We start from the raw sequence: 213,508 nt of genomic DNA on the forward strand, positions 1-213,508 counted from the left end.
TCATGCGGTCCTAGGGCAGCCCTCCTCTGGATGTGGTCCTAGGACAGCCCTCCTCTCATTCGGTCCTAGGACAGCCCTCCTCTGGATGCGGCCTTAGGACAGCCCTCCTCTGGATGTGGTCTTAGGGCAGCCCTCCTCTGGATACGGTCCTAGGACAGCCCTCCTCCGGATGCGGTCCTAGGGCAGCCCTCCTCTGGATGCGGTACTAGGGCAGCCCTCCTCTGGATGCGGCCTTAGGACAGCCCTCCTCTCATGCGGTCCTAGGGCAGCCCTCCTCTCATGCGGTCCTAGGGCAGCCCTCCTCTCATGCGGTCCTAGGGCAGCCCTCCTCTCATGCGGTCCTAGGACAGCCCTCCTCTGGATGTGGGATGCAGGAGATGCTTGTTAGCTGCTTGTCTCTCCGCCGGACACCGGCAGCCAAGGATCCGTGAGTTCCACTGAGCTGGAAACTGGTGCTGTTTAAGTCCATCTCAGCTGTGGCTCATGGGCTGGGCTGCTTCCACTCCAGGACCCTTCATCCCAGATGTGTTTCTGCATTCGCTGCATCAGAAGACAGCACGGGGGACCTCAGCAGGCTCTTGGAAAAGCCAGATCTCAGCGGCCCAAGCCCGTCACTTCGGCACGCCGGAGCCCCTCCAGGCCCGTCGGAGGGGCAGGCGTCGTGTGTGGCAGCGTCCGCCACAGCTGTCACCCAGCGGGTAACCCACCTAGTGAGGGACACGGGTGGCTTATGTGCATAGTTTCTGCACCACGTGTGGGTATCTACAGCATCACTTCTCAGGTATAGGCCTGCAAGAGCACAGTGAATGTGTGGCTAAGAGATGAAGGTGTCTGGGCTCTGTGCAGAGACAAGAGACAGAAAAACAAAGTGGGAGAAAGAGATGGGAGAGGTAGAGAAAGGGGATTTAAAGCCCAGCTTTCTGGCCGGCGCCGCGGCTCACTAGGCTAATCCTCTGCCTAGCGGCGCCGGCACACCGGGTTCTAGTCCCGGTCGGGGCGCCGGATTCTGTCCCGGTTGCCCCTCTTCCAGGCCAGCCCTCTGCTGTGGCCAGGGAGTGCAGTGGAGGATGGCCCAGGTGCTTGGGCCCTGCACCCCATGGGAGACCAGGAAAAGCACCTGGCTCCTGGCTCCTGCCATCGGATCAGCGTGGTGCGCCGGCCGCAGCGTGCTGGCCGCGGCGGCCATTGGAGGGTGAACCAATGGCAAAGGAAGACCTTTCTCTCTGTCTCTCTCTCTCACTGTCCACTCTGTCTGTCAAAAAAAAAAAAACAGGTCATCAAAGAAGGAGGTACCTTTCTCTGAAGGGAGGAGAGAACCTCCACTTTGACTATGACCTTGTCTAAACAAGATAAGAGTCGGAGAACTCAGAGGGCTTCCATAGCCTTGGAAACTCATGACTGGAGCATAGGGAGATTACTGATGCCATAGACAGGAGTGTCAATTGGTAAAGTCAACAACAGGAGTCACTGTGCACTTACTCCTCATGTAGGATCTCTGTCCTTAATGTGCTGTACATTGAGATTTAATGCTATAACGAGTACTCAAACAATATATTTCACTTTGTGTTTCTATGGGGGTGCAAACTGTTGAAATCTTTACTTAATGCATACTAAACTGATCCTCTGTAAAAAAAAAAAAGAAATTATCAATTCCCAACTTGACTCTCACTGGGATTAAACATGACAATAGGTCTGATCTGATTTCATCATCATTTTGAAAAAATTATCTATTATTTTAGGCCGGCGCCGCGGCTCACTAGGCAAATCCTCCGCCTAGCGGCGCCGGCACACCGGGTTCTAGTCCCGGTCGGGGCGCCGGATTCTGTCCCGGTTGCCCCTCTTCCAGGCCAGCCCTCTGCTGTGGCCAGGGAGTGCAGTGGAGGATGGCCCAGGTGCTTGGGCCCTGCACCCCATGGGAGACCAGGAAAAGCACCTGGCTCCTGGCTCCTGCCATCGGATCAGCGCGGTGCGCCGGCCGCAGCGCGCAGGCCGCGGCGGCCATTGGAGGGTGAACCAACGGCAAAGGAAGACCTTTCTCTCTGTCTCTCTCTCTCACTGTCCACTCTGCCTGTCAAAAAATAAAAAATAAAAAAAAAAATAAAAAAAAAAATTATCTATTATTTTTCACTTTATGTTTCTGTGTGGGAGCAAACTGTTGAAATCCTTACTTAATGTATACTAAGCTGATCTTCTGTATATTAAGATAATCGAAAATGAATCTTGATGTGAATGGAAGGGGAGAGGGAGTGGGAAAGGGGAGGGTTGTGGGTGGGAGGGACGGTATGGGGGGGAAGCCATTGTAATCCATAAGTCGTACTTTGGAAATTTATATGCATTAAATAAAAGTTTAAAAAAAAAAAAAAAGCCCAGCTTTCCAATTTACGGGCGCCTTGGGTCCTGCTGGCCGATGTCTCCTAGACCTCGGTCCCTGCCCAGCAAGGTCTTGTTTTCACAGCTGACCCATCCTCACTCGTTTCCACCTGGTAAAGAGGCAGGCGGGATGAGCTGGGTGTTGAGTTTCCAGTCCCAAGTTTGCCTGAGGTGAGTGAGCCACTTCTCACCTCTCTGACCTTGGACAAGAACACAGCCCAGGAAATGTCCGACTTTTACATCCCACCCGGGCCCCGGCCGCAAGACTTCTCACTGGGAAAAGCCCATTCCGGGAAGTGGGCTTTTAGATAGAAGATTCCACTCCAGGAAGCTTTGCCTGGAACCCCTCCACCTCCAACTTTTCTAAATTCTCTTATTTTATTTGACAGGCAGTGAGAGAGAGAGACAGAGAAAGGTCTTCCATCTGTTGGTTCACTCCCCAAATGGCTGCTACAGCCGGCGCTGTGCCAATCAGGAGCCAGGTGCTTCTTCTGGTCTCCCATGCGGGTGCAGGGCCCAAGCACTTGGGCCATCCTCCACTGCCTTCCCGGGCCACAGCAGAGAGCTGGACTGGAAGAGGAGCAACCAGGACTAGAACCAGTGCCCATATGGGATGCTGGCACCACAGGCGGAGGATTAACCAAGTGAGCCATGGTGCCAGCCCAGCACATGACCTTCAAGTCAGCACACACCTGCTTTTCTTGGTTTTACCTCCAGAATAGATTTTAAGTTCCTTGAGAGCAAGCAAAAGCATTAATTTTAACTTCCTACGGAGGCTGGGTGTTGACATTTAGCAAAGGCGCAAACCTGGCCGGAGTGCGTTTATAAACGACAAAGTGAAGGACCCCTCTGCTAAAACCGGCACGTGGCCCCCATTGGCCAGATTTCCCCAGGCGCGTGCAGTCCCGCCTTGCCCAAACCCCGAGGCAGCACCCACGCACACCCTGCAGTCAGACTTGCAAACGTGGCCTTAGCAGGCTCTACCGTAAGTGTATTTACAGAATGGGGACCTCATTCTGTAGGTATGTTTATTTTAAAACATTGGAAGCCTCTCCGTTTCTGGCCAGTCATTCCCACACATTTTCATATTTCTACCACACTAGTATACATCTGTAACTCACAAACACTGCTGTGTGTCTTTTAGGTTTTAACTGCTTTCAGTAGTCTACCGGTTCTCCTGTCTCCCTGTTGTCTCATTGCAATATGTATTTGTAATCTATCTCATGTTTGTAAGGTACTCTAGGTCACTTATTCTATAACTGTAGCACATCCATTTCCCTGGTGATGAGCATTTAAATCACTCCAGGTTCCAAAAACATACTGCAAGGAAAGTTCCTGCTCATATCAACTTAGACACGCACACGCACACACGCACACGCACACGCACACACACGAGTGTCTGTGGCGTGTGCCCATAAGTGGAATTGCTGGAGATGGGAATCGTAAGCTGCAAGAGTGCAGATAGCTCTCTGAAGTGGCTGTGATCATGGAACGAATGTGAGAATCCCCCTTCCCGGGACCCTGGCTGGGCTAAAGCGGGTGGGGACTCCACCTCGTCCCCAGTGTGCTTACGGGGACAGCGTCGCAGGGCCCAGCCGGCTGGAAGCTCTGCTCTGCCTGCTTTGCATCGGCTTGGGCTAGCTACTAACTTTATTTCTTCGGGCAGCTTGATCTATTAGTTAAAGAATTAATTTTATTAATTTAATTTTATTAAAGAAATTACGAATTTCCTTCTCAGGCTGGCATTGTGGCGTAGCGAGTTAAACTGCCACCTGCGACACCCACATCCCGTGTGAGCACTGGTGTGAATCTCAGCTGCTCCGCTTCTAATCCAGCTCCCTGCCACTGTGCCTGGGAAGGCAGTGAAGGATGGGCTGAGTGCTGGCCCCTGCTACCCGCTTGGGAGACCCAGATGAGTTCCTGGCTTCTGGCTTCTGCCTGGGCCAGCTGTGGCTGTTGTGGCCATTTGGGGAGTGAGCCAACAGGTGGAAAACATCTCTCTCTCTCTCTCTGCCTCTCTAATAAATAAATGAATCTTAAAAAAAAAAAAAAAAAAAAAAAAAAGAGGCCGGCGCCGCGGCTCACTAGGCTAATCCTCCACCTTGCGGCGCCGGCACACCGGGTTCTAGTCCTGGTCGGGGTGCCGGATTCTGTCCCGGTTGCCCCTCTTCCAGGCCAGCTCTCTGCTGTGGCCCGGGAAGGCAGTGGAGGATGGCCCAAGTCCTTGGGCCCTGCACCCCATGGGAGACCAGGAGAAGTACCTGGCTCCTGCCATCAGATCAGCGCGGTGCGCCGGCCACAGCGCACCAGCCGCGGCAGCCATTGGAGGGTGAACCAAAGGCAAAGGAAGACCTTTCTCTCTCTCTCTCTCTCTCTCTCACTGTCCACTCTGCCTGTCAAAAAAATAAATTAAAAAAAAAAAAAAGAAAAGAAAGCTACCTATAGAAAGACAGAAGAAGTGTTCAGCTTGAAGGAGACTATAGAGTGTGACACCGAGATGCAATGTAGACCTTGGATTGGGTCCTTGAAGATGGAAGGCCTGAGTTTTAGTCAGCTTAACTAAAAAAAGAAAAAAACCCAAGCATATACTTACACACATAGGCATACTCTTAAATTCCAGAACTTCAAGAATGTAAAGGAATAATCTGGAAATCTGTTAGCTATAAAGAAAAAATTATTAAGAAAAATATTCGCCTGTCATTGCATTTCTCATTTAAAAGCCAAAGCTGCTGAGAAGGAGACAAAACCCACAGTCTTGCAGGAGAGAAAGCAAACAGTCCTGCTGCTGCGGTTTGAACGTTTGTGCCCTGAACTCAGAGGCTGGGTCCCCAAAGTCTGGTGTTAAAGGTGCTAAGAGTGGAAACTTAATCCAGTGACCGGGTTCAGGAGGTGGGGCCTAGTGGGGGCTCCCTGAAGTAGGCAGGCATACAGGCTAAAATTGATTAGATTCGCCACGCCCCTGTGTGACCCAGGCGCTGGGGGCTGCACCCAGCAAGGTCAACTGTAGCAGATGAGTTGCTGCTATGAAGGCTTGAGATCAGGCCCAGGTCCTCTCTGCTTCCTGGCTGGCCAAGTGGCCCTTCCACCACGGCCACTGCCACCCTCAGTAGACACCAAGCCGCTGGGGCTGCCCGGCCGAGCCTCGAGCTTCCAAAACTGTGAGCCAAAGAAGTCTGTCCTAGCGTAACGCTGGTTTCCTGGGCGCTCTGCGGCAGTGACAGGAAGCTGGAGGCTTGTCCTCCCTGTGCTCCTCTTAGGGTGCGAGAAAGGCCAGAAGGCAGCGACCCCTGTGTCAGAACTGGGGTGGGGAAGGCTGTCAAGCTAGGGGCCTCTGACTCAGACCCGCAAGTCCCCAGGTGCTCACTCAAGATAAACGCGGTGGGGATCAGCAGGGGTGGGTGTCTGGTTTAGCGGTCAGGAAGTCACGGGGGACGCTGGCATCCCACATCCGAGTCCCTGAGTTTGAGTCCCAGGTCTCTTCTGATTCTAGCTTCCTGCTAGTGTGCACCTGGAAAGCAGCTGGTGATGGCTCAAGGAGCTGGCTCCCTGGCTTCCACGTGGAAGACCTGGATTGAGTTCCTAGCTCCCGGCCTCAGTCTGGCCCAGGTGTTGCTAACTTTTGGAGAATGAAACGGCAGATGGAAGATCTCTCTCTCTCTTTTCCTCTCTCTCTCTCTCTGTAACTCTGCCTTTCAAATAAGAAAAATCAAAAAGAAAGAAAAGAAAATGCAGTGATTTAGGGACTTTCCTTTGTAAAACAGGAGGAAATCATCTCAGGTATGCATTTGCTTAGTTAAAAGCCAGGGAGAGGGGCCGGCGCCGAGGCTCACTTGGTTAATCCTTCACCTGCGGCGCTGGCATCCCATATGGGTGCCAGGTTCTAGTCCCGGTTGCTCCTCTTCCAGTCCAGCTCTCTGCTGTGGCCCAGGAGTGCAGTGGAGGATGGCCCAAGTGCTTGGGCCCTGCACCCGAATGGGAGACCAGGAGGAAGCACCTGGCTCCTGGTTTTGGATCAGCACAGCGCCGGCTGTGGCGGCCATTTGGGGGGTGAACCAGCAGAAGGAAGACCTTTCTCTGTCTCTCTCTCACTGTCTATAACTCTACCTGTCCAAAAAAAAAAAAAGTCAGGGAGAGGGTTAACCTTCCTAGGGCGGGGGTGGGTCTGGAAGGCTTGGGAGGAGAGGGGAGGCCACCAGGCATTGCAGGGCAGGGACGGGGTGGGGGCACAAACCCAGTTGCTCATCTCAAGTGCAGCCCCCAGAGAGTGGGCGCGTGCTTCTCAAACTCCAAACTTGTGAAAACTAGCATATGTTTGTGTAGTTTTCATAGCTGTTTCCGAATTATGGAGCTCTTGCTGAACGGGTGTTTGAGGCAGGTTAGAGAGGCATGCTGTGGTGTTATCCAAGCTTAGCAATGCAGATTCTCTTCAGTGGAAAATTTAAAAGCAGAGAAAACCTAATGTAGGCACTGAAACAAGGCCAAACCAGCAATTCTTCTAAAGCCTGGCAGGCTGCCTGTGGGTGGAAATTAGCCACTCCTTCCCAGCAATACCTCTGCAGAAATGGTGTTCCATGCCGGAAGTAGATGATCTTTACGATTTACAAAATTTTGGAAACAGTACCTTGATGGTTCCTATAAGCCCACTGTCATGAAAACAGTGGTACATGTGGGTAAATAGATGGAAATTAACCACCTATCTTTTTTTTTTTTTTAATTTGACAGGTAGAGTTATAGACAGTGAGAGAGAGACAGATAGAAAAGTCTTCCTTCTGCTGGTTCATGCCCCAAATGGTCACTACGGCTGGCGCTGCGCCGATCCAGAGCCAGGAGCCAGTGCTTCTCCTGGTCTCCCATGCGGGTGCAGGAGCCCAAGCACTTGGGCCATCCTCCACTGCACTCCCGGGCTACAGCAGAGAGGTGGACTGGAAGAGGGGCAACCGGGACAGAATCCTAGACTAGAACCCGGTGTGCCGGCACTGCAGGCGGAGGATTAGCCTAGTGAGCCACGGCGCCGGCCCCACCTATCTTTTTGTACTAATAATATCATGGCTTGGAATTTTTAAATGTATCTATACATTTATTTAAATTTGAGAGGTAGAGAGAAACTCCCCGTCTGCTGGCTGACTCCTCAAATGCCCGCAACAGCTTGGGCTGAAGCCAGGGGCCAAGTGCACGTCCAGGTGTCCCACGTGTGTGGCAGGGACTTGGTTACTTGAGGCATCCCTGCTGCCCCTCAGGGTCTGCCTGAGCAGGAAGCCAGGAGCTCTGACGCAGGAGGGGGCACCTAACCATAAGGCCAAATGCCTGCTCTGGAAACCTTTTATGGAGTAAAACAGAGGGCACGCATTTGACTTTATTTTTTTTTTATTTTATTTTTGACAGGCAGAGTGGACAGTGAGAGAGAGAGACAGAGAGAGAAAGGTCTTCCTTTGCCGTTGGTTCACCCTCCAATGGCCGCCACTGCAGCCGGCGCACCGCGCTGATCCGATGGCAGGAGCCAGGAGCCAGGTGCTTTTCCTGGTCTCCCATGGGGTGCAGGGCCCAAGCACTTGGGCCATCCTCCACTGCACTCCCTGGCCACAGCAGAGAGCTGGCCTGGAAGAGGGGCAACCGGGACAGAATCCGGCGCCCCAACCGGGACTAGAACCCGGTATGCCGGCGCCGCAAGGTGGAGGATTAGCCTATTGAGCCGCGGCGCCGGCCGGCACGCATTTGACTTTAGAAGGAAGTTTCTAGATAAGGATATCCACGTGAGTGATGAAGTCTAATGTATTAGCCTCCTTCATGGACATTGTATTTTTAAATCTTTAGGTCACAGGGATAATGTTCTAACATGCTATTTCTGACATTAATGAAAATAATGCTTTTGCTCCCTCTGACTGGGAAGCCTTCCACCATGCAAACAACCAGAGCCGAGGGCAGTGGGCCCTATCCCCGTCCCCCTGGCTCCCTGCCTGTCCACCAGCCCGTCCCTCGGAGCCCACCGACCACCAAAGGCAGAGGCTGACCCTCCCATCTCTTGAGCACAGTGACCAATGTCCAGCCTTCGGGAAGTCTGTCCTCCTCACCCCGCCCTCCCCTGCAGTTGCACACCGCTCCCCCCAGTGCCGAGTCTCCATAGAGCTGTGCATGATGGTTCCCTGTGGCCATCAGGTGCGTCGACTGTCCACTCCCTCAGGTGGTTTCACCTGGACTCTGCCCCCTCTTTTTTTTTTATTTTTATTTTTTTGACAGGCAGAGTGGACAGTGAGAGAGAGAGACAGAGAGAAAGGTCTTCCTTTGCCGTTGCTTCACCCTCCAATGGCCGCCGCGGCCGGCGCGCTGCGGCCTGTGCACCGCGCTGATCCGATGGCAGAAGCCAGGAGCCAGGTGCTTTTCCTGGTCTCCCATGGGGTGCAGGGCCCAAGCACTTGGGCCATCCTCCACTGCACTCCCTGGCCACAGCAGAGGGCTGGCCTGGAAGAGGGGCAACCGGGACAGAATCCGGCGCCCCGACCGGGACTAGAACCCGGTGTGCCGGCACCGCTAGGCGGAGGATTAGCCTAGTGAGCCGCGGCACCGGCCTCTGCCCCCTCTTCATAGTGCCGACACGAAGCTACACAGGGTGCAAAACGGCAGCCTCACGATAGCTTGAGGAGTATTGGAACGCGACAGAGCCCAGGTGAGTGATTTTTATTTTATTTTTAAAGATTTATTTTTTACTTATTTAAAAGGCAGAGTTACAAAGAGGGAGAGAGGGAGAGAGAAGAAAAGAAATTTTCTATCCTTTGGTTCACTTCCCAAATGGTTGCCACGGCCAGGGCTGTGCCAGGCTAAAGCCAGGAGCCAGGAGCTGCTTCTCATCTGGATGCCAGGGGCCCAAGCACTCGGGCCATCCTCCACTGCTTTCCCAGATGGTTTTAGCAGGGAGCTGAGGGGAAGTGGAGCGGCTGGGTCTGGAATCAGTGCCCACATGGGATGCCAGTGTCGCAGAGTGAGTGATTTTTAAGGTTGAGAGTCCTGTTAGGGCCAGGGACGTCTGGTCAAGAGGATGGCCAGGCTGGCTGGGGAGGGGCAGTGCCAAATCCTGCAGCTGGGACCCCTTCCAGACGCCCCCTCTGCACTCCAGTGATGCGCTGCTTATTGGAGAAGTAACGTTAGCCAGCTGTCTAACTCAGCAGCTCCTGCTCTGGCCTAGGAGATGGTGTTCCGCAGACATCCTATTTCATTTGAGAAGCATTGATTGGATTATCGAAGTTGGAGTGTTCCCAAGTCCTCGCGTTTTGGAGGCCATTGCTGTTTAGGGCCGAGCTGGAGAGGTTTAAGTGTCCAACTCTGTTGCCAGGGTCGTGCCCTGGCCTTGGACAGCTGCTGCACTCCTGCCCGTCATCCCTTGTCACTTCCTCCCTGTCACTCTGCTGTCCTCACAGCCACACGCCCCCGCGTAGGTGCCAGTCTCCCCCTGATTTCCCCAGACACTGAGACTGTACTTGTGAGGTTTTCAAGAGACGGAAATTCGCTGGAGCCGCGGCTCACTAGGCTAATCCTCTGCCTTGCGGCGCTGGCACACCGGGTTCTAGTCCCGGTCGAGGCGCCGGATTCTGTCCCGGTTGCCCCTCTTCCAGGCCAGCTCTCTGCTGTGGCCAGGGAGTGCAGTGGAGGATGGCCCAAGTGCTTGGGCCCTGCACCCCATGGGAGACCAGGAGAAGCACCTGGCTCCTGGCTCCTGCCATCAGATCAGCGCGGTGCGCAGGCCGCAGCGCGCCGGCCGCGGCGGCCATTGGAGGGTGAAGCAACGGCAAAGGAAGACCTTTCTCTCTGTCTCTCTCTCTCACTGTCCACTCTGCCTGTCAAAAAAAAAAAAAAAAAAAAAAAAAAAAGATGGAAATTCAGGGCACATGGGCTGGAACGCAACAAGGGCAATAGCTAACGGGCATTGTGGGCTCACGTAGTGAAAACCCAAGGACACAAGTGGAAGGCTGGCGGTGCTCAGATGTGCTGGGGTGTGAGTGTCACCCTGCGTGTCACTCGGCCCCCGTCCTCAGCAGGCCCAGACCCCGCAGGCCAGGGCTCCCGCGTTTGTTTCTCAGGAAGGCCAGGAAACAGCCCAGGTTCCATCCTCTGTCTGGCTCCAGAGCCCAGCATGTGCCTTCCATACCCACATGACAAAGGCTTGTGGCAGTTGTGGGGCTGTAGTGGGGACTCGGGAACACGCCCCAGGGAGGCACTGCTCCTGAAGGGACGCGGCTGCGTGGCAGTGCCCCGAGCATGTGCCCTGTGTCCCCTCCCGCTCACTCTCCTGAGCGCTACCTCACCGTACCTTTGTTTCTCCTACAAACAAGACATGCGCCCTCCCCCTGCACAGCTGTTCACCGGGCGTTGCGCCAGCTCTCCTGGCTGTAGCCCTTTGGAGCTTTAGCTTTGCGTGATGGAATGGCCGAAAGACAAAGCTGCTCACATCAGGGTGGTCTTGCGCCTGCAGGAGCCATGGCTCCAGCGAGAGGAAGCGTCTCTTGTCTCCCTGTCTCCTGTCTCCCAGTCTCCTGTCTCCCTGTCTCCTGTCTCCCTGTCTCCTGACTCCCTGTCTCCTGACTCCCTGTCTCCTGACTCCCTGTCTCCTGTCTCCCTGTCTCCTGTCTCCCTCTCCCTGTCTCCCTGTCTCCTGTCTCCCTGTCTCCCAGTCTCCTGTCTCCCAGTCTCCTGTCTCCCAGTCTCCTGTCTCCCTGTCTCCTGACTCCCTGTCTCCTGTCTCCCTCTCCCTGTCTCCCTGTCTCCTGTCTCCTGTCTCCCTGTCTCTCTGTCAAGGTGCCTAGAGGCAGGCACTCAGGCCTGGTGTGGTGGCTCCGAGAGTGTCAGGGCTGGCGAGTCCCCTGTTTGTTTCCCTTCTGCTTGCTGGCTGCAGGAAGGAGCAGAGAAGAGATGACGAAGCGGGTGGGTGTTCTATGCTCTGGTTAGGATGCTGCTTGGGGACATCTGCATCGTGTATCCCGGCTCCACTCCCAGCCCCAGCCGCCTGCTAGTGCACACTCTGGGATGCAGCCGCGATCCCCGGCCCACCCCCATGGTAGAGCTGGATGGGAGATCGGCTCATTTCTGCTCCTGTCTCTGTTTCTCTCCATCTCTCTCTCTCTCGAATAAATAAAATAGGTGATTTTTTTTTTTTTCTAAAAGAAGAGGTAGAGAAGGGGCTGTTGCCTTTCCGAGACAAACTTTATTATTAAAGAGTATTTTTTAAAATTTGTTTCACAGGTAGAGTTACAGATAGTGAGAGAGAGAGAGAGACGGAGTGAAAGGTCTTCCTTCCATTGGTTCACTCCCCAAATGGCCGCCATGGCCGGCGCTGTGCTGATCCAAAACCAGGAGCCAGGTGCTTCCTCCTGGTCTCCCATGCAGGTGCAGGAGCCCAAGCACCTGGGCCATTCTCCACTGCCTTCCTGGGCCACAGCAGAGAGCTGGACTGGAAGAGGAGCAACCGGGACTAGAACCTGGTGCCCATATGGGATGCTGGCACCATAGGCAGAGGATTAACCAAGTGAGCCATGGCACCGGCCCCCAGAGACAAACTTAAGCCTACATCCTGCTGCTCCTCCGCACGCGGAGGAGCCGCACCGGACCGGGCGCTTGTTGTTCCCTTTTTTTACAAGTCCTTTCTATAGTAAAGTAAGAATAAGTAAACAGCAAACTCCCAAAGCAAGAATGAGTAGAGAGAAATGAGAAAGAATGAAGTAACGAACTTCCCCACGAACTTCCCCGCGAACTCTCCAACGCACTCTCCAACCAACCCACACCACCATGCCGTCTCTCTCCTCCTATATAGTCCTCTCCACCAATCCCAACTCGGCTGCCCACACGCCGAGCACGCCGCTCTCCTCCAATCAGGAGCAGCTCCTGCAGCTTGTCAAGTTGGTGAGAGGCAGCTGGGTAGAAGCTGTTTACTTCTCTCCCAGCGCCATATTGTGGGAGAGCAGATGCATAGAATAAGTCTTAATTCCAGTAACTCAGTCTAGTCCGAATTGCTCCCCACAGATCCCCCTTTCTTTTTATTTTTTGGCGTTGATACGCGCCTGTGTAAAGTTCAGTGTGATCTTCATGCTATTGACTCTTGTTTGTCGTGCTACTTCAGAGTTTGTTGAAAAATGTCCCGTATTCCAAAGATCCTAGGGATTGGTTATTCATTGTTTTCTTCCTCAAATGGAGTTTTCTTCTTCTAGATCTTATGCTGGCAGGTTTATCAACCGAATTCTTCTCTCAGGGGTCCATATTGGTTGTGCCGCACCCTGTGGAAAAAAACAAACGGCGCCTCGTACTCTTCTGAGTAAGGGGAACGGGCCTTTCCATTGGTTGTCCTGTAAATCCTTCCACATTACCCACTGTATTGATTCCTTATCAGCTGATTGAGTATGCATTTCTGCAGGTGTTTTACCGTTCTTTTTCTTGTTCAAAAAATTAATTGTATAAAGAGCTAGGGCCAAGACGTCCTTGTTGGATGTGGCCATTTCCCCTATTCCCCCTTTTTGTTTAATTATTAAATTTTTTAAATATAAGTGAGCGCGTTCTACCACAGCTTGCCCCTGTGGATTGTATGGAATACCGGTAATATGGGAGATTCCGAATTCTTTCAAAAATGCAGCAAAACGCTTTGATGTATACGCTGGGCCGTTATCCGTTTTGATCACATGAGGAACTCCCCAGGCTGCAAAAGCCTGCAAGCAGTGTTGGATTACTTGTTGTACTCCTTCTTTATTCATGGCTGTGGCCATAATTACCCCTGAGTATGTATCTACAGTGACGTGAACACAGCTTTGTCGCCCAAAAGAGGGGATATGTGTAACGTCCATCTGCCAGATATGTCCTGGTTTAAGGCCACGGGGATTGGCTCCCGCAGGAATCTTTGGAACTATGGTAACAACGCACTTTTCACAGGATCTAATGATATCTTCTGCTTGCTTGCGGGGAATATTAAATTTAAAACTTAAAGTGTGGGTGTTAACATGCCATTTAGAGTGATATTCTTTAGCTTGTTCCAAAGCGGTGCATGCAAGCAAGAATCTTGAATAGTGATCTGCCATCATGTTTCCTCGAGTAAGTGGGCCAGGTAAATTAGAATGAGCTCTTATGTGGCCTATGTAGATAGCATGCTCTCTTTGATTTAATAACCCCTGAATTTCACTTAGATAAGAATAGACTGAGGAGGATTTAAGAATAAGGCACTGTGTAGCGAGCATCTGAACTGCATTCACCACATATGCACTATCAGACAAAATATTCATGGGTGCACTCTCTCTGCGTAATACTGTTGCGATAATAGCTAATTCTGCATGTTGTGGAGAAGGGGATGCTGTTAAAACAAAATATCGTTGATTGTTAAATATAGCTGCTCCTGTTCCGCCTTTAGCTCCATCCGTAAATACGGTAACTGCCCCTTGAATTGGATCCCTTCGCACCTTCTGCACCCGTTTTATTGAAACCTGTGTGCAGAAGTTAACAAATGGATGGCGAGGGTAGTGATTGTCAATCTCTATTTGTAGAATGAGAACTATGTATGCCCATTGCCAGCATTCCCTTGTAAAGGCTTCTACTGCCTCTTGAGCAAAGGGAACTACACATCGCTTTGGAGTCTTCCCCGTCATTTCTGTCGCCTTTTTTATTGCTGTTAATATTAAATCAGCCACCGCAATGCCTTGGGTGTATAGTACACGCGGTGCATGTGAATGTGGGTATACAAACAACAAGGGTCCTCCTTGCCAAATGACTGCGAAGGGATACAGCTGTTCCATAAAAATTAATATTTCTAGGGCTTGTTGTGGATCACATCTTTCCATCTGCATTGCTTTAATTTGTTTTTCAATTTTCTGTAACGCCAAGCGGGCTTCTATTGTCAATCTACGAGGGGAATCAAGCTGGGCATCTCCTTCTAAAATATTGAATAATGGCATCATATCTTCGGTAGTCAATTTACAATAGGGCCTCAACCAATTTAAATTGCCACATAATTTTTGGAAGTCATTAAGGGTCTGTAACCCATCTATTGCAATTTCAAATTCTAATGGGGTTACCTTTTCAGAAGTTACTTTAAGTCCTAAGTACTGTACTACTTCCCCTTTTTGTATCTTCTCTGGCGCTACTTGTAACCCAACTTTTTCCAAATATAATAGCAGCTGCTTATATGCTTCCATTAGGTGACTTTCACTTTCAGCCGTTATTAACAAGTCATCCATGTAGTGTAAAATTTGTACTTTTGGGCACTGTTGTCGAACCGGCTCTACTGCCTGGTCAACATATAGCTGGCATATGGCAGGACTGTTAGTCATTCCTTGGGGAAGCACCTTCCATTCATATCTTTTGTCGGGACCTTGATGATTAATGGAAGGTACGGTGAAAGCAAACCTCTGAGTGTCTTGTTCATGTAGAGGTATGCTAAAAAAGCAGTCCTTCAGATCGAGTACTATTAGTGGCCAATGCTTTGGGATCATAGTAGGAACCGGGAGTCCGGGTTGCAATGCCCCCATGGGTTGCATCTGCTGATTAACAGCCCGTAAATCATGCAACAACCGGTATTTCCCTGATTTTTTCTTTATCACGAATATTGGCGTATTCCATGGGGAGGTTGATGGTTGCAAGTGGCCTGCCTCTAATTGTTGTGATACTATATCATTTACCGCAGCCAGCTTTTCCTGGGTAAGGGGCCACTGTGGTATCCACTTTGGCTTGTTGTCCAGCCATGACAATGGCAGCGGCTGCATCTCAGTGGCCCCCACGAAAAACCCGTGTCCTGTCTTTTAAAATCGCCTTTGGGCTGGGCTAGGTCCCTTCTGCCTTCTCTGGAGCCTAATCCTCTCTCCTGATGTCCCTTTTTATACATAATACGCCGTTCTGTAGAACTCTCCAATTGATCCTCATTTGTTAACGTCAGTCCCAATTGTTCTAAAATGTCTCTTCCCCATAATGTGATGGGGAGTGCACTAACATAAGGTTGCACATTTCCCTTGTTCCCTTCTTGATCCTGCCAATGAAGCACCTGAGCACTCCTTGATGGTGTCATGGCCGCACCTAGGCCTACTAAAGTATTATCTCCTGGCTGGAGGGGCCATGACTTCGGCCAATCATTTTCCGAAATTATACTTACATCCGCACCTGTGTCTAGCAGGCCCTGAATCGACTTTCCTCTAATGGTTAAGGTCCACAGAGGTCGATCTGCTAGAGATAGGGACAAGGCTGCAAATTTCTCCCCTTGGGGTCCATGAACATCCTGCGCTCCAATCATGATCAGTATTTGAGCCACAGGTTCTTCTGGTTTGATTTGAATAATACCCTTTGTAGATTGTATTAGCACTTTTATCTTATCAAAAGGTAATTGAATGACTCCGGTGATGACCATTAGGCCTCTCAAAGCATTTGTTTCTTTTCCTACGATTATTCCAAGTCCGTTATGCTCCGCTGAAATTGTTTCTGCCCTCACCTCTATTGCTTGTGGCCCCATTTGAGGTGTTAGTACCGAATATTCGGTGGCTCGTAACTCTGCGCGGTAAATATTTGGTTTTGGGACCGTGGCACCCACCGATTGTTTTGGCCCCGGGGTGCAGGGGCCCACATTCCGTTTTTTTGCTGTTGACCATATACACCTGATCTTCTTATGGGGCCCTGCTCATTTGGCATCCTCAGGGGATTGCCTGTGCTATACATTTTAGAGTAACATTCACTGACCCAATGATTCCCTCTTCTACAGCGTGGGCAAAGGCCTGGTCTTCTCGAGTTCTCTATGCCCTGCCGATCTCGGGCTGGAAATCTGGCCCTACATTCCCTCATTAGATGCCCTTCTCGACCACATCTAAAACATATTCGTCCCCTCATGTTCTGTCTAAATTGTCGGGTCACTGCTACTGCAGCATGTGATCCAGAAACTACATCATCCATGACATCCCTACAGATTTTCAAAAAGGTAGGGATGTCTTTATGCTGCCATGGTCTAAGAGCTTCCCGACATGTTTTATTGGCCTGTTCATACGCCAATCTTTTGACTAAGGGCATTGCTTCTTCCACGGTTTCGAAAATGTTTCCTGCTGCTTCCATTAATCGGTTCACGAAATCAGCGTAAGGTTCGGTAGGGCCCTGTACTATCTTAGTTAGGCTGTGTCTTACTTCTCCTTTTCTGGGTATCACCTTCCAGGCTCTTCTTGCTATCTCTCTCACCTGTAAGAGGACAGCTGTTGGTAATCGGGCCTGCTCATCGGGACAGGCAAATCGCCCTTCTCCATTTAACATTTCCTCATCCCATGCTTGATTCCCTGTTTGATAGTTCTGCTTTGAATATTCTCGCGCAAATTCTTTATAGGCAGCTAGCCACAAGAGGAAGTCACCCCCGCCTAACACCGCCTTTACTAAGTTTCTCCAATCCTCAGGTATTAGGCCTTGCTGCCCGATGTTATCAAGGATTGCCTGAGTGTAACTTGCATGGGGCCCATACAATTGTACTGATTGCTGCAACTCTTTAAGTAATTTATGGTCAAGAGGCGTCCATCCCCTGTTTCCCTGTGGATCCTGAATTACAGGAAACACCTGGCCTGGTTCCTGGTACTGCTCCCAAGCAGGTTTTCTATAAACAGCTCCCCTTTGCTTGTTTTCGGTTCTTGGCCTTTCTAGCTCCTCCTGCATACCTACTCCCTCCATCACTCCTTCTTCCTCATCCCACTCTTCTTCAATCTCATGTGGAAAAAAGGGGCTTTTCTTTACAGGAGGAAACTTTGGTAGTACCAATGGGCGATACCGGGGTGGTGATTCATCCTTTATGGTTGAATTTGCCAGCCTTGTATGGCCAGGCATCTCTCTCGGGGGCGAGGTTCCCTCCTCAGCTTCCTTCTCCCCCCCATAAGCTTCCTGGCTCTCTAAATCCTTCTTTGATTTTCTTCTCACTTGTTCGTTACAATAGTTGCTCGCCTGGCTGCCCTGCCATAATTCTTCCTGCAATTCACTCCTCTCATTAAGCAACAACTCGATCCCTTCCGTGGGGTTCTGAAGCACCTGATCAACGAGTTGCCACAGCTTCAGCACTTCTATCGATTCCCCAGCCTCGCGCATTTTCCGTCCCACCTGCCTCCACTGCTGTAGAAACCAGGGGGACGTCTCTACGATTGCTCTTACGAATGCATGAATTTTCCTCCCCCCTCGTTTCCCTTGCTTAGAGGAAAAGCTGCGAGGAGGTGGGGAGTAGGAAGAGAGAGAGAGAGAAACCACATTCAGCCCATAATGGATGATCTTTAGGGAGAAACAGAGGATGGTGCCCAGCAGGAGGAAGAGGTAGCCAGTGGGCAAAGAGTAGCCAAAGAACTCCATTGTCTGTACCGTCTGTGACATGTTGGAGCAGTGAGCGTAATGGAAGACCGAGTCTCCCAGACGTTCCCAGTTAATACCTCCTTCCTAGCTTCTAATTTTCTTCCCCCGCGGCTTTTTTCCTAGGTTCTGACTAGCTTTTCACCGGCACTCTTTCCGTCCGGCCTTCCCCTAGGCTCTTTGCTAGTCTCTCTCTCCAGTAATTTCCCACTTCTATCCGAGTCACGGCACCACTTGCTGCTCCTCCGCACGCGGAGGAGCCGCACCGGACCGGGCGCTTGTTGTTCCCTTTTTTTACAAGTCCTTTCTATAGTAAAGTAAGAATAAGTAAACAGCAAACTCCCAAAGCAAGAATGAGTAGAGAGAAATGAGAAAGAATGAAGTAACGAACTTCCCCACGAACTTCCCCGCGAACTCTCCAACCAACCCACACCACCATGCCGTCTCTCTCCTCCTATATAGTCCTCTCCACCAATCCCAACTCGGCTGCCCACACGCCGAGCACGCCGCTCTCCTCCAATCAGGAGCAGCTCCTGCAGCTTGTCAAGTTGGTGAGAGGCAGCTGGGTAGAAGCTGTTTACTTCTCTCCCAGCGCCATATTGTGGGAGAGCAGATGCATAGAATAAGTCTTAATTCCAGTAACTCAGTCTAGTCCGAATTGCTCCCCACACATCCCCTTGGCCATATGGAGTTGTCACCACCTAGTCACCTCAGTGGTGACAGAGACCAGGACACGGGGGCTTTGCAAAGAGCCCTTTAGCTGAGTGAGAGTAAGGGGGAACGGAGCGGGGAGGCAGCTCCCAGGGGGGGGCTCTGTCCACTGTCAGGGCACAGTAACAATGACTGCCCTGATGCTGCCACTAGTCTGGGTGGCGGCGGGTCCTGGGGCCTCAGCGAGCCTGTTTGTGTCAGTGTTTCTGACCCCTCTGAAGAGTAGCTGCTGCTAACTACAAGCAGCAGTCAGGCTAGCGCTCCTGAATAGGGCCAGAGAGAAGACATGGAAAGGTTATGAACAAAGTCTTTGTTTGGCATTTACCATAAATATTTGGCACCTAGCCAGAGAATGTTGGGTGTCGAAGGACAACATGAAGGACCTTTAAAAAAAAACTTATTTGAATGTGCAGTTAGAGATTTTTTTTTTAAGATTTATTCTTATTTGTTTTGAAAGAGAGTTACAGAGAGAGGTAGAGACAGAGAGAGAGGTCTTCCATCTGCTGGTTCACTCCCCAGATGGCCACAATGGCCAGAGCTGTGCCAATCCAAAGCCAGGAGCCAGGAGCTTCTTCCAGGTCTCCCACGTGGGTTCAGGGGCCCAAGGACTTGGGCCATCTTGTACTGCTTTCCCAGGCCATAGCAGAGAGCTGGATCGGAAGTGGAGCAGCTGGGACTAGAATTGGTGCCCACATGGGATGCCAGCGCTTCAGGCCAGGGTTTTAACTCACTGACCAGAGTGCCAGCCCTGAGAAAGAGATTTTTTTCCATCTGCTGGTTTACTTCTCAAATGGCCACAATAGTCAGGGCTGGGCAGGACTGAAGCCTGGAACCTGAAACTCCTTCCAGGTTTCTCACATGGGTGTAGGGACCCAAGCACTTGGCCATCTTTGGGGGCTTTCCCAAGCACAATAGCAGTGAGCTGGACTGGAAGTAGAGCAGCCGGGACTCGAACTGGTGCCCATATGGGATGCTGGCGTTGCTAGGGTGGCCCCAGTGAAGGACAGAGTGGTGACAGAGTGCTCTGTGTCTGGCTGTGATGCTGCGCCTGAGGTGCCACTGTGGGAAACTTACCCATAAATAAGGACTATCTTAAAAATATGTGATATTTTTGTTTTCATTTTATTCGAAAGGCAGAGAGACAGAGAGAGATCCTGCATCAGCCGGTTTACTCCCCAAATGCTGGCAATAGCCAGGGTTGGGCCAGGCCACAGCCAGGAGCCCAGAATCTGTGTCTGCCTCGTGGGTGGCAGGGACCCAGATATGGTAGCCATCACCTGCTGCTTCTAACAGTGAATGTTAGCAGGAAGCTGGATTGGAAGTGGAAGACCAAGGACACAAACCAGGCATCTCATCACGGCATGTGGGACTCCTGGTGTCACCTTAGCCACTGTGCCAAATGCCTGCCCCAAATAAGGACTATTTTAAAACGGAGTGATCCCATCCAGGATGAACCAAGGAGCTAAAACTCCACAACATGAATTTAATCAAACTGAGAATTTTCAAACATGGTCAAAATGTGCACGTCCCTGAGGCCTGGGTGTGGGGAATGGAGAACAGGGGCAGACGTGGAGCAGGGCCCCAAGGTAGGATACCGACACACACACAGAGGCAGAGTCACACCCTCCAGTGGTGCCGTGTCCTGATCCCCAGGCTCTCAGACCCGCTAGGTTAATGGGAAGCAGGGATTAAGGTCGGGAGGTTAGGGGCTGGCGTGTGGGGCAGCTGCATCCGCGTCAGAGTGCCTGGCTGATGTGCCAGTTCCTCTGCTTCCCATCCAGCTTCTTGTTCATGTGCACCTTGGGAGGCATCAGGTGGTGGCTCAAGTACTTGGGTCCCCACCACCCACGTGGGAGACCTGGATGGAGCTTCAGCCTCCTGGCTCTTGCCTGGCCCAGCCCTGGCTGTTGTAGGCGATTGGGAAAAAAAAAAAAAAAAAAAAAAGAAAATCAGCAGATGGAAGATCTGTCTGTCTCTCTCTGGCTCTCAAATAAAAATGAAAACAAATAAAAAATTTTAAAGGAGATTAGTTTAATGTAATTACAAGGGTTTTCCAGCATGGACGAGGCAGCAGAATTTGGACCTTGTGAGAAGGAATCGCCCGCTCAGGGGGTGGAGGAGGGAGAGCAGAGCCCGTGGGGCTGGAAAAGGCAAGGACCCTCCCCGGGGAACCCCTTCATCTCAGCTCAGCAAGATTTGTGCTGGCTTCTAAGCCCTGAGGGTGCAGTACTGTGTCGTAACAGCAGGGACAGGCCAAGGGGACCAGGAACAGATGGGAAAGGCCCACTCTCAGGGGGAGGGCTTTCTTCAGAAGGCTGGGTCACTCAGCCATACGACAACGCCATCTCCATAGCGCCTTGGAAGCGAGTGCCACAAACCTGAGTCAGCAGGATGAGGTCAAGTTTAACAACGAAACCAAGGGACGCAGCCTATGCTGGTGGCAGGTGAGACAGGCTCCCGTGCCCTGGATGGTGCTTTTCTGGGAGTGGTGAGACCCGTGTCGGTGGGGCCTCCGTGTGGAGTTTGGGGATCCAGTGGACAGCGTGGAACGGACCCTGCCTTCCTGTTCGTTGGAGCATGATGGGGTAGAGGAAGCAGGCCACAGAGGAAACAAAGGAATGTGGCTGATAAGCAGGTAGAGACTGGTAGGCACTGGGGCACAGCAGGTTAAGCTGCTGCCTGGAACGCTGGCGTCTCACACGGAGCAACAGTCCCAGCTGTTCCACTTCTGATTCAGATCTCTGCTTAGGTGCCTGAGAAGTACCGAAAAATGGCCCAAGTACTTGGGCTCCTGCCACCCACATGGGAGACCAGGATGGAGTTCCAGGCTCCTGGCTTCGTCCTGGCCCTGTCCTGGCTGTTGTGGCCATCTGGGGAGTGAACCAGCAGATGTAAGATCTTCCCCTACACCCTACCCTTGTCACTCTGCCTTTCAAATAAATGCATCTTTATTTTTTTTTTATTTGACAGATGGAATTAGACAGTGAGAGAGAGAGAGAGAAAGGTCTTCCTTCTGCTGGTTCACCCCCCAAATGGCTGCCACGGCCGGAGCTACGCCGATCTGAAGCCAGGAGCTAGGTGCTTCTCCTGGTCTCCCATGTGGGTGCAGGGCCCAAGCACTTGGGCCATCCTCCACTGCCCTCCCAGGCCACAGCAGAGAGCTGGACTGGAAGAGGAGCAACCGGGACTAGAACCCAGCACCGGTATGGGATGCCGGCGCCACAGGTGGGAGGATTAACCAAGTGAACCACGGCACCAGCCCAGAAATGCATCTTTAAGTAAAGACTAGTATGGATTACACAGAGTGATCGGGGAGGTTCATCTTGAAGGGGAGACCTGTAAGCCTCATAAAGTTGGAAAAGAAGGGAAGCACAAAGAGGGGCGGGCAGCGTTCCAGGGAGTGCTCTGTAGAAAGAGCCTGGGGGGCTGGCGCTGTGGCGTAGCGGGTAAAGCCGCTGTCTGCAGTGCTGGCATCCCAAATGGGTGCCGATTCGAGACCCGGCTGCTCCACTTCCGTTCCAGCTCTCTGCTATGGCCTGAAAAAGCAGTGGAAAATGGCCCAAGTGTTTGGGCCCCTGCACCCACGTGGAAGACCTGGAAGAAGCTCCTGGCTCCTGGCTTCTCATTGGCCCAGCTCTGACCGTTGTGGAGCTCCAAGCCCACCAGCGGATGGAAGACCTCTCTCTCTCTCTCTCTTTCCACCTCTGACTCTGACTCTGTTTGACTCTGCCTTTCAAATAAATAAATAAGGGGCCAGTGCTGTGGCACAGTGGATTAAAGCCCTGGTCTAAAGCACCGGCATCCAATATGGGCACCGGTTTAAGTCCTGCTGCTCCTCTTCCAATCCAGCTCTCTGCTATGACCTGGGAAAGCAGTAGAAGATGGCCCAAGTCCTTGGGCCTCTGCACCCGCATGGGAGACCTGGAAGAAGCTCCTGGCTCCTGGCTTTGGATCGGCGCAGCTCTGGCTGTTTCGGCCAAGTGGGGAGTGAACCAGTGGATGGAAGACCTCTCTCTCTGTCTCTACCTCTCTCTGGAACTCTGTCTTACAAATAAACAAAATAAATCTTTAAAAATAAATAGATCAATCAAAAAGAAGAAAGAGCTTGGAGCACGGGGTGAGTGGCAGGAGACAGGTGGCAGCTTGCAGTGAGAGCAGCAGGACAGGCCGAGGAGGAGGCGGTGTGGCGGGCAGGACTTCGCCCAGGCAGTGGTGTGAAAGGCTTTGTGCGAGTGTTTAAGAGCAGGGTGGCCGGCGCCGCGGCTCACTAGGCTAATCCTCCGCCTTGCGGCGCCGGCACACCGGGTTCTAGTCCCAGTCGGGGCGCCGGATTCTGTCCCGGTTGCCCCTCTTCCAGGCCAGCTCTCTGCTGTGGCCAGGGAGTGCAGTGGAGGATGGCCCAGGTGCTTGGGCCCTGCACCCCATGGGAGACCAGGAAAAGCACCTGGCTCCTGGCTCCTGCCATCGGATCAGCGCGGTGCGCTGGCCGCGGCGGCCATCGGAGGGTGAACCAACGGCAAAGGAAGACCTTTCTCTCTGTCTCTCTCTCCCACTGTCCACTCTGTCTGTCAAAAAAAAAAAAAAAAAAAAAAAGAGCAGGGTGGTGTGATCCACTTTGTGTTCTGGGATGATCACCGGTGCTGCATTCTCAGAGTGTTTGAGAGCGGGAAGCAGCCGAGAGCCAAGGGAGGGCTGGGCGGCTTGAACTGGGAGGCTGTGTTCTAAAGGGAGACGGGCAGGACCTGCCAACGTGCTGGACGCGGCGATGTGTGGGAAAGAGACTGGGAAGTGAGCCAGCAGGTGGAGGGTCTCCCTGTTTCACCTTCTCTTTCTGTAACTGCACATTTCAAATAAATAAATCAATAAATCTTAAAAGAAAGAGTGGGGGGAGGGGAATAATGGTTGGGTTCATGAACAGTCAGAGGCAGGACCGCCCTTGAGCCCACCATGGGGTTTGCGTCCCTGAGGACTCTGGCCCTGGGCTGAGAACCTCTGCGTGGTTCTTCAGGCCTGAGCACGGGCGGTTACAAAGGCCTCGCTGCCTCCGCCAAGTCCACTCAGCACTCAGCCAGAGCCTTGCTGCTGCCGAGGGCGCAGGGTCAAGCACTTAGGCCGCTGGGGCCCTCCTGTTCGTCAGACAGCTGGCAGGGCCCTCGTCCCTGGGCTGCTCTGCTGGGGCCCTGGCAGGGATCTTCATGGTGCTCATTTGCGAGGCAGAGAGCTCTGGCGCTCAGGTGCAGTGTGTGGGTATCTCAGTCTGCTCCTTCACCAGCAGGCCCCACGCAGGCCCCAGGCTGCGCCACTGCAGCTGCTGCACAGGCTGACCCTGCCCCCGCCTCTACACCCAGCCCTTTTCTGTGCCTAGCCCTGCCCCTACCCCCACCTCAGAGTCTACAGAGCTGCTGGAATCTCCCGCTGGGGACCCCCAATAGTGAGCTGACCGCACATTCGTGGGGATCCACCTGATTCTGCCCAGTGTGCTCTTCTGTGGGGAATGGATAGGGGAAGGTGGCCTTCCTCGGGTTTTGGACTCTGTGAAGTCCACAGCAGCCGGAGAGGAAGGGCTTCACCCTTCTGTTCTTGGTTTGTTCTCACAGCCACACTGACAGATGACTGCTGGGCTCTCTCCCAGCCCTGCTGAGCTCTGGCTCTGTTGCTTTACAGCTCTTTCAGCTTTGCCCTACTCCACACGTTAGCTTTGTCCTCAAGACGACAGTGAGATGGCCAGAGAGGTTCCAGACTTTGTAGCTTGACCTGATTGACATCCCCCCAAAAAAGGACACTTGCTCTTAATGTTATAAGCAAGAGCCTTAGGGCCCTGCTGGCTGGACTGTGGGCCAGCAGCCAGCCCTGGAATAGGCACATATCTAGGGAACGTGACCGAGGGGTGCATGTGGTATTGATTCAAGCCATCTAGGTCCCACTGCTGGCACCAGCAGTGTCACATGTCCTGTGTGGTAAGGAGCCGGGCTACCCGCCTATGAATCAGTTGTTAGGAAAGAGGAAGGAGGCCGGCGCTGCAGCTCACTAGGCTAATCCTCCACCTGCGGTGCCGGTACTCCGGGTTCTAGTCTTGGTTGGGGCACCGGTTCTGTCCAGGTTGCCCCTCTTCCAGGCCAGCTCTCTGCTGTGGCCCGGGAAGGCAGTGGAGGATGGCCCAAGTGCTTGGGCCCTGCACCCACATGGGAGACCAGGAGGAAGCACCTGGCTCCTGGTTTTTTTGTTTTGTTTTGTTTTTGACAGGCAGAGTGGACAGTGAGAGAGAGAGAGACAGAGAGAAAGGTCTTCCTTTGCTGTTGGTTTACCCTCTAATGGCTGCCACGTCCGGTGTGCTGCGGCCGGCGCACCGCGCTGATCCAGCAGGAGAGTGAGACAGAGACAAAGGACCATCTACCGGTTAACTCTTCAAATGTTCAAAACTGCTGGGACTGGGCCTGGCCAAAGCCAGGGGTCTGGGGCGCAATACAGGCCAGGTGGGTGGGTGGCAGGGAACCCTGTACTTGAGCCATCACTGGCTGCCTCCCAGGGATCCAAGCACTTGAGCCATCACCTGCTGCTTCCCCAGGATGCACATTATCAGGAAGCTGGAGTTGGAAAAGGAGCCAGGACTTAAGCTCAGGAACTCTGATGTGGGATGTGGGCATCCCAGGTGGCATCTTAACATACCAAACCTCACGCCCATACTGTCATTTAATCACTTCATCTTTGTAAATCAGGTAATCTCTCTAAGCCTCATTAATTTTTATTTGCCTGTTCCAGGTAGGTATGATGATTAAATGAGACAGCATATTTTAAAACTACAACTGCATTTTTTTTTTTCATTTTTAAAGTCAAAGATTGCTGAGGTCTGTGGGCAGTGGGATGGGATCGAAGTCTTGGGTTTTTCAGAACTCATGGCTCAAGAGTTTTTCTACCACACACACATCAAAGTCCTGGAAATCTGTGTGTGAGGAGGTGGGGGCAGGAGTGCACAGGAAGTAGCTTGGAAAATGCCTCACGACAGACATTGATGGAGCCCCAGTGGGGCACACTGGTTTAGCACTGAGAAAGTGAGGACTGTCCACCAAGTGCCAAAAAAGGGTGCTATATCTGTCTCTGATCTGGGAAACTATGAAGGTAGCACCTTCGCCAGGTGCTTTGATCTGAGGCACTTGGGAACACACATTTCTTCTTGATTTTTAAAAAAGATTTATGTTTTATTTATTTGAAAGGCAGAGTTATGGGAGGGGTGGAGAGAGACACAGAGAGATCTTCCATCCACTGGTTCACTCCCCAAATGGCTGCAATGGTCAGGGCTGTGGCATGCCAAAGCCAAGAGCCCTGAGCATCTTCTGGGTCTTCCATGTGGGTATAGGGACCCAAGCACTTGGGTCATCTTCCACAGGGAGCTGGATTGGAAGTGGAGCAGTCAGGCCTTGAACCAGTGTCCATCTGGGATGCTGGCATCACAGGGAGTGGCTTAACCCGCCACGCCACAGTGCTGACCTGAACCTGTGTTATTTCTACACCATTCACCCATGGGGGTAAACACCACTTTGACGTGTGCGGTCATTTAGAGTAGTGTAAAAACCATACTTGAACGCCAAGTGGGACACCTAAGAAAAATAAAAGGTGCCCTCCAGTCAGAGGCAAGACAACCAGATCTGACAGAACACACATCCAGCAAAAGAGAACTACTGAATGGGCTCACACTTGCCGTGCCAATCCACAAACTATACCAGCTGCTCCTCCAGCTTCTAGCACCTGCATTCTGTGTCGGAGGGCTTTTCCTAGCCTCAACGCCCATAGGGCAGGTGGGGACGCGGGCGCCAGGAGCAGGCTCGATGGCTGCTGATGGAGGTTAGTGTGCAACTCCACATCTGTCGCCCGCTGACTGGGATAGCTCTGAGCTACGTTTTACATGGGCCTCCAGAGGGATCAAGACCGGTTACCCACAGCGCTGATTTCCTGGACTGTAAACTCTTTACGGGCTTGTTCCCGTCCTTAACTCCCTGCTGTGCTACCCGTGTTCCTCAGATCACTTCCCTGCTCTCAGGACCTGCCTCCTTAGAGACCTAAACTGGGGTACTGGGCCCCAGGGGAGGGAACAGGCCAGCGGAATACCTGACCACCCGCGCGGTACTTCCACCTGAGCCTGGAAGCCTCTTCTCTTGAGGGAATCTGACCAGCCAGGGAAACCGACCTAGGGGTCGCGGGTTTCCAGCCAGCAGCCCGGCCGGTCCGGCTGCTCCGGGAGACACGTCCCACCCAGGCTGCGCACTCCTGCCCATCAGCGTTCCCTGCATCCTGGGCTTTTAAGGCCTTTTTAGGAGTGAGCACATAGAGACCACCGAGCCTTCCGCTACGACAGATGGAGACCAAGAGCAGCTGCGAGGAATGCCGCGGTCAGGGAGAGGAAACCTTAAACCTGCTGGGATCCTCAGAGTGCTAAGAGAAAAAGCTGTATTTACAGAGAGAGGCGACTCCGCGAGCCAGCGACATCTGACGAGCTCCGGGAACAACTGCACAGGCGGCTGAGAGAAATCTGAGGCATTCTCCAGGAGGCGCAGGGAGACAAAGACGGCAAACCCGGGAGTCAACCGCGCCGAGGCAGCGGCTGCTAGCACAGGCTGACGCGGGTGTGAGGAAAACTGAACCAAGATTCGGTCTCTCGCCGGAGCGAGGGAGACTGCAGGCCGGAAGTGGACTGTGGCAGTGGCCAGCCATTAAAGAAGGCGGAGACCGCAGGGCGGAGTGGGCCGTTCTGGTGGAGAAGCAGCCGGGGGTCCGGCCGAGGAGGCAGACCGGCGGGCGCGGTGTCTCCAGGCCCCCAACAGCCGCAGTGGGCGGTCCCGAGGGCTTTACGGGGCTCAGGGCCCAGTGCCCGGCACACCCTCGTCGGGCGCTTGGAGTGCGGAAAGGCACAGCCCTCGGCCTGGCCCGGGGCCTCTGGTGCCCGGAACCCTGAGGGCACGCTGGTGCCCAACGGGCGGGCAGGGGCTGCCCCGCCCGGCCACCACCAGCAGGCCTCGCGGACCACGCCAAAGGCCCGGATGTTGGCCCCGCGGTCTACGGAGGAGACCAGAGCCCCAGAGCTTCGCGGCAGAGCACAGGCAGCATGGCGCGCCTGCGCCTGCCCACCCTCGGGGCTCGGTCACAGGGGCGGGAAGTCGGTTTGCGGGAGTAGCTTGAAGACGGATTGGAGACGACGGAGCAATAAACAAACGTCTCATTGGCTGAGCGTACGCAGGCGCCTCACTCTCCAGCTGCCCATTGGGCCTTTCAAGCAGAGCGGGGGGCGGGACCCCGGGAGCTCCGCCCCAAGCCCTGGCCCAGCCTTGGGCCGGGCTGAGGGAACGGGACGGAAGTCAGCGGGGCCCGCCCCTTCCTCCCGCGCCTGTGGAGCCGCAGCCCCCGTGTCGTAGGCTCGGTGCCCGGCGCGCGGAGCCGGGATGCACTGCTCCTGCTGTGGGGCCTCATCATGGAGACCAAACGGGTGGAGATTCCCGGCAGCGTCCTGGACGATCTCTGCAGGTACGGCGGCCCCGCGCCTCGCCGCCCGGGCCTCCCCTGCCCCCGGCGTGTGCGCCCCCGGCCCCGTGCTCCCGGCAGGTGAAGCCGCTCGGCTCGCGAAGCCGCGCCGCGACCCCTGCCCCGGGCAGGCCGCCTTCCCCCGCGCCTCGCGGGCGGGGACCCGGGGCTGCCCCAGGGGACGGCTGACGGGGGGCTCCTGGGGGAGGGTCCGCCGCGCTGAGGGGAGCCGGGGCTGCCCCAGGGGCCGGCTGGCGGGGTCCGCCGCGCTGAGGGGACCCGGGGCTGCCCCAGGGGCCGGCTGGCGGGGGGCTCCTGAGGGAGGGTCCGCCGCGCGGGGACCGGCCACGCTTTGAGGGGAGCCGGGGCTGCCCCAGGGGACGGCTGGCGGGGTCCGCCGCGCTGAGGGGAGCCGGGGCTGCCCCAGGGGCCGGCTGGTGGGGGGCTCCTGGGGGAGGGTCCGCCGCCCCCAGGGGACGGCTGGCGGGGTCCGCCGCCCGGGGACCGGCCACGCTTTGAGGGGAGCCGGGGCTGCCCCAGGGGCCGGCTGGCGGGGGGCTCATGGGGGAGGGTCCGCCGCGCGGGGGGCTCCTGGGGGAGGGTCTGCCGCGCTGAGGGGAGCCGGGGCTGCCCCAGGGGCCGGCTGGCGGGGGGCTCCTGGGGGAGGGTCCCCCGCCCGGGGTCCGCCGCGCTGAGGGGAGCCGGGGCGGGGGCCTTGGGGCTGCGGCGTGGCAGGTGCGGCCGCGCGGGGTTCTCGTGGCGGGAGGTGGGGAGCCTGAGTGACTGACAAGGTCGCGGCCGCTGTGATCCGGGACGGCGCGCTGGGAAAGCCGCGGCAGGTGGGTGTGATAGCGGGTCTGGCTCCGCAGAGGAAGTTCCTGTTGCAGCTCATAAAAACTAACGTCCCGTGCGTGGGGGGATGCAGGTGACCCGCTTCAAGGTGAAAGGCACTATTGCTCTGGTCCCGAATTCGGTAAGAAAAAAAAAAAAAAAAAAAAAGACAGGGATTTTTACAGGTGCCGGTGTTGTGGCGGAGCGGGTGACTTGGCCTGTGACACCGGCGTGGTTCGTGTCCCCGCCGCTCCTCTTCCCGCTCCCTGCTGATGGCCTGGCAAAGCTACAGAAGGTGGGTCCTGCACCCGCGTGAGGGACCCCCGCGAAGCTCCTGGGTGCGGCCTGGCCCAGCCCTGGCCCTTGAGTCCATTGGGGGTATGAACCAGCAGATGGATCTCTGTCTCTTAACTCTTTCAAATAAATAAATCTTTAAAAAAAATTGTTACGTGTGTGCTTGTCTGGATGAAGGACAAGAATGAGATGGTAGGAGCGCAGTCGTTTTGTCTTCATGCTTCTAAGAATCTTTTACAGCAATATGCATTTGTGGTAAAAAAAAAAAAAAGATTAAAGAAGAGTGTTAGGAAAGGTGAGCAATAGAGTAGAGTATGTGTTGATTTAGGAAAAAATCGCGTGATGATGCACGTTCTGCCAGCATCTAAGCCAGTCTTTATACTGGTGTTGTGGTTCAGTCTGTATCACTTGGGCTTACATTGTTTAGAGAAATGAAATGACTGTATGTGTGCAACCTTTATCTTTTTTTTTTTTTTTTTGACAGATAGAGTTAGACAGTGAGAGAGACAGAGAGAAAGGTCTTCCTTCTGTTGGTTCACTCCCCAAATGGCCGCTACGGCCAGTCTGGAACCAGGAGCCAGGAGCCTCCTTCTAGTCTCCCATGTGAGTGCAGGCCCAAGCACTTGGGCCATCCTCCACTGCCTTCCCGGGCCACAGCAGAGAGCTGGACTGGAAGAGGGGCAACCAGGACAGAATCTGGCGCCCCGACCGGGACTAGAACCCGGGGTGCCGGTGCTGCAGGCAGAGGATTAGCCTAGCGAGCCGCGGTGCCGGCCAGGTATATTTATTTGAAAGGCAGACTTAAAGAGAGGGAGACACAGAGAGGGAGTCTGCTGTTTACTCCCCAAATGTCTACCAGGAGCCTGGAACTCCATCCAGGTCTCCCGCATGGGTGGCAAGGGCCCATAGGCCATCTCCCACTTCTTTCCCAGGCACATTAACAGGGAGCTGGATCAGAAGTGGACTAGAACCAGCACTCTGGTGTGGGATGCCAGCCTTGAAATTGCAGCCCAACCTGCTGCACCAAAATGCTGGCCGATTGTGAGTTTGTAAAAAGTTTTGTGTGTTGAATTTAATCTGAGGTCTCCCACTGGTTAGCGGAACTCAGTTCAAATTCTTGAGCTTCCCAAGGTCTGCATTAGCAGGAAGTTGAAGCCAGGAGCTCGAGCAGGGTGTTACCCAGGAACACCAGCAGAGCTCGGTGTACTAACTGCCAGGCCACATGCCCAGCCTATCAAATAGATTTTTGAGTGAATGTGTATATTTTTATATTCACAAAGAAAAATCTGAAGCAGTATATACCAAAATGTAATGATGGTTACCTTCCAAGTAGTGTGAAATTAAAGATGAGGAAGGGAAGACACCTGTCTTAAAATATCTGGTAAACAAGAATTGCTTAATGATAAAAGTGCCTGTATGAAAAAAATAAAGTGCAGCATTTTACCATGCTGCTGGCATTTGATGCAGCATCGTTTTTGACATGAAAACCTTTTTTAGCAGTATTTAGATTAGCTTATTGAAGAGTCAAAAACTATTTTTAAAGTAATAACTGAAAAATTTCAGTTTGGAAAGTTGTTTTTCTTTTGAAGAAATGCTTGGAATTTTTTTTTTTAAACCTCTTAAGTAGTTTATGCTTAGGCCACTCTACTGTTAAAAGGAGAAAGGTATTTTCTGGCCACTGATGTTGCTGCTGTTTTGCTGGAAGCAAAGGTTAATTAAATAGCTCGTGCTCATCTTCAGCTAGCCATTTAGTGTTGATGTTTATTGAAACATGTCTGTGCTAATGTTTTATCCATAGGAATATTGAAAAGGTAACATTTTGTGACATGGAGAATTTTTCTTAAAAGTAGAAGGTATTTTATTTCCACTATTAACTATTATAACTGTATGTATACAGTCACTTTTTAAAAGATTTTTATTTTTTTAAGATTTATTTATTTGAAAGAGTTACACAGAGAGAGGAGAGGCAGAGAGAGAGAGAGAGAGAGAGAGAGAGAGGTCTTCCATCCAATGGTTCACTCCCCAATTGGCTGCAGTGGCCGGAGCTGTGCTGATCTGAAGCCAGGAGATTCTTCCAGGTCTCCCATGCAGTGCAGTGGCCCAAGGACTTGGGCCATCTTCTGCTCTCCCAGGCTACAGCAGATAGCTGGATTGGAAGAGGAGCAGCTGGGACTAGAACCGGTGCTCATATGGGATGGTGGTGCTTCAGGCCTGGGCGTTAACCCACTGCGCCACAGCGGTAGCCCCTTATTTTGAAAGGCAGAAAAACATATCCATATTTATATATCTATACATAGATGCACATATCTCTATATCTATATTTTCCAAATGCCCGAAACAGCCAGAACTTTCCAGGGTGAGACCAGGAGCCACGAACTCAATCTGGGTTCTCCAAGTGTAAGGACCCAAGTACTTGAGCCATCATCTGCCTCCAAGATGTGTGCGTTATCAGGAAGCTGGATGGAAAGTGGAGCTTCGTCTGGTAATCCGATACGGAATGTGGGCATTCCACATGGTGTCTTAACCATCCCAATTTTTTCTAAAATATTAATTGATTAAACCTACATGGAGGAAAAGAATGGGTTAAGAGATGAGTAATAGGCCGGCACCGCGGCTCACTAGGCTAATCCTCCACCTTGCGGCGCCGGCACACCGGGTTCTAGTCCCGGTCGGGGCGCCGGATTCTGTCCCGGTTGCCCCTCTTCCAGGCCAGCCCTCTGCTGTGGCCCGGGAGTGCAGTGGAGGATGGCCCAGGTGCTTGGGCCCTGCATCCCATGGGAGACCAGGAAAAGCACCTGGCTCCTGGCTCCTGCCATCGGATCAGTGCGGTGCGCCGGCTGCAGCGCGCTGGCCGCGGCGGCCATTGGAGGGTGAACCAACAGCAAAGGAAGACCTTTCTCTCTGTCTCTCTCTCTCTCACTGTCCACTCTGCCTGTCAAAAAAAAAAAAAGATGAGTAATAAAACTTGGAAATTAAGCCGGCGCCACGGCTCACTAGGCTAATCCTCCGCCTTGCGGCGCCGGAACACCGGGTTCTAGTCCCGGTCGGGGCGCCGGATTCTGTCCCGGTTGCCCCTCTTCCAGGCCAGCTCTCTGCTGTGGCCAGGGAGGGCAGTGGAGGATGGCCCAAGTGCTAGGGCCCTGCACCCCATGGGAGACCAGGAGAAGTACCTGGCTCCTGCCTTCGGATCAGCACGGTGCGCAGCTTGCCAGCCGCAGCGGCCATTGGAGGGTGAACCAACGGCAAAGGAAGACCTTTCTCTCTGTCTCTCTCACTGTCCACTCTGCCTGTCAAAAAAAAAAAAAAAAAAAAAACCTTGGAAATTAAAAACAGAAGTGATAGGTGAGTGTGAGGATACAGGAAAGAAGCAAGCTGTTTCTTTGCTCTAACAACACAGGCCATACCAAGCAAGCCAGTAATTGGGCCAGTGCTACCGCATATGGGTAGAGTCAGATTCAACAGATTGGGGATGCATTCCCTCAGGATTGCCCCTCCTCCACTTTGGACACCAGTTGCAAATCCAGGTCTCTAGAACTTGACATATTGGTTACAAGTTGGGGCTCCCAGGACCCCTCTTTGGGTTCCGAGTTTCCTAGAGCTGGCCACAGGACTCAGGAAACACACCTGCTGGCTTATGATAAAGGATATTGCAGAGGGTACAGAAATGTATGTGTGTGTAGTCTGCAGAATGTTTATGGAACATATGTATTAAGGAAAAGTGCATGGGTTTCAAACTTTTTGTACCAAAGTAAATTCCATTTTCTCCATGGACTGATTTCCATGACTGATTTTATCAGTGGACTCATTAACATACAAAGACTCCAAGGGTTTTGAGAGTTGTATGCCAGGAAATTGATTTATCACAGAGACTTGGCTGATGTGAAAGAGAAACTGTTGTAGTAGTGTTTGTCTATTCCAGCTTAAGAACACTGAAAAATGGGAGAAGGGAATTTATACATCCTGTGTTCTGTTTCCCTGCTCAGCTTCCGGAACATGAATGCCTGGCATTTGTCCTCTAGTTTGGAGATTGGAAGAGTCTTCTCAAGACTGAGTAGTCCGTGGAGAGATGTGAAGATACTGACCTTGAAGTTTACTCGATTAAATGCCTCAGCTTGGTCACCTTAAATGGATAACCCTTCTGTTTTTTTGAAGATTTATTTATTTATTCGAAAGAGTTACACAGAGAGAGGAGAGGCAGAGAGAGAGGTCTTCCATCTGCTGGTTCACTCCCAATTGGGCCCAATGTGCTGATCCGAAGCCAGGAGCCAGGAGCTTCCAGGTCTCCCACATGGGTGCAGGGGCCCAAGGACTTGGGCCATCTTGTACTGCTTTCCCAGGCCATAGTAGAGAGCTGGATTGGAAGTGGAGCAGCTGGGAGTCCACATGGGATGCTGGCGCTTCAGGCCAGGGCGTTAACCCACTGCACCACAGAGCCAGGCCCCTGGACAACCCTTCTAAAAAGGTTTGTGGTCTGTCACGTAAATATGAACAGGCCTATTAACATGAAAGGGAAAACTTAACAGAAAAAAAGGTATTGGAAAGAATGAGATTATGCTGTAGAAGAAAACTTAAAAAACAGAGCATTGATCTTAGTGAAGTAGCTTTTTAGGACCATGAAATAAGAACAGGATAATCTATAAAAACCATACTTTAAAGAACTCAAGGAGCTTTTGGAAGTTAAAAAATACGAGAACAAAAACAACTTCAGTAAATGTCTTGCAAGATATAGTTAAATTTCCTAGGAAGAAGAGTGGGGGAGAATCACAGGTGGAAAATACTAGAGAGAAGTCAAGGATTGTGAGAGGACTTGTCCATGCAGTCCTTTAGCACTGAAGGATGTGAGTCTCCAAACAGATAAGGCTCTTGAGTGGCAGTGCAATGGATGGGGAAAATACACTGAGAATTTCAGAACACAGGCAGCAGAAGGAGATCTTAGCAACATGCACACTGAAAAAAATTGTATACAAAAGAATAGAATCTGAATGGCTTCAGTTTTTATTTTTAAATCTTAGATTCATTTCTCTCTTTTTTTAAGATTTGTTTATTTGAAAGGCAGAGTGTCAGAGATTTTGTATACACAGAGGGAAAGATACCTTCTATCTGCTGCTTTACTTCCCAAGTGGCTACAACAGCCTCACTGTGCAGGCTAAAGCCTGGAGTCAGGAACTGCAGCCTGGTCTTTGATGTGGGTGAAGCACCTGGGCCACCATCCACTACCTTCCCAGGTGCATTAGCAGGAAGCTGGAACAGAAGAGGAGCTGCTGGGGCTCGCTGGCACTTCAATATGGGATGCTGGGGTCATAGGCAGCTATTTAATGCACTGTGCCACAAGGTTGACCCCTGGAATGAGGAAGTGCCGTCGTCAGAATTCCAAAAGAGAGTGATTTCCTGCTTAGACTTTTTACCCGGATTGTCAAGTGTGAGGCTAAAGATATTTTCAGATGTCTGGTGTCCATATTTACTGTCCCTGCATCCTCCTTCCAGAATGTGGGAGAATGTATGAACTGGGAAGTAGGGTGAGGAGGAGGAAGATGCGGATACAAGAAACATGAGCTCCTGTAGAGGATAAAGGCGTAGGGAACCCTATGATGACAGAAGTGTGCCAGTAAAAAGGACAGCTGATCCAGACTGGAACAGACTAAGACACAAGGACAGACTTAAAAATGCATCTAAATTCCCATCTTGGAAAAAAAATGGGAAGCTAGTGAGAAGTTGAATGATGACAAGTATAGAGAAAAGGAAGCAGAAGCAGTGATGACAGTTATTAATTGTGGAGAGAACGAAGGATTGTAAGGAAGCGAAAAACAGTTTGGCTTAGTGGTGAGTTACATTTTGAGAGTTTCAGTAATATAAAGACAGAATGCTCATGTGTCAGTAGATGAAGTGACAGCATGTTTGAAGATCTTAATTGGCCTCATTTGGCAGTGTTGAGTAGAGTACCACTTCATCTGTAAAACAGTGAGTGTTTGGTGAGCTGAGCTGAAGAGGTTGGTTTTTCATAGAGAAGTTTTCAGAAATTGATCATAAAATACAGAGTTCCTCTCAAATAGAGTTCACACAAACTCCCTTCCCTCACCATAGTTTCCCCTGTTGTATGCCTCTCACATTAGTGTAAGCTGTGTTGTATTATCCTGGGTGAGCCAACATTGACATGGTATATTGCATTTGTGTTTTCATGTTTTGCAGTCTGTGGGTTTGGACAGATGTGTGAAATGTGTCCAGTGCTGTAATATACACAGTAGTTTCACTGCCCTACAATCCTCTGTGTTGCGCCACCCCCAGTTTTGACTGTCTTCCAGAATGATGTGCTATAGGTGGAATGACACAGGATAGCTTTTTCAAAGCATTTTGATTTTTCACTCTGGTTTCTTGTGGCCTAGTATGGGAACTTAATACAAAACTGTGGGGTTTAATTTTAATCAGTGGGATTAAATCATTTTCATTTAACACAGCTAAGCCAGTAGTTACTAACTGGGAATAATTTTACTCCCCTCAGGGAGTATCTGGCAGTATCTAGAGATAATTTTGTTGTCACTGCTGGGCATGTGGTGTGACCTGTGATGGATGGGGGCTGAGATGCTGCTGCACACCCAAAGTGCACTGGGCAGCCCATCTTTTTTTATTTTTTATTTTTTTTTTAAGATTTATTTGTTTATTTGAAAGAGTTAGAGAGGAGACACAGGAGAGATCTTCCGTCTGCTGATTCACTCCCCAAAAGGCTGCAACAGCCACGGCTGGGCCAGACCAAAGCCAGGAGCTTCTTCCAGGTCTCCCATGTGGGTGCAAGGGCCCAAGCACTTGGACCATCTTCCGCTGCTTTCCCAAGTGCATTAGTAAGGAGCTGGATCAGAACTGGAGTAGCTGGGACTCAAAGCAGCGCCCATATGGGATGCTGGCACTGCAAGCAGCAGCTTAACCACTGCGCCACAGTGCCGGCCCCTGGGCAGTCCATCTTAATGCAGAACTATATGCATCAGAATGTCAGTAGTACCAGAGTTGAGAAATGAATCAAAACTATAATACAGTTTTGTTGGGAGAAGGGGAACAGAAGGGACTGAAATGGGACTGGGCATAGAGTTAATCCTTCATCTTCCATATTGGAGTTGAATAGAAAATGCTCCAAACTGAGAGAGTAAGTAGCAGACAGCTGTGCCCTTTTTAACCCAGGGAGGTAAGTCAGGGTGAAAGAGGGCCCTTGGCTGCAGTGCTATTGGGTCCTTTGTGCACTGTCTAGTGGCCGGTGCGGGAATTGGGCTGGGGTCTGTTTTGTAGTTGAATTCTTAGACTGTAATGTGCTGGTTTTAGTCTAATGTGAGTGTGTGCAGCTCAGAGCTGGGCCCCATGAGTTCATAAAAAATTTATGATACCGTTTACCTGAGTGGCTCTCCCTCTGCTACCTCTCTGATAGGTCTCTTGTTTCCTGAGGCTCCCATTTTTCATCCTGTGACCAGAAAACCACTCTGTCACATACTTGTGTGATTGCCCATATCTGAGACCAAGTGGTTGGAGGACAGAAAAAAATAGGCAGTGGAGTTGGCCTCTTTCAGAACTGCATGGCTCTTTTGGTTGGAGAGGAAGATTCCTGTCCTTCAGTTTTAGCCTCTGTGAGTCCCCATTGCTACCACCTTTGTAACCATGATGGGATTGGTTGGAGGCTTATTTGACTGCCCCATTAGGCTCCTGGCTTGAGACAGAACCAGAAGGCTTCTGGAGCTTTCGGTGTCCTTGCTGGTGCCCACTTGCAAATCCAGGCCAGAGTATACAAGAAGGTGGAAAAAAGGCAAGTTGATTTAAAATATTGGTCTTCCCAATTCTTCTTTTTTGCTGTTTATTTTTCAAGGTCCTCAAATAGCTGTTCCCATTCTGTCCAGTTCTAGAGCTGGAAGAGACGGAGTGTGCATATAAAAATATGCAGAGATACAGCATATTATTCCATGATCTAATTTGGGAGGGTTTCTGCATGATAATGATCACAACCAGATAATTGTAAGAGTGGAATTCTGAGAGTTCGCAGTCGTGAGCTGTGAGGATATTTTGAGTAGTGAGAGTTCGTATCAGTGACGGCGATCTCCTAGGATGAAAGTGCCTTTTTAGTTTGTGTTAGTGCACTCTGGTATTCACAGTGATGAAATGGCCCTGTGAGGAGTTTCTCAGAAAATGTCCCCCTCAGTCAATGATGTGTGTCTGTGTGTAAGTCTATTCAGGGGAGTCTGGCGCGCCTGTGTAGAAGAGGAGGTGTTTGGAAGTCTCAAAGAGTGAAGCCTTACAGACAAGACGAGAGGACAGAGCAGCAGAGGGTGGATGGAACATATGGATGACATTTATTTATTTGACAGGCAGAGTTAGAGAGAAAGGTCTTCCTTCCATTAGTTCACCCTCCAAATGGCTGCTGTGGCCGGCAGGCTGCACAGATCCAAAGCCAGGAGCCTGGTGCTTCCTCCTGGTCTCCCATGCAGGTGCAGGGACCCAAGCCCTTGGGCCATCCTCCACTGCCTTCCTGGGCCACAGCAGAGAGCTGGACTGGAAGAGGAGCAACTGGGACAGAACCCGGTGCCCCGACCGGGACTAGAACCCAGGGTACTGGCACCATAGGCAGAGGATTAGCCTGGTGAGCCACGGCGCTGGCCCAATGGATGACATTTATGACAGTGTTAGACATCGCTGGATATGAAGAACCTCAGAATGACAAAAAGGAAAACAAAAAACCAGATAAAAAAACCCAAGATTGTGTATGTGGGCAGAGACCAGATCCCAAATTTATGCTATATAGAAGAGCTGAGGTTTTATATCTTTAAAAAAGTTTTTGTATTTCAGTATTTTTTATTTATTTGAGAGGTAGACAGGTAAGGAGAGAGAGCGCCTGTCCATTGATTGATTTAATGAATTCTTGCAGTGGCTGGGGCTAGACTGGGAATCGTCTGGGGAGCTGGGAACTCAGTCTGGTCTCCCATGCTGGTGCAGGGCCCAAGGACTTGGGCAGCCTTCACTGCCTTCCCACGTGCATTAGCAAGGAGCTGGATTGGAAGTGGAACAGCCAGGTCTCAAACCGGTGCCCATGTTGGCTGTCGGCACTGCAGGCAGCTGCTTAACCTTCTTCTGGGCCACAGCGCAGGGCCCTAGGATTTTTCGGAGTGGTTTTATTGGGAAGTTAGCTTGAGCTGAGACTATGTAGGTGAGGGTTTTTAGGGAGCTGTAATGTATTAATGAGCAGCAGAGTACTGATTACTTTTACAGTATATCTTTCTAATATTTTCTATGTGAAGACTAACCAGATATCAAGCATAGTTTTTATTTAATTATGTGAATATATTTGCATAAATTCTTGGAAGTGTTACCAGACCTGGGAGGAACTCCTAGTGAAGGTATTTTCTTGCTCATTTTTTATTCGTTGGTATTGAACTCTCAGATTCACCTCTGCCCTTGTGATCAGAGGGATCACAGACTCGTAAGGAAAATTCTGTTGTGTGCGAGATAAATGTGTTGTTCTCTCTTTTAAGACTCATCTTGCCTGTAATAACTACCCCAAAATATTGGTTGTTTCCTTGATCAGGACTCATTTGAGTCTCTTCTAAGTTGCTGGGTCAAGGATGAAACCATTTAATAGGTTGAAATAAAAAATCATTATGGTTTATAAGTGTAATTTTTGTGTTTTGTTTTTGACAGCCGATTTATTTTGCATATTCCCAGCGAGGAAAGAGACAATGCGATCCGAGTGTGTTTTCAGATTGAGCTTGCCCATTGGTTTTACTTGGATTTCTACATGCAGAACACACCAGGACTACCTCAGTGTGGGATAAGAGACTTTGCTAAAGCCGATATCCTTTTTAATGCTGTAACTGTCTTTCAGTCTTGTTAATCAAATATTTCTGACAAATCTCCTTTAACTTATCTTTGAGGTTTTTAACCTATTGGATAAAACATTTCTAAAAATTGTCAAGTGTGAATAGTAGGCACAATTGAATAGTGTTTTTATTTTTATACAGAAGACTTGAAATATGTACTGATGATTAAAATTTAAACTTGATCTTCCAGAAATAACCTATTTCTAGAACTGATCTGTTTTTCACTTTATTCCATTTAACCAGATGACTTTTAATCAGATCATTATCCTGATTTACGTAGAACTTTCTTGATAGTTCTGATATTAAATGATTCTACAGTTTGGAAAAAGAATGGAAAGATTCTGGGCAAAGTGGTATTTTTCTAAGAAGGCATTTGGAGGCTGTATTTCAGATAAAACAAAAGGACAGAGCAAAATTGGAGAGTAGGGAAGTTTTAGGGGATATCTCAGGAAATTTGAGCAGAAGATTCCTATGGGCCACGATAGGAGTTAGAGATGGAAAGGTTTATGAGCGGGGTGTTGTAGGTGCTTAAATCTTGAGCCAAGATGCTTTGGTTTTTATTCTGAAAGGTCATTGTTGTGAACCATGAAGCATGTGTTCTAATGGATTTGTACCCACAAGGCCAATGTGTTTAAAACTAGAGTCAGTAGGTGTAGGGGGTCTGAAATACCCTCATACTCACCTCCCTATCACTTTGCTTGAGGCTATGACGTAATGGAATCCCTTGGTTTCTGTAGAAATAGATGGGAAACTATTCTAGATAGCTACAGAAGTTTTGGGGGTACAGAATATTATCCATACCATTTGAAAATGGCATTCAAGAAGATTTGACAAGGATGGATTGAACCATTGACTGGGCTGTTTATTATATCACTTGAGATACATGGCAGTGAGGTCCTTTGCCATGGTAGTGGTACAGCGAAGAACACACGTATGGGAGACACATTTCAGGAGACGTGATCAGACCATTTGGTTGCTTGTATCGAAGTATATGAGGAACCAAAGGGATCAGAAGTATATTGTGCACTCTCTGTTACAGCTTTGATGATAGCAACTGTGGAAAAATCATAGGTGACTGATTTTAAGGCATTATAATCTTTATGGAAACATAATCAAAGCAACCAGATCTTCTGTTTTGTTTTGATCGTTTTGTATAGATTTGTAGTTCCTTGCAGTTCTGGATAACATTTTGGGTGTGTGTGCACATGCAGATGTTTATACTTTGCTTCCAGTTAAAAACTAGTGTGGACGCTGAAAGGAAGAAGGCTAGCCTGGAGCCTGGAAACCTTATGGAGATGTTGTTTCTTTAGTTATGAGAGATGCTTAAAGCTGTGATGGTAGAAATGAATAGGTCACATTTGAAAGAAACTTAGGAAGTAAAATGGGTGATAACTTGAAAGTTTGAGGAGAGATGGATGCAACGATGGTACCAATTCTCCTTCCATTTATAGGGAAATAAAGGAGAGATTTTGTGGGAGCATAATGAGCTGAGTTACAGAGAAGTTGAGTTTGTGGTATCTGCTCCACTTCCATCCAGCTCCCTGGTAAGATGTGTGAGAAAACAGCAAAGGATGATCCAAGTCCTTGGGCCCCTGCATGCACGTGGTAGGCTAGGAAGAAACTCCTGGCTTTGGCTTGGCCCAACCCCAGTTGTTGGGGCTATCTGGGAAGTGAGCAGCAGATGGAATATCTGTCTCCTCTCTCTGTAACTCTGCCTTTCAAATAAATCTTTAAAGAAGTGGAGCAGCTGGGACTTGAACTGGCCCCCATATGAGATGGTGGTCAGGTGGAAGCTGCTGCTCATGCCTGTCTTTTAATCATGGTACTGTCGTGGGTGACTGACTTCTTTGGACTCTTTTAAGGGCCTTTTTAGTTTTTCCTGTAACTAAAACTAAAATAAATTTTAAAATAAAATTGTGGAATGCATAAAGTTCATATTAATTAATTCTTTAAAAAGATTTATTTATTTATTTGAAAGTCAGAGTTACACAGAGAGAGGAGAGGCAGAGAGAGAGGTCTTCCATCCAATGGTTCACTCCCCAATTGGCCGCAATGGCCAGAGCTGCGCTGATCAGGAGCCAGGAGCATCCTCCGGGTCTCCCATGCGGATGTTAGGGCCAAGGACTTGGGCCATCTTGTACTGCTTTCCCAGGCCATAGCAAAGAGCTGTATCGGAAGTGGAGCAGCTGGGACTAGAACCGGCACCCATATGGGATGCTGGTGCTTCACGCCAGGGTGTTAACCCGCTGCGCCATAGCGCCAGTCCCCCAAATTAATGAATTTAATGTTATGTTTGTCTCAGCCAAACATCTCATTGCAGTGTGAATACAATGCTGGCTTCTTTGAAGTTGCTTTGAGTTTGATGTATCTGTACTAACAGTTCTGCCACCACCTTCTCTTCTCCATCTGTTAGGAGGCCTTCCTTTCTATATTATGTTGATATCATTAGTCCAATGCATCATTTGCATTTTAGGTTTCTTCTGTTCTTTTTAATCTTATTTATTTGAAAGGCAGAGAGACAGCTCCTGTTCACTGGTTCACCATCCAGATGCCTGCAACAACTAAGGCTGGGTGAAGCCAGGAGTGGGAACCCAGTCCAGGTCTGCTATGTGGGTTGCAGGGACCCGACTAATTGAGCTGTCACCTGCTGCCTCTCAGAATGTGTGTGAGCAGTAAGCTGGAATCAGGAGTGGAGCCAGGACTTAGAGCCAGGCATTCCAGTATGGGATGTGGGCATCCAGGCAGCATCTTAAGAACTGCACCAGGCCGGCACCGCGGCTCACTAGGCTAATCCTCTGCCTGTGGCGCTGGCACACCGGGTTCTAGTCCCGGTCGGGGCACCGGATTCTGTCCTGGTTGCCCCTCTTCCAGGCTAGCTCTGCTGTGGCCTGGGAAGGCAGTGGAGGATGGCTCAAGTGTGTGGGCCTGGCACCCCATGGGAGACCAGGAGAAGCACCAGGCTCCTGGCTTTGGATGAGCGCGATGCCTGTCAAAAAAAAAACAAAAAAAAAACAAAAACAAAAAACAAAACACCAAACTTCCACCCAAGGTTTCTTCTGTTTTAATAGCATAGAGTAATTAAAGTATTTCTAGTACTAAAATATGGTCTGTGAAGTCAAGTGGTAATATTTCATATATGTGATCATCCATGTAATTGTAGTGTGTACATATTACTTGTCTTCAGAGTAGTACCAAAATGAAAACAGAGTATACAAGTACTTATAGAGGACTTGAGAACCCTTAAAAATACTTACGTCCTCAGTTTGAGAAACACTAATATAATTGTAAATTACAGTTTTCCCCATACTTTCCTTCACTAACAGTGTTATAATGATGACATTTGGTCATGTACATGGAGTATTGGAATCCTGAGTATACAGTTTCAGGGTTTGGGTTTTATTTCCTTTTCCCCCACTGTTTTATATTGTCCTATTTTAGGGATTTGGCAGCCTGCCCACTTTTTTTTTATTTTTTATTTTTTAATTTTTTTTTATTTTTTGACAGGCAGAGTGGACAGTGAGAGAGAGAGACAGAGAGGAAGGTCTTCCTTTGCCGTTGGTTCACCCTCCAATGGCCGCCTCAGCCGGCGTGCCGTGGCCGGCGCACCGCGCTGATCCGATGGCAGGAGCCAGGTGCTTATCCTGGTCTCCCATGGGGTGCAGGGCCCAATTACTTGGGCCATCCTCCACTGCACTCCCGGGCCACAGCAGAGAGCTGGCCTGGAAGAGGGGCAACCGGGACAAAATCCGGAGCCCCGACCGGGACTAGAACCCGGTGTGCCGGCGCCGCAAGGCGGAGGATTAGCCTAGTGAGCCGCGGCGCCGGCCAGCCTGCCCACTTTTAAAACTGACTGTTTTCCTTACTATCCAAAGTTACCTTTCTTTGTAATCCTTAATATTTGTTAAAAGATGTTACACAGTGCACGTATGGAATGGCACTCTTTATCCCAACTTCTCCTCCCCACACTTAACCCCTCAGCCTTCTTCTTCTTTTTTTTTTTTTTTTTTTAAATTTTTTGACAGAGTGGACAGTGAGAGACAGGAAGGTCTTCCTTTTTCCGTTGGTTCACCCCCCAATGGCCGCTGCAGCTGGCGCACTGCGCTGATCCGAAGCCCGGAGCCAGGTGCTTCTCCTGGTCTCTCATGCGGGTGCAGAGCCCAAGGACCTGGGCCATCCTCCACTGCACTCCTGGGACAGAATCCAGCGCCCCAATGGGGACTAGAACCTGGTGTGCCGGCGCCGCAGGCGGAGGATTAGTCTATTGAGCCGCGGCGCCGGCCCCCCTCAGCCTTCTTGGTTCTGATGCTTTCTTCCTCGTTGAAGCATTTATGCACCACTGCTTGTTTTGCCAGCTTGAGTGCTGACTTCCTAACATGATGAATTTGACTGATGTCGTGATAAGTGTGTTCCCCGGATTCATTTCTGCTCACTCAGAGGTCCAGGACTGTAAGCCCCTAACACATGATTTACCTAGGCTAATTGGAGCAGTTAGCAGTGACTTGGTGTAGAGAAAACAGAAACCAAAAATGTAAAACTTAGTTCAGGCGAAGACTAGAGTAATTTCATACTAAACACACAGTTGATTTAAACAAGGCTGTTCCTCGGTCAGTTTCTCAGACTATGAAAGGAGAAAGCTTCCTTGACACCATTTGTACTCTTCAGTCATTGTCCATTCTTGCTGCCTCAAGGTGAAGATGTGGAAAAAGTCCTGGATGAATGGAAGGAATATAAAATGGGGGTACCAACATATGGTGCAATTATTCTTGATGAGACACTTGAAAATGTGAGTGTAATAAAAAATTTTAGTAAAATAATGATTAACTGTTAATTTTTCATGTGTTACAAAACTTGTGTAGTTTTCTGACTTGATGTTTTAAAACATACTTGCCTTTTAAAGGCTGAATTTTGTGTATTTTTGCTACTTTCTGGGTCTTGAGGTTTTGAACATCTTCCAGTTTGGTGCAGGGAAGCGTCACTTCATTATTGAAGAAGTGCTTTAAATGACTGGAACACCTTTTTTAGGAGAACACCTTTGTTTGGGAAAGGAGGCCAGTTTGATGTTTCTACCTCTGCTTACTCTGTAGGTACTGCTGGTTCAGGGGTACCTAGCGAAGTCAGGCTGGGGATTTCCGAAAGGAAAAGTCAATAAAGAAGAAGCCCCTCACGACTGTGCTGCTCGAGAGGTGAGTTGTGCAGTGGGGGCCGGGAGAGGCCGTGCGGCTCTGAGGATGCTTAGCGGCAGGCTGGTGGGGACAGTCCCGAGTGCCCTAAGTGACGTGTTTTAGCCGTGTGTCCTGTGTCCTCATCTCTTTCCTGTTTCCATTTTCTCTTTTGTTCCCCTCTTTTTGATGGTATCTTTTTGACCTATGCCTTTAGAATTGGACTTGTAAATGGTAAAGTATTCTCACTATTAACAGTCTTTGTTTTATGATTATAGTCTTGATGGACAACTGTATAATTTATTTTTTCCATGAAATTGACATTTGTTGCTCAAAACCCATTCTAGCTCCCATTGCCTATAGGATGAAGTGTCTTTAAATATTTAAACTGTCCTTTCCCCCTCAACACCAAGTTTAGCCGTTTCTGAATTTATCTTGCTCTCAGCCAAAAGGATTTATTCTGATTTGTCTGAACCTCTACACTTTTGCTGATGTCATTTCCCTGCCTGGAGGGTCCTCCTCTTCCTGCCTAAGCTGACTGCTTTTACACCTGGCTCAGGTCATTCTTGCCCTGAAGGAGTGCCACCAACTACTTCTGTACACAGGGCCTGAGTTTATTTACGTAAAATGAAGTTTAGAGTAGATCATTTCTCTAAAAGTCAAATCTTAGCAGTTAGCTGTAGTCAGTAGTAGTCTCTGAACTTAAATAGCAATTACTGTCTTGAAATTAATTATGTAATGCCTTGTGATGGGTTACGTACTGTATTCTTATTTATTTTTTAAAGTTTATTAATTTTCATCTACTCAGAAGGTAGAGAGACAGAGAATCTTCTGTTCACTGGTTCACTCTCCAAATGCTTGCAGCGGTTGAGGCTGGGCCAGGCCAAAACCAGGAGCCCAGAACTCCATCTAGTTCTCCAATAGGACAGGGACCCAAGTACTTAACGCTGTCAACTAAAGCCTCCCAGGATGCGTTAGCAGGGAGCTGGATGAGAGGCAAAGCTGTTGCAACTCCAGCTGCGCTCTGATATGGCATGTGTGTGTGTTTTAAGTGGTGGCTTCACCTGCTGTGCTACAACACATGCCCCATACCACTTTCTTATTCTTTATCACATTCTATTTTATTCTCAAGGTTTGAGAAGATGAGTTACAGGAATATGATAGATACACAAAAGTGGCCCAGGAGTTGAAAGATTCTGTTCTAGTGTAGGTTCTGTGGCTCTAGCTAGACTTTGGGCACTGAATCTCTGTAAGGTAGAAGTTTATCGAGGCCACTCATTCAGGACTAGAGGTCATCTTTTCAAGGAAAAAGATCGGAGGTGGTAGTGGTTTGAATTTGAGAAAGTAATGCAGATTTTGTGGCATGTTGTATTCAAATCCACTGTCTGACGTGGGTTTTGACTCAGTGATTTGCTACAACAGTGTTTATTACCTAGTTTAGTCAGACATGCTATTTAAGATTATTATAAACCGTCAGTGGTTATTTACCACAGAAAAGCCTTGAGTGGTTATTTACTGTGGAGCAGGATTGAAAAAGCATGAGGGGCCGGTGCTGTGGCATAGTAGATTAAGCCTGTGCTTGTGGCGCCAGAATCCCATAAGGGTGCTGATTCGATTACCAGCTGCTACACTTCTGATCCAGCTCTCTGCTAATGACCTAGGAGAGCAGTGGAGGATGGCTCAAGTGCTTGGGACCCTGCACCCATGTGGGAGACCCGGAAGAAGCTCCTGGCTTTGGATTGGCGTAGCTCTGGTCATGGCAGCCATTTGGGCAGTGAGCCAGTGAATGGAAGACCTCTCAGTTTCTTCTTCTATCTGTACCTCTGCCTTTAGAATAAAATAAATGAATCTTTTTTTTTTTTTAAAGATTTATTTATTTATTTACATAGAGAGAAGGAGATGCAGAGAGAGAGGTCTTCCATCTGATTCACTCCCCAATTGGCCTGCAACTGCCGTAGCTACGCCGATCTGAAGCCAGGAGCTTCTTCTGGGTCTCCCATGTGGGTGCAGGGGCCCAAGGACTTGGGCCATCCTCTACTGCTTACCCAGGCCATAGCAGAGAGCTGGATTGGAAGTGGAGCAGCTGGGATTCGAACTTGTACCCATGTGGGATGCTGGCACTGCAGGCGGCAGCTTTACCTGCTACAACACAGCGCCAGCCCCAAAAATAAATGAATCTTAAAAAAAAATTTGAAAATACTGAGTTTCAAGTTCAATGTGGAACAGCTCGTCCAGGTAGTGTCTGCAGCAGCTATAGACACAGCTAGTGGCTACGAGAACGTGAAGGTTCTGTTCACTCCTTAAAACTGAAAGCAGTTGGAGGAGAAGATGAAGCACCTCCAGTTTGCTTTTCCATGCCCAGCAGAAGACTCTACTGAGCAGGGGTGGAAAGTCGTCTTCCCTTTTTTGGTCTACAGTTTTTTTTTTTTTTTTTAAATAGAAAACTTTTATTTAATAAATAGAAATTTCGAAAGTTTAACTTCTGGATTATAGCGGTTCTTCTCTCCATAACCACCCACAAACCATCCCATCTACTACTCCGTCTCCCATCCCGTTCTTCATTAAGATTCATTTTTAATTATCTTTATATACAGAAGATCAACTTAGTATATACTAAGTAAAGATTTCAACAGTTTTCACCCACACAGACACAAAGTATAAGTACTGTTTGAAGACTAGTTTTACTATTAATTCTTAGAGTACAACACATTAAGGACAGAGGTCCTACATGGGGAACAAGTGCACAGTGGCTCCTGTAGTTGACTTAACAGTTGAAACTCTTACCTAAGATGTTAGTGATCACACGAGGCTCTTGTCATGAGCTGCCAAGGCTGTGGAAGCCTCTTGTCTTCACAAACTCCAACCTTATTTAGACAAGGCCATAATCAAAGTGGAAGTTCTCTCCTCCCTTCAGAGAAAGGTACCTCCTTTGATGGCCCGTTCTTTCCACTGGGATCTCACTCACAGAGATCTTTCATTTAGGTTATTTTTTGCCACAATGTCTTGGCTTTCCATGCCTGAAATACTCTCATGGGCTTTTTAGCCAGATCCAAATACCTTAAGGGCTGATTCTGTGCTGTTTAGGGCATTTGTCATTCTGTGGGTCTGTTGTGTACCCTGTTTCCCATGTTGAATTATTCTCTCCTTTTTAATTATATCAATTATTATTAATAGACACTGGTTCACTCTCCAGTTGGCTGCAATGGCCGTAGCTGTGCCAATCTGAAGCCAGGAGCCAAGAGCTTCCAGGTCTCCCACACAGGTGCAGGGGCCCAAGGAGTTGGGCCATCTTCTGCTTGTCCAGGCCATAGCAGAGCACTGAATCGGAAGTGGAGCAGCCAGGTCTCGAACTGGTGCACATATGGGATGCTGGCACCTCAGGTGGCAGCTTAACCCGCTGTGCCACAATACCGGACCCCATTGCATTGCTTTTGTTTCCTGATATGTGGCAGTCATAGGTTTTTTGTTTGAAATTGACACATCCCCAAAACAGAGGGGCTTGTGGCCTGAGCCTAGAGGAAGGGTACCAAGCAGGCTGTCTGGGGAGAAGCTGCAAGTGAGTCCCAGTAGAGAGCAGAGGCAGTCATACTTAGGAATTCCCGGTCTTGTATTTGACCTTCTGTTTTACCTTGGGTAATCGGGTTATTTCTCAAAAGTTTTACTCAATGAAGTAGACTTAGGACAAATGAGTGGACAGTGGTCTCTTGGTGTTGTGTAAGATACATTTAGGATAACCTCAGTGTATTTTTGAAGATTTGGTTACATATTTGAAAGGCAGAGTGACAGAGGAAGAGAGAAAGAGATCTTGCAACTGCTGGTTCACTCCCTCAAATGGCCGCAACAGCTGTGGCTGGACTATGGCACAGCAGAAGCATGGATGGGAAACAGGCAGGGACACCGCGTAGCCAGTGTCTGAAACCACTCTTGTGTGGGGTGGGTGTCCTAAGTGTACCTTCCTGTGCCATGTGTGGTTTCAGAATGTCATACTGTTGCCTATTACTTGACTGTTTTTAGTGAGACTGACTGGAGGTGCCTGTGATTTAATTTACACACCAGACACAGAGCCGCTGTTGATTGATTTATTCTGCCTCTTGCTTATATGCTTATAGACAAAATCGTTGTCTTTCTGCACTATGCCTCTTGGGGTAACACTTTTTTTTAAATGTTACATTTTTTTTTCTCAGATAACTTTTTTTTTTTTTTTTTGACAGGCAGAGTGGACAGTGAGAGAGACAGACAGAGAGAAAGGTCTTCCTTTTGCCGTTGGTTCACCCTCCAATGGCCGCCGCGGTTGGCGCACTATGCTGATCCGATGGCAGGAGCCAGGTGCTTATCCTGGTCTCCCATGGGGTGCAGGGCCCAAGGATCTGGGTCATCCTCCACTGCACTCCCTGGCCACAGCAGAGAGCTGGCCTGGAAGAGGGGCAACCGGGACAGAATCCGGCGCCCCGACCGGGACTAGAACCCGGTGTTCCAGCGCCGCAAGGCGGAGGATTAGCCTACTGAGCCGTGGCGCCAGCCCTGTCAGATAATATTTGAGAAGTTAATGTGTTTTGTGTGTCAGGGATGTTAACTGTGTCATGTAGTATGGATAGGGTGGGTTCCCAGAAAGTGTGTTGTTAAGATTTTGTCTTTGGTGTCTGTGTATGTATTTCAGTTAATGAGATTTTTTCCCACTTTGAGAATTGAGAGATTGAGTTGGCTGCTTTTGCATGGATGAGGGGGAGATCCCCCATGGCCCCCTGAAGGTCTCTGGGTTCAGCTGACAGCACACAGGTTAAGAGAAAAAGGGATCTGTACCTGCAGCAGAGTGATGAGCCAGCAACCCTGTGCGGCTCAGGTGCTTCGTTCCCATTACTTGTGGGGCAGAGGATGGGTGTAGACAGTGATTTTTAGGGGGACATGAGTGGGCCTTGAGGACAGGCGATGGTTGATGAGTGATTTTCTCTGGAAGAGCCGGTGGACCAGCTTAAGACAGAGGCTCACCCGCTGTGGTTCTGTGCCTCGATCTTCCTGTGGTGTTAGTGATAGGGAGTGGATGGAGCCAGCTGCTTTCCCTTTGCAGGGTCTGGGCTTCAGGCAGATGAGGGATCTCAGAGGAGAGCCTCTTCCGGGGCTGCTGGTCTGGAGGTTCCTTTACTTTAAAAATAATCAGCACACTGGGCACCAGATTTCGAGGGCTCCTTCACTCTGTTCTGCGTTTGGTTCTGGGTTCTAGGTTTGAAGCTGCCCGTGTTCGTGAAGGGGGCCCTTTTCCTTCGGCTTCTTTGGTGCTTGTGTAGTTCTAAAGCTGCAGCCATTCCAAGCTGAGTTGCGTGCCTTTGCTCGCTGTCTGGCAGACCTCCCCATCGTGGAAGTTGTAGCTCCAGTGTATCCAGAGATAGGCAGCTTTCCAATGGGACCACCCCTGTGGTCACACCTCCCCCTAGGGCCATCTTTTCTTTTTTCTTTTTTTTTTTTTTACAGATTTATTTGAAAGGTGGAGTGGAAGAGGCAGAGGCAGAGAGAGAGGTCTTCCATCTGCTGATTCACTTCCCAAGTGGCTGCAACGGCTGGAGCTGGGCCGATCCAAAGCCAGGAGCTTTTTCCAGGTGTCTCATGCAGATGCAGGGGCCCAAGCACTTGGGCCATCTTCTGCTTACCCAGGCCTCAGCAGAGAGCTGGATCGGAAGTGGAGCTCCTAGGACTCAAACCAGTGGCTATATGGGATGCCTGCACTGCAGACAGCGGCTTTCCCTACTACACCACAGCGCTGGTGCCCCTAGGGCCATTTAGATACCCGCCTCCTACCTCTGGGCATCTGGGTTGTATTACAGTTAATGTTTTCTTTTTGATTTAAATCCTTTAAGGACAATGCTTGTTGTATTCATTTTTGAATCCTGTGGCTAGGACTCTACCTGCCACTTACTGGTACATAATGCATATTTGAATGCACTAAAAAGGACTCCATAAAAATTGTATTAATAATCATTTCAAATGTAGAGGAAAAATGGTAAGATCTACCAGCTAATGTTTTGCCGTATTTGGATGGATATGTGTATATGTTTTATACTATTACAGAATTATTTAATAGTAACTTGTAGGGGCCGGCGCTGTGGTGCAGCGGGTTAAAGCCCTGGCCTGAAGCACCGGCATCCTGTGTGGGTGCTGGTTCGAGTACCGCTGCTCCTCTTCCAATCCAGCTCTTTGCTATTGCCTGGGAAAGCAGTACAAGATGGCCCAAGTCCTTGGGCCCCTGCACCCACGTGGGAGACCTGGAAGAAGCTCCTGGCTCCTGGCTTTGGATAGGCTTATTAGCTCTGGCTGTTGTGGCAGTCTGGGGAGTGAACCAGTGAATGGAAGACCTCTCTGCCTCTACCTCTCTCTGTAATTCTGTCTTTCAAATAAAATAAAATAAATCTTTTTTTTTAAAAAGAGTAACTTTTAGACTTCATGATACATTACCTCCGACTACTGCTTGTGTCCTTTAAGAATAAGTAGTTTGGGGCTGGCACTGTGGTGTAGTAGGCTAGGCTTCTGCCTGCAGCACCAGCATCCCATATGGGTGCTGGTTCAAGTCCTGGCAGTTCTACTTTTTTTTTTTTTTTTAAGATTTATTTATTTATTTGAAAGAGTTACACAGAGAGAGAAGGGAAGGCAGAGAGATAGAGGTCTTCCACCTGTTGGTTCACTTCCCAGATGGCCGCAATGGCCAGAGTTGCGCCAATCCAAAGCCAGAAGCCAGGAGCTTCCTCTGGATCTTCCCATGTGGGTGCAGGGGCCCAAGGACTTGGGCCATCTTGTACTGCTTTCCCAGGCCATAGCAGAGAGCTGGATCGGAAGTGGAGCAGCTGGGACTTGAACCAGCGCCCATGTGGGATGCCGGCGCTGAAGGCAACGGCTTTACCTTCTACACCACAGTGCCGGCCCCTGTTCTACTTCTTGATCAACTCTCCTGCTGATGTGCCTGGGAAAGCAGTGGAAGATGGCCCTGCACCCATGTGGAGGACCGGGATGAAGCTCCTGGCTTTGGATCGGCCCAGCTTCTGCCATTGCAGCCATTTAGGGAGTGAACCAGCAGATGGAAGATCTCTTTTTCTCCCTCTCTGTCACTCTGTGTCTGCCTTTTAAAATAAATATATAAATACATAATGTTAAAAAGAAAAGTTCATAAAAATGTGTTACAAAAGAAGTATGTATAGATTTTAATTTTTTTGCACAAAGATAAGCTCATAGTTTTCAGAGTTTTTTGAAGTATCCTTTTATACATTTAATTTTAAACATTTTTTTGGGACGCTAAAGTACGTGAATACTGAGCACTGACTCATGTACGTGTAGGTCCCTACTTGTGCAGTCGCACTCAGGTGAGAGAGAGGTCATGGCCAGCGCTATTCTGCTTGTTGTTGCATGTCACATGAGTGGGTGTTTGTTGTGCTCCCTTTGGATCTGGCTTTTGTGGCTCCATAACTTTCCCGTGAGGTCTCCAGTGCTGCCTGTGTGTCAGCAGTTGGTTCTTTCTACTGTATGTATACCAGTGTGGAGCTACTGCCCATAGTTTCCAGTGGTCTGTGAGAGTTCTGCTTGAGCCACCTTCTGGCCTATAATACCAAGTTATCAATTAAAAAAAATTTATTTTTTAGCTTTTCTGATTGGAATGTATATTATGGTAGATTTTTAAGTTGTGGTTTCTTGAAGTTAAATGATAATTGAGCACTTTGTCATGTTCTTATTGGTTATTTGAATATCCCCTTTTGGTAAGTACCCATTTTCTTACTGCACATTAAAAGAACACTTTGTTTTTAATTTGAAAGTCAGAGAGATAATCTTCTATTTGCTGGTTTACTCCTCAAATGCCAGCAACAACCAGGCTGAAGCCAGGAGCCTGGAACTCCAGCCTAGTCTCCCAGAGACCCAAGTACTTAAGCCATTACCTGCTGCCACCCAGGGTGTGCATTAGCAGGAAGCTGTATTGGAAGTGGTGTTGGGACTGAAATCCAGGCACTCATATGTGGTGTGGGCATTGCAAGCAGTAGCTTAACTACTGCACCAGATGCCTGCCCCATTTTAAAGTTGATTTACTTGTTTTCTTGCTACTTAAGCATTTTTATTTTTATTTATTTATTTATTTATTTTTTATTTATTTATTTTTTTGACAGGCAGAGTGGACAGTGAGAGAGAGAGACAGAGAGAAAGGTCTTCCTTTTGCCGTTGGTTCACCCTCCAATGGCTGCCGCTGCCGGCGCGCTGCGGCCGGCGCACCGCGCTGATCCGATGGCAGGAGCCAGGAGCTAGGTGCTTTTCCTGGTCTCCAGTGGGGTGCAGGGCCCAAGCACCTGGGCCATCCTCCACTGCACTCCCGGGCCACAGCAGAGAACTGGCCTGGAAGAGGGGCAACCAGGACAGAATCCGGCACCCCGACCGGGACTGGAACCCGGGGTGCCGGCGCCGCAAGGCGGAGGATTAGCCTAGTGAGCCGCGGCGCCAGCTGCTACTTAAGCATTTTTAACATGTTCTAGAGGTGGATATATGGTGAGTTTATGTCTTCTTTTTTGACTCTGCTTTGATCAAGAAAAACAAGAGCCCGTATCAGTGGTGTGTGAACTTTTATGTAAACCAGTCTCCATAGTGTTGGTATATTGATCAGGAGTTTTGAAAGCTCTGACCCAAGTAGTGACTTAGACCTTGTTTCAAGAAAAAGGAGAACTGAGAAGTCTGGATGTTGCTCCCAAGGGATGCGCAGATAACACACCTGAGTCGTGGGACTCATCCACGGGGTTGGCAGTTGAAGTACGTTGTCGGGTGAGCATCAGTATCAAGCTTGAGGGAAGTGGGAAACCAGGAATGTTCTGTCATTGAGCCTTCACAGTTTTATTCTGGGAAAGATGTGGAGTTGGCTGTGTTGGAATATCAGCGGTTTCTCTGCAGTGCGAGCTGTAGGTGAAAAGAAACTGGAGATAAAATAATTTCTCAGAATACCACACAGGTACTTCTGCACCCAACCTGTCATTTCCAAAAGGCGTAAATCTGCTTTCCTTTTGTAAGCCTTTGTCTTTGCAGCAATTTTAATGACCTGGAGGTCCAGCAGCTAAGGTTAAAATTTCATGCAATTTGTGAATTCCATGTATTACAAAACAGTTTTCAAGTGAGCATGTTTATACTCACATACTTTTTAAAATTAAGAACAAAAGGCCCAGCATACCTAGAATAGAGAAGTGGTGACAGCGTGCAGGAGCTTCAGTCTGGGCCATGAGATGCGGGGAGGGGCTGAGGCCGCCTTCGCTGAGGAAGGTGGACAGGTACACGGTGATGGGTCCATGTGGTGTCCTCGTTCCTCTGCCTCCTGCCCCACTGACCAGGCAGGGGGAACTGCACCATCACAGACCCATAGTGGTTTTCAGCCACTGAGCATGTAAAGCCATTTAGACTCTGGAAGTGAGGTGGGGAAAGGCTGACAATAATACAAGTGTTTAAAGAAGGAGAATTTGGGGGCCAGCGTTGTGGTGTAGAGGGTAAACTGCTGCCTGGGATGCCAGCAATCCTATATGGGCCCTGGTTCTTGTCTGAGCTGCCTCACTTCTGGTCCATCTCCCTGCTAATGTGCCTGGAAAGGCATTGGAAGATGTCCTAAGTGCTTGGGCGCTTGCATTCAGGTGGGAGACCCAGAAGAAACTCCTGGCTCCTGGGATTGGCCTGGCCCAGCCCTGGCTATTGGAGTCATTTGAGGAGTGAACCAGCAGATGAAAGATCTCTCCCTCTTACTCTGTAACTGTCTTTCAAATAAATAAATCTTTACAAAAATAATTTTAAAGCTAAAATAATAGATGGGTAGTTTCTTATTTTGTAACTGAAGCCCAGTGGGTTAATCAGGTTAGGTCTGGCTTCTCTGACCGGGATGTGTAATTAATGCCTGACATTCCTCCTAGCCCTTGAGGTGCTTACTGTCAAGGAAAGGCAGTTTGGAAATTGTTAGTCCAGTTTGCTCATTGTCACTTATATTGAATTTTGATCACACAGCCCCTCCCCTTCTGTACCACACAACTACACTAACATGGTTGTAGCTGTGCGTTTAAATGGGTGTTAATTGCAAATCAGTTTTCACATATTTGAAAAGTAGTTGTGTATGTGGAAGGCAGTTTTTAGTTTGTAGCTTGGAATATGTATAAGATTGTGGATTTTGTGACTAGAATCACTGTAGTCCCAAGTGATCTACGTTGCTTGCCACCTGCAAATGGGGAAATTCAGGTTCTGATTTGGAAAGGATTTTCCAGTCCAGGAGCGACAGAGCTTGGGCTGCCCCCTGGGGGCCTCTGACCCCCCTGCTTAGTTTTTTTTTTTTTTTTTTTTAATAACTTTTTTTTTTTTTTTTATCTTTTATTTAATGAATATAAATTTCCAAAGTACGTCTCATGGGTTACAATGGCTTTCCCCCCCATACCGTCCCTCCCACCCACCACCCTCCCCTTTCCCACTCCCTCTCCCCTTCCATTCACATCAAGATTCATTTTCGATTATCTTAGTATACAGAAGATCAGCTTAGTATACCTTAAGTAAGGATTTCAACAGTTTGTTCCCACACAGAAACATAAAGTGAAAAATAATAGATGATTTTTTTTTAAATGATGATGAAATCAGATCAGACCTATTGTCATGTTTAATCCCAGTGAGAGTCAAGTTGGGAATTGATAGTTTCTTTTCTTTTCTTTTTTTTTTTTTTTTTAACAGAAGATCAGTTTAGTGTACATTAAGTAAAGATTTCAACAGTTTGCACCCCCATAGAAACACAAAGTGAAATATACTGTTTGAGTACTCGTTATAGCATTAAGCCTCAGTGTACAGCACATTAAGGACAGAGATCCTACATGAGGAGTAAGTGCACGGTGACTCCTGTTGTTGACTTTACAAATTGACACTCCTGTTTATGGCATCAGTAATCTCCCTATGCACCCGTTATGAGTTTCCAAGGCTATGGAAGCCCCTTGAGTTCTCCGACTCTTATCTTGTTTAGACAAGGTCATAGTCAAAGTGGAGGTTCTCTCCTCCCTTCAGAGAAAGGCACCTCCCTCTTTGAAGACCTGTTCTTTCCACTGGGATCTCACTCACAGAGATCTTTTTGCCAGAGTGTCTTGGCTTTCCATGCCTGAAATACTCTCATGGGCTTTTCATGGACACTATGAGAAATGGTGACTTGATCAGCATAGCCCTGACTGCTAATGGACAACTTAATACATTATCCCTCATAGTATTTTTTTTTTGTCTGTTCTACTTAATATGACTGGTTTAATTCTGTAATTATCACACAGTTATTCTTAAGTGTTGAAAATTAACTGAAATGTGATCCCTGTTAAACATAAAAGTGGGAATAAGAGAGGGAAGAGATGTATAATTTGGGGCATGCTCAAGCTGACTTGCCCCAAATGGTAGAGTTGGAAACATACTAGGGGATTCCAATTCAATCCCATCAAGGTGGCATGTGCCAATGCCATCTCACTATTCCAAGTGATCAATTTCAGTTCACAATTGATCATAATGAAAGGACTAAGAGTCAAAGGGAGCACATAAACAAGTCTAGTATCTGCTAACACTAACCGATAGAATAAATAAAGGGGAGAGTGATCCAACATGGGAAGTGAGATACTCAGCAGACTCATAGAATGGCAGATGTCCTAAATAGCACTCTGGCCTCAGAATCAGCCCTAAAGGCACTCGGATCTGGCTGAAAAGCCCATGAGAGTATTTCAGGCATGGAACTTTTTTTCTTTTAAGATTTATTTATTTATTTGAGAGACAGAGTTACAGAGAGGCAGAGGCAGAAAGAAAGAGATCTTCAGTCTGCTGGTTTACTCTCCAGATGGCCGTAACAGCTGGAACTGCACAGATCCGAAGCCAGGAGCTTCTTCTGGGTCTTCCATGTGGGTGCAGGGGCCCAAGGACTTGGTCCCTCTTTTGCTTTCCCAGGCCATAGTAGAGAGCTGGATTGGAAGTGGAGCAGCTGGGACTCAGCTTCATCTGCTAGGCCACAGCGCTGCCTCCCCCCAACCCCACACTCCCGCTTAGTGTTTTTTCATGCTTTTCATTTCCTGGGTATTTCTGAATTGTTGTCTTTGAAGTAAGTTTTATCAAATTGGAGGTCTAACAGCTAAAACTGATAATTTGATTCAAATTGTTATTAACAGGTCTTTGAAGAAACTGGCTTTGATATCAAAGACTATATTTGTAAGGATGATTACATTGAACTTCGAATCAACGACCAGCTTGCTCGTTTGTACATCATTCCAGGAATTCCTAAAGACACAAAGTTTAACCCAAAAACCAGAAGAGAAATTCGGGTATGTAACAGTTGAGAGTATTTTCAGATTGCTAGACACTGTCAGATTTGAATGAATTAGAGAGTTTCTTCTAGAAACTTCTTGTTAAGTAACAATGGATTATTTGCTTCTGTCTTTCAGAACATTGAGTGGTTCTCCATTGAGAAGTTGCCCTGTCACAGAAATGATATGACCCCAAAGTCCAAACTTGGTTTGGCTCCTAACAAGTTTTTTATGGCTATTCCCTTTATCAGGTGTGTTTATCTCCTGAAATAGAGGAGTATCCTTCATGATTTGGGTAGTTGTTACCTAGAGCCAATGTTTTAAAACTGAATTGTTAATGTTTCCATAGGCCATTAAGGGACTGGCTTTCTCGACGATTTGGTGATTCTTCAGACAGTGACAATGGATTCTCCTCAGCCGGCAGCACACCAGCTAAACCCACAGTGGAAAAATTGAGGTAAAGAAGTAAATTCATGGGATGGCTTAGTGGTGTAGGGAGGGGTTAAAGCTTCCACGTGTGACACTGGCATACCATGTGGGTGCTGGTTCTTGTCCTGGTTGCTCCACTTCTGAACCAGCTCCCTGCTAATATGCCTGGGAAAAGCAATGGAGAATGGCCCCGGCCACCCATGTGGGAGAACTGGATGAAGGTCTTGGCTTTGGTCTAGCCCAGCCCCAGACGTTGACAGCCACCTGGGAAGAGAACCAACGGGTGGAAGATCTCACTGTCTCCCTTTGTCTCTCGCATTCTAACTCTGACTTTCAAATACATAAATACATTTTTAAAAAAAGTAAATTCATGAAATTTTGACCTTCTGGTATATTTAAAAAAAATACAGTTAGCAGTTTTGCTTTTAAAGTTAGCAGAGATGTGATTCGTTTTTTCTCCTGGGATTTCAGTCTAGATCTCCCACATGGATTGCAGGGACCCAATACTTGAGCCCTCACTGCTGTCTTCCAGGGTATGTGTCAGCAAGAAGCTGGAATCTGAAGCAGACACGGGCTCTGGGTGTCTCATGTGGTGTCTCAAGCACTGGGCCAGAGGCCCACCCCTAAAGTTCCTGTATTTGCTGTGGTGTTTTGCTGCTGTTTTGCTGCCGGCTGCAGCAACTGGAGCTGGGCCGACCTGAGGCCAGTAGCCAGGATCTTCCTTTGGATACCCCACGTGGATAAAGGCTTCCAAGCACTTGGGTCATCTTCTTTCCCAGGCGCATTGACAGACAGCTGGATCAGAAGTGGAGCATCTGGGACTCAGATTGGCGCCCATATGGATACCCACCCTGCAGGAGGAGACTTAACCTTTTTTAAGATATTTAAGGCTAATCATTTAGCAGGGAAGAGGAACCTGTTTCTGCCAAGGGCCTGTTGGGTACTTGTAACATTTATGTGGCACACAGAATGAGCCTGCTGTGTATTGAATTTTGAGTCTCACCTGTGTATGCCTTGGCAGGGCCAGACCAAGTGATTCCGTGGGCCTCGTGTGTCCTGTGGAATGATGCTCCTCACCCCTGACTTACGGTGAGGGGGTGTTACAGATAATTTAGAATCCAGGATGAAAAATTACGGGTTGTTAATTCATTCAAGAAGTGGTTAGTGCTAGTCACTCCAGAGAGCTGGGGATAGGACAGGGGACAAAGTAGACAGGACTCTGCCTTATGGGGCTTGCTCTCCAGCAGGGGAGCTAGTTAGATGATAAGTAAGAATGTGAAATATATCGTCTGGAAGATCAGCTGTCATGGTGTGGAAAGAGCTGTGAGTGGGAGCAGGTATTTGGCACAGCAGTTAGGATACTTCTTGGGATATGCATGCTCCATATCAGAGCGTGGTCCCGGTCCCAGCTCCACTCCCAGTCCCACTTTGCTGCTAGCGCACACCCTGGGAGGCAGCGAGTGATGCTCAAGTACTTGGGTCCTTGCCACCCACAAGTGAGACCTAGATGGTGTTCTGGGCTTCCTGCCCCATCCCCAGCCTTTTAGGGCATCTAAGAGTGAAACCAGTGATGGGAGATTTCTGTCTCTGTCTCTTCCCTTTCTCTCTTTCTCTCTCTCACTCTGCCTTTCAAATAAACTGAAAATAAATAAAAAGAGAAAAAGGGCCCGTGCCTCGGTTTACTAGGCTAATCCTCCGCCTTGTGGCGCCGGCACACCGGGTTCTAGTCCCGGTCGGGGCGCCGGATTCTGTCCCGGTTGCCCCTCTTCCAGGCCAGCTCTCTGCTGTGGCCAGGGAGTGCAGTGGAGGATGGCCCAGGTGCTTGGGCCCTGCACCCCATGGGAGACCAGGAGAAGTACCTGGCTCCTGCCATCAGATCAGCACGGTGCGCCAGCCGCGGCCATTGGGGGGTGAACCAACGGCAAAAGGAAGACCTTTCTCTCTGTCTGTCTCTCTCTCTCTCACTGTCCACTCTGCCTGTCAAAAAAAAAAAAAAAGAAAAAGAAACTGTAAGTGGAAACATTTTTTCCTGACTTTTGTTTTTAAAATCTTCATGTAGTCGAACCAGGTTCCGCCCCAGTCAGCAGCTGTTTCCCGAGGGCTCTCCTGGGGACCAGTGGGTCAGGCCCCGGCAGCCCCTGCCCCAGAGGCCACACAGCGGTCAGCCCGAGCTCTCAGACCTCTTGAAAGCCAAGGTGAGTGCAGCACGTTTAGAATGTTTGGGAAATGTAGATACTTTGGCTCTGTATTCACTCGCAACTGAGGAGTTGCCTGTTAATTGTCACCCGGCTCTGAGTGTTGATCCAGGGTTCTGGGTGCTGACTGACCCTTAACCTTGCAGCTTTGGTACAATGAATATAGTGTAGTGAGAGGACTTAGGGGCTAACTTGGTGTATACATGCTGCCAGTGAAAGGTTCATTTAAAAACAAAGCTCAAAAAGAAAATGATCTTCCAAATTAAGATAAATAGGGCCTTTTTGTGTTTCTGTTCACATAAAGGAAAGTCACCATTTATTGTAAAATAGCATTTTCAGTATTGTGTCCTAGTGTGTGATGGTGCCACAGTTAGCCTGCCACACTCGTGGCACTTGGGATTATTGCCAGTTGTTGCCTGTTCCTCCGTGTATCCATGCACAGTGTTTTAAGTGATTCATGTCCTGTGCAAAATGTAGAGCTCTGGGTGTTCCCCCTTTGTTGGCAATACTTGGCGTGCATGTCCTTTTGTCTTAGCCATCCATTTGGCTGCCAGTATTTGTTCAATTTTTCTTTTAAAAAATAATACGGACTGGTGTTCTGGCCCAGTGGGTTAAGGTGTCAGCTGCGACGCCAGCATCCCATATGGGTGTGGATTCATCTCCTGACTACTCCACTTCCAGTCCAGTTCTCTACTAATGGTCTGAGAAAAGCAGCGAAAGATTGAGCCCCTGCACCCATGTGGGAGACCGGAATGAAGCACCTGGCTTCTGCTTGGCCCAGCCCTGGCCCTTGGAGCCACTTGGGGAGTGAACCAGCAGATGCAAGATGGATTGATCTCTCTCTCTCTCTCTCTGACACATACTCTCTCTCTCTTTCACTTTCACTTTCACTCTCTTTCAAATAAGTAAAAAATAGACCAGGTTTGTCAAAATTAGAAACTGTTGTGCTTAGAGAAGCACAGTCCGAATGAGTGAAAAGACAGTCCATAAAATGGGAGAAAACAGGAGGTAACTGGAGTGGCAAGTTCATGACAGCTGAAGTAAAGCTGGCCGGGGCTTGTCCATCTGGGAAGTGAACGGTCGGCATTGGCGTGGCGTGTGACTGCTCACTGCTGCTGAGTTATCCATGCTGTGTTGACGTGGGAAATTTTACACACAGTGTGCTGCAGTAAAAGTAACTCCCGGGAAGAGCAGAATGAAACGGATTGTAAAAGGGTCTGGTGACAAGTTTGTGACAGCCTTGGTCTATTTAATTAGGGTGTTGATTACAATTAGGCAGTTGACACAACAGCTGTATAGGTAGAAGGAATGCAGATAAACACATTTTATTGTATATATATTTTTAAAAGTTCTTATTTTATTTATACTGTTTTATCAGTTCTTTTAAGTAACTGCCTTTTCAAGACTCTAAGGATATAGTAAAGTTTAGAACATTGTGTGATCTGGGGCTGGCCTTGACTCCACATCCTGCTTGGTGGTGCCTGGGTTTGAGTCCTCGCTCCCCTTTATATTCCCATCCCAGCTTCCTACTCATATGCCCTCTGGGAGGCAGCCCATGTGGCTTAAGTGGTTGGGTCCCTGCTAATTGAGTTCCTGGCTCCCAGCTCTGTTCTAGCCTAGCCCTGGCTGTTAGCATTTGGGGAGTGAAGCAGTAGATCAGAGATCTTTCTCTGCCTTTCAAAGAAATTAAATAAAAACTAAATATTTGAAATAGAGATTGATGTTTAAAGGTAAACTTAAAATTTTTTTTAAAGATTTATTTATTTATTTATTTGAAAGAGTTGGAGTGACAGAGAGAGCAAGCTTCCATCTGCTGGTGCACTTCCTATATGGCTGCAGTGGTCAGCACTGGGCCAGGCCAAAGGCGGGGCCAGGAGCGTCATCCAGATCTCTCATCTTCCTAACAGGGGCCAAACACTTGGACCTTCTGCTGTAGCTTTGCCCAATCCATTAGCAGGGAGCTGGATCAGAAGTGGAATAGCCAGGACACAAACTGATGCTGGTGCCCATATGGGATGCCAGCGTCAAGCCACAATGCTGGCCTCCGCTTTTTTTTTTTTTTAATGTTTATTTGAAAGAGAGCAACAGGGAACTTTACTTCTCAGATGCTCACAGTTGCTGGGGCTGGGCCAGGGTCAGGTCATAGTGAGGAGCTAGGAACTCCATCTGGGTCCCCACATGGGTAGCAGGAACACAAGTAGCTTGAGCTATTACCTGCTGCCTCTCAGCTTGTGCCTTGGCAGGAAGGTAGATTGAAAGCAGACAGTGGACTTAAACCCAAGCTCTCCAGCTCTCCAATATGGGATGCATGTATCCCAAGTGTGACTCAACTTGCTGTGCCACAACACCTGCCCCTAAACATAGATTTTAAAAAATCCTTAATTTTATTTCAACGAGAAATGGACAGATATCTTCATCTGCTGGTTCACCACCTAAATGCCTACAATAGCAGGAGCTGGGCCAGGCCGAAGCCAGGATCCTGGAACCCAGTCCGCATCTCCCAGGTGATTTGCAGGGACCCGACTCCTCAAGACATCACCGTTGTCTCCCAGCTAACCCATTAACAGGAAGTGAGCGTCAGGAGTCAGAGCCAGGACTCCGACTCAGGCATTCTGATAGTGCAGTCTAAACTGCTGGGCCAGATGCCTTCCCCAGCGTCAGGTATTTTTTTCTGTGGAAAATTAGTTTATGTTAATAAAATAGCAAGATTTAAACTATGGCAAGTGAGGGTTTCATGTCTGAATTTAAGCATAATGGCCCAGATTTCAAAAGGAGCAGTAATGACTGTTTTATAAGATGAGATTAATCCCTTGGCAAGGCTTACTGCTGATGAGCAGCTTGCTGTCCGCGCCTGTCCCTTGCTCCAGGAGCAGTGTGCCCCAGAGTCCCTCACGGAGGGGTTCCCTGATGGTCATGGTGGTTTTCCAAACTTTCTCCCTTCACAAATGCTGTTTTAGTTTCTTAGAAAACAAAAACAAGACAGAACACGCAAAAGGTGAAACTGATATATTTGTCTCCCATTTTTGGCTTACAAACAAGATCTCTAAGTAGATTGGAAGTAAGATTGGGAGCGTCGCTGTTTCGTACCCTTACAGGAGTCCTGCTTTATTGCTACCTCCTGTGGATGTGATGTGTGAGGGTTTAGTGGACACTTGCTGAGTTGTTTTACCCCTCCCCTTTTCTGAACTGTGTCTTTGTCCCAGGTAGCAGGTTGGAGGTGAGGTTACTGGGTGGTAGGCATGGACCACAGGGGTCTGGACGGAGCCCCTGGGGCAAGATGGAGCGGTGTTTGCCTGCTGCAGTGTCTGCATGGTGCTGGGGGTGGGTGCACATCCTGCCTGGGGTGGAGGCCATGTGCGGGCGCGGGCGTGGGGGCGGAGGGACAGCCGCACTGGTGCAGGACAGAGCCACACACGCCAGGACGGTAGCCCTGGAATCTCTTTGCTGATCCTTGTGCAGCCAGCCCAGCCTATTGCAGGGGTTTGCTTTGTGCTGTTGCACTGTTAACATTTTGCTTCTTCTTACTGAAAAAACAGAATCCAAGTTCGAGGGGAAATGGCAGAAAACAGTATCAGGACTCACCTAATCCAAAGAGAAGGACCAACGGGGCCCACAGCCAGCCCGCCAAGCAGCAGAGCCCCTTGACGGTGAGTGTGCAGCTCCCTGGCAGCGTGGGCTGTGTCAGGCTTCTCAGTGGAGAAGGGGCACCGTCAGGGCACGTGGACGTAACTTGCTTTGTTCTTGTTTTTGTGGGTCTTTTGATAGGATTTTTGTGGAACTAAATTATGCATAGTTCACACACTAAAAATCTTCGGCCACTTTAAATTACAGGCTTGTGACACTGATTGATTTGCATAGCTAATGTTTGTTTTTTATGTGGCTATTAACTCCGTGAAAACAATAGACACTCAAACGTGTTCTCTACAGTAATTCACTGGATATTGTTCTGTGTATGTTTTTCTAAATAATTTCATTTTAATTAAGCTGACAGTTTGGGGTAACTTTACAATGTGTCTTGTTTCCTCCTAGAGTTTAGAAAATTTAAAATAAAACACGAGCTGTGCGTCAAGTAACAGAACTTTGAAGGGATTTCTGTCCTTCTTTTATTTAGTCTGTGTTCCAGAGTTGTTCCTAACTAGATTGCTGTCACGCATGTTAGATTTCTCAGTGTAGCGTCACCCATTTTCCATTTTTTTAAGAGCAAGTGATACTAGCAGTTTCAGATTTGTCCCAGCATATTTTACCTGAGTTCCCTGGGTTCTGTTGCAGCGACTGTGTGAGTAACAGCCACGTCCTGTCGGACCACTTGGCCTTTTCTAGCACTCTCATCTGGTGAAAGGGACGAGAACAGAGGAGGCCCTCTCAGCAGATGACCAGCAGGCTTGTGATGAAATCCACTTCCTTAAGTAACAGTATTGTGCGATGGAAGAGGCTTGTGATGAAATCCACTTCTTTAAATGATAGTATTGTGCGATGGAAGAGGCTTGTGATAAAATCCAATTCCTTAAATAATAGTATTGTGCAATAGATGAATTTGATTTAGTACCAGTCAGAATCATAGTGGATTTTGAGAGGGGTCTTTACAAAATCTAGATGGTAAAATTTGTGTAGAAAAACTTGAACACATTAAAAAGTTTTTATAAAAGAAAATGGATGGAGAGCAAGTATATGAACATTTATAAGATTACAAAAGTGAAAGTGACTGTGATAAATGTGACGGTTGTTAAACCATGTGTGTAGTCCAAGAATATAAATTAGAACAAGTACCACTTTTCCCCCAGGGACATGCAAAGATGAAAAGGTTGATAGTACCCGGGCCTCCTCCTGGGTGGGCTGGCAACACGTGACGACGAGCAATGGGTGTCACTGCTGCGGGGTGGTTCGGCTTTATGAAAAGCTTGAGAAAGTACTTGGCTCATTTCCTAGAAAAGGAATTTAAATAGTATTCATCCTCTTTTTTATAATAATGAAAATATGGGAACAATCTAAATGTCCTAGATCGTATTAAGTGCAGTATCATAGATCTGACACAGAGACTCCCATGAAGTCAGTAAACATGATGATATAGATGTGTATTTATTTTAAAAGGAATTTGATCACATTCTATTACATTTAAAAAGGGTTACAAGAAAAGTACCATGTAACATATAATTCCATTTAAAAGTAGCCCAAGTATTTGAAAATGCATTTATGTACATCTTCATAGGAAAAAAAAAAAAAACTCTATCAAATAATGGTAATTAAGTTTGAGGTGAGAAGTAGAATAAATAAGTTAGTTCTTCTGATGTTTCTATGATCCACATGTAGTGAAGAACTAAACACGGTTTAGGCTTAATAAAAAGTGAATACAAGCAAAGAAAAGCAACAGTGAGAGAATGGGGATGGTGATTATATTCCTGGCCTGATTTTCTACCTGAGAAATTAGATACATATCTCCTGATTTTTCGTAAGTGAAGTCACTGGAGACCGTGTTGCATGAGTGTATGTGTTTGTGTTTTTTAAATAGAAATGTGAAAAGAAGCTGCATCCACGGAAACTTCAGGATAACTTTGAAACAGGCAAGTCATTGTTTTGTTTAAAATCTGTCTTGTGGCCGGCACTGCGGCTCACTGGGCTAATTCTCCGCCTTGCGGCGCTGGCACACCGGGTTCTAGTCCCGGTCGGGGCGCCGGTTCTGTCCCGGTTGCCCCTCTTCGAGGCCAGCTCTCTGCTGTGGCCAGGGAGTGCAGTGGAGGATGGCCCAAGTACTTGGGCCCTGCACCCCATGGGAGACCAGGAGAAGCTCCTGGCTTCTGCCATTGGATCAGCGCGGTGCGCCGGCCACAGCGTGCTGGCCGCGGTGGCCATTGGGGGGTGAACCAACGGCAAAAGGAAGACCTTTCTCTCTGTCTCTCTCACTGTCCACTCTGCCTGTCAGAAAAAAAAAAATCTGTCTTGTGAGATGTGGATTGTCTTTGCCTTTATTTGATTTCAGTGCAGTGAGTGATGAACTGTGACAGAGTTTCCTGTGCTATCTCTTTTGTAAATATCAAGCTTTGGCCTTGGCGTGCGTGTTGTGGATGGATGGACCTTTGCTTAGGGGTTAGAGAGAGTGGAGAGGGCCAAGTGTCATAGGGTGAGAAAGCGTCCTTCTCTGCTCCACGTACGAGGGGCGCTCAGACCTCCCCGCAGCTTCCTCACGTGGGCGCTCCTCGCGGTCAGATCTCCGCGGGGCCATCGAGGACACTTTGTGAAAAGCACGCTTGCAGTTTCTCATCCTCCGTTCTGGAAGGAAGCTGTGTTGCCTGATTGGAAACTAACCCTAACGAATGTAGAAAGCGGCTAGGTAATACGGTTTAGTGGATGTCATTTGGAAGTACGGGTGCTATTTTAGTTTGTATGAGATTCCCGTGTGGTACATAAGCATTTGCTCACCATCACGGCCTTCCTAGAGTGAAGTCTAAGAATGAAAGACTATCGTATTTCATATTCTTTATAAACAGTGTCGTTTTAAGCAAGGTGAACGCTTTTCTAAGAGACATGCGTTCACCCTGCTGTGGACAGCTCAGGTTCGCCGTGAAGCTGTGGGAGCAGCCATCAGAGTGCGGTCTGATGTTTGGCACTGTGACAGGCACGCAGGCACGGACACGCGAGTGCACACACACACACACACACAGAGTAGTGGGAATGGTCATGAGAGTGCGGTCTGATGTTTGGCACAGTGACAGGCAGACACGCACAGACACACAGTGACAGGCAGACGCAGACACACACACACATACCCCTTCCGTCAGTTGGTTCTTTCCCCGAATGGCCATGATGGTCTGGGCTGGATCAGGCCAAAGCCAGGAGTCAGGAATTCCATCTGGATCTCCCACATGGGTGCAGAGTTCCAAGTACTTTTGCTGTTCCCAGGCCTGTTAACATGGAGCTGGACTGGAAGTGGGACAGCCCGGACTCAAACCCTGTGCTCCGAAACAGGACCCGGCATTGATGGCAGCCTAAGCTGCGTCACCTCAGTGTCGGCCCGGGAAGTCCTTTGGCTGGACTTTCTCTGGCCACCTTGGGTGGTAGGGCTGCGTGGCTTGAAAAGCAGTTACCTAAGAGTCAGTTTAACTCGGAGCCTACAGCCAGCTGGCCATGAGGAGGAGTCACACAGACAGCTGGGGGACTTCAGAGTCGTTAGGGAAACTAGTGTTTGCAGTCTCTTCAGTTGATCTGCCAGGAAGCCTCCATTAATGTTGGCAGAAAATATGAAAATGGGCACTAATGTTTATGTCCATTTTGCAAGCAAGGGAATGTCAAAGATCTTAAAAGTTAAGATTTTTTAAAATTTATTTTTTATTTATTTGAAAGGCAGAGCTACATGGATAGAGACAGAGATATGTTCCATTCATTGGTTTATTCCCCAAATGCCCACTACAGCTGATCCTGGGCCAGGCTGAAGCCAGGAGCCTGGAATTCCACCCGGGTCTCCCAGGTGGGTGGCAGGAACTCAGGTGCTTGGTCTGTCACCTGCCTCCTCCAGGGATGTGGAGTAGCTGGGGCTTGAACCAGGCACTCAGATGCGAACAACCCAAGCAGTAGCTGACTCTGTTTTGCCATAGTGCCTACCCCTAAAAGTGACGATGTTGATTGTCCGGATAGGAATGAGCAATAATAGATTAGAAATTCAGTTGAGCACCAGTTCATCTTAGTGATTCTGCTTAGGTTAGATTGTGGGAAGTTAAATGTACCTTCTACTTGAATTCCTTTTTTTTTTTTCTTTTTTAATATATATATTTATTTGAAAGACTGAGTAATGCAGAGAGAGAGAGAGATCTTTCATCTGCTGGTTCACTCCCCAAATGGCCTCAATGGCAGTAGCTAGGCCCATTGGAAGCCAGGAGCCAGGAACTTCTTCTGGGTCTCCCACGTGGGTGCAGGGGCCCAAGAACTTGTGCCATGTTTTTTTTTTAATTTTTTAAAATTATTTTTGACAGGCAGAGTGGACAGTGAGAGAGAGACAGACAGAGAGAAAGGTCTTCCTTTTTGCCGTTGGTTCACCCTCCAATGGCCGTCATGGCCGGCGCTCTGCGGCCGGCGCACCGCGCTGATCCGAAGGCAGGAGCCAGGTGCTTCTCCTGGTCTCCCATGGGGTGCAGGGCCCAAGCACCTGGGCCATCCTCCACTGCACTCCCTGGCCACAGCAGAGGGCTGGCCTGGAAGAGGGGCAACCAGGACAGAATCCGGCGCCCCGACCGGGACTAGAACCCGGTGTGCCGGCGCCACAGGCGGAGGATTAGCCTAGTGAGCCGTGGTGGCGGCCGACTTGTGGCATCTTCTACTGCTTTCCCAGGCCATAGCAGAGAGCTGGATCAGAAGTGGAGCAGCTGGGGCCGGCGCTGTGGTGTAGCGGGTAAAACCACCACCGGCAGCCCCGGCATCCCATACGGGCGCTGGTTCGAGCCCAGCTGCTCCACTTCCAGTCCAGCTCTCTGCTATGGCCTGGGAAAGCAGTAGAAGATGGCACAAGTCCTTGGGCCCTGCATCCACTTGGGAGACTGGAATGCTGCTCCTTGCTCCGGATTGGCACAGCTCCAGCTGTTGTGGTCATCTGCAGAGTGAACCAGTGGATGGAAGACCTCTCTCTCTCTCTCCCTCTCTCTCCCTCTCCCTCTCTCTCCCCCCTCCCCCTCCCTCTCCCCCTCTCCCTTCCCCTCTGCCTCTGCCTCTCTGTAACTCTGCCTTTCAAAAAATAATAAATACATAAATCTTTAAAAAAAAAAAAAAAGAAGTGGAGCAGCCAGGACCCGAACCGGCGCCCATATGGGATGTCGGCATTGCATTGCAAGTGGTGGTTTTACCTGCTACGCCCCAGCGCCAGCCTCTTGAATTCCTTTTTACGGTGGGGAAGGGCAGGGTTAGCTGCTCCCTAGGTTCCTGCACTCACCGCTGTGTCTGTCACACAGATGCTGTGTGTGACGCGTCCTGCTCCAGTGAGGACCCGCTGCTGGAACACACCGGCGCGCAGGCCTGTAACGGACACTGCAAGCTCCCCTTTTCCTCCAGAGCCTTCTTGAGTTTCAAGTTCGACCATGATGCCATCATGCGAATCCTGGACCTCTGACGGCAGCAGCGCCGAGAGCTTTGCGGGAGAGTGGGTGTCTCTCAGGCCTTACCTTTCTCAGGTGTCCTATAGAAGCGCAGGGAGGCCTTGTTTCCGCAGGAGCCGGAGTGGAAGGAAACACGAGTTTGCACGGCAGTGCAGCTACAGCGTTTTATGCAGATCGACCTTTGCAGTGTTTGGACAAGTTGTTGTGTGTGTGTTCGGATGGCATTGTTTCTGTGTGTTTGGATTTTATGCTGTATTCGGGTCAAGAAAATAAGGTTTGAGTCATCCCCAAGCAGCTGGGTTAATGGGACTGCACCATCTACCCATTATAGTGACTGCAGCAATAGTTTACTTTTATTGAAAAGAGTTTTTATATTGAGATTTTTAGAGGAAAGACTACGCAATTCCTGAACGATAGAGCCGGCATGGCACAGGTGCCAAGGCCGCAGGTCACTCGTTGGTGGCAGTCGGCTCTTCCTGCTGCCTCCCACCGAGCGTCTGCAGTGCGCCTGGCTCGGGGTTCTGTGGAGAGGGTTATGTATCTGCGGCCTGCTGTCGCTGTGCGGAGCGAGCTCTGAGCACATCCGAGGACGGAGTCTGGCCTGAGCGTGCCTGAGCAGAGCACGGGGCCTGCACCCACGCGTGTCTGGGTCGTGTCTTTTCCCTCTGCCTCCCATGCTGTAGTGTCATGCAGTGATTTATGCTGTGACGACGTGTCCGTACCCCAGCGGTTCAAGTGCGCGTGGACAGTGGACGTCGTCCGTTTCACGCTGCGTCTCCGTGCTGACCTCTGGGGGCTGGCGTGGCGGTGCGCTCTGTGCCGGAGCCCAGGGACGCGTCTGGAGGGAGGTGTGCAGAGCATTCCCCGCGTGGGCTCAGAGCACCAGGGTCAGCCTTGAGGCCCCCGGAGTGCACTTCGCCCAGGCAGGATTCTTGCCTGTTGTGAGGAGAGTTTGGGCCGTCACTGAGGACAATCACCGGGCTCTCAGGGGCTTTCGTGTTCCGGGTGCATCTGCCCTCATTGAACATACTTCCTGGGGGGGGGGTGTGTGTGCACGCATGTCTGTGATGTGATGTGGGCTTATAAATTTTTTGCAAGTGGTGTCTACAAAATCTCTGCTGTAAACCCGCAGCAGTCTCTGGTCTGCAGGCAGCCTGGTCTCAGGGCTCTGTGACCCCGTGACACGTGAGGAGGGCTCTCGTGGGGAACTCGCTTGGCTTTCGTTGCTCAGTGGCAGGTGCCACCCTCGCGGCGCTCACTGCGATGCGGTTACAGCCGGTTCACCCAGAGTGCTGCGTCTCGTGATGTGACGCTGTGAGTCCTGTGACCTCTGCTCCTAGAGCACGGTATGGCTGGAGGCTTCTACTGCTCTCCTCAGAAACGTGGCTGCTTTGCGCGGATCTCCCTGAGCCATACGTGGAGTCGGACCCAGCAGTCCAGGTTCCGGGAAACTTGTTAAGGGAGTGCACACTCGGTTTACCTGGCGGATGAGTTACTCTCACTCGTTCACTGTCATCTGGAAGCCATTTGCTTGTTAGTGTTTGTGTTGAAGTGAATGTCTCGGTGAGTCTTTCTGGTTCTGCTCTCAGTACGAGAATGAGAGATGCGAGTTCCCCCTGGTGTGGCCTCTGGCAGCGTGGCGTTCATTGTAGCAGATGAGTGGCGGGCACTGAACAGGGGTCCTGGTGGGGTGCAGTTAGGACAGCAGCGGGCTTCCAGCTCTCGCGACATTGGATGTGAGCAGTGTGAAGAATGGTGAGCTGTGTGGTGGGACGGCACCGGGCAGGGCACGTGCAGGTCGCATGGCTGGGGCGCCCCTACCACGCCTGCTGCCCCGCGGGGCGCAGCTTCCCTTGGGAAGGGCCGCCCTGCACAGAACTGGATTTCTTGGAGAGCGTGTGGCGTGGTTTGAGGAAAGCAAGTGAGGATGAAGGAGCGGGCGGCGTGTGCGCTTGGGTGAGCGAGCTCGCGAGGGCAGGAGTCGTGTGGGCTCCGTCCTGGCTTTGGGTTCACTCTGTGTGTGTTCTTACGTTCCAAATTGCAGTGCACTGTGAATCTTCTGTTTTTTGAAATTTTGTAGGTGCTTTTAAGTGTAACTTTAATGATTTACAAAATGTTAATGAATTGTTTTTATACTTAACCATTGTAATCTAAAAGATAAGGGTACAGTTTACATGCTTTTCACCAGTTTTTGTTAAGAAATAGCAAATGAGGGATTTTAGAATTTCTGATAGTGACGCCCTCCTGAGACGGCATTTGGAGAGCGCTGGAAACCCAACAGAGCTCCATCAGCAGGGGTGGAAGCTGATTAAAGATGTTGGAAAATTAAGTCGGACTTTTGTATTAATATATACAGGATGAAATTGCCCAGTGTTGTCAGAGAAATTGTGGTTGTTTGCTATTTTGAGCTTTAAATGTCCTTATTTTTCTATTAAATATCAATTAATAAATATAATGAAGACATAGCAAAATTAATTTTATGCTGTAAGATTGAGTTGATGTTTTCTTGCGAAGCTTCAGTAGTTTGTATGTAATGTCAAATAAAGAGAACTCAAACAGTGAGTGAGTGACATCCTTCACTGTTAGAACGGAATGTTCTATACAGCTCAGTATACATGTCCGGTGAAGAGCGACGGCCTGGGTGCATGTGTGCATTAAAGAATCCCGTTACCTGTTCTCACCTTGTTGCTTTCCCTTTCTTTGTTGGTCTCCAATCATCACTTCTAAGTAGGAGGGACAGCAAAGCCAGTTATAAAAAAATAGACTTTTTGCCAAGTTCATTTTCTTACTATGGTGCCCTCTCTTGGCTGTTTGCTTTCGCCCTGGTGGATCCGCCTGCTCTGGGTGTTTTCCTCCATGGTTATCTCTGAGGCCACCACAGCCACAGTTAGGGTGGAGACCGAGGAGCGGCAGGGCCCCCTGTGCTGTATTCAGATCACTGGTAACCAGGAAACCCGTTGTCCTGAGTTCCTCAGTGTCCTGAGAGCTGTGCGGTCGGCCCCTGTGGTGTGGCTCTGCCCCCCCCCCCGTGGTGTGGCTCTGCCCCCCCCCGTGGTGTGGCTCTGCCCCCCCCCGTGGTGTGGCTGTGTCCCCCCCCCCGTGGTCTGGCTCTGTCCCCCCCTGTGGTGTGGCTCTGTCCCCCCCCCGTGGTGTGGCTGTGTCCCCCCCCCCCGTGGTGTGGCTCTGTCCCCCCCTGTGGTGTGGCTCTGTCCCCCCCTGTGGTGTGGCTCTGTCCCCCCCCCGTGGTGTGGCTCTGTCCCCCCCCCCCGTGGTGTGGCTCTGTCCCCCCCCCCCCGTGGTGTGGCTCTGTCCCCCCCCATGGTGTGGCTCTGTCCCCCCCCCCGTGGTGTGGCTCTGTCCCCCCCCCCCGTGGTGTGGCTCTGTCCCCCCCCCCGTGGTGTGGCTCTGTCCCCCCCCCGTGGTGTGGCTCTGCCCCCCCCCCCCGTGGTGTGGCTCTGTCCCCCTCCCCCGTGGTGTGGCTCTGTCCCCCCCTGTGGTGTGGCTCTGTCCCCCCCCCCCGTGGTGTGGCTCTGTCCCCCCCCCCGTGGTGTGGCTCTGTCCCCCCCCCCGTGGTGTGGCTCTGTCCCCCCCCCCCCCGTGGTGTGGCTCTGTCCCCCCCCCCCCGTGGTGTGGCTCTGTCCCCCCCCGTGGTGTGGCTCTGTCCCCCCCCGTGGTGTGGCTCTGTCCCTGGGCTTCAGGGTTGCTCTGGACTGTGACAGATTGTGCCTGAGGGAGAGGGCCAGTGCTGCTGGGCCAGGCCAGGCTGCACACGGGGCGGTGCCTCACGGCGTAGCCCCGGGGCTGTGGGCCAGGGACCGGGTGTTCTCTAACCGATTCCAGTGTGGTTGCCCAGCGGTCTGGTGAAGGTAAAGGAATTTTTCTCACTTTACAAAGCAGCAGTGGGTGGAGAGTCCGGTTTTCGTGTGCAGCGCCCGCAGGGCACGGCTTTCTCCCGGGAAGCTCGCCCAGAGCCACGCGGCCAGGCAGCCGTGAGCGTCACTTCATGGTGGCGGCGGCGTGATGTGCACGCAGCACTGCCTGGGGTGACGTCTGCTCGGGGCAGTGGAGCTAACTGGTGCCTGGCAGTGGACCTGAAAGCCGGCTTCCACCAGCTGGTGTGTCCAGACAGGCATCCATTACAGAGAAGTGTGAAGAATGTTCTGTGATAGACAGCGGAGGTCTTGAGAAAGGTTTAGGATGGACTCTTCCGTGGGGCGGTGTCAGTCCAGGAGGCATCCATCCGGGTCCTCTGGTTGGGGGGGAACGGCCGTGCTCACAGCAGAAAGCTGTGTTGTAGGAGCTGGAGCGGGGCAGTGTAACCCAGCACGGCAGGCCAGAGCCGGCGAACCTGGTGCTGCCTCTGGGGACGGGCCCTGCCGATGCTTGGGGTTGGGTTTGGGGTTTGGGTTTTGGCCACTCCGTTGAGTGCTGCCTGAAGACCTGTTTCCGGGGGTGGCTGGCCACTGGAAGCCACTGTGTCCTTTTCCCCTATTCCCTTGTCTCTATGTAGAGCAGAGCTGTCTGCACTTGGGCGGCCGTGAGAACCGGCACGCGGGGAGTGGGTTCTGCCCGCCGGAGGACCTGACGTCATCTGACCCTGGGCCACTGTGCGCGTGGCTGTCACAGCGACTTGGGAACTAAGGGGAAACCTGGGCGAGGGTGTAGGGGACATGGGCAGTGTTCTGGCCCTTCCGTGTGCGAGAGGGCTCAGTGTCGGGATAGCAGGCTGGCTGAACCCAGTGCCCATGGAGTCAGCAAGTGCCCTGGTCGCAGCAAGCCCTGCTGGTGCACTGGGCATCCCTCTCACACACGGTCGTGTGACCCTGAGGAGGCACCGCGGGCGGCAGCAGTGGTCGCGGGCACGCGTGTGCTCCCTGTGTCCCCCCCCCCCCCCCCCAGCTTTGCTCTGGACGTTCACAGCTCACACTGCAGATCACTGCTTTTTTTTTTTACTTTTAAGCTATGATCTCGTGCTTTGGGGAGCAGTTTTTTTTTTTTTTTAAAGATTTATTTTATTTATTTGAAAGACTTACAGAGAGAGGTAGACAGAGAGAGAGAGAGGTCTTCCGTCCGCTGGTTCACTCCCCAGATGGCTGCAGTGGCCGGAGCTGCACCGATCCGAAGCCAGGAGCCAGGAGCTTCTTCCGGATCTCCCACGCAGGTGCACTGGGCCAAATTCCACTGCTTTCTCAGGCCACAGCAGAGAGCTGGATCAGAAGAGGAGCAGCCGGGACTAGAACCAGTGCCCATATAGGATGCCGGCACTGCAGGCCAGGGCGTTAACCCGCTGCGCTGCATTTCAGTTCTAAGTGTCCAAAGAAGTCAGTCCTAAGTTAGGCCAGGAGAGAGCTAACTGGCCTCTTCCATTTTATAAATATTGCAAACTTTAAGTAACAAATATGGCAGGATAATGAAACCCGAATTATTTAGCTTTATATATTTCATCTTTATAATTGTTGTGAAGTTTGCGTTTTAGCTTAATACCTTCAAGTACTTTTAAAAAGCCACTTTTAATAAGTATTGACTCAGAAATTCAGACTTTGTTTAGTGATAATTTTAAAAGTTGTTTCAAAGTAAAACACGCAGATGGAATTGTAGTTCATGCATTTAGCTACCTGGAGTTCTCCTAAGACTGTCTCTCATCTATCAAGATACAGCATGCAGTTAACTGGGTGGAAAAGGGAATAGATTGGATTCTTCACGTTTGGCCTGTTTTCAAAACAAGATTTTACTTTTGTTTCTGGGCTTGATTCCATGTGCTTTTCCTCAGCAGTGCAGGGAGTAGGGCGTAGTTCTCAGCCTGGCACAGGCTGTGACCGCTGTGGGGGAAGGGTCTCCGGGGAGCGGAGCGTGGGACTTGGGAGGCGTCCTGGGGACGTGGACAAGGTGGTGTCTGAACGCTCACTGTGTTTGGCTTTTGGAAAGCTTTTTGATATAAATAATTCCAGCTTAGATATTAAATATTTCCATCTAAAGAGAACAGTAGGAATGAAGGACTTCTGCTCAGTTGTTGGCTTTCTGTGAGCCATTCCTGTGTTATAGCACACTGCTGGTGACGTCACGTCAGGAGACAGCTGCCCAGGCCGCTCAGCCACTGCCTGAACCCAGTCCTGCTGTGCGTTCCTTTGCTGTAAGGCACTTAGAGTTACAGATGGAGGGAGAGACAAAGGTCTTCCATCTGCTGGTTCACATCCCAAATGGCCACAACAGCCGGAACTGGGCCAATCCAAAGCCAGGAGCCGAGAGCTTCCTCTGGTTCTTCCATTGAGTGCAGGGCCCAAGCACTTGGGCCAGCTTCCACTGCTTTCCCAGGCCACAGCAGAGAGCTGAATGGGAGGAGGAGCACCTGGGGGATGAACCGGTGCCCACATGGGATGCCGGCGCTGCAGGTGGCGGCTTAGCCCACTGTGCCACAGTGTCAGCCCCAGGGGACTCATTTTGATTGCTGTGTTTTGAATCCATAAGAAAGGATGAGTATGAGAAAAAGGCACATTTATACAATAGGTGTTGCTGAAAACATGAAAATAAAGATGTGTGTACTTGTTTTCTTAGTTAAGCTTGGCTGTTGTCTTAGAGCAAGATTACAAGAGCCAGAGCTGTGTGTATCAGGTAAAGCCGCTGCCTGCAGTGCCAGCATCCCACATGGTCGGTTTGAGAACCAGTTGCTCCACTTCCAATCCAGCACTCTGCTATGGCCTGGGAAAGCAGTGGAAGATGGCCCAAGTCCTTGGGCTCCTGCACCTGCATGGGAGACCCGGAAGAGGCTCCTGGCTTCGGATTGGCCTACTGCTATCCATTGCAGCCATTTGGGGAGTGAACTAGTACATGGGAGATTGGTCACTCTCTGTCTCTGCCTCTTTGTAACTGTCTTCCAAATAAATCTTTAAAAAAAAAATTCTGGTAGAGGACTTGAGATGAATTACGTATCTATACAGCAAAGTTTGTGTATTTCAGCAAAGTTTGTGTAATTTCAATTGGGTGCATACATTGGGGAATCCTTGTACTGGTTTCCCACAATTGGCATTTTCATGAACTCATTGTAGTCCCCTTTGTATGGATGTATTGTGAATTTTTTTTAACTAAATTAAGATTTTTTTCTTTGGATAGGCAGAGTTAGAGAGACGGAGAGAATGGTCTTCCTTTTCCGTTGGTTCACTCCCCAATGGCCACTATGGCTGATGCTGCGCTGATCTGAAGTCAGGAGCCAGGTGCTTCCTCTGGTCTCCCATGGGGTGCAGGGCCCAAGCACTTGGGCCATCCTCCACTGCACTCCCGGGTCACAGCAGAGAGCTGGCCTGGAAGAGGAGAAGCCAGGACAGAATCGGCGCCCTGACTGGGACTAGAACCCGGTGTGCCGGTGCTGCAGGCAGAGGATTAGCCAAGTGAGCCGCGGCACCAGCCAAGCATTTTTTTTAAGATTTACTTATTGGAGAGAGAGAGAGGTTTTCCATCTGCCAGTTCACTCCCCAAATGGCCACTGTGGGCCGATTTGAAGCCCGGAGCTCCTTCCGGGTCGGTGTCCTACGCAGGGGCAGGGGCCCAAGGACTTGGGCCATCTTCTGCTTTCCTACGCCACAGCAGAGAGCTGGATGGGAAGTGGAGCAAGCAGGAGATGAACCGGTACTCACAGGAGATGCTGGCACTGCAGGCAGAGGCTTAGCCTACTATGCCACAGTGCCAGCCCCCAAATTAAGCACTTTTAAAAGTGCCAGAACCAAATTTTGCAAGAGAACGGTTGACTAACCCTGGACCTCAGGGGAGGAATTTTGTTAAGAGATTGCAGCTATGGGATTAGAAGTTTTTATTTAAAATTAGAAAAGGAGAGTGACTAGAGGGCTCCAAAGGGAGGCCAAGATAGCACCACATGTTTTTCCTCTGACAGCCACCAGAGAGCGCTCTCTCTCTATTCTTGGAGCCTCCTTGTAGTTCCAAATAATTCTCCTGTTATAGTGATCTTTAAAAGGGAAAAAAATGTTTACACAGGTAACCACCCAATTTGAGAAGTAGCCAATGATAACTGGTAGTAAATGAGGTTTCTTTGGCCGTTGGCCAGTTTGCTGCTTACCTGTGTGACAGCTGCAGACGACCAACATCCTTGCCCAGTAATTAACCCAGGTAAGAAACAGGTGGAATTAGAAATATTTATTCAGAATATAAGAATGTTTGTAAAATATTATAAATGTCTCTGTATAAATAAATGAAGTTTTTTTTTTTAAAGAAAACGATTCTATATCAAATAACACAAAGCTATTTTACAGCATCTAAAACTAAAGGCATCTGGAAACATTTGGAGCATACAAGTTGAATCTAAAAATTACAAGGTATAATACAGCATTAAGTAGCAACTCTCAGAGCCTCTGCCCCTGAAATGCAGGCCCAGCCCCGTGTGCTCTGACAGGACGTTCACGCGGGACTTCCTAATTCAAGTGGTGTGAAAGTGGCACGTTTTAAAGAAAGAAACTTAAGTGTCATGCAGAGTAAGTAACGTTGGCGATGTCTAAGGATTAGAAACAGAATGAATGTGGTTCACTGCTTCGCGCTGGCTTCAAAGCAAAGCAGAGGCTGAGCGCCCACTGGCTGCCCGGACGCGGTGCTGTGTGTTCACCGGCAGGGCCTTCCGTAGTCTGACCTGGAGAAAGTGCCAGGGTGAACAGAGGCGCAAGGGTTACTCCTCAGCCGGCTGTGCGGGTGCGAGGAGGTTTGCGTCTGTCGCTCTGCTGGGGGGGGGGGGCAGTGGCTGCTGGGACCGCAGGGGCTTTCGGTCCTGCGCAGGCCACGTCTCGGCTGCGGTGGGGCCGGAGTGTTTATCCTCAGCACTCCCAGCCTGCACTGCACACGAGACCTCTTCCCTGCCCAGGTGTGTGCCCTGTTGGCCGCATCGTGACAGCTGCGGCTGCTCGCTCGCTGGTGCTGGGCTCCCAGCAGCACCGCTCCTAGTTCAGTTCTTGGGTTTGTTTTGGCAGCCGAGGTGTGCAGCGGGGAGGCCGCGGTGCCGGGCTGACTCCAGCCCGAGCTCCGTCAGCGGATTGGGAGAAACTTCGAGCGTCTGTGGAGCGCTGTCTACTTTGCTGTGCCGAGTCCTGCCGAGTAGGCCGGCCTCAGCGGTGGGGCCTGGATACTGTTCTGTTTGATAAACAGAAAAATCCACTCCCTCGTTTCTTAGTGTTTGTAGGACAAACTACTGCAGGGGGAGAAAAAAAAAAAAAAGGCAAACTAGGCCCTCCCCCGTGCTGCACGCTAAGTCCAGTGCGCGCGTCAGCCGTTGGGCCCTTCCCGGTAAATGGTTCAGGAAGGGACACGCTCAGAGACCACGAACCCAAGAGTGGGTGTGTGCCCCTAGTCTCAGTGTCGATGCCCCGAACCTGAGAGACCTCTGAATTAAGAATGGTTCAGGGCCACAGGAGAGCCCTTCGGAGAGAACAGGCAGTCCAGTCCCAGCGTGGCGACTGTGGGCCCCCCCCAACCTGTGCACAGCGTGTGGAGCTGCCCCCACCCCAGCAGTTCAGACACAGCCGGCAGGCGCTTCCGGGCGGGCCTGCCTCTGGAGGGAAGGCGCCCAGCTCCCCGAGGCCCTGGGAGGGGCTGGGGGAACCAGCAGAAGCACTGGCGCCTGTCGGCGACCTAACCGCACCGTGTGGCTGACGCAGCCAGCGCGTGCTGGGGCAGGGCCGTGGCCTCACACTTCAGTCTCGGGCCTCCTCCTGCCTGGATCCCGAGGCGGGGCTGGGGCTGACCCTGCCTCCGTCCGCAGTGGGAAGCGCGTCCCTGGGGGACGTGGAGTGCGTCCCTTCTGCCCTGCCCTCTGACCAGGGTGGCTGCCTCCAAAGAGGGAAGCGCTGCAGAAACAGAAGGGCGTGAGGAGAAGTCTGAAATCCTGAGGGTTCGCGACCTCGTGAGTGAAGAGACCGAGGGAGCTGCTTGTCCTGGGCGGGGATGGTAAGGGAGCCCGGCCTTAGCGGAGAAGGCAGGTGCAGAGCCAGGCTAGGCCATAAGGAGACTGCCTTCGCACCTCGGTCACGGGCTGCTCCTGCACGGCACGGCCAGGTGCCTGCTGGCTCTGGACACCACAAGGGGCGCCTGCCTGGCCTGTGCACGGCGACGCCGCGGCCGGGGCCGGGAGAGCAAGCGGGGAAGGAGCGGGCTCTGAGTCTGCCTGGAGATGCGGTGCGGGTGGCACGAAGCCTGTTCAGCCACAGCGGGAGGGGCCTGCAGGGCCACCCCCCGACGTGATACAGCTGGACATACGTGTAGTATGCGTGTATGTGAATTCCTCCAGTCTGTCCTCAGGAAGAAACGTGAGAGAACACCCGAGGAGACACCTGGAGCAGGGACGCGCGGACGTGCCCGCAGTGGCCAGGGCACAGCAAACGCCTTCGTTAGCTGCAAACCGTGGCAGTGGGGCGCACTGGCCACAGCACACCTGGCCACAGCAGCCGGCGGCCTTGGACCAGACACAAGGTCGTCCCTGAACGGCTCCAGGGACGGGTCCTTCCCAGCCCTGGCTGCGCTCGGGGGAAGGCAGCGCGCCCTAAGGAGGGACTGGGAGGGGGCGTCCCGGAGCAGCCCACCGGCTCCCGCCGAGGCGCGCGGGCAGCGAGCGGGCAGGACGCCCGGGCGCCCCTACAGGGACGTCTCGTTGGTGTGCGGCCGCGAGTGCTCCTCCTCTAGCAGGGCGATGCGCTGCTTGAGCATGCGCACTTGCGTCTCGTGCCGCTCCACCATGGCCATCATCTGCGCCTCCAGCTTCTTGAGCTTGCTCTGATGCTTCTTCTTCGCCTTCTCGTAGGCCGCCACCAGGTTGCTGCGGGAATGAGCGAGGTCAGCAGGGAGCCCCGCCCGCGGCCGGCCCGAGACCCGAGAGCAGAGGGGGAGGAACCCCGGCCGAGCCCCAGGCAGGCCCGAGCGCGGCTGCGGGAGCCCCGCGGGTCCCGCGTGGACACGGCGCTGCCCTGCGCGGCTGCTCTCAGAGCCTGGTCTGAGGCCGAGCCCCGGGCCTCCCGAACCCGGTCAAGGGGCCCTCGGTCAGGCCCCGGCACGGATGGGGAAGGCACGCCGGGGGTGGGGCGGCCCCTCCCGGTAGCCGGTGCAGCGCTGCCTCCTGCCCGGCCCCGGGAGACCCGCAGGGGACCCTACCTGTTGGCGCGCTTCAGGTCGTTGACGAACTCCGCGGACTGCTGGTGCCGGATCTCGCTGCTCTGGGTGAGTCTCTCCAAGGCGCTCACCAGCTCCTGCACCCTGGCCTTCAGCTTCTTCTCCCTGCCAAGGCGACCACAGGCCGTGAGCGTGCGACAGGGACGTGGCCCAGCTCTCCGCCCGGCTGAGCGGCACCCTCGGGCCCTGCGTGCACCCTGACCAGGAAGCCACCGTGGCTCCTGAGCCCGTGCAGGCTCACACGGACCCCCGACCAGAACCTCCTGTGTGGCCGGTTCCTGCTCCCTGAAGCCACGTGGCCCCTGCCTGCAGACAGTCCAAGGCCCCTGGCCCACTGCGGTACTTGGTCCAGTCCCCTCGGCAGGCAGGCAGGCAGGCGAGGGATCTAGCGTCCAGCCAGCCCCTGCCCCCCGCTGGATGCTACTTGGGTTTCACGTCGTCCTGGCCACTGTGCCTTCCACACGCAGTGTTGTGCAGGGCACTGAGGCTCTGGTGTGGCCAGACCCCTCCTCAGTCCCCCAGGATGGCCCCGGGCACCTTCCTGAGGGGCAGCCTCTAGTGCCTACACCTGTCCAGACAGCTGCCCACAGCTCACTGAAGGTGTCAGTTTGCCTGAAGCACAGCTGAGAAACCAGGAGTCAGTGGAGGAATCTCCAAGGCTCACTGTGGAGTCGGGGCCGTTAGCCTGGTGGCTGGGACGGTTTACTCCAAGCCCAGCTCCTGACGGTGCGCACCCTGGGAGGCAGCAGAGACGACCACCCGCCACCCGCGGGAGACCTGGGCTGTCTCCGGGCTCAGGACCCGGGCACTGTGGGGGAGTGAACCAGCAGCGGAGCGCGCTCCTGCCTCTCCAAGCTCTGTGCTGTCAGGGGTCTTTGTGGACGTGAGGGGTGCGGCTTGGTAATATCCAGCACTGTTACACAGAACGCATCCCTCGGCTGAGTGACGTGGCTTCTGGAGACGGAGCTCACGTGTGCTGTGGGCACGGGTCCTCCAGACGGCCCAGTTACAGCTGCAGCTCCGTGCTGGCTTCAGGGTGAAGACCAGGAAACCCCAGGGGCTGGGGAGCGCAGGCTGTGTGCAGCGCCCTGCTACCCAGCAGACTGCGTGCTCGGCCTGGAGGTGCCTGAGGCACGCCCTGGGATGGGCAGGTTCCACAGGGTGTCGTTTGTAGAAAACTAGGAACCCCAGTGTGCACGGGTGGAGCCGACTGGAAGGGCAGACCCAGGGGAGGGGGCACTGAGCGGCCCACTCTACGAAACTCACTCTTAGGGCTTCCAAGTTTTGCTTCTGTCGTCTGTGAGGTGGAGTCTCCAGGGTCCCGACAGTGGGTAGGAGGGGACCTGAGGTTGGAGCCCCCTTCCAGGCCCTGATTCTCCCTGGCTTGCAAAGACAGAATCCCACACGCCTGACTCGGCGCCGTGATGAGCGGGCCCAGGACCGCAGGCCTGCCCGCACTTCCTGCTGCAGCCGCACAGTGGCAGTGTCTCCTACCACAAGGGAGAAAGCTGAGCCAGGGTGGGGTGAGCCCCATGGCCCTGTGGCCGGGAAAGCTGGGTGCCCTACACTTTGGGGATTTCCAATTCCTTGATCGTTCATTTTAAAGCTGAGTAATAGCACAAAGAGAAAGAGGCCGCAGAGAGCTAAGAACGCAAGACACTGACGAAACTGCACTGCCCCCCCCCAGCATGGAGCCCAGCCTTACCCCCCCCCCCCCCCCCCCGACTAGAAGGCTCCCTTTCACTGCAGCCCAGGCCCTGGGACCCCAGAGCAGGTTCCTCACCCGTGCGCTCCGGGACCACCTCAACTCTAGGCACAGAACGTCTGCCAACATCACAGCTCTCAGCTTCCCAGATCTTAGCACGAGCCCACAGTCTGGGAGCGGGGTGGGAGGTGCTGTGGACCCTGGGGGACGTCCGCGTCTCACTGGTCATTCGGAGCAGCACAGGCACGTGCTCCAGTGCCCCCGGCAAGGCCGCCCCTCCTCACCGCAGCCCGGGCCGCGCCTCCCCGTCGCCTCCCCGCCTTGAAGCCCTGGCTCCAGCGCCTCCCTGAGTAACATCTCGAGGTCGGCTACCTGCAGCCCGGATCTGGAGCGGTGTGCACGGTGGAGGCCCCCGACCAGGACAAGTGCGGGGCTCGCGCTCGGTCTCTGGGCTGAGGAACTTGGCTCCTGTGTGCCTGCCCCGCCTCCCAGCGCTGTGGTCACGCCAGCGCACTGCCCCAGGGAACTCTGGATGCACCTACAGGATCCTTCTTCCCCCGACGCAGCGACCCCAGCTCAGCCTCAGGAGCAGAAGCGCTGGCACAGTGAATGCAGGAGCGGGGTGGTGAGGGGGCCACAGGGAGCAGGTGGCGCTCAACCCACCCTCAGTGTGGGGACTTGCCAGGACAGATGGCCGGGCAGACCGAGAGCACGCCTCAGCCTTCCCTCCCCCTCAGGCCCCCAGAAATGATGGCTTTTCCAAACTCCCTGAGCACCGAGAAAGGGAGCACTGTATATACCAGACACGCGCGCGGTCAAAGAGTGAAAGGCAGACGCGTTATTTCCTGAAAAGAAAGGAAGAACCCTGTTGGAAAACCAAAGCGGGGACCAGAGGTGCCGCTGTCGGCCAGGCACCCTGGATGGCTGCTGTCGCAGGAGGCGCAGAGAGCCGGGAGACGGGAGGCCAGCTCCCACCACCTCCCGGACAGGGCGGAGCATGGGCAGCGGGCTGCGGTAAGTGCACGCAGCACTGGCTATGCGGGAGTTTTCAACACAAGGACGAATGCACAGTCAGAACCACCAGACCCTCAAGGAAAGCCGATGCGGAGACGGAATCACCAACTGACCCATGGGCAGAACTCACGCGAGAGGAGACAGAGCCGACACCGCACACCAAACTAGACTCGAGCCACTGTGGGGCGGCAGGCGGCGCGGGCCCTGCGTGCGGGCATCCTACACAGGTGCGCGCTCCTGTTCTGGCTGTAACTCTTCCAGCCCAGCTCTCAATGGTCTGGGAAAGCAGGGAAGGTGGTCCAAGTGCGTGGGCCCGGCACCCACGTGCGAGCCCTGGGTGAAGCTCCTGCTTCGGCTGGCCCAGCCCTGGCCGTTGTGGCCACTTGGGGAGTGAACCAGCGGATGTAAGTTCTTTTTCTCCCTCTCTTGGTAACTCTGCCTTTCAACTAAATGAGTCTTAAAGAAAGAAAAGAACTATAATAAATATCTTTAAAGCGACCCAAGAGAGTCGTATCATTAAAAAGAAGGGCGACAGATTTCATCACCAAATAAAAAACAGAGGCCAAACATTATCATGGATAGAACTAAAAAGTAAATTAGTGAGCTGGAAAACTGGGCTGGAATCCGCCTCTCCAGAGGTGAAACGTAAGCTGCCAGCCTTGAGCCCTTGAAATATCGGTGGGACCCAGGATGTGCTGCGAATGTAAAAATGCCGAAATGTTGTTTTACATATGCTGGGTTCAATACAATGTTACTAAAATGAATTTCACCTGTTTTTCTCTACTTTTAAAAATGTGGCGGGCCGGCGCCGCAGCTCACTAGGCTAATCCTCTGCCTTGTGGCGCCAGCACACCGGGTTCTAGTCCCGGTCGGGGCGCCGGATTCTGTCCCGGTTGCCCCTCTTCCAGGCCAGCTCTCTGCTGTGGCCAGGGAGTGCAGTGGAGGATGGCCCAAGTGCTTGGGCCCTGTACCCCATGGGAGACCAGGAGAAGTACCTGGCTCCTGCCATCGGATCAGCGCCGCTGCAGTGTGCCGGCCGCAGCTCACCAGCCGCGGCGGCCGTTAAATTAAATAAATAAATAAATTTTAAAAATGTGGCTATTGGGGCTGGTGCCGTGGCCACAGTCCACGGTGTGCAGTGTGGCATGCCATTGGGCTCCAGCTGGAGTCCAACTGCTCAAATTCCAATCCAGCTCCCTGCTAACGTGCCTGGGGAAGCAGCAGAGGATGGCCCAAGTGGATAGGCCTCTGTACCCACATGGGAGACCCCAGTGAAGCCCCGGCTCCTGGCTTCAGCCTGACCCAGCCCTGGCTGCTGTGTCCAGTTGGGGAGTGAACCAGAGGACAGGAGAAAGATCCAGACGAGCCGGGATCCACTTTCCTCACCAAGGAGACCGTGTGCAAGGGGAAAACAGGAACAACCGAGGGAGACGCCCGGAGCCGAGTACGCCCTGTGGCTCCTCAGGGAAGGGGGCACCAGCAGACCCGGGGAGTGGGGACGAGGGCGCAGCTGTTCCCACCCTCACCCTGACTTCACCCCGCGGTTCCAGCCCGCGCAGATGGACGCTCTCCACGCCGAGGTCCGGCACGAGCGGGGTTTTTCCAGACCCGGCACAAGCACAGAGCAAACAGGGCCTTCTCCTTGCCAGGCCAGGGCGCTCTGAGCGCAGCTCCGCGGGGGGCGCGGGGCGGGGCGGGGCTTACCGCCGGAGGGCGCTGGTGAACTCGGCAGCCAGCTCGCTCTCGCCGCACATCGCCAGGGCAGGGGAGGCAGCATCGGCACACTCCTGAGGACAGCAAACACATCTGCGTTAGGCCTGAGGCTGAGCCCGCGGGCCCTGGGCGCACACTGGCTCTGCCACGGAGGTGTCCCACAGATGTGCAGGAGCGGCAGTGGGTGGGGCACCCTCAGACTGCTGAAGGCCACGGCTGGGTTGCAAGCCAAAGCGAGCCCCCTTGGCCCCCGACCCGAGGTTCCCGTCACAGGCCTCCGAGCGGGCTCTGAGCACTCAGTGGGGCGAGACCCCGGTCCAAGTGTGCCCATACAGTCCGTCATTCAGTGGCCCTGGGGGCTGGCACTGTCATTATTCCCATCTTACCCAGGGGAAGTGAACGCAGAGAGGTTTCATCGCCCAGCGGCTCACTGGGAACAACGCCAGGACTCAAACCCAGGCCACCTGGCTCCCACCAGTGCGCACAAGTGGGAAACAAAGGCGACTACCCTTACAGCCCGTCCCAGGTCTCCCTGGGAGAAAACCCGTCCTCTGGGGATTCAGGAGCCTCTCTGAGCTCAGTGCAGTCATTGACAAGACTCGGAAAAGGGGAGGGAGACAGCTGCGCACCCACCCCGTGGGCTAGGGCCGGTGGACACCGTGCCCTCGCATCAGCACCTGCCTTCCTCCCCCGTGCGGACGAGGGAGTTAAGGGCCAGCCGGCAGGGCCACGCCGAGGGCCGTGTCTGCTGCAGCGGATGGCCCCGGGACTGGCCCGCACACTGACCCTCCATGCTGCAGGCCTCACAGTGGAAAGCTGGGGATCTGCTGCAGCAGGGGAAACGCACACGGAAAATCCTATCGTGATGGGCAGAGCGCCTCAGAGGCGCGGACCCAGGGCCAGAGCACAGCCCGCTCCTGGATCCAGGGTCCTGGGCCGCAGCACGGACAACAGCTGAGAACCTCCTCTGGACCACTCCCTCGTCTGCAGTCCCGCCAGCACCCGTGGAATCCCAGCCTCACTTCTGGTGTGCTGCCTCCCATTTGATGTGAATGTCTCCTAAGATGGCGTAGAGACACGGAGGGCCTCGTGGCTCTCGGTGCCTCTCATAAACAGACAAGGGCCGCAGAGCCCTAACACGGCCCAGGTAAGATGCGGCGGGAGGCAAGGTCTCTAAACAAGCACCATGGAGCCGCCTGCCTGCCTGCGAGTGGCCAGCACCATCCTCCAAGGAGACAGGTGACCACAGGCTGCCAGGGTCTTGGCGAAGCTGGCCTAGAGGGACGGCCCGCTGGGGGCCTCCGTGCTCTGAGCACAAGTGGATGATCTAGACGCAGGGTCTGTCAGCAGTTTCTCTGTAGGTAAGACTGGTTTCCTGTTTTCGAAATCACACACAGAACAGTCAAGGGAAGAATATTCAGTGGCAGGAAAAAATGACACGCAGTGCGCACTTCAGTGTCCAAGGGCAGAGTGGGAGGGATACAGCCAGGCCTGCAGCTCCCCGGCCGTGTCTGCGCTGCACGGCAGCCCCACGTCGGCCAGGCGAAGCGGCCACAGCACAGCGGCAGCACCCGCGCACTGCAGGGCCTGTGCCGTCTGGCTCCGCACAGCGAGTTCTGCTAACCCTGCCTCTTGCACCAAGCAATGAGACCAACCGAACAGCCCGGACGGCGGCTGTACCGCAACAGCAGAGGGAGCTAGTCTCTGGAAGGTAAGATAATCAGCATTGGCAGTGTCATTCCCTGACCAGCACAGCTTCTTCTGTCTTCAGGAAGTCACCCAGCCTCTCCCCTGAAGGCAGTCCACAGAACACACTGCTCTTCCCAGTCCACACTCACACCAGGACCAAGGAAGCGGGCCTCTGGCGAGAAGCGGGGGTGTGCTCCCAGCCGCCAGGAACACAGACACCGCCGGCCTGGCTCTCAGGTGCCGTGCTGAAGTGACTGCCAGCAGCCGCAAAGGCCCTACCGAGATTCTCACTCGGAACGAAACTCTGTCTTCTGAGGCCTGAGGCAGCGCCACTGCCCCAGCGTCAGCGTCAGGCACTGCCCGCAGCCGGCTCCCTGCTGCAGGCCCGAGACTCCTCCCCGCCTCAGGAGGACGGGGGCTGAGAGCGCCAGCAGCTACGATGCCTCTCCCCCCGGACTGCCTGCTGTATCCCGTCTGCCCCCCAGCCCCGCAGGACTGTGCCTGGTGTATCCCGTCTGCCCCCCAGCCCCCTGGGATGTGCCTAGTATATCCCGTCTGCCCCCCAGCCCCCCGGGACTGTGCCTGGTGTATCCCGTCTACCCCCAGCCCCCTGGGACTGTGCCTGGTGTATCCCGTCTACCCCCAGCCCCCCGGGATGTGCCCGGTGTATCCTGTCTACCCCCAGCCCCCCGGGATGTGCCTGGTGTATCCCGTCTGCCTCGCCCCAGCCTCTTCCTTCTATAGGCCACTCCCTCTCCCCACTGAAGCCCATTTCAGCAGCTCTTCAGAAAACCTGCCCGAATCCCCGAGTCTGGATTCCACGTCTGGCCACAGCCTCCCACGGCATTAGGAACTGTTGCAGACCTCATCTGTCCCCCATGGAGCTGCTCGCCTGGGAACGTCCAATCCCATCCTCCAACGCAGTGAGTGATGGGGAGGCTGGCCCGAGGCGCGGCCCACTGGGGCCTGCTGTGCTCTGTGCGAACCTCAGCCAGCACGGGTGCAGCCCGTGCAAGCTCCCAGCTACTGACTGACGACTCCCTGCACTGTCCCCTCTCAGGAGCACAGCCCTCCAGGGACACTCTGCTGCTGTGTCTGAGGAGCCACTCAGACCAGCAAGACAGCATCTGCCCACAGTTCTGGGTCTGAAACAGGCCTCCCACTGGGAACAGGAAGTGTGGCCCCTACGGACGGCACCCTGGAGCCAGGGCTCTGACTCCCGCGTCCAGCACTCTTACTTCCTCCCGGGTCACATCTGCTGTAAAGCTGAGACACAGGACCACGTTCGGGCTTGGATTCTAGGGGACGGGAAGACCCGAGGGCTGACGGCACGCGAGTGTGAAACCTGTCCAGCACGTGGCCACTCTCCAGCGACACACACGTCACAATCCCACGCCGGCCTCCCTGCCTCTGCCCCCAGGCCGCTTCCTGCTCACGCACTGACGGCAGGAAAGGGAGCCGTGAGCCCCACGTGACCGCCTCGCCGCCTGCGCCTCCGTATACTGGGGTGGCTACTCCCTGCTCAGACAACAAACGCAGCACTTGCCAGGGGAGTCCCAGCAACGCGCCCAGGAGAGGACTGGAGGAAGCTCAGAGACCAAGAGGCCGCTGGACAGCTGCACAGACCACCGCTCTGGTTTGACTAGGTGTGACACAGAGCGAGGCCTGCTGACAAAGCGTGGGCTCCCATCTTATGTCTGGAGTGACCCACAGTTCCCACGCAGACAAGGAGGCTGTGGCAGCAGGTAGGGAGGTGCGGTCAGTGGAGCCCGGGCAGGGAGTGCAGTCGGGGCACCCTACCTTGGGGGGCTTCTCCTTGCTGCCGCCACTGCTGCCGCCGGAGCTGAGGGACCGCGTGTGCTGTTCTTTCTGCTCCTCCACCTCGGACTTGAGGTGCTCGATGTGCACCAGGTAGGCCTGCTCCTGGGCCTCCCGCGTGCTCAGCTTCAGCTCCAGGGCCTTCTTCTCCTTCTCCAGCAGGTAGAGCTGGGCCTTGAGTTCCGCCATCTCCTCCTACAGGGCGAGGAGCACAGGCAGTGGTTGAGGGCAGGGCTGGCTGCCGCCGGCGGGCAGGGGGATTCCTGGGAACATTCTACGGCCCCAAGGTGGTCATCACACTGAGGCTGGCAGCGAGGGCCCAGGCATGGGACACGATAGCTGTCTCCACACGTGAGGACCGACGCGTAGACCCAGCCATGTGCTCTGCTCCTCCACGAACTAGATGGAGAGAAACGCGTGGAGGCTGGCATACTTGGGTTCAACAGGAGGAAAACCCAACAACCAGAAGCGTCCGCCACGGGCACCCCTGCGGGGCTGGAGGTCAGTTCTGTGCACGCAGGGCTGAGCCACACCCCCCAAGGCTGTACAGGCACCCACGCACGAAGGCTGGGTTGGACGAGGCCCCACCCAATTCCCATGTCAGATCCCACACAGCACGCCACACATTCAACCCCAGAAGAGCACCGCTGTGGCCCTGCAGCTGAGCTGGGCAGGCGCGGGACCCGCGCAGCAGCGCCACCGCCTTGCTCTACTTTTGAGAGCCCAGATCCAATACACAGAGGCAGAATCCTTCACGGGACTTCTGGGAGTGTCTTAAATAAACCATGTGGTTGTTTTCTGTGGAGATTAAAATGGGACGATGCTACCTGGGAGCCAGCAGCTGCACAGCAAGGCTAACCGGCAGCCTTCCCTGAGCACAAAACGCCGCCTTCCGAAAGGAACGCATCCGACTCCCCCACCCGAGCTAGCAGTTACGGCACCTCCATTCACGCATGTGGGAGCCCCCTGGCTGCCCACGGTGACCCGCCCCTGAGAAACCAACCAGAGGCCTGGGGCGCCAGGCAGGTCAGACCTGGGGTGGGCGTCTTCTCCCTCCGCTGTGGAGAAACAGCCGGGGGCCCCCACCAAGGCACAGGCACTCGGGGCTGGGGGCTAAGTCAGTGTGTTCCTGACCACTTGGAAGAGCACGCTGAACCTTTCTTCCCTAGAAACCAGGACGGAAGGTGTTTCTGGGACCCAGAAGACGCTCAGCCTTTGCCATCAGGAGCAGGACACTGCACACCCACCTATTGTGGGTGGTCACTCCCAGGACAAACGCCTAGAGCACGCCTGAGAGAAGGGCAGGGGCACGCACAGGGGCCAGAGAGGAGGCGGACCCTGCATCCCTGTGATCTGGTCTTCCTGCTATGCAAGGGAGGGCCTCAGCTCTGAGGCAAGGCTCAGAGCTGGATTCGCCATACTTCCCAGAACAAGAGACCTTACACTGCCATTTTGGACACATGCAAGGAACCCTGTCGTTTCTCAGGCTCTGAGCTGGAAAACTAAAATCTCTTTTGAGGAACCACACTCACCTTGTGCCAGCATCTGAAGCAAAGAATGTAACAGAACCTAGTCCTGAAGCTCTGAAGCCCACAGGGTACAGCTGGCATAAACACAACAGCCCCTGCAGGGACACCTGTAACACAGGACCCCACAGGACACTAAAGTGGGTCAGAGAGTCCAACACACAGCAGGTGCAACACAAGTGACAGGCATCAGGTCCAAGGAGCACAAACAGCAGAAGGTGAAAAACTAGAAAATAAGTATCTAAAATTATGTCAAAGAGATACACAGGAGTCAAAATAAAGAAGATAGGACAGATAGGACAGGCTGGTGCTGTGGCACAGTGGGTTAAAGCCCCAGCCTGCAGGGCCAGCATGCTATATAAGAGCCGGTTTGAGTCCCAGCTGCTCTACTTCCAATTCAGCTCCCTGCTAATGCGCCTGGGAAAGCAGTGGAAGATGGCCCAGATCCTTGGGCCCCTGCACACATCTGGGAGACCTGGAAGAAGCTTCTGGCTCCGCCCATTGTGGTCATTTGCGGGGAGTGAACCAGCCAATGGAAGATCTCTCTTTTTCTCTGTTTCCACTTCTCTCTGTAACTCATTCAAATAAATAATTTTTTTTAAAAAAGGATAGGGCATTTAGAAAAGAAGAGTGGACTTAAAGAAGAACCTCGTAGAACCTCTAGAAAGAGCCCATACAAGGAGCCAGCACTTACACCCTAGAACAAAAGGGCTATGTCAGCACAACCGGTCTCAGGTCCGGTGTGGGTGAACACACATCCTCACACCCTGGGGACAAGGTGGCCCTGACGGGACCCTGACCCTGCAAGGAGCTCACAGGCTGCGCACAGCCAGAATGCCTGCAACAGCCGCGCCTGGGCCAGGAGACACTCAGACTGCCTCCCTCCCAGCTTTTCATGATTTCTGCTCGCTCTTCTAAGATGACGGCATCATTTATTTTCAAGTGGTAAATGGAATATTATTGCCCTTATTCGATAAAAAAAAAATGCCTTTCTTGGCCAGAATATCACTGGATTTGATTAACACCGAGTAATAGCACACATTGGCCAGGATTCAGAAGAAAATCATTCGTCTCTGGCCAAAGGAAACATATCGCCTGGAATACGTAATGGCAGGGCAGCTCCCTGGTTCATGCTAGAGTGCAAGGGTCCACAGAGCGGGCTCACAACTGGGGAAAAGTCACAGCCGGCTCGTGGGCAGGGAGAGGACACAGCCAGGCACGCCAAGGACCCTTCCGAGAAAGAAGTGCGCCGGCCGGCGTGGGTGCGCGGAGGCGGGGTGGGGCACTCCCACATCTGTCCCTGCTGCCTGGGCTTCCCGCTGCAGCAGCCACCGAGGGCAGGGACACTAGCTCCAGAAGTGGCGTCACCACAGAGGGCAGAGCTGATCTCCGCAGGTCAGAATCGGGTTATGAGTTACGAACTCAGCACTGCTGAGACCCACTCGGGCCTGCTACACCTGTCCAGAAATGAGACCCACTCGGGCCTGCCACACCTGCCCAGACCCTGAGACCCACTCGGGCTTGCCACACCTGTCCAGAAATGAGACCCACTCGGGCCTGCCACACCTGCCCAGACCCTCAGACCCACTCAGGCCTGCTACACCTGCCCAGACCCTGAGACCCACTCGGGCCTGCCACACCTGCCCAGACCCTGAGACCCACCCGGGCCTGCCACACCTGCCCAGACCCTGAGACCCACTCGGGCCTGCCACACCTGCCCAGACCCTGAGACCCACTCGGGCCTGCTACACCTGTCCAGACCCTGAGACCCACTCGGGCCTGCCACACCTGCCCAGACCCTCAGACCCACTCGGGCCTGTCACACCTTCCCAGACCCTGAGACCCACCCGGGCCTGCCACACCTGCCCAGACCCTGAGACCCACTCGGGCCTGCTACACCTGTCCAGACCCTCAGACCCACTCGGGCCTGCTACACCTGTCCAGACCCTCAGACCCACTCGGGCCTGCTACACCTGTCCAGACCCTGAGCCAGCTGTGGCTTCTATCCAAGAGCTACTCTTGCAGCTGGTGCCTGGGGCAGGGACATGGCAGCGTCCGTCCAAGGCTGCATAAGCCAGGCTTGGCTCGTGGCACAGTGGAGTCTGGAGAGCAGGCCTGGAGGCACAGCTGCCAGCCTCTCTCCCCCCATCCCCAGGGCCTGCAGCTGAGCCCTGTGCAGCCCGAGCAGGCCCCCACTGTGGAGTGGCACAGTAGCAGGCTGCTGGCCGGCTGTTACCCTGTTCCCAGCCCACATGGAGACGCTGCAGGACGATTCCGACACCAAGGGCCTGTCGCAGTGCGGGCCCCACAGGCTGAGGGCGAAATCCTCACTTCATAAGCTGCCACGGACACCCACACTTCTGACCGACTGCCTACAAAACTGGGGATTCCCTCGAACTGCCCAGGACCCACCGTCAGCCAGAACAACGTGCAGAACCAAGGAGTCAGCGCACTTAGGGTTACAGTTTTAGTCTACACGGCAAAGTCTGAGGGTTCCGGTGCAGACCCCAAGAAGCCAGGGTGTGTCACCCGACTGGAAGTTTACCTGAGCTTTGGGGACCTGGATTTCTCTTGGGGTTCCATTACACAGGCATGATGGACTAAATCACTGACCACAAGATAGAACTCAACCTCCAGCGTGCTGGCCCTCTCCCGGCGTGTGTGATCCTGCAGGTGATCAACCTCATGCAGGTGTTCCAAGGGGGTCCACCTGACTCACCTCATCAGCTGGGCAGGGGGCACGCTCATGTGGGTTTTGACGCTCTGTGTCAGGAACCAGGGACAAGTATCAGCCAGCCTTCACTGCGTGGGAGCAGGCAGCAGGTGAAGGCTGGAACCTGGCAACCCTGGCCAGAAACACGCAGTGTAGGCCCTGCTGAGTCGGCCCAGCCTCCCAGTGTAGGTCCCGCTGAGTCGGCCCAGCCTCCCAGTGTAATCCTCTGAGACGGCCCAGCCCCCTCCGAGTGTAGTCCTCTGAGAAGGCCCAGCTCCCTCCCTCCCAGTGTAGTCCTCTGAGACGGCCCAGCCCCTCCCTCCCAGTGTAGTCCTCTGAGAAGGCCCAGCCCCCTCCGAGTGTACATCCTGAGACGGCCCAGCCCTTCCCTCCCAGTGTCCGTCCCGCTCAGACAGCCCAGCCTCCCAGTGTAAGTCCTATGAGACGGCCCAGCCCCCTCTCTCCCAGTGTCAGTCCCGCTCAGACGGCCCAGCCCCCTCTCTCCCAGTGTCAGTCCCGCTCAGACGGCCCAGCCTCCCAGTGAGGGCACCGGCTTTCAGGACGTTGCTCCCACTCTAGACGCTGGCACACAGCCCAGCCAGGGCACGCACAGCACAGATCCTGTCGGGAAACGGCCAGAACAGCACTGCCGGCCTTCCCAGGAGGGCACAGTGGTCTGGGCAGACCCAGCACTGGACTGGCCGTGCCTGTGTCCCCGCCTCCAGACACCACCAGCATCAGCAGCCCCAGGAGCCTGCAGGCACTCCTGGGATCGAGGGCACCGTAGACAACTGTGGAGTGCACCCTGCGGATGTCTGATCTGGTTCTCTTGGCGACTGAGGTGTTTCAGGGTGGGGCTGGGCCCCAGGGGCACCCCTAGAATTCAGTTCACCTCTCCAGGATCATCTGCCTCAGGGGCCCCAGACAGAGCGAAGCAGTACCCGCCCGAGAGGGAGGCAGTGGCTCTGCCGCAGGTATGTGCCGGACATGCCTTCCGAGGTCGCAGACCTGTGGGGTGAGAGCCGGGGGCGGGGGGCGGGGACCCCCCCATGGCACAGCTTCACTCAGACCTGTGGGGTGAGAGCCGGGGGGCGGGGGCAGGGACCCCCCCCACGGCACAGCTCCACTCAGACCTGTGGGGTGAGAGCCGGGGGGCGGGGGCAGGGACCCCCCCACGGCACAGCTTCACTCAGACCTGTGGGGTGAGAGCCGGGGGGCGGGGGCAGGGACCCCCCCCACAGCACAGCTTCACTCAGACCTGTGGGGTGAGAGCCGGGGGCGGGGGGCGGGGACCCCACGGCACAGCTTCATGTTCAGAGGTCGCAGACCTGTGGGGTGAGAGCCGGGGGGCAGGGACCCCCCCCACGGCACAGCTTCACTCAGACCTGTGGGGTGAGAGCCGGGGGGCAGGGACCCCCCCCACGGCACAGCTTCACTCAGACCTGTGGGGTGAGAGCCGGGGGGCGGGGGCAGGGACCCCCCCCACGGCACAGCTTCACTCAGACCTGTGGGGTGAGAGCCGGGGGGCGGGGGGCAGGGACCCCCCCACGGCACAGCTTCACTCAGACCTGTGGGGTGAGAGCTGGGGGCGGGGGGCGGGGACCCCACGGCACAGCTTCATGTTCTGAGGTCGCAGGCCTGTGGGGTGAGAGCCGGGGGGCGGGGGCAGGGACCCCCCACGGCACAGCTTCATGTTCAGAGGTCGCAGGCCTGTGGGGTGAGAGCCGCGGGGGACCCCCACTGCATACCTTCATGGCCATGAGCTCCTGCATGAGCACCGCGTTCTCCAGGTCCAGCCTCTGGCTGTCCCCGCGCGGCTTCACGTCGCAGCTGAGCGGGTCGATGTGGATGCTCTCCAGCTCCAGCATGGTCAGCTTGACGGCGGCCCGGTCGTTCCTGAGCTGCTGGATGTAGTCCTTCAGCCTCTGCTCGTCCTCCTTGGTGAACTCTGTGTCGCAGCTGCTGGCCGTGGAGCTGGTTGTGCTGAGGGGAGAAACGCCACGCGTGTCCGAGTCGCCCCGACAGAACCCCACTCCCGGCTCTCCCCCACAGCCCTTCCCCAGCACGGCTTACGCTGGGCCCAAAGAGCCTCCTTCAAGGCCTGGGGGGCTGACGCCAGCTTTTAAAGAATAAGAGAAACATTCACACTGTTGCACACAATGGTGTAGAAGCCAAAGACGAACGTCTAAGCAAGTGCCAGGTGCACGGCGAGGTTGAGGACGAGGCTAAAACACAACGCAGCAAACAACCACGCGTATCAAAGGAGGCAAAGCTTTTCACCACGACGGCTGTGACGGTGGTGGGTGTATTTACACGAGGAAACAGGATGCAAATACAGTGTGTATAAGTAAAAACAGGTGACTACATGGACAGGACTTTGCAAAAGGACATGATAAGGGAACTAAGAAGTTGAAGAAATGCCTACAGTATGGTCCGTGGCCATGCACATGGACACACGTGCACACACCCATGTGTGCCAACGTCCCCAACGGTGGCAGGAGTGGGTGTGAGGTGACGTGTGCTGCTTGCATCTCGTAGCAGGGAAGACACAGGTGGGTGTAACACAATAGCAACAGCCTTGAGAGTGGGTCCTGGGCCTCACGACCAGCAGGGACTCAGGCTGGCCACGGTGGCCTGTGGGAGCCTTTGCCTTGCGGCTGGGTGGAGGCTGTCAGACCCGAGACGCATGCTGGTGAGCCCCAGGCCCTACGAGCTCCTGGGGAGGCAACCCACCATGAAAGGCAGAACACCCCGGGCACCCCAGAAGGTCCTGGTCAGTGCCAGCGGCAGACGGGCTGCCCCTGCCATCCAGACGAGGCCCCTCCCTCCAGCTCAGTCTGGGAGGAACCTCAGTTTCAGGAGCTGTGTTTACCCCACGCGGCCTGTCTGTGCTTGGCTCACACCCCATGGAACTGGTTTTGCAAAGACAGCAGCACGAGCAGGGGCCTGAATTCTCCTCAGAACAGGCCAGGTCGGTTTCATTATCTCTGTTGTTACAGATGTGGAAACTGAGGCTCATAGCCCCTAAGCAGCTCGTCAAGAAGGTGGTGCAACGAGACTCAGGTTGTGGCCTTCACATCCCACGGTCCTGTTTCTTTCCTAAAACCCAGGGAGCCAGGAGCAAGGAGCGGTCTGCCCTCCTCACCTGATCCAGGAAGAGAGGTGACAGGCCCAGGACCCTGGCCCAGCAGAGGGCGTCCCATATCCTAGACACCAAGGGCAACTGTACTCTTGGCAAGAACAGGTTTAGGGAGAGAAGTGACAGGGGCGGAGCCCCTCTGCTTAGCTGGCGTTCACGGGAGAAGACAGCACCGCAGGACTGGGGTGGTCTTTATGCCAGAGAACAACTTCTAGAACAGGAAATGCCAGACCCTCTCTGGGGCTGCCCTCACTCCCGCCACCCCATCAGGACAGACCGGAAGTTAACCCGAAGCTCAACACCCTCCTGGGACTGTGATGTGGAATTAAGTCAGCTGCGCAAGGCCATGGTGCCCCTCCCTTGGTGTTTGGTCAGACACTGCCCTGAGGGTTTTTACATGTGCTTAACATTTAATCAGGAGATTGTGAGTCAAGATCAGTGTCCATGGCGTGGGCAGGCCTCATCCCATCAGCTGGATGCCTTAAGAGCAGAGTGAGGTCCCCCGTGGAGGAGAGTTCCGCCTGCACACAGCCCTGCAGCTCAAGACTGCAAATCAACTCTTCCTGGGGCTCCAGCCTGACCTGCAGGCTCGAGGAGTCACCAGCTCCATAATCAAACGAGCCAGTTCCTTAGACAGCTCTGAGTGCGAGTGTGTGTGCAGACACAGGTGTCCATGCAGAAGCAGGTATCTCCATGGAGAGATACACAGACAGAACAATACACACAGACACCCCGAAGCAGACACGGGAACAGAAAGACACATCCTCAGGTAGATCCTGCATCTCCCACTGGTCCCGTCTCCCTGCAGAGCCCCCAAGCCCAAGTGCTGCCGTCACCTCTGCCAAGTACCTTACACTCTTTGTAGATTTCCTTAACTGTAAAATGTAGTTGATATAGATGTTTCCTAACACTGCATTAAGGAGTGAGTGAGGAAAAATGGGCAGTGTTTACAGCAGTGACCAGCACACGGAAAGCGGTCAATAAACACAGCTGTTTTTCATTAATTCAACAAATACTGCACAGCCACCATGGTGACTCTTGTAGGTCCTGTAAAAACCCTAGCCCTCACGGACTCATATTCTAGCAGGGGGGACAGCAAGCGACAGACAGGTGTCTCAGGAGGGGACAAGTCCCAGCAGAGGCCTGGGGAGGGGCTTATTATTGAAATAAATCTGCAGGGAAGGGCTGCCCGGTGCTCACATCTGGGTAGACCTACAAGAGGTCAGACAGGGAGCCACGTGGATATCTAGAGGAAGAGAGATCCAGCCAGCGGGCCCAGCACCTGCAAAGGCCCTGAGGCAGCGAGCAGGCCAGCAAGAATGAGACTGGCTGGAGAGGGGGCAGAGAGCTAGGTCATGGAGGGAATGGAAGCCACAGGAGTTTGCAGAGGGGAACAAAGTGTTCCACCTTCCGTGTAACAGGACCCCTCTGGCCACTAAGCTGAGATGCCAGAAAGCCAGGGCGACAGTGGGGAAAGCCCTTGGGAGGGCTGTGACCGCCCCAGGAGGAGCTGGGGGAAGCCTGGAGTGGGACAGAAACAGTGTCACCCATGTTGCTTTCTGGGGCTGAGAAGGGAGAAGCAGGTGCACTATTCAGACCCGACACCTCAGGACCCTCCACAGCGAAACGAGAGCATGACGGAGCAGGACGGGGAGAACAGCGCGCACAGCCGAGGACCCGGGGCCCTGGCACTACAGCTGGGTCTGCCAGCAGCTGCCAGACGACAGGGATTCACCCAAGGGAGAAGCAGAGGCTCCTTCTCCGGATCTAAGGAAGCCCAGCCTGCAAACAGCTCATGCAGGCCAGTAGACACCCCTTGGGTAGGACTCGGCAGCTCACCTATAGTCAACACCGGCACTGTAGGACAGATGTCTCATGACCCCAGAGGAACGAGCAACAAACCCAGAGAAAACTCGAGCAGTGGCACTGTTTGCAGAGTGCTCCATGGGGCCCTGTGGTGTGTGCTGAGACGGCCAGGCACTGGGGCAGTGTAGGGGGAGGCTCTGGGAACACCTCCTTCCTAGGCAGCTGGGACTTGGGTCCAAGGCTAACTTACAAACTGTCTTTCCTCATCAGAAATCATCTTGAAGTTTCACAATACACGGTAATACAGAGAATAGCCACCATGCAAGTGCTTGCCTCCTGTAACACTCTGTTTTCTGCAGACTACTGTTTCAGAAAGGCAACGCTACACATTAAGCACCCTTTCCTGACTTTAAAATGGGGACGTGAACCCAGCCGGAGTTGCCGGTGCTTCTGCAGGAACTGCAGTGATCCCGGGTGGCAGACTCCCACCGCAGTTCTCACAGAGGGGTGCTGGGCTGGCCACGTCAGCATCACCCAGGAGCTTGTTAGGATGCACACCCCAGGCCCTGACCCAGATCAGGAACTCCAGAGGGGAGAGGCAGTCTGTGTGTTAACACTTCTTCCGGGGGATCCTGTCACGGTGCAGGTGAGAGGGGCTCCGGTCTACCTGCCAGCACAAGTGGGTGCTCCAGGACCCTGCGAGGCAGCAGCACGCTTGCCCATTTTCCAGTGATTCTGAGCAGGCCCCGATGTCCCCCCAGACCCGAGCAGAGGCCCTGCCTCTGTTAACCGCCGGGAGTGAATTACCCACCCTGTCCTGCTACGGTCAACAAGAATACAAGCTGGAAAGGACGCCGGGACTTGAGGCAGGCAGCACCAGCTGCTCCTGCTGCCCCGCCCGCTCTGGACCTGCTCTGGGGGAGGAGCGGACACGGCCTTCTCAGGACATCCCTGAAGGGCATCAGCCAGCCACAGGCTATCCTGAGAGCTGCCAGAAAGAAGTGTCCAGGAGACTGCAAGCACGAGCGGCCAGGGACTGCCAGGCTCTGTCACCCTCCGGGGCCTGGAGGCCACCCTGGCATGCAGGGAAGGCTTTTTCTCGCCACTCCCTTTGCTATGAGCACAGTTTTCATAAAGGAAAAAACCAGGAAGAACAAAGGAGTCAGTGCACAGATCCTGCCCTGTTGGAACCTCGAGGCTCTGAAATGCTTTTAGCAGAGGAAAGTTTAATGTCAAGGCCAATACCACAGCCTGGCCACCCGAGCGCCCCTCCACCCCCAGGACACAGCAGGGAGTGCATCAGGCGAGGTTAATTACCACTCTGCCGGATGCCGGCACATCTCACCACAGCGTACCACTGACAGCAGCAGGAGGGGCAGCGGTGGCCTTCCCCCTGCCTCCCTCGCGCGGAGGTGCGGTGGCCTCTGAGGGCTGGTGCTGGTTGCCAGGTCAGGGTAACGTCATCCATTAACTCTCCCAGCTCCGAGTGGGACGAGCCCAGCCGACACGGGCACAGCTGTGTGCGGGCTGCCGTTCCTGTCTCTACCACGGGAGGCTGTTCCGTGAGCCGATGTGGGGGGAGGCGGCAGAGCGACAAGGCCCAGCCCATCCCGGCCCAGTCCCACGTGCTGCAGTTGGGCTCTCGTTCCTGAGGCTGGGATGGACCAGCAGTGTCCTTTAGTAAGACTCTGATAGCCCACCCGCACTGTGCTGGCCTAACTACTTTCTCTCTGCCCATCCTCCTGCATGACACGGCACACACAGCGGGCCTTCAGCCCAGGGCCAGGGCCCTCTGCCTGCCCTGCCCACCGTGGGACGTGCTGTTCAAAGCAGCCACGGTGCCAGACCTCTCTTCTGTCCCTCCCCTCAGGTCCCATCTCCGTCTTCAAGCAATACCCAACCCTGCCCCTGCTAGGAAAAACTATTTTTTTCTTCAGATTCCTCAGCTTGCCTCAGCAGGAAGCTACAAGGACATTTCATTTCTTGGGCCTCAAAAATGAGATGGAGTTTTCTCAATGCTTTTATCAACATCTCTCCTGGCCTGAGTTGAGATCGGATTTCCTTCACTTGGGAAGGAAGGTGCCGTGGGCTGGGCGGCTGTTGTGTGTTGCATCTGAAGTTCACGTGCAGGAGGGAGTTGGGCCAAATGGCATGTGGCACTGACACTGCTCCTCCAAGCACAAGGCTGGGCCCTGCCTGCCCACTGCCTCTGTCTGAGTCTTGTGCTGTGAGTATCCCCCGTGGGATACCCATATTAAAAATACTAAGCTCCAAACCTCTTAGGTTTGTATGCTTTTGAATGTTATCTGACTTCTCCAGATTAAACGAGATGAGGATAAATTATTTTAACAAATGGTCTGTAACCATCTAACCAAATATGGAAAAACTGACTGCCAGATAAGTCCTCAAAATCTGCATGTTCCAGAAAGCTCCTAAGAATCAAAATCAGAACCACAGATATTTAGAAGATAAATTCTAGTCATGCAGCCACGTTTAAAGGTGCCATGATGATGGTGTTGGAAACTAGGCATCTCTGATGTGGTTACTGATAGCAAACCATGAAGTAACAAACCAGCTAGGCCTGCCAGCCAGGACGGCCGGAGCGAACGACGGCGGAAGCCAGGAACAGCAGAGGCCTCCTGCACGCTGGCTGCAGGAGAGTAAACCCGTGAAGCATGGAGGCCTATTTCACACTGCTAGTCACTCCTGAGTCAGCCGACTCTACTTCGTAGGCTTGGCCCACAGACCCTGCACAAGAGGAGCAGGCCTAAGGACAGGAGGTGGCTGCAGCAACAATTTGAGAGGAAAACCAGACATAACTGTCCAAGAACAGGAAATTGTTTAAATACACAATGCTATTGCCATCCAATGGAAGACCACGCGACTACTGAAGATAATGACACATATGGGAAGATATGTAGAGGGGGTTGGTGCTATGGCTAGCGGGCCAAGCCTCCACCTGTGGCACTGGCATCCAATATGGGCACCAGTTTGAGTCCTAGCTACCCCTCTTCCGATCCAGCTCTCTGCTACGGCCTGGGAAAGCAGCAGAAGATGGCCCAGGTGCTTGGGCCTGCACCTATATGGGAGACCTGGAAGAAGCTCCTGGCTTCGGATTGGCCCAAACCCCGCTATTGTGGGCCTTTTGGGAGTGAACCAGTGGATAAAAACCCTTTCTCTTTGTCTCTGCCTCAGTCTACCTCTAAAATAAACAGAAGAATAGAATGCTAAGGAGAAAATACATTTACAGAGTCCATATAATTGGATACGTACTACGTTAAAAACTACGTGTACTCAGGGCTGGTGCTGTGGCACAGTGGGTTAAAGCCCCGGCCTGTAGTGTCAGCACCCATATGGGAAGAGGTTCGAGTCCCGGCTGCCCCACTTCCCATCCAGCTCCCTGATAATGTACCTGGGAAAGAATGGTCCAAGTCCTCGGGCCCTTGTATCTGCGTGGGAGATGTGGAAGAAGCTCCTGGAAGCTCCACTCTGGCCGTTGCGGCCATGTGGGGAGTGAACCAGAGGATGGAAGAGCCCTCTCTCTGTCTCCACCCCTCTCTGTAACTCTCAATAAATAAAATAATGTCAAAAGAAAAATTTACATGTAGTCACATTTTTATCAATATTATGTTTTTTTTTTTTTTTTTAAAGATTTATTGATTTACTTGAGAGGCAGAGTTACAGAGAGTAGTAAAGAGAGAGACAGAGAGATCTCCCATCAGCAGATTCACTCTCCAAATGGCTGCAATGGCCAGAGCTGAGCCGATCCAGAGCTAGGAGCTTCTTCCAGGTCTCCCCTGGGGGTGCAGGGGCCCAATCACTTGGACTATCCAATACTGCTTTCCCAGGCCATAAGCAGAGAGCTGGACCAGAAGTGGAGTAGTTGGGACACGAACTGGTGCCCATATGGGATGCTGGTGGCACAGGCAGAGGCTTAACCTACTATGCCACAGCACCAGCCCCCAATATTGTTGGTCAGCCAGGTACCTGCCTCCCAAGCTCTTCTGCTAGGACCTATCCCTTTCGTCTTCACCCACGTGGCCCCTGTGGGGACTGCCACGGCCACTGGGGTAGGTACCTGGGCCCAGGTGGACGAGTGGTCCTGCCCTAGGATTCTGAAAGCTTGACCTTAGCCAACAGGCTGAGAAGAGATTGTCCTGGCTTTTCTAACTTGTGAAACCAGCCGGCCTCGCGACCACACGCAGGTGTTGTGTGCTGGTTGTGGGGAAGGCTGCCTGTGGAGCCTGGGATGGCCGTGATGTTGACGTGTTCTGCTGGTGCCGGTTTGTCCCAGGCCTCTGTGCTCTGCTGTCAGCCCGGGATGTGGTGGTTCTGTGTCAACCTGGTATCCCTCCAGTGAGGAGCCTGCCAGTACGCTTTTGTCCTCAGCAGCCAAGTTTTTTTTTTTTGTTTGTTTGTTTGGGTTTGTTTTTAACTCATTTATTTTAGGTATCTAAAGTAAAGAAAAGTAGAAAAGTAGAGAAATAGACAAAGACAGATCTCTCATATATTGGTTTAGTCCCCAAATGCCCAAACAGCTGGGGGCAGGCCTGAGCTGAAGCCAGAGCCATGAACTGAATCAGGGTCTCCCGTGTGGGTGGCGCATGTACCTATTGCCTCCCCAAGGAAGCAAACAGGAAGCTGGAATTTTACAGCAGACCTGAACCCAGTCACTTTGACATGAGACGTGGACAGCTTAAGTGCTGTGCAAAATTGCCCATCCCCAGGGGTCTGTATTTTTAAGGTTTATTTATTTATTTGGTAGGCAGAACAACAGAGAGATGGGACAAGGAGAGAGTACTGGGCCATCATCTGCTGCCTTCCCAGGCACATTACCAGGAAGCTGGATTGGAAGCAGAGTGGCTGGGACTCAGACCAGCACTCTGATGTGAGATGCTGGCAGCGTGAGCGGTGGCTTAACCTGCTGCACTACAACACCGGTCCCATCCCCAAGGGTCTTCACTAATAAAAACAGAGTAACCCAGACAACTCCCAGTGTCTGTCCAGTGAGTCTTCACGTGGAAACCTTCCACTTTGAGAACTAGACATTTTGTCAGTACAGGTTTTAACCACTCAGTTTTACAATGAACATACAATTCTTCTGGAATCTTAAAGAAACAAAAGCATAGAAAGTATTTATTGGAGCCGGCGCTGTGGTGCAGTGGGTTAAAGCCCTGGCCTGAAGCACCAGCATCCCATATGGGTGCTGGTTCTAGTCCCGGCTGCTCCTCTTCTGATCCAACTCTCTGCTATGGCCTGGGAAAGCAGTAGAGGATGGCCCAGGTCCTTGGCCCCTGCACCCATGTGGAAGACCCGGAAGAATCTCCTGGCTCCTGGCTTCGGATCCGCACAGCTCTGGCCCTTGCAGCCATCCGGGGAATGAACCAGCATATGGAAGACCACTTTCTGTGTCTCTACCTCTCTCTGTAACTCTTTCATAAATAAATAAATATTAAAAAAATTATTTCTTGTCTCCATGTATTCTTGGAGCACCTGGAAGGCAAGTGACAAGGACATGTGGCAGGAGGCCTGGTTGCCTTGCTGCCCTACTGAGGAACAGCTGGGCTGGGTGTTAGTAGTGATAAATTCTAAAACCAATAAGCTCCTGACATGTGGATGGGGAAGAACACAGTTTTCAGTAAGACGATGCCTGCTGATGGTGCTGGTACAGACCTGTCCTAACTTGGTTGCTGCTCTAACCCACTGACCCCTTCAATGGACATGATTCTACTGCTCAAGCCTTCTTACTGCACTGTGGAAAATACCCTATTCTAGACTGGCCCACAGGGCGTGGGCTGGGCCTCTCTGGAGCTCTCCCACCCTTCACCCTCCATTCCAATTTGAGGATTACGCCCCAGTGTGAATGGCCAGCCGGGAGGCATCTGGGATACCCAGAAGTTCACAGCAGGGCAGCAAGCTCTGTTCTCACCTGACTCTCCACCTGATAGGAGATAAAACGACTCAATTCCACCTTCATGACAGCATACTTGCCACGGCTTAGTTTGTCTGGGATGCACGGCCTCCTGTGGATTTAGATCAATGACGAGTTTCTACCAAAGGAGCTGGATCACGATGTCTGACCCAAAGGTGGGTTTGGATTTCTGATTTGGGACAGGTATTGTGGCACAGCAGGTAAAGCTACCACTTGAAACACCTGTATCCTACACAGGCATGGCATTCCCAGTCTGGGCCACTTGGCACGTACAATCCAGCTTCCTGCTAGTGTTCCTGGGAGGCAGTGTCTCACGGCCTGAGTACCTGGGTTCCTGCCACCCACGTAGGAGACCTAGATGAAGTTCAAGGCTCCTGGCTTTGGCTTACCCAGCCCTAGATGTTGTAGTTAGGGAGGGAACCAGCAGATGGAAGAATTCTGTCTCCTCTCTCCCATAAAGACACTCTGCCTTTGAAATAAATAATCTTTCAAAAAACACCCCAAAATAATTCCTATTTCCACTGGCTCACAACGGAGTCCCTTCACATCTTTGTCCTGCCATGCTGATCACAACCCAGGCAATCAACACAATGCTTTCCAAGGAAGCCAAGGCCATGGTTTTTACAAATGAAGCAGCAATGTGTGTGGGCTCCTGCTAACAGCAACAGTGTCAGTGGAAGGCTGGGTCGTTGACAGCCCCTTGACGGTTAAATACCCTCTGCTGCTCCTCTCTCACCATCGGGAGCTGCCCGAGACCTTGGGGAACAGCTGACTGACGTCCTCCTGAGAGTCCCCTGTGTCCGCTGTGGGGGGGGGGGGCAGGAAAGAGCACTTCCTGGGCCACCGAAAGCTCCTGCTCAGAAAGTGGCTTTTCCTGTCTTTTTTTTTTTCGTGGAGTTGACAAAGGGAACCAGAAATGGCAAGATTTTTAAAGCAAGTTAAGTGACTTTAAGGGGGTCAGGGCCTTGCTGTAACTGTAAAAGGCCCGTGGATGTGGAGGGCCGCGGGCCACAGGCCCGACCTGTGTGGGTTCCCTGGACCTGCTCTTATCAGGAGGGTGAGGTGAGGGACTGGGTGAAATCAGTGAAGAGCCTCTGCGCTTCGATGGAAGGCCCACTTGAGACCGAGTAGCTCCAAGGTGTTCCTTCGCAAGGTCATCCTTGAAAACAGTCCTTGTGTTCTGAGTTATCACAACCCGTGGGAGACAGCACCAGTGGGGTATCCTGAACCCCAAACACTCCAAAAACCAAAATCTTTAACACCAACATGATGCCACCAGTGAAAATCTACACCTGACCTCTGGCAGTTCAATGTATACAAACTTTGCTTCATGCACAAAGTTGTTAAAAAGATTACATAACACTACTTTCAGGCTGTGTACAAGGTATACATGAAACAATTTCTTCTGTATACTTGAGTTGCATCCACAAGACCTTTCATTTTGCAAGTGCAAATACTCCAAAATAAAAAAAAATCCAAATATGAAACATTTTTGGTCCTACGCATATCAGATAAGAGATACTTAACTCTCACTGAAAACTAAATTTCTCTAAGAATATGGAACCAAATTAAGGCTTCCCTATACACTAATTTTTCTCAAAACCAGGATTTCTACCGCAGATGTGAGAAAACGGTCCCTGCTCCTGATTCCACATTCATCTGATTCATTTACAAAAACAGGATTATCTGGGGAGTGAGGAGATGCGTGCAGTGATGTGTAGCATGAGCCTGTGTCTCCTGTGTTCAGTAACTGTCAGGACACTGTCATCAACACCACGCCATCTACATGTCCACACCAGACCAAGACAGACATGACAGAGTACACACATCTACAAAAGTCATTTCCAGGAGTGTCTGCTTTCTGTGTTGAAACAGAAGCATCTGGTTGTAAGTGTCGCTCCCCCTCTTCGTGGAGGAGCAACACAGGACCCTGCGCTGTTCTTTCGTCTGCTCGGCCCTCCCCGGGTTTGCTGCTGGTTCTTCCCGGGTTGGCTACTATCCCTTCCACCTCCGTGGAAGGGCAGTTCCCCCTGGCCACGTTCCCCACTTCCGCAGGGGAGCAGCACACCGCCGGCCGGCTCTCTCGGGGGCTGCACAGATGTTCCCTTAGATGTTCCTTGTGCATGCCGTCTCTCTCCTCCTTTATAGTCCTCCTCCGCCAATCCTAACTCGGCTGCCCACACGCCGAGTACGCTGCTCTCCTCCAATCAGGAGCAAGTCCTACAGTTTATTGGCTGAACTGGAGGCAGCTGTGTAAAAGCTGTTTACTTCTCTCCCAGCGCCATATTGTGGGAGAGCAGATGCATAGAATAAGTCTTAATTCCAGTAACTCAGTCTAGTCCGGATTGCTCCCCACAGGTCCCCCTTTCTTTTTATTTTTGGCGTTGATACGCGCCTGTCTTCGGTGCCCCGTAGCACACACTCTGCTCTGCTTGCTAGAGTTGCCACAGGTTCTTACAAGTCCTATCAATCAGGCAAACCGAATCCGGGTCCTCTCTTCGCCATGTTGTGAGGAGGTTTTTAGGCGCTGATGCGTGCCTGTATTCGGTGCCCTGCAGGGCATGCTCTGCTCTGCCCGCAGGGGCTTACAAGCCCTAACAATCAGGCAAACCGAATCCAAGCCTTCTCATTGTTGTATTGTGGGGAAGCCTTACTGATGTTAATTCGTGCCTGTCTTCGGTGACCTGCAGCTCATACTCTGGTCGAGCTGCTTGCTGGTGCTTACCGCCTTAATCAGGCAGACCTAATCCAAGCTTTCTCATTGCCGTATTGTGGGGGAGACTTATTAGTGTTGGTTCGTGCCTATCTTCGGTGACCTGCAGCTCATACTCTGGTCGAGCTGCTTGCTGGTGCTTACCGCCTTAATCAGGCAGACCGAATCCAAGCCTCCTAATTGTTGTATTGTGGGGAGGCCTTACTGATGTTAATTCGTGCCTGTCTTCGGTGACCTGCGGCGCATAAGCTGCTAGCTGCCGCAGGTGCTCATCGCCTCACTTAATCAGGCAGACCTAATCCAAGCTTTCTCACTGCCATGTTGAGGGGAGGCCTTTCTATTTCTCTATTTCTCTATCTCCGGGCATTCCTATTTCTCCCATTTTACTTCTGTCTGCCAACCTTCCCATTTCTCTCATTTTACCCGCTACACTACGGAAACTTCTAAACTTCTGTTTCTCTTATCCCCGCGGCTTCCCGGCTGCGCCCGCCCCGAGGCTGCTTCTTGGCAGCTTTCCGGCTCTGAGCCGCTTCAGCCCGCGCCTCTCTCATCTGCGCGGCTTGGCTTCGCGCGCTCCGCGGTCTCCACGCCCTTCGCGTCTGCACCACGGCCTCGCGCCAGCCCCATTCCCTATCTACTTGTGCCCCGCACGCTCTCTCTGCGCACGGCAGCCTCCGCGAGTCACACAGCGTAGCTTACGTGTCCGCCACTAGCATTCAATCTAAGTTCCCCGGGCTAGCCTGGCGAATTCAACCCAGCATACGTCTCCGCCCCACGGTTTGGCTTCCCGTCCTTTGCTCCCCGGGCTAATCAGACGGATCCCAATCTGGCTTACGTTTCAGCTTCTGGTTTCAACTTTTCGCCCCCTATTCCCGGGCTAACTTGAGAACCCCAAAGTGGCTTTCGTGTCCGCCTCGGCCTGCCCCCCGCGGCTTCAATTTCCCTAACATTTTTCTCTACCCGGTATGTTTCCCCAAGCTTTCCTCCAACAATACTCCTCCCTCATTTCTCCTGGCCTCTCCCCACAGTCCGCATCCGAGTCTGTTTGTTCTAGCTTTCACTTTCGCTTTCGACCTTAGAGATTTCTCCCAGCTTCCTCCCATAGTCCGTATCTGAGGCTATGCCTAGGCTTTCAATAGCTTCTTCCGGCACCTTTTTCGTCCGGCTTTTCCCTAGGCTGTTTGCTAGTCTCTCTCTCCGATATTTTCCCAGTTCTTCCCGTTTCTTCCCTCCTAAGTTTCATATCCGTCCTAGGTTTCCTATCCGAGTCAGGTTTCCTATCCGAGTCACGGCACCATTATGTCGCTCCCCCTCTTCGTGGGGGAACGACACTAAGCCCTGCCTAGGCTTCATATCCGAGTCACGGCACCATTATGTCGCTCCCCCTCTTCGTGGAGGAACGACACAGGACCCTGCGCTGTTCTTTCGTCTGCTCGGCCCTCCCCGGGTTTGCTGCTGGTTCTTCCCGGGTTGGCTACTGTCCCTTCCACCTCCGTGGAAGGGCGGTTCCCCCTGGCCGCTTTCCCCACTTCCGCAGGGGAGCGGCACACCGCCGGCCGGCTCTCTCGGGGGCTGCACAGGTGTTCCCCTTAGATGTTCCTCTTAGATGTTCCTGGTGCATGCCGTCTCTCTCCTCCTTTATAGTCCTCCTCCGCCAATCCTAACTCGGCTGCCCACACGCCGAGTACGCTGCTCTCCAATCAGGAGCAAGTCCTACAGTTTATTGGTTGAACTGGAGGCAGCTGTGTAAAAGCTGTTTACTTCTCTCCCAGCGCCATACTGTGGGAGAGCAGATGCATAGAATAAGTCTTAATTCCAGTAACTCAGTCTAGTCCAGATTGCTCCCCACAGTAAGAAAAAAAAGCAAGTTATAATGCACGTTTCACTGTGTAAGACAACCACTGCTTCTGTGCAGTGGGCACCTGTGGGCGCCTGGACCCTGACAGTACTGGCAGCGTCCCCTCTCCTGGGGTCCATGTGAATGGATGATGCAGGGGGGCCGGTGGCTGGGTCTTGCCAGTGGGGAAGAGAAAGGGAACACAAAACTGCTGTTGGGCAACAAGAAGACATCAGCATTTCGCTTTTGGTGCTCGAGATTCTATCTGCCTTCCTGTGGTTCTGCTCCCCTGACCTATAAGCAATCCCTGCTCCATAATGTTAAGGGGCCCCAAATGGTAGCCTGCTGTTGAAGTACTGGGTTCGAGTCCGGGTTTGTCTTTAAGAGGCACAGGGCCTTGAACAAGCCACCTATATATCTGTGAGCCAAGATTTTCTCATCTGTGAAAAATGGTCTGAGTTGTCCCTCCCTGCCTCTCATGATCTTGTCATCACATAAGAAACTTGTAATAGGCTACATTCCAGACTGGTGGCACGGACCATCCAGCCCGTGGACACAACAAGGCCTGAGAAACCTTCACTTTGGCCCTGCCCAGGCAACTGCAGGCGGGACTCAAAATTCAGTAAGCTGATCGGCCCAGCTCTGGCCGTTGCAGCGATCTGGGGAGTTAACCAGTGGATGGAGGACCTCTCTCCCTCTCTCTCTGCCTCTCCTCTTTCTGTGTAACTCTGACTTTCAAATAAATAAAATCTTTAAAAAACATTTCAGTAAGTCTACAGCAGGCTGATTTTTTTTTTTTTTTTTTGACAGGCAGAATGGACAGTGAGAGAGACAGAGAGAAAGGTCTTCCTTTTGCCGTTGGTTCACCCTCCAATGGCCACCGTGGCTGGCGTGCTGTGGCCGGAGAACTGCGCTGATCCGAAGGCAGGAGCCAGGTGCTTCTCCTGGTCTCCCATGGGGTGCAGGGCCCAAGGACTTGGGCCATCCTCCACTGCACTCCCTGGCCACAGCAGAGAGCTGGAGCAGGCTGATTTTTAAGTTGGTAAATTTGTATGGCTTGCGAATGATGCTATAAATATACAAATGGCCCTTGGCAGCAAAAAGTTTACTCATCCCTGTTTAATGAGAAGTGCTACATGAAGGGAAGGCATGCATGGTTTTAGGACTTTAGTGGCAAGAACTGAGAAGATAACTAAGACTCCATTCTGACTGCCGCCTCCATCCGAAAGAAGCCAAGCCTCCAGCAAACTGCTTGGCAAGGTGTTCACTGCCTCCTCCCCACCTTTTTCAAGTAGCCACAACAGTTCTCTAGATCCACTGATGGGGACCCAGCCTCTGGCTCATAAGCAGGCGCCTGCCAAGCTGGTGCGTGTGTGTGGCTTTACTCTCCACGGCACAAGAGATCAGAGAAGCGGTTCTTGACTGGGAAGAGCTCACAAAGGACAGCTGCCGAGGGAGGCGAGTCTAGAGCTAGGACGGGCTGTGTCTCTGGTGCTTAGAGACCTTCTGGGGTAAATGGGCCTGACTCACCCCAGTTGTCCCCAGAAATCAAGAATTATAAAGAGACAGAAAGGAGAACCACACGGGAGAATGGGCGTAATACGGACAGGCAGGCTTCCTAGGGCCCTCAGCCCGCCTCTCTGGATTGTGCTCCCTCAGCAAACAGGCAGCTGCTTTCCCACTCAAGCCTCTGGCTCCTTTTGGAAGGGAGCAGGCCGCAGACCTGGAGCACATGCCGCTCTTCTCGGAGCCACTGGGTGACACGCGTGTCGCACAGAGAGGCCAGTGTTACCTGGTGTGGCTGTTGGAGGACAGGCTCTCCCAGGGCTGCACGCTGCAGCCAGCCACAGTGAAGGCTCCCCCACAGCTGCCATCCAGCTTCATGAGCAGGGCCTTGGCGGCGTTCTCGGCTGTCTTCCGGCAGTCGTGGGCTCGCTTCAGCATCTGAGTAATGTTTTCATCCCCTGACTGGTCTCCTGCATTGCAGAGAAGCCAATGCATTAATCAGGGCAGGCTGGACAGGGCATCCCTGGGGAGTTTGCACGATCAATTGCTGGCTGCTCATGACAGGCGGCCAGCCAGTGAGGAGACCTGTGTCCTGGGCCTGGCCTTTAGAAGCTGGGTTTAGGAAGACATCTTTCTGCCCTGGCTCCATTGTTCTCACGGACAAATGAAGGGCTGGCCAATGTGGACTCCAAGGTCTTAGCCTTGTTAGGCTAGCACTTTCTCATCACCCCCAGCTCCTGACATCTCCTCCCACTCAGTCCCAAGTCCACTGTTTGGTCATTCTGCTATGCATTTCCTTATAAATGAGGGCACAGAGAAGTTGCTAAATCTCTACATGTTTATAGCTTTGGTTAAAACTGTGTGTAGGTGAGACAAAACTAACAGTTCAGATGAAAATTATTTCATATGTATGCATACATACACAAATACACATGCACATATATATAATATGTAAAATATATATGCTCCCTATTTTACGTATCAACATTGTCCCTGACCCTTCTCTGAGCTTGGTAGTGGTGGCAAACTCAGCTCTCCTGGGAGCCTGTAACTGGGCTGGAGCTCGGATGTCAGGGCACGGTGGGCACGAGCACGCAGCGGCATGGGCACTCCTGTTCACTTTCTTGTGTTTTCGAAGGTGCTGGAAAATGCCAAACTATGCAGACATCCAGGAGACAGGTGGCGTCAGGGACTGGGGGTGGTGAGGGACAGGAGAAGCACAGAGGGCCCTCAGGGCAGTCACACCCTTCTGGAGGAAGCTACAATGGTGGATGCCCATGAACACGCACTTGTCCAAACCAAGAGTGAACCCCAATATGAACTACAGACTCAGTATGCTGGGTGAACCCCATGTCAGTGTAGGCTCACGAATTTTAACAAATATGCACTGCTCTGTTGGGGGGGCCGTGCATGTGTCAGGGAGGGGGGAGATAAAAAATGTCTGCACCTTCTCAATTTTGCTATGAACTGAAAACTGCTCTAAAAAAATAAGTTTTGGTTGGGGCATTTGGCACAGAAGTTAGGATACCCACATCCCACACCACAGTGCCTGGATTTGAGTCCTGTCTCTACTTCTCATTCTAGATTCCTGCTAATGTGCACCATGGGATGCAGCATTAGTATTTGGGTCCCAGGCACCCACAGCCCAGCCCAGCCCTGGGCAATGCATCCATGTGGGGAACAGAAGATCTCTCTCTCTTTCCCTATCTGCCTTTCACCTAAAATAATTACAGTCTTACTGGAACAAAACAAAAATTGCATTGGCCAAACAAGTCACTGGTTTGCCACCTCTGCAGTGCTGATCCACACTCTCTGGAATATTTTCAGATGAAATACTTGGGGACACACTCAACTTCTCCATCCTTCAACCCCACTGCCAGGGTCCAAAGAAATTCCTCTGGCTTCCCGAGGCATGGTTTGAAAACCACCAGCCTCAGTCATCTCCAGTGAACATAATGAATGCCTACGAAGTGGACAAGAAACAGAGAAGCCACAGTAACTGATACTGTGGGCCAGTGTCGCCAGTGAGGTCTTGCTTGGCTGTGCAACTGTACAGCACACTAGAGTAGAATAACAGGCCAGGGTGCTGCTGGCAGAATGGGAGCCTGGCGCTTAGTGGGGGCTGCATTAGACCAGCCACGGCCTGGTGAGAGGGGGAGAAAGCGGGTGGGCAGGTCTTGAAGGCTGGAACTCACCGAACTCCTCTGGCTGTTTCTGACAGGTCTGGCTTCCTTCAACAAGAGGGACAGCTTCCATACCTCTCACCAACTGAGCACCTGAATTGTGTCCTGAGGTAGGCACATCACCACTGACTGGCTCCCCTTACAAATATATATGCAGACGCTACCCATTACTAGGCAAGTGCAAAGCACTGCATTACTGATTTCAAATACCTTCAATGCACTTTTATGCCCCTTTAGCTCCTACCAAGGAACTGCACTGAGTAGCTACAAGCCTCATAAAAGCCTTTCAGGATGGAACAGGTTAAGACATCCCTCTGACACAAACTGGAAAAAAGATGATTGATTGTTCCCTTTAATTGATCATTTCTCTTAATGTACATATTTTTAAAAAACCTGACAGCAGCCAAGATCATTTCAGGATCTGTTTCATAGGAGGAGTAAAGTTTTATGGTTCAGTTAAAAGGCTCTGAAAAATGAGGTTTCTAATGGAAATGCTGGCAGAATTTCCACTTTGAGGCTGGGAATGTAATACTACTAAAAAAGAAAGAGAAAACCCAGGAGTAGGAGGAGAAGATGGCCACCCATACAAATAAAGGCCTGCTCCCTTGGTGGGTGCCCTGGACGGAAAGCAGGAAATTAACACCCACAGCCCAGCACTTCCTTCTTCAGAGTCCTGCGCGTGTCAAAACCAGAGGAGGAAGAGCACGTGAGGGTCAGTGCAAAGCCAGGGTCCAGGGAGGCGAGGGAGCTGGTGAGGACAGACATGTACTCAGAAGGTGCCTGGAAGGGGTGAGGTCGGGCCCAGCAAAACGCAGGCTCCCTGAAGAGCTGCGGGCCCTGAGACCAAGCTCAAGTCACTGCGGCAGAGGGTCTGGTCACTACCACCTTCGGCTCTGGGGTTACTGGCCACTTTGGCTTCCTGTATACCTGTCCTTGCTCTTCCAAGCTGCTACTGTTAGGAAGTGGAGGTAGGGCCGTGTCACCGAGAGGGGCAAGCTTCTTCCCTTCCATCTCTCTTTCCTCTCAAGCACTGTATGTGCTGCTATCTTCCTAAAGTGTGCAGGGCCCAGCCACATCACCGGCCAAACTACAGCAGCTGCTGCTGCCTAGGCCGCTGCATTTATGTTGTTTGTAGGTAAGACACCCCTCCACTCACTCAAACTGAGGGACAGAAGTGGGGTTAGGGGAACAGGGAGGGCCTTGATCCGGCTGTGTGTGTGTGTGTGTGTGGGGACAAGGTAGGTCATCAGACAGCCCTGTTCCACTGAGGAGTGGGTGTGTATGTGTGTGTGGGGGGGGGGCAAGGTAGGTCATCAGACAGACCTGTTCCACTGTGGAGTGTGTGTGTGTGTGTGTGTGTGTGGGGACAAAGTGGGTCATCAGACAGCCCTGTTCCACTGAGGAGTGGGTGTGTATGTGTGTGTGTGTGGGGGGGGGGACAAGGTAGGTCATCAGACAGACCTGTTCCACGTGGAGTGGGTGTATATGTGTGTGTGGGGGGGGACAAGGCAGGTCATCAGACAGCCCCGTTGCACTGTGGAGTGTGTGTGTGTGTGTGTGTGTGTGTGGGGACAAAGTGGGTCATCAGCCTCGTTCCACTGAGGAGTGGGTGTGTATGTGTGTGTGTGGGGGGGGGCAAGGTAGGTCATCAGACAGACCTGTTCCACGTGGAGTGGGTGTATATGTGTGTGTGTGTGTGTGTGTATGTGTGGGGACAAGGCAGGTCATCAGATAGCCCCGTTCCACTGTGGAGTGGGTGTGGGGGGGCAAGGCAGGTCATCAGACAGCCCTGTTCCACTGAGGAGTGTGTGTGTGTTTGTGTGTGTGGACAAGGTAGGTCATCAGACAGCCCCGTTCCACTGTGGAGTGTGTGTGTGTGGGGGGACAAGGCAGGTCATCAGACAGTCCCGTTCCACTGTGCAGTGTGTGTGTGTGTGTGTGTGTGTGTGGATAAGGTAGGTCATCAGACAGCCCTGCTCCACTGTGGAGTGTGTGTGTGTGTGGGGACAAGGCAGGTCATCAGACAGTCCCATTCCACTGTGCAGTGGGTGTGTGTGTGTGTGTGTGTGGATAAGGTAGGTCATCAGACAGCCCTGTTGCACTGTGGAGTGGGTGTGGGGGGGGACAAGGCAGGTCATCAGACAGCCCCGTGCCACTGTGGAGTGGGTGTGTGTGGGGACAAGGCAGGTCATCAGACAGCCCTGTTCCACTGTGGAGTGGGTGTGGGGGGGCACAAGGCAGGTCATCAGACAGCCCCGTTGCACTGTGGAGTGGGTGTAGGTGGGGGGACAAGGCAAGTCATCAGACAGCCCCGTTGCACTGTGGAGTGGGTGTGGGGGGGGACAAGGCAGGTCATCAGACAGCCCCGTGCCACTGTGGAGTGGGTGTAGGTGGGGGGACAAGGCAGGTCATCAGACAGTCCCGTTCCACTGTGCAGTGTGTGTGTGTGTGTGTGTGTGTGGACAAGGTAGGTCATCAGACAGCCCTGTGCCACTGTGGAGTGGGTGTAGGTGGGGGGACAAGGCAGGTCATCAGACAGCCCCGTTGCACTGTGGAGTGGGGCTCAGAGAGTTAGCACTGCTTAGTCACGGGACACTGGAGATGAAGGAGAGTCATGGCCAAGAAAGCAGTGAGAGGAGGCAAAGGCCCCCTGGGCAGCACAAGCCCCCCAGCCAGCAGCATCCCAGAGCCGGCCCACTCATCACTGGTGGCCCTCCTGCTCCAAGTGGGCCCGCTGTCAGCTGAGGAGACCAGGACTCTAAGGCCTGTGTGCTTTACTTTTCTGTAACTGTTTCTGCTCCAGGTGGCATCACCATCAACAAGCTGCCCGCTCAGTCATGAGGGACACTGAAGAGCACATTGACGAGCACGTTTCATGCTGCCGTGAGATGACTCAGTGTCAGCAGCGGTGACGAGTGGAGAGCACAGAGGCAAGGAAACGAGACCAGGAGGTTCGGCCAGGGGCCAGGCGGAGCACTCACCCGGGGAGGAGCCCACACCGGCCGCGCGGAACTGTCCCAGGATCAGGCTCTGCTCACTCTCGGCCAGCGCCAGGAGCAGCTCGTAAGCTTCGATGCACTGCTCACTGAAACACAAGCATAAGATCAAGGTGGTGGTCTCAGACTGCAGGGGGTACCTCCAAAGCCTGTGCTGGTCCTCGGGTGGAGGCAACCAGCGGCTGCCCAGCCTCACCATCAACGTGAGCAGGAAAGCACCCAGGAAAGCCCCTGGACAAGGGGGTGGCTCATTCTGTTAGGTCTGTCTTTGTTCTTGTTGTGACTTCCAACTAAGTTCTAGAAACACTCGAGAACAGCACTAAAGGAGGCACAGGACATCGCTGCCCCTTGGACGGCAGGCTAGACAAGAAGGGCGGTCCCCTGGTGAGTGGGCCTCCGTGTGGCCCACTGAGCCCGGCACTCCGGTACTCACACCGTGGAGCTATGGGACCAGGGGCTGGTGCCAGGGCTGGTGTGTGTCACTAAAGAATGTGGCGAGGTGACGGCATGTCACATCCAGAATCAGGTTATTAGAAACAATGTGACTGCCTCTCCGTCACCTCCTCCCACTCCGCTTTCTCTCCCACTGTCGTGCTCTGTAGAAGGCCAGCTGCCCTGGCCTGCGGACTCCCAGCTGGCCCTGGGGGGTGGAGTCCTCCAGCCAACAACCTCAGGAGCGAGGCCTCACAGCAGCTGGTCCTGCAGGTGACGCAGCCTTGGCTGACAGCTTGACCAGAACCACTTAGCTCAAACTGGTACTGGCAGGAGACCCCGGAGGAGACAGCTGTGATCCAGACCGTGCAACTCAATGCAGCAGCCACTGGCCACATGTGGCTACTTAAATGTTTAACATTTTTTTTTTTTTGACAGGCAGAGTGGACAGTGAGAGAGAGAGACAGAGAGAAAGGTGTTCCTTTGCCGTTGGTTCACCCTCCAATGGCTGCCGCGGCCGGTGCGCTGCGGCCGGCGCACCGCGCTAATCCGATGGCAGGAGCCAGGAGCCAGGTGCTTTTCCTGGTCTCCCATGGGGTGCAGGGCCCAAGCACCTGGGCCATCCTCCACTGCATTCCCTGGCCACAGCAGAGGGCTGGCCTGGAAGAGGGGCAACCGGGACAGAATCCGGCGCCCCAACCGGGACTAGAACCTGGTGTGCCGGCGCTGCTAGGAGGAGGATTAGCCTAGTGAGCCGCGGCACCAGCCCTAAATGTTTAACATTTTAAGTTACAATAAAACGAAAGACTTGGTTCCTCCATTGCAGTAGCTGTACTTCATAGTTCAACAGCCACACGTGGCTAGTGGTTGCTACAGCAGACAGCACAGAAGGTGCTTGTAAAGTCCCCTCAGAACACGCCTCAGCCTCCACAGCTCTCATGAGAGGAGGAATTGACGGTTCAGAGGATGAACTACTTTGTGTCCATCATCCACCGTGTGAGCGGCCCCTTTCCCGCACCTGGGCCCGTGCAGGCCTCTCCAGATGGGGTAGAACACGTGTGTGACACCTGCGGGAGCCCTGACAGGAGGCTGCCGGTAGCAAGACTTCCTCCCCAAGCCAAGGCCTGATTAGCTGCCCCGGCGGAGCAGGGAGAGCACTCCTTTGATGAGGAGACCACCTGCCTGTGCCTGCCTTTACTTCCACTGCCCTTGGTAAGAGTTAAGGACAAGAGCTCAATCACGGCACGTGCTGGCAGATCTTCCCTCCACAGTCGCGCAGGCCTCAGCCTGGAGCTGCCGGGACACTCGGTGTCCGCGAGGAAGTGCTCAGCTGCAGGCGCAGGCAGCCGGCGGCCCGTTCTGGGGGTCTGCAAACCAGAACCGCTGCTCTCCAGCTCTGGTCTCATACGCCTTGGCTTAACTTTTTTTTTTGAAGATAATATGTTCCATAAAGCAGTACTGAACTTTTTACCAGGTTGTTTGCAATTAGTCAGCCACTCTGACACCTTGGCAAATATACTGGAGCCGGTATCACTAATAAATTAAACCTATGAAGACAGTACTGTAACACAGTTGTGTAGCTTTAAACAAGCAGTAATTTAAAAGCAGACGTACTCCAAAGCTCACGGGGCAGAAAAAAAAAGGGAGAGAGACATTTTTATTTCACTTGCTCACCAATAACTGAGTTATGGTTATTTAAAATGACTTTTTTTTTTCTAAATGATTTATTTACTTGAAAACAGTTACAGAGAAAAAGAGGGGGGAGAGAGAGAGATCTTCCATCTGTTGGTTCACTCCCCAGATGGCCAGTGCTGGGCTGGGCGGAAGCCAGAGCTTCGTGTGGCTCTCCCACCTGGGTGCAGGGGCCCATGTACTTGGCCCATCTTTTGCAGCTTTTCCAGGCTCATTAGCAGGGAGCTGGATCAGAAGTAGAGCAGCCAGGACTTACCCTGGCACCCATATGGGATGCAGGCACTGTGGACAGTGGCTTAACCTGCTACACCACAACGCTGTCTCCAAAATGGCTTGTTTTAATGGGGAAAAAGTGACAGCCTATCTGAAGAACCATAAAAACAGTCACGTCTTTTGACCTATACCTCCTGTTTCAGATATTTTTATCTCAAAGAAAAGATTCAAACAAATGAAGATGTCACCTATATTACTTACTCAAGTATTATTTCCAATATCAAAAATCTGCAAAAGTCTAAAATTTGTTTAGAGAAATGATTAAATAAAATAAAAAAATATATAAACTCAATGCAGGGGATACAGCTATTTAAAAGACACTACTGAGCAACATGAAAAACCATGACACAATGAACGCGCAGAATACATTATACATAAAATAAATTATAGATAAAAATTATTAAACACCAGAAAAGCAAATATAGAACACAAAAATCAACATTTTGAGTCACTGCTTAAATGAAATAAAGCCTTACTTGAGTATGTCATCGGAAAGATACCCCACTAATGGCAAATTCATGACCTTTATTCTCTTGACTGCGACAGGGTCCTGGCCGAGTTTCAGTACGCATCACACCAGTGTCGACTGCTCCTACCCCCGACTACGTCTTCTAACAGCCTGGTTGCTGCTCTGACACAGGTTTATCACGGCTGCAGTCCTGAGAATCTGAAGTGGCTACCCAGGTGGAGCGTGCGTCTTGCCCACCTGTACTGCAGGGCCAGCCTTAGCGCTGTGGCGTTGGACTCGTACTTTCCCACCAGCATGCTCATCCTCTCGGCGTTGCTTTTACATTCTTCCAGCGTTATTGTCAGGAGGTCATTTTGGGATTTGAGGTGTTCAATGCGGCTACAAAAGAAGAAAAACCACTTTTACACGAGGGCTGTTAATTAATTCACTACTATTTTAGTTGTTGTCTCATTTGTATTCAGGCCAGAAATATGTCAGGATGTGGACCTGTCAGATGTTCTAACAAATCTGTCAAAAATAATCGAGGAAACAACTCCAAATAAAAGAATCAGTAAATTTCATGTGACTCAGAAATAAAAATAAGCCCCCTGATTACTTTTTTTAAAGATTTAATCAGATGCCTTTTTTTTTTTTTTAAAGATTTATTTATTTATTTGAAAGCCAGAGTTACACAGAGAGGAGAGGCAGAGAGAGAGAGAGGTCTGCCATCCGCTGGTTCACTCCCCAGTTCAACGGATGGAGCTGTGCCGATCTGAAGCCAAGAACCAGGAGCTTCTTCCAGCTCTTCCACGTGGGTGCAGGGGCCCAATGACTTGGGCCATCTTCAACTGCTATCCCAAGCCATAACAGAGAGCTGGATCAGATGAGGAGCAGCCAGAACTAGAACCGGCACCCATATGGGATGCCAGCGCTTTAGGCCAGGGCGTTAACCCGCTACACCACAGCGCTGTCCCCCCCACCCCGCCCAGTTACTTCTCCACCCATTCTACAGGTGCTATGTGCCAGGTTCTGTGCGAGGCGCAAGGAAAGGGGACAGCCATGTGACCCCAAGGGCATCTTGAGAGTCATGTCAAGTGCACATCATCCCTAAGTCCCACTCCACAGGCACAGGGGAGACAGGGTACGGCAGTAACAGCTACATCTGCTTTTCTTTTTTATTAAAGATATATTTATTTATTCATAAGGCAGAAGGACATAGAAACAGAGAACAGAGATCTCCTATCTGCTGGTTCACTCCCCAAAATATCCCACAACAGCTGGGGCTGAGCCATGCCAAAACCAGGAGCCAGGAGCTCCAACTGGGTCTCCCAAGTGGGTGGCAGGAATTCAAGCAACTAGGTCATCATCTGCTCCCTCCCAGGCAAGTTAGCAGAAAGCTGGACAGGAGACAGAGGAACTGGGACTTTGAACCAACACTCTGAGACAGCAGGTGGGCGTCCCAAGCAACAGCTTAACAGGCTACACCTGCTCCAATACCTGCTCCAATACCTGTGCGTGTCTAGTCTTTCCTAAACCATATTCCCACTACCCTTTGTTTTATTTATTTATTTTTTTGACAGGCAGAGTGGACAGTGAGAGAGAGAGAGAGACAGGGAGAAAGGTCTTCCTTTTCTGTTGGTTCACTCCCCAATGGCTGCTGTGGCCGGCACGCTGCGCCAATCCAAAGACAGGAGCCAGGTGCTTCTCCTGGTCTCCCATGGGGTGCAGGGCCCAAGCACCTGGGCCATCCTCCACTGCACTCCCTGGCCACAGCAGAGAGCTGGACTGGAAGAGGGGCCACCGGGACAGAATCCGGTGCCCCGACCGGGACTAGAACCTGGTGTGCCGGCGCTGCAGGCGGAGGATTAGCCTATTGAGCTGTGGCGCCGGCCCCCACTACCCTTTGAAGTATTATTATACTCATTTCTCAGTTGAAGAAACTGAGGCACAAAAGGATAAGTACTTTGCCCAGGGATCTGCATGAGGCAGTCTGGCCAGACTACGTGCTATCAAACATTCACTTCGGAACAGAAGTACAAGACGAACCGGCAAGTACACCTGAGAATACACCCCTGAGAGCTTCCAGAGGGAAGTGGACCAGGAGCTGGGGACCGCATCCAGTGCTCCTTCCAGGCTACAGAGCGGCAGCTTTAAGTCCTGGTGGCCCAAGTCCTGGGAACTCTCCAGTTTTATTGGAGTTAGAAGTGCATACTCAGCACAAATGAGTTTGCGGCAAGTTAGAAAACAAAACCTGAAACTTCATCTTCCCCACTTTGTGTCCTGGGACATGCACGCCCTAGACGAGGGGATTCACTTTCCATGGGGCATGCTCTTTCGTAGGGCTCTGACCACAAAGTCTTAAAGACACAGACAGTGCAAACGACTCCCGAACATTCAGGGCTTGGAGGCGACCTGCCTTGAGACAAACCTTAGTCACATCTCAGAGCAGAACACGGGGCTGCCTGCCACAGTGCGGGACACTGAGTCCGGAACTGCCCGTCAGGCTCTGCGACCCCAGGGTCAAGTCGAGGCAAGGTGTCACAAGCTTCCCCTGCCTCTGCTCAGGTCGAGACGTCCTGACATGGTCCCCACTGCCTCGCTGACTTGCCAGCTCGCTCCGGTGAATGTTCGGTCCCCGGAATGGGCTCCCAGACCTCCGCAGGGCCCTGCTCGGCCCCACGCTCGGCCCCTCACTCAGGTCCGGAAGGCTCTGCTGCTCTCTGTCCTGCCTTAGAGACCACTTCTTCCCCGTCTCCTCACTCTCTGTCACGTCTGCGAGGCTGGCGTTGGCTCAGGTCCTGGTCCTGGGCCCTTTGTCAGTAATTCCCCTCTGTGGGTAACGTCACTCAGCGCCACTTCAACAGGCATCTGGGTTTCCGTGGCTCCAAACTCCTCCGGCTCAGGCCTCTTCCGCATGCCACGGATGATTCCATGGGGGGCCCACGGCCATCTTGCGTTACGCTCCATAAAGGGATTCTTGGTTTCTCCCAGACCTCGTCCTCCCCTATCTTCCCATCTCAGTGAACGCCACCCCTCAAACCCAGCCCCAGCATCTTCTTCAAGACCACCCCTGTCTCTCGCATCCCAGTCCAACCCCGCTGTGGTTTCTGCTGACTGTGCCACTGCACACATCCTGACCTGGTCCTGAGGCCGTCTCAATGGGCTGCCCTGGCCCTTGTTCCCACTCTCTCGCTCCCAGCTTTTCCATTCTTCACCCGAGTGATCGTTCCAATAGTAAATCAGACCCTGTTCTTCCCTCAATTAAAACCATTTTATTTATTCAAGGTTGCTGTCCAGCTCTCCCTAACCTCTTCGTTTGTCAGAAGGCTGCTCCTCTGTTCCATGACGCCTCAATGGAACCTCCCACCTTCAGGGCCACCTTCCCCACACCCCTCCCCACTCCTGTCAGTGTCCTGACGTCCTTCCTGGAGCTGGCTAGTAACTCCCCTTGTCCTTGTCTATCTCCTCTAACCTCTTCTGTTTTACTTTGCTTTGTATGTCAAACAGCCTAACATAGAGCAGGTGCTTTATTTTATTGTTTCCCAAAAAAACCTTTATTTAAGGAATACAAACTTCATGCATTTCATAAGTACAACTTTAAGAATACAGTGATTCTCCCACCATACCTGCCATCCCACTCCTCCTCCTCTTCTGTCTCCCATTCCCAGTCCCATTCTCCACTAAGACCCATTTTCAATTAATTTTATACACAGAAGACCAACTCTATACTAAGTAAAGAGTTCAACAATTTGCACACACACACACATATACACATACACAAAACACAACTGTTCAACGGTCAAGACAAGGGCTGTTCAAAATCATTGCCTCTTGAAGTTAATTTCACTTCTTTTTTAGAAACTTAACTATTATTTATTTATTTATTTTATTTATTTGACAGGTAGAGTTATAGGCAGTGAGAAAGAGAGAGAGAGAGAAAGGTCTTCCTTTTCCGGTGGTTCACTCCCCAAATGGCCTCCATGGCCAGAACTGCACTGATTCGAAGCTAGGAGCCAGGTGCTTCTCCTGGTCTCCCATGGGGTGCAGGGCCCAAGCACTTGGGCCATCCTCCACTGCCTTCCCGGGCCACAGCAGAGAGCTGGACTGGAAGAGATGCAGCCGGGACTAGAACTGGTACCCATATGGGATGCTGGCACTGCAGGCGAAGGATTAACCAAGTGAGCCACGGCATTGGTCCTGAAACTTAACTAACTTTAAAGAAGCACCAAAGAATGATACATCTTTTGCAAGCACTTAGACATAATTATAACACAACTCCTTGAGGACAGAGGTCCTGCATGGGAAGTTAGTGCACAGTGACTCCTGTTGCTGATTTAACAATTAACACTCTTATGTATTGTCGCTCCCCGTCTTCATGGGGGAACGACACTAAACCCTGCCTAGGCTTCATATCCGAGTCAGGTTTCCTATCCGAGTCACGGCACCATTATGTCGCTCCCCGTCTTCATGGGGGAACGACACTAAACCCTGCCTAGGCTTCATATCCGAGTCAGGTTTCCTATCCGAGTCACGGCACCATTATGTCGCTCCCCCTCTTCGTGGAGGAACGACACAGGACCCTGCGCTGTTCTTTTGTCTGCTCGGCCCTCCCCGGGTTTGCTGCTGGTTCTTCCCGGGTTGGCTACTATCCCTTCCACCTCCGTGGAAGGGCAGTTCCCCCTGGCCGCATTCCCCACTTCCGCAGGGGAGCGGCACACCGCCGGCCGGCTTTCTCGGGGGCTGCACAGGTTCCCTTAGATGTTCCCCATAGATGTTCCTGGTGCATGCCGTCTCTCTCCTCCTTTATAGTCCTCCTCCGCCAATCCCAACTCGGCTGCCCACACGCCGAGTACGCTGCTCTCCAATCAGGAGCAAGTCCTACAGTTTATTAGTTGAACTGGAGGCAGCTGTGCGGAAGCTGTTTACTTCTCTCCCAGCGCCATATTGTGGGAGAGCAGATGCATAGAATAAGTCTTAATTTCAGTAACTTAGTCCAGTCCGGATTGCTCCCCACAATGTATGACGTCAGTGACCACCCCAGGCTCTTGACATGAGCTGCCTAGGCTGTGGAAGCCTTCTGAATCCACAGTCTCTGTCAGCATTTAGACAAGGCCATAGCAAAGTGGAAGGTCTCTCCTCCCTTCAGAGAAAAGCAGCTCCTTCTCTGATGGCCCCTTCTCTCCACTGGGGTCTCAGCCACCGAGGTCCTTCATGCAGGACAGCTTTGGGCACAGGGTCCTGGCACTCCAGGCCTGCAGAGCAGGTGCTTTAAGGGAGGAAATGTTCCTTCTGTTTGGTACAGCCCCTCAGGGCAATCACAGGGTTTCTTGAAGGTAAATAAGCCTCCAGCTTTGAGAGTTCCACACCACATGTGAGCACGCAGAACCACAGGTTCCAGCTGTAGTGATGACCACAAAGGGGACGATGGAAACAAGAACAAAGAGCAGGGGCTGACTTGTTCCCTGGCCGTTCAGTCACTTTGGACTCAGGGCACAGCAATCAGTATCTGACTTCAAGGCCTTGGTCTTCGCGTTTCTTTCTTTCTTTCTTTCTTTTTTTTTTTTTTTTTTGGACAGGCAGAGTTAGACAGTGAGAGAGAGAGAGACAGAGAGAAAGGTCTTCCTTTTTCCGTTGGTTCACCCCCTAAATAGCTGCTACGGCCGGCGCGCTACGCCAATCCAAAGCCAGGAGCCAGGTGCTTCCTCCTGGTCTCCTGGTCTCCCATGCGGGTGCCCAAGCACCTGGGCCATCCTCCACTGCCTTCCCAGGCCACAGCAGAGAGCTGGATCAGATGAAGAGCAGCCGGGACTAGAACCGGTGCCCATATGGGATACCTGTGCCGCAGGTGGAGGATTAACCCACTGCGTCACGGCGCGGGCCCCAGTCTCCGCATTTCTAAGAGAGTAAGTACCCTCTAAGGGGGTAAGTCCCGTGGAGGACCATGTGGCTGTCTGTGTGAACCTCCTGTGGCCTGTCAGACAGCGGAACAAGGCGAGCTCCCAGCACCAAGGATTCCCCTTCTTCCGTCTCTCCTGGCACACAATTGAGGAGCGAGGACCCCAACATCCAGCCGTGAAACAGCTTAACCCCCAGAACTGCAGAAAGGCGCTCCTCCCTGAACTGAGGCCCCCTGGAAGGTGCCCGACTTCAGGAAACTGCAAAGGGCACACGTGGCTCCCAGGCCAGCAAAACCCAGAAAGCTGCTGCCACTTCCCTGGTACGGGGGCCTGCATCAGGGCCGTCCCTCTTCACTGTCTTGGATTTAATAAGGAGACCATTAATTTTGAGATTCAAAGTGACCCGGATTGCCACATTTCCTTAGTTCTCAAGAACTACCTCACAGAGCTTCAAATCAGGGAGGATTGACAGGATAATTTAATTCTGTTTCACCATACACAAGAGGAATGGAATTAAGCAACAGTGGTGGGGAACAGTCTCCACATGTCTTCCGAACTCTCACTACATTCCCCAGTAAGGACGGGAGGGTCACGCAGCCACGCCACTCATGCGTGCGGCCTCAGAGGCCAGCCTGCCCCCATGGATCCTGCTGAGTCAGACTGGTGCGTGGCTTGGCCAGGGTCCTCCTGTGCTGCCTGAGAAACTGCCTCCCCAGGGGGATGACACACCAGCCTTCACCAGAAGCCGAGACAGCAAACTCCTGCTCCCTCTGCTGTGAGAGTTGGAGGAAAATCCCTAAAACTGGCTGTCTGGTAAACAGATCTGTGGGACAGCACAGAACGTGGGGACTCAGGGTTGGGCGCATTTGCAAAGACAGACATAAAATTAGGAAATTGCCATGAAGAGCAGGAAGAGTCAGACCAGCAGGCCTGGCCACCACCAGGCCCATCTCGACCACACGCCTCTGCTGGTTCCTGGGAGTTCCCGGCGTCCCGGGACACTCACAGAACATTCCAGGCCTTTGGTCTGTGGTTCTCTGCAGCCCTCTGTGACCTACTTGCCAATCTGTGGACTGCCCTCAGGACCTGCTATGTAATTCTGTGCAAAATCAAACAGTGAAGTGTCTTGCTTCTGAATTATTCACAATTCAGAACAGCAACAGCCTAAGAGCAGAGCAGCAAAGCACCCAAGGACTAGGCCCTGGGTGACTGCAGGGGCTGCACGCCCTGAAGTCAGCCCTGGCTACGGCTCCCAGTCCTCCCAGCCCAGACGCTGGAAACCGCCTCCCCAGTGACAGCTGGACCCACTCACAGTGCACAAACACACAGGACTCTGCTTACCTATTCAGCCGCTCTGTTTCCACCTCAAACTCTCGAATCTTGCTTTCAGAGATGGCAGAGCCGTGTGAGTAGAGTGTCTGGAAAATCTCTTGGATGTTGGAGCAGTCCTGAAGCGAGTGGGCCAGGTGCTCAGCCACACTGCTGGAGACCTGCACATGCGAGCAGAGGCTTCCCTAAGGACAGTGTCACTTGGCGGATGCAAACCAATTTAGAGCTGATACTCCCCAGGGAATCTAAGACTACGGCACGCTGACTCTAAGGGTTCTCAGTCTGTCTAATTCTGGTATGAAGAGAACAAAAATAAAGCTGCATGCACCCAACACATACTGGTGGGCAGCAATGCTGGGCTCACCAGACCTTTTTTATCTACCTTCTGGGTGCTAAACAAAGTCTGGACTGCTGGCTCATGCTGAACAGCCCGCCACTGCACGCTGGGGTCCCTGTGTACTGGAGTCAGGGTGTAGGCTTATCCCTTTATTCTCACCATTGGACTCTGGCCTGGATTTGAGTACATGCAATTTTTATTCAGGGCAAAATTCAAGATCAGGAGCCTTAAAAATATTCTTCAGGCTCTCCTCAGCCCGGACAATCAAAGAGCTGGCTCTTCCAGAGAGTATCCCTGAAGCAAGGCAAACAGCTCCATCTGCACCACCCATCAGTTCTTCCAGGCCCTGAGGCCCACGGACTCCAGGATGAAAACCCCAGACCTGAACTGGATGGTGCTGGTCTTGCCTGGGGCTGAGTTACACTTCAAAGGCAGCAGTGGCCTGAGGGGAGAGCACCTTCCCTTTCAGACGCACGGTCTCTGACAGCACCAGGACTCTGGTCTCTGCCCCGGCAGGTGACAGAAAGCAGACAGCTCAACATTTTCATTTGCATCACTAGGAACTAAGCCTTTTTTTTTTTTTTTGGACAGGCAGAGTTAGGCACTGAGAGACAGAGACAGAGACAGAGAGAAAGGTCTTCCTTCCGTTGGTTCACCCCCAAAGTGGCCGCCACGGCTGGCGTGCTGCACCGATCTGAAGCCAGGGGCCAGGCACTTCTTCCTGGTCTCCCATGTGGGTGCAGGGCCTAAGCACTTGGGCCATCTTCCACTGCCTTCCCAGGCCACAGCAGAGAGCTGGACTGGAAGAGGAGCAGCCAGGACAGAATCCGGTGCCCCAACCGGGACTAGAACCCGGGGTACCGGCGCCGCAGGCAGGGGATTAGCCTAGCGAGCTGCGGCGCTGGTCTTGGTCGTTTCTTTACTTGAATGGTTTCAATAGAGGGGGAAGAAAACCTCCTTTAAACCTGACCAAGTAATTCACCAAGTGGAAAGCGGTGCGCATTTTAATTTGATCCTCTGGGAGGAGGCGGAGTACGATCTATCACGATAAGTAGCTGGTGACTGGTGGTGAAGTCTGGGGGTGCTGCGTCAGAAGCCACGGTCTGGGCAGCTCTCGTGGGTACGTTCTTGCCTGGCCTCCAGGACCACTCACCCCTATGCTGCTGATTTCTGAGCCCAGGACCGGCCGGTCAGATGAGGAGGACTCGGACCTTGTCTTTGATAGCTTTACCCTCTCAGCAATCTTAAAAAACAAAACAAAAAATTATCAGAAGAAGTACACATCACTCCTTAGGCAAACTGTCCGGGGCTATGTACTCACAAGGCTTACTTTCAACCACATCAACTCAATAGTGTCATTAAACCCTGAAAGGCAACTCGCTTGTCCAATCTTTCTATGGTCAGCCGAGGCCAGGGCTCCGGTGCTCTGCACGGCTGACACTTCACACGGCTAACTCTTTGCTGTGGGGGTTGTTCTGTTTAGTAGCATCCCTGGTATCCAGCCACGAGATGCCAGCAGCACTCCAGTTGTGACCATCAAAAGTCTTCCTCGACACTGCCAAAGGCACCCTGGAGACAAAATCACTTCCTGCTGAGAAATACTGCTTTAACCTAACCTACTACACTGACTGCTGAGAACCAAACTCCCTGTGGAGACGAGCAGGCGGGGGCAATATCATTTTAGCAGTCCCCCTGAGGGCTGTGGTAGACAGGGTGTGGCTGCTTCTTAGGATGGCCATGGCATGCTGGCTGGCAGAACCGTCACGCTGTGAGCGGGAGAGCCCTGGTTCATCACTCAGGCACCCCCACTGGCTGGACTGCAGTCCTTGAGAGCAACTCTGCATCCACCAGCAAGTGCTATCACACCTGACGAACGTCTCCCTCCGAACAGGGACTTGTCAGCTGTGACATTCTCCAGCCTACTGATTAATGAGATCTGGGGTCCAGGTTGCAGCCGAGAGAGATGCCAAACTCTTAGTGGGTTATCTCTCCCTGCAGCTCCAGTGCAGGAAGCCCCGGGGGAGCTGCGGGCTCGCCTGCACAATGGCAAGCTCCCACATAGCAGAAGGTGCCCCCCACACTGTCCTGTCCTTGGCACTCACCTTGGCAATGGGAATGTCATTGCTGCTGCTGCTGGTACTTAGCTCTCCGGTGCTGGGGTTCACAGGGCGGTTGGGGGCAGTGAGGCGGCCGGGGCTGGAGGGACCAGTGGCCTGCACGCTCTGCAGTCGGGTTTGAAGCTCTCGAACCTGAAAGCACAACGGACTTCAGACACAGCTGGCAGTTCCCCAGGCAAAGGGCAGAAGACCAGATGGGCCGATGGCAGACACTTTGTCTATAGGCAAGAATCAGCCATACTGGAAGGCTAAACTGATCAAGTCCTTACGTATAAAAGTCACTGTATTCCTAAGTGGACCTGCCACTGACCACCACCGGCTCTTCACATTAACGAGGGAACTACGTTACCCGGAAGGCCCTGGAAGCTATGTTAGGAATGTTTGTTTGGCCCCAAGTGCCTGGCTCTGTGCTGGGCACCGCAGACGCAGGAGCCAGGAAGAAATCTCTTCTGTCGATCACAGTTCAGAGGAGGAGACGGACACATAATTTCAACACAAGTGCCCTGGACCCTGCAGGAAGACTGTACTCCCTATGAAGTCATTCTGAGAGCTTGATGGGGGCAGGCTGCTTCAGGGAGAGGCTGGCTTTGGTGTGGCAGAACTGGGGTGGGGAGACAAGAGCTGGCACAGGGCTCAGGTGTCAGAGCACAGCTGCGTTTGAACAACTGCACATCACTGACTGTGCACGGTTTAGAGGAGACCTCTGCACTGGGAGGGAGGCGAGGCTGAGACAAAGATAGGCGACGGCACCAGCAGCTTTCCCACAAGGACTCAGGGTAGGAACATCCTGGGATAGTGGAAACGAACGCTCAAACAGCCCTCGCGTACAAAAGAGAAACTCAGGGCCTTTTGAATTGCATTTAAAACACACATTTACCAGCACATAATTGAAATGCCCAGAATATGCAAAGTATTCTAAACAAGGGAAGATAATTTCCAGAAACTGGCCGTTTTGTTATCCTTGACCGTCAAGTACAGCATTCTTCTGAAAGGGCACCACGGGCCTTATGGGAGGGCACCGAAGTCTGCCGGCAAGAATCAGCAACGGGACACTTAAGGCAGGGCTTTCTAAACCTTAGGTGTACCAGAATCTCCTGAGAGCTGTTGTAAAAGTCCAGATTCCAGGGCCCCACCCCTAGGGGTTCTGATGTAGTTGGCCTGAAGTTCAGAAACCTACGTTATCTAATTGTTCTCATAAGATGTTGCCATGTGGCTGGTCAGGGACCACATCCAGGGCAGCACTGGCCTCAGGGCCTCCAAGGCCATGAAGCATATTAGGCCCAGAGATGGACTGAGCCAAGCCAGGAGTCCAGCCCAGTGCCAGCCCAGCTAAGCAGCCCCGGCAGGCAGGGGCGGGGATAAGGCACAGGTGCCTCTAAAAGCTAGTGGAAAGCTTTCCATATTAAATGTTGCAAAGTCTCCATCCTGCTAACTTGGGAATCAAAAGTAATTGAAATTTCAATAATTCATCAGCACGTTAGGAGCCAAAATAGGAAAATTCCCTCGGAGCAAACTGCGCTCGGTAGTGAGACAGCACCCAGGGCCCTGCTCTGCGAAGGCTTCCAGGAACCGCAGGTGGGCAGACACAGGTCATCCCCATCACAGGCCAGACACAGGGTCAAACTCAAAGTACCTCCGAGACAAGAAAAGCACCTGCTAGTGACAGATTACAGGGCCCACTGTGGAATGGCCCTGACAACAAGCAATGGGTGCTGGTTCAGACGCCCTGTTAGGCCATATGGCAGACGGGAGGGTCTGTTTTCCCATGAGCAACCAGGAAACCTGCCTGGTAGAGATTTGAATTTCAGTTTCCACTGCAGGAAAATATGAAGTGCTGTATAATTAACAATGTTAACATCACTCCCAAACCCGAAGTGCCCACGCTGCAGACAGAACTGTCAGTGGCCAGTTCCTAGAATCCCCTCGGACCTACTCGCCTTGTCCTTTTTTCTTTCTTTCTTTTTTTTTTTTTTTTTAGGTTTATTTATTTATTTGAAAGGCAGAGTTACAGAAAGAGAGAGATCTTCCATTGCTGGTTCACTCCCCAGATGGCCTCAACAACTGGGGCTGGGCCAATCCGAAGCCAGGAGCCAAGAGTTTCCTCTGGGTTTCCCACATGGGTACAGGGGCCCAAGTACTTGGGGCCATCTTCCGCTGCTTTCCCAGGCAGGCCAGCAGGGAGCTGGATCAGAAGTGGAATAGCCAGGACTCAAATCGGCGCCCATGTGAGATGCTGGTATTGCAAGCAGCGGCTTTACCTGCTACGACATAGTGCTAGCCCCTCTTGCTTTTTTAAAAATACAAATGGTCCTAGATTATTTACGAAAACTCCACTGAAACTGCTCAAGTTTTAAAAATGTTTTCCTTCTAATTATAAAAGTAAAACATATTCCTCATGAGAAATTTAGATGAAAATGAAAAACAAAAACAGAGAAGTACTTACATTCTTTCTAACCATATAAAGACAATTACTTCTAGTCATTCTTGATGGTAGGTATGCATGCCACACATCTGCTTAAAATGATATCTAGGTCTAAAAAATCCAGTTTAGTTTAAAAACTCTGGAGAACATCTTTGCAAACTGAAGAATATAAACATGTTTATTTTGGGCTATGCTTTATTATTTAATAACTGTTAGTCAGCAGAAAAATCCAATGGAAGGGGGTGTGGTGAGCCTGTCACGGAAAGAAAGACAGGTGGCTGAGAGAAAAGACCGTCTCTCCTGATTGGGGCAGCAGGGATCTTAATTAATTTAAAAGAGTAATTACACAGAAGAAATGAAGGTCAAGACCAATTTGCTGACTCAGCATAGGTTAGCCTAGGAGAGGGGGAGACTCACTCTTTCCCACATCAGTGGGTTAGACTCGCACCCCCCCCCCCACAAAGCTACATCCAAATGTTAACCCTCAATACCTGTGAGCGCTACCTCAGTACAAAAACTTGCATTATTTTCATAGACATAATTCGATCAAGTATCTAAAGATGGGCTCATGATGGATTTGGGGGGGGCTCTATATCCAATGACTGATGTCCTTGCAAGGGAGAGGAGGGGGAGATCTGAGACACAGACCCAGAGGCACAGGGAAGGTCGCGTGAAGATGCAGGCAGAGACTGTTCACAAACTGAAGAACAGCAGGGTTGGGAGGAGGCAGGAGGGACGCTCTGGGGCCACGGGAGGAGTACGGCCCTGCCGGCTCCTTGATTCTGGACGTCGTACTCCAGAAGCATGAGGGAATCAATTTTTGTTGTCTGAGGCTACCAGCTTGTGCTAATTAACTAGCATATTATATGCCGATTTTTAATGACACTTTTATTAAAGGAAATGTTTCTCCTTAAACACACACATTTTGGGGTTAAGAGATACCCACAAATCAAGGCTGGCCTGAGGGGGGTTTGGTACTCGTGAGATGGTCAATCCTGCAGCTCTTCCTGTCCCCACCGCCTTGCTTCATCAGGTCCTCAATGACAGAACACGATCTGAAGGCCACCCCTCCCTTCCCCCACCTCATAGGCAGTACCCACTCGACGCATGCAGAGAGGCTCAACTGCTCACACTGGAACCTGGGGGAGGGGAGGGTCGGAGTGTGTCTACCACAGTGGAAAGGCACCAACACGGAGCGTTCACAGAGGAGCTGCCTTTGCCTCTGCCCTCACAGGGCAGCTGGCAGTGGAATTCACCTTGAAGTCTGAGTAGCCATTCCACAGGCAAATTAAACGGAAGAGACAATGGGGAGACTATGGAAATGACATTAACTCTGCTTCTCTATAAACATCAACCTACTGGGGAAGACAAGGTTGATGGGTCAAGAGGGTTCCCAATGGCTCAGATCCAGCTGGTGAACCAGAAATAAAGATAGCAAACGATGAGGTGCCTGCAGAAAAGCCATGGAAAATGTGGGTTACAAAAAACCTATGCATGGTTTTTAATTTTTTTGCATGAAAATAAACTTGTATTTCAATTTCGTTTTCTAAAGTTCACTCTGATGCAGCCAGTGGCTCTTGTACCAGTCTCTGGAATATTCAAGGAAGGGAACGCCTGAATTCTGGTTCATGGCACCCCTCAGCACAACGGCGAAAACAAAACAAAGAGCTAATTTTTTTGTTTTCAGAGAAATGAAAATTTCGGCCGTGGAGGCGCTGAACTTGGAGACACCTTCAGGTGTGCGAGCGAGAACACCTCAGTCAACCATGAGAAACAGGAGTGTGGGGCATGAGCGAGGTCCAGGGCAGAGGCAGGCAGTGGGCAGGGAACCGAAGCACACCTGCCGGGGGCAGAGGTCAACGCGGGACAGCAGGGAGCACCTCTTGCTCTGGGAGGGCAGGAAAAGAGGTGAGGGCAGGCAATGAGAAGGTGGGTTTGTGGACGGACAGGGAGGGCGAGCAACCGACGGACAGCTCCTACTGTGTCTGCTAGGCGTACAGGGAGGAATTACCGGATGTCAGCCGTGAGCAAGGGGGCTCAACTAGGACTAAACGAGACACCAAAAAGCTTACCCAGCACCCCTGAGCGCTCCGCCAAGCTCTCATTCAAGATGGCAGCTGGAGCAAAGGCACCACTTTCTTCAAAGGCCAGAGAGCTCATGGGCACAAAGAGTGAAGAATAAAAAAGGCTTAGACACCTAACAGTGGAAAGGAAGTGCTGGGGCACCAGCACAAGTAAGATTTGGGCACATTTCTGAAAGCGCCAAGCGAAAGGAAGAATGCAAAGGAAAGAAACAGAATAAAAAACGCCTGACGTATGCAGGGGGAGGTGGCCAATCTACCAGAGGATGGCAGGGTTTAGACTCAGCTACAACACACAGCACAAAGGACGAGGATAAGAAGGCAGGCTGAAAATGGGGTTACAGAACAATCGCAAATGTCTAGCACCTGACAGCCACCACTGAAGACAACAGGCACTCCTATTAAAAATGCATAGAAATGCTGCATACTAAAAGAAACAACGGGAAAGAAATTCACTGCCAAGGTGAACACACAGACAGTAAAGTCTCCAGGTGCAGAAACAAGACTGAAGACAGGGAGGTCAGGAAGGAGGGAGCGGTGTGGTGTGGCCAGAGCAGGGCAGGGACACTATTAACATACACGGGGCGGGGGCCCTGCAGGTCAGCTGGAGCAACTTCCCCTCCCCCAACCAATGCAGCGGAGTCCAGGAAGCTCCTGCCCCACCCGTCTGTGGAAGGAGAAGGCAGCAGGCTGCCCACGAGGCTGGGCTGTCTGAAATCAAAACCCATACCCCTGGCTTGTTTGGACGTGAACTCCACATTTATCCTATCCATATACTGTGGGACCTCAAACTTGTACCACACTAAATCTGCTCTGCACACGGCCAGATACACGTATTTGCAAACCATCCATCACCAGGGGACAGGACGCAGCAGTTTCCAGTGACGGGCGGGACCACGGCAGGAGAGGAGGCTCAGACAGGAGAACCAGCAATCCAAGCTGGGAATTCACCACCGACAAAGTGCAAATAAAGCAAACATAGACACAAACACAAACAGCAGGTACGTCTGGGGTCCTTGGAGGGAGAAAAGGAGCAACTTCTATAGAGTACAACAACTGAGGAAGCAAAGACGGCAGATGTCAGATCCCTGAGGGGCACCTGGGACTCAGGGTGGGTGTGCTGGTCTGGTTTGCCCACTCCAGCCTTGCCGACACTTTCAATGGTGTCTGGCAGGCTCTCAAGAAAGCCTGTTGAGCATGGGCCTACAGTCTGATACCTGGCAAGGCTATTGTGGCAGGATGATAATGGCTTCCCAGGGGTCCACATCCCAACCCCTGAGAGGTGGCGAACATGTCACCTCACATGGCACAGCAGACTTCGAGGTGGGTGGACGTGGGAGTCACAGCAACTCAGGTAGAGGAAGGGGCAGGTCAGGACAGGCCCTGAGATGCTGGCCGAAGGACGGGGGAGGGGCAGAGTGAGAGAACACTGGGAAAGGCGAGGGGGCACACTTGCAGTCCTGTAGACACGGGTTCTAGGACGCCTGCATCCCACAGCAGAGTGCTAGGTCTAGGTCCCTGCTCCACTTCCAATCCAGCTTCCTGCTAATGCTCCAATGCTAATGGGTGGCAGCAGGAGTTAGCGCAAGTACTCAGCTCCTGCCTCCCACAGGGCAGACCAGCTCGAGTTCCAGTCTCCTGCTCTCAGCCTGGCTCAGGCCTGCTGTTAAACACCTGAGGAGAAAACCCGTTGATGGAAGATCTTAAATAAATAAAACTTTAAAAATTCTTCCTTAAGGATTCACGGTTAGAAAATGAAAGCGTCTATGTGAGGGACTGCGGAGCCATTCTGGAAGGCCACCCTGTAGGACTTGGTCAAGGTGAACACGCACACCTGAGGGCTGTGGGATCTCACTTGTGGACACAGGATGCACAGCGACTCCCGCAGGACCAAAAGGGACATGCAGGAGGGAACAGGCCCCTGGGTGTGGTTTGTGGCTGGGAAGCTGGAAGCCACAGTCAATGAGACAGGCAGTCACCACAGAACACGAGACACACTCGGGAACACCAGGCCACGTGTCGGCCATGGCCAACCCCACAGGTGTCCAGTCACTGGGGAATACCAGAGGCCATCAGGTCAGAGGTGAGCCACAGCCGAGGTGAGAGGCAGTCACCTCAGAACACTAGAAGCCCCAGACACACAGACACCTTTTGCCGAGGGGAGAAAAAAGGAACAGAAGCAAACAATACAAAGACAGTCATGTAAGTGAGATACAAAAAAACACCGGTAGCTCACCAGGACCTGTACAAAATGGCGGAAAGGGAAGTAAAAGGAATTAATAAGTTAAAAAATTAATAAAAATACTTAGTAAGAACAATGGGTGTGCCCTTAACTGGAGAACACAATTAGCACCTCTCCTTGCCTCCCGGGCCACACAAACAAGAGAAACTAAACGCAAAGCAAAGGTGAGGCCAGGCGCCCCAGACTCCAGGCAGCATGGTGAGAGCTGGGCGTCGGGAGCCGGTGCTGCGCTGTCAGAGACCAGGCTGGGCAGTGGAGATGCGCCCGCCACGCAGGGCCTCCTGTCCCAGGACAGTGGCGGGAACAAGGACAAACGACTCAGATGGTTCTCCGTGACAGCAGGAATGAAAGGGAGCACCGAGTAGGGTCACAAGCACTGCTATGAGCCACGAGGACAGCCTGCTCTGCCGTGACAGGCTGCGACCCTCAGCAGCAGGCAGGCCGCAGTTACTAACTTCACGGTGCAACGGAGCTATGAGACGAGGTGGCGTCCACCCCCAGAGGGTGAGACTCGGCCCAGAGCAGCTCTCTCGGTGAGCGGCGGCACTCGGTCCTCCTGCAGGCCTTGGGGAGCCGCCTCTCCAACCCAGGCATCTCGTGCAGAACCACTTCTTTACTGGGGACTCTAGGATGCTTCCTTAGAGTACACAATTAAATGAGAAATCAGACTCTACTGATTCTATATCTAGACGATATATATGAGAATACTTCACAAAGTTTGTAGGAAATAGAATTAAGAGGTAAGTTTATGCTGGTGTCCAGAATTTTTGAAATCTACAGGTTTTTTTTATAATATGCATTTTGCAAGAAACTCATATATACATGGATTTCAAAAATTTTTTTGCACCAAAATAAACTTATCCTCTAATTCTATTTTCCACAAACTCTGTGAAATGTTCCCATACTTATTCCTATAAATTTAGTTTACATGGTGTTTCAGGAAAGTGTATTTTATATATATATATATATATAAGATTTATTTATTTATTGGAAAATCAGAGTTACACAGAGAGAGAAGAAGAGGCAAAGAGAGAGAGAGAGAGAGAGAGAGAGAAAGGGAGGTCTTCCATCCAGTGGTTCACTCCCCAGATGGTCGCAACGGCTGGAGCTGTGCCAATCCGAAGCCAGGAGCCAGGAGCCTCCTCCAGGTCTCCCACACGGATGCAGGGGCCCAAGGACTTGTGCCATCTTCTACTGCATTCCCAGGCCATAGCAGAGAGCTGGATCGGAAGTGGAGCAACCAGGTCTTGAACCAGCGCCTCTATGGGATGCCAGCACTGCAGGCAGTGGCTTTACCAGCTATGCCACAGCAGCGGCCCCAGGAAAGTCTATTTTATTAAGAGCAGTTCCCTGTGGGCTGAAACAGAAGAGACAAACCACAAACCAGAAGGAGGAAAACAAACCCCAGAGTGCTTCCATCCCTCTGCAGGTGTGCCAGCTGTGTTGCCGTCTCTTGCATGCTTGGCCCACTAATGTAGCTGGAGCTGATGATCAAAATGGCTGCACCAGGGGAGAGGCCAGCACTCTGCTAGCTTCCTTACTTCTCACCTGCTGGCAAATGAAGGGTCAGCCCAGGAGCATCCTGACTGGCCCCCCCCGGCACAAGGAGGCTGGGGGTGGAGGCGACCACCGGTGTCCACAGCACGTGTGTGCACGGCCGCTCACGGGGACTGGGAACTGCTCCAAACCAGGGAGGAAGGAGCATGCTTCTAGGATTCTCTGCCGTGCTCCCATCAACACCTCAGCCACTGAGAGCAGGCGACTGGCAAGATGACTCTGCCTGGTGACTGCCATGGCACTCGGACAGGCTCACCTGGCCCTCTCTCAGCACGGTCCTAGAATGCCAGGAAACTGGATTTGAGGAAGCCTGAGGCGTCCAGTACCCGCCACTCTAACGGAGGATATGCAACTGCTGCTGTAGGTGGGAGCAGGGGAAGGAGGAGGGAAACCTGAGAGAATACAGAAAGCACTCTTCCGAACAATGGACCCTACACCCCATAGTAGGGACCTAGATTTTGATACAAAGAGTTACTATCAGCAGAGACTGGCAACTGTGGAAGTTTCTAAGGGCCTCAATTTTCCCTTCACTAAAATGGGCATAATAGTTTCAACAAGGTAGGATCCTGGTTCCAATTGAATAAAATGCCCATAAATCGCTGCCCACCACAAGCAAGTGCTGGGGTAGGTTCAGGGTTATTAGTGTGATTTAGGCTCCCGTTTGGCCCTTAGACATGTCTATGTTTAGTCTGAGGGGGACCTGTACAGTCTGGAAGCCTCTGAGGAATGCCAATACTATCAGTATTTGCAGAGCCTTGAATATAAGCCCTACTGAGCTTACACTGGTAAGCGGCCCTGTGCAAGTGCTGTCCTTCTTGACCGGGTGAGCCGTGGGATTCTGTGCAGGCCCAGGCAATGCCCCAGCCTTTGCAGCCCCAGGGCCCCATGTGCCTGTGCCTTGCTGGAGCCTGCACTCCCTCTCCTACCTCAGGTGGCCCTAGCGAGTGACAGGGGAGGGTAGGCTCTACACAGCAGGTGCGGTCCCTTTCAACATGGGGCTCTTCACCGCCAGACTGTGCCCCGGGACAGGACAGGCACCATGCAGGGCAGCAGACGGGCTGTGGTTCCGCTTCCTCCCACGGTGGAGGGGCAGGTAGAGGAGGCCCAGAGAGGCTCTTGGCCATGTCACTGGGTAACTGCAGGATGCTGCCGCCCCGCCCTGTCTCTGAGAGCTCGCCAAGGCCACGATGAAGGCCGCTGTGGCCTCACAGCCCACTTGCTGACGCAGAGGCTTGTGGGATAGCGTCCTAGCAATGCTCACGCATTCGTTGTCACCACGAGAGGGAGAAGGGAAAGTGCCCGCTTCCTGGCATCTGATGCGCCACACCGAGCTCTCCGGTGTCACGATCAAGCCAGTCAGTCAGCTCTGTCAGAGGCACCTGCTGGACAACGGCCACGTGCTCCCTTTCTCAGCCCTGAAGGGCAGGTGGAGCCACCTGGCAGCTACGGCCAAGGGCAGGAAGTGGTGAGTACCAGGCTGAGGCCGTCTGCAGGCTCTTTCAGGAGGGAGGCAACCTGAAGCCCAAGCTGGGACACACCGATCCTCTCCATGACGCACTCTGCAGTCTGCGTTTGCTTAACCTGGACACTAAAGAAGAGAAAAAGCAATCACAACTTTCACTCCAGATTTAACCTCTGTTAATATTCTGGCATATTAGTGCCCTCTATTTAGGTACATCTACGTATTAAAAATCACAGCCCTATGAATATATTAAGTCAGAATACTATTAAAAAGTTCAAGTACCCTTTGACCTATGGCCCTGGGCACCTGACCCCCCCCCCCCTACACATAACTATTATGATGACACTGCGTTATGTTGCTGTAATAGTCCTAGTGAGGGTGACTCCATCTCCTGTAAGCCAGTTAACTAGAAGGAAGAAGCGCAAGAAAAAGCCCACCCTGACACAGCTGATCACTCTACCTAAGCAGGCCCTTTGCCTTCACTCGGACTCTCATTTATCAAAGCCACTAGCCAGCAAGTGCCCTAGGAGACAGTGGGGAACCACTGATGACAGATCAGACCTGGTGCTGAGATGAGGTCAAGCACTTGGGCGACACCGGGGGATTCAGAACCCTGGGGCAGGACTTGGGCCATGTAAGAGCCTGCTCTGAACAGTCTCAGCTGGCAAGTTCTGGACCAAGTGCAGGCCCGTGTGTCGCACACCCAGCTGGGCAGACTGCACTGGGCACTCGCCTTTGCTGAATCTCTTCCCTGCCCAGCAGAGCAGACGGCACAGAATGACCGCTACTGGGTCTCTGTGGCACGAGGGTGATCATGGGCAGATGCAGGCAGCCACAGCCACAGCCACAAGGGGGTGTGACAAGGCTGGGGCTGTGAACAGCTCCTGGCATAAACGGTTCCAGGGGTGACGTGTGTGAGGGACACACCTCCTTCCTTTCACGCCTCGCCCTTCCTGGCTTCACGTCCCAGGAAGAGGCTACAGAACCAGGAATCCGGTGCTACCTTCTGCTGAGGAGGAGGAGGGAGAGGAAAGCACAAGGGCTCTGAGGTGCGGTGGCATGCGAATCTTGCTCGTCCCTTTCCAGGCTGTGGGCCAAAATGAAATCCACTTAAGAAGGTGGAATTTAGGGTCCTTCTTCAGGCTTTAAACGATTTTAGCTCAATCAGGTGATTTCATTTTTATTATGAGGGTGCATTGGACACAGAGCGGTGGAATCTTTCATAAACAGAACACTGCATTTAGGTATCAAGAGGAACTGTCTGGAAAAGACAGCCGTGTGGATCTCTGTCCCTGGTGGGGACAGGAGCCTCCCAGCTCCTCAACAAAATCTTCACAGAGCCAAATTAATGTAAATAGCATGAAAAAAGCATCACACAGACTTTGAGGGAAAGTGGGAAAACCAGAAAGAAACTTCAGAGTAGGGTGGTTTTTACTTGTTTCATAGAGTAAGAAGTCTAGAAGTCGTCCTGAATTTACAGAGAAGTCAGACCTCGTGGAGACAGGGACCAGTCCGCAGACCTGCTCACAATACCCAGGGAGCGTAGGGGACACAGGAAGAAGCCGTTACCACCACCTGGAGGCCATGAACACGAAGCGCTTCCAGAAGAACTTCTACAGGAGGCTCAGAGGGGACTTCTGTGGCGTATTTACGTTCAAGTTTATGATCTAGTGGGACACAGATTCATTCATGTGCTTGTGGCCACATCAAGTTTGCTTTGCCATAAAACTGGGGAAAACACTTTTGAGACGGCAGGTAACTTAAACAGTTTAGGTAACAAATACAAACAACGTGGAGAAGCTGGGCTCTGCCGTCACCCTACAGACCTGTGACGTTCAGGGTGCGCACCTGTCCCTTCACCAGACACACTCCATGGCCACGATCTGCTTGCCTGTCTCCTCAGCACTGTTCATCACAGTAACCACTCTGCCCAGCACTGAAATGCCCAATAAATAAAGAACACAGTACTTGCTTTCTACAGTAATTAATTGTGCCTTGCCTAGATTAAGCCTGCTTCTTTAAGTGTGAGGAAATAAGTGGCTACACAACAGAGCACACAGAAATAAATGATCATCTCATTTAATAATGAACCGGGACCAATAAAATTTGTCTGCCTGTTGTTCCTTAGTTGCTGCTCAGTCAAGTAGCCCAATTTGTTAACGGACTACATTAAAGATCTAATTGAATTAAATAGTGACCAAGGCTCAGAGACCTATGGAGAGCACTTTGTTTAATTATAGGCAGGGACAAGCACAGATTCTATTGATCTGGTCAGTTAAAATTCTATAGTGAACGTGGGCAAAGAAAAAATAAATGCGGCCTCCACTGCGTTTAAGCAACTTGGATGAACTACGCATTCAGAGCCGCTGTCGAGACAGCAAGCCAGCCGTGCCGCACGGCACCACAGGGATGAACTCAGCACTGCACTGCGCTGCTCTGCAGAACTAAACATGGGCGACAGCGAACAATGACAACCACAGAGGTTCCTTCTCGGGGAGATGAGACACACTGGGGGTGGGGCAGGTATCTGGTGCCGCATTGAAGACGCCACTTGGAACCCTGGCACCCCACATGGCATCTCATACTGCATCCCATTTCAGAGGGCCTGCACCTGACTCCTGGCTCTCCTCTTGACTCCTACTAATGTGCACTCTGGAAGGCAGCAGGTGATGGGCCCCATCACCTACATGGGAGACCTGGATGGAGTTCCAGGATCCCAGCTTTAGCCTGGCCCAGACCCAGCAGTTGTGGGCCTTTGGGGAGTGAACCAGCAAACAGAAGATGAACCAATCTGTGTGACTGTCTCTCTGCCTTTCAAACAAAACAAAGGAGGGAAATACACTGAAGAGATGGTGGTGGGCATGTCTTTTAGCACTGCAAGTCTAATAAACTGGCATTGTTATCTCAAAAATTCTTTTGAAACCCACAACTGTCTAAAAATAAAAACAAATAATTTATTAATGGGCACGCATACAAATTTCAAGGACATTTCCAGTTGAGAAATAAATACAAGTTCCTCAATATTCTATTATTTGGAAGTAATTGAAACACAAATATAAACCATTCAAGAGGTAACTCTGGATTTTATCCCAAGCAACTACTACTTATTTCTGGAGCATTTACTATGTGCCAGGCATCGTCTAACTACGCTATGCATATTACTCCTGCCTTGGGAACTGCATTATCTCTACTTTATGGCCGAGTACAGTGAGGCACAGAGGAGTCACGGTGACCTGGCAGGTCAGGCCCAAGCCCAGGCACACACTGTAGCTCCACCACACCATGCCACTGTTAGCAGGGATGCCCAGAGCTGGAGAAAACATGGAAATAAGGCAGCGGGAGGGCAGTTTTTTTATTTTGTGCTAGTCACAAAGGGCTGACTTGTGCTTTAGTAACTCAAGTCAGAGGAGGAAATTTATTCTAAGTCACATATGCAATTATACCGAAAGCAACACTTCCTTCACGACACATGCACCATCAGAGAGCACACACCTAATTAGCGCATTACTCATAACAATCAAGGAGGGCAGCCAGGAAATTACAGGTGGCGTGGGCCTTGGTGCTACGTCAGTTTCATCAGGTTGCCCAGATAAAGCCCTTGCTGACTGGCAGGATCTGCACCTGCTGAGGCGAATGTGGGACACGGCAACCGATACGGCTGGGTTCTGAAAATGTGCTTCTGTGTGAGAGGTCAAAACCACACAACGTTTAGATCTGAGAGGTGGGAGTTCTGGCCTCTTAATTACGGTATTAGCCATAAATAAAGGAGAGAGTTGATGGCGTTCTAAAATAGTCATTTCTTCCATGTTTAAGCATAACGGTGCAGTAACTTGCACAGGGATTAAAAACAATCGTCTTCGCATGCTGACGTTACTGATGACGTTATTTCCAAGGTATCTTTAGAGGCAGGGAAGAAAGAGCAATGCTGAAGGATTCGGAGACCTACTAAACAGCTTTTTCTCGAATTCGACTTGATCTGTGTGCAAAATTATCCATCGGAGCATGAGGAAGCAAGCTTCTGTATGGCGAAGATGGAGAAACAGAGCGCACAGGCCTAGCGCATCAAAGCGAAGTCCCTGACTGCAGAACTCACTGCCTCACCCTTTCAGTCACACACATCGAATTCACAGCCAAACAGAGGGGCTCCTGGAGAAAAGAGCTCCACCTGGGAAAACCGAGTGCTGCAACAATTCTGCCAAGTGTTTCACCTCCCCCAGGAACGGATGCTACGCCCTCCAGAGTACTCCTCACCCAGTGCTGACTCGAGGGTGAACACCTGGGCACAGGTGCACACACAGGAGGGCCCTTCAGAAAGCTCATGCAATAACGGGATTAAGAGAACTCTGGGAGAGGGCATTCAGCCTAGCAGTTAGGCTGTCTGCTCTCACAGTGGAATGCCTGGGTTTGACCCCTGGCTGTGGCTCCTGAAGCCAGTTTCCTGCCAGTGCAGACTGTGGAGGGCAGCAGTGACGGCTCACGTAATTGGGTTCCTGCCACCCACGTGAGAGATCTGCATTGCATTTCCAACCTCAGCCGTGGTTAGGGGTTGTTGCAGGCATTTGGGGAGTGATCCAGTGGATCCCTAACCCTTTGCTTCTCAAAAAAAATTCTAACAAAAAAAGAACTTTAAAAATCTATAAAAAGTTTTTTCATAATATGCACTTTACAACTTTCTGAAGATCCATCATGGATTTCAAAAATTTTTCACTAAAATTCACTTATCCTTTGACTCCATTTCCTGCATACATTTTGAAGTCTATACACATATACAAGCATGCTTGCATTACATGTACTCATAGGTACACACAGAGGCACACACGCACACGATTATTTTAACTTCAGTAATTTTGCATTGGGAAAATTGATATCTCACCTCAGATTTGGTGTAGATAAGTGAGAGCACTTACCTCTAATATTAATACATACTTCACAGAAAAAACTGAGAGGGGGAAATCTATATACGCATTTCCAAGTTACAAGAATGTTATTAATCAATTTTAAAGGAATCCTTCAGCTGAGTGTGGGGAAGACGCACACAGCCTGGGTGCAAGCCAAAGAATCACTGCCTTCACGGAATTTCACCAACCACTTAAAGATTTCAGAGAAAAAAAGTTTTTAAGTCTTACCTCTATAAATTAGTGTTTCAGGAGTGACTTCATAACAAGAAAGGGGAGGTGCCTGCCAGCACTACAAATGCCACTCCATCCTGGGGCTGCCCTGGCTCTGTGTGCCAGTCGGGAGAGGCCTGGCACAGGGATGTGGTGCTCACCCTCCTCCGGAGCCGGTCCCGCTCCTCCCGGACGGCATTCATGGTGGCCTTGGTCCGGTTCAGCTCCTCTTCCTTGCTGCACAGCATGGCAGTGAGGCTCTCATTCTCTTCCCTCAACCCAGCCAGCTCCTTCTCCCATCGACACCGCTCCTCGGCCAGGTTGGGATACAGCTCCCGGCCTAGCACCCCCTCAATCTCCTCGACAGTCTGCAAAACATGGAAACAAAGAGGAGCCGAGTGGGTTACCTTGGAGATGGGGGCCCTCCAGAAAAGGAGCAGCGCGGAGCAGGTGCCCACAGGAGAGTGGGTTCCTGCCAACAGCCATGAAAAGTGACACCCCCAAATCACCCTCTCTCCAACTTCCATCATGCGCCGGGCCACGGTCTGTTAGCCAGCGGTCCTCAGAGTTAGAAAAGCACAGGGGTCCCCTCCTGGGGTGTGAGCCTGTGTGATGCTGACCACCATGTTCCTACAAGTAAGGGTCCCCTCCCTCCGTCATCTGGACTCCAGGGTAGTGAAGAGACACAGCCAGCGGCAGGCCAATCACTGCTCCCGAGGACACAAGACCACACAAGGCTGCACAGTGCAGGCGAATCTACGAGGTTTCCTCAATGACAGGCCTCCCATCTGCCAACTCAGCAGTACCGCAGGTCACGGAACCACCTCCAGCTTTCACTGTCACATCAGAATTCAGAGGGTGTGAATGAGGTTCAGTCCAAAGATGTGAACGACAGAAATAAACCTCCGTGACACAGAAAAGAGCAAGTTCATTGTGCAGGTTTCCAAGACAGCAGGGACTCAGTAAGACAGCTACACACTAGAAAGGGAATCTGCACTGGAGAGTTCTTAAAATGTCCTTTAAAATACACTAGGAACGGAGAAGAACATGCACAAAGTTAAAAAAAAAAACACCTCATTCTGCTTGTTCTCAGACTCTTCATTCACATAACGTCCTTGGAAGAGTCACTGATTTTGAAACAGGAGGAGAATTACTATGCGTGATAGGTAGAGAGGAGGGGTGACGAGAAACAGAAGGTCCCGGACGCTACCAACACAAGGGCACAGCACTCTCTGACGGTCATATTAGGTTTCTGATGAAGACAATCACCCAGGGGCCAGCACTGTGGTACAGTGAGGTGAGCCTCCGCCTGCAACACCGACATCCCAGTAGGCACCAGTTCAAATCCCAGCCTCTCACTTTCGCTCCAGCTCCACTGTGCCTGGAGGGGCAGTGGAAGATGGCCCAAGAGCTTGTGCCTCTGCACCTACGTGGGAGATGTACATGCAGCTCCTGGCTCCTGGTTTCAGCCCGGCTCAGACCTGGCTGTTGCGGCCATTTGGGGAGTAAACCAGGAGATTGAAGATCTCTCTCTCTGTCTCTCCCTCTCTTTGTAACTCTGCCTTTCAAATAAAATAAACAAATCTTTTAAAAAAGAGATAGTCACCTAAACCTTGCTGCCACTCTGCCCACACTGAGCTCTGTCCCTCCTTTCAGATCCCTTCCTGGGCCCTGCTTCATCCTTTGTGGCTGCCAGAGGTCCTTGGCCTCCTCTCTCCCTCTCAGGGCTGAGGCTGGGGCCATACCCAAGCTGACACCATAATCTAATATGGGACCTGGGAGACTCCAGACAAGGAAACACAGGAGTCTGCGTCTCGGCACCCTAAACCACATCAACTACATATCTGGAGACAAGACAGATCTTCTGTGAAATCCAGGATTCCTGTGGACAGACACTCAGTCTAGATATTCCTGCTGCACAGTGACTATGGGGAAAGATACCAGAGGCCCTGCGCTAACAGAACACGGCTTCCCATTGTAGTGATGAGCTTGGGCAGACGCAGAAAATCCTTCAGCTGGTCCTTCTTACGCAGTTAGATAAATGCTCAGACAAGGTACGGCCTAGGCCCAGCCCCAGAACGGGGGACAATGACTCAATCGGGCCCAAACCTGCCCCCTTGTTAGCACTGGGAATCGGTGACTCCTTAAGGCTTCACAATAAAGCTTCCAACCGCAGCTTGCAACCTCGGAGTGCTGTGCGATGAACCACACTGAAACGATGTGGCACACTTGCAGTCCAACAGCCTAAGCAAACTGTCGTCCTGCTGCGAAGCCTCGGATCTTGACTACTGACAGAAGGATCTTGTCTAACGCAATTCAGCCCAACAAGAATTTAGAGGGCTCCTGCTCCCACCTGGTGGCCCACGGCTTTCACAGAAACAGCCCGAATCAGAGGAGGAGGGATCTGGTCGCCGTCCTTTATGATCGCAAAGGCCAGAGTGAGGGTGAGCAGGGTGAGCAGGGGTCTACCTTAATAGCCAGGTCGCAGTGCTCGCTGGCCGTGGTCAGCTGCTCGATGTGCCTGTCCACCTCGGCCACCGACAGGCTGCAGCTGCTCTTCTTCCTGCCGCACACCACGTTCTCCAGCCCCGTCAGCACCCTCTGCAGCTCCGAGTTCAGGTCACTGCAATTGTCTGCGAGCGAAGGACACAACGTGAGAGGCGGGCACGAGGGAAACGCACGCCGCGGATCCGCCTGCCAGGAGGGACCCTGCAGCCACCGGAACTCCAGGGTCCGCCTGCCAGGAGGGACCCTGCAGCCACCGGAACTCCAGGGCGCTGCACTCAGCCTTCAGCACCACCCGCCCAGACTTCACAGGCCACTGACCCGGTCCCCGAGGCTTGTGGCGGATGTGAAGTGCGTTAGGAAGGGGCTTCAGACCACAGTCATTTCCCAGACAGCGGCACCACCCGAATGCTCTGCTTTCTCAGCCCAAAGCAGCCACAATGGGGCTAGTACTGTGGCACAGCAGGTAAAGCCACCGCCTGCAGTGCCAGCATTTCATAAGGGCGCCGGCTGCTCTGCTTCCCATCCCGCTCTCTGCTGTGGCCTGGGAAAGCAGTAGAAGATGGCCCAAGTGCTTGGGCCCCTGCACCTGTGTGGGAGACTGGGCAGAAGCTCTTGCCTCCTGGCTTCGGATCAGCTCAGCTCCTGCTGTTGTGGCCATGTGGGGAGTGAACCAGCGGATGGAAGACCTCTCTCTCTCTTCCCCCTCTCTCCTCTATCTGCTGCTGCCTCTCTGTAACTCTGCCCTTCAAATAAATAAATAAATCTTAAAAAAAAAAAAGCAGCCACATCTTGAGTTTTCTTCAGTAAAAACAAAGAAGTGTCCCAGAAGGGCTGACGGCATATCAGAAGCCTTCTGGTCAACTTTCCTCCTCCGCCATCCAGACAAGCAGTGACTCACGGAGAGTTCAGCCGAGTCCTTAACTAGAAACCTAACAAACAGCCCCAGAAGGAGCAGATATTTATAATATGATAGGCATTTTAACGAGCAGAAGTAGTGTGAGAAACAGTTCTTGCCCTCAGAAAAGCTTTAAAAATCTGGACTTCCCCCAACCCCCAATTAGCAATTTGTGTTCTCCTAGCATGAAACAGTAACAAGCGGTTCAATACATTCTGCATTGTTCTTCAAGTAAATGCCTTGGAATCAATTCTAATAATTTGATCTTGAATTAAAAATTTGATTTATCTTTAATTACTAGATATCCAAGGTCTCGTCAAGGAAGGAAAATTAATTAGAATTGTAACATGAGCTAGAGATAGTCCTTGGAAGACAACTCTCTTGGGGAAAAAGTTCTTTTAAAGTCAAACGCAAGTTTCTTAACCTGCCAATTTGAATTCTGTGTTTCCCGCGCCATTTACCTACTGTCTCACGACAGGTGCTGACGGCATGCTGTCTCTCAGAGTATCTGTTCCCTACCTCCAGTCTGGTTCCTGTACAAATGCTTGTCTTCCTTCTCATCACACGCACTGAAATGGCCAATTCCTTTTCCACGCCCACTGTTGGAAGACTTCTGGAAAACTCCTGCGCTACAGGAATAGGATTCCTCAGAATATTTTAGCCCCATTTTACCTAAATCTAGAGAGAAGACTGTCATTCCAGGCAATGCACACAACTATAAGTCCACCTACTGCCTGCTCCTCTAGGATCTCTTCCATCTCTCGGGATGGCAGCCTGCCTCCCATTTACTCAGATGAACTTGAGGGTACCCTGATGTTCTTCTGCCCCACATTGTAAATCCCATCCATCTCGTGACCACAACCACCAAAACTGACCTCTTCTTACCATCTCCACAGATACCACCATGGTCCCAGCCATCATCCTTCCTCAGCTGGTTTACTCCCCAGGCCACAGCCACAGTGAGCCTCTACAAGACTGGAATCTGACCACGTGACTTTCCTAGTCCAAAACATCTAGTGGCTTCCCATCATCATTCAACCAAGGCCAAACTCCTTGCCAGAGTCTGTAACACTGCACCACGGAATTCCCTGGGGAGCTTTCTATAGAAACCAAGATACAGACCACACCCTGGGCCAATTCAACCACAGTCTTTCGGGGGTGGGGCTTGCACACGGAAAATTTCCTTTAGTTCCTCAGGTAACTCTAACATGCAGGCGTGAGAAGCTCTGATCTGGCCCTGCCTCATCTGTCTGTCTTCCTGAGCTCACTAGGCTCGTTTCATACCTCTGGGCTCCCCTCTATGCCTGGAACATGCTAAAAATACCCGCCTTTTCCCTGCTGTTTCCTGTGTCTATGATAGATTTCCACCCGAATTTCCACTCTCATTCAGCTTTCTCAGCTCAAATGCCACCTCTTCCCCAGGCTCTTCCCTCTTCAAAGCATGGGGTTCCGCCTCCTCCTCTGCCCAGCTCTGAGCCCATTATCCAATTTTCTTATGGCAATTACCCCTATCTGATCTGACTTCTGTGTTTCTCTCTCTCCTGCTAACACATGAGCTCCAAGAAAGAAGGGATCCTGGTCTTCCTCACCCCTGTATCTCTAACACAGAACAGTGCATGTAATCAAAAGTTGTGAAATGAGCAAACAAACTTACATCACAAACATATAAGAAACAGTGAGACCAGAACGCAGAGGTGGTCAACAGCAGCGTGGTTCACACAATCAACGCTTTTGGCCAGTGCCGCGGCTCACTTGGCTAGTCCTCTGCCTGCGGCGCCGGCACCCTGGGTTCTAGTCCCGATTGGGGCGCTAGATTCTGTCCCGGTTGCTCCTCTTCCAGGCCAGCTCTCTGCTGTGGCCCGGGAGTGCAGTGGAGGATGGCCCAAGTGCTTGGGCCCTGCACCCCATGGGAGACCAGGGGGAAGCACCTGGCTCCTGGCTTCGGATCGGCGCAGTGCGCCAGCCGTAGCGGCCATTTGGGAGTGAACCAATGGAAGGAAGACCTTTCTCTCTGTCTCTCTGTCTAACTCTGCCTGTCAAAAAATAAAAAAATAACAATCAACGCTTTCTTCCTCATGATGTCACGGTGGATCCCACCCCAAGCAGGACGGGCGGCAGGGACAACTCGCGGCTGCAGAGGCCTCCAGAGGGGGGCAGGTGCAGCCATCCCTGAAGGCCACAGGGCCCTGGTGAGAAGCCAGGACAGGGGACCAGCGTTCCAGGTGGTACTTCACTGACGAGGCACTCATCGTGCCTCAGGAGCCTGAAATACCAGCGAGCTTCCTTTGGTGTCATCAGCACCCTTGATGGTGTTTGGAAGGGGCTCTGTGCTCCCCATCACATTCCAACCCACTAGTTAGGCAGGCCAGCCTCACTCCAGAGGAGACACCTTTGGTTAACTCACCCACTGCCGCGTGGTGCGTGGGCAGCAGAGCTGCAGCCGCAGTGCTGGCCCTTCCACAGCCAGGGCCACCTGTGCTACACAACTCCACCCCGGTATAAGGACCTTCGGGCGTTAAGCACAAGTCAGATCACTCAAGTGCAAATGAAACTCACTGACAGCCGTTACTTCCCAAAGGAGTCAAACAGGAATAGAAATCACAGTTAAGTGAGGAACAATGGCTCTAAAAAGACAAGCATGTAAATTTTAATTTCTAGAACAACCAGTAAAAGAATTACGCTAAGAAGTTAAAAGTCAACAGATAAATTAAAATGGAATTTTAAAAAATTTAGCTGATCTAAAAGAAGGAAAAATGAAGGAATAGAAGAAAAAGATCTAAGGAGGGACAAAAGGAAAACACATAGTAAACTGTTCCTATAGTCTCACTTTTTAAAAACAACTGTGGGTAGAAGAGCAAGAAAAGGAAAGAATCCGAGGAACTAGAGGACCTAAGTGACTCTTTGGAAACCCTGTGGGCTCCTTGTTGCGGAGCTGCAGCGAAGCGCAATGCGGAGGCAGGCCCGGCTGTCTCACCCCGGGCGAGGCTGCCTGTGCCTCTGAGGTCCTCTCTTCCAGAACAGCCCACGTCCCCTCCATAGAGACGCGGGCGGCTTTCCACAAGCACACGGAAGGGGCACACAGAGACTGGGGCCAGGGAAGGGCTGCAGAAGCAATGGAGGCTAACAGCTGCTGGGGCAGACTCTTCCAGTTAGGCCCACGCTTCCCGGCAGCCAGAGCAAACACCCATCCTCTCCTGTCATTTCACAGGCAGTAGCGTCGGGAGAGTGTTTTTGGTAACGGAAGCTAAATGAATTTATGGACGTGGGACATTCCATGTGACACGAAGCACCGTGACAGCGACTGTCCTCAGCCAGTTTCACACACATGCAGACCTCATGCAGTTCTCTTCTACTAACCCTCAGCTACAATTACAACTGTACGTCATTAAGCACAGGGTGGAGGGGCTTCTGGGGAAGGCTATTCCGTGTTCTTGGCATTTGGTGTTTGCTGTAAAGACGAAACGGGACACAGAAAAATAAGTGGAGTGAGCCTCTCTTTGATCAGAGGATGCAAACCAGCCACCTGCAGCCAAACGTGCGTTTGTATGTCTGTCAGTTGTGGTGTCTCACATGGTCTTCTTAATCGTTAATTTTAAAAAATATTTTATTTGAGAGAGTGAGAAAGAAAAGAAAAAAGAGAGAGAAAAAGAGAGAAAGAGAAAAGAAGGAAAAGAAAGAAAAAGAGAAAAGAGAAAAGAGGAGAGGAGAGGAAAGAGAAGGGTCTTCCATCGACTGGTTCACTCCCCAAATGGCTCCAATAGCCAGGGCTGGGCCAGACCCGAGGGAGGAGCCTGGAACTCCATCTGGGTCTCCCACGTGGGTGGCAGGGGCCCAAGCACTTGGTCTATCGACTGCTTTCCCAGGCATATTAGACCAGAACTGGAGCAGCTGGGACATGAACTGGCACCCACCTGGGATGTCAGCGTCTAGGCAGTAGCTGAACCTGCTGAGCCATGACACTAAATTTATTTTTTTAACACAGTTTTTGAATTGTCAACATTTTCAAATTACTGGAAGGCCTGGCAACAGGGACCCTGCACCACAGCAGTCTGTGAGTGGTCAGCGGCTGCCTCTGGATTTTTTGTGTCCACGGCCCTCCTTGGCTCAGCTTATTCCCCACAGGGGTGCTAGCTGTCACCTTTGGGTTGTGTGGCTCCCTGCCTTTTGCAATCTTTTCTAAAGGTAGCTTTTAGTAGGAGCTGGAGAACAGTCAGCTCAGTTTTGGTTTTTTTGTTGTTGTTTGCTTTTTTGTTTTCTAATGGGAACAAACAGCCTTATGTTTTGGGGGCTTTTTTAAAAAATATTTTTAATTAATTAATTTTATTATTTTTATTTATTATTTTTCTTTTATTTATTATTTCTTTGAGAGGTAGAGTTACAGACACAGAGAGAGAAGTCTTCCATTCGCTGGTTCACTCCTCAAATGGCTGCAATGGCCAGAGCTTGGCTCATCTGAAGCCAGGAGCCAGGAGTTTGTTCTGGGTCTCCCACATGGGTACAGGGGCCCAAGCATTTGGGTCACTTTCTGTTGCTTTCCCAGGCCATAGCAGAGAGCTGGATCAGAACTGGTGCCCATATGGGATGCCAGCACTGTAGGCAGAGGCTTAGCCACAGTGCCAGACCTCAGGCCATAAGTTCTTTTTTTTTTTTTTTTTTTTTTTTGACAGGCAGAGTGGACAGTGAGAGAGACAGAGAGAGAAATGTCTTCCTTTGCCGTTGGTTCACCCTCCAATGGCCGCCTCGGCCGGCGCGCTGCGGCCAGCCCACTGCGCTGATCCGATGGCAGGAGCCAGGTGCTTCTCCTGGTCTCCCATGGGGTGCAGGGCCCAAGCACTTGGGCCATCCTCCACTGCACTCCCTGGCCACAGCAGAGAGCTGGCCTGGAAGAGGGGCAACCAGGACAGAATCCAGCGCCCCGACCGGGACTAGAACCCGGTGTGCTGGCGCCGCAAGGCGGAGGATTAGCCTAGTGAGCCGCGGCGCCGGCCCAGGCCGTAAGTTCTTACACTGTTTGAGGGAAGACCCGTGTACTCGGGGAACTGCTGTGGAGGCAGGAGGACACTCGTGGCTGTGAAACTGAAGATGTCTCCCCAGCACTCCTGCTCAGTCAACCACGTCGGTGTGCAAGGCTGGTTTTCTTCTTTCTCCCTTGGGATGAAACTACACCCTTGCCGAGGTGACACTGTAAGGATACCAAAATTGGCTCGTTCTGAACCAGGTGTTAAAGCTTACCTTTATTTTTATTTTTATTTTTTTTAATTTCCTGGAAGAAACCTACTCCGAATAAACACCTGGCTCAAAGGACTAGATGTCAAAAGCACACCTCTAGGCCGGCGCCGCGGCTCACTAGGCTAATCCTCCGCCTAGCAGCACCGGCACACCAGGTTCTAGTCCCGGTCGGGGCGCCGGATGCTGTCCCGGTTGCCCCTCTTCCAGGCCAGCTCTCTGCCGTGGCCAGGGAGTGCAGTGGAGGATGGCCCAGGTGCTTGGGCCCTGCACCCCATGGGAGACCAGGAGAAGCACCTGGCTCCTGCCTTCGGATCAGCGTGGTACGCCGGCCGCAGCGGCCATTGGAGGGTGAACCAACGGCAAAGGAAGACCTTTCTCTCTGTCTCTCTCTCACTGTCCACTCTGCCTGTCAAAAAAAAAAAAAAAAAAAAAAAAAAAAAAAAAAAAAAAAGCACACCTCTGGGCCTGCCTCACTCTGCGCAGCTAGCCTTTTCCGGAATGCATCTGTCCCACACAAGCTCCAGCCTCAAGAAGCAAGTGCTCTTGGCGTCCGGTGCTCACATCACGCCAGCGGTCGGCTGTCCGAGTACCGCGGAAGCCCTCACTCTCTTCTTCCTGCAGGCATTTTTATATGCTGCGTGGAAATCCCACTTCCCAGAAAACCTCTCCTGACTACAGGTCTCTTATTGAGTTCCTTTTTCGAGACATCACTCTCTCAACAAACACCGACTAGCTGACACAGATCTTCCCGAGTCTTGCCATGGGAGGAACTGCTTCATTTCAGTGACCATTCCCAAACTTGCAACCCTGGACCGGGAGTGGGCTCTCGATAAACAGTGGATGAGTTCTAAGTGTACACAAGACTAAATTTCTCTACAAAGTATCAAGTTTTTATTAGCACACCTGTTAATCAGGAATCATCAAGTTTAAGACAAAGCCAACTGACTCAACCCACTCTGCTAAAGAAGACAGAACGCATGGCTCCTCAGCCTTTTGAGATCAAGTGAAGACCCTCAAGCAGGCAAGCTCCGGCTGAAGCCACGTATCACCCACGGCGAGGTCCAGCCAGGCTGAGAAAGGCGGCGACCTCGGGCTTCCTGCAGTGTGGGCTGCAGCAGGAGAGGCCATCAGCCACAGCCCTGCCACCTTCCGAGGGCTGGATCGGCCCACACAGTACCTGGGAGAGCAACTCACAGGGGAGGGCGGGGCTACGCCAGCAGCATGGCCATGGACTCCTGAGACGGGCAGAAGCTGTGTTCTAGGGATGGAGGCGTGCAGACCCTGCTGGAGCTCTGGGGCGGAGGCCAGGAGGGCGGGTCCTGCTCTCTGCAGTCCTTGGCAAGCTGCATGCAGCAAGGCCCCAACTCCACTGAAGAAGTAATAAACGCAGCAAAACACAGAAAACAGAACAGGCCACTGCCAGTGCGTGTGCCAAGGAGAGCAAAGGGTCTCAGAGGAAAGGAGAGGGACATCAGTCCACCCTCCCCCAGCCCAAGTCCCACACCACTGAGTCTGCCGCAGAAGAGAGGACTTGCGAGAGTGAGTCTGGCGTCAGCGTCAGGAACCTCCTGCTGACGATGGAAGGAGGACACATCCTCTTGCAAGAAAAAAAATGCTAAGCTCAAAGGAAACAATTAGACCATTCAGACCCAGGGGTTTCTGTGTCACAGCTACTACCCCCGCTTCTGCAAAACTCCCAGTCCTGAAAGACAAAGTGAGGAGGGGCGCTTGTCGAAATCACAGGAGAGTGAACAGACTCGGCCACTGAGCACGATGCGTGGGCCTTGACTGCATCCTGGATTAAAGAAAACCGACAAAAGACATCAATGAGACAGCTGAGCAAATCTGGAAACGCACTGTGTACCAGCCAGTGACCCACCAGCGTTAAGTTCTTGTGTGTGGTAAGAACTGCGGTTACACAGGGGAAGGGCCCTGTTCCTAAGAGGTTTGGGGTAAAGCACCACAATGTCTGAAACTTTCCAGTGGCTCAGGAAAAAAAAATTATACACAAACACAAACGGGAGAGAGAGAGCAGAGGGGATGAAAAAGGGGACGGAAACGTTGACAATTTGTTCATCTAGCAGACCAGTGGTTTATATGGAGGAGTATTTCATCCTTTCTCTAAGTCTGAAGTTTTTCAAAATGAAAAACTGAGGGGAAAACAAACACCCACCCACCCACCCCCCCCATTACAGGCAAGAGGCCTAATGGCACGGCGCAGCTCTGACGTGCGGATCACTGTCCTGCTCTGAGAGTGAGCCTGAAGACATCGAGAGAGACGTGTGTAGACATCGAGAGAGACGTGTGTAGACAGATGCGAAGCTCCAGCCCCTTGAGAGACTCTTGGCCCTCCACCAGCAGCACTGGCCGCACTGAGTCGTTGGTCTCACCAACTCTCCCAGCCCACCACCTCCGTTCCGAGGGCCCTTGCTCAGCCCTGTGTCAGCTGGGACAGGTCAAGAGCCCCTGTTCACCACTGCCTCCACATGGAGGGCAAACAATGCCCGGGTGGGTGCACAGCGGGCCCGCCCTCAGCCTTCGGCTCTGTAACAGGACTGGGAGCATTTCTAAGCCCCAGAAGGAGAAGCAAGACAGGCTTCTGGCATCCAGATGTGAGCGCCACCGTGTTCTATCAAAGTGGCAATGTTCACAGCCATGGCCGGGGCATGGCAACAGCAGCAAGGTCCAGGGCTGTGTTTCTGTTACAGAGCAAACGGGCTTTTGGGGACTGGCCCAGAACCACCGCTCCTTTATAACGCTAGTGTTAAGGAGTTTCAAGCCACCACCACACAAATGAACCTTAGGAGACAGGGTCTGTTTGGGAAATAAAGCCTGCTTGTGTTGGAAGAGGCGCTTGTGACAGTAACAGCTGTCAGACACCCCTGCAAGGAAATGTAGGTCGGTGTCTTTCTGCTTCCATCTCACACACAAAGCCTCTCTTGGGGCTGAAAAACTTATTGGATAGAATTTGAGGGAAATATTCCGAAGTAACACAAACGGAAGTAAAGCAATACCCTTTCCGGGTTCCTCTAAGGAAAGTTCCAGAAAACCAGAGGGCAGCCACCTTGGTCGCTCTGCCATGCTGATGCTCTCAGGTGGTCTCTGAGGAGCACGGTCCCTTGAGAGAGCCCTCCTGGTCAACCAGGAAGGCCCGTGCCGCACACCTCGTGGGAAAACGCTAAGTTTTCCAGGTAAACTGAGGGGAGAAAAAGAAAGGCAGCAAAGGCTCGGCCAGCTGTACCGCCAGTCAGGGTGCGATTTCCGGTCTGGCCTGACTTCCCCAACCTGGGCACTTTCTCCTGTTTCCAGATTAGGCGACAATCACCTGGCCTCTTTTCTAAGGCTGTGCGGGACACCCGAGCACGCAGCCATCTCTCTCACGGGCAGAAAGTGGGTGTTCTCCACACAGGGGCCTCGCCTCCGTGGATACTTCTCTCCATGAATGCCAGGGGCTTCTTGGAAGAAGCAAGCCTCTTTCCCACCCCTGAACCCCACGCCCCACTTTGAGGGCTTTGTCACTCCTGAACACTTTTCCTGAAGCCATTAAGCCTCATCAGCCACTAAGCCAGGAAAATCTGGCTTTAATGTTAAACATATTTGAGTCACAGATGTGCCAATAAACCAGATTTCATGTGTAAATTCTTCCCTGGTTGTCCTCCAAAAGCACTCAGACTGAGGAAAAAAATCTATAGCAGGTATCCCATGCTTCCTTTCAACTCTGACAATCTGACAGCTTAATACTGCTATATTCCAGAAAAAGAAACAGTGTTCACCCACATCAGGAAGCATGGCAAACATCAGAGCAGAAGCCCTCACTGGACATGCCAGAGGCCATCTGCCCAGGCTGTTGTTAGTTTTACAAACAAGTGTCCCAGGAAAGCTCATGAACAGAGCTGGGGCACAGCTCGCTGCAGAAGACAGCAGATGCACCCTGACACGTGTGATGCGTGAGTGGACACACACACCCGTGCTCTGTGCCACTACGACGCCAGTGTCACTTGGTCTGAGAGGGCTGTGCAGGCACGGAGCTCTGCACAACCTCATAGAATCACAAACGCCGGACCGTGGAGCCAGGTGCCCGTGAGCACCACACTGCTCGGAGGCCTCGGAGGGCTGTGGCGAGCCCGCGACACCAGCACAGACATGTCCGAGTGCTGCATCAGGGAGCACAGAGCACAGAACCACGGCGGCAACAACAAAACCCGCCACTGCGCCAGCGAGCTCCTCGCTCTCTCTGAACTTCGCTGACTGGACTCTACTGAGGAGGCAACTTCGGGGCCCCCTTCAGGGTGGGACACAGGGGAGCATCTGACCCGTCGCAGTGAACAGAGCTGCCACAGCTGTCAGACAGAGGAAATAAACCTTCTAAGCTCTAATTCCTAACTTAGCTTTGAACATTTAATTACCTTTGTTTTTCAAACAGGTGCATGACCAGGTTTGAAAACAGCGATAGGATTTATTTTAAAATGCAATGTGCCAGAGGCTGGGGACCTTCCCTCTCTCACCTTCCTGCTTAGGAAGCCTAGGTGCTTTCTAAACTGCTCCTTTCCTCCTGCAGGCATGGTGGACAGAGCCAGGAGCCCTAAGGGAGGGGCAGCCAAGGGAGCAGGGTGTGAAAACGAGAGGTAAGAGCTGTTGGAAACAGCCTGGACCTATTCCTGTCATCTTGGGAGACTTGGCAAATACACTGCAGAAAACTATACACATAAAATCCCGCTCAAGAAAGCCTCTGGGTTCTTAATCCAGATCTACAAACACAGCACCACAATGAAATGGATGCCTTTTAATGATTTCCTAGAACGGTATTTTCCCCCTACTGAAGCAATTTAATTGGAAAGATGGCAAAGGAGTAAGAGGCAGAAGGCCAGCCCCGATGAGAACACACTGACTGTCCTCCGTGTTGTAGGGGCAACCAACTCCTTGTTGTCCCCCAGTGCCTGCCCCACTCCACTCCACCTGCACCAGTCACTTGGCCCTCAGACCTCTACTTGCTGCAGCTGTGTGACGCACTGTCCCACGCGCCTGTCGGAGGGGCCGTGAGGGGACCCTGCAGGCCCTGCCGTGTGTCCCTGACCTTGCTGTGTGTCTTTCCTGCTGACCTGTGCGCATTTCCCAAAGATCTGGGAGCTCCTGAATAGTGTCCACTCCTGCTCAGATACGTGAGGGCCTCCTGTGTGCAGATGTGGTCAGGCTGGGGAACACGGGGCCCACGTCCCGCCCATGTGCAGCCTGCGTCTGGGGTGAGAGACAAGGCAAGGAAACAAGTACACTGACCATGTCCTCAAGAGCCCTAAGTATTCTGAAGGGAGATGCAGCTTGGACAGAGCAGAGGGTGACACACTGCAGCGAGTGAGTGACACTGCAGACACCACACCGGGCACCAGGGTGGCTCTGGGAACAGACGGTCACTGCCTCAGGAGACCGAGCTGTGCAGAGGGGAGGAAGGAGCCCTCCAGGCAGAACTGACAGTGCAGGCCTTACAGAAGGAGAAGCTGGCCAGGTTGGAGGGGCAGCGAGCTAGGGAGGCTCGTGCGGCCAGAGCTGAGAGAAAAACAGCGAGAGTGGGGGAGCCCAGGTGTAGTGGGGTCCCACAGACTGAGCGAAGGAATCTGTACCACTCTAGGTTTCAGGGGTTTGAGGTGAGAACACAGATTCTGAGTCTGTGGTTGCAGTGCGTAACTCGGCGCTAACTGTGTGCAAAAGCTCTGTGTGGGTGGGGAACAGGTGGAGGGGTGGCTTCCTTCCAGAGCTCAGTCTTGTCAAGCACGATACCACCTGTGGTCACACTTAACACCTGTTTTATAAACGAGGGACAAGGTGGAAAGAAATGATGTGAGATGAATGGTCCAAGTAAATGAAGACGTCTCATCATACAGACAAGAGATGCGGACTCCTGTGCGGGGAACCAGGGCTCCAGGCATCCTCTCTGCTGGGAGCCCTGAGAAGTCCCACAGGAGAGATGCCCGTGTAAGTAGGTTTGTCCCCACATTTCCCAAACTCGCTGAATATGAAACTTGTTCGGAGTGTCAAAGAGATCATTCATTAATTGCACAAAATACCATCTGAGGGGACCCAATGGAAGGCTCACGTTTGGGCTGACCCTTTGCCCGTGACTGGGAACTTTTTGGCTGCTTGCACGTGTCCGGCTTGTGTGTCTAGAAGCCTGGGGCTGCTAGGGTTAGTGACTGATGGTGCTGGTACACACTCAACATGTGGGCCCTGGCCCGACGCTGGGCTGTCACAGGGCTTGTGTGTGTTCTAACAGAGCCTGGGATGTGGGTTCAGTTAATTTTGAGGGAGGCAGTTTTAGCGGATGCCAAACTAACCTGAGCTTTAAGTTACAACTAACAGGGCTTGGCCAGGTGATGTCTCCCCAGCACATTCCTGTCTGGCCTAAGCTGGTATCAGTCTATGGCTCCAAGGGACTTGGACACAGGTAAATCCACCGTTGGCTCAGCAGCAGTCCAGGTGGCTGACCACTTCTTCCCGTTTGGAGCCTCCGCGGCCCCACTCCTGAGGACACGCTCTCTTCATGCTCCTCCCACATCTCTGGCTGGCTGGCTAGTGGGCTGGCTAACTGCTGCATTCTTACAAGGACTTTCTGAACACAGGCGATGGGCTGGCGTCCGACAGCTTCATGCAGGCTCCCTCCACTCCTCCCCTTCTCTGCGTTCTCTCCCACTACTTCTGTTGCCACCTCCAGCTACTGCACGCCTCCCAGATGCTTCCTTCAGCCCACACCACTCCACTTGTTTCTTACCTGAACCCCTACTGCCTCCTGAAGCACCTCCACCTGGGTATCTCAACATTCTGGAGTCCGTGCCCAAACACGACACACCCGCTCTGCCTGTTCCTCCACCCAACCCCGACAAAAGTCAAGGCAAAACCCCCTGGCCCTTTCCCCTGTGCTCCACGCTGGAGAGCAGCCCTCAGCCACCACTCTGCAAACCAGACCCGTTCAGGGCAGCCACACATACACTCCACCTTCACCCTGCTTCCGACCGTTCAGCCAGTCTTGCCAACTTCATCCTTGTCTACTCCTCTACCGCCACCACCCCAGTCCCCGTGAGTCTGTGGTGGTCTCCCGGCCTCCCCAGCTCACACCTGACCTACCCATTCTTCTGCACCACAAAGTGATGCACTCCACATGCCCATCTGAGCAGCTCATCTCCCTCCCTGACCGCTAAACTCTTTCAGGAGCTCCTTGTGGGTCTCTGGACAAAGGCCAGACTCCCTCAAGACGGTCTACAAAACCCTGTGTGGTCTGGCCTTCACTGGCTCCCCAGTCTCTTCTCACACTTCTGCCCTCCATCCACGAAGCTCTTCTTCCATGTCCTTGAATGCATTTCCCTCCTCACTCAAAGTCAGCTCCTCTGCCTGCACGGTCCCCAGGCCCCCTGGCTCTCTGCTCACAAGTCACTTCCTAGGGACAGCCTTCCTGCAACCCTAGCTGAAATCAGATTCCCTTCATATTCTCAGGTACTACGCTACAAGATGACAGCACCTATGGAGGTTTATAATTAAACCGAAATGTGTAATACTTGAGTTGAGGGGCTGGTGTTGAGGCATAGCAGGTTAAAGCCCTGGTCCACAGTGCCAGCATACCATATGGGCGCCAGTTAGAGTCCCAACTGCTCCAGTTCTCATCCAGCTCTCTGCTATGGCCTGGGAAAGCAGTGGAAGATGGCCCAAGTCCTTGGGCCCTTGCGCCTACGTGGGAGACCAGGAAGAAGCTCCTGGCTCTGGCTTTGGATCAGCCCAGCTCTGGCCACTGTGGCCATTTGGGGAGTGAACTAGCAGATGGAGGAGCTCTGTCTCTACCTCTCTCTGTAAACTCTGCCTTTCAAATAAATAAAAAATAAATCTTAAAAAATTTTTGATTTGAATCTGTCCCCACCTAAGTTTAGGTTCCATGGAACTTACTTCTCTCTCTTCTCCCCTCTACATGTGATCACCATTCCCAAAGAAATGGGGCTGCTTCCTCTCCACATCCTTTCATGAACAGGGGCCACCCTAACCCAAGTCACTTCGAAGTCTCCTCTCTCAACCTCAATTGCTCTCCAAACATCCAAGGTAGGCACAACCAGGTAGCCCAGTGACTCCGCAACATTTTGACTGCAACCCAGAGAAGATTTCATTTGGAAACTTACTGCATCATACTCTAAACAAACAAGTTTCATGACACAAGACTGCCACTCTGTTGTTTTCCTACTTGCCTTTACTTTTCAGATCATTTCAAGCCTCAAGAGTGGGTCATGACATGCACTTTAGAATATACTACATTGGGACTGGCATAGAGGGAAGGCTGCCGTCGGCAATGCTGGCATCCCACATGGATACAGCTTCCTATCCTTGCTGCTCCACTTCTGATCCAGCTCCCTGCTAATAGCCTGGTAAAAGCTGTGGAAGATGGTCCAAGTGCTTAGGCCCCTGCTACCCACATGGGAGACCTGGAAGAAACTCCTGGCTCCTGGTTTCAGCCTGGCCCAGCACTGGCTATCTCAACTATCTGGGGAGTGAACCAGTAGATGGAAGACCTCTCTCTCTACTCTGGCTTCCAAATAAAATAAATACATCTTTAAAAAAATACACTCTATCAGATGTGTCCATAAGGACATTCTTTACCATCTCAACAAAAATTTTTTAAAGGGCCGGCGCCGCGGCTCACTAGGCTAATCCTCCGCCTAGCGGCGTCGGCACACCGGGTTCTAGTCCTGGTCGGGGCGCCGGATTCTGTCCCGGTTGCCCCTCTTCCAGGCCAGCCCTCTGCTGTGGCCAGGGAGTGCAGTGGAGGATGGCCCAGGTGCTTGGGCCCTGCACCCCATGGGAGACCAGGAAAAGCACCTGGCTCCTGGCTCCCGCCATCGGATCAGCGCAGTGCGCCGGCCGCGGCGGCCATTGGAGGGTGAACCAACGGCAAAGGAAGACCTTTCTCTCTGTCTCTCTCTCTCACTGTCCACTCTGCCTGTTAAAAAAAAAAAAAAAAAAAATTTTTTTAAAGGGACAATTCCCTTAGTCATTTAGGAGCAACACAGGAGCCATTTTGGACTCCTTCTGTTTACCTAACAGCTGCTAAAAACTACTGGGGTCCTCACACCTCTTTGTGTCACCACCATCCCCTCCCTGCCACCCTCCCCCCACTACCGTCCTGACTGCACCTTGCAGCGCTGCCACCGCTTTCCAACCGGGTCTCTGCTTCCACAATTCTCAAACGGGGTGAATGCGCGAATCAAACTCCCATCAGGACAGAAAGCTAATTTGGGTCTTCAGTTCCATTTTGACCAACAGAGTAGCATGCAAGGCAGTGAAATCAACGTGCCATCACCCACTCAACCAACTCTTTGAATAATTAAATTTTAATTTGGGCTCCTCATGTTCCTAAAATTCCTAGTATGCTCCAGAAGCCACACTCCAGCTCAGTGGTGACAGTGGGCAGACTCACCCACGTCAGCGGTGACCACGGTGGACTGGTTTTCGGGGATGGAGACGGAGGTCTGGTCTTGGTCCATGCTCCGAGTGTCCTCGTTGACCTCGTGTTGACTCTGGCTGAGTTCTGATCGCAGTTCCGAGCACTCATCCTCCTCCCTGAGACAAGAGGAGAGTCAGTGCCACCAACAGGTCACAGTCTCCCCGGAACACATCTAGGCACTCAGAGAAAACAAACATCTCCCCCAGGCCAGCTGGACCAGGGTCCCTTGAGTCTAAGCAGACAGTCACATCTGTGCTCCATCAACCTGGGAAACTGAACGGCCACTTCTGTGTCCAAATGTGCACAACACAGCCACGCACAACACAGCTCATATGTCGGCCTACCGGAAGCTTTCTGCTCCAAAAGTTTCCCCAAGAATCAGGTTTCCTCGTTCCCGCAAATTCTAAAGTAAAAAAGAACTAAGGGGCCGGCGTCGCGGCTCACTAGGCTAATCCTCCGCCTAGCGGCGTCGGCACACCAAGTTCTAGTCCCGGTTGGGGCGCCAGATTCTGTCCCGGTTGCCCCTCTTCCAGGCCAGCTCTCTGCTGTGGCCAGGGAGTGCAGTGGAGGATGGCCCAGGTGCTTGGGCCCTGCACCCCATGGGAGACCAGGAAAAGCACCTGGCTCCTGGCTCCCGCCATCGGATCAGCGCAGTGCGCCGGTCGCAACGCGCCGGCCGTGGCGGCCATTGGAGGGTGAACCAACGGCAAAGAAAGACCTTTCTCTCTGTCTCTCTCTCTCACTGTCCACTCTGCCTGTCAAAAAAAAAAAAAAAAACAAAAAAAAAAAACCAGAACTAAGACTGCTGTCAGCATTGTGGCTGGGGGGAGCAGAACAACTCAGGGGTCTGATGAACAGCAGCAGCCCACCCTTGCCTGTAGTCCTGGAGTCCTGGAGTGTGGGGTTCTCCTTCTGGGAGAGGGTGCAAGGAGGAGGTGCTGGGGTCGAGATACTGGCAGAACTGTACCTCATGCACACAGATCAAACCAGGCCCTTCGAGAAGCATGCTTCCTCTCCCCAGCAAAGGAGGTGGACCAGGGAGGGAGAAGGTGGACAAGGACGAAGACCAAAGCTCTGAGTGAGAGAATGTGGCTCCTGAGGTTGGCATGTGGCACAGCAGTTAGGATGCTGCTTAGGGGGCTGGTGCCGACGGGGGGCACTTCCCAAGAGAAGTGCTCGAGGTGAGCCTTCAGGCAAGCAGCCGCTAGGATCTCATAAAGGGAGATGAGCCAGGCCATGACTGAGAGGAGCGGAGAGGGTGTTCAGCTCAGAGGGGAGCAAGGGATTCAGAGCAGCTGGAAACTGAAGGGGACGCAGGGAAACGTGAGGCTGGAGAGGCACTTGGACTACCTGTCAACTGGGCTGTTCTGACCAAAAGGAGAATAAATTTTTCTAGGGGGACAAATAATCAGAAATGAAAACACAATGTGGGATGCCTAGGAATTCAGAGGAAGGAGTGAATATCACAAGAATCTCTCTTCCCCTCTTTTTAAAGGATGTATTTATTTATTTTCAAGGCAGAGTTACAGAGAGAGAGAGAGAGAGAGAGAGAGAGAGAGAGAGAGGTCTTCTACCCACTGGCTCAACCCCCAGATGGCTGCAACAGCTGGAGCTGGGCCAGTCTGAAGCCAGAAGCTTCTTCCAGGTCTCCCATGTGGATGCAGGGGCCTAAGCACTTGGGCCATCTTCTACTGCTTCCCCAGGCACATTAGCAGGGAGTTGGATTGGAAGTGGAGCAGCTGGACTCAAACCAATGGCCATATGGGATGCCAATGCCACAGGCAGAGGCTTAACCTGCATGCCACAGCACTGGCCCCCTACCAGGATCTCTTGTGTACACAGATAAAATGAGAAAGAGGTAGGGCAGGTGGCGGGGTGTAGCAGGTTAAGCCACTGCCTACAATACCAAAGCAGTGAAAAATGGCACAAATGCCTGAGCTCCTGCCACACATGTGGGAGACCCAATGGAGTTCCAGGGTCTTAGCTTTGGCCAGGACCAGCTCTGGCCATTATAGTCAAATGGCAAGTCAACCAGTGGAAGATCTCTGTCTCTCCCTCTAACTCTACCTTTCAAATACATAAATAAATCTTGAGAGAGAGACAGAGACAGAGACAAAGACAAGGAGTGACGTGCAGAGCACCCGTATCACTGATCTTAGGGGAGGACCTGCGCTGAGCACATCCGATCCCTGGTTTACGCTCCTCACGTCGTACCGTCAGTATTTCAAGAACAAAGCAGACACACAAAGGTAAACAGCAATTAGAGGTCGAAAGCTACCTTGTGAGAGGATCAGGGGAGCTTATGCACACAGAAAGGTTACACTGAACTGGAATACGAGAAAGTTCAGTCTGCCCTGCTGTTTCTCCCACTGACTTAGAAACCGTCCTCAAGCTGCAAATCCTGCTCATCTTGCCTCTCATGCCTGCATGGAGGTTGTGACAGGAGTTCTCTCGGGGGCTTTGCAGCTGACGGTCAATTTGTGACTCAGGGTACACAGCAGACCGATGCAGGGCTTTCTGCATCGTTTGGGAGCACTGGCCCGTCACAAGCGACACAGTGAGTAACAGCGCCACGGCTGGTCCGAGGCAGTTGTGCAGACACGAGGTGTGGAGGAGAGCTCTGACGGCTGCCGTGCAGAGCCTGGAGGCACCGCGGGGCCGGACCAGCCACTGACCCGGCATCAGCCGCTCAACACGACTCTGCATTCACTTTCCTGCCCTGTGTACTCAATGACTCTTAGCAAGTGACAGCTCATTTCTCAGGGGGAAAACGTCTCCCAAAGAACATCAGCTGCTAATTCTAGTGTGAGAAACAGGAAAATGTGAAAAGGTTCTACAAAATGAGCATTTTAAACAAGAAAAACAAAAACTGTGATAAACGGATAAACGCTGCTAATGAGCCTCTGTCCTGGTAGTCTCGAGTCCTCAGACGTTCCTCTTGGGAACAAACAGGGGCACCTCACAGGCACCCGAGGGGGCGTCACTTCACTCACTGAGAAGCATCCGTGAGGTGCTTCCAAGCTGCTTTTTCTAGAGTTCGAATAATAAAACAAGAGGGCACCAGAGCATCAGTGTGCAGAAAATCCACAGCAGAGTGAGATCCCAGCGGGAAGGAGAGGCATCAGAGGAGGAGGCACCTTTCTCTGAATAATAAAACAAGAGGGAACCAGAGCATCAGTGTGCAGAAAATCCACAGCAGAGTGAGATCCCAGCAGGAAGAACAGGCATCAAAGGAGGAGGTACCTTTCTCTGAAGGGAGGAGAGGACTTCCACTTGGATACTACACTTGATCTTAGCCAAAAGGCTGAGAAGTAACAGAACTTCCACTTTGACTATGACCTTGTCTAAATAAGATCGGAGCTGGCGAACTCAAAAGGCTTCCAAAGCCTTGGCAACTCATGACTAGAGCCTAGGGTGATTACTGAAGTCACAAGTTGTGGGGAGCAACTCGGACTAGACTAAGTTACTGGAATTAAGACTTATTCTATGCATCTGCTCTCCCACAATATGGCGCTGGGAGAGGAGTAAAAACAACTTTTACACAGCTGCCTCCAGTTCAACCAGTAACCTGCAGGAGCTGATCCCGCTCCTGATTGGAGGAGAGCAGCGTACTTGGCGTGTGGGTAGCAGAGTTGGGATTGGTGGAAGAGGACTATAAAGGAGGAGAGAGACAACATGCACCAGGAACATCTATCTGAAGGAACACCTGTGCAGCCCCCGAGAGAGCCGGCCGGCGGTGTGCCGCTCCCCCGCGGAAGTGGGGAAAGTGGCCAGGGGGAACCGCCCTTCCACGGAGGTAGAAGGGTCGGTAGCCAACCCGGGAAGAACCAGCAGCAAACCCGGGAAGGGCCGAGCAGACAAAAGAACAGCGCAGGTCCTGTGTCGTTCCTCCACGAAGAGGGGGAGCGACATAATGGTGCCGTGACTTGGATAGGAAGCCTAGGAGCGACATAATGGTGCCGTGACTCGGATAGGAAACCTAGGAGGGAAGAAACGGGAAAAAGTGGGAAAATACTGGAGAGAGATTAGAAAGAGCCTAGGGAAAAGCCGGACAGAAAAAGTGCCAGAAGAAGTTAGGATTGAAAGCGAAAGTGAAAGCTGGAGGAAACATAGACTCAGATGCGGACTATGGCGGGGAAGCTAGGAGATTAAAAGCGAAAGTGAAAGCTAGAACAAACAGACTTGGATACGGACTGTGGGGAGAAGCCAGGAGAAATGAGAGGGGAATATTGTTGGAAGAAAAGTTAGGAAACATACCGGGTAGAGAAAAATGTTAGGGAAAATGAAGCCGCGGGGGCAGGCTGAGGTGGAGACGTAAGCTAGGTTGGAATTCGTCAAGTCAGCCCGGGGAACAAAAGGCGAAAAGCTAAAACCAGAGGCGGAGACGTAAGCCAGGTTGGAATCCGTCAGATTAGCCGGGGGAGCAAAAGACGGGAAGCCAAACCGAAAGGCGGAGACGTAAGCTAGGTTGCATTTCGTCAGGTTAGCCCGGGGAACTTAAACTGAAAACCGACAAGCGGAAACGTGAGCTAGGCTGTGTGATTCGCGGAAGCCACCGCGCGGAGAGAGCGCGCGGGGCACGAGCGGGGAGAGCGCACGGGGCGTGAGTAGATAGGAAGTGCGGGGCTGGCCCGGGGGCCGTGGTACGGGCGCAAAGGGCACAGAGACCGCGGAGTGCGCGCGAAGCCGGGAAGCCGCGCAGATGCGAGAAGCGCGGGCTGAAGCGGCGCAGAGCCGGGAAGCCGCCGCGGGGCGAGGTGCTGAGAAGCAGCCTTGGGGCGGGCGCCAGGAAGCCGCGGGGATAAGAGAAACAGAAGTTTAGAAGTAAAATGAGAGAAATAGGAATGCTGGCAGATAGAAGTAAAATAAGAGAAATAGGAATGCCCAGAGATAGAGAAATAGAGAAAAATAAGGCCTCCCCACAACACGGCAATGAGAGGGCTTGGATTCAGTCTACCTGATTAGGCGATAAGCACCAGCAGGCAGCTCGACCAGAGTATGAGCTGCAGGTCACCGAAGATAGGCACGAATCAACATCAATAAGTCTCCCCACAATACAGCAATGAGAAGGCTTGGATTCTGTTTGCCTGATAGGTAGGGCTTGTAAGCACCTGCAGGCAGTTCTAGCAGAGCAGAGCATGCGCTGCAGGGCACCGAACACAGGCATGCATCAGCGCCTAAAAACCTCCTCATAACATGGCGAAGAGAGGACCCGGATTTGGTTTGCCTGATTGGTAGGGCTTGTAAGCACCTGTGGGCAACTCTAGCGAGCAGAGTGTGTGCCGCGGGACACCGAAGACAGGCGCGTATCAACGCCAAAAATAAAAAGAAAGGGGGAACTGTGGGGAGCAACTCGGACTAGACTGTTACTGGAATTAAGACTTATTCTATGCATCTGCTCTCCCACAATATGGCGCTGGGAGAGGAGTAAACAGCTTCTACACAGCTGCCTCTCACCAACTTGACAAGCTGCAGGAGCTGCTCCTGATTGGAGAGAGCAGCGTACTCGGTGTGTGGGTAGCAGAGTTGGGATTGGTGGAAGAGGATTATAAAGGAGGAGAGAGACAACATGCACCAGGAACATCTAAAGGGAACACCTGAGCAGCCCCCGAGAGAGCCGGCCGGCGGTGTGCCGCTCCCCCGCGGAAGTGGGGAGAGTGGCAGGAGGTACCGCCCTTCCACGGAGGTGGAAGGGTCGGTAGCCAACCCGGGAAGAACCAGCAGCAAACCTGGGGAGGGCCGAGCACACAAAAGAACAACGCAGGGTCCTGTGTCGTTCCTCCACGAAGACGGGGAGTGACAATAAGTAAGAGTGTCAATTGTTAAATCAACAACAGGAGTCACTGTGCACTTACTCCCCATGTAGGATCTCTGTCCTTAATGAGTTCTATGTGAATTAATGCTATAACTAGTACTCAAACAGTACTTTACACTTTGTGTTTCTGTGTGGGTGTAAACTGTTGAAATCTTTATTTAATATATACTAAATTGATCTTCTGTATATAAAGATAATTGAAAATGAATCTTGATGTGAATGGAATGGGAGAGGGAGCAGGAGATGGGAGGGTTGCAGGTGGGAGGGAAATTATGGCGGGGGGAAGCCACTGTAATCTAAAAGCTGTACTTTGGAGATTTATATTTATTAAATAAAAGTTAAAAAAATTAAAATTGAAAAAAAAAGAGTCTAGTGCAGGAAATAAGTGATGAGCACACTTCTTATTTTTGCTTCAAGTCTACCTCCTCTTTGCTACGCCACACTCATCTAGGAATCTTCTGGAGACAAAGTGACAAACGGGATTTTGAGATGCTCTTCTCTGGATATAATCCTTGTCCACATGAGAGCTGAAGTAAGACTCCCATTCAAAAACTTCCTGAGACAGGGAGAGAGAAACATTTTCACTCCAGTACATCCATAAACTAATCAGAACACCATGTGCTGGGAGATAAAACGGTTTTGGCTAGACTACGTTTCAGACGCAGCACACAGGTGAGGGTGTGGGCCTGAAGATCGAGGGGGAGATCCAAGTCACGATGCAGACCTGAGATCCTGGAGGCCAGAGACGTTCTGTGAGACGGAGACTCTGGGCATCAGCTCTGTCCTCAATGGGCACTGTTTTGCAGAGGAGAAGGTGGGAGGGCCGAATGCCCATGGTGAGATCTCAGAGGTAGGAGCCCTGGAGATTGGGGGCTGCTGTCATTCAAGGTGAGAGGTACAAGGACCAGAGCCTTAGATAGGATGGATCTCAGTGAAAGAGGAAAAGATCTTGGGCCTACAGGGTCCAGAGGTTTAAGTATATGTCAGGAAGGAGAGGGGACTCAGAGTCAAATGCTGTAGAAGAGGACCAACAAGGAACGAGAAAAAGTCATGGGACATTTCAGTCAAGAAGACACTCTGGCAAAAAAAAAAAAAAAAAAAAAAAAAAAAAACCTAAATGAAAGATCTCCGCGAGTGAGATCCCAGTGGAAAGAACAGGTCAAAGAAGGAGGTACCTTTCTCTGAAGGGAGGAGAGAACTTCCACTTTGACTACAACCTTGTCTAAATATGATTAGTCAGTGAACTCAAAAGGCTTCCATAGCCTTGGCAACTCATGACTAGAGCCTAGGGTGATTACTGACGCCATAAACAAGAGTGTCAATTTGTTAAGTCAACAACAGGAGTCACTGTGCACTTACTCCTCATGTAGGATCTCTGTCCTTAATGTGCTATACATTGTGATTGAATGTTATAACTAGTACTCAAACAGTATTTTTCACTTTGTGTTTCTGTGTGGGAGCAAACTGTTGAAATCTTTACTTAATGTATGCTAAACCGATCTTCTGTATATAAAGAGAATTGAAAATGAATCAAAGTGAATGGAAGGGGAGAGGGAGCAGTAAAGGGGAGGGTTGCGGGTGGGAGGGAAGTTGTGGGGGGGAAGCCATTGTAATCCATAAGCTGTACTTTGGAAATTTATATTCATTAAATAAAAGTAAAAAAAAAAAAAGAAGAAGTCACTGGTGATTTTCCAGAAAGGCGCTTTAGTCGGCTCCGGCTGCCAAATCACGATGCCAGACTGCGCAGCTGAAATCACAGACGGGTGCTCCTCCCAGCTGGGGAAACTGCGTGTCCAAGGTTAAGGTGCCAGCAGGGGCTCTCACCAGAAACCAGCCCTGCTTGCGAGTGCTGTCTCTCCCTGCCCCATCCCAATTCTCACCGTTTCTTCTTTGACTATCAGTGTTTACTTTCTCACCTCAGAGATCTGATGGGGCTTGAATTCAGCTCCACTGAACTGAGCAACTGCAGTATCTGACTCTGGACTACACTGGCCCCGTGGCTAGAATAGATGGGGAGTCTTCTAGGGCACTCACAGGAGGTCCCTGGTTCTCCAATTGTGACCAGAGATTAAAAGGTAAAATTAGGGGCTGGGGCTGTGCTTAGTGGGTAACGCCACCCCCAGCAGTGTTGGCATCACATATGAGCACCGGTTCCAGTCCCAGCTGCTCCACTTCTGATCCAGCTCTCTGCTATGGCCTGGGAAAGCAGTAGAAGATGGGTCAAGTCCTTGGGCCCCTGCACCCATGTGGTAAACCTGGAAGAAGCTCCTGGCTCTTGGATTTGGATTGGTCCAGCTGGCCGTCACGGCCATTTGGGTAGCGAACCATTGGATGAAAGACCTCTCCCTCTCTCTGCCTCTGTAACTTTGCCTTTCAAATAAATAATAAATAAATCTTAAAAAAAAGGGAAAACTATCATATTATCATTTTTTTTCCTTAAGCAATTCAGTATTTCTTAGGTTTGGCTATACCATGGTTTTTCCAGCTTCTGTGATGAATTTCTAACTTAGATTGAAGTGACAAGAAAGACCTTACGACATGAGCAGTGCACCTGGGGAGTGTCACAACCAATTCTCCCATCCAGGATACTTGGTTTCTACTACTGTGGGTCTATCACAGCACATCGGAGCTGAGGCCTCAACATCCTCCTGGGGTGAAGGGGGTGGGAAATGCTTTAGCCTCAGAGCTCAGAGGATAAGAAGAGCCTTGCATCACTGGTCCACATGTCTGTCCATCTTTCAGCTCATTTACATAAAGACAACTGGCAGAATCTAATGTGACATCTGTGCAGATGCAATCTTCCTTTAAATAAAAGACAATAAATGTTTATGGTCAAGACACTCAGTGGATTTTAACTTGAGGGAACATGTCACTGCATTCGAATTACGCATTCTGGATCTGTTTTCCAGGTGATGTCAATGCATTTTTTTCACGACTCACTGAGCCATTTGCTTTCACCTTCTTGAGTGCTTAAAAGTGGAGCATGTGTCAATGACAATCACAGACTCGCCAGCATCCCTTGGCAGGCTCCTTTAAATCTGTATAATCACTTCTTTAGGCTGAAAAATCTTCTATGTTCATGCATTTCTAACCTACAATCACCATGAAGACCAGGATACAATTTCAAACCCTTGAGGTTCTAAATTAGAATATGAAATTCATTGTGTGGCTCCAGCTCAGAGCAAACTTTTCCACAATTTTGCCCAGAAAACTGATGCCCGTCAGTACCCCGCTCCAGAAACCTCGCTGTCACTGTGGCTCTCAGCCGGAACAAACGCACGCAAACTTTCCTCGGACCCAGGACTTCCACAGGGAAAGTTCAGAGCAGCTGCCCCTGAAACCGGCCTTCACTGCAGCTCCTACAGTGCTCATCAAAGTACCTTTATCTCAGAGAAAGGAGGTGCCAACAGTTTTTTTTTTTTTTTAAGATTTTATTTATTTGAAAGCCAGAGTTAGAGACAGAGAGAGATCTTCCATCAGCTGGTTCACTCCCCAAATGGCCACAATTGCCAGGGCTGGGCCAGACCAAAGCTAGGAGCCAGGAGTCTCATCTGGGTCTCCCATGTGGATGGCAGGGGCCTAAACTCTTGGGCCATCTTCCACTGCTTCTCCTAGTCCATTAGCAGGGAGCTGGATCACAAGTGGAGCAGCTGGGCTGGCGCTGTGGTGTAGCGGGTAAAGCTGCCACCTTCAGTGCCGGAATCATATATGGGTGCCGGTTCAAGTCTGGCTGCTCCACTTCTGATCCGGCTCTCTGATATGGCCTGGGAAAGCAGTGGAAGATGGCCCAAGGACTGGGAAGACCCAGAGGAAGCTCCTGGCTCCTGGCTTCGGATCGGCGCAGCTCCGGACGTTACAGCCAACTGGGGAGTGAACCAGGGGATGGAAGATCTCTCTCTCTATTTCTCTGCCTATTCTTCTCTGTATCTTTCAAATAAATAAATAAATAAATATTAAAAAAAAAGTGGAGCAGCCAGGACATGCATGGGCACCCATACAAGATGCTGGTGATACAGGCGGCAGCTTTACCTGCTACACCACAACCCTGGTCCCCTAGTTTGCTTTCCTCAGAGCCTGCGTATCACTAAGACAGTGCAAAAGTTGTCATCCTCGGCTTAGTAAATAAAAAAAATGCCTCCTCTGAGCAGCAGGGCAGATGCTATAAAGCAGACACTGTGTCTGGGAGACTCAGGAGCCGACTGAGAAGCAAGAAGGCAAGATCCCTGATGGCCACTTTTTATGGAAAGAAAATTAAGTAAAGGCAGAGAAATCCTGGGTTCTGATTCTACCTCAGCCCTCTGCTGAGCAAACCATAAGCCAGTTGCTCACTATTTTTAAGCTCCAGTTTTCTTTTTTTTTTAAGGCAGTAAAATGATGAATCAAATCTTGCCGCATGCCTGAAGTCTTACAAGAGAATAAGTCAATGTTGGCAAAGCAGCTGGAAGTGAGCTCAAAATATTACTTGATTCCCTAGAAGTCTACATAATATTTAGTTATGAGCCACGCTCATGACATTCTCACAATCTGCAAGGGAGGCCTGCGATTTACAGTGTGAGAGCCGAGCTGGTGAACGGGCGCAGCGGGAAGCTGGTCTCTGAGGCAGATGGGCTTCACTTAGACGTCACCACTCAGCTTCTGGTTTCATTTCCTTATCAGTCAACTGAGGCTCACAACTTCCACTGTGTCTGCTTCCAGGGTTCCCGTGGGGGCCGACGTCGGAAGAGAATAATGCAGGTGAACACAAATGAACAAAGCAAGGAGAAGGTGCTGCACAAGCTGTCTGCAACTCCCAGGGGCTCAGGTTGCAGCGCGGAGGGGAAGAGGGCAGACAGAGGCAGCTGGTACCTGATGGTGGCGCCCTGCAGGCGGTCGATCTTCTTGTTGAGCTCGGCAATGACGCCGTGCAGCTCCGTGATGCGCTCCTCGTACCGCAGTGTCGTGCGCTCCTGGACGACCTCATGCTCCCTCATGAGGTGGGACTGCTCGCACTGCATCAAGAGAACAGCGCAGGCAAGCCAGTGAGTCCACGCACCGTCAGCTGAGCGACCCCAACGTGGGCCACTTAACCCAACCACAACCTCAACACCGTGTCCCAACAAAACAAGTGTCCGCTCCGTTCCACATAGCCCTGGCGGCCCCACTGCCTCTCCAGCGCACACCCTCCCTTTGGGCAACAGGCCCCCTAAGCCACAGTGTGGACAGTGGCCAAGGCTGGGTCCATCAGACAGTGTCTTCTGGGACTCTGTACTGGAGGGCATGGCCCTAAGCTGCAGGTGCAGCCCTCAGAAGATGGGCCCTGGTTCCCACCGCCTACGTCCCCAGACACTGCTGCGCAAGCTCCATTATGCTCCTTCCATTTCTCAGTCACCCGTTTACTACTGATCCAGATCTGCATGGGTGTGTCTCACTCACTATTCCAACAATCCTACACAGCATGCCATGTCCTCTCTGCCCAGGAACCTGCCAGGCGCTTGCTGATTTATGTCCCTCCCTGACTGTAAGCTCCTGCAGGGCAGGGACAGGATGTTTTCACTCCTCAGCCAGCCCACAGTGAGTCACCAAGCACCACACTGTCCTGAGGCTGCCTTGCAAAATGACAAAAGGGGTTGAGGTGCTTCCCTCACTCTGCTCGACGGACAGGGTAGCAGATACTATAAAAACATTTTTTTCAGCCAGAGTTTAAATCCTCTTACTACTCTCTACGGAGAACTCCCGCCAGTCACTGCATCTCATCACATTCACAAAACAGAACACTCCTGGTGACAGAGCAAGTGGTCCAGCCTGTGCCCCTGACTGCAGCCCTCAGACCTGATGGGTTTCCTGTCCAGCAGAGGAGTTTTATTTTCAGCAATGCCAGGAGCCACACGGATGAGCACTTTCAGGCCTGTGGCAGGCAGGGAGGGAAAACAAGACTTCTTACCCACTAACTCCAATGTCCTCCCTCCCTGGGTCTTCTGGGCTTCCAGGCCAGGACAAAAGCTTTCAAACACAAGCAGAACACAACCCTGAAACAGCAGAAGGCAAAGATGGCCGACAGACAGCGCTGTGGTCACAGCAGGACTCTGCGCAGGAGCAGCTACGGTAGCTTGACCAGTATCAGCGTAAATCCTGGGAGGTCGCCGAGGGCACCCTGGCAAGGCACGGGCAGGAAGGTTGCTGGACCGAGGTTAGGCATACACCCTGTGGACAGCTACTTTCCAGAGATGCACAACCACCTGAACATCAGCTCACTCGACTTACGGCCAAGGACACAGGACGTAACTGACCAGAGACAAGGGTCAGGCCAGCTGGGAGTCTTTCCTGCACACAGCAGTGCTCTAAGAGGCCACACATCGCTTTCCCACGAATGTGGGTCTTTCTGTCCATTTCCAGATCAGGAAAAGTCCACGAGATGACAGATCTCAGACAGTCTGTTAACGAATGAGAGACGTGTCACGCTTCCCTGGAATATACTGACTTCCTCTCAGGACCACAGAGTACCTCTCATCTCTGCTACTGGTTCCCACACCCGCTCCAGATGGTGTGTGTGCTGTGCAGACACGCGCACCGTGGCGACACGCTCATGGTCACCAGCTCCAGCTCTTTTTTTCTCTTCTTAGGATTTGTTTATTTACTTGAAAGGCAGAGAGCGAGGAAGAGCGGGGACTTCCATCCGCTGGTTCGCTCCCCAGATGGATTCAACAGCTGGGACTGGGCCAGTGCTCTAATATGGAACACCAGCACTGCAAATGCCAGCTCAACCCACTGTGCCACAACTCCGGCACCACCACTTCCAGCTCTTTTTTTTTTTTTTTGAATTTTTGCAAAAGCTTAATTTCAGTGCACTCTATAATCACAGGATTAATGCACCACTAAACAAAACATTCAGTAAGTAAAAAGTACAAAGATCACAGCTCCACAGAAGCATAAACAAGGGCTAAAAACAACAATCACAAGATGTCTGTTTTGTTCCCACACACTTTTTTGTATTCTATATTAACTACTACATACAGAGAACACATGACATTTGTTCTCTGGGACTGGTTATTTCACTAAGCATAATGGCTTCCAGTTCCAGGTCTTAAAACGATTGCAGGAACTGCCCAGTCTCCGACCTGGATCGCATCTGTGCAGCGACCCTTCCCACATGGCCACACTGCAGGCTACTCCTCTTTAGTTTTCCAGTCAGTTCTCTAGAGCTACAAACTACTGTGAAAAGTGATCTCGAGGAGCTGAGCTCTCCTCTCCTTTTCTTTTCTTTTCTTTTTGACAGGCAGAGTGGACAGTGGGAGAGAGAGACAGAGAGAAAGGTCTTCCTTTTCCGTTGGTTCACCCTCCACTGGCCACCGCAGCCAGTGTGCTGCGGCTGGCACACCGCGCTGATCTGAAGGCAGGAGCCAGGTACTTATCCTGGTCTCCCATGGGGTGCAGGGCCCAAGCACTTGGGCCATCCTCCACTGCACTCCCTGGCCACAGCAGAGAGCTGGCCTGGAAGAGGGGCAACCGGGACAGAATCTGGTGCCTTGACTGGGACTAGAACCTGGTGTGCCAGTGCCACAGGCGGAGGATTAGCCTAGTGAGCCGCGGCACCGGCCCTCTCCTTTCTATTTCTAAAGATTTATTTATCTATTTGAAAGGCAGAGTCACAGAGAGAGAGAGAGAGAGAGAGAGCGCGAGCGAGCGAGCTTCTACCCACTGGTTCACTTCTCAAATGGCAATGACTTTCAGGGCTGGGCCAGGCTGAAGCCAGGAGCCTGGAGTTTCATTCAGGTTACCACGTGGGTGCAGGAGTGCAAGCATTTGGGGCATCTTCTGTTGCTTTCTCTGGCACATTAGCAGGGAGCTGGATCTGAAGTGGAGCAGTCAGGACTTGAACTGGCACCCATATGGGATGCCAGCACCACAGACAGCCCATTTATTCATTTTATTTTTAAGATTTTATTTATTTATTTGAGAGGTAGAGTTACAGAAAGACAGAAGGAGAGACAGAAAAAGTTCTTCATCCACTGGTTCACTCCCCAAATGGCCACAATGGTCGGAGCTGCACCGATCCTAAGCCAGGAGCTTCTTCCAGGTCTCCCACACCAGTGCAGGGGTCCTAGCACTTGGGCCATCTTCTACTGCTTTCCCAGACCATGGAGGGAGCTGGATGGGAAGAGCAGCAGCTGGGACATGAGCCAGTGTCCACATGGGATGCTGGCACTGCAGGCAGAGGCTTAGCCCACTACGCCACAGTGCTAGCCCCTCTATTTTATTTTTAAAGATTTATTTGAAAGGCAGAGTTAGAGAGAGAGAGTTAGATAGAAAGAGAAAGAGATGCAGAGAGACACTCACTCATCATTCCTTCTTTGTAGTCTTCAGATCAACATGCAGCTACCACTACCCAGGCTGACAAGAACCTGCCCAAAATGTACACGTGTTTACATAAGAAAAACGTACACCATCAACTGATAACCACTGAGAAGACAATCCTGGGTGTCGACCGTTAAGAGCCGCCTCACGGGTAGGATTCTGCCCAGGCTGCAGAGGCTGCAACTGGAGAACAAGCGTGAGAGCAGCCCAGCAGCATGGCTGGCCCTGCGTCTCACTGGCAGTGGCCCGGGGGGTGCATTTGTCAACAGGAGACAACAGCAAGCCTGAGGGCTCTGTCAGATGGCCAGTGCTGACAGCCAAAAGAAGGAAAAACCAACAACGTGTATTTGGAACTCAAGGCTTCCTCGGGGAGCAGGATGACACCCTGCAGGGAACAGTATTCTCTTAGTTGAGGGCAGAGGCAGTTGGTTTACGCGCCTATACTTCCCTATATTTTAAATATGGTAGAAAGTCCATCACCTCATTCTTCCACTAGAAATACGTGCTGGGTGTTTTCTTGTTTCCCGGGTGGGAGACAAGTCACCCTCCCTGGTCGGAGGGCGGGTGCTGGGTGGCACGGGGAGGTGATCATGACACATCCCTTGAAGGAGCTGCAGGCTGGCTTCCAGGCGGCTGGGGGAATCTGGACAACAAGAGGTGGCAACAGTTCCCTGGAGATCCTTCCCCAGCGACACTGGGAAAGCAGTGCCGAGGCAAGCTCCTAGCCTCTATCGGGGTGGCAACCTTTTTTTGTGCCAAAGTTCACTGGATATTTATAACATCAAAACTTGGCCTGCTGGAGTTTGACTGAATTTCGAGTCCCACCTGCGGATGCCTTAGCAGAGCCAGACAAAGGGCTTCTCGGGCCTTCCAGGACGTTCCCCACCCCTGCTGGAGGACGAATGACCGGGAAGACATTGCTCAAGGTTCGCAGGCACAAATCAGCATCCCTGTTTAACCCGCCTCACTGGCATGTCACACTCCTGTACCAAGGATATGTGGAGGCACCGATCTCAGTGAGAAAGCCCTGAGCCTTCCCCAGCTGTGACACAGAAAGCAGGGCAGGTCCAGCAAGGGCCTGGGTGTAGGCGGAAACAGGCCACCGCCTGCAGGAGCCAAAAAACCCCAACAAAACCCTTGTTCAACAGTTCCCATCAAACTGCACAAGGACCAACCCTGGGAATGTGGCACTTCAGTGCAGGAGGGTAGAGGACGAGGAGGTAGCTCCCAGGAAAGACGCATTCTGTGCACAACTGCCGTCCCTGTCCTGGTCACCTGCCATCTACGGGAACAGCTGTCAGAGACCAGCCCAGTTCCCACACTCGAGTTTCAGCACTGACCCACGGGTGTCTCTGTGACCCAGGAGGGTGTGTGAGTTCAGGTGTTGTTTCACAAGGATACAAGCTAGGCCAAGCCCAACACCACACCCCATTGAGAGTTGCCAAAGAGCAAGTGCTAACAAAACAACAACATCTAAACAAGGAAAAGGGTACATGACTTCTATTATTGCTACTTAACATCCGTGTGAAGTTTTCAGTTTTTTTGCTTTTTAATTTGAGAGGCAGAGAGAGACAGAGCAAGAGCGAGAAGGAGAAAGCACACTCTTATCCACTGGCTCAATTCCCCAGACAGCTGCAATGGTTGGGGCAGGATTTGGCCAAAGCCAAGAACCAGGAACTCCACCCAGGTCTCCCAAGTGGGTGGTAGGGACCACTGGCTCCCAGTGTCTGCACTAGCAGAAAGGGATAATCAAGAGCCAGAAGTGGGCACTGAATATAGGCACCCTGCAATGAGACACAGACAGCCTGATTAGAATCTTAACTAGGGGCCGGCACTGTGGCACAGTGGGTTAAAGCGTTGGCCCACAGTGTCGGCATCTCTTATGGGCACCGGTTGGAGTCCAGGCAGCTCCACTTCTAATCCAGCTCTCTGCTATGGCTGGGAAAACAGAAGAAGAAGGCCCAAGTGCTTGGGTCCCTGCACTGGTGTGGGAGATCCAGAAGCTTCTGGCTTTGGATCAGATCAGCTCAGCTCTGGCTGTTGTGGTCATCTGCGGAGTGCACCAGCTAATGCAAGACCTTTCTCTCTCTCTCTGGCTCTACTCTCTCTCAGTAACTCTTTGAATTAATCCATGAACACAACTGTCTTTCAAGCAGAGTCTTTTCTCTCTAGCATCTCCTTCCGTGCACGGGGCTCCTCAAGACCGCAGTGTTGCATGCAGTCCCGGAAACACCGGAACCCTGGCAGCCAGCAGGGCGGGGCTGTTGCCAACGCTGGAGTTCTCCTCCTGTGCACAGGTGGGATGACTCTTCCTCTCCCCCACGGAGTTCAACATGGCCATGTGACTGGCACTGGCCAAGGAGGCAGGAGTGAGTGGACACCACTTCTGCCGGAAACCCTTTAAGAGGTCTTTCAGACAGTGCCTGTGCCCTTCCCAGCCATGGTGGCAGAGGCCTGTCAGCTTGGGAGCGGGCACACAGCCCCCTGCCAGCCCTCCTTCCATTCACCTGAAAATCTCAAGCGGCCCCTTGCTCCCTGACCAGCCTGCCTCCTGCTGAAGTGCAGGGAACATGAATGTTACGGCGTGTGATAGATGAGAGCCAGGAATACCCACAAAGCTCTCCTCAACCCCTGGAGAGGGCGCAGTTAAAAGGAGGCAACGGGGGTGTGAGCCACAGGAATCCCGTTTCCCCGTCCCCAGCCAGCTTTAGTTGCTGGAGCCAATTCTTCAGCCACAGTGGCAGCGTCTCCCTGCAAAGCTTGAGTCAGGGGTTATTTTCTTCTCTACACAGTAAGAAACACCCCGTACAAATCCAGCAGAACAAAGTAAGAAATGGTCTCACACACCACGTTACCGCTCGTTTTCTCTCGTAATAGGTAATTGCATCCATGATCCTCCCTCCTCGCAGCCTAGATTCCATTTTTTTTGATGGATCTCAGAGGGCAGCAAAGTCAAAAAGCCTGTGGTTGCAGCATCCTGCCTGTCACAAGTTTCTGGAAGTCAACATCACTTAGAGTCTAGCTTTCTCTTGCAACTACAGACTTTCAGTCTGAAAGGAACTGAAAGAGAGATGAAGATTGAAAACGACAAAATTTTGTTTTTCTTCAGTTCCATCTGGCACTTACTACACACTCTGAGTTGTTCCTAAAGTCTTAGTTCTATCATGATGATGAAGCAAATTAAAACCCCATATAAATACTGGTGTGCACTCCCTAAACTGGTGAAGTTGCCTATATGTAAAAATGTTTAATGAAAACAAGCAGAACGAAACCCTGCAGGCTCATCTCCAGGGATAAAGCCGTGGGTTAGCCTCATGTTGAGCCCCTTCTGGAAAAGCCCTGTGCAATGTGGGGATGCTAAGAGCTTTATGGTTTTGTTAATGTTCTTCCCTGGTTTTATCTTACTCCAACAGAGGTCACTGATCGTTAATCATTAAATTAGTCCCAGCTGTCAAACCTAAGAACATTGTGAACTGGATCCTTGAAAAACGCAACATCACCATTTATCTGTTAACCCCTCAGACACCCTGCAGAAGAGTTAGCATCACTCCCTTTTAAAACATGCTAAGAGTGACGTTCCCTCCTCAGATCACATCAGGCTGGTCACAGCCAGTCCCGTGCACAGCACTGGTATCCCTACTCTGACGTCCTTGCCCAGGCTCCTTGAGGGTGACGTGGGGAACAAGTCAGCTGAACAGAGTCACTGACACAAATGGAAATGTCAGTAAGGAGCAAACCCACCAGCTGCACAGGTTACCAAAGAACATAAACAAATAGGAAAGGAGGGCGTGTGGGGGGTGAGGAACTGACCGAAGAAAGGACAAACATGGACCTCAGACAAAAACCCAGCAAGACAAAGGAAACACACTCTCTCCACTGCATGTAGTGCAAACTATGCATGTTTTCTTCCTAAACTCCAAGAAGTAGAAAATTCTGGGGCCACTGTTCTGGCACAGCAGGTTAAACTGATACCTTTGACACTAATATCCAGTATAGGCACTGGTTTGAGTCTTAGCTGCTCCACTTCCCACCCAGCTCCCTGCTAATGAGCCTGGGAAAGCAGCGTAAGACAGTCCAATTCCTTGGGAATCTGCCACCCACATGGACAACTAGGATGGTGTCCTAGTGTCCCTCCTGGCTTTGTCCTGGCCCAGTGCCCACCACTGCAGCCATTTGAGGAGTAAACCAGTGAACAGAAGATCTGTCTGTTTCTCCCTGTCTAACTCTGCCTTTCAAATAAATTAACAAAATCTCAAGAAAATAAAAGGATAGAGAGATTACAAACAGTGTTCCCTATTACTGCTAGCCAGTTTCAAAGGGGCCTTTAAACTCGTTTGATATATTTAAGTACTATAATACTTAAAAATGCAGAAAGCTAATTAAAATCATTTAGCCACAGGCTGGTCCCCACTGGCTGCTGCGTGCTGCTGCAGATGCAGGCACGTGTCTGTGTATCTGTTCAACCTCCGAGGGTGGGAATGTGTCTTCAGCCAGGAAGCTGTGGTGATTCATGACGGGGCAACAGCAAACACGAAGTACTTCATCCTCCCCATCACACTGGTCTGGAGCTGGGTGATCTGCTCTTCCCTTCCTATCACGACTCTTAAACCCTACCCTCAGTCTACCTCATGACCTCCTTTCACTCAATCAGCCCAGGATCACTGCTAAGAACTTATTCAGGGCAAGTGTGTGGCCTAGCAGTTAAGACACTAGACGGGGACACGTGCACCCCGTGTCAGACTGCGTGGGTTTCAGTCCCAGCTCTGTTCAATTCCAGCTTCCTGCTAACACATACCCCTGGGAGGCAGCCAGTGATGGCTCAAGCACCTGGGTCACTGCAGCTCATCCTGGAGACCCATCTCCCAGCTTCAGCTTTGCCCAACCCCAGCCTTTGCAGGCACTGGGGAAATAATGGATGGAGTTCTTTCTCTCTCAAAGAAACAAAGAAAACTGTATTTAAATAATTTATTCAACAGATGTTAAAGTTTTTTTGATGATATCTGATGAGCATAAATACCATTTACATTTTACATTTTGGTCAACTCATAGCACTGTAATATTTGGAGAGCTGGCAAACTCATCACAGCCACAGAGCACCAATTTGCACATGAATTTGTTCTTCCAAATTCTGTTCTGGTGATGCGTCAAATATGAATCACTACCAAGGCATACAGCATACACTTCGTTGTATTTATTTTCTCATGCATAAATCTCATATGTATAAGATGTACGCGATGGCAAGTCTGGGATGACCTCTCTAGCACGAGCAGCAAGGAATAGTTTTTAAGTCTATTTGGTGTAAGGATGCAAACGAGAGAGAGAGAGAGAGAGAGAGAGAGAAGGAGGGAGGGAAGGAGGGAGGGAGGGAGACAGCGTTAATGGTGCTGTGGCGTGACCACTGTTGACAGGGATAACATTAGCCACCAAAGGCTATTACATGAAAATGGCTCAGCTATAAATAAATCTACATGTAACTGAACCCAGCCTTTATGCAGGAGAGAAAAAGTGTTCCATTATCCTCTCACTGTGCTCTGCACAAGCTGCTCTGGGAAGGGGGTGTTCTAACGGGTGTCTTACCTGACTGGCCAAATGTGGACCCTGCTTGTCACCTTTTAACCTACGGAACCTGGCAGTTTCCAGGTGAATCATTCACAGTTTTTTTCCTTTCAAAAAAAAGCTGCCGACAGTTTTTTTGGCTGGTTTCCGGATGAGTCTAAATTAGGAAACACAGTCACGTAACGCCATTTGATTGTTTTTAACACATACACAAGAAGTTTCTCTTTAAAAAGAAATCAGGGGCTGGCCCTGTGGCGTAGCAGATAAAGCTGCTGCCCGCAGTGCCGGCATCCCATGTGAGCACTGGTTCAAAACCTGGCTGCTCCACTTCCAATCCAGCTCTCTGCTAAGGCCTGGGAAAGCAGCAGAAGATGGCCCAAGTCCTTGGGCCCCTTTACCCGCATGGGAAGAGGCTCCTGGCTCCTGCCTTTGGATCGGCGCAGCTCCAGCTGTTGCGGCAAACTGGGGAGTGAACCAACGGATAGAAGACCACTCTCTCTGCCTCTCCTTCTCTCTCTGTGTAACCCTGACTTTCAAATAAATAAATAAATAAATAAATCTTAAAAAAATTAAAAATCATTAAAAGTTTGAATTCATCAGGGAGTAGCACTGAAACATCATAATGCTGTTTTCAAGTTTTTTTTTAAATCACATTTTATTCATTTTATGATCAGACATAGAGTAAGTAAAATTTTAATCTAAGAATAAATTGAGAACTTGTCATTGGTGGCCTTACTAAGCTGTTCAGTTGACCCCGGACAACCAAGTTAACCTCTTTGGGTCCCCGGCCAAATGTAGAAGTGGGTGATTTACGTACAAGGGTCTCTGCCTGTTCAAAGAGCCTGTGATTATGTGACAGGAGAGTGTTCAAAAATCCCCATAGGTCATTTTGTTAAGATGGCTACAGCAAGCGGGGTTTTTTTTCCCCCTAAAGACTCATTTATTTTTCAGGGGGTAGAGAGAGAGGTAGAAAGCGAGAGCGAGAGAGAGATCTATCTCTTCTGGTTCACTCCCCAAATGGATGTAACATCTGGGACGCTAGGTCAGGCTGAAGCCAGGAGCCAAAAGCTCCATCCAGGCCACCCATGTGGGTGGCAGGGGCTCAAGCACTTGGCCATCTTCTGTTGCTTTCCCAGGCACATTAGTAAGTAGCTGGATCAGAAGCAAAGTAGCAGGGACTCAAACCAGCACTCAGATATGGAATGCCAGCATTGCAGACAGCAGCTTGATGTGCTCAGCCACAAAGCCAGCCCTGCAGCCTGGATTTCTGATCTCTAAACTGAAAAAACACAGAGTATCTATACAGAAAAAACCCAGAAACCTGGAGACAAGGCATCCCCTTGTACAACCTACACCACCCATCAGACATGAGTAGGCGTGTGGGGACAGGATCACCAGGAAACGGCAAGGTCGAAGGCTCTGGGAACTGGAGATCACAGCAAAGTGAGAAGGCCGGCTTGGGGAACACCAGCTAGCACCGGGGGGGGGGGGGGGCAGCCTAATGCAAAGGGCAGTGTGAGATGGGAGCCCACCAGGCCTGTGGGCAGACCCTGTCTAGTTCCTACTGCCCCCCTCCCCCCAGGACTCCATTCCAGCACAAACTGTTGGGAGTGAGATCAAAATGTGGCGGGAAAAGGATAATAGAAACAGAGCAAAGAAGAGATCCAGATACAAGCAGGTGGAAGGACAGAGCCAAGAGTCAGAAAGCAGGCTGCCATACTACTGACTGCAAGAAAATAGCAGAAGGCGAAGCTCCACCAGCTCACAAAAGCTTTCTTAAAAAAGGAAGTAAAAGAGAAACAAACTGGAGAAAAGAAGTCCGATCACCCCTGTTTGCAGAAGACATGGTCCTTTATATGGCAAGGGTGGGGAACCTTGTCTCTGCCAACGGCCATTTGGATATTTATAACATTTGTGGGCCACACAAAATTATCAACTTAAAGATCAGCCTGCTAGAGATTAATTGAATCCCAAGCTCTGCTTGCAGTGGCCTTGGCAAGGCAAAACCAAATGATGTCTTGTGTTATATACAGCCTGTGGGCCAGACGTTCCCCGCTCCTGATGGGGAACCAAGACTCCACCAAGAGACATCAGAATGGATAATTCAGCAGCCTTGTTGGATAAAAAATCAACGCACAAAAATCAATAGCAATCTTATGCAGCAGGGGTGGGCAATGTCCAGCCCAAAATGAGTCAAAAATACATTTCAGAAATGCAGACTAAACTGGAAGGCACAAAGGAAGGGACAAAAACAGTGTATAATACCAAGAGGAAGAGAACATGGAGAACAGAGGAAAATTTAAGTTAGATAAAGGAGATGGGAGTGGGCATTTGGGACCTCCCGGCTTCAACCCCCAACCTATCCCGGGATCCCTGCAGGCATGTGGAGAGTGAACTAGCAGATGGAAACATTCTCTCAAATAAATAATTCTAAAAAATTTAAAGGAAAGATAAAAGGAGTTTGAAATCATGACAGATAGTAAAGTCAGGCACAGACAATCTAACATACAAATAATAGCAGTCCTTGGAAATCAAAGCTCGACTGATGTGATAGAGCAGGTGAATCAGCCACCTGAGATACTGACATTCCATATCTGAGCACTGTGTCCCAGCTGCTTTGCTTCTGACCCAGCTCCCTGCTAAGGCACCTGGAAAAGCAGCGGAAGATGGCCTGAGTAGCTGGGCTCCTGCCACCCACGTGGGAGACAGGCATGGAGTTCCCGGCTCCTGGTTTCAACCTGGCCCAGACTTAACTGCTGCAGCTATTGTGGGGAGTGAACCAGCGCATGGAAGATCTTTGTCTTTTTTTTTTTTTAAGATTTTATTTTATTTATTTGAAAGACAGAGTTACAGAGAGACATAGAGACAGAGAGAGAGGTCTTCTATCTGCTGGTTCACTCCTTACATGGCTGCAACGGCCGGAGCTGTGCTGATCCAAAGCCAGGAGTTTCCTCTGCGTCTCCCACGTGGGTGAAGGGGCCCAAGGACTTGGGCCATCTTCTATTGCTTTCCCAGGCCATAGCAGAGAGCTGGATCAGAAGAGGAGCAGCTGGGACTAGAACCGGCACCCATACGGGATGCCAGTGCTTCAGGTCAGGGCTTTACCCTGCTGTGCCACAGCGCTGGCCCCAGATCTCTCTGTTTTAACCTCTCTGTCACTCTGCCTTTAAATAAACAAATAAAAAAAAAAAAAGAAAATATTGGCCGGCACCGTGGCTCACTTGGTTAATCCTCCACTTGCGGCGCCGGCATCCCGTATGGGCACTGGGTTCTAGTCCCGGTTGCTCCTCTTCCAGTCCAGCTCTCTGCTGTGGCCCAGGAGGGCAGTGGAGGATGGCCCAAGTGTTTGGGCTCCTGCACCTGCATGGGAGACCAGGAAGAAGCACCTGGCTCCTGGCTTTGGATCAGCTCAGCGCTGGCTGGCTGTAGCAGCCATTTGGGGAGTGAACCAACAGAAAGAAGACCTTTCTCGGCTGGCACCGCGGCTCACTAGGCTAATCCTCCGCCTAGCGGCGCCGGCACACCGGGTTCTAGTCCCGGTCAGGGTGCTGGATTCTGTCCTGGTGGCTCCTCTTCCAGGCCAGCTCTCTGCTGTGGCCAGGGAGTGCAGTGGAGGATGGCCCAAGTGCTTGGGCCCTGCACCCAATGGGAGACCAGGAAAAGCACCTGGCTCCTGCCATCGGATCAGCGCGGTGCGCAGGCCGCAGCGCACCGGCCATGGCAGCCATTGGAGGGGGAACCAACAGCAAAAGGAAGACCTTTCTCTCTGTCTCTCTCTCTCACTGTCCACTCTGCCTGTCAAAAAAAAAAAAAAAAAAAAAAAAAAGAATACATTTTTTAAAAAGTCCTGAAATTAAAAAAAAAAAAGACAATACCAAGTGATAATCAAAGAATACACAGCAAACCTGAGAATGATTAGAATGATTAAGAGTCATTCTAGGGGCTGTGTTGTGGTGCCACAGGTTAAGCTGCCTGCTGTAACACTGGCATCCCATATGAGTACCGGTTGGAGTCCCAGTTGCCTCACTTCCAATCCAGCTCCCTGCTAATGCATCTGGGAAAACAGCAGAAGATGGCACAAGGGTTTGGAACCCTGCCACTCACGTGGGAAATCTGGATAGATTTCTGCGCTTCTGGCTTTGGCCTAGCCTACCCCCAACTGTTGCAGTCATTTGAGGAGTGAACTAGAGGATGGAAGATCTCTTTTCCTCTCTCTCCATAACTGACATACAAAACAAAATGAAATACATGTTTAAAAACCTGAAGACTTATGCCAGCAAAATTACTAGAAAGAATGAATGAGAGAACAAGTACAAAATACAGAATGGAACATTTACCCTGAGTCAAAATATATATTTTTTTTGACAGGCAGAGTGGACAGTGAGAGAGAGAGATAAAGGTCTTCCTTTTCCATTGGTTCACCCCCCAATGTCAGCTCCGGCTGGCACGCTGTGGCCGGTGTACCGCACCGATCCAAAGCCAGGAGCCAGGTGCTTCTCCTGGTCTCCCAGGTGGGTGCGGGGCTTAAGAATTTGGGCCATCCTCCACTGCACTCCTGGGCCACAGCAGAGAGCTGGACTGGAAGAGGAGCAACCAGGACAGAACCCGGCACCCCAACTGGGACTAAAACTTGGTGTGGCGGTGCCGCAGGCAGAGGATTAGCCTAGTGAGCCGCAGCGCCGGCCAAAATATTTATTTATTTGAAAGAGCAGCAGAGAGGCAGAGAGGGAGAGAGAGAAAGATATCTTCCATCCACTAGTTCATTCTCCCAAACAGCTGCAACATTAGGTCTGGTCCAGGCAGAAACCAGGAGCCAGGAAATCCATCCTGGTTTCCCACCTGGGTGGCAAGGGCCCAAGCATTGGGGCCATCCTCCACTACCTTCCCTCCCTGGCGCATTAACAGGGAATTGGATCAGAAGCAGAGCAGCTGGTATCCAAATCAGCACTTTGATATGGGATGCTAGCTTAGTGAACAGCAGCTTAATCCACAGTGCCACAACACCAGCCCCTGGAAAGGGTCTTATATTACATTAAGGGGATTTTTAGTGTGAAACAAAGGAGATACAAATGAAATACAGAAGCAAAAACACTTTAAAGTCTGAATCTGAACTGGGAGTGAAAATAAGAATTTCTAAGGTATAAAGTCTTAAATTTTATGTGAGAACTTCTGAAAAGTAGAAAAATTGAAATAAAAGATAATTTTTTGATGTAAAAAGAAACCTTGTAATTCAATAATAGTTTTTTCACAGCATACATTTTCCATGAACTTTTTTGAAGACCTCATATATGGTTATTAATTTTATTTTTACACATTTTTTAAAATTTTTATTTATTTGACAGGTAAGAGAGAAAGAGAGAGAGTCAGTGTGTTTCAATCTACTGGTTCATTCCCAAATGGTTACAACAGCCAGGCCTGGGCCAGGCCAAAGCCTGGAGTCCAGAACTCCACCCAGGTCTTCTACATGGGTGTCAGGGACTCAGGTACTTGGATGCATAGAGGTACTTAGGAGAAAGCTATACCGGAAGTGCAGAGTAGCTGGGACTGGAGCAGACACTCTGATATGAGATGTAGGCATCATAAGCATGGTTTAACCCACTGCACCGTAACACCTGCTCCTACCCAGTTAGGTTTTGCACCACAAAGCTTATTTTTTACCTCCACTTTTCCACAAACTATGAAGTGCCCTCATACATAGTTGAAGTACACCTCCGTATCTAAGTAATTAAATAATTCCCTGACTCCACCTACAGAGGAGGCCTAGAAACAATACAAATCCTCAAAGCAGAAAGAACTCAGCATACACACCATGGTCCTGAAATATCATTTCCTGATGATAAAAACCATGTCTACTGGGAAAATTGCTAAGTCCAGTTTGGGAGCAAGAAACGGCGCAGGAGCCCTGAGTAACCACGAGACTCACATCGTCAGAGCAGCACCCACCCTGAGGCGGCTCTCACCAGCCACAGACATCACAACCTGAGATTTCAGAAGGACCAACTCATTATTTTGAAAAATGTTAAATAAATGGAAGGATTTGTGTGTTTATTCTGCTTTTCTCTATGAACTACACCAGGTTTCAACACAGATGATGGAAAATGTCTCTATGAAAGTATTCTAATTAATAACTGACACATAGCAGAACTAAGCTATCAAGACTTTGTAAGTCCTAATAAAGCTATGAGCCTAGACATAAACCACCAACAGCTGCTACACAGAAAGATAAACAGGCAGGCAGTATGTATCTGAGTTAAAATACATACATACATACATACATACATACATGCACACAAATCCCTAGCGGGGCTCAGCTGTCCATTGGCAGAGTACAGATGAGCTCATGTGAAAACCGTGTTCACTCAGACTGTGGGAAACTTCACAGTCAGGGAGAAATTAAAGCAAACAAAGGCTGGAGGGAAAACCCATACGTTAAGAAATTTGAAGAAAATGCCTTTTTTTAATGGACAAACTAAACTCTACTATCTACATATGCAAACATAACTGATAAACTGTAAAGAAACACAAGAAATCACGCTGTAAAAGACACCTCAGGTTTATCTTTGTGTGGAAATGGGGACGGGCCTGGGCAGGAGGCTTCCAGGCTGGCAGCTAAGTCGCATTTCCGGGCTTGGGCAGCGGTTGTGAGAGTGCTAGGGACTGAGGTCTGTGTCTCCCCAGACCCATGTTCAAGACTAGACCCTCTATGCGATGGTTCTGGGAGGTGCCCGGGTCGTGAAGGTGGAGGCCCCTGAGCCGGATTACCGCCCGCATCAGAAGGGCCGGGCAGACGCTCTCACACACGAGGACACATCTGTTAACTAGGCAGAGAGCCCCCACCAGCAGGAAAGCCAGCAGGCTCCTCGGTCCTGGGTTCCAGCGTCAGAACCACAAGCACTGCACGCCGGGAAGCCCCCAGTCCTTGGAGATTGTGAGCGCAGCCCAGCCGAAGTGCTTTCTCACGAAGCCGTCATCTGTGGAGTGGGGGCTTCAGTGTTTCATGTTACACTCACACACACTCACTCACACACCCGTCCCAGGCCCTTACCTGTGCCTTGGCCAATTTCTTTTCCAGAAGGTCCCGTTCCCGCTCCGTCTGCTGCAGACGTTTATTGAGCTCCACGATATCTCCCTTCAGGGACGCCAGGGACGCCAGGTGGAGCTGCGGTGAGAGAGGAGGGCAGCGTGGGTCAGACGGCGCCCGCGAGCACGCAGCTTTCCTTCACCCCTAACCGGCACAACCACACTGAAAATACGCCACCCATGGGCACCTTTGTGAGAAAGGAAGCTTTGTAAAGAGGTACGCGTGTTTGTATGTATGTATTTGAAAGGCAGAGTAAGAGAGCAACAGGGAAAAACAAGGGAGAGATGAAGGGAGGGTGAGGAAGGGGTGGTGGACAGATTTCCCACCCGCTGATTTCTTGCCCAGGTGCCCACAACAGTCAGCGCCAGGCCAGGAGTCTGATACTCCACCCAGGTCTCCCACATGGGTGGGACTGGCACAAGTACTTGCGCCAACATCTACTGCCTTCCCAGGCACATTAACAGGAAGCTGGAGATGAAGAGGAGTAGCCGGGACTCAAACCAGCACTCAAATATGAGAGGCAGACATCCCAAGCAGTGCTTAACCTGCGGCAGAAAGTGCTATTAATCTCAGGGAACAGCGGACATACATGTGCTACAGGCAAGCTGGGTTGTAGTCACCCTAACCCTAACAGGGAGAAAACGTCTGCAGGCTGTGGGACCTAATCTTGGATGGTGAAATCAGGCCAGAGAGCAAACTCTTTATTCCAAGGGCTTTTCCCCAGTTACTCAGTGAGGATGAAGAGCTGGGATGGCGCTGCCTGACCCTCGAGCTAGGATAAAGGACAAAGGCAGAGCCAAGTTCAAGACAGAAGAGCGGTCAGCAAGCAGAGCAGTTCAGTTTTTTCCACTTCCGTTACCCACGCTGTGGTATGTATGTACAAGACAGAAACACAGACAGAGGGGGGACCATCAAAAAAACAACGGAAAAGCTGTTTTCTGATGTTCTTCTCATTAGGTTGGTCCACCTGCCTTCTTGCAAGTGCCCCTTCCTCCTTGCCCCAGATGCCAGGACTGACTACAGAGACAGGCTTGGTGCCAGCAATGCTCCCTCGGGGGCAGAACCAGACGCGAAAGCACAAAGCTAGGATCCATGGGCTCCCTGGACAGAATGACCTTCCATGTATTAACATGGGGGGTGTGGTGCCACGCATGCCCACTGTGGCAGCCTGCTCAGCAATCAGGATCTGACAGCACACGTCACCACGCTTGTGCCCAGAGGTGGGACGGGGCCCAAGACCATTCAGCCCGCGGCTCTCAGAGCACCGCCTGGAAAGCCAGTTCCTGCCTCACACTGGCCCTCACTGCCCACTGAGGACGTGTTCAGACCATTCCCCGGCTGAATTCCACAGGGGGTTCAGCTAAGAGGTGGGCATTAGGACAAATCTCTGCTCTGTACACGTTTTTTATTGCTTCTGCCAGGAAGAATTTGAAACAGAGTGAGCAAATACAATTGATCTCTGAGGCTGCATACAATACTCTTCAGCTCTGGAGATGTTCACTTTGGCTTTAGAAAAATGCTCTTCCCACAGCCTGCCCCACCCTGTACACTGGCCACAGCTTGAGGTGGAGGCAGGGCAGACAGTGAGCAGGGAGCGGGAGAGACAAGACAGCAGTAGGCTTCATGTGGTGGTTCCCACGTGACCTGACTTGACCACACTGGGCTGCAAACTAACCTACCAACAGCCAGTCTGAAATCAGGAACACTTGAGACAAAAACAGGACACACCGGGTAGTCCGACAGTGTCTGCCTTCTCACGAGCAACCAAAGCTGCTCCGCGGAGGCCACCCTGGATTTCAGACAAGCTTCTGTGTGCCGACGTCTCAGCACAGACGCCGTGGTGCTCACGCTGCACACTCCTCTAGAGACTGCTTTACCCTAAGAGCGGTAGACAGAGGGACCAAGTCTACTGCCTTCCACGGCGGGGTCGCCTCCAACTGTCAACCTGAGGAACCCCTTCAGCATCAGCCACTGTGACGTGTTCCACTGTCCTACCAGGTCTCGAGAGGAGGTTCACCATCGCCCCGCCAGTGAGAAGGACAAAACACACTGCGAACTGAAATCCTGAACACGGGAGTGGGAACAAGGATCTATCTGCTTAAGCCCAGGCTTGCTTCCCACCTCCTAACAGTGCCCCTCTGCTACTGGGGCGGAAAGGCTGCCTGTAAGGGCTGGCACGGGGTCAGCACAAAGGCTGTGTGGCCCCACTGATGCCCAGAACTGGGTCACAGGGGTCTTATGCACAGTCTCATCCCTGGACCTGGAAAGCCACCTAAGACACAGTGTGGTGGTGCACGCTGTCAAAATTCTGTCTTCAGAACCGCTGAGCAGGCTGAAGATAGCGGACACACATGGTACCCTGTGTCAATACCAGGACGGTCATTCCCATCAGAGGAAATGGTGATGCCTCTGGTGAACTAACTTAGGCAAAGAATTTGGGCCATGATATGCTGCTTTCCAGGCACATTCGCAGGGAGCTGGATTGGAAGTGGCGCAGCCAGGACTTTGAACCAGCACTCTGAAGTGGGATGCCAGCACTGCAAGCAGTGGCCTAACCCACTGGGCCACAATGCTGGCCCCAATTTATCTTCTGATTTCACTTTCCTGTGAACAAAACTGTAAAGTACCTGCATACATCCCTCACTGTTATGGACAGTTACTCCGCAGTGCCTTCCATTGCAGAGGGGCAGGGGTACCAGGGGGTGAAGCTGCCAGCAACCTGAAGTGGCGCTGTACAGAATCTGCTTAGAATCTGGCCGACAGATGACACACACACCTCCCCTGCACTCCGCAGCTAAGTGCAGTTCCTCCAAGACTCAGTGTCAGACACTAATGCCCAAGAACTTGATTCAGCAGCTCTCCTGGTCTGACCTCATCCCTAACTCAGTCATCGAAAGCTGACCTGACCTCTCTTCTTCTGGGGTTTCACCCACCTCACTGGGGTGGGGCTGGTGGAACCCTGCAAATTCACAAGCTACAGGGCTCACAAGTGATGCTGCACACAGTGTGAAGAGACCTGTATAACTGTGTGTCAAGGGAGGCTGAAAACTTAATTACAGAGTTCCTTCTGGGTAATTTTTAGAAGGACTGGTAATGGGTTTGAAATCTAGAAATGTAAAATTACCAAAGCAATCAAAATTAGTAAGTATCTATAAACAACACTTCACATTTATAACCAGTTGGGGGAATCCAACAGTCACATCTGGCACCTTTGTAAAAATTCTTATGTGGGTTAAGGAAAGCACACTCAAATACCCACAATTGCTGGCACTGGGCCAACCCAAAGCCAAGAGACAGCAATCTGATTCAGGTCCCCAACTCAACTACTTGAGCCATCACCGATGCCTCTCAGGGTCTGAAAAGGCACAAAGCTGGAGTCAGAAGTCAGAACCAGGAACTGAACCCAGGCACTCCAATATACGACACGAACATCTTAACCAGAGTCTTAACTGCGAGGCCCAATGCCTCTCCCTTACATCCTTGTTTCTTTTTTCTTTTTAACAGGCAGAGTGGATAGTGAGAGAGAGAGACAGAGAGAAAGGTCTTCCTTTGCCGTTGGTTCACCCTCCAATGGCCGCTGCGGCCGGTGTGCTGAGGCCGGCGCACCACGCTGATCCGATGGCAGGAGCCAGGTGCTTCTCCTGGTCTCCCATGGGGTGCAGGACCCAAGCACTTGGGCCATCCTCCACTGCACTCCCTGGCCACAGCAGAGAGCTGGCCTGGAAGAGGGGCAACCGGGACAGAATCCGGCACCCCGACCGGGACTAGAACCCGGTGTGCCGGCGCCGCAAGGTGGAGGATTAGCCTAGTGAGCCGCGGCGCCGGCCACATCCTGGTTTCTGAAACGGTTAATCTGAGGTGGAGCTTCAGACCTATTAAGCATGAAGCATGATTACAGGAAGACATTTCAGGGACAGTGCTGTGGTTGTAGCAGGTTCAGCCACCACTTGCAAAACTCACATCCCTTATCAGATTGCCAGTTTGAGTCCTGGCTACTCTACTTCCAATCCAGCTTCCTGCTAGTTCATCTGAGAAGCAGATGATGGCTCAAGTATTTGAGTTCCTGCCACCAGCCTGGCCTTGTCCCCATCTGTGGTCATTCTGAGGGGTGAAGCAGCAGATGGAAGATCTCTCCCTGTCTCTATCATCCTTTAAATAAATAAATAAATAAATATTAAAAACAAAAAGACATTTCAGGAGCCAAAATGCAGGAAAATACACGATGTCTGCCGTCTGTGCTGGTGTCTTCTTCAACACTGGTCTCCTTATCCTCAGGAGCAAAATCCTGACTTTCAGCTGGTCACACTGCTGCCCGGCTGATGCAGCTCGGCTAAGTGTGGCCATGTGACAACGTTCTGGCCAATGACAGGTAGGAGAAACATCGCGTGGGCAGTGTGGCACAATGGTTGTGACAGAGTCCATGTTCTTGTTCTCTTCTTCCATCTTTGTGGCTTGGAACTGTATGTGATGGTTGGAGCTGGCAGGTATCTTGTACCATAAAGATGGCAGCTCACAGGTCCACCCATCAGCTGTGAACTGCCTTGCTCCACCGTGAGATAAATCGCTTCCCTCCCCACAAGATGCCACAGAACCCGTGGCCCAACCACTCTGAAGAGAGCCCTGCGGCGCATCCTTGGGTATTCATGGTTAAATGCTGCTGCCAATGACAACAGCAGCATCACTTCTCTGTCCTAACTGAGCCACCTGCCTGTTTATGTTTCAGCAACGACAATGAGCAGTGCCACGTTCTCTCATCCAGTGACCTCTACATGAAAGGGGAAGAAATCATTTCACTTAGCACAACTCTTGGCTGGCTCTGCACTGCGTGCTTCACTCTCTGCCAAATCCCGTCAGCTGTGAGTGCTGCGGAGGAAGGGTAGGACGGAGCCTCAACACCAACCTCTGGGAGTACTGCGAGAATTCCAGGCAACTATCTGGTAGCAGCACTGTCCTGTTAAGCTACCACCTGCGGAACGCTCACCGGTGCTGGGCTCTCTGGCCAAGCACCCCCTGCTGTGCCCCATTCAGTCCTCACCACAGCACTGCAGAGGCCTATTTACCTCCTCTGACAGATGAAGACATCAAGGCACAGAGGAGCAGAGGCATCAGCACACAGACCCTCAGGCGACCCACGTCCAGCTTAGTGTGCCCCCGCTCCCCTGAATCTTGGTGCACATGCACGTGCACGTGGGATGGCAGTAAAGCATCTACACTGGCATGGGGGCACATGGGTGGTAGCAGGGTCCAGATCTCCATGGACAGGAAGCCCAGGCCCTATGTGATCTCAGGTGGAAGTGGGAAGGGGGCAGAGCTGGCCTCTAGTGGTGACGATGGAGCCTGGGACTCAGCTTCACGTGAATTTGGTCTTCCTGCGTCTTTCGAACCCTCTGTAGACAACTCTGGTTTTAAACCTGGAAGCGAATGTGATCAGAGCACTCACTCACTTGCCAGCCTGAGTTCTGCACTAGAGTTTTTGCATTCTTTATTTCTCCACTGGTCCCAGGAGGGGCCGGCTCTATCTCAACTATTCAAGGCAGCTTCATATACAGGACTGATCCGCACAGATCTTTTCCCTAGAAATGCCAAGAATATTCAGAATCACGCATAACCTTAGCAGTGGGGAGGGAAGTCAAAGTACCTGGTCTAATTCCTTCACTGTGCAGCAAGGAAGCTGAGACCCAGAGAAACGTGGCTCATCAAATGCACCTCTCCCAGTCCCTGTCCCGGGAGAGGCCTTCTCCTCCCCAGGTGTCAAAGGTAAGCTCGTGGGCAGTGATGGAACAGTCTTTGTCTCAGCTGTCTTTGGAGACACCAGCAGAGGAGAATGCTCAGTTTCCCCTCCAAGACCCTCCACACTACGGGGTTCTCACTCAGACGCATAAGCAGCAAAGTCCCCAACAAACAGGTAGCATCACTTGGCAGACGGACACAAGCCGGCCTGTCTGCCGGGCTCCAGGACCAGAACGTTCCTGGTTACTGCAGGATTTCAGCCAAGGGCACCTGCTGTGCAGTGCTTCAAGAAATGCCACTCACAGTTCGCAACTTCCCACTCAGCCACCAGCTGCACGAGTGACCACTGCATGCACCTCACTCTGCTGTCCTGGATCAACCGAGAAAGCAGCAGCCTGTCTCTTACTGTCCCTGATGACTGCACGGAGAGGTCAGTGGCCCCCGAGTCACTTTTCAAGCCTCAGCTGAAATTGACTTGCTGAGAACAGCATTGTTCGGCCCTTCCCTGAGGCCATACTAGGATATCGTCCACACAGGAAAAACAACCCCCATCCAAGACGCCGGGCACCAGGCCAGGCACTGACCCTGAAAGCCACTCTGCTCCAACAGTTAGGAGACGGCTCCCAAGGAGGGGAGCTGGCTAAGGCCAACCGTCAGCGCACAGAGACCCACAGTCTAGCCCACCTGCAAACTCATCCTCTCCTGACTGGCAGTAAGTGCTGAGCATGCGCCAGCTACTGCACTAGGCCCGTGCTCGGTTATTCCTCACACAGCGCTACCAGGCAGGTTCACTGTTATCCCCAGCTAGACAGGAACGGAGGCTTGGAGGCCAAGTAACTGTCAAACCAGTAAGTGGCAGAGCCGAAAGCAAAGCCCAGGTCTGCCTAACTCCAGGGCTGGGTTCATGACCACCATGCCCATGACCTGTAGTAGGACATCACGTACTTCTGAGGCCCTTCCAAATCCCCTGGAGACTGTTAAGAGATAACAGACGCAGGCTTATTATTATACAAAGGGAAAGCAGAATTGCAAAGTTAGCACGGACAAAAGGGAATCAACACCTTACAACGTTCAACCTTTGGAGAAAGAGGACTTACTCAGCTGGTCTAGACCTGTCAAGGAACTAGTGAAAAACCTGTTTCCAGTAATTTCCGTACTCTTGGAAGAAAAGGTACAGAGGAAAACACATAGTGGGGGTTTAAAATAAAGCCCTTGAAAACAGTTACATTACTTAAACAATCCATGGGAGGAAAGGTTACTTAAGTTGTTAGAGTTTCAAAAATTAAAAATCTTAAATAGTTTACATGCACCTTTAAAGTTTACTACAAATATTATAACACTAAAAAAATTAAACATTTGTTGTGCTGCCATTTTATTTTTATGGGAAACCAAACCTATGTGGTTATACGATTTTGGAGAGGAACACAGACAAAAATAAGGCACTGCAATAAACAGCCTGCACCCCCGTAAGTTTCAAGGTGGGTTTTATTCTAACAACACATCATGAAGGAGATGAAGAGGTAACAATTCAAGCCAGCTAATCAGAGGACATGAATATTTCAGCACACACTAAATACTAACGTGGTCCCTGAGGCAGAAACTCCAGGAGGGTTACATGGAACACGAGTAAAAGAGCTCCCTGACAAGGCCTGCATTGTTCATAAATTTTAATATCGATCCAATTCAGCAGGTATTGAATTCCCCATTCTGAGGAGACCAAGTAACTTTAATGGTGAAGCAGTCAATCGACTCTGCACACGAGGAAGGGCCAAAGTATCCACAGCAACACTCAGTGCTTCCAAAGGGCCCTGCATTCTTCCGGACGAGGACGCTGTTTTTCTCTGGGAAAGTAAGTGAAGATTTTGGATCTGAACGTGTGTCGTGTGTGCACACACAGACATAATTAAACCATGTGTATACACATGGACTTGATATAAAACTCAAGGAATGGGGCCAGCACTGTGGCGCAGTGGGTTAAGCCGCCGCCTGCAGTGCCAGCATACCATATGGGTGCCAGTTCAAGACCTGGCTGCTCCACTTCCTATCCAGCTATCTGCAATGGCCTGGGAAAGCCCAAGTCTTTGGGCTCCTGAACCCGCGTGGGAGACCTGGAAGAAGCTCCTGGCTCCTGGCTTCGGATTGGCCCAGCTCTGGTCACTGCAGCCAATAGGGGAGTAGACCAGTGGATGGAAGACCTCTCTCTTACTGCCTCTCCTTCTCTCTCTATGTAACTGTGACTTTCAATTAAATAAATCTTCAAAAAAAAAAAAAAAAAAAAAAAGGACTCAAGGAATGAGGTGGGCATTTGGTATAGTAGTTAAAAGATACTGCTTGGTGGGCTGCTACTGGGGCCTAGGAGGTAGAGCCACCACCTGCAATGCCAGCATCCCATATGGGCGCCAGTTCGTGTCCTGGCTGCTCCACTTCCTATCCTACTCCCTGCTAATGTGCCTGGGAAGGCAGTAGAAGAGGGCCAAGGTGTTTGGGCCCCTGCCAGCCATGTGGGAGACCCAGATAAAGCTTCTTGCTCCTGGCTTTGGCCTGGTCCAGCGCTCGCTGTTGTGGCCATTTGGGGAGTGAATCAGTGAATTTAAGATCCCTCTGTCTCTCTCTCTTACTCTCCCGAACTCTGACTTTCAAAACAAATGATCGTGGGGAAAAAAAAAAAAAAGACACCGCTTGGAACATCCACATCCCACACTCGAGTCCCAGCTCCACTTCCGGGACAGCTTCCAGCTGTGAGCACCCTGGAAGGCTGCAGGTAATGGTTCGAGGACTCGGGTCCCTGCCCGTCACATGGGAGACCCAGATGGAGTTCCAGGCTCCAGTCTTCAGCCTGGCCCAGCCCAGGCTGTTGAGGGCATTTGTTGAATGAACCAGTGGATGCAAGCCTTCTCTACCTTTCAAATAAATGAATACAGTTAAAACAAGAAATCCTCCAGGCACAGGCTTTCAGATTCTTACCTATATGGTATAGGCGATAGCCAAGACACTGACTATTCAGATACTTGTTAAAATCACCGTAGAATGTACTCCCAACTTAAAAAAAAAAAAGTACTTTAATGTGCATTAATTCATTCAAAGAAAATCGCTCTAAAATGCCAGGACATGCCCCCATTTCAGAGAAGGCGCGGCAGGCCCTGGCCAGTCTTGCCTTCCACAAGGCTGCTGATTGATGGCTCTCCAGAGTTCTCTCTCGTTGAGCACAGGGAAGGTGGGAGACGCGCAGACCTGCTCACAGCCTCTCCGCTGGAGCCCTGCTGACCGAATCAGAGGACAGTGCATGCAGACAGAACAAGGGTTTACGGTCCAAATCTTTTCTTTTCCAACGCATCCTGACCTGTCAATACTAGTCTCTACCTGGATCACCTTGCTCCCAGAAAGGGAAGAGAATGGGAGAGCAAAGGGAGAAAACACAATGGAGGAAAATCACTTGTGGCTAGGCACACAGGATTTGTCAAAAAAGCAGAAACAAAAAATCTGGACTTGAGAACTGCTTAGCACTGGGTAAGCTAACTTCTCCAAGTCTCAACCTACTCACCTGTGTAATGGGAACAACACCCATCTAACTCAGAGTTGAGAGGACTGAATGAAACACTGTAGGTGAGTCACTTAACCACAGTGCCAGCTGGCAGGCCTTCTTATTGTCATGGTAAGCAGGCTACTGGTTTCTGAGGATAAAACTGGGCTCTGAGAGCTTTGGTGAGTTACCATCCTACTTCCTGCTCACATAGGCCTTGATGAAGCAGTCAGATTCATCAAACTAGGACCCAGATCACACTAATCAGAGTAATCTACACTTTGCTTTTCAACATGTATAAGTGAGTCAGTTGCTCCCTGAACCAGTCGGAGCAGGCAACACACTACAGAACCCTCAACAGTCTGGAAACTGGAGTAGCCACATGCCCAGTACGCACTCCATTATCTCCTGGCTCCTTGTAACATTTCAGATGACCAAGAACCAAGTGAGACGCAGTGACCCCAAAATGAGTTTCTGCACAAAAAGACAATAGAACTGACTGGATGCAAGGATACATTTGACATAGAATATTAAGCTGTCAACAAAATACAGAAGTGAAAAATCAAAAACTAACTTGGTATTCATTAGTTCCCTCTTGTGTGGCTCACTCCCTAACTTCTTCCGGGTTGATTTCCACCTGCCCCAACACCTTCTCCCTCTCTATCCTCCTCTTCCCTAGTATTCCTTAACAGTCACTGCCACCTGACACTGCACCTTGAAGGGTTTCTGCTGATCCACTGCACCCGGAGACTGAGTCCCAGGGAGACAGGGATGTCCACATGCTGTGAAGCCGCCAGCAAAGGGGCGCTGTGGGCGCCACACGGCAGAACTCCAAACAGTTTCTGTCGACTGGGTAAATTTAGAAAATGGGGAACACAGACAAGGAAACTTACCCCATCACCACCAGCTCACACCACCTGTAAGCACCTGCCAGACATTTTTCTGTGTGTTTTATACTTAAAACAACTTATATCATACAAGTTTAATACAGAACTATTTGGGGTCAAAACATTTATCTCGAAAGAAGTCTGGAAAGACAGGTATCAAAATGCTCACAGCACCCTCCAGGTTATCTCTGTGCAATGTAACTACAGCTGGCCTTTTCACATCTATTGTTTTTTTCTGCAGAAATTTTTTGTTTCTCTGGCCCCATTTACAAAATGTTATGGGGAATGCACGTAAGTATAATAGGTGTAATAGACCGAATAATGAAGTGGCCCTTGCCTTCATCAAGCTCCCTGTGTACTCGGGGAAAGGCAACAATGTTCAGAACATGAGGGCTGGAACAACCAAGAGCTGCCCTCTTAGCCAACAGTACAGCCAGTGCCAGAGTCATGAGGCAAAAAGCTCAACCACTCCTCACACAGCCAAGCCCGGTTACTGTTAGGACAGCCACCACTGTCTGCAAGTTTTACCTTGCCCAGAGACTCGGAAATCACCTCCATGTAACCTCTCCCCATTGGTCCAGCTCCACAAGCAGGACAAAACTAGCTCTCTTCCTTCCATGAAATCCTCCCAAGAACTCGCTGTACCAGTAACACCCTCTCAAAGTCAACAAATCTCCTCAACAGGCCTGCATCCCCAGGATGTCACTGTGTCTTTTGGAATGGGATACCCAGGGCCAGGCACAGCACTCCACATTAATTCTGCCTGGCAAAGCCCTGTGTGCTGCCCATCACTGTACAAAGGTTTTCCACACGATAGAGATTCTCAGGACCTCACTTTGCAGATAGGGAAACTGAGGCACAGTTTCTCTAGTACTTGAAGACACAAACTTACAAGCTAGCCTATCCCATTTCCCACTTTTCTGTCTCATTTAACATGGGTTCCAGGGTCACTCATCTGAGATGGAGTATCTGGCATGGGCCAAGGGAGAGTCTGAGTCCAGAGTGGGAATCTGGCTGGTGCCCGGCACCAGATGGCTTACAGCAGAGCAGAACAAACTGCAAAGACTACTGGTACCAGGAGGGAGCTCCAGTGAGAGCCCTGAGCTGGCTCTGACAGTGCCCAGTGCTGGAGGAAGACCTATTATGCAGGTGGAAGGCATCCTGAACTCTCTGGCCAAACAAGGGCTTTGCCATCCCAAAATACTCCATTCCTGCAAGTGAGTCATGCACCCACCAAAGCGGGTGATCTCGTCCCTCACAGCCAGCCTAGCCTGCTGGTGGGGGCCTGTGAGCCATTCACAACTCCCGGCCAAATCACAGACCTGCAGACAGAAGAAGCAACTCTGTGTATGAGTGAGCCACAGCCCAGGACGAAACCCTGCGGTTGCAGTCCAGCCTGACAGCATTCCAGCTCACCCCGTAAGGAGCTGCTTTGCAGGCAAAGCAGCTGATCCTCCTGTCTCTGAAAACCACAACAGAACACAGGACAGTAATTCAGACAGGTATGTACCAGCTCAGCATTGTTTCAATAAAAAAAAAGGCCCCCCTTCCCCTTCTCCCTGCAAAGAACACAAACATTTTATGACATATTACCTGGCCAGCTTTCTCTCCTACAATCTGATTTATTCCCTTTTTCCTGCCCCCTTCATCTCACAGACTAACTCAGAAATTTATAACACACAGCAGGAGTTCTGACTGCAAAAGGGACAGCTAAGAGCAATGTGACGTCTCCGAGAGCAAGGCTCATCTCCACTCCACTGCTGTTACAGAGACTCCGGGACACCTTAGGAGAGAAACAGCAGGAAGACAAACAGGAAGGCAACCTGTGTAGGCTGGGGAAAGAAACGTTCCTCTCACCCTCTCAAAGGTAGGAGCCCCAGTGGGGAGGCACCATCTTCCAGCCTCTAAGAGTGGCGTCTAACGGCCCCTGCAGGGTTCCAGGCCTAACTCAGTGGTGGTTATGGGAGCCCATTTGGCTGCTCAGGGAGGTACACTTTTTAGTAATCACGAACAGCACACGGCCCAGTGAAATAATGAAAGTAAGGTATTCTTCCATCCCAGTTTCGGGAGTGGCACTGCTTTCTCCTCATCACATAAGGTTCATCTGCAAACTAAATTTCTCCCGTGTTTGTGTGCCTGGCGGGGAGATGGGGGGACTGCTGCACATTCTCCCAAGCTCGTGAGGCACGGCCTCATCATTAGTTCACACATGCACAGCAAAAGAAGTGACCTCTAGTCCTTGGTTTCCTCGCCGTATCTACCACCTCCCTGCCTTCCCTCTTGCCGTCTTGTAGAAACTGCACCAGAATGCAAACAGGAAAATTCCTGCAAGCTGCCCTTGTTTTGTTTCTGGAAAGTGGAAAGGCAGGGGGCAGAGAAATAAAAATTTCCAACCTAGATAAGCACGTCAAAGTAAAGCCTAAATCCAGCAGCCACTGGAAATACTGCGGTTTCAACCACACAAAAGGCAAAATGTACCCAAATTATTCAAGTTAAGGCTCACCGCTGAGCTGCTTACACTGTCGTCATCAGACCCAGGCTGGAAAATGCTGAGCAAACTTTTGCCTGACGCCCGATCCAAGTGCAGAAGTGCAGCTACGAGGCAGTGCTGGTGACAGTCCAAGCACAAGCACCGTCTGAGAAGGATAAGGAGGATTACAAATCTGAAGGCTGGGAGACAGTCCAGGGTACTGTTCACGGAGAGATCAAGCTCAGTTCTGGCTCCGAGAGGAATACCACCATCTGAGACGGGGTTACTCAGCTGAGAGGCAAGGAGGACAGAGGCCAATCAGCGCTGCCTGGCCAGCACAGGATGGACTCCCGGAGAGGGGATTCCCGCGTGTGCTGCGCGAGACTGCGCAGGCCGGCCTTTCAGCACAGGGGACTCGGCTCACTGGGATCTTCTCTCCTGAGACAAAGTGTGTGATGAGTCAGAAGGGCAACAGCCATGGAGTGACTCCTCCAATAACCCTCAGACAGGGGCGAGCGCATCTCCCTGGGACAGTGTGTGTGCAGCCCTCCCAGCCCGGGAGTTGTCTGCAGCCTTTCAAAATTCATTCCAGTCTGATGATTCTCTCATTTCACACCAGTAGATGCACTGGAGCAACAGAGGGGAGTCAACACAGACCGATGACGGAGGGCAGCAAAGAACACTGGTTACTCCAAGGGGGCGGGACCCCTCAGGGCTAGCCTTTTTCCTCTGCCACACCCTGGCAATGAGACTCCCGACAGAGCACCATGCACAGGAGCACAGAACTGTTCATTCCCTGCTGTGCTGCACTTATTTACACACCAGCAGGGCCAAGGGACATCCAGAAACAACTGTGGTAGGACTGTGTATTTATTTACAGTGACTGACACAGGAAAAAAGTAACCCCTCTACCCCCCAAACTAGCAATCTAGAATTTGGAAAAAGATAAAGAGTGCCACCACCAAAAATTTGAAATTGAGCAGACCTAAACTCCCTAGACTTTTTTTTTTTTAAAGATTTATTTTATTTATTTGAAAGACAGAGGTATAGACAGAGGCAGAGGCAGAGAGAAAGAATCTTCCATTCGATGCTTCACTCCCCAAATGGCTGCAACAGTCAGAGCCAGGCCAATCTGAGGCCAGAAGCTCCTTCCAGGTCTCACACATGGGTGCAGGGGTCAAAACACTTGGGCCATCTTCCACTGCTTTCCCAGGTGCATTAGCAGAGAGCTGGATTGGAAGTGGAGCAGCCAGGACTCAAACCAGCACCTGTAAGGTCGCTGCCCCACAGAGCTGGCCCCACTCTCTAGGCTTTTAAAATAAATTTTCCAGGGCAGAGAAACCTGACCTGTAACTTTCACCTTCACTTTTCAAAAGCATCTTAAAAGAATCCAAAACTTTTCAAAAACAGCCTATGGCCGCACGATTTTAACAAATGATCCTACTTCATCCTCAATACTACAATCTTTGGGGGGCAATAGTTTTATGTTTACATGGAAAAGGTGCAAACATACCAAATCATTTTCTGGGAGACACCTAACCTTTGACAGACCTCATAAAGCAACAAGGGTATACAGAATTTTCCTTAGTCACCTCACATACTGGGTTCAGTATTAAGCCAAAGGCATGATACAACACGCCTATTTGGAGCTTACACACTGTATCTGCTTCAGTCAACACAGTAACAAGAGAGGTAAGGAATTCATAACCTACACAAGGAGGATTACAATTGCTATGTTCCAGGTGCTTCTAGTACCTTCATATTTAGTTGTTACTTTAAAAATTCATTTACTTCCAGTTTTCACTTGAAATGCAGAAAGACAGAGTCTTGGCAAGTGTGTGGCAGAGCAGGTATCTCTTATCTGCTGGTTTACTCCCCAAATGCCTGCAATAGCTGGTACTGGGCCTGGCCAAACCCAGAAGCTTGGGACCCAAACCGGGTCTCTCACGAGAGTGGCTGGAACCCAAGCACTTGAGCCATCACCTGCCACCTCCCAGGATGCACACTAGCAGGAAGCTGGAATCAGAAGCAGAGGTGCGCCTTGACCCTGGCACTCCACGGTATGGCACACAAGCACCCCAGCAGCGTCTTAACTGCTGAGTCAAATGCGCACTTCTTCATATCCATTTAGACCAGTGCTTTCCAGAATCCGGTCTCTGAAACCTCCTGAAAAAGGTACACTTAAATTTCTTTTCCCCACTACATCTTATGGATAGAGATGCAGATATTCACATTTCTTTCCAACTTGGTAAAAAAAGAAATACCTGTGTCCTGTAAATTAAATGATTTCTATAGAAATATGCTATTAGAATATTCAGGATAATAAGTCTTTTTTTTCTGAAATATAATAATGCAAAGCACATCTCATTCATGGTGAATTCAATCTCCAGAATACACCACACGCACAAAGCACTCACAATGGACAGAGTTACTAATGTCCAGGCCTGGTGCAGGCCATATAGTGCGAGCTTTTCCCACACTGCCTGGTTTTTTAAATCAAGCACTCCTGGTGCTGGGGGGCAAACAGATTGGGGGAGACGGGGGAGCAGATGTGTCCACATGCTAATTCCTTGCACTGTACCTTATCCCTTCACGTCTGTAAAGCAAAGACACCCGAATTCAGGCTAGTCCAGTGCCAGGCACAGCTTAGGTGGGCTTCAGCTCCAACATCCACCAACTCTGCACCGTCCAGTGGCTGCAGACCGCAACATGAAGACAGTGTCAGCTTAGCCAGCAGGGCTTTAAGAGAAGCCCCATGACTCCCTCCGCAGCCTGCAGGTCTGGCCTCCTGAACAAGATTCTGGAAGCGCTGCTGTCCAAGAGTCACAACCCAGAGCGAGGAGGGGGAGGGGGAAGGGGAGGGGGGGGGAGGGGACTGGATTTGTACCCTCTTGCGTTTTATGGGTGAGATGGGAGGAGAGAAAGCAGAGGGGCAAAAAACTGAACCCAAAGGTGGAGGGAATAGAATGTATATGCTGTTAACTGTAAAAGAAGCCAAAGACCACAGAAGTCAAGAAAATAACGAGGAGATAATTAAATCAATTAGCTTGATGGGTTACAGAGCAACAGCCAAAAACCATCCCTTGGAAAGACTGCATGTTACAGGCCCATTCCTGCCCCGAAAGCTTCAACCTGCACACTGAGGAGCAGCTGTTCCCAGGTACCTGGGCGGAGCCGTTGTGTACTGGGAAACTGCTAGGCTGCTCTCCTTTGAACCTGGTCCTACTGCTCAACTGCAGAGACCAGGAGATCAGTGTACAAGCTCAGGAACTCCTTGTGGGCCAGGGTGTGGCCATGGCTGACGGCAGGGTGGGTTTCCTAAGTGCACGGACTTGCTGACTCCCCCTTTTGAGCTCCTGTGGGATGGCCCGAGAAGCAGCGAAAGCTGTGCAGCAGGCAGTCCTCTGACTGCGAGCAGGGAACCACTGGAGGCTGTGTCTGGGGCAAAGTGCCTCGCGCCGCACAGCAGCTGTTCAGGCCGCAGGAGGCGATTCGGAGGCCGGCCTGCTAGGCTGCTGCTGGCCGAAGTGATGCCGCTGCTGCTCTCTGAATTCTGGGGACAGACTTAGATAGGTATATTGCACAATGCAAAACTCTTGGGATTTTCAGTAAGGTGCATAAATTTGCCTTGTTTTTAAGGACAATATCATTTGTAGGTCCAATCTTCACGGACAGGAGTAACTATGCAGTGTTTTAATTTAAACCACACTTTTCCTCTCTTTACACTACCTACTTCTTTACATCAAGAACAAATGGAGCAATAGAATGCAACTGGTTCCTTTATTCCCTGGATTTTTCATTTTTCCTCCCTTTATTTCAAAATGGACTTTTATTTCTACCCCATGGCAGAATCATGCTTCACTCGTAGAAATTGGCAAACACTATTTCCCTACTTCTCAGGCAGGAAGTTAACATTTCTTGCCTTTGCCTTGCCCTTGCCTTGCCTTGCCTTTCTTTCTTTCTTTTTACACGCAGAGTTAGACAGAGAGACAGAGAGACAGAGAGAAAGGTCTTCCTTTTCCATTGGTTCACCCCCCAAATGGTTGCTGAGTGGCGCAGTGTGCCAGCCGCAGAAGCCAGGAGCCAGGTGCTTCCCCCTGGTCTCCCATGCGGGTTCAGGGCCCAAGCACTTGGCCATCCTCCACTGCCTTCCTGGGCCACAGCAGAGAGCTGGACTGGAAGAGGAGCAACCGGGAGAGAACCGGCGTCCCGACAGGGACTAGAACCCGGGGTACTGGTGCCACAAGCGGAGGATTAGCCAAGCGAGCCGCAGAGCCAGCCAGGAAGTTAACATTTCTGAAAATGTCTGAAGAGTCACATTCCGTGAATGGTGGGAAGCCTGGCTGCTTCTGGGTTTTGTACCTGTCACTGAGGCACTCAGGGTCTGTCTGTGCAGTCCCTAGTTCTTTATCTGTTCCATGGAAGTGAATCTGAGCCAATGTTAATGTAAGTGTTTTATGTTACTGTGTTACAAGCACCACAAAAATGTTAGCTCTCAGGTACAGTTTACAGTGCTGTTTCCTGACCTTTAGATGTAACACCTCTTACTTGTGTCCCTAAAACTCATTCTGTCACGTTTTATCCTGTTTGTCGCTACTTATCGAATGTGAGAATCAGTCACGGCAAGGACTCCAGTCTCTCTGTGAGCAGACAGGATGCGCACACAGAGGACAAGTGAGCAACTCTGATAGGCATTTGCTCCCCAAAGGTGCCTGAAGGGGTACTGATTCATGAGGGCAAGATTTGGAATCTGAGGGTCAGATTCAGGTACTGCCAGATCAACAGAGGTATCTGTAACAGATACCCAAAGCTGTCCCCAAAGCTGTGTTTCAAATATGAGGGTGCTTCTCTGCACCACTGCTGTTTCGCAAGGGCCATATCCTGGAACTTCACTCGGATATCTGCCCTCAGCATAGAACAGCAGCACTGACTGCCGACTTCCACAACACCGTTCCTGAGAGGCTGTGCAGGGCAAAATCCCACTGTGCTACCACGCGCATACTCCTCAGACAAGCGGCCATCCTCTTGGACCTACAAATGAAGGAGGAAGCACAGGAACCGGAGTTGCGTCATCGCTCTCGTACGGATTAGCTTTCATCTCTGTGCCAAGATGTATTAAGCTTCGTTCTCACCAATTGCTGATGGGCAAAAATAAACAGGCAAGCAGAAGGCAGGCCCTCTGTAATTCCCAAAGCTTCACGGGGCAGCTCTGGGCCCCATGTTATTTCACAGGCAGTTACTGGGAAGTACCCACACAGAACCAACCAGAGATGGAATTCTCCAGAAACTGTGGTCTTTTTCTTTTCTTTTTTTTTTTTTTCAAGAATTATTTATTTGAAATGCAGAGTTATGGGGGTGGGGGAGAAGGAGAGAGAGAGGGAGACAGGGAGAGAGGGAATCTACCGGCTGGAAGGTAGCGGGAGCTGTGCCAATCTGAAGCCAGGAGGCTCCTCCTCCGGATTCCCCACACGGCTGCTGAGGCCCAAGGACTTGAGCCACTCTCAGGTGCACTAGCATGGAGCCGGATCAGAAGTGGAGCAGCCGGGACTTGAATGGCTACAGACGGTGGCTGTACCCGCTACACTACAACGTCAGCCCTAGTGTGAAGTTTCTACACAGAGTTTCAGAGATACCTAGTTGTCTTTGATCAGTAATCCACTCTGTTCCAGGAAGCCCCCGACAAGGAGGGCTCTCACTCCCAGCACCCACAATGGATCTCCCATGGTTCTAACCAACCATCAGCCCAACCAGACCTAGAAGAAGCAAGTAGGAGGCTTTCCAAACTCTGGCTGACTGACTTCAGGCGCTGTGGGACCCCTGGGAAGGCCAAGAGTCACACACAGGGCAATTCTTGGGACTATGTCCCCCAAGTCGGGAGCAGAGAGCAGACACACACCACAGAGGGGTCACACCACATGCACCTGAGTCCGCTCCAGCCACCTGGTACTGATCAGAGCTGACCGGCAATGCTTCTGTCCCACACTCCCACAAGAAGGCAGGTGAGCATCTCAGAGGTCACACTGCCTCCCAAAGCTGCCCCCGCTGCGGCGAGGCTTTGGAGGGGATCTCGGCCATGGGGCTTCCTCAGCAGCTCACTGCATGCACAGCACGCCTCCTCTTCCCTTCACATGGTAGCTGGCCAGCCTCACGGCGCTGTTCCTACAGCTCTGTAGTGAGGAGCCATTACTCCGTCACACACTCTCTTCTCCCCACCTCGTTTAACCTTGGCTGGAACACGGGACAACCCAGCCTGCAGACAGACAGCACCCACGGCCATCTGTCCATCTCAACACAATTACCTAGGCGCTAAAGTACTGTCACTTGGTCCACAACCAAATACTAGAGGTGTAACCAATTTTTCTTATTCTATAATGCTGCAAGGAAGAATCTCAGGGCAAATTCCTGGGAATGGAATTATCTGGCTAAAGCTTCTGCTGTGAAATTGCCCCCCCCCCCAACTACTGCAATACTTACTTCTGCCAGCTGTTATCTATTGCACCTTACTCCCAGAGACTCTAGCTAAGTCATTTAAATAAACTTCTTTTGGCATTATGATTCCAAAATGACAGTCATCATTTCCTCGATAATTTGAGGTTACAGTTTTTCCATAAATCTCTTGGAAACATGCATTTTTTAATATTTAAAAATATATTTTTATTTATTTATTTGAAAGGGAGGGAGAGAAAGAAGTTTTTCATCTGCTAGTTCACACCCCAAATAGAACAGCCGAAGAGGGGACAGGCTGAAGCCAGGGGCCTGGAACTCTCTGTAGTCTCCCATGTAGGTTATGGATTTATCTGGTAATTGCCTGTTACATTACTTGACCATTTTAACAGGATATTGATTTCCCAGAGCTTGGTGAATACAGAACATATAAGCCTTTCACCATACATACTGCGAATGTTTATTCCCAGTTGCTGTTTACCTTTTAATTTACATAGCATTTTTGATATCTACATATTTTATATTTTCTCTGTAAAACTTTTCCCTTATAATTTTTTCTCTTTTTGTTTAGTAAGTTCTCCTTTCTATTGAATCAGAACAGATACCTACATTTTATTCAGAGTGATATTTTAATGTGATCTTTCAAAAACTTTTAATTCATCTGAAATTTCATCATATACATAAATTATAAATCTTTGTTATTTACCATTCATCCTAGTACTACTCAATAACTACAACTAGATCCTTTTTTATATTACTTTATTTATATTTATTTGAAAGGCAGACAGACAGACTGACACTGAGATTTTTTTTATCTGCTGATTCACTCATGAAATGCCAGCAACAGCTGGGGCTGAGCCAAGCCAAAGCCGGGAAACTGGAATTCACTCCAGGCCTCTCACATGGGTGGCAGTAAACAAGGTATCTCAGCCATCAGCTGATACCTCCCAAGGTATGCATCAGCAGGAAGCTGGAATTAGAAACACAGCCAGGATGACCCGGGCACTCTGAACGGGAAGCAGGTGATCCTAGTGGCATCTTCACTGCCGCGCCCAGTGCTTGACCCTTTCTGTTGTTTTAAGACACAGTTACTGGGGCTGGCGCTGTGGCATAGTGGGTAAAGCCACCGCCTGCAGTGCCAGCATCCCCTGTGGGTGCCAGTTCAAGTCTCAGCTGTTTCACTTCTGATCCAGCTCTGCTAATGCATCTGGGAAAGCAGCGGAGGATGGCCCAAGGGCTTGAGCCCCTATACCACATGGGAGACCTGATGAAGCTCCTGGCTCCTGGCTTTGGTCTGGCCCAGCTCTGGCCACTGGGCCATTTGGGAACTGAATCAGTGGATGGAAGATCTGTCTCTCACTCTCTGCTTTTCAAAAGCAGTGGAAGATGGTCCAAGTCCTTGGGACCCTGTACCTGTGTGGGAGACCAGGAAGAAGCTCCTGCCTCCTGGCTTCGGATCAGCCCAGCTCTGGCCGTTGCGGTCACTTGGGGAGTGAACCAGTGGATGGAAGACCTCTCTCTCTCTCTCTCTCTTGCTCTCGTTCTGCTTCTGCCCTCCCCCTCTGTAACTCTGCCTTTCAAATAAACAAATAATTAAAAAAAAAAAAAAATCACAGAGCCTGCGCCGTGGCTCAATAGGCTAATCCTTCGCCTAGCGGCGCTGGCACACCAGGTTCTAGTCCCAGTCGGGGCGCCGTATTCTGTCCCGGTTGCCCCTCTTCCAGGCCAGCTCTCTGCTGTGGCCAGGGAGTGCAGTGGAGGATGGCCCAAGTGCTTGGGCCCTGCACCCCATGGGAGACCAGGAGAAGCACCTGGCTCCTGCCTTCGGATCAGCACGGTGCACCGGCCGCAGCATGCCGCCCGCAGCACGCCGCCCGCAGCAGCCATTGGAGGGTGAACCAACGGCAAAGGAAGACCTTTCTCTCTCTCTCTCTCACTGTCCACTCTGCCTGTTAAAAAAAAAAAAAAATCACAGTTACTAAAATGCTTAATGTTATACAGTATAAAACCTTCCCTTTGCTTTGAAAAAATATTTTGTTTATTCTTCCAAATGAATATAAGGTCATTATGTAGAAATTTTTTTTTAATTCCATAAGGCTTTGGATCAGAATAGAGCTACACTTCCAGGCTCTCTGCACTCAGTCACACGGAAGACAGATCACATCTGTTAACACAGACATCCCATTCATCCATCGTAATTTCCCTGTAGAGGCTCTTAACCTAGATGCAAATTCCTGAGGACAAGCAGAACATCCATGTTTGCTCTTCGTAACAGTCTATTTCTAAAAGTTACATAGTACACTAGGTACTGAATGAATTACTGCATGAATGAAATCAAAGTGAATTGGAACATTTGTCCTGAACACTGAATTCGGTGTCTCTAAACCCAAAGAGCTAAAATGGCACTGTAATCCTGAATGCATCTGGTGTGTGTGCACTGAACAAGGTTAAGTACAATCGGGGATTTACAGCTTAGTGCACCCAACTCCAACTAACGGCATAACCAGCTCCTACCTCAAAGATTACTGCAACAGTACCAGAAAGGCAGAGCAGAGGGCAACACTGAGTTGATGAACTGAAATCACCAGAGTATGAATTCATGGTTGAGAACTGCAGAAACCTGAGGTGCACTATTGCCATGGAGAAGCACAGGGGTCAGCAAATTGCTTTAAGAAGTTCCAGGGGCTGGCATTGTGGCGTAGAGGGTAAAGCTGCCACCTGCAATGCAGACATCCCATATGGGTGCCAGTTCATGTCCTGGCTGCTTCATTTATTAACAGCTCCCTGCTAATGGCCTAGGAAAAGCAGCAGAAGATGGCACTAGTGTTTGGAACTCTGCCACCCACTTGGGAGACCCAGAAGGAGCTCCCGGCTCCCGGCCCAGCTCTGACCACTTTGGCCACCTGGGAGTGAACCAGTGGATGGAAGATCTCACTCTGTCTCTCACTCTTTCTGTCACTCTGCCTTTCAAATAAATAAAATAAATCTTAACAGTAACAACAACAAAAAGCAAGAGCCTAGGGCAGGGGTGAGGCAAGAGAAACATCTTAAGTCAAGGCTGCAGCCCTCAATCAGTATTCATCTCCCTTTATTCATGGTCCTTGTGGAGGGGACTCAATCAGTAAAACCAAGGTGCTGGTAGAGCCTGGGAGAACCGGTGGTGAGCGGTGCCCACCCTGTGGTACAGACACCTGCACTGCCAGACAACCGAGCCCCTCTTCTGATCCATCAGTTTACTTGGTTTTGGACATACAAAGATGTTCGCCATAGTGCTTCACCAACAAAAACTACGAAATTAAATACACTAATGCCCATCTAGAAGGAAGTAAATGAACTGATATGCTAATATTTTACAGCTGTGAACAAAAATGAGCTGTCTTAGAAAATTATGGGATACTGTGAGGTTAAAAATAGAGGGAACAAGTGGGTGTTTGGCTGAGGGGTTAAGTCAACAACAGGAGTCACTGTGCACTTACTCCTCATGTAGGATCTCTGTCCTTAATGTGCTGTGTATTGAGATTTAATGCTATAACGAGTACTCAAACAATATATTTCACTTTGTGTTTCTATGGGGGTGCAAACTGTTGAAATCTTTACTTAATGTATACTAAACTGATCCTCTGTAAAAAAAAAAAAAAAAGAAATTATCAACTCCCAACTTGACTCTCACTGGGATTAAACATGACAATAGGTCTGATCTGATTTCATCATTTAAAAAAAATCATCTATTATTTTTCACTTTATGTTTCTGTGTGGGAGCAAACTGTTGAAATCCTTACTTAATGTATACTAAGCTGATCTTCTGTATATTAAGATAATTGAAAATGAATCTTGATGTGAATGGAAGGGGAGAGGGAGTAGGAAAGGGGAGGGTTGTGGGTGGGAGGGACGGTATTGGGGGGGAAGCCATTGTAATCCATAAGTCGTACTTTGGAAATTTATATTCATTAAATAAAAGTTAAAAAAAAAAAAAACAAACCCTGATTAGGATGCCCAGGTCCTACACTGGAGTGCCTATATCTGCCTCCTGATTCCAGCTTCCTGATAATGTGGGCCCTGGAGCCGTGCTGATAACTCAGGTTGCTGGGTTCCTGTCTCCCACCTGGGAGGCCTGGACTGAGCTGCCAGCTCCAGGCTTCAACCAGGCCTACCACCAGTTGCTGTGAACCAGAAACTAAGAGCTCTCGAGGTCCATTTCTCAGTCTCTCAAAAAATAAAACAAAAACAGAACAAATCAAGTTTTTTAAAGGTAAAATCAGCATGTACATAGTCTGATCTCAATTTTTTCATCATATATGTTTTAAATGAGCACTGACTGGTTTTAAAGAATAAACACAAAGCCACAAACATTGTTTAAGGAGAGAGATGGAGGCCAGCGTTGTATCTTAGTGGGCAAAGTTGCCGCCTGCAGCTCCGGCATCCCATATGGGTGCTAGCTTGAGCCCAGCTGCTCCACTTACAATCCGGCTCCCTGCTGATGCACCTGGGAAAGCAGTGGAGGATGGCCTGAATCCTTGGGCCCTGATCCACATGGGAGACATGGAAGAAGTTCCTGGCTTCTGGCTCTGGACTGGCCCAGCTCTGGCCCTTGCAGCCATTTGGGAAGTGAACCAGCAGATGGAATATCTCTAACTTTGCTTTTCAAGTAAATAAATAAATCTTAAAAAGAGAGAGAGAGATGGGAATTCACAGGGGAAGGACTGATTTGCCTTTTTCAGGGTACACCTCTCTGTTGTCTGACTTGTTATGATGGGTGTACATAAGCTTTCTTGAAAAGGAAACACTAATAAATAATTACTCTTTTATTTTTATTTATTTGAAAGGTAGAGTTACGACAGAGAGGGGGAGAGAAAGAAAGGTCTTCCATCTGCCGGTTCACTCCTCAAATGGCCACAATGGCCAGAGCTGAGCTAATTCCAAGCCAGGAGCTTCTTCTAAGTCTCCCACGTGGGTACAGGGGCCCAAGCACTTGGGCCACCTTCTACTGTTTTCTCAGGCCATCAGGAGGGAGCTGGATTTGAAGTGGAGCAGCCGGGACTTTAACCGACGTCCATGAGATGTCTCCACTGCAGGAAGAGGCTTAGCCTACTATATCACAGAATTGGCCCCAAGTCATTTTTCTTGAAAATATAGACATATCAATAAATATTTTAAATGAATATTAACAATGCAAATGTAAAATCATATTTATCAAATGTAGAACAAAATAATGAACCCCATTAGAACATACTTGAGATAGTCCCATGCTGATGACTCAAAGCTGGAAAGAGGTACTACAATTAATCTTCCTTTGTTGTGAGAGTTATTTATTCTGCTCATCTCAAGATAGAGCTCACAGATCAAATGGTTTTGAACGGTTCTAAATGGTTCTCAATGTCTGGGTATATTCCAGGAAGACTACGTTGTTCAGCTATTCAGAGTGGCCCATTTGACAAGCAAAATGCGAATCCGATCGCTGGAGTTGGTGTTTGATTAATCGCTTACACTGGAGGGAAGTAGTGACAGATTCCAGGGACAGGGCTGGCCGTCTGCCTGCCTTTGTTCTGCTTACTCAGGAAAACGGAGGAGATTCCAGACCTGCTGCAGAGTGCCCCAAGGAATTCACTCCGTCACATGATGCTTATCACATGATACCACTCTCACATACAAAACTGTCCCCACCATCCCTAGAATGCTTTTTGTGAACGTTTTCCAGACTGGTCCCAACCCATGAATGAATCCTGAAATACATTTAGAATGTTACAGTCAGCACAGGTCTATATTTTTTTTTATCTTTTATTTAATGAATATAAATTTCCAAAGTACGACTTATGGATTACAATGGCTTCCCCCCCATACCGTCCCTCCCACCCACAACCCTCCCCTTTCCCACTCCCTCTCCCCTTCCATTCACATCAAGATTCATTTTCGATTATCTTAATATACAGAAGATCAGCTTAGTATACATTAAGTAAGGATTTCAACAGTTTGCTCAGCACAGGTCTATATTAACAACAACCAAGGAAAGGCAGGACGAGAACTCCCTGAATGCCCCATCCCGGGGTGAGCCTCTGAAGTCCCTCACCCCATACTGCCCCTTCCCATCCAGCTTCCTGCGAGTGCACAGCCTGGGAAGCAGCAGGTGATGGCTTCACTAGCTGCGTTCCTGCCACTCATGTGGGAGAGCATATTGGGTTCTGGGCTCCTGGCTTCCACCCGGCCCAGCCCTGAACCAGCTGATCTAGACCTCTCCCTGTCTGTCTATCTCTCTCTCTGCCTTTCAAGTAAAGTGAAAATTAATTTTAGAAAAGTTCTTTCCTGCCTTCTATCCCCTACCTTCTACTCACCTCTGGATAGCCACAAACTGTGCTGATTTTCAAAGAGCCTATTTTGTCATTTAAAAAAAAAAAAGGCAAGCTTAAGTGTCCATTAGAAAATTTAAGAAATAGTTCTATCTTCTCTACCTCTCAGCAAGGCGTTTATTATTAATGGGCTCTAAGTGGTTCTGCCTTTGGAATTCTCCTTGAGAAATGGCTCCTGAACGCCCTTCCTTGAATTTCAAGGCGAGCATCCTGAGGACTGCATTCATGGCCCCGCACTGGAGCCGATGGACAGAGGGAGCTGTTCTAGGAACAGCAGGCAGCAGCCCCTCACACGTAAGTTTCCTCTTGCAGCTGAGCTGCCAGCCCTTGGAAAACCAAGACTGCCGCTGCCAGCATAATTCTCAGGAGAAACTACATTCACTGTGTAAGCTCTAGCATGTTACTCAACACACAGGAGCACAACACTGAGCCCGAAGTCCAGCAGCCACAGGGCCCAGCTCCTCATGCTGCAGGCCCATGTCACCAGCTGCCTGCAGGTCTCTGCACCCAGAGGCATGGGGATCAACACACCCCAATCCGTTTTCCATCTTCCCTTGCAAGCCATCCCACTCAGGGCCCAGGCTCCCAGTTCAACCAGAGGGGTCAATTAGCCCAGAGGTACCGGACAGAGAGCCCAGTGTCCCTTCTGAGTTCTTCCTCCACACTCCTTCCTCTCCTCATCCACTTCTCCCGTGCCTACCATGCAGCTCAGGGTCCAGCTCAGCAGCGTGTTTTCAGTGGCTTTCCTGCCTCCAGCTACCTCTCTCAGCCCTTCTCCAAAGTCAGCGTGAAGCCAAAGTCCAGTTCTGGTTAATCCCCTCTCTTGCTGAAAAGGAGATTTGAATACGCACCCACCAGCCTTCCATGGCTGCCCTTCAGCCTCAGACGCAGCCTGCATTCCTCTGGGAAGACATCCTGAACCGAGTGGGCTCCACTCCTCGTGCCCCTCTCATGCCCACTGCAACCTCTACTGCACTACCCTCCCAGCCTCCGCACGCGAGCAAGCTCCTCCTTAGGGACTGGGACTGTGTCTCACAACATCCAGCCCTGTGCCTGGCACAAAGCAGGCAGTGGGTAAGTAACAATAACCAATTCCTCCTCAATGGTAACCCATAAAACCTAGGCATTGGAGGTCACGTGTGATCTGCACAAATATACAATGTGGACAAAATCTGGCAATGGGTCTGAAACCATCCCACCCATCTCTGAGATGGACAGGATGAAGAACCTGGGGCTACTTGGCCAAGCAATGAGCTCTGTCCCATGATATAAAACTGAAGCCACTGATGAAAGATTCTGCTTACGGTTATAAACAATGTTAACATCATATATATTTTACCACTAAGTTGACTTCATAGAAAGGAATTACAACAACAACCAAAAACAACACAAGTACAACAGCAGCTAATAGATTTCTCCATATTCCTCTCCACCTTTTAAAACCCACAATTGTGTTTTTATTTAAAAAGCTGTCATTTCAGCATACATATCTTGCTAATTTAGTGTTATTTTATATAGGTTTTCCCAAATTTGTGTAGTCTTCATATTTATACGATTTTAAGATTCGCTTGTTTGAGAGGCAGGGAAACAGAAAGAGCTTGGATCTGGTTTACCCTCTAAATGCCTTTAATGGCTACAGCTCGGCTGAGGTTGAGGCCAGGAGCTGGGGACTCAACCCAGATGTCCCATGTGCGTGGCAGAGACTCAGTCACTACAGCCATCAACGTGCCTCCCAGAGTCTGCATTAACAGGAAGCCAGAGTCAAGAGCAACGCAGGTATGGAACGTAGATACCCAGATACGAGAAGTGATGTCCTAACTGGACACTTCATCCTCTAGGCCAAATGCCCACCGTTATTTGTACTTTCAATGACTGAGTAAATGCCATTACGTTAAAACATTATACTTAAATCATATTTAGGCAGTTTCTAATTTTATTAATTTTAAATCAAATAAAATTATTTTATTTCTCTCAAATTTAGACAGAATTTTTTCTCCTTATATTATTTCACTCTGTGAAACAACACATATTTGAGACACAGAGCCACTGTCCACATGAACAATACTCAAAACAGTGGCTAACCTAAGAAAGAATAACAATAGGGTTTTCAAATAAAAATACATGCCTGGTAGACAAAGAGGAATGAGCAAGAGAGGAGGCTGTAAGTGGTAATGGGAAGATGTGAACTGAAATGGAATTTGGACAAGCGAGGTGCAAGTGAAATGTGTTCTTGAGGGTCTGGCACTGTGGCATAGTAGGCCAAGCTTCTGCCTTGGTGCTGGCATCAAAATGGGCGTCAGTTCAAGTCCCTGCTGCTCATCTTCCAACCCAGCTCTCCACTATGGCCTGGGAAGGCAGTAGAAGATGGTTAAAGTGTTTGGGCCCC

General features: G+C 51.3%; 2 protein-coding genes and 1 long non-coding RNA gene across 7 annotated transcripts; 1 reads left to right on the forward strand and 2 right to left on the reverse strand.

Annotated features, from left to right (window-relative positions):
• Positions 1 to 11,542: 11,542 nt before the first annotated feature.
• Positions 11,543 to 27,530, reverse strand: LOC138850114 (uncharacterized). 2 transcript variants are annotated; one of them, XR_016235033.1, is made up of 2 exons: positions 26,838 to 27,449; positions 11,543 to 12,626 (listed from the first exon to the last, which is right to left on the reverse strand). It is a non-coding gene; the product is annotated as an uncharacterized LOC138850114 (long non-coding RNA). The 2 variants fall into 2 exon arrangements; XR_011389633.2 differs by lacking the exon at positions 11,543 to 12,626 and adding an exon at positions 25,552 to 25,982 and having other exon boundaries at positions 26,838 to 27,530.
• Positions 27,531 to 27,674: 144 nt separating this feature from the next.
• Positions 27,675 to 70,570, forward strand: DCP2 (decapping mRNA 2). 4 transcript variants are annotated; one of them, XM_070076009.2, is made up of 12 exons: positions 27,760 to 27,900; positions 36,431 to 36,626; positions 38,686 to 38,837; positions 43,520 to 43,647; positions 43,949 to 44,047; positions 56,176 to 56,328; positions 56,449 to 56,561; positions 56,660 to 56,767; positions 58,799 to 58,934; positions 62,471 to 62,581; positions 64,441 to 64,492; positions 67,865 to 70,570. In XM_070076009.2, exons 3-12 carry the CDS (start codon positions 38,783 to 38,785, stop codon positions 68,020 to 68,022), a joined length of 1,113 nt encoding a protein of 370 aa, XP_069932110.1. In that variant the 5' UTR covers positions 27,760 to 27,900; positions 36,431 to 36,626; positions 38,686 to 38,782; the 3' UTR covers positions 68,023 to 70,570. The 4 variants fall into 4 exon arrangements, 3 of the variants coding, with proteins under 3 accessions (XP_069932109.1, XP_069932110.1, XP_089190924.1); XM_070076008.2 differs by lacking the exon at positions 36,431 to 36,626 and having other exon boundaries at positions 27,675 to 27,900; XM_089334798.1 differs by lacking the exons at positions 27,760 to 27,900; positions 36,431 to 36,626 and adding an exon at positions 29,507 to 29,625.
• Positions 70,571 to 76,135: 5,565 nt separating this feature from the next.
• On the reverse strand, positions 76,136 to 187,750 carry LOC100354734 (MCC regulator of WNT signaling pathway). Its single transcript, XM_089335833.1, has 18 exons — positions 187,726 to 187,750; positions 187,410 to 187,435; positions 185,695 to 185,808; positions 169,608 to 169,750; positions 158,921 to 159,063; positions 143,316 to 143,479; positions 141,008 to 141,214; positions 125,960 to 126,106; positions 125,011 to 125,100; positions 123,533 to 123,681; positions 116,553 to 116,693; positions 113,435 to 113,538; positions 108,557 to 108,740; positions 93,086 to 93,320; positions 87,081 to 87,293; positions 83,583 to 83,665; positions 79,142 to 79,264; positions 76,136 to 78,809 (listed from the first exon to the last, which is right to left on the reverse strand). The coding sequence occupies exons 1-18, from the start codon at positions 187,748 to 187,750 to the stop codon at positions 78,629 to 78,631; spliced, it is 2,472 nt and encodes an 823-aa protein (XP_089191959.1). The 3' UTR covers positions 76,136 to 78,628.
• Between the last annotated feature and the right edge of the window lie 25,758 nt (positions 187,751 to 213,508).

This window comes from Oryctolagus cuniculus, chromosome 6 (genome assembly GCF_051225735.1).
Source record: "Oryctolagus cuniculus isolate XC-2025 breed Fujian yellow rabbit chromosome 6, ASM5122573v1, whole genome shotgun sequence".
NCBI lineage: Eukaryota > Metazoa > Chordata > Mammalia > Lagomorpha > Leporidae > Oryctolagus > Oryctolagus cuniculus.

Coding starts and splice junctions, on each gene's coding strand:
- LOC100354734 (XM_089335833.1), bottom strand. CDS start 187,750: ATGGTGAACCTCCTCTCGAGACCTG. Junction 113,539..116,552: donor AGGCTGGCCCTGCAGTACAG/GTGGGCAAGACG, acceptor CTTGTGTTTCAG/TGAGCAGTGCATCGAAGCTT. Junction 83,666..87,080: donor GCAAGGAGAAGCCCCCCAAG/GTAGGGTGCCCC, acceptor TGCTGTCCTCAG/GAGTGTGCCGATGCTGCCTC.
- DCP2 (XM_070076008.2), top strand. CDS start 27,848: ATGGAGACCAAACGGGTGGAGATTCCCGGCAGCGTCCTGGACGATCTC. Junction 43,648..43,948: donor TTGATGAGACACTTGAAAAT/GTGAGTGTAATA, acceptor CTTACTCTGTAG/GTACTGCTGGTTCAGGGGTA. Junction 58,935..62,470: donor CAGACCTCTTGAAAGCCAAG/GTGAGTGCAGCA, acceptor CTGAAAAAACAG/AATCCAAGTTCGAGGGGAAA.